The sequence below is a fragment of the Neolamprologus brichardi genome, chromosome 5 (assembly GCF_056152115.1).
Source record: "Neolamprologus brichardi isolate AB-2024 chromosome 5, ASM5615211v1, whole genome shotgun sequence".
In the NCBI taxonomy this organism is placed as follows: Eukaryota; Metazoa; Chordata; class Actinopteri; order Cichliformes; family Cichlidae; genus Neolamprologus; species Neolamprologus brichardi.
The window spans coordinates 10504070-10775893 of NC_142108.1; the positions used below are offsets into that span (position 1 = coordinate 10504070).

Below are 271824 nucleotides of genomic sequence, written 5' to 3' on the forward strand. Positions count from 1 at the left end.
GTTGCTCATCAGAATGCAGAGAGATTATATAAATCTACACATGCAAGTCAATGTCTCGATAAAAGCAAAAAACAAAACAGATTTTGTTCAGCGGTGCGATCTTTGTAGTAAACCTGTGGGTTTAATGGCCTGTTTTTGAAAATTCAAAACATATCAGCAGATTATGGAAATTAAAAACACATTCATAATTAACATTTACATAATCTGCACCATCAAATGTTGGATGGTGCGTCGCTATTAATTATGGGATGGAATTATCTCATCTACTTTCATTAAAGATAGACCAGTGTGTCCTCCGCCTAAGGAGGTAATGAAGGAAGCGCTGAAGCACTTTTCCTAAGTATTGGGAAAATTCTCAGCTCTTATTATGGCTGCCATACAAATACTTCCAGGTCTTTTCACTCAGTTTGGTCATGGATGGGCCAATTAGGCCCATCCATGACTGATAGTGCTCCACTGTTTGTTTTCTTTTCTTAAAATTGGTTATTTCCTAATGTTTCTTTAATGTGTACAGAAAAAAATGATTCATCCCTTGAGTTAGGTGCCTTTTCATGATCTTGTGCCTTTATTTCATGTTATTCATATTATGCGTGACTAACAATTTAGAATTCAGCGTATGGTAAAATGGAACTCAACTTGGGAATAAGTGATTAAACTATGAGTGAACCAGAACAATTTAATCATCCAAACCCATGTCAATACATGTCAAAATTTACCCCAAGGTTCCTGATAAAAGATTTAACTAAAGGGACAAGTTGCCATTACCAAGGACTTCTGTTTCTTTATTAATAATTTGGAGAAAATTGTCTGCCATCTAAGTTTTGAAACAATCCAAGATCTGCAACTTAGAAACATCTTAGGGCTTGAAAAGGATATATAACAGTATGTCCGCTGTTTAATGGTTATAAGAAGAAATGTACTGAAGAGATAGATATAACCGAAACAGTAAGGGCTCCGAAACAGAACCTTGTTGCACACCGCAGGCAAGAAGTGGAGGTGGATCTGTACATAGAAGCAACCACAGAAAAGCAAAGCAGACCATGATACACCCACCCAGTGTCTCAGCCTATCAAGCATAATGTGACTGTCAACAGTATCAAAGTCAGAGGTCAGGCCCAACATCCAAACAGAACATGTCCCTGCATCACTATGCATTAAAATATCACTGGAAGAGTAGAAGAGTAGTTTCACGAGAATGAGTGAAAGCAGACCAGTTTTAATCTTCAGCCAAAACTTTTTAAAAATCTTCACAATAAATGTTAATTTTCAGAGAATTATTGATCAAGACCACTTTTTCTTTTAAAACTGCCTGGCTCCTTAGAAGCAAAATATGAATAAATGAGGAGTGGCTCATGAGTTTTGCAAGGAACTGCACTTTCCAGGCACAATGTGAGCCAACGCTTCACTGGATTACTTTAATTCTTCATCTCTTTCCTTCATATCAATTAAACCTTGCACAACATTTAACAAAGATTACAACACTGTACTGTAACTGCCAACATTGCCTTAATGTTCTTAGCGTCCTCCTATTTTTTAAATGAGAATAACGTATGCATCCACAATATCCATTATGTCATTGGCATTTCAAAACTTCAGGTGTTACAATATCAGCTATGTGTCTTTGTATGCAAAGCACAAATAGCTTCATAATGATGAAGAAGAGCTACTGGCAGCCAGATCCTGTAAAATCCAGCTGGGTGTTGTCTTTGTGGCCTCGGCCCAGCAGAAAGCTTCATCTGCCTTTCGGGCTGGACAGAAGGACCTATGTTCACACATTAGTGTGTGACCTCCATTGGTTGACAATGTGAGATTGAGCCACAGGCTGCAGGGAGGATGTGTTGCGTTTGTATCTGCAGTGTGGACAGAGCTTTGACATAAAGGCTTGCACACATGCAGACACAAACAACACACACATTCACAGTTTTGAAATCTAAACACACCATAACACTTTTAACACCTTCTTTCAAATCCCCCGAAAATCCCACAAGTAGGCGGACACACAAGTGCACGCCGACACATGCGCACAGATAATGTGTCTTGATAACATTATGAATGGATGAGTGAACAGCTTCGTAGAACAGTGATTACTGGGTTCTGTGTGTGAAAGGAAATAGATTAGTCACTGTCTGAGCTCTCTCTCTTTTAATAACACAAAATATAAACGCTGCTTCATGCTGTCTGAGTGGAGGGGGGGGGGGGAGAGAATCTCAAAACGCAATGCAAGGGCTCCAAGGAAACTGCTTTTTAATAGAGCGCAGCACAAAGTGAAAACAATATGAATTACTGCGATATCTGCTTCATACCCCCTGAAAATGTCTGCTTTAGTTTATTAAACAAATCTGAAAAAGGATTTTAATAAACACCTACATTACTGTGAAAAATCACAAAGGCTACTATTACAGTCACATTTGTGTGACTGTTCTTTTGTGCAGCTTACTCAAAGCCTCCAACAGACGTGTTGTTAAAGACAATCATTTTAAAGAAAGTGCCTCCAAAAAAGAAAGAGAAATAGACTGCAGCAGCCTCACTGAGTTTCCTTGAAAGATGTAAAACTCTAGGAGATGAAAGATTGAATAGAAAGAACGGACCTTGGTCAGGTGTTAAAAGTGCTCTCCCCCATCACAGGTGTATTTTGGACAGATGGGAGATGAATCCTGCCCTTTAGCAATTCTTATGCAATATCACATTTTTCTAAAAGGATGCACTAGCAGCAAGGACAGACTGATAACAAGCTGCTGTTTGGGCGCGTTCATAAAAATCCACTATTTTTCAACAAAAAAGCAATCATGGCAAAATTAGAGAACAATCAGATTCCCTGATTTATAAATGGGAGGAGTTAAAATGGACCACGGTGTTGAAGCTGGTAATGAGTTTGACATTATTTTCTCTCACAGAAAACACAAAGACATCACGCTGACGAGCGTGACGCCTCGCCTAATCCCACGCTGGTGCTGATGAGAAGTTGTCCGACAGCAGTGGACACACGCGCACGCTCTCACACTAAAAGGTGGCAGAGAGACAGCGGCGACAAAGGGTCTTGTTTATTGAAGGAACTTGCGAGGTGACAAATGAAGCATGAAATGAGTCTCTCGCACACAACGCAGAAATACCAGGTAGTGTGGCGCGAGAGCGCGGAGAGAGAGCGGGTGAGCAGCCAGAGTCGCTGGGAAAATGCTTACAAAACATACAGATAAAAAGAATCAATTTCATGGGTCGTGATAGCAAACAGAATGTAGAGGCATCTGTACAACAGATTGCGTGACCCAGTTTATGGGGGTTAGTGGGCTGGTGTGTGCAGCAATCTGGTTTTTGAATGGGGACTAGTAAGCCAGCAGAGACAGAGTTTGGAAACCTCCAGATGGGGGTCTGCTTTAGAAAATCCCCCCCAGGCACGTTTTAAGAAATAAAAATATGTTCTAAAAATATTTTCAATAATAATTTGTCTGATATGGGTTTTTCACATTTTCCTCCCACACTGCAAAATTACAGAATGTATGACTATGCTGGACATCATTTTCCACACAGACTCTTTTAAGAGGAAACAGTCTTACAAACAGTGGTTAAATTAATTATAATTTGATAATGACGAATAAAAAAGGTTTGTTTCGAATTATAATTCTACATCAAAATGGGTTCATTCTTTGTTAACTTTGTATTTTTTTGTAATGTTACACCTGTCAGGTGTCGGGACCACTGAGAGCGTCAGGTGAGAAAGACAAAGTGGGAGAGAAATCAGCCTTAAGAAAAAGGATGCGCACAATTACTTTTGAGAAGTGTAAATGGGCTTGATTAATCTCAGTATTAGCCCAAATTCAACTGATCACTCAGCGTTATATCTAGGAATATTAACAACTAATCTTCGATAGCAGGCATAAGCAACAGGATATCTCTGATGACAGTGTCTGTATTTGATGGTTACTGAGAGCAGAGAAACACTTCATGGAAGAAAAAGGCTGTCTCTGCCGACAGACAGAGGGTGGAAACAAATTGCTCAGGAGAAATTAAGCAGAAATGAAAAGCACATTTACATGCACCATCAGCCCCCACATTAGGAGGAAGGTGGTGGCAGGAGGGGGTGTAGGTGAATGATCTATTCCTGTCAGGTGACCTACTGTGCTGAAAAGGAAAATAACTTGATTTGAAAGGGCACGGAGCAATACACAGTGTAATGATGTATTGGAACTGTCGTCAGAATTTTAACAAAACCAAGTTACAAAATCTGACTTTGTCTCCTAATCAGGACAATTACAGCAACAAACCCAGGATGTTTAAGTTTAAGGAGGGCACAGCCTTCGTGTGCAGCCTTAGGGGTGAAAAGAGATCCTGCTAATGTGTGAGAGTGAAGGCCTGAGCCGTGCTGCATGGAAACGGGTGTGACACATGCAGATGGCTTTGAGTGTAATGCTGCCATCTATAGGTAGGAGTAAATTTCTGCTGATGTTTCAGCAAACAGCACACACACACACACACACACACCTCTTCCTCTAACAGGCTCTCAAAGTACAGCAGCTTGTGAGCAAGACGAGGAAAGAAGCCATCGCTGTACTGTATTCATCCACGATTCATGTTCCACCACAACATATAGAGCTCAGAGAACAGGGGACACATTCCATTTAGCTTTAGCTCTTCTCTCTTTAGCCATCACAGCAAGGCCCCCTCTCTAAAAGCCACAACATATAAACCAGTACAAACATGTTAACTGGTAACCAAAAGCTAGCATTCTTTAAGCAGACACAATACATAAAGTTTTTAAATGCATCTAATGCTTCTTAAGTTGTTCACTTATACCTCAGCATGTGTCAAAATCCATCTCCTGCCTGCACCATAACCCTCACGATACACATCACACCATATTATGCAGCTACACTCATTAAAACATTACAAAGTCCGCACTACACCTCATCGCCCTCCTCCTCTAACTAAAGTTGACCACATATGACCCGCAGGCCGCTGTTGATTGGCATTCAGTTGCCCTGCTGGCACTGGCCAGCTTCTCACCTGGCTGACTCCCTGCCAGCAGGTAAAGACAGACAGAGCTTCATTGAGAGGTCCTTCACCCTGTCACTTATCTTCTACCACACACACCTCCTGTCTTCAGGGTCTCAGCTCACACACAGCACCCAAACTCACGCGCACTCGAAGGCGTCACGTCTCCTCCGGCTCCATACGTGAAGGAAACTAAATATCAATTTCCCTTTGGTGTCATAACTAGCTGCATTTGATGGATTCAGCCTACATGCCTATCATCAGAGTCAAATTGATCACGGTGCGGCTGATGTGCATCGTGCGGCAGAAAGAGAAAGCCTTTCTGGAGAGTGACTGATAGCTGAAGTGAAGGCGGCTAATTGGAAGTTTAAGGTAAAATCACGCTGTCAGTAGGAGAGGAAATTGGCTGTGTTTAATTTATGCTCTCTAAATGATTCCCAGCTGAAGCTACAAGATGAGTGTCGGCACATATAGGATTTTTTTTCATGTTTCTTTTGGAGTATTAATAACAAACAAGGAGCGGAAAAACAAAGCAGAAGAGCTGAAAGGAAAATTGAAAACGATTTGATGTATTGAAATCAAATATTCTTATCGGCGCTTTTATACTGTTCCAGACTGAGACGCATCATTTCGCTGCCTCAACTTGCAGCGAGCCATCTTCAATAGAAATTCACCATGTAACGCTGCTTTTGTCCAAGTGATACAAAGGCTCGTGCCTGTCCCCAGTTAATCAAAGCTTCTGTTGACACAGGAAGTCTTGTGGCGTACACCATGACAGTGGGGTTCGGTGTGTGTGTGTTGACGGGTGATCCACTTCTCCTCTCACTGCCTCCCTTCCCTTTGTGTGACAGACAAAGCCGATAGCACCCCGTCTATCTGGGAAGATAGGATCATTATACAAACAGCGCCCAGCCATTATTGACACTACGCTTGTGTGACTGCACTGATGGCACAGAGAGAGCGTTAGTATGTTTCAAGCATGTAAAATATGTCAATATTAATATCTTCTTGAGATATTCCATTTCTTCTAACCACTTATCCAGACCTAGGTCACACCTAAACGTTAAGAGGGAGCATACACAGGACGGATCGACTGTCCGTTGTTGGCCCAACGCACAGAGAAATACACACTCACATTTACACATAAAGCCCATTTAAAACTACATCCTTTTAGGCTGTGGGACTGAGTGAGAGGTATGCGACTTTCACAGCTGTGACACCAGTTTATGAGGGGAAAACAACTCTGGAAGTCCCTCCTACAAACTGTAGGAGGGACTTCTACAGTTTGTAGGAGGCCCAATTTGTTAAGAAATAAACAAGCAGTCATGCTTTTAGGAAGTGCTGTAGATAGATATACAATCTATACATATCAAAGAGCCTAAACACTAAACATCAGTACTATGTGATGCTGCAGTACTAAAATCAATACTGGATACTCCATAATTAGCTAACACAGCAAAACACACCTTAAAGCTTTTCATTTCCTTTTTTTTATGGAGACTTGTGATGTAAATGAATGTCTCCAAAGCACTTTGGCTGAACTTCGGTTGTTTAAATGTGCGTTAGGCTGTAAATAAAATAGACGTGACAGTTTTTTTTCACAGTGCATGTTTTAGGTATATTTTTTTTCTCCAAAAGACAATAAATTAAAACAACTCAGTGGGCTACATACTGATCCGATACCAATACCAGCACTAGCATTGATGGAATCAATATTTGGATCAATCAGCCCACCTCTGCTAAACCCTCTAACTGTGAGTGTTTGAAGATCAAGTCTCAAAAGACACCAAGCTATCTCTAGCATCCTCTCGTGTCACAACAACCCTCTGCATGTCCTCCCTTCATGTCCATCTTCTCTCTGGGTCTCCTTGGTCCACTATATCCACCATCCCTCCTCCGCACATGTCCAAACCATTTCAGGCTAACCTCTCTAACTTTGTCTCCAAACTGCACAACCTTACCATCTTCAACTCCGCCTCCTGTCTTTCACCGAGTTGTTAAAAATGAAACCAAACCTGAAACTAAGATCCAATGAATGCACAATACTCACCCACTGAAAATAAATGAATGAATGAATAAATAGATAAATAAATAAGACACCGGCCCATTTTAGCACCATGCAGCATTTAGACGCTAATAATAAAGCGAGCACGCTGGGCACGTTCACACCTGTTCACCTCACTCTATTTGATGCTATTTTAGGTGGTTGTGTGTGCTATTGTGTTTAAGGCCAATCACCCTGGGCCGAGGTGCAACTAAGGGATGCTACAGAATTGAAATTGGATTTGTTAAGAGCAACTTTCATGTTGCCTTATCATTTTCTATTTTCTTTCTTATCAAGGGAAATTTAATAAGGTGTAATGCCTTTGTATAGCGGGCCCTTTAGGGGAATGAGTCGTTTAACAACTGCACATTACACAACAAGCAAGGCTGCCAGAATGTGTTTGTTCTCATTATATATTATATCAAGTTTACCACTCTCAGAGATTTCTGGGAAAAAGGCGACGAGCAGATTTCATCTGATTAAAACCTATATATTTTTCCAGCTCAGTTTCTAGACAGTTGGCCTTAAAGACGAGGCTGGCAACATTCTCTCTTTATCTTACTGTCAACAAATCCCATAAACAGAAATAAACCAAAAATGCATCAGTCCATCTGTGAATGCTTTCCAGCCTCCCACTGCCAGCTCATCGGTTACTGCTTAACACGTACTGTAAATCTTGGACTAATTGAGCCTGTCGGAGTCACTGGAAGTGTGTGGATCATTTAAAAAGTTCCATGAAGATGTAACAGATCTTAGATAATATTTGTAGGAACGTTGCTGGTGCTTTTATGGGACTTGCTGACAGTATACAGAAGAAATAATGAGCTGACTTATTAAAAGCTCTGCGATCTGCACTGACTGTACAACCTTTTTCATGCAAACATCTGCAACCAAAGGAGCAGGGAAGGTTTGGTGATGCTTGGCCACTTGTTTCAAAAACAAACTTCATATTTTTACCTCCTACGTTTCAACATATCAGATACTCCTAGACCCGTGGCTCCATTCATAAAGGTAGTTGTCACCTGTCTCCTGGAATAATATCAGTACATCACACCTTTCCAGGAGCAGGTGGTGCGATTGCTGATTACAGCAAAATCTTTCTTCTTCTGGAAAGCTGCTCTCAAATCCTGTGCACAGCCTGGCAATAAAGAACCAAAGAAGTGTGGAATCCATGAAGATTCCAGGCCCTAAATACAGAATAATGAGGCATTAAAGTCTGGGGCAGAGGAGGGTAATAATAAGATTGAAAGAGCGGGTGGGAGTGTGGAGGGTATGGTGGGAAAGGGACAATAGTTTCCAGAGGAAAGAAAGAGTGAGAGGAGCAACGAGAGGGGAGGAAGGAAAGATAAGGCTGGTGGCTTATCCTAGTTACTGGGAAAGGATTAAGTGATGTGCCACTTTGGTTCGCTGAATGTGTGTGCATGCATGCACAAATACACACAGAAATAGGCCTGATCAGTCTTACGGGCATGTGCGCACCCTTTTTTTCCCCTCATTCAATCACCCTCTGAGAGACACACGCACATCCAGGCATGTGCTGAGAGGGGTTAAGGAGCTACGTTGCCCTCTGAGCCAGTCTTACTGGGCTGTAATGACTTTAGAGGATGTCGGATTCTTTTTATCCACCAGTGTAATATAATAAAGCAGAAAGGAGGGAGCCGTCTTCTTCGAACTGCTTCTACTGGCCTCAGCGGACTCTCTTACCCAGTCTCTCTCTCGCTCCCTCTTTCACCTTTCTAACTTATGTCATGCTCATCTCTCTCTCTCTTTCTGTCTCTCTCTCTCTCTCTCCTGCCCTCTGGTCCCAGATGAAATTCTTTGTCCTTCCTAACCTTGACCTCTTTCCCTTGTTCTCCTCCCTTACTCTTTGATTTCACTGGTGTATTGGGTTTGTTCAGCCTTCTGCTTTCCCTTTTGTTCCAAGCTCCCCTACTCCCCTAGTGTCACATATGACAGTGTAGGGTTCCTGAACTGCTTCACACTCAAGTCACATGCTGTTTCCCTCCAGACACCTGGGTCAGGTTCCCTGCTGCTTCCGGACGCTCTGGTTATCTCTATTCCCTTTTCATAGCCATACCATCCCTTGTACTTTTTTCACTCCGTCAGTGGACACACACTGGATGAGACAGACAGTGCTTCTCTCTGGGGGACAAATGCAGACAAATTTTTCAGGGCAGCTAACAGGGACCTATGTAGTGTGCACTTTGGAGCTGGTGGCAGATCCTTATGTATCTTGCTATTAGAAAATTGGACAAACTTAAATAACATTTTCTGGGTATTTGCAGAAAAGATGTTATTATCTGTCCTTTAGAGTGGAAGAGAGAGCCTGACTTTGAGGAGTAACGAGAAAATGATTACCATGGGAAATTTACAGTTTTTACTAGAAAATTATTTGCAGCATTTGGGAGACTGGTCTGGGACATGATAACTTGCGCAGGCAATGAAGCTGTTCGGTGTTATGTTTAGTCATGTGAAGAAGAACCACTTTTAGCATCACTAACTTGCAGTAGTCATTTACTGCATGACTTTATCACTCTCTCATATCATCGTGGCCCACTCTTCTTTGCAACATTGCTTCAGTTCAAGCATTGTGACCATTCATTTCTAAACAGTCCCTACACTGCATTTCTGTTGTCTTGAGGTCTGGACATTGACCGTGCCAAGTGTGACGGCCTCGGCCATGTCCCGTCTTTACTATGTCCTGAATGAGCCGGGTACAATTATTGCTGCACCTTGTTTCTTTTCTTTATCAACCATTCTGTTGTAGATTTGCTGCTATGCTTGGGATTACTGTCCTCCTGCATGACATAATTTCAGCCAAGTTGTAGCTGTCAGACAGATGGCCTCACATTTGACTCTAAAAAAAACTCTGGTATACAGAGAAGTTCATGGTTGACTCAAGGATTGCAGGGTGCCTAGGTCACCCTTCTACCACTGTGCTTGACAGCTGGTATGAGGTGTTTGTGTGGATGCACTGTATTTGGTTTCCTCCAAGTGTGTTGCTATGCATTGTGGCAAAAAATGTCCACTTTCAGAAGTCTTGTGGTTTTTTCGGTTGAGACTTTGGAAACCTAAGCTTTGTTCTCTCTCAAAAGAACGGCAGCAGACTTTCAACTGTCAACCCATCCAAACAAGAGATATTCGGTCAGTCTATTTCTAACGGTGCTGTTATGACATGCTAACCCAACATATAGATCTTGTTTTTTTGTAACTGCTCTGAACACTGCATGGTCTAACTTGTCATGATGACACTGGTGGGTTGTTCACTCCTGGGAAAACTGTTATATTGTGCTAGCACACACCTGAATGCTCCAGAGCAGCAAACTGCTAAAACGTCTGTTTTATAGAGGCGCTCACACTTTCTGACGATCAATAATCACGTGTATTGGATCATCAGCACCTGACTGCTTCTTGGTCTCTTAATTTCAATGAAAACATTATGGAGTTTTCCACAGCATTGCAGAGTCTGGTGAAAACTCTTTTTCACACGCCTATACGTGGTCTCTACCTGTCGCAGCTTCACTTACTTTCATGTTTCACAAGATTACAATTTTCTTGGATTCTTAATGTGTCTAACTTTTGCAGCTTCACTACATGGACTGGACACATGGACAGCTACAGGCAGTAGACTTGCTGATCGTAAGGCTAAGTCACTGAAGACACTGTATTTTCGCCCTATTGTTTTTGTGTGAGAATCGTGACATCTAAAATTACTGAATACACCAGTCAATCACTCCACACCCCCACCTGTGGCTGATGTAGAATCAACAATTAGCTCAGTTGTTACATTTTGCCTGTGGAATGAAATTCTCACAGGCACACTGAAAACATGCAAGTCCCACAGAAAGGCCCCAGCTGACTAGTAGGTTCAAACCGCCTCCTGTCTGTGAAGTGACAGTGTAACAACACAGCGGCTCCTTACAAATCTCCTGAATCGCAAACATAACGCCGAATGTAACTCACCTCTTACTCTATTCCTGTTTTCTCCTCCTCTTCGTCCCTCCAGGCTGAGGTTCCATCCATTCCACTGCTTCGCCGAGCTGCATGTTTATGCATATGGTTGTTGGTGGGGGGTCTAATTAAAATCACCAGCAGACAGTTCCAGTTCACATTCGCGCAGTTTAATAAAAGACTATTAAAATTAGCAAAAGAACCTCATGCGAGCGTGCGCAGAAACAGAACGGTGACTGTCACTGATGCAGCCACACACTCCAATTAGGCTCACTGTGGAATTCACACTCATGCAATGCCAAGTTGGCCGAGCGAAGACGGAAGAACAGAGAAGTGGGGGAACAGTGAGGGAGGGAGAAGTGTAGGGCAAATAACTTTACTACTGTGTGAACTCCAGAAAGAAGCAGTTACATGTGTGGGAATGTGTGTGCATGAAAAAGCATTTTTATCTGACTGCATGTGAATTCTAAGTGTCTAACTTTACTTGAATTGATCCCCATTAAGTCTTTTCAAAGGGCAGCAGTTTGTCAAAGCCTGACACCTCTTCAGCAGGATGAGAAAGAACAGCCGACAAACAGCATTTCAAAAACGGAACAAAGGAGATGGTGCAGAGCTGATAAAACATACAACATTAGGCTCCGCGGCTGACTGTCAAGCACGTGTCGAGCTAAAGCTACGGGATGTCTGACAGGTCAAAACTGTGGCAACAGCTCAAAGGATCACTTTTCAGACAAACACATGCACTTAAGTGGGTGGGAAAAAAAAGAAAAATGAACATTACAGTAACACCACCCTCGGCGGCACGCACACACAAACACACGCACACACACAGCGTCCTCTGCTTTATGCACGTTTTCTGGAACTCGTTGTATTCAGCTGGGCCCGGTAATTGGTAAAGACTGGAAATCAATAGTGGCACACTGCAAGGCGTGAGTAGCCATCTTCTAACCTTGCACCGAGCAGCTGCCTCTCCCAATCAAAGCCCGGCTGGTTTCCACGGCAACCTCAATCCCGTGTCTTCCACGGTAATAGGGCGGGAAAAGAAAGCCACGGTGCTGAGGGTGTGCGGTTGAGATGGAGCTCGAGAAGGTGGAGGCAGCGAATAAATAAATCCAGTCTCGAGGGAACAACAACAACAACAACAAAAAACATTAAAAATGAGTTTTAGCGGTGACATAAATTTAATGAGACTCATTCAGATTGTACAAACTCCAGTTCCTTAAAAAACAAAACAAACATCCCCCGCACTATCAAGATAGTGTTTATCTCATTTCATCACCAAACCACATGCAAAGCATCTCATAAAGCCCATTCTTCCATTATTTTTCACCCATTGTGCTCTCTTATCCAATATATTGGCAAAATATCCCTGATATTTCTGTAATTCAACCAATTTAATTAAAGGGGGTGGGTTTCTAATAAAAGCCAAATGGCAGATAGCAGTGCCTGGGCTTTTCAGGAGCTTGTTTAATCAGAGAGTTGTTGAATGGAAGAAGGCAATAACAGAGTGAATAGAAGCTGGTATTTGTAAAGAAATGTCAGGGAGAAGGACGGGATATGAGAGTCACTGGCTGAAACCTCTAATATGGTGCTGACTTTAATATAGGTAATATGTGCGCCATGTGTGTTGGGTTAGAGCTGCCTAATCCCAACTGAGGAAGTGGAGTTTGTAGACGGAGGCAGTGACAGACAAAACTGATGGCCATGCTGGACTTCATTTCTTTATCATTTGACTTGCTGTCACTGTCCTATGCTAGCTTTCTGCAACAGAGCACAGAGACAGCGTGCACCAGTTAATGGCTAACAGTTGATGGCTCTCCCTTGACTCGTGTGAGGTGTTTCACTGTTAATCTGTGTTAGTGAAAAACCCCTACCCCAAATCAAAGCTAAAAATATCTAACACTATGCTAACAACAAGAAGTTACCTGTGGGTAGACAGTGGGATTCTCACACTCTGTATGTGCTGAAACACTTTTGTCACAATTCAAATGAGCATATGTCAGTTATGGGCTACTACATTTTTGTAGGTTAGGCTTAAGGGTTTTGACATAGTGTGGCTTGTGTTATGCATGCAAGTACTTTACCAAACTACACTACAGCAACTTGTTAATGTTAGCATTCTTACAGCTAGCTGGACAAAAGAGCTGAGTCACAGAGACCTTGAGAGCAGACAGTGACACCCCGGTAATGACTGTTTGCTGAAGAAATTTCTGTATTCTGCAACCAGTTGGCAAGTGTTTGCTGGAGGTCTCTAGCTGGATTAGTCACTAGCAGGTAGCAAAGGTCGGCAGTAATTTGCACAGATGATGCTGGCTTGTATGCCAACACTACTCGTCAAGCAGCGGTGAAACGGAAATGCAAACTGGAAATGGAGAATGTTCGCCTCAAAGTAAAAGTAAGGCAAAACTTTTTACATTGCATTTCCAGTTAGCATCACACTTTTTCAAATTTCAGTACAGTTTGAAGAGTAATTGGAAGAGTAAGTGTTCCGTGGAAGCTACAGACAACTGTGGAGATGTGCCAATGACAAAAGAAATCAAAAACATGTTTTTGCTGCACTCTTTTTGCAACAACATTCACAGAATTTACACTTTCTCCTAGCTCCTGAAGGTTGCCAGCGGATTGACGACCAGTCCCAAGCCCGTGTGACTGAGGGCTGAGCTGTTCTCACACATGCATTGTGCATTCAGTTAGACATTAAAAGGTATTCAGATCACATGTATGTGACAATAGTGGAGGTAAATGTCCTGCCTTCTGCACACTCGCTGATTTAAACCAAATTAAATATTCCTAGTAGTGAGAACACATCTGAAGCTGAGCCACGCCTGCTGTCATACAGGTAAGCATGTGTCAACAGCTACCTTCTTAAAGATATTTGGCTAACTTAAGGCACTTTATTAGCATTAGTGTGTTGTGGGCAGTGTTTTCAGAGTATACAACTTTGCACTTTGCAGAGTCAATGGATCGATCCACTGTATTGTCTGATATCATGTTGTGATGGTGATGAATGGGACCCAAACTGTGATCAATAGATCACTCCTCACAGATATCATTAACAAACGCACTCCACTACATTCACATCGACTGCCACTTGTGTGAATACATTCTTACGTTCAGGAAGAGCTGCGTGGGTACACTGTCAGGCCATTAATATTCTATGTGTCTCTGCTGTGTGAATGTGTGCATATTGCGTATACAATGTCTGTGTATGTGCGAGTGCATGTGTGTGATAACAAGCCTCTGTCATTCCAAGGGTGGCCAACTATGTCCATATATATGTGGAAATGCATCTTGACAGAGTCCTTCTCCTTCACACACTCGTATATATACACAAACACACACACACAGGGAGGGGGTTAAGTGTGTGAGTACAGAGTAGTGCTGTGAGCTGTAGCTCTGTGTGCTGACCTTCAGGGTTATCTGGAAGGTTCCTCCACACCTTGCTGCTAGCACGAACCCCTGCTGTCACCATGGAAACACAGCTAGCAGGGACAATGTGTGCCCCGTCCGGTGTGTTGCTCATGTGTACACATTCACCTATATGTGATGACACTTACAGGTTCTGTACAGCGCAAAAGCACATAAAGCACATGCAGCAGACACACACACACACACACACACACACACACACACACACACACACACTAATTGGTGCATGCTTCAGTATTCATCTGTCCTCCAATTCATTTATCCCTCATTTCCTTCACTCTCCTTTCGCTTCTCCCTCTTAATGAAACCATGCACACAGTGCACAATAAGCCCTTGGGCCTACACAGCATTGTCAGAAGGGTGCACACGACCCCATTTCCAGTAGTGGAACCATTATTAGCATGCTGTGACAAGAGACAGCCATTCACCACAACACACACACACACACACGATACAAAACCTGCAGTTTCATCACCACTGGATCACTGGGATTTATTTCACAGACAGCAGGAATGTGCTGGCACAACGTGACCGTAAATCAACACATCGTACACTCTGGAGTGACAAGTCAAGATAATACACTCAAAAGCCAAGTAGGATGAGTTTTTATTTATTTATTTATTGATATGGCTAAATTAATGGATGGATTGATAGAAAGGGAAGCAAAAACAAACAACAAAAACAGGATAGACTTGACATGCAATCTTTCTTCAGATCTCCTCCATTTCTTGACTTTCTCAACCATGATTCGTCAGAGTGCTCTGGAAAACAAGGGGGGGGGGGGGGGGGGGGGGGTATGACAAGGGAGTGGAAAAAGAAGAACAACTGTCAAATAATACATTTACTTCGCTAGAATCCAAAAGACAAGTAAGAGAAACCAGGATGCATCATGGGAAATCTATTCCCTAATATAAACAAACTAACCTGATGATGCATGATCAATATACAAAGAACAGTACCACATTTAAAAACCTAAACATCTTAAAATATCTGGAACTTAACGTAGAAAATTACAGTTCCAGCTAACAACTTTGGGGACACGATCATCTTTCTAGTCTGGAGAATATCAATGATTACCCAGAGATATGAATTTTCTTTTGACAATAATCCATTTTTAAAACTAAATTAGATTTCTAAGTGTCAACGTATCCCAAATAGTGTCAAGAACATGTCATCACAATGATGCACAAAAAGTACACATCCGTATTTTGTAAGCAGAGCTTATTTATTCTGCTTTTAACCTTCTTTCGAAAGGTAAACAAAATTCATTCAGGTGGCTGCCAAGTGGTGGAAGACATAGCTATATTTACTTTCTCAATATGATGGATCCAAAGTTGTGAAGGTGAAATTGATCATTTTGTAGCGTCAGTGTAGAAAAAACAAAAGAACAAAAATGCAACCTATTTTTTGTTTCACTGGACTGGAGATGTCAACAGCCCTCGGGATAACGGGGTAATGCTAAGACAAGCTTCTGCAGAAGGTCTGACCTCTGCAGGAACGTGTTTAGCCTGTAGCTACTTTCACTGCTGCTAAACTACATTTAGAAAAATGGGAAACAAGAGTAAGGACAAAACACAAATCTAAAGACAAACACAGTTCCAGAAAATGTCTTCGCCCAAATCCTAAAAGTCTAAAACTCATACTGGTCTTTACAAAGCTAGCTGGACAAGAACACACACACACACACACACACACACACACACACACGTTCTAATCCAGTGAATCAGAGTAGCTGCAGGGAAGGTCTAAAGTGGTTTATTGCTACAGTAGACCTACACTTGACATACTTTAGCCACACTCATAACAGGGGATTTTTTTGGGGGGGGAATTGCTGTGCAGCCCAAGAGCTGCAACAGGCACTTGAACAGAAGACAATCTGCAGAGGCTGAAGGTGTCATCGTAATTTATCTGATTTTACTCATTTTCATTCTGTCATCAAGAGCACTGGATCATATTTGCCTGGTGCCTGTTAATATAGACCATTCCACAGCAGCACACACACACAAAATAAGATTTTTCTCTTGGTGTAGCATGCAGTTTGGAGCGGTTTCTTATTGGATTCTTACTTTTAGTACCAGATGGTAACGTTTATCCCACCCCAAGAAGAATTATCGCCTAAAAGCAGAACAATATATTGTGATATTAGCACAGCTACTGTACTTAATAGTTGCCAAGTAAGAACCAGTCTCATGGTTTAATAATTTAGAAGACACCTCATTTTGGAACCAAGCAGCGAAAAGATTAAATGGGGGGATGAAGAATAGCAGCCTTGGAGATTTACTCTGTATCAAAATACTTTCCAAGGGACCTGGCAGTCTCTTGAAATAAGATTATTAAGTACTGTCTTTATATGTTTACACAGAGTTACACTTGTAGCTAATTTTGTTTCGGAAAGCCAATTTACTATGGGGTTACACTGAACTCCTCTAGCGTAAATACACATCCAAACACACAGTTGCAGGAAGAGACACGGGGCAACACAGGGTTAGTGAAGCATTAGCTTGACGCTGCTGGGTGTGCTAGTTGGCATGCTAACTACCCCTGTGCTCGGCTGGCAGGCAGATACGCTGGCGGGCAGGTTAGCTGTTCACTTGCCAAGTGCATCCGAGGGCATCGCAGCCTGTGCCTTTGAATTGGAGATGAGCGGCAAATGTGACAAGGGGATTTAGCTTTACTGTTCCACTCACGTTCTGAGATATAAAGGGGGACAGTGTGTGTCTGCATGTGTGCGTGAAAACTCACTATTTGTGTGAAAGTGGCTGTTTATGCGAGCAGGAGTTGATGCATACACCAGTGTGCGTGTGCGCGCGCGTGGCGAGAGGGGTGTTGGTGTTGCCACACTCTTACACAGCACTGTGACGAAACATTATGCCTAATGCATAGTGTATGAAGTAGTTCCTGAATTTCAAACTGACCCCTGGCACCCCCCACAGTACACACAGTTCAATTTGGTGCCCCAGGTCTAAATTTGGACTGCCGCCATCCTCACTTGGATAATTTAAAGACAGGAAAAGCTTTTCATGCACAAAACTGTGGGCAGCAAGGGCAGCCAAATATTCTAGCTCAAGGTCTGTGCTGAGGTTTAGACATACACCAGCTGCCGGTTTATTAGGTACACTGAGCTAATGTATTCTAATGCGGCTATACTGGAAAACAAAAATTCTACCCTTTACAAAGGTTTTAATGTTGCCTTATGAATGTATTCCTCAAGAATCTGTGCCAGATTGGAAAACTATGGCTGCACATCTGGAGACTGAGCTGTGGTTTGCCTTGATCTTTATCTTTTATGCTTTCTATTCACCAGCACTGAAAGTTTAAAGTTGACTTTACCATCACTGTAAATCTGTCTGTCATAATTAGATTTAATATTCACAAAAACATGGATTCACACAAAGACAGAGACAACATACAGTCACACAAACGCATGTTTTCTTCCACCTGCCAGTTTCTGTCCAATTAGCGAGCAGTTTGAGGAGTAGATCGTTGCGTTTGTTGGCTGCGAATCAACTTTGAACGTCAAAAAGGCACAGAAGCAACACTGTGCACACCGTGCGCGTGTTGACACTTCCACAGTTTTAAGCTAATAGGCAACATGGAGACAGTGGACACACGTGTAAGCATCTGCAGCACACAGAAGAGGAGCCTCCCTCACTCACTCGCTCACTTGTTTCTTCTCTGCAAAAAACAAAAATAATAGACAAGCAGAAAATCAATAACTGTCTCCTCTGCTCAGTGCTAACAGCACTCAGTTCTCTCCCTCTCTCAGGAGGGACAAAGACAGTTGCCAGGCAGAACTGTCAATCAGATACTCACAGTGGACGTGGCTATGACTGCTTTATAAACACGCAGCGATTCACTCATTACCCAGTCAGTACGACAACCACACACTCCATTAGTCAATCCAGGAAGCCTCCAGTGCAGTTAGTCAACTGGTTGGTTAAATGCGTAAAAACATTAAATTATTTTGTTGGTGGTGGGCGGGGTTGCACCGGAAACAAGTTGCAAAAACAATGCTTACATTGTGCCTTTTAAAATGATATGGCGGCACACTGGTTATCAAATAATGCTTACTTACACAACCGTGTGACTCTTTTGGAGTTGTGTTTCCAGTTTTAGAGTTTCTGTTGTGGGTTATATTAACCAGTGAGGCGAATGTGGCACACTTTAAGCTGGGAGCCAAGCAAAAGAGTCCCAAATCCAATCAGGGTGCTTCATAAATGAACGCCTTGAGAGGTATTGATAAGACACCAATATCATAACTATGATATTGTTGGTAAATGATGAACTTTGATCAGTTCTGCATCATGATCACTGAAAAGCTTCACAGATTTCCACTCTTAGCAAATAATCAAAGTTTCAAGGTGAACTTCACGGGGCGAGTACAGAATCACTAAAAGGTTCTCTCTCAATCTTTCTTTTGGTTTATAGTTGTTAAAGAAAAACTCCCTGACACTTTGAATTAATTTGATGATTTCTTTTTCACTGTTATGCAGAAAAATAGTTTCTAAACCAAACATGTCAACATTCCTTTGGAACAGCATTTTTTTTTATCCAGTATCATTGATTCTGATTAATGACTGCAAACATTAAATAGAGGATTATTTAAGTTGATAATGGTAGTCACACTCTGAAATTAAAGAGCTCCTCAGTCCTCACATAGCAAGTCTCTTTTGTCACAATTTACACTGACACGTTATTTTTAGCCAAATGAAATAAGACACGTGGCAGCTGAAACCTGGCAAAGGGGCGGGGGGAAGGGGGGGTGGGGCAAGGATCGATGGCATGTTGGTGATTGCGGTCCGTGGAGTGTAGCAGCATGGAAGACATGTTTGGCTGGATGCTGATGGAGTGTTTCTATAGGCTTGAGAGACAGGCACATGGTGGGGTGGGTAGGTGGGAGTGGAGGGGATATAGGGGGGGGGACACGAGAGAGACCAGCTAATCTTTATGTGGCCTGCGCGTTCATGGGGCGGTCGCCTTGGAGATGATGGATGTGAAGGAGAGATGGAATGGAAGGAGGTAAAAGGGTGAAAGAGAAAGACAGTCATAAAAAGACAGAAATATGTGCCTGTGTGTGTATGAGAATGTGACACACACACACACACACACACACACACACACGCACGCACGCACACACACACAAAATTACATGAATGTGTTCTCACAAGCAAGCAGGAGCTATAATCAATGTAAGAGCAAAACTAGGACTCTATAAAAATGATATTAATAACAGGGATAATACAGTATAAAGAACTGACTGGGTCTATATACACGAGTGTGTCTGCATGAGTGCACATATAAAAGTGTGTGTGTGTGTGTGTGTGTGTGTGTGCTGGAGCAAACTGCTGCTGAAGAGTGGCTGCGTTATCAGATTAGAGTTAGCAGGCAGGCCAAGGCTCACAGTGGGGCTCACCACCTGCTACTACTGATAGTCATGCAAAAAACAAAAAAAGACAAAAACAAACACGTGTGCGCATACACACATGACACTACTATTTCCTTGTGTGCTTTTAATTTTACCATCTTTATGCTTTTTCCTCACTCTCACAATAGTGACTGACACAGCTTCCTCCTCTTTTCCTTTTCCCTACTTCAACCCTTCCATTCCTTCCACTGACAGAGTCATCCTATCTACATTTTGTCTATCATCCACTCTTTCCTTCTGTATCGCTCTCTTACAGTTTTCAATGAACCCTTTCTCACTGACAACCATGTGTAAGCCTCTTCCTCTACCAGCTTCTTTTCTTTCATCAGTCTCCATCCATTGCCCTGGTGACGGGCACCTTTCTCTTCCATCTCAAACACTCATCCACGTTCTTATCTTTGTTGTTGTTGTTGTTTTTAGCTGAAAAACACACAAAAACCCCCCAAACAGACAACTTCATCATTGCAACCCGAACATGTCCGAAAGAGATTTTCTTCTTGCCAGAATTACCTGCAGGTGAAATACGAGGGAGAAGCAGAGGGAAGTAGTCTGCCAGCGCTAGAGCCATCCTGTTCTTTTCCCTAGCAATGGAGGTCTACGCTGATTGTAGTCTTGAGAGGTACTTAAGATGCTGCTGGCACTACATTTAGAAATGGACAGCTACTTGAAGTAAGTGAATTTGTGGTTCAAAGTGGCATGTGTGGAAAATGTCAACTAAAATGTTTGGAAACGGGAGGGATTGTGCTACACAGATGCACCAATATGCCACACAAATAAGCACTCAGATGACAAATCTGATAAGAGATGCAAATAAACATGCAAACATACAACATCCTGCACTGCACCATCGTCATGTTATTATATTACTAATATCTTTTTGAAGCCAGCTGGAAGCTTGTGAAGCATTCCAACTGGCTTGGTGTGAGAATAGTTTTCTCTTTGTTAATCTTATTTGCTGACACAAGGCAAATCAACTAATAATATAAATCTCCCCCATAATGATGTGCCAAGTCTAACTTCTAACTGCCAACAGAAAAAGGCACGGAGAAAACAAACAATTACAAAAATTATGCTAAAATATTATTTACAAGTGGAGACTTGCACACATCCGTATACAGTCCCCGCATATTTTATCAGGTACACCTTCTTCTTACTGGGTTGCTTCCACTTCTGCTTTCGGAACTGCCTTAATCGTGGCATAGATTCAACAAGATGCTGGGAACACTGGTTAAAGATTTTGGTCCATATTGATATGATAGCTTCACATAGCTGCTGCACATTTCTGAGGAACACATGCATGATCTGGTCACAAATATAACCGTGGTATAGTAAACTCGTTGTCATGTTCAGGAAACCAGTTTGAAATGATCCTAGCTTTGAGACAAGGTGTGCTCTCCAGCTAAAAACATTCATTACAAGCACACTGTAGTCATAAAGGGGTGGAAATGGTTTGCTGCAACACTCAAATAGACTGTGGCATTTAAACAATGTTCGAGCTGTGCTAATGGGTCCACAGTGTGCCAATGAAATGTCCCCCTCTCCACCAGCACCAATAGCAGCCTGAACTGTTCTTAAAAGGCAAGATGGAGCCGAGCTTTTATGTTGTTTATGCCAAATTCTGACCCTTCCATCTGAATCTCAGGAAATCGAGTCTCATCAGACCAGGCAACGCTTTCCCAATCTTCTGTCGTCCAATTTCGGTGAGCCTGTCCCAATTGTTACCCAGAGAACTGCTACACGCTGGATATTTTCTCTTTTTCCAGACGATTCTCTGTAAAACCTAGAAATGGTTATACCCATCTGGCGCCAACAACCATGCCCTGTTCAAAGCAACTTTGTAACCACACAGAGAATAATAATTATGACAGGTTTGTGGGACCTTTGTTGTCTAAGCTAGCAGCTATTGTGCACTATACCAAATTCTGCATTTTATTATGTTACACCTGCCCAAATGTGCAGGAGGCATGTTTATTGTATGTGAACCACGTTCATGTGTTTTCAGGCTTGCTGTTATGAATAGAGATTATCTTTGAATTGGTGTTGGATGGAGAGTTTTCTAGTCTTGGAGAGCAGACAAAAATCCACGGACCGAAGACCAGCAGGTTCAAGTGGGTTAAGTATGTGAGATGCAACAGAAAGTGTGGTGATATGATATTGTTAGCCCAGGCTGACTGTATTAAATAGGGCAACAATAGCATTAGCATTCGGCACTAGTTGGCACTGAAACCTTGGAGTACTGCAGAAGAGGAGGGGTGACAATTATTGTAAGTGGTGGGTTGACAAATGTTTGTTCTTGAATATGACTTTGAGGATGGCTGTGTTTTGTTTTCCTCTGAAGGAGGTTGAATGCGAGACTAGATCATGAAAACCAATAATTCTCAGACTATTCGGTGGGCTTGTGCTCATGCAAACACACACAGATGCTTAGAATATAGAAATTTTGCAATGAAAATGTCTATATACAGTAATGACAAAATATGAGACGGAGCCTAACGTCACACGAAAGACAGACAAAATGCTCAGAGCTTCATGATAACGTAGGGCCTTGGTGAGCTGACATTTACCCTGTACTCCTCACACATACACTCACTCAGTGGGTTTCCATATGCATGACAATGGCCCGAGCTGAGACACTGACAGGAGAGGGACAGGGGAGTGATAGCAGAGAGGAGGTGAAAGGCCATATCCTGAACCAACTGTCTTTAATAGATGGCAGAGGGTAGAATGTGTGAAAAATGTGTATGTGTGTGCATCCATGCATGAATCATAAAACATAAAAGAACCTCTGAGTGACATATAAGGAAGGCTGTGCCGCTGCAGATAGTGAGTTGGGTGGACTTCAAGTGAGAGACAGAAAAAAATGAGATACTCTAGTGATGTTCAGATCAAGACTCTGGCAGAAAAGACAGATAAGCAAGCCGCTGGTTTTATTGGCAGATTGATTGGCGAGCATAGACACTCCGATTGAGAGTAACAGAAATATATGGCAGCGTCTACATGAATAAACTCTTGGAAAGTCATACGAGTGACTCTCAGCTCTGTGGAATTGACAGGATTGACCACTAAATCGTATGAGCCTACTGCTGATGTACACAAATGTGAACTTTGCTTACACGAGTGTCTGGTGGACAACAAAAATAACTAAGATTTAGCTTTTAGGCAGACACGTGGTATTCAAAAGCTGTCATGCTTCACGTACAGAAAGAGCCAAAAGAGAGAAAACGATGATGTGCGAACCATAAGGTATCCACTTCAGACAACGAGTAATTTGTCAGAAAAATACAGCTTTCTCCCTTTAATCATAGGGAAGAATGCGTCTGCTTCTGAAAATCCTTACAAGCAAATGCAGATAACAAAAGAACAGAGCCTTTAAGCTGTCTGGAGGTTTTCACCAGGCTAAAAGCTTTGCTGCCTATTGAGCAGTTGTGTTATTGTTGCACCGCAGAGAACAAAAAAAATATCACTGCATCCAAATGTTGCATGTCTTTTTTTTAAATTTCTATTTTATCAGGCTATGAAAGCCAGTTTACTCTGCTCGTTAATTCAAACAAAAATCTCTGTAAACCAACATCTCAAAAATATGATGTATCAGTCATTCACTCAAGGAGAAAAACAGCCTTTTTAAAATTACAAAATTATGAAGGATAACAGATTTGAGACATTTCCCAAATGATGCATCCAATTTAGAAATCACACATTATGTAAAAGCTGGTTGAAAATTGGCGATTTTCTTGTGACAGTCTTTTTCAGGTATTTCCTGAGAGCAATAAATAGAATTTTCTAAAACATGTCCTATTCCAAATTTTTAAAAGTAAAAAACATCAGTTTTCCTTTACAACAACAGGAGCAAGCACAGGCACTAGCTCTATTATTAACAGTCTCAACCATAACAAAATTTTTTCTCCAGGGTCTATAGAACATTATATTTCATAATGAAATATGATGCAGTGCTCTCTCTAATGACTAAATCTGCAGTGCATATTGCTCCCTGTTGACCCTTTTCCACCTGGAGCAAATGCTGAACCTTTTGCTGGTGAAACGCTCGTCCAAGTGCTCTGCTCTGCCAAGCTGCTGGCCCTGTCAGATCCATTTACAGACAAGCAGACCGGACAGCTGTCTGCATGTCCAGAGGGGTCTTGGGAGAACCCACTTATTTCTTTTCATTAAGGCTGACTGATCAGTGGGCTCTGCTGGGAGGTCTACTCATCTACTCTCTCTTTTATACTTCATTTGGGCATCATTCCAAACGTAGTCAGCATTACTAAATAGCTCCATAAAAACTCAGAAAACACCAAGTTCTATAAAATGGATAGCTTCCTGAACAGAGGTTTGTGATCAAAAGACAATTTTAAAATTAGTTTTCACGTGCACATTACACTCAATCTGCACTCCAGATTCTAGAACTAAGTGAAACTTGAGTTTTATTGTTTTAACGGTTTAGAAGTGTGAACATAGACTGACAAATTAAATTATATCAGATTAGATATTAACATTTTCTGTTTGCACTGAGGGATATTTTAGGATTAGTTTAATCTTAAAGAACAATAAACAAAACTCTGAGGATCCTAAGCTAAGTACTTGCAGTGTAAGGAATGCTTCTTTTTCATAATTTATAAAACAGATCACTTTGCTTTCAGGTTTTGCAGTAGGCTATGCAAAGGGAGACTGGTTTGAATCCCGTGTGTAGCCAAAAGTCTGCACTTATATGAAGCACTTCCACATACCTGTGCTCATCTTATTGGGGAAGTTTTGGAACAGACAGGTAGAGGGACGGGAACTTTTCCGCCTACTGGAGCTTTATGAGAAATGTATTAATGATGGGCGAATATATTGATAAATTTGTGCATGATGTCACCTCACAGTATAAGGGTCAACCAGGGCCTTTTTCCACAGGGAGTTTATACAGTCTTGCACTTTTCCCTCCAGGTACTCCTGCTACCCCAAACAGTCCAAAGGCATGCACATTAAGTTCACTGGTGATTCTAAACTAACCACATGTGAATGTAGCATGTGTTGTTGTGTGTCTCTGTGCAGTGGATTTCCATATATTTGTCCATTATCAGTGCTCCCTCCCTGCTAGTAACGCTAATGCAATGTGTAATTACTTGCTAAAGTTTACTTGCCGTATTAGCCAAATTAGTGATTTTTTCCCCATGTATGAAATATGCAAAGTGTCTCCCCAGGGGTGGGTTTAGGATGAGGCAAACATACATAGTCAGACCTGAATAAGATGTAAGAGAGCTCCACGGGCAGCAGTGCAGAACAGAGCTAAACACCGGTTAATGTGACAATGTGTTCAGCGAAAAAAGCTTTAATATGGCAACCACGGAGGATGGTGACTAAAAGAAAAAGGGGAGATCAATCACAACAGCACCAGGAAAAGATCCATGGATGAACAGATAATACAGAAGATGGGTGGATAAGGGAAGCGGGAAGGAAAAAAGGATATCCTAATACATGACAAAATATTAGATGGAGATAGTTTAAGGCCACGCTTACATATGGAATCTTTTAGGTTTCCATATTTCTAGTTTAAATCCAGGAACATTTATATGGCTTTTTAAGCGTCAGCTTGGGATAGAAATCTCAAAAGTCTTAAAGGTCAAACTGAAAAGCCCAGCATCTTCAAAAGAGTAGTACAGGTTACTCCTTAAAAGAAAGATTTAATCTGTTAGATTATCCCTATAAAGAAAGGTTAGACAGAGAAGATGTCAGTGATAAAATGTCCTGATTCGAAACTGTCTTTTCAAGTAAGAAAGCAAAAAACTGAAATAAAAAAGCAGCACCCTAGCATAAAATTAAATCTGGGATATAATATAAAGTGATTCAAAAATGTGGCCAATAGTGGCAAATTCAGAGATCTAAAACTATATTTAGGACAAAAAGAACTATGTTGTGTTTATCTACATCAGTCAAATCCATCCTCTTTCTACCAAGATGAAAGTTAGGAACTTATTATTTCTCTTCAATATAAAACAGTATAAAGGTATGGGCACAGTGCTGATGTGTTTTATATAGACTGGATCTTTCCCTTTCATTCATTTGCCCTTTAAGCTGCCCTCTTTCAGCCTCCGTAGTGTTTTCTCCTTCATTTTCCATTCACAGTCAAAGATCTGCCTAATTGGATATGAATTAAAACTCGGCCTGCTTCAAAGAAAAAAAACAAAACTGTTTGGCTTTATTGTGCAGTACCGTCTATTCTTTAAAAAACAAACACTTCCTATGAGAATTTATATAGGACATGCATACAAACACTGGTCTAATATACAAACTCAAACGCACTGTATTTCCTCAAAGAGCAACATCCCAATAGCAAGCTGATCTTTTGAACCAATTTAAAAAGACTGATTGCTTTTATTGTGAGCCTTTGCTTTGCTTTTATCAACCGTTTAAACTGCCAAATTCACCAATTGTTGTTTTGTGGCTTTTATCTACTTTGGAGCCGTATCAGTGCATTTTGTCATGATAATAATGTGCAAATTGGCCCATTCATTATTGTTTTTTTGATGGAGAAATTGGCTAAAATAAGCACTTTGTAGATAAGCATAGGGTCTGAACACTATTTGCAAAAGCATCTGCAGAAAACAGAATGCATTTCAAAGCACTGAATGCCAAAACTGATTTTAATACACTAATAATGGTGTAATCTTCCTATCAGAAAGTCCCCAAACACAGTGCACGCCTGGTGACTTATAAATCCGCTCAATGAGCACGTTGTATTGATTTAACTTTCTACTCGAAGTGTCAAAGTAACAAACACGTAGATGGTGATTCTCAGAAGTTAACTGATTCTGTGTAGGTACTGAAGGGATTCTTTGTCTCTGCACCCTTTTGTTCCACTGTCAGTCTGGCTGTCAAACTCCTTCTAGGTCTGACTCATTCAAGCCAGCCTTCTCTCTCGTCTTCACGGGGGGAAGAAGGCTTTAAAAATATGTCCTTATGTGTCCCTCGCTCCAAATATGGAATAAAAGAAAATAAACAAGAGTTTGTTGATGGTAACGCTCTGGCCTTTATTTTGCTAAAACTCAACTTGGTTCCTTTTTTATTGTCGGTTTTTTGTGTGCAAGAAACTTTTTTTTTCTTCTTTTTTTCTTCTGGCAAGCCAGGAAACAAAACCCGAACAACAACGACAACTTTGAAAGTCACAGCTTTAAAAAAGGGACGTTGGTACGTCTCTCAAAGGAAATTCGAGGGGAATGAATGATAAGAGAAACTATTTAGAGCAACACAAACTGCACTCTAATACGCCGAATTAAGCAAACCTTCGAATAAATATCACATGCAAAAGATACTAAAGCTGACAAAGATGACTTCTGTGCCCTACCTTCTTTGCTTGATGGACACAGGTCATGTATTGTTTGGCCAGGCTGGAGCAGTGGAGAGTCTCCTGTGGATTTTCCTTGTAGCACTGGAGCACCTTGGCCTGCAGCTCAGCGCACAGATATTCAGTATGTTGGGGTCTAGAAACACACAGAGAGAAGGAAAAGCTCAAATCTGCTTGCCAACATCACCGCCCCCACCCACCAGGACCAGAGATCAAGGTTGTAAATGCTACTATGTGAACTCAAGATAGTAAAGTCAGTCCAGCTGCAATAGAAATAGAAGTTGTCACACATGAGAAACACAAAGCTGTAGCGTCTGTTTGTCGAAACACTGATTCAGATAATCAGGAAAATAACTACCAAAACAGTTGTTATTTCCAACTGTGATTGCTTAATGGAAATTTCAACCACTGCCACACAGATGAGGTTAAAAGAAATGAGCGCTGGCAGGTATGATTCCTTTAAGTTCAACTTGCTTTTAGCAATAACAGCTTCTGTTTGGTGTAAGTGCATACGATGAGCAAACAAACCAAAAACGACAACAGCAACAAAAAAAAAAAAAAAGACAAAAAAAAGAAAAGCGAGATTGTTTGTGGTTTGTTTTAGTCGCAGTTGAAGTAGCTAAGATAGTTTCAAAGGCTTTAAGGTGCAGCTTGTGGAGAGAGATGAATTATGCATCAACAAAGCGGCTTAGGAGTCAAAGTCAAACTTTCTCTTTTCTTTTTATCTGACTCACACGTACAGTACATGTGTGTAGAGAAAAGCACACAATCGAAACCGCAGCCACGAAATACGAGATCGGCACATACGCATGTGCACAAACGCGCATACAGGTAGCGAATGCTAATCCTATAAGAGGGTAATCCTTGAGTGCTCTGTTGCTCGTGGTAATTTACCTGCTGTTGTGACAAGAACTTGCAACTGGAAGGACTGGGATATGGATATGTACGCGCACATACGTGCACGCACGGGAATACATGAACACAAAGACGCTTAATCAATCCATGATGCCCATTTCGGTTTTTGGTTAACCGCAAACATCAACCACTTTTCTGTTGAGCTTTGTCAGTTTGTTTTTAAAGAGGGCCTTCAAGAACTAAGAAGCTGGGCCATGTGGTGACCCGGTCTCTTCTTTCCATTAACTGATATCCTTGTTGCCATTGTGAGTTTTTTGTGTTGCTATAGTAAGTAAAGCCTTGTGTTGTTCAGTATTAGTAGTACCTTCACAGATGTAGAGGCTGACCATATGTCATATGGCTTTTGAAGCAACGAGATGATCTTTTAAATGATTTTGCTCTTTTTTAATAAATTATTGTTTAATATCATGATTGAGTATTAACTTGAATTTACTGATGTAGCTCCTGTTTGCATTAACAGTCGTTTCAAGAAAACTCAGTCCTTGCAGAAATGTGTCCATTTTAATGCAGTGCTGCCATGATCACTGCCATTCAGTATTTGTTGTCATTGTCAATTTTGGTTACTTTCTGTGAGATTTTCTGATATCATTTAAGAGTATTACTTTCTATAGATGATACATTTGCAAATTCTTTGCAGTTGTAAGTTGACAAACATTGTTTTAAAATTGCCTAAAAATCTGTGTCAGCTGGAAAATGCTCGGCTCCCCGGCAACCCTGTATTAGCTAAGAAATATGACTAGTAGAAGATGATGGATGGAATTTATTTTGGAAAGAGCCGTTTGACGTTTTGCACACACTCCTTTCTTGCTGGATTATTTTTCACAGCATAGAATGCAATAAAATACATCAGAAGAGAAAATGAGGAAATAGAATTAAGAGAAAGGACTGAAATGGAATTTAAGTGAAAAAATTAGGATCAGAATACAGATTAGAGTCAAATTGAAGTAGAATAAAATATGCGAATGAAAAAAAGCTCACCTCAAAACCAATTCAATAGTTTCACTCGGGCATTTGATCATGTTAAATGATATTCAGTGAAATTTCATGGAATTATTTTATTATTACATTTCCAATTGTTAGTCATGATTATTCTTTACTTTGTCTTGAGGTGAGATTTGTTTCCCACTGCTCTCTCCAAGATCAAGCATGAACTTTAAGCCTGAACTAGAATAGAACAGAGTAAAACAGAACAGAATAAAACAGGAATTCTCTCTGCTCTGTGACTCCAAACAAGACCTACTGTAGGTATTTATAATCCAAACTTTTCTTGGGTACAGACCCCAGCTAAACTATCTCAATCATCACAGCTTAACATACTATAAATGTCTAATCTGACTACATGATGTCATATATGATGGTAGTTTTTCTGCCTTTAAAATAAGAGACAGAGAGAACAGAAATTCTAAGTTTGATAAGGGGGCACGTTTTTCATCACTTCAAATAAACCATCTGACATGATGGGGCATGCCTTTTATTTTTTGGGAAGCTGACCACTTGGTATTCATGTACACGATCATGCATGTGCACATGTGCGCACACACACACACACACACACACACACACACACACACACACACACACACACACACACACACACACACACACACACACACACACACACACACACACACACACACACACACACACACACACACACAGAGAACTGCAGTCATGCCACCGCAGAAAGCAATTACGGAATCATGCATCCTTTACATATGAATGAGCTCAGCAGTCCCTGCCTTCACTGACAAATACACACAATAAGCCTGAGCGTGTGTGCGTGTGTGTGTGTGTGCGTGCGTGCGTGCGTGCGTGCGTGCGTGCGTGCGTGTTGATCTGTACCTTGTGAATGCACTGCATGTGTGTCCATGAGATAAACCGTGTGCACAAACAAGACTGCGGGAGAAGTTTCTCTGCACTGGTATGTGTATTGTGTAGTCCCAGTGTCTGTGGCTGTGTGTGTGTGTGTGTGCTTCTGTGTGCAGTGGAGGGTAGAGCGACAGGATTAAATAAATCACTGGTGGAGAGAATATTCATGAAAAGAGAAGTGAATGCAACCTGGGAAAGAGAAGGGGGGGGAGAGAGAATGTGACAGTGATGTATTAAATGACAAATAGCCCTTGCAGCGTGCATGGACGAACAGTAGCCCAGTAGCAATCATCATAATCTGCATTTAACCTCTGCCACATCATGTGGTGCCGTGCCACTCGGCGCCGAGGAAGAAGGGTAAATCTTTTATGTGATGTTTGACCATTCCACATTAATTTGGTACAGAGATGTTGATGTGTGGGGACAGAAATGGTCAGCTTCTAGGTATTCGTACTATTGCACAGAAAATTTAGATTATGCTATTGTGGTAAAAAATCAGCAGCTTGGGCTTTCAATCACCTGATTACATTATACGATTGGTTGGTGTTTAACTTGAGAGCATCTCGAGAGCTGGTCGGCATTGTGAATTCCTCCCCAAGAATAGCAGATAACGGCAACAATAACCACAAGGTCTTAATCCAAACCCAAGAAAAGAAAATCATCCTTTTTTTCTATTCAACAAGAGGAACTTTTTGATAGCGTGTGTTTTAATAATGGAATCTGAAGCAGAAAATTGCCTCTGCTAATCTGCACCAACTGCCTTGTTTGACTGAAATTAAAGGTGAGCTCTTATTAAAAAAAGCTAGTCTGATAGCCAACTTTTGCAGGGAAAAAGAAGCAAAATAACACTCCAATTGCTTTCTGTCTGTGACGTTTTGCATAAATACGTGCAGCACTGAGGGGGAAAGATTAGGCTCAAATCGTTAAAGTTTCTCATTATTTTTTGTCTCACCTTGGCAGTGTGCAGCTTTTATGAAGAAAGCTCAAGTTCTGGTCTGCTGCAAAGCATGACACTGGGGAATTAGGCAATAAGAAGAAAAAGAGAAGATCATAAGGACACCGCTTTTTATTGTTCTCTGTGTCTGAGATGGTACTGCTTGTGTTTGTGTTTGTGCGTGTGTGTGTGTGATGTGTGTGAATGGTTATTAATGTATGATGACAAGGATTTGGTTTCATTTAAAGAAGCAGCCGAGGCATTGTACTTTTGGTTTTTAATATTACGCTGAGTGGAGAGGAAGAGAAGAGAGGATCAAAGATGTCATGGCTGGGGTGAGATCAAAAGAAATGGCAGAGCATGCATCGTGTATTGTTGGAGGCTTTGTCAAGCTTTTATTAAACTGCCATATGGATAACACTCACAACATTGTGGTTCGGCAGAAATCTTACTTTGAGATCACATCAAATTAGAGCTGCAGACTTAGCTACAGCTTGCGAGGTGTCTAATGCCTGACTAAATTCAGTAACTTTGATTATTCTGGTAGTCGCAATAATCACTTATCCTACCTTTGCAAAGTGTGCGGCAATCCTTAAGTCCTAAGCTCACTTCACACGATATGACACCAGCCCAAAACTTTACCAAGTTTAATCTCAACTCCTGCGAACACACAAAGTCTTCATCTCAAATCTAGAACAACCCAAAGACTGAAGACAGACAGAACTCTCCCTTTATCTTCATATGCTGACAGATGAAATGCTGAAGGCAGATAAGGACGTAGGATAAAAAATTCGCACTCTGTTGGCCTGGCTGATTGATCCCCGCCAACCTCTCTTTGTGGGAATACAGGGAGAGAGAGATGGGAGTGGATAAGGACAGTGTTTCATTAAAACAGGTGACATGCGGGAACAAGATAAGAGGCGCATGTGCACGTGTGTTTGTGTGACATCTCATCACTGATAACTTTTCAATCAGGAAAACTTGCGCTTGGACGACTCACTCGAGTTAGGAATGATAGGGGACTGCTATCGCCGTCCATCACTCTCCCTTCTATCAACACTTTCAATTCCAGTTTGGTGCCCTGTCATTTGTCCTTTTCTTTTAACAACTATACTTCCCCTTAAAAACAGTGTAGCTTTTAAGCACAGAGTACAAATTGCATCAAAGCCTGAGCATATTATTTCTGCACGGTAAAATACAATCTAGAACACGATTTCATAATTTGCCTCTGAGTGAGGCGACATGCCCTTTGTTCCCCTTCCATTAGCACCAGGTAATCTTTAGATCATTAAATAATTTGCTGGTTCAGCATGTTCTTATGCAAGGTCCCAATGCTCCCCCCCAAAATGATACTGATATCAATGAGATTTTTGCCTTGTTAGTTTTTTTTCCCCTACATACAGGAATTTTTAGGCCAAAAAATGCACTTTAATATCAATATACCAAAGATCACATTAACTTAACTCTAATACACATCTTTGCTTATTAAACACACACATCAGGTTATCGACTATACTGTATGCTTACATACCTCCACAAAGGGCCTGTGCTGAAATTCTGCTCATCATATCAAGCAGAAAATCATTAAAATCAATGCACTATTACTATTAATATTGCAACAATTACTCTCCATCTTCTCATTCTTATTTTGAAACTATATTCTATATAATAAAATTGTATTGTGTCCATCATCAGCTGGCCCTACAGTAACAGGTAGAGGGATGTTTCTTCTGTAGTGACACATGTGGTGGGTCCAATTCGGCAGATAGAAAATATTTCCTACATAAAACCACTCACAACAAGGCCTGTGGAATTTTCTTTTAACAGAGCCGTGACATGATACCTGAAAAGACACATTGCTATGGAGTTTCTTTCTTGACACAAGTACCGTTTAGTTCCATTAGATTGAATAAAAGGCATACTTTCCTACAGCCACTACCTCCCAAGCTGGGCAAGTTTTATCAAAACAGTCTAGACAGTTAAACAGAACTAACACTAACCAGTAGAAAAATATGCACATTTAATTTAGAGGTAATCTGCTCCTCTGAGTTTCTAGCATATGAGTGGATCCCTGAAGACCTCAAGAAATGTGAATAAATGTAATGGTGTAACTATTACCCTAATGGTTGGAATGACAAGAGCTGTTAAGATAAACCTGTCTAAAACCTCACCTATCTAATTTACTCCATTAATAAATGAGTCCTGTAAACTTGTACAATTGTGTTTCTTCGTATGCTTTTAGAGGCAGTCAAAAAGGCAGAGTGTCTAAGTGACTGCAGCCTTCTGTCCTCATGGTAAATCTCTGCCGGTTCAAGGCGCCGACAGGTCCTGTCTCGTGTAATGACTAGCAGTCTATTGCTTTGGAGGGCACAGAGATCCTTACAGTAAGCTACCTGTCTGTTTCATTAATTGGACATGGAAGACACACGCACACGCACACACACACGCACACGCACACGCACACGCACACAAAACAGAAGGAGCATATACAGAATAAAGTAGATAAAAGCATGCTTTCATCTGAGTTTGTTCTAACTACAAACTGTCAGCAGTTACTTTATGATGAATCCAGACATCCACCTGAGGTTTGCAAAGGTTCTGTCTTTGCTAACACTTTGAGAGTAACAAGTTTTTTTTTAAGAGGATTAATGGATTTTTAGATCTTAAGGTAAGCTTGACTGCAATGTTGTGGGTCTCTACAGAAAAGCATTTTGAGGGAATATGGGTAGTCAGATACCCCAAGGCAAGGCTAATGGATTAACTCCTCTAAATAACCTCATGTTGTTGGGCAAAGCAAGTAGAAGATGACACTGGATAACATTTTGCCGTTCGCTATGTCGCCACATGAGAATAATGTTTTACAGTCAACATCCCAGGGGCTTCCATCTTTTTGCTCTGCTTTTATGAAAGTAGCCACCTCAAGTCTGAGAGGCTGCTTTTAGCATTAGTGTTTGCACTTAAACTATTTGGGGTCATTCCTAGAATCAAAGCTGAGAACCAGAAAAAAAAAAAAAAAAATGGTACGGCCGAACAAGTCAATAAACAAGGGAAATGGTGGTGTTCTTAACTTCTCTAGACTGCTGTTCCTGATTTCAGCCTCCCTAAGTGTGTTTATAGGGCTCTATCAGGTAGCCATGGTTACTAGTGTAGGTAAATAACCCGTGATCAAGTAGCAACCTCAAGGGCTAAAAAAGCGACACGAAAAGTGCTAAAAATTGCAGTCCATTTTATAGCCATGTGAGACTATCTATGTTTAAACTGCATTAAGATGATTAGTTGGTGTGGTCAATCCAGTGCACAGGTATCCTGCTCTGCTATTAATTGTACTAAAACAGACTTTAAGGAGTCAGCTATCCAGGCTTCATTTTAAAATTAGGAAACTGTTACAATAAGATGGAGAGAGGCTAAATCAGAGACACAGACCCTCCCCAAAAAAGAAAGAAAAAAAGAAAAGAAGACATATTGTAACTACATAGCATGTTAGACAGTGCTGCATCCCCGAGTGCTCGCCCCTCCTTTCAGCAGTGGGTAAATAGAATAATTACTGGGTGGTCAGTGTAGTGTGAAACGACAGCGTGACCACAGCACAATGAAACACTGCCCAAATGCTGACAGAACATGATGAGCACATGGCTGCCTGAATACAAAGTGTGCCTGTATTGGTGGCAGAGATAGAAAGGCGGAAAAGGAGTGAAAGTTTGTGTGCCGCACTGAAAAAAAGCAATAGAAACACATTGTGGCGGGACTAAATGCTATTCCTTTGGCAAACTTGTGCTGAAGTGATCTCCTAACCTCTTCCATGCAGCCGTAGACAATAGCAAATCCCTGCTAATGTAATCATTTGGACAAAATTTTAGACTTGAATTGTATGCCGCTGAATTCAGTGGACCAGGTGCAAGAAAATGGCAATGTTGTGGATGAGGTCACTGCCCATTACGCAGTACAAAGCCAGAAAAGAGACCAAGCAACTTTTTCTATCTGCCGTTTCTAAAAGTGAAATAAACTGTGTGCGACTGCTCTATACAACGTAACAATAAACACAACAACTAGTACTACAAAGGTAAAGTATAAAAGCTGTATGGCAATACATTATTGTAAAGGAGATGGAAATTTGAATATTTTCTCTTCAAGGTACCAGAAAAAGGTGACAATGATGACAAATAAATAATTTTCAATGTAGGAAATGACAGCTGCATTCAAATACAAACAACACTGTAGAAAGTTTGGTGCCATTACACTAACCAACCACCCACTAATGACTTTCGTCACAAACTTGCTCTACCTTTACTATCCAGGTTCCAGGTTTCAGACTGATCCGTTAAATGATAGTAATCATTAAGTATGTGCACACTGGAAACAAAGTGGAAGAAGAAAGAATATTTACTCAATAAAACCAACTTATTACAGAACAGTTCAAAGACTTGAACTGTTCTGTAGTAGGGTTATAATTTTAGCACTGCTTCTGTAAAACCCTGATACTGGCACCTCCTAAATTACAATTTTGTCTTGTTAATGGTCCATTTTTACACGTTTATTATAATTATGTACAAAAAGACATCAGGGTACAGACCGAAAAGTATGTGTTAATGGAAACCAAAAGGAAAACGGCTCTCTGACAAAAAATTGGAAAAAAGTGAGAACAAGTATTATGGAGGGGCATAAATTAGAAATGCTCAGATGCTCTGGCAGTGCAGGTGTGGTGGTGGTGGCTCAGTGTTGAATCAAACTGACATGATTTTTTTGACAGGACTGAAATCACTGTTGTCCCAGGAGAGCACCACTGTGTCTAGCAAAGTCACAGCATTTCTGTTTGCCTTGGAGCAGACCAGGCTGGTGGCTATTAGAGACCGCCACGATCCCATCCCCCCACCACAAAAACAAAAACAAAAACGTGCAGACAGAGAAGTTCCAATGTGCTACATTAATGCACACTTATCAGCCACTTTGCTGAGTATACCTGTTGAACTGCTTGTTAACACAAATGTCTAATTAGCCAGAGTGAGATAAATTAGAAATGAGATTGAAAAACCGATGGAAGCGTCAGGCTGGAGGGACCCACTGATTAGGCTTTTCATTTATGGAATGCATTATAAATATCTGCTTTGGGAAATCTCTCCAGCAGACGCAATCCATTGATCTGCACATATGCAGAAGAAGCCGTGATGAAACAGAGTAGATGTTTCTGATATTGTAGATAAATACATTCACTGGCAACGTTTTAGGTACGTCTGCTTGACTGCCGATTAACGCAAATATCTAATCAGACAGTCGTCAGCAAGTCAATGCATCCAGGCAGGTAGGCAGGATGACCTGTTAAAGTTTGAATGAATGAGGAAGAAAGGTGATTTAAGAGACTTTGAATTTGACATAGCTGTTGGTGCCAGACAGCCTGGTCTGAATAATTTCAGAAACTGCTGATCAACCTGGATTTTCTTGCACAACCATCTCTAGGGTTGATCTAAAAAAGAGAATATTACCAGGGAGTTTCTGTTCTGTGGACCAAAATGTTTTGTGTCAGAGGTCAGAGGATAATGGCCAGACTGCTTATAGCTAACAGAAGGGCAACAGTAACTAAAAAAAACAAACAAACAAAACAAAACAAAACAAAACACGTCTGACAACCAACATCTTCCGAAGAGCATCTCTAAATCCACAACACATCACAACCGTGAAGCAGATGAGGTACAGCACCAGAAGACCAAACTGGGTGCCACTCCTGTCAGCTAACAACTGGTAAATTGAGGCTACAAATCCAGGTTACAAAAGATTCAAAAAACACTGACTGATCTGATAAACTACTTGAAAACATACCATTAAACTGGTATAATTCAGGTTGCTGTTGTTGGTTTAATGGTGGGAAGATATTTTCGTTAGGTTTCCTAGTAGCTGAGCATTGTTTAAATGCCACAACCTACTTGAGTATCATTGTTGACCATGTCTACCCCTTTATGACCACCGTGCACACATCCTCTGGTGACTGCTCCGGCAGGTAACACATGTCACAAAGCTCAAACCATCTCAAACTGGTTTCTTGAACATAACAATAAGATCACTGTACTTAATCCAATAGAGCACCTTTGGGATGTGGTTGAACGCGAGATTTGAATCATGGATGCGTAACCAATAAATCTGCAGCATATGCATGATATGACTGACGCTGTCAATATGGACCAAAATCTTTGAGGAATGTTTCCAGCACCTTGTTGAATCTATGCCATGAAGGACTAAGTCAGTTTTGAAGGCAAACGGGAGTCTAACCCCATACCTAACAGTTGCAAGTGGAAATGAGCCTATGTCATTATACAAATCTACACATCAGTCAGGTATTCATAGTAGAAACATGTGTGATCTTCAACATTTAAATGCCTTCAAATAATTCAAGCTGGAATTCTATTCACATGTGAAGGACTCCTGTTTCCAAACAGCTCTACTTGTAGACCATCAGATCAGTGAACAACTCCTAAAAGCTTTGAGGATAATGTGTGCGCCTGTCTGGATTAACAGTGACTTTTTTTTTCCTAGCCACTCTCCATGTTCCCAGGGCCTCATTTTTTTCACAGTACAGTGACACATGAAAGTGAGATTTAAAAGAAACAACCGAGAAGCTTAAACAAAGGCAAGAAAAGCAAACATAAAAGGTATCAACAGATATGTGTACTTTATTCACTGTGCCAAATCTAGAACTGAAAAGTCAAGACAACGTCTCGCAGCAATATCTAGACATTGTTTTGTTCGGATATTCATCCATCGTAAAGGGAAAATGGTAAAAATGGCCTGGCATGAATGGGTTATCCTGTGATTTAAAGCTAATACAAAATTAAGGATCCAAACCTTAATTTTAAGAAATCCATGTATATTCCCACGTATTTTAAAACAGGAAACATTACCTTATTATCTAGAGAGGAATATCAATTGATATGGTAATTAGAGATTTTTTGTCACAATAATATTATGGAGGCAACATGAAGTGATAATAGCAAATTATCACCCAGCCTCTCCACTATGTGTGGATAAATGCCAAGCAGCAGGGAGTCTAGTGTTCACGTTAACAGCATACCAATGTCGCAAATAGCCTTTACACCTTTACACAAGCACATCTGCTTTCTGACAACTTCCCAGTGCATCTTCCATTTAAATTTGGAGGGCTAGCATAGAGCAAAGAAATCAGATGTGAATCTCGGTAGATCATTTAAAGGTGTATTTTTAAAAAAAAAAAACCCTGATGCAAAATAGCAAAAAATAATTAACAATCTAGAAATGAAATAAGTGAAAAGTAAATACTGAGTAAGCAAGCAAGCAGCAGACAAACATAGTGTTACAAAGATAATGCAGAGTATTTACCGGATTCTAGCCTCAGCTTTAGTAGCTGCCTGGTTGTACTGTTCAGCCGTCTCCTTGTAGTTTTCAAAACTCTGCAGGCAAAGAGACAAAGTAAGAAATACGAGAATGAATTCAACAGTGTTTCATGACTCAAAAAAGCTTCTCGGGAGGCTGCATTTAATGATACTAGAACTTGTTTCCAAGGTTAAGTATAACTTAATGTTCAGATCACACAATTACAAAACAGAAAAATCAAAACAGACTACATTAAAGTCCCCAAATCAAGTTCCATGAATTATAATCTACATAATTTTACCACAATTACAACTACCTTTTCCAATTTAGCACAAGCTTTAAAAGCCAGCAACGATAAGAAAAATGCATAAAACAACACTGGAAAATGTCACATTCATTAAATTAGTGACCTTTGAATTTTACAGCCTGCTTACAAATCTGAATGTTGATAGTCTGTTGGTACTTCATGTTTTTCTTTCTCTCATGTGACAAACCGTGGCATTTAAATAAAGTTACATCACAAATTGATCTTGTAACTAGAGCCAGGTCGCATAGAGTACGCCTTTGTAATCAGTGGTCACAGTGCTAACTGTACAGCATCGTGGTCTAAATGAGCAGCAAATAGCAGAAAGTTAATAGAAAACAAACCCCAGCTGCCTTTCACACACGTTTTATGCAAATCTTCCCGCTCTGTTTTCACAGGGATTCAAATGGACACATACATTCCTTCAAACCAGGCAGCTGTTAATATACAATCTGTTAAATGACTGGATATCTGCATACTTATATGTACCTCTATCAGTTATGTTGAGGAACTTTCCCGTGTGTGCTTGTGTGGGAAAAAGTCTCGAGTACATTTAAAATCATCATCTCAGTAAGACGTAGGATCACCTGGCAGGCTTTGCGTCAAAACCTCTGAAATACAGTTTGTCTAGAATACCCCAAACACAAAGCAAATCTCTGTAGCCAAACCTCTCGTACGCATTCAGTGAGCAGTAATCGCCATTTTAAACCAATAACCGCGGTGCTCCGGCTTTTACTTAATTATTCCCCATATTCCCAAAAGACTGGGTGATAGGAGAGGAAGATAATTGAAGTGATGGAGTAGAGAAGAGATGGGATCAAACACAAACCTCCCCCACAATCCCTAGTCCTCTACTCCTCCAGTGCCCCCTAGTCATTTTCTCATCTCATTATTTCAAGCTGATGTGCAGACATGCAATTTCTGATCTGAATGTCTGGTGTTGGAACTGAATCAAGTAATGTCATAGGCATCTTTTCCTTAATCCTATCTTTTAGTATTCACTACGGTGTAATAATCTGCTTCTCCATTATCTTCATCCCTGTTCTTTAAAGAAAAGATGGAAAAGAGGAGTCATAAGTCTTGTAAGGAGGAGGATATTTCAAATCAGCACCAACTTTGATGAAGTAGTGAAGCTGTAGGCACCAGATTTAGACAAGAATCACCTTTTATATGGGATTCAAAAAGATCCATTATAAATACGATAATAAATCAATTCAGCACATACATTTCCTTTTCCAACCACACCATTTTCAAACACACCTAACAGTCGCTAAGATAGAAATGTGGACAACAATGCAGAGGTGCATAAACATGCTAATGTAAATGTACATTAAAAAAGTAATTAATAAATGTGCCCAGCTACACTTTACCTCCCCTATCTGCCTGAGTTTTTATGTTTGGGCTGCACAGTAACTCAAAATGTGAAAATGCCAAACATCCCCAGGTGTATGACTGCCAGTTATGCTTCCTAGCTGTGCTATATTGGATTATCCAGGACAGAACTCAGGATTAGACTCCTCTTGTCGCCATGTCTCTCCTTTGCCAGTATATGACTAGGTTTAAATACCATACCTTGACAGGGATGGGGGAGTAATAACTCCAACTCAAAGGTTTCAAGTCAAGCATATTTCATACCACCATCCTGTACCTTTGAAAAAAGAGACATTTTCAGACCTCTGAACTTCTGCTCAGATGTTTTATTAATCTACTAAGCATAAACCATCACTAATAAATGCCATAATCTGACAGTACTAGCAACCAGTCCCTGAATTCATGGACATTAAAGACTCATTTTTTTGCTGGAGTGAAGCTTCTACTTTGGTTCACCCTTTGGGAATATTGTGGTAAGAACTTAGTCTCTCATTAGTGGCTTAGCCCTTAGCCTCAGGTCAATGGGCTCAATGGACAGACTCCGAGGAAGGCTGAGCTGAAACTTGAAAGTTTATGGTTCCCTTGTGGGACATCAAGTGTTTGAGCCAAGATACAAAAAAAAAAAGAAAAAAAAAAAAAGATGTCTCCACAGGGGCTTAAACCCATGGGTGCCTCTGATTACGCAGGACAAAGAGAGCTGGGCACCAGAAAGAGAAGCAGCAAGTAGATGGTTTAAAGGTAAAGTGAACTTGTTGCTGACAATGAACTTTTTTTGTAGCAAACATTTTAACTTGTAACAGTGAGGACAGCACTGGTAGAGCTCATCTCCATCAAGTGTCCAAGTCAACTCAATAAACGGATGCACAATAGCATCACCTTCCTTAAAGGGACTGCAGACTTTAATATGCCTGTTTTATAAATACAGACTGTGTCGAAATGTTTGCTGTCAAAAGGGGTCATTTTTTGGCATATCCTAAACGAAAGCTCGATCTTAAAAGGTTTTAGAGAGGTAATGCAGTGGTTGATAGGTGACTGAGTGATGCAAAAAATAAATAAATAAATCACAGAAACATGCAATGAAAACAAACTTTTTCACTAGTTATGTTGTCACTGCTTGTTTATATTATATTTTATCCCTGCAAACTGTGTGCTCTTCAGAGATTGTCAGGAATTTTCCAATTTGGAGCCTTTTCATGCTTCATTTGAGCATCTTGTCTGTTTTTCTCCACACAAACATGCAGAAATAATGAAACAAACCAAAGGAAAAACCAAGAGAATCAACATATGTGAATAAGCTAGGCAGGTACAGCTAATCCAACAGAAACTTTGGGGGGCTGTGATGCTGTTCAGTGGTTGTGTATATATACACATGTTATTTTGTGTCTAATCAAGAACAAACCCCAAGGAATAGCCCTAGCTCAGCTCTCGTGACTACAGAGAGAAGGTAGCTCTATCACTGGCATACACACACTGAGCTCTTCCAAGTCATTTCCACCCATGGGGACAAAAGCCCTATGTGGAGAAGCAGAAAGAGGGGATGACAGCCCTCAGTGGGGGAAGGCAAGGTTTTGGGGTTGCTGGAAAGGTTCACGGAGGGGATTAGTGGTTGTGTATTAGCTTGCATACATGCAGGTGTGTGACTAAATCTGTGTTTCTACTTGAATTGTTGTGTTCAGATGATCCTTGAGCATACACTTGTCTGAACACCCTCCAGGAGCTGTGGACTGAGATGGGCTGATGTCAGGATTTCGAGGGAGGGGTTGTTTCATGCGCCGCGCTTGGACGGAGGAGGATTAATTTTTTTTCTAGGAAGCAGTCCACAAAAGGGGGGGTAGAAGGGATTAAAAGAGGTGAATTTTAAAGTGAGGCTTGTTTACAGAGTCACAGGGTATATTTCCACAGGAAGACAGATATACACTACCTCTACACTGTTGAGAGATTAGGGAGGCATCCAAAAAATAGAGGAGGAGGGAAGGAGATTTGGGAAGGAGCAGAATTAGAAGATGCACTGGTATGTTCAGCCGGCGTTGCAGCGTTTGTGTGTTGTTTTGTATATACACAATACATGTATGTGTGGAAGTTGTGCAATGGATTGGCCACAATTACTTCTGATATGACAGCATGCGCACAAACCTGTCAGAGCCCACAAATTTACAAACTCCTGCACACAAACATGCACACACCGTTTTCACATTCGTGTCAGGAGTGAATTCAAACAGTCTCCGCAGCCCTTAGACAAACATTACAGCCTGTTATCATCATTCATCCCTAAGGCAAACTGGACACTAGAGCTTGCTTGTGTGTATTCTCACACCGGCACACACACAGTGTGCACACAGTTATATACACCATTATTAACCTGTTAGAAAACTCTGACGCTAAGCCAAAGTAAAATGTTGATTCAGTGGAACGCCACACACAGATTACCCGTGGATTGTCCTTTTTTTTTAAACCGCCTTTCCAACCTTTGGCTAACTCCATTTGCAATGTAAAATAAAATTAGAGATAAATAATACAATGATCCAATAAATAAAGCCCTGCGGACCTATCTGGGTCTGAAGATTGTCAGTCTGCTGTGCATCAGCCAAATTTAAACCTGAAATTTGCATTTGAAATCATGCCTGTTGCATCAGTCATGCTAAAAGAGAAAGCAGCTCAAGAATTGCTCCTTGGGTGCACGAGTTACCCATGCCATGCGTACTAATGGACCTCCATACAATCGCGGATAATAGCTTTTTGAACTGTGTGCCGATAACAGGCTGGATTCTTTTCAATTTCTCTGTTTTACATTGAGCTGCAACAATACCCAATCCTGTTACTGATAACATTTCTCAGTTCTAACATTTGACATGTCTTCACAGAATGTAAAAAGGCTAAAGTATGGAAAGCCATTTAAAGACTTGATTGAATCAGTTGTGTCACAAGTGAGACACATTACTGTTTCAGCCTGTGCTTTGCATTTATGTATATAACCTGTGTCAGTCACAATTCAACTTTTAAGTGGCCATTTATTTCAGCCCCACTGGAATTTGCACCAGGTATGAGCGAGTGAAAAGAAAAAAAGATAGCAAAGGAAATGGAGAGGAAGCTTGAAAGGAGAACTGGATGAATGGAGTACTAGACTGGAAAATGAAGAAAAAGAAGGAGGAGGGTGGATGCCGGCTCAGGATAGACTGTCTGTTTAATGCACAGTCCATATAGCCTCTTTATCTCTCCCTCTCAGTACCCTGCTTTTTAGCTTCCTCATTCAAATGCAGGTCAGCTGTGTGCAAGTGAGGGGCGAAATAAAAAAGATAGAAAACGGGACTGCAGCAGCAAGCGGAGAAAGATAGACCATACTGCACTCTTCTGCCAATCAGTCTCTTCCGTCAAGTATTGCACCGCGTGTTGCTTGCTGCACGGAGTGCAGGGGCCCTCCCATTTAACTTGCCTATGTAAAAGGTTTTCTCACAGGCCTAAAGGAGGCGAGTGTTAGGGAGTAGATAAAGTAACCCTCTGCCTGATGGGTCTTGCTACAGGGAGGGAGAGACTGAGTAGAGGCGCAGAGAGGGAGTCAAGACCCCAGGAGTGTCTACCAAATACCTGAGGGAAAGCTGGGATTTAAGGAGGGAAACGGGACTGACAAAGGGAAGGGAAACTGGAGTAAGGTTATTTGCATCTACCGGATACCTTTTCATTTCTTTGTGTATTTCCATTGTGTATTTTGCTATCAGGTTATGTTAATGTAACCTTAAAGTTTATTGGACTAATTTCCAGTTCCATCTTTCTCTTTTAGTCTACTATGGTAACACTATAGTATTCACATTTCAGAAAAACCCTTATCTTATACTAGGCCTTAGTTCATGAACTGTCTGAAACAAGCTGATTTAGCTACAGTTTCTTTGAGGCCAACTTTCTATGAGTTCTCCTCATTGCCTCCAGGTGGAAGCAGGTGCTTGTGGGTATTTACGTCATTGTTTTCTGACAAAGAGCTTCTGTAAACAAGCTGTAGACAAAGAAAAAAAACTTTCCTCTTCTTTACTGGAATTAGTCATCCCTCAATTAGATGTCAGAGCTGATATAAGATCTGGAAAATGGAAGTGGACAGCAAAAACATCAATAGCAAAGTTAACACTAATCACTTGCTTAATGTGGAACATAATGGTGGACTTAATCTTTCAATCGTAAGCTGTATGAAACTGTGTCTATTTATGTCCCTGTTAATAAGTGCACATATGGGAAATGTGCTATAATATTGACTGACTATTATCTCACTGCACATTTTATTTATAGGGACTCTTACTTTAAATATTTCCAACTACAATACAAATAAAGCAAATTCAATATTTTGCTTAGACTTTTATGATTGCTTAAACAATATTGGATTTTTTTATTCTGAGCACTCCTCCTACAAAGCTTCATTTACCCATCCATGCCCCTTAATAAAAATGCTTTTTCCTATGCCTAAGGACTTTTGCCCAACATTTAGACGCAGTCTGATGGATGCATCTTGCCCAAGGATACTTTGACATGCAGACTGGGGGATTCGGGGCTCAAACTACCGACTGTCCAATTAGTAGATGACCCACTCAACCCCCTGTGCCACAGCCGCCCCCTAGCTTGCTTTATGATCAAACGTAGGCTATTCGTCTACGTTTGATTATACATTTTCTGTGCAGAACAAATTGTTGAGTCAGACAGAACAAGTGGGTGAGGTTGCTTTGCCCACAGCCAAGAGACGGCCAGGGAAATCTCTCCTTTTGGCATCAAACAGATCCAAGAGTTGAAAACACTGATGGAAGCCGAACGTTTACAGCAGCCTGACCTTTTGGCTCACATCGGATTATTTATTTAAGTTTTGCCATATTTAAAATGAGCAGTCAAATTAAACATGACAAAGATAATGAACAGAAAAGAAATTCACTCATCCATTCAAACCCTGTTTCCTTTACATTTAATTATTCATATTTTTTCAGCATACTTTATCATCTGTGTTAATTTGGAATTGTTCTTTCTAAATTTACTTTCAGTCCTTGCAGCATCTGCATATGCTTTAGAGTATCAACCAAAATCCTACGCCAGCGCAGCCTTACTCCTCACAAAGTTTACTGGGTACACTGAAAGAAAGCTTTATCAAACCACCATTGCAGTGATTTTTACCGTGCACAATATCAAAAGCAAATTAGGTAGAGAGAAAACAACACATAATTCCTTTAAAGCACTAAAAAACAAAACAAAAGTATACAGTGAAAACAGAAAAGCACAGTGCATTGCATTAGACAACTCCAGCTATCTGAGGAACCTCTTGAGTGCGGGCCCATCAACAGAAAGTCATGCCTCTGATATGCCTGCTGAAACTTTTAATTCATTTACATTCATATTTCGACACTGGTACGTGGGCTTGGCATTTCCAAGACAGGAAACAGTGTCTTGTATTCCACCAAGATCTTAATCTCTATGGAGAGTGAGTAATACTGTATCTCACTTAAGGATTTGTTTTGATATTCCTTATATGTGAAGTTGTCTTTTCATTCCAAGTCTACAGGATGTTTTTCATCTCATTAGTGAGATCGGCTGTTATACATCTAAAAAATGTAAATTCTTGTATCTTTCTAACAAACCCACCAGGAAACAAAGCAGAGAAACAAGGGAACCAGTGGACAAATGGAAAAGCCATTCAGGTGAGTTTTGGCTTCCTGTTTTAAACAGTATACCAATGTTAGTGTTGCCAATATTGATATGCAATAGCAGCCATGTTTATGAGATAAGAACATGGCTTTTACCTTTTTCTCCAGTATTTCCAATTGCTCCTTATAGAAGCTGGATATAGTAGCAAGCTCCCTTTCTTTCATCTCCAGGTTTCGGGCCTGCAAGAGGGGGGGAGAAAGGAAAGGGAAAAAGAATAAGAATAAGGAGTATACCACTTTTTAAATGACATGTGAAGACCAGCTGTTGCAGATATTCTTTACAATGACATAGCACTGTATTTTATGACATACATGTGTAAATTCTTGGATGGTACTGGTCAGTGTTTATTGTGTCACATCAATATTGTAGTCTTGGGATCCGGTTTCATACAGTACTGTGTAAATGATTCAAGCCGCACCTTTCTTTATGTTTTGCTTCCAAGTTGCCAGACTTTGTCATTTTTAAATGGTCTCAGGTCTCCAAGTTTCTGAAAGTCTTTTTAGATTTCTTCTTTGGACATTGGCTTCTTTTTCACTGAGTTTCAGTCCAGTCCTTGTACCTGACTTGTTTGTCACTTAACAGTAATCTATGAAACATTCAAGTGTGAAAAGGTACCCAACTTAAAAAGAAAAAACAGAGTTGTGCCTACACATGACAGACAACTCAGCAAAGAACCAATTTTAAATTATATCTTTAGGCACTTTGTTACTAACAGAATGTTCCAGTTGAATCTATGAAAGATACTGATGATAACACAGCTTGATCGCCATAAAAATAGTATTTTTGCACCAACAAGTGAGTCCCAAAGAGCTGAAAACCTGGCATATTTTTGCATGGTGGGTGGTGCATCCTTAAAAAAAAGGGGGGAAAAGGAAAAAAAGGACAAAACCAGAGCGAAAAACAACAACAAAAAAAAATGTAGTAGCAGGCCTGAAGAAATGACTACAGCAGATGAACAGTATCTGAAAGTCATGTCCTTAACAAACAGGAAAACAAAATCCAGCAAAGACCTGACACAGGTCCTGAGTGATGCATTTGGACCTTTGGTTAATCCATCTACTGCTCACTGATGTCTCATCAGAAATAGTCTCAATGGAAAGGTGGCTGCCAAGAAGCCATTCTTAAAGATGGAAAACAGGAAGAAAAGAGAGGTTTGCCAAATACACAAGAACTAGACTGAAAATCAGTGGCAACAGGTCTGACAGTGTGAGGAATCCAGATTTTTGTTTCAAATAGTTGTCACTGTGTATGCTGAGGTCAGGAGATGTCCAACAGAGTGTGTGTAGAGCCGTCTGTAAAACACAGACATGGTTTGGGGATGCATTTCAGCCAGTGGTGTTGGGGATCTCGTCCAAGTTCTGAACACAGAAAAGCATCTTCAGATCTGCAAAGTGTCTGATTGGCAATTGCTTCATTTTTCAGCATGAAATTAGCTCAAACACACTGCCAATGCACTAAAGTCATAAATCAATTGAAAAACACACACACATACACAGTGGAACTTCAACATTATTCAATTCTATTTATATAGGACCAATTCACAACAAGAGTCACCTGAAAGTGCTTGATATTGTAAGGTAAAGGCCCCACAATAAAATAATAAAAATCATAAGTGAAGCAGTGTGGCACATCTTGGGAGAATGGAACAAAAGGCAGCAAACATCCAAAGAAGAGCTTTGAATGTCCTTCAAGAAGTCTGAAGAACTATTCCTAAAGACTACTTGAAGAAATGACAAGAAAGCTGCGTAAGAGAGTTCAGACAGTTTGAAGAATAAAGGTGGTCCCACCAAATATTGACTTTCAAGCTTGTTGAAAATGTAAAAACACCTTTTTCTTTGACTCATATACTGTATTTCCAAGTATTACTGCATATTTCAATTAATCACTGCACTAGCTTCCCATTTTTTGGAAAAAAAAATAAAGAAATAAAGTGTGGATCATCAATTTTGGATCGTATTGTGCATTTTTGTGTGTGAATGGGTGGATGACTGAATGTAGTGTGAAGCGCTTTGGGGTCTTTAGGGACTAAGTAAAGCACTATACAAATACAGGCCATTTACCCATTTAGGACTGAATGTGTGCTCATTTAAAGACTGCAATGTAGCGCTAAAAGCCTCAAGACTTTCAGCGAAACCCTGAACTGGAAAAATACAGCAAAATATCAACTCTGACTACACAGTCCACCCACTGTAAATCAAAGTAGGAATACACGGTTACTAACAGTAACCATCATGCAAAATAACCGTTTTTAAATCACAGACAAATTACAGACAACATATATATGCCACTTGTTACTGTAGCTAGTACAGTACAGAGTACAGAGTACAGTATTTGGAAGTACTTGCAGAGTCTACATTTCAGAAAATCCGTAAGTTTCACTAGCACTGGAACTGCACTGGAACTGTTTTGCCCACCGTGCAATCATAATCTGAGTACATAACTGATCTAATATATAGAACTCAATACTGATATAATATTGCGCAGTTGTAGAATTGCCGGAGCAAAACAGCCACAGGCAAAAAACACTAACACTTTTTTAAGTTACACTTTCCAGATTTTTACCAAGAAAATGCAAGCCAAACTACAAAAGGCCCGCCATCTATTCACTGCTAGTGAGCACACAAAACATAGAAACCTGTCCTTTAACAACACGTTTAGATATGGGGGATACACAGATAGCACAAGGAGAACTTTCTAAGTATGATTATATCCTTCACAAGTTTATAGTTATGGCAAAAAACAAAGTATTTTTCCAGGAATATGTGTGTGTTCTTATCTATACACTACTTTATTTATATTGTTTGATGAAAGTCTATGATTATACACATCTACATCACAAAGTAACACACAACAATTAACAACAAAACAGCTATTTAAGGTTATGTCCATGCATTGTAACAAAACTTACAAAACTATTCAGGTAGCATGAGACTGGGACAGCTGTGGCAGGGGCTGACATTGCGTCGCTGGCGTTAAGATGAGGTGAATGGCTTTAGCCAAGTTTTGACAGGCAGCGAGGTGGCAGATTGGCTGTAGGAAAACCCATAGTTTGGGCCATGACGTAGCAGCATGCAAGCAGAGGAGGACAGGAGGCAGACGTCAAAAAGATACACTGAAAATGAGCTTTAAATCAGCTTTAAGTCAGAAATACGCATGCATGGTGGCTGCAAAGAAAATGCTTGTTGTAAAGGAGAACTGTTATGGAGTCACCTTCTTTTAACTGCTTGAGAATTTAAAGTGAGTCGATATTATTTCATATTACAAAAAAAGGGAAAGAAAATAACTTCTTTATAAGAAATACTGATTCAAATAATCTTAAAAGAAGATACAGTGGTTAACTGTAGCAAAGGTGTAAAGACAAGTGACAAAAGCAAGAAAAAGAACTGTGCAAGTAAGGAAGCAATGTCACAAATGTCACGCAGGCACACTACAGATCAGGGTTGTTTAGCCATGCCTTGAGCTCAGTGTGTGATATTACTGGGTGTTATTCACTGAGCCAATTTAAGAACCTCTGATCACAACATTTAAAATGGAAAAAAGAAAGATACAGTGAGTAGAATAAACAAACATGGCCTGGATCATAAAAGCAAGAAAATATTTTGCTTGGACAGTCACTGACTCATTTAGCAATAAAAAGGTACGGTGCTCTTTCTATGAGAACATGATATTCAGAACACAGGCATTACACAGTAATAAAACTAACTAAGGTGAGCTTAAATTCAACTGTTGCTCCAAAAACCCTGCCAGCTGGTTGAGGACCTAAGTGTTTACATACATATGTTAAAAGTTTCATCATGCAGCAGTTAAAAAACCCAAACAGCTGCAAAATCTTAATTGCATATAGATAGCCAAGTTGCATCAGCCTTAGAAGAGTTAGCTGAACGAGCACGCTGTGCATGAGATGGTTGAATTCTCTCTACCTGTAATCTATAAAGGTGAACGTACGGTATGGGTATGTCTACATTTTAAAAATGAATGCCAATTAGTGTTCATGAAGGGCATTTATGAATGCAAATTATATCTAACCAATATGGGTAATGAGTGAAGCAGTGCTACAACAGTATGAACACGACATGGTGCATGAACACAATGTAAGTGGCTGCGGGTGCCGCAGCAAAAGGCAACAATGGGCCCTGGATTTATAGAGAACTGAAACAGAAAGACTGTATTACACACGCATGTGGACACACACCATCACACACACACTGTGTGATGGTGTAATGATGACTGATTACTGTACTGAGTTGTGCATTAGCGAGAGCGATATAGATCAGATGGAACAACAACATCTTCCCTGACTGATCTACTGATCTTCCCTGCTTTTTGCTGATACGGTGGGTACAACCATGCAGACGCACACTCTTACGCTGATTGACATCACATTTATTGTAATCCAATCTAATCTCATCCTAACTTAACAGTCGCATGTATTCCCAAGGAACACATCTGTAAATCCCTATACTGTGCTCACAGAGCTTTCCCTTTCTACACTGACGCTTAAGGGATGCGAGTGTATATATATGTGTTTGTGAGTAAAATCACCTCTGCCAGCAGCACAGATGATGTGTAATTTTCTAGCTGAATACCTCCCAAAGTGTTGTTGTGTGGAATGGTGGCGGCAGCATACTCACAGCCTCGCTTTAATGCACAATGAAAACATGACATTTGAATAGAGAAGAGAGAGTGAGAGAGAGAGGAGAGAGAGCAAGAAGGGAAGAGCAAGAAAAAAAAACAAAACGTGATTTAAAAAAAGAAAGAAAGAAAGAAAAGAAGCAGGCACTAGCGATGGTGGTGTTGCTTACCCAGGCATCCAAATCTGCAGGCTGGGAGAGAGAGAAGGAGCAGGAGTTAGTTAGACAGTAGAGGATATAAGAAAGGCACGGGGTTGGAGTAGATGGTTAAAGAGACAAAGAGGAAGAGCAAACAACCAGCAAGTATATTATGAGAGTGGAGAAGGAAGGTGAGGTAGAGATATATAAAGAAAGGGGGCGAATGAAAGTAGCAAAAAGCAAGAGAAGAAAGAAATGAAAAGGATCAAGGACAGAACAAGGTTAATACATCACACTGCAGAGCAAGTGGTTAAGATTTAAACTTAATTTGCCAGATATAAAATGTCACCCGAGATGTCATTCTAGCGATGGCAAGTTTATTTATATGGCACATTTCATTTACTCATAGCACTCATAATACATCCAGTATATTGCAACATGGACTCTCTAACCAAGTAACTTTGTATCACAAGTGTCAAAATCTTCATACTCTACATGTTTTTGGATCTAAACAAGTCTCACGGTCCTTACTACCCTGTCAGTTTTCCATTCACACTCCCTGTCCTGACCACCTATATGCCCTGTTTCACTTCACTGCCTTGTATCTCATGATGTGCCTTGATTTTTTTCTTCAGTTGAGAGAGAAAAGATTATCTTTACACTTTTAAAAGAGTGTAAAAAAGTAGAAACCACAACATAGAGTTGGTAGACAAAGTATGCAAAAGTGGACCATGTGTATATCCTGTTCTTGTGCTTCAGAGACTGAAGAAATCTCTCTGGCTTAAAAAAACAACAACAACAACAACAAAAAAAAACTACAGACAATTTCCTGTCAGTTTAAGCCTCAACTTTTAGTTTTAACAATAACAGTTCAATTGCAATTATACATGTGTATGATTACGGTTTGCTTTAAGACGTTTTAGTAGGCCAGCCAAGACTAGCTGTTCACCAGCTGTATTTATATGATCATTTATAAGCCTCAATACGAGTCTTTAATACCATAATAAAATCTTATAATACGACATATTCTTGAATATCACCAAATCAAAAACATTCTGTTAAGGAATTTGAAGTCCTACCAAGTACTGCCAGTCTGGCATTAGACACAGGACAGAAAGGGGCAGATTAGAGCAGTAGGTGGCTCGAATGTTGCTATGCCTCATAAAGACACCATTCAGTTAAATGAGGTGAACTCACAAAGCCAGTTGCGGCAGAATGCATGTGTGTGTTGGGTAATCCGTGTAACGGATACAGCCGATGCCATCTGTTTAACCTCCCTGCTCTTCAATGGCTGGCCCTAAACCAAGTATGTGTCTGAATGTGACTGTGTTTGTGCTGTGTGTATGTAGTCCCCAGCAGTGCTCACAGGAGTGTGGAGGTCCCATTTCCATAGATGACAGACTCAGAAGATAGGTGAAGGGGCTTGTTGTGATACAAATGCAGACAAACTCACACCCAAGCAGTTTGGTGCAGTTCATGGGCCATAGCCCACATAGCATTTCAGACGCATCCACTCATTGTTTTCCAGCTCCGAGCTCCCTGATGACCAGCAGTTAGCAGCCTCAATGTGAACATTAAGAGTCTGAATCCACTGAGCTAGCAATAACACAGCCAAAGAAGAATTCCAATTAGACTAAGGTTAATTCCCAGGGACTTCAACCTAGATCAAGCCAATACATATAGAATTCACTGTGATCCCCCAGTTAACAGAAATACATACAGCTGGTTTATAACCGTCTGCAGATCAGATTATGTTTGTATGTAGATCAGGCCAACAGTTTAGGAATATTCCTTAAAAAAAATATTAGACTGCAGGTAACTGTACCAGAAACATTTCAAATTTAGGCTTTAACAAATTTTAAAGTTGCTCTTCTTACTACTGAATCGTTTGGTTAAGACAAAGTTGGTGTCTTTGCAGGAGGCAGGACACATGACGTTCACTTCCTCACTGTGAATTCTCCAGACAATTACCCGCGCTGTTCTCAGACGTGTGCAATCAGATATCACAGGGAGTTTATGGCGGGGAGTGGTAGGGTTCATTTAAAGTCTGATCAAACTGTTTCAGACATTTCCAATTCTGGAAAAAACTTGAATATTTTTTTGTTACTACATATATTTGCTTCTTCAGCTGCATTAATCTTACTAGATGCTTTTTGGTGCTTTTGAGTCTTACGGAACAAACATTTGGATCATTCCTCCCTAAAGTCCTCCTTCAGTCTTACTTCCATGTCTCAGTTGAACAGCCATCTTCTGGTCATCCCACAGTATCTCAATTGGGTTGAGATCAGGACTGACCTTGCCATTCCAAAATCGGAATTTTCATATTTCATCAATATATTTTGTAGATAGGGAATCTACAAGTTTTTATCCATCTTTCATGTGGTTTGAGTTGACAGCTCTAACAGTCTAATGTGAAATTTCTTTAAACCCTTTTTAAATTCACTCCTTCAATAATTGAACGGCATCCAGAACCTGAGTTAGCAAAGCAGCCCCAAACTGTGATGCTTCATACAGCATCCTTCACAAATGGGATGAGATTCTGGAGTTGGTCTGCATTGCCTTTTATCCTCCAAACATAGGATTATGCATTTTTGTCTCATGTGGGCAAAGAACAAAGTGGTCAGGAAGTTTTGTGGAACATCCAGGTCTGTAGCAAACTACAGACACACTTAAATGTTGTTTTGGAAAGCAGTGTTCATTTTGTTTGAGTCCTTCTACGAACACTACCCTTAGAGAAGTAAAAATTGTACAGTTGTAGAGATTTATGCAGGTTTTTTTTTTTTTGCTTTTCCACCTCTTGGGGTTTTGCATGTTGTGCTCTTGGTCGTTTTTACAGGACACTGACTTCTAGGGAGAAAACTACAGTTCCAGTGCAAGGAAGCAAAATAATGACACCCACTCCACACAACCACACCAATTTAATGGATCTCAATAGATTTGATTAATCTATGCTGAGCTGAATTGTGTTTGCTGGGTGTATCATGAGGGTCAACAGATGCTTCATTTAGACTTGAAATGTTAGAACAACAGTGTGTGTGTGTGTGTGTGTGTGTGTGTGTGTGTGTGCGTGCGTGCGTGCGTGTGTGTGTGTGTCTCTCTCTCTGTGGGAGTTAAAAACTGAATAACAGTGGCAGAGAATGTGACACTTCACTAAGAACGTGCATGCACGTGCGTGTCAAGATGAGACCTTTTGGTCTGCAAAGCCACCTCACATGGTGAGAAATGCTTCCTTGAAAATCAATTATGTAAATACTGAATTATGCAAATGGTACATTTGAATAAATCTGTGTTTGGGGAGAAAAGATTTTGCCGTGGTTTTATACTCGCAGTCAGGAGAGGCGAGAGAGAAGATGAGGAAAGAGGGCTAAAATGAGGATTAGGCTGGAGAATGTCACTGGCAGACACAGTTTGTGCAGTTTAACTCCTGATTTGGCTTTTTAATTAGGGAGAAAGAGGTGGAGAGGAAGAGAGAACGGCACAAACACAGACAGAGAGGAGAAAATAAGGGCTAATTCAGTGACAGCTTTCTTCCTGCCATCTCAAATGAAGTAAGCACATTCATCACTTGTGCCAGTAATAAACACCATGGGTAAAGCTAAGTGCTGTCACCCCACCACTCGTTTGGTTGTTGCCATCTTCACTAAAAATCTACTGGTACTGATGAAGAGCATTTGTATGAACTTGAGCTTATACATGTCCATCACTTTTAAAAAGACATAAGTCACAATCTGTGCAGGTCACTGACAATTTTAATTATTTACCACTTTTTTAATAGTTTCCCCCCCTTTTATTTAAATAAAACTCCACTAATTCAAAATGTGACGCAAGCAACAATTTATAACTGGGTAAATTTTTATTTACAGGTAGCAGCAGGGACATTGTGCACCATTACTTGCCCTCTCCAATGAATAAGGGCAGATACATCAAACAATGAGTAACAGAAGCCAGAGACAGTGTGTGATGCGTGTCAAACATTTTCATCCATTGTTTTATAAAAAACTCATTGACATTGTATTCAGTGTCAATACCTCAACCTGTATTCACAGCTGCAGGTTGAGGTATTACATCCATGTGACAGTCACAAGTAATATCCCAAACATAAATTCACATCAGTTCTCCATAAATATCTTAATTTTACAAAGTTTGCTTCCTAAAACAGTAATTGGCTACCATACTATGATTCTGTCATAAGTCAAGTCATTTTTTTTTTATTATCGAATAACAGAAAAACTGGACACTACATTACATACACCTTGGTCGTACTGGGTCGGAGCCCCTTTCACCCTCAGAACTGCCTTACTTCTTTGTGTCCATTTGAATATAGCAAACTCATAGTTATCTTTAAGGGATTATAGCGCAACAGTGACACATTATTTGCAATAACACAACGCAAGTCTAGCACAAAGGTAGCTTTACATTTATTTTAACAGTAACCAAAGGCACTTAGTTAGGAGATACAAACACCCACACCCACCCACACCCACACAAAATGGACAACTGTACCCTCATACACACAATAACAACATGGACTGAACCACCACTCACAACCACTAGCACTTTATACAGCCTCTGTAGAAATTATCCACATATCTCACTTATTTTAACTGCACTACTGTATAATTCTGTGTAAATAATCATTCTGTACATACGATAATTTTTAATTCTACAACTGTTTATAACCTGCATAGTTCACATTTCTGTATAGCTGTATATCTCATATTTCTGTATAGTTTTTTTTATTTCATATTCTGTATTGTTTTTCCACATTTATATCCTGTACATAGCTTGTACTCACTACAGCCTGTACATACTTCTAGTTATAGCATATTCATAACATACCTTCATACCGTGTACATTATTACATACCACAATAGACCCATTTCTGTAATATACTTACATATCTATATTATTGCTAATATATATTTGTAATATAACTATATCATGGCTAAAGCACTTTTGGATGGATGCAAACTGCATTTCGTTGCCTTGTACCTGTGACATGTGCAATGACAATAAAGTTGAATTCTATTCTATTCTATTAACCTCCCACCTTCAGATGGCTGCCCCTCCCTGAGCATTGTGCTGCCAGAGGCTTCTTCCTGTTAAAAGGGAGTTGTTGTTTTTTTTACTTACACTATGTCCACTCGTCAAGTGCTTGCTCAAAGAGCGATGGTTTGATTGTTGGAGTTTTTCTCTATTATTGTAGGGACTCAAGCTTACAATATAAAGCGCCTTGAGGTGACTGAATTGACCTGAACTGAATTAACCTTCTACCTTGGCCAGAGTTACACAATATTGTCACACAATAAAACTGAAAAATATTTTCTACCTGGGAAGTTGTATTTCATGGTCAAGCTTTTGAACCAGCTGCTTAGAACCCTGCTTTAACACCACGTCACCTCATCAGCAATTTTGATGAGTTTGAACTGTTGATACAATCCAACTGTTGTAGCACAAATCTAGACTCATGAGACCAGGCAACAGTCTTCTACTGCCCAACTTCTGGTGAACCCAGGCCAACTGTAGCTTCAGTTTTCTGTTCTTAGCCGACTAAAATCGCACCTTGTGTGGTCTTCTGCAGCGGTAAACCATCTGCTCCAATGTTCAACATGTAGAGTTCAACAGAGATACTCTTCTCCATACTTTGGTTGGAAAGAGTGCTTACTGGTTTGAACTTTAGACGCATTGCAGCATCGATGTGCTGTCATGTGATTGGGTGATTAGGTCTCTGCATTAATGGGCAGTTGAACAGCTGTACTTGACAAACGTGGCCATTGAGTTTACATCTTCTATAACAACTGGACTGAATTTACAATTCATAGTTGATACACAAAAACAAACAGTAGGGGGTGTTAGTAAGAAACAGGGTAATGTTTACATACATGAGCATAAATCCTCAGCCTGACATCTGTTTATGATGTACATAGCTGCATGCAGCCACAAGAGACACGTGAAACCAAACATGAGAACGCACACACAGTGTACTACACACACAAAAGGCATGAATTGGTTAGTCTAGCTGTTTGCTCATTAAATGTGTGTTGTCGTCACATAGCTGGGGGAGGTTAAATGAATTAACACTTCATCATCAGCCTGCTTTGCACCACAGACTGTCACAGAGACAGAGAGTGAAAAAGACACTAAAGATGAAAAAAGTGAAAGGAGGGATTGAGGGAAAATGATGCAATTCAACTAAAAAGAAAGAGGCTTTGTTGGAAAACTGGGTAATAGTAAAAGAAAGCAAAAAAAAAAAAAAAAACTTACCAAATGACTGTCTTGAAGAGTCTTTTCATCTTATGAACAATAAGTTTTGCCTAAATAAGTAAACAAATAACTAGAATAGATTTTGAATTTCATTTTCTTTGACTATCTTCTACTACCTGTTTTAAAATGTGTTCTTTGGTAAACAGAGCCAAGATTCAAGGTATACTATTTATCATATAAATCATTAATATTATTAATGGTATTAAAAGTTTAAGCTGCAAATATAATTTTCTTAAGTAATATCTTGGTAATTTTGAGACTTCCACATGAAACAAAAACAAAAGCTAGAATCAAATAAAACTTTCACATAAAACAAATTCAGGGTCAGCACTCCTGCCTTTGTTTTCCTCTGTGGAAGCTTCAGCCCAGTCAACCTAACATTTTACTTTAACAATTAGCAAAAACTCCTAAAATTTTTGAAACCTTTGACTCATACTTTGAGTGTTCAAACATTAGTCATTATAGCCTCCTATGAGAACAATTATCTGAGAGGAATTATTTTTTTCCTGTGGATAATAGGTCTTGTCCAGCCGTCTCATTACATCACAACCACTCTCCTGGAGAGTGGAGAGGTATTCCAGTCCTACACATTTGTCCTTTGAACTGACAGGATTTGTGCGAGGCGCTCACTCGCTGCTCGGCACCGATCAAAATCTCCTCATCCGGTGAGCGCTCTGCTCGTCAGCAATTACTGTTGCTTTAGACGATGTACGGTGCGAGTGTGTGAGCGAGTGAGAGTGTGCACAAAGGGCTTAGCTGCTTTAACATGCAGAAAAGATGTCAAGTCTGTGATTACACTAGCTGATAACAAGTGGTTTAGCCGTGTGTGAATGTGTGTGTCTGAATCGCTTGTACTTCATCCTCAGTCGGCTTCTATAAAACGCCGTGTGCACCTTCGCAGCACGTCATTCTGCTGGACTCAAACGCCTCTCTTATGGTGAACCCACTCAGTTTCAGTACAAAGTCCTCTCAATCCACTGCAATATCTACACATGCTTTTCCACAAGCATTCTTTTTATTGATCAAGTATCTCCTCAATCTTGTCATCCTCCTGTCTCTGTGTCTTTGGCCAATAACCAGGCCTGGTTATCTAGTCAGACAGTCATAGTGAGACGTCTTCATTTGTAAGGGCTATAGTAATAAATTATCTTCTGTCTGCCTTTCAGCTACTACAGTCTTTCCCCAACTGTGTTTCTCTACTTCTGAGCTCTATGGATCATCTCTAGCCTAATGCTGCCATTTTCTACCACAGCCAGCCATCATAACAGTCACAATTACTTCTCAGGCTACTATAATGGGTGGGTCAAGACAAAACGAATGGTGGTAGACAAAGAAAAGCAAACACATTGAATGTGACTGCATCTAAAATGTCAGGCTAAATTAAATGTTGGTGTTTCCATAAAGATTTCTAGTCAGGCAGCCAACAAAAAAAACAAAAAACAAATGTGGAAAGATAAATACTGAATGAAAGTACCACCTCAAGCAGTGATCACCTGATCTTGTACACCTATAAGATCAGATAATGTGCTCTATAATCATGTGAAACTATTGAATTAGGTGTAGGTTATCTTGCCTTAATGAAAAAGTATCCCATGAATTAGAGCTGAAGCCAGACGCTTGTTGCTCGATTCGTATACTTGAAGTAATTAGAACAGACAGAATAGCGTAGCCACAGGCCAAATCAGCAAGGAGGTATACAATTCCAGGCAAGTATATAAATGAGTATGTTAATAAATAATATCCTAACGCTTAGTGTATGTAATCACAGAGATAATGGAAACAGTTAATTAAAAGATAAAGGTTAAAGTAATCAATAAAAGTGTGGCAATGTGCTGAAACAACAGCAGAGAGATCTTTTGCAGAGAATTCTACTCAGTAATGAGACAAATGTCTTTTGGACTTAGACAGCAGGGGGGCCTGCTGGTTAGTGAGAACATCTTGTAGCTGAAAGGCTGCATATTCAGTGCAAAACACAACGTTTCCAGTCTTGTCAAGTGTCATCTCTGAGTGTTTCTACACAGCAGCTGGGCAATACTGTTAACATGTGTGGCATCAACCCTGTGGTCTGAGTGTTTGTCATCTCAGGTCTGACTTTAATGAATTCTGTGCTTTTCACCCTGGTTTTCATCATCGGTTTTCTGGACAGTGTCAAATGCTTCACTCTGAGTCATCAGTCACACACGGGCACAAACAGACACACATACACACACAGTAAAACAGACAAACACACATATAAAGGGCAGATAAAAAGATGAGACACAGAGGAGGAGGAATAAATGCTGGAAGAACATGTTGCCCAGGAGCACATGTTGCTGTGCAGAACACACATTCATCCTCCTTTTAATCCTCCGACTAACCAAACATGCATCAACAGTGCCATCTAGTGAAACTTTACCGGCTTACATCCTATTATGTCACCATGAAAAACGTCCAAATAGCAGGCATATCAACTTATAACTGAAAATGGAAATTACTTAGAAATATATGGTAAAGAGAAACAGGCTGCATGTTGCTATAAAAGGAAACAAAACGACTAAAGACATCAAATTCCCAGAAGCATCGCCTCACAGCAACATTTACATTTTTAGACGTACAGAACTACCTGCTGCAGGATTTAAATCTATAACCCACAATCTGGCGAGGGTGTTAAAAGGAAGGAGGAGGTGTGAGAACACGAGGACTGACCAAACGGGCGCATCACCTCTTATCGCACACACTTCAGCTAAAACTGTGCTACCAACTATATTTTCACATGAAAGAAAAAGCATTCTTTACAGTTCAACAGATTCAACCAAAGCTTCGCAAAAGCAGCTTTCCTGTTGGCCATTTGCACTACCATTTTTGTACATTTCTCAAGCTATTCTATTCATTTATTTATATTTTCCACTACTACCACTATTCTTTTTAGGTTTCGTTTTTATGTCTTCCCTGGCGAGTGCTTCATCTTTTCTCATTTTTTCTTTATATAAAGGTGAAAGAGAAACAGAATTTTGATTCTCTTGAATGTCCTGTACAAGAAGCAAATTGACAAATAAATAAATAAATATTTGACTCTTGAATTTTGTGGGGGGGCAGGGTTTCTTCTTGGTTTGTAGAACACAAACGAGTCGTCATCTTTAGTGCAAATATAAATTCTACACTTTAACATGCAGAATTATAATAATACAAACACTTTCAAGAATGACAGAAAAAGCTCAAAAGACTGATCAACAGTAAATTCTCATAAAAAGATTCATAGCTGGCACTCAGTCTATTTGTCCTTCTCTCCTAAGATTATCTTCATATATATATCAGTGCCTTTAGTTTTTATTAGTTCCTTCATAATATTGTCACTGAAATGGATCCATCTGGAACTCTGCTAAGCAGATCTGAATTAGAATAGTATGAGCACTCATGTTGCTGTTTATCACGATTTCTTCACTGGAGACAGCAGATAAAAGAATGCTTTTAATATACAGGAATACAAACATTCACCCATGGTCCACACACAGGTATTAAAGTCTATTCTTCACACCCTTCCGGCTTCTGAAATTCAATAGCTTCAAGCAGATGCTTGTTGTTGTCTGCATGTCTACGGGTGTTAGATGCTCAGCACTGAATACCTGTGCATACTAATTGCATTTTACTTGCAGCAGAAATGACACCTCTGAGGTGGAGAGAACAGGCAGGGGAAAAAACAAACACAGGAGGTGCTAATGAAAGAAAGGAGAGGAGAAGGGACTAGGTGTTAATGTAACGCGTCATCTCGTCTGTGTCTTCACTCGTGGTGTAACAGTTAAATATAGTCTCAGAATGAGACAGGATGACACACTGCAAGAGCCAAGTTGAATGCACTTCTTAAGAGCACCTTTGTAGGTGGGGTGAGAACTTGGACATGGTGAAATATGAGTCAGAAGTAGGAGTAGAAAAGAATCCAGCACTATACAGAAAATAAACTTTGGAGGAGTACACAGATTCCCACATCACCTGATACACATTAAAAATAAATAAATAAACCCAATTTAAAAGTATCATCTGCCCCCAAAAAAGTATTTTTGTGGAAAAACCATTACACATGTATTTTAAGGGTAATATCTTCAGATATTAATAATAGCCACAACTGTGTGGTGGGGTACGATTAGGGTGGCAAGCCAGTATACTTCTAGTGCCATTCCCAATCTTGATAAATGGGGATCTGCATCAGGAAGGGCATCCGGTGTAATATTTTTGCCATTCATAGATGTAGTGAAGGAGGATGTGTAGGAACTTGGTGTGACAGGAGGGCGAGAGGATGAGATGGAGAAAGTTGATCTGCTGGGGTGATCCCTAAAGGCATGAGCAAAAAGGAGAAGAAGCTCCTCTAATAATAGGGATTGTTAGCTATTATTAGTCCTAATGTTTACCCTAAATTTCAGTGGCACTATTTCTGAAAACACACTTCTTCCACAATGACATCATTAATTAAAACAGACAGTGTTAACTGGGGAGTACAGCAAGAACACAGCTACAATTTGAGAAAGTGTTACACATTTGGCGAATAAGTGTGAAAAAGTCTGACCAAAATCACTAACAAGTCTGTAAAAGAAAAGATAGCTATAGTATTATAGTTAATGTTAAAGAATTAATGGGCCGTAGATGGAAAGAGTCAACATTATGAGTGGATTGGCAGATGGAGCCAGCTTAATGCACAGGTATACATATGCAATGACACAGACAGACACACAAATACTCATGGCGGTGGTGGTGTAGGTCAGTAATGAGTGTGGGGTAAATGGCTAATGTGAATGTCTGTGACAGGCAGCCTGAGGCAGTGTGAGGAGCAGCTCTTCAGTGGGTACATGCCTTCACACCCCCCTAATCAACCCACCGGTAATGCTTAATGCTACCGAGGTTGTGTGCAGAGGCATACGCCTCCGGAGAGGGGTTTTCAACCAACACAAACATGCTCCTGTGCAGGCCTCCAAAATCTCAACTGCATGTTGTTCAACATGGATGACCCTTTCTGTTGACTGACAAGTACGCTGGTCAGACCACTTTTTTTTTTTTTTTTTTTTTTTTTTAATACTGCCCCCATCTGATAACAGACGCAGATTGTGGTCTCTGCAGTTAGATGGGCCCACGGACACAACCACAGCTGAACCAGAATTTCCCCATAACACACAGTTTTGATGCTGGAGAGCTAAGAATGCACAGGGGGGAAAACAGGCCAGAAGTGTACGCTATATGTGCCAATATACTGTGGCGAGTGTCACAGAAGTGTGTGTGAGAATGCATCTGCCTTTAAGGACCACGGCAAGCGCAGAAACTACTCAAAGTGCATTTGAAAGTGTAATGGGGAAAGACAGGGGGCTTGGGAAAGCTGTTCTTTGAGCCTCCAGCTGTGTTTTTGCAAGGTCGTTTCCAATGTAAGGTCAATGGAAAATACAAAGAAGAGAGGGAAGCCCACCCGCTAAGAATGGAGGAGCTTTTAAATCAGTTCTTTGAATGCACTAAAAAGTTGAAGCAATACAGCACAAGCAGGAAAATGTTTATCATCTTATTATCTCAGAACTAAGGTCTTCTAGGTTTTGTCTTATTGTTTTTGGTCAATTAAGGATGGGTTATAGTTTAAGCAGGATAGAAATCAAGCTGAGGAATAAGAAATGTGTTAGCTGAGCCGATATAAGGGAGAGTTAGAGGTGAGACTAAAAAAAGAAAGACAAGTAAGAAAGAGGAAAAGGTGGGAACCTCTAGGCTTTTCTCACTCACTGTGCAGGTTATCTACAGCAACTATCATCACCTAAAGGCCATAAATAAATGAATAAATAAATAAATAAAATCCCTTTCCTTTTACTTAAATAGTTTGCACCTGTACCTGTCAGGCTCAACCTTCTCAAACACGCTAGAAGCAATGACAGAGTCTCCTCAACACTTCTTTTCTGCTCTTTACAACCACAGACAGGCAACACTTTTAGTCCATCCCTCCTTGAACACAAACACACAGCTTCACACACACCGATGCCTTGTATTGACTTGTCCTGACAGAAAAAGTAGAAAACAAGGCTTTGAGGGGAAGTGCTCAGTTTCTCATTGCAATGCAACATTATTAAATGTTTGGAGCCCGTATCAGCGCAAGCTAAGCCAGCGGCTTCATTCAGTATTCATTACAGCGAGCTGGCACGCTGAAAAGACACTGCAGGACAAATCAATTGGAGGGGAGAAAGAGAGCGAGGGAGACGGGGTTGTAGGAAATCCACAATGTTTAACTTTAGCAGAGCCAAGTGAAGCCACCAGGGAGAGAACTGCTAATTAATCATCAGCAATAGTTCATTGCTCATAGACATTATTTTCCATCTCACATCAAACTCCTCACACATCTGACTCACTAACGTCTCCGTTTGAAATCCTACACACACCACACTGCTGGCTTGACTCATTACCAGTCTAAATTATGAATATTGACAACATTTTGTTTCAACAAGCCTGCTTTGAAACAGTAAAATGCTGAAACATCACAGGTTCTGTTTCCAATTGTCAAGTTTATTGTTGCCATGCTTTTAATACCAGGCTGCTTCTAAAAGGCGAGGGTGACGCGATTACCTACATTTAATTAAACACTAGGACATTAATGTGGAGTGTTAAAATTCATAGTAGGAGACACTTAGTGATCATATATTCTTGTTACTGACAGGACCTGCTGAAGTAAGTCATTGGTGGCCACAAAGCACTACGAGAACTGTACATTTCCACCATGACGTTGATGTTGCTCTCACACCACTCACATCATCAGAAACTCCAACCAATGCCAAACACAAATAACATAGTAACACCTGTGACCACTGAGTTTTGCAATATACTGAACTAAACTTTCATGTACCAACTATGATGATAAGACAAATGTTACTAACTGAACAACAAGAAGACAATCAGACTTTGAATATCCAAATATCAGAAGTGCAGAGCAAAAACATGGACACACAGATATCCCCTGCTTCACTAAAGCTTCAGTATTCAAAGTCAAAGCAGTAGAGGGTGCTGTTTACCACTACATCAGGGTAGTACGCTGCATCCATACTACTGCTAGATTTTAAAATTTTAATGATAAATTGAGTCATTATTTCATGTTAAAGTCTTGGAACAATTAACTTAGCCTAAAAAATATAAATAAATAGATCTACAAAGCATTTCAACAAATTAACACTGCTCTTTTTAACTTTCTGGAACTTTAAACAATCACAAACACGTCTCCCCACATCTTTAAATTCATATAAGAGCATTACCAAGGTTAAGCCTCAACAAATTAAGTATATTTTTATCAAGACGTGTCTAGTGAAATTATGCAGGACGTGAAGATTCAAATAAATGTGCTCCTGGCATAGATCCAGAAAACATCACTCACCAGTATCTTGGACTTTTCGTGCTCTTCGAGGGATTTTCCTTTCTCTACGATGAGGGCAGAGGTCAGCTCATCCAGGCCAGTGATTGCTGCATTCTCGTTCTCCCTCTGGGCCAGTTTGGCCAACTCCTCCTTCACCATGGCCTGTTGACGTTCAAAGCTAAAGTAATTGAAACATGAGATGTATTAACCTTTGACACTTTATTTTGCAATGGAAAGCCCTCTGAAGTTTTTGTTCGCATAGCGGGTTAGCCACTGAGGTTTTACAGATATTGCTTCATGCAAAGCATTACAAATAAATGTGGAAAACGCCTACAGAAGTCACTTCCAGAATGTTACACATGGTTTTCCACTGTGATGTGATAGAAAAGTAAAATATACATAGAGTAAATTAACTGCATTGCAATGAGCATGAGTGAGACTGCTGGACTTCAATATGTAAGTCTTCAGAGGCTCAGCACAGCATATAGGCACTCCACCAGCACAGAAACATGCCCGTTATACAGAGTAATGTAGCACAGGCAGTGTCAATAGGTCACTCGGCATGTGTACATTTGCAAAACATTCCACACTGTGTGCATGTCATTTCAAATATCTGTCAACTACATGTATTCAACATGTATTCAGCTGCAGCTGTTCCTTAACCAACTATGACAGAAATACAACTCAATTTGTGACAATTTGATATCTGACATCAAAAATTTGTCTCAAACAGGTTTACAGTCTATGGCATGTAAAATCCAAGTCCTTAGCCTTGTGAACATGGTAAGAAAAAAAAAAAAGCTCCCGTCAGTAACTGTGAAAACTAGAAGAAACTTCAGAAAAAGCACCAGAGGAGTGATCCCTCTACAGACAAACAACAGGTAGTGTGTGTACAAAACAGAGCAACTTACAGGACAAATTCTAAACATGTAAACAGGCATGACTGAACACAAGGGAACAGTGACCTTGACATTGTGAGCACCTACTTTTTCCGCATTTCCTCTTGAATTTCTTTAGAAGATGGTCCTGATGGTTTTTCGCCTAACACACAATTGGATAAGGATTACTGATGCATATAAAAATGACAGTATGAACCAGTTTGCAGGATTTGCAGCAGGATTAGGGGTGTGTATAATAAGATCCCTTCAGACATGAATCATGGCAAAGCTATTTACTGCAATTATACTATATTTTGATGCTGTGCTCAAGAATCAGTGCATGGGAACATATTTGCTGCGGTTACAATGGGAAGTTTGTGAGACAGGAAAGGCCTTTGACCAGCGACATACTTGATGGTGGTTTGTGACTGTCCGGCAAGGACTTTGGTGGCTTGTTGCTGTCAGACCCCAGAGACTCCCTCATCCTGCGGAGCACATCCTCTGAGAGCTGGATGGGATTAATAAACACATGCAATGCAGTGTAAATGTATACCAGATTAAATCTTAAAGTCCATCGACTAGCCTATTCAAGTGTCCTATAACACAGAAAATACTTCTGTACACCTCACCAATCCAATGACCAGGTATTGAAACAAATGCTAGCTAGCTATTTGCCTGCATGGATAGAAAAGATTACATATTCTCATACTGCAAAACTGCAAATATGTTGACGACAATCCCCATGTTTCATGACATGTACTTCTGATTACAGAAGTCAACAACAGCAAAGGACTTGACGTGTTTGCTGTTGTTGACATAGCGTCTTAGCTATCAGCGGTTTGCTGTGGAAATAACACCACCATCGCATGTGACCAAGTGCTGTGAAATTGTCCGCTGTGCTAGCATTTTATCAGTCATCATTATACTACTAAAATAATAACCTACTAATCTAAGAAAGAGGGCAACAGTAGCTGGACATGACAGGAAAAAGAAGTTCTGACCCGGGTTCATTTAAGGACACAGGACCTGTCAGGCTCGCAGCAGACAGACGAATACCATCACAAAATCCCACTACTGCCTCTGCCATTAGCCGCTATACCGTAACAACAACAATAATAATAATTAAAACTGTGGTGTGAATTACCCCTAAAGCAACAACGTTGTACTCTATACCTTCACTCCTTCAATTACTGTGACCTTCTCGTCTTCGTCCAGTCCGAATGACACTTTCCTCGCCGTGCTCCCGTTTCCACCCATTTTAACCAGTTTTCCGTTCCCACTCAATTAAATCAAGCAATACAAGCCAAGTCGACTGTTATGTGAAGAAGACATAAATTGGAGAGCAGCTGAAGTCGCCGCCACAGCGACTGCTGGTCAAAATACTCCAATAAAGGTCATTTTAACGCTGCAGTATCCTGAAAGCTCATTGGCCAGATTTTACATTACGGATCCAATGGCTAACTAGCTTACCGTAAACGGACGAAGGGTTGATGGGAATTGTAGTTAAACACAAGAGTGACGAATCTAAAACGCGACCTGTGCGGTATATTTAAGATCATACAGAGCGCATTTGCTCACACACACACACAAACACACTATAGATACTAGAAAAACAAACAAACAATTGAAACAAAGAGTTCACTGTTTATTCTTTAGGTCATGGAATGCTCGACACCTTGATTTGACATGGCTGGAATATTGTACAATAAATGCACTTCAATAAAAAGGCAATTTTAAACAGAATTTCCAAAGGATTTCACCATCAAATGTTTTCAAGAGTGGAATGTGTTTTCAAGAGTGATGCAACTTGTGAACTCTTGTCCAACAAAAGGGAAAGAATATTTTAATCCATCACCCCACATAAAACAACAAATTTACATTTGAAGATAAAATATTTCAAATCAGGAAAAATGCAAATGAATCATATGATGAAAAACATCATTGCAACCCCCTAATATATATATATATATATATATATATATATATATATATATATATATATTTATATATATATATTTATATATATATATATATATATATTTATATATATTTTGCATATTGGTTACAACACTATGCTGATGAATACTGCTAGCTTAAATACAGCAATCACCTCATACCAAATATTGTATTTTCCTTGGCAACATTATGCAATATACTTATCCTTGTTAATGTATTACAATGATCCAATGCAAGTGCCTGACCTTGTTTGTCAAAAGACAAAAGTTTAAACTATGTAATGAAACTGTATCAATACCCCCATTAGATACTATGAAAACGGTTGTTTTTGGTGTACGTTCACCACTTGTGGTAACATTTGTAACTCTGAATATAGGGGGGAAAAAATCAAATCTGCAACAGCAACCTTTGGCAGCAAGCAAAACTGGAAAACCACTGGTATCAATCACAAGATTGACGTGGAATACACAAATAAGTTTGTGCATATTTTGTCTTTTATCTCACACACATAACTTGCCAACAAATGTCATTTCACTGGCAGCATTGATTAATCTGGAATTAAAGTAAAAAGCACACAAAAAGATGTCATCCACAAGATCTGGCTTCAATTGTTAGGAATTGTCCTTTGTGTCTGTGACATTCTGACCTTTAACACCAATGTGTTGCCTGTATTCAGCAGCTCCCTATTATAATGAAGTGACATACAACACAACAACACTGTTTTACTTGTCAACACATACCAAATGAATTAGCACAAGTCTTTGAAGTGTTTCCAATAAGCAATGTGACCAGTGCAAACTGATTAGCCTGATCGGTCACAAATCTTAAGTCAAATGAGATGCTGTTACTGAAAGTCTTCAGTGGGAATGTATAGATGTAAGGTTTCCATCACAAGAATGTTTGATCAGTTTTACAAACGTTTGTAATTAAAATAGGTTTAAAACATCATCGGTGAGAACTGAGATATTCATTGTTGCATTAGTGCTGGAATGACAGAAAATGTGGTGAGACGAGTCAATAAACTCCCAGAAATAAGAGCTTGCAGAGCAGAATCATTATCAAGCCTGTTGGGGCCACAATGAGGGGCAGCGCTCCCAGTTTGGAGCTGGAGCAGGAGCAGCAGCAGCAGCAGCAGAAATGCACTCTGGACAATGTTACAAAAGCAGTTGCTAAATTCACAGTCCTTCAGAAATAAGTTTTTTTTTTTTTCTTTGTTTGTTTGTTTTAAGCGCCCACTCTTTCAGGCCTCCAAAAAAAGACCACTATCACCCTCCTTGGTGTCCAACTGCTTTGTTCTGCACCAATTTCACTGATCCCCATATTGCTGACAACACTACACATGCACAACAATTTTAGTCCAGCTGTACAACTCTTGACCCCTTCACACAATTACAGGTCTCCAGCGGTCAGCTTCAACGCTGTTAATGCTGCTGGACCCATAGGGTCCGGAGGCAACATCATCCAGGTACGCTCCAACCATGCGAGTACTGCTCGGTCCAGAGCCATCAATCTGGGTGGAGGAATAATACAGGCCCTGGTCATTCATCTCCTTACGACCAAGGTTTGCAGCGATGGTTGGAGGAAGGTGGACATCGCTTTCATCTGGCTCATCTACCTGCGACTTGTAGGAGAATAGGATCTTGGGCTCTGAACTGCAGAGATGAGGGAAAAGGTAAGCTTTTATTTGTACAGACCTAAAACTGTCAGCTCCTGCAGTGTTCATCAAATAAATCAAGCATATCTATAGGCTACATTTCCTGAATCCTGTCGGACATAAGTCCTCAATACAAACATAATTACAAAGACTAAAACTAACACTGAAACAAACAAAATAAATAAAACACACTAAAATATTAAATTTTCAAACAAAAAAGCTAAACTGAAATTAGCAAATTCACCCGGAAACTAAACCAAAAGCAAAGCTGAATTTAAAAAAAAGAAAGTAGAAAAAATAAAAACTAATCAGAAAAAAAACAAATGTATAATAAGTGCTTATTACACTCTTATTCTCTACATCTCATGTGACTACATACCCAAAGAAGCCTTTGAGGAATGTGACATAAATGAGCGGAGCGAAGGCAGAGAAGTACAGGAACGTTGTGACATCCACACAGCTGGTTCACAAGAGAAAGAGCAAACCGTCTCAGTAAGCTTATTCAGCTCTCAGCTTCACAAAAAGCATAACTAACAGATTGCTGCCTGACTATTATGTTCAGATTCGCCCGTATAAACTTCATTGAACTTTGGTGGACCCAGCAAAACAGTGAGTCATCCCAGTGGGTGCAACTCAGCCAACAAAATTAAAATACTAAGAGGTTTTAAAACAGGCAGCCAGCTCCATATCAAGGGCATTTTCTAATAGGCTTACAAAGCATTAGAGCCACAGCTGCTCTGAATGCAGCTATTGTTTCTTCTTAGAAGCATAAAATTAAATATGAGGCTTGATTTACTTATTTTAATCACAAAAACATCTAAATTGGCTTTATAGCTATATAATGTAATTTTGATGCAATATAAGCAAATATGCTTCAGAATACTGACCATAGTCCCTCTATGACTCCAGCACACAACAGAGCACTGCCGAGGCCCTGAACGAGGTTCAGCAATGACAGGATGGCAGCATAGACGTAGAAACTCCTCTTAGCTGGAGAAAGGAAGCCAAACAGAGATCAATCAGGGCTTTGCAGGTAAATTTAATACGTTAAATACCAAGTTTGGCTTTAACAATATTTGAGTAAGAAAAGTGTTTTACCTGTCAGTGAACTACTACTTTTGTCAACATTGTCAGAATTGTGGACAAGAGCAGAAAAAAAGGCTCTAGTTTCAATCAAACTGATTTTTTACTTTTTCAAATGGACTTTGTTGCCGCCCCCTACTGGCCTCTACTGTGGATAATGACTCACTATAAATAAGACCCTTTATGGAACTTCACTGATGAATCCCCCAACTACTCTAACTTTATAGCAAAGGTCAACAACAATGGCTCTTCTGATCAACTGTGTGAGGATATGAAAATGAAGACTATGACACAAACGCAGCAGGGGAAGTACAATTGCGTGAGGTAAGTATAGATGTGGTTTTAAAAAGTTAACTATAAAAGACAAGACACGACTTTATGTGGCCAATTAGGTCAAAAATACTTCTGCTATTGAAAAACTGTAAAAAAAAATTTTTTATTATCATATCAAAAGTCAGGAGCAATTCTACTTCTTCAATCTTAACTTTGTTGTTTAATGCAATTTAACTTTTAACTTACATGGCAGAGATATCCTTTCTCTTACTGGAGTTTTTGGTAAGATCACAATCAAAGAGTACACCTATTTAAAAAAAGACAAATATGAGATAACAGGCTGATCATTTATGGTAAAGGATCTTTTTGCTCATGCTGCCATTATAATGGAGTTACTGACCAGAAAGAAAAAGCAGGAGCTTGCCAGCCAGAAGTGCCGGCCCCCGTGACCATAGATGTTGAAGTCCTCCGCTGACAGATGACTGTCAGGATACAGTATCTCTAGCGTGCCCTGAGACAATGTATTATTCAGTTCATCTGCATGCAAAATTTCCTGCCACAATATGTCATGATGTAATCATTTGAAACTATATTTAACCTCCCATCTGCTATTACCTGTGTGACTGAGTACGCCAGAGCCAACACAGCAGTAATAGCCAGCACACGCTTTATGCTGGATTTGCTCTCCAGGTGGCCTAATGAACAGAGGAAGAATCATGCTTAACAGGAAAACAGCTGCATTAAATTAATTGCACTTGGCACTGAAAAGAAAATTTAAAAAAAACAAAACATATTAAACATATTTGTCATGTAAAAAGCTAGAAACATCACACATCTAAAAATAAAATGCATGGTAAATGAGAACTGAAACCAACGTGACAAACTCACCAAAAGCCAGTCCCAAGATGATGACACTGAGCTCAATAGCCAGCAAGAAAAAACGAGTGATTTCCCAGAGCACCTAAAGAGAAAAGAAAACTTTAGGAGGAATTCCTGTTGTTAAGGAGATCAGCTGTGTATTAACACGTGTTAAGTCAAAGTGCATAACTTTAAAGGTCAGCAGACACGCCATTATGTTATATATTCATTCATTCATTCTTTTTTGGTAAATTTAATAGTGTAGCCCTGATAATGTGCAATGGAAATAACAGGTCCATCTCTCTAAGCTCCATAGTGATCTGCCTGGTATGTGTGGAATGAAGCTACGCCTTTTCTTTTAAACATGAAAGGTCAAAAACTTTTTTGGACACTTAATAAAAAGATATCTCTTGCAGGATATTGTCCCTGTCATTTCAGTACAAGTCAAATATTTATACTGACAGAAACCCAGACTGTTTTGTACACAAGAGACTTAGAAAAGGCATACATTTCAGTCTCTTATAAGCCTATAATTAAAAGACGTTTTAACAAATTCCAGGTATGCTCCCATTTGTACATTGCAGTAACATTAGGAATGGGAAGACACATATTAAATTGAAACAGTAGATAATAACTTGAAATTCAGCTCTGTTTTACAGCTTTTTCTGAAAACAAACCTCTGACACCGTAACAGACTCGATCGTTTTGGGCGTGGCTACGACCAAACAGGTGCCATTTCTATCACAGATTATAATTTTACTTTAAATTACAACTTGTAGCCATAAACCTGTAAAGTTTTACTTGTGGATCATGCGCTTGCTTACTTTGTCTACAATGGTGGCAGCACTGGATGCACTGACAGTCATGGACACTATAGCCCGGGTAATTCCAACTGCTGCAACAACAAAAACCTAAGAACCACAGCACACAACACATTAGACTACATGATATAGTCTGTCAACATAACATGGTCATAATAAAATCATATACTGGTGGAAAATTAGGCCAAAGTACAGCTGATAACAATCCTGTACTCAACAACACTATTGACAACAGATCCTTTATTGCTTTGCCAGGCAATGCATGGCTGAGGTGAGGTGTATTAATATACTGCTTGACAAATAGATCAATCTTTTACATCTTAAATGCTTTGGTATACCAGTTCAAAAAGGAAAAAGTACATCCACTGATTGTACAGTTTGTGTCCTACCAGCAAGTAAAAAGTGACGAAGATGGGGCTAGAGGTGAGGCGGATCTTTGCCCTGGCTGAGGGCAGCTTCCACATCAGGAATACAAAGAAGGCCACATTAGGCACGAGCAATAAAATGTCCCAGAACCGCACCCTGAAGCAGACAGGTGAATGTGAAGGGTAAATGAAGGGATAAAGTCCTTCAGCAAAGAGTGCGTATCTATAAACATTTTTGATAATCTGGTAAATTTCTACTTTGAACAGTCTCTGTTTTGCACTTATAGTAACAGTAGTTTCAACAATAATTTTGCACAATCAACTGATTACCTGGATTCTCCAATGTCCTCATAGAGAACTTGTAGGCATTTGTGAGGCTTGGTGATGTTGTTTTGGGTATCAGGTTGCCAGGTCGAGAATGCTGTTGTGTTTCCCAGTGGCGTAGGCGAAATACTGCCATTGTCCTGAGAAAAACTAACCACAGTAGTCACTGTGGCTAGCATGGTGTCAGAGCCTGAGGGAAAAAATATCTGATTATGTCAAATAATATTTTAAACACAGTTAGTCATTTTGAAATATGTAAGAACTTTACTGTGGGGGTGCTGCAGGTACTGAAGGGGTCTGCTTTAGCTACATACAAGATTGCTGTATCCTCCTTTAAAGAATTTATAGTTGGTCTTCTAGATAAAGCTATATACACGGGAACACTTCTTTAAGAAGTAGTGCAGTCGATGTATCAAGAAATCACAGCTCATGTACTTGAACGTTACATAATGAGAAACTCGACATCCAGTGTTCAGTGCCAAGCAGTAACACTAATCTCGTTAACATTTACTTGACGCCTACTCAACAACTGGACAAGAGACAAGTTACAGTAGCCTTCCAAACTTGTCCACAGCTTACAAAAATACCAGGGGCTAAGACTAACATAAGTACATTTTTGTTAGAGTCAGCTAAAGTTGAAAATGGGCAGGAATCATGTCGCAGCAGGACTTCTGCGTATTATTTATCGGAATACTTTCAGTTAGGAAAGGGGAATTTCAGACGTTAGCTAAGCCGCTAAGCTTGTTAGCTCCCGTCGGAATTTGTGTTGTTTATTAAACGAAACTACTCGCTCATTCCTCAGAAACAAATTCGTCAATGACGATAGTACTCATGGTACATGCGGCTTGTTTATGTAACATAAAGTACCAGAGCTTAAAAGCCGATGGACTAGCGTTAGCAACAAAACAAACTGGTGGCAGTGTACTGACGCCGACACACCGTGGAGCATGAAATAGTAAATATTAGCATCTTACCTTTTCAGAAGACTCGGGATTAAAGATATAGCTGCTGTAAAATATATTATTCAATAATGTAATTCAAGCACGTGTGTTGTCATACACATAGTAATCGACCGACACACTGGTCTCCAACAGGGGACATAGCTATGCCGGATACTTTCGTTAACAAATTTCCCGTCGGGTCAGCTGACACTCTCACCCACCAAACAGAATGAGCAAGTCTCGCGAGATGTCATACTTATTAATGAAATGGATGTGGTGGTAGGGAGGTTTTGTTTACTTAATACTTAAGCAAGTAAAACTCAAAGCACAAAAGACTGATCTCTCACAAATGTGTAAAATAGCGTGTATGGTTGTGAAGACTAATTATATAATGATAATATATTATGAAACAGAGGCCCTGGGGATTTTGTAAGGAGTTTATTTATCAGTTAAAGTAGAAAAACATCTTTAAAAGTACATCTTTATTTTAAAGTGTTCTTCCTTGTTTACATTATATTAGGAGTGCATTATGCTGGAGTAATACAAAATATATTTATCCACATTCCCCTCTGAACTCTGCATGTCTGCACTAGTCTTTCAGTCATTCTGCAAGTATTTCACTCATATTAATAACTTTATGTTGATGCCAAATTGAGAAGCATCCCTCCGTCACTATGTAAAGCCTCTAGTACAAGGCAAAACTGTTTTATTGTACAAGTCTTAACTTTAATTATTTACTATTTTTTTCTATGCACAGTTTGTTAAATTGTGGTTACAATTATGAATAAATTGTGACACGGCCTTTTGGGTGACCTGACATCATCCTGTAGGCCAGGTGCACTGGTTCAGTTAAGTTAGCTTTAAATGTATAAATGTGAGTCTTTCCACTGGTAGGGCTAACATTGTAGAAGCTCAGCCTGTGGGTCTTGAAGCTCAGCTTGATCTCAAGTCTGCGTGACACTGTGGTCCTCTTCAAAGGCACACTGTGACTTTGCTCGAAGGCAGTCAGAAGGTTGTTGAACCACATCAGACACCAAGAGCTTCGACTGCTTTCCAGAGCAGATGGCACCCCGCTGCGTTCTAGTTTCCCACTGTAGCACACGCCAATGATCCAAGGTGACCCCTCCAGCTCCACCTCCCAGCAATGATCACCTTCAGAGAAGCTTTGGTTGCTGAGGACCTGGAAGAAGCTGGTGAACCTCTTAGGAGAGGACGGGTAGTTCTGTTTGGCAGCACTAAATGTGGCCGTTTTCAAGTCCTCTGAGAGAACAAGGTTAGGGTGGACTGTTTCTGGATCAAAGGTGATCTCAGAAGGGTTGAGGGTGTTTCGAAGAGAGCGCTGAATCTCTCCGAGTCTTTCCCTCAGCTCAGCATTCATGTTTTCCACCTTGGGACAAGCCTGTGCAAGGTTGACTTTTACATTAACAAGCTCGTCCTCTTCTCCCACTTGTTTTGAAATCAAATCTGCAATTTGTGGTTGCAAACGTTGGAGCTCTTCACCAAATGTTGCCCCATCCTCTTCTTTCAAAAGGGATTCAGCTGTTTGCAAAGCCTGCCTCAGCTGCTCGGTCAGCTCAGAGGCCTGACTGACCCGAGAGCATATGATGGCCTCAGGTAGACCTAACTGCTCTTCAATCATCTGTGTCACTCCCTCGATGTAGTTCTGCGACAGCTCCTTTATCTTCTCTAACAGGCCGGATGCTTTCTCTCTCAGCCGATCACTAGCAGTGGTCACCTCTAACTCCAACTCCTTTTCTTTCTTAAGGACACCCTCTGCCATCTCTAACTTGAGGTTCAGCTCAGTCACTTGTGACGCCAGTTTAAACTTTGGTTCATCCAGTTCCATTTTGCCTCTGCCACCACCTTTTTCCTGATCCATTGAAAAGGGATGCTCTGTGGATCCAGACCCAATTCGAAACCCATCCTTTGCTTTGCATTCTTCGCTCTCCTCTTGGAGCTTTCCAGCTTTTTCTTGCACTTGGTGATATTTGGCTTCAGATTCCTCTGTCATAGAGCTATGATGGCTCTCGACCGTTACATAGCTGCCATCAGCAGGGTTTCCAGGGGGGAGGACTTTAACAGCAGTGGCTTTGTAGGTTTCTACAATACTACGCATTTTGAAGTTCTTCACGAGGGCATCGGATCCCTGGTACTCAGAATGACACTCGGGGCAGTTGTGATGGTCAAGGCCTTCTGCCATGGTCTCAAGACAGGCAAAGCAGTAGAAATGACCGCAAGGAAGAGAAACTGGGTCAGAGAATAGTTGCAGGCAAATGGGACATGTAAGCTCCAAAGCCAAAGCCTCTTCATTCTCACTCTCAGACATGATGCCAAGTGCTGAAAAAAAAAAGACAACCTGGGGTAAACATTTGCAATGGTAAGTAATTCACAATACACAATTAATGTAATTGTTTGCTAAGGTTTGTACTGATTATCAAAAAGGGCTTACATTCTACACTAATTATTATGAATGAATGCATATATGACTACATGTATGAATCACAGATCAATTTTCAATACTTTTTACTATGTAAAAGTATTGTTTTTTACATATGCAAGTTAAAACAACAATGGGAAAGAAAAATACATTATTATAAGAGATTTTGGAGTAACATTGCATATCTCTGAAGGCACCATTAATGATGATTGACATTACAGATGTTTCGGAACAATATATGCTGCCAGAAAGAAGGGCGCCGATGTCAGCAAAACAATGCCATGACACTTCGTGCGTGTATTACAGCAGTATGTTACTAAACTGGTTTGGCAGCGGTCCAGACCTAATGCAAACACAGTAGAAAGAAAAAAAATGCTGACAGCTATTAAATACCAAGCTCTTTAGCTTCTGTCTTCTTAATGACCAAACTGCAAACCAAACAAGTTTTACATTTCTTTGTTTTGTTTGAGCATTAAAATGAAGCGTATTTCACCTGGCAGAGGAGAAAAACAACTATTACAACAAAACGTAGAGGAAAGGACACCAGAACAGAACTTTGGCCATGACCTCGACAGTAATGATTGATTTGCAGTTAGAATTACTATCAGAAAAATATATGTGCAACCGTAACATTGATTTGCAGCTCTTTTACTTCTATCCCGGCTACGTTTTTGTCATTATCTAATAACAAATATTTATTCTCGGCTTCCGAAAGGTTTAATCTGGTTTAATTTTCATGGTCTGGGGGTTGGATGCATAATGTATTTGAGCGATATCGACTTCTTTTCTAGATAGGGTTGATAAGCTGAAAACAGCAAACACATTATTTAATGGAAACACAGACGGACAAACCACGGGTTTTTTTTGTTTGTGTTTTTAGTTTTCTGAAATGCATTACAATAAAATGATAATTAGATATTTTCCCATAACTGGTAACGTCTACATTGTTCCCCGTGTCTCACATATTTTCTTGCAGTAGTAAAATCCGGAAGTTACACCAGTGACTAAGCACAACAACTGAAGAGTTGTAGTGCATTGAAAACAAAATAAGACCATATGTCAGCATCGTCACAGGATGCCTTTCACATGATACCTGCTGTAAATGAAAACTTGAAGTCATGGCCATAAAAGGGGAAACGGAAAGATCTACGAGTAACTGGTAAGAAGACTGTTAACCTGTTGGTTAAGTTTCGCTTTCCTGAGAACAGGACGCACACAAGCGGAATCCAACGGTCACTTTCTTTCACATGTACGATGAACGTTTTCCTGCTAGGGTGGGAACAAAAGATGAGCTCACTTAATTCGGCTTTGTTTTCTTATTAAATCGCACATTGCACGATTGCTCTTCAAAAGCCTCTCAAGCCCCAAATTTCTGGGGCGTCGTGTAAAGCGTAAGCACTTATTTAGAAACATGTAATTATTATTATTATTATTTTAAAACATACCCTCCAGCTTTAAAGACTTACCTGAAGGAACCGTAATGTTTTGAGTTGCTTCTTCCGTGTCAGGTGCGTCAAGAAAACGCCCTGCGCAGAGGTCCGCTGTAACCCTCGTAGCCTTCAGCAAACACTGACGCCGTCACCTACCCACGTGGAGCTAATAAAACTGCAGCTACCAATGGAATTTGTTAGCTCTTTATTCGATTACTTTGTATTGCATTTTATTGTATTACAGATGTTAATGCACATTAAAAAAAAAAAAAAAAACCCACCTGGCAATTTAACCTCACTCTTGCAATAATTAATCTTTTAAACTGAAGTCAAGCATGTCATTAAAAACAAATGACGACATGCGTATTTCTGCATACTTGGTCTAAAGAGTAACAGCCGTATCCTCAGCTTCAATGCATTGCCACACAGTTGGAGGACAAAAAATGTGCAAGAAAATACAAAAGAATAAACACAACAGTGTCATCACAATGTGGAACAGCTGTCTGCTCAACTGAAATGTAATTCGCTGTAGGTCTGAGGCACTCTCACTCATGTAGTGTACAAACTGTAATCTGCTTGCTTACTTTATATTTAGACTTGACACAGTGGTAGTATTCTATTACAGCTTTCCATCCAAAGGGGTTTGCATTCACCTGTGTCAACTTTAACTTCAAAACACTCCATTAACAGTCACTGCAGATCAGGCAATACCTCACGAGTTACATCCAAATGAATGGAAACCACCTCTAAAGTAAAGCATTTTAAACATGTGTTGAATATATATTTGGTTTCTCAGCACATGTAGCTGCAATCTACACCCAAACACTCAAATCCTAAGACATTTTCAGCAGCACACAGTCATAAATTCTCTACAATCTTCTTAGAATAAAGGACAACACATTTAATTTAATGTTTGGAGGGTTTAGGCATCACACATCTAATAAAGTTCAGTTTTATATCTGTACGTTCATAGCTGATGTCTGAGTTGTTGGGCCAATATCTAAATATTACATTTTTGTGCTGCTGTAACACTGGTACACAGTAACAACAAGTTCAAAACAGTTCAAGGCATATGTTTTCCTATTGTGGCATATTGATTGTAGTATAATACACAAACAGCAAAATATAACAGACACAGTCAGCAGTGCATCGATTGGGCTCTGCCTTTGAGTGCAGCAGAAGAAGAGAGAGCGGTCTCTTTATGTTTCAGTTTATTCAGTGGCTCATACACAGGCACTCCAGTTGACAAAGGCAACAGTCACTCAAGCCAGGGAGAAACCTGGGAGTATATGTGCTTGCCTTAGCTTGTGTATGTTTTGTGTACAGGTTTGGCACTGCGTGTCTACAGTAGTGCATCCAGGTCCAGCTCTGGTAGAGGCTCCTTCCAATAGGAAAAACTACTGTAGTCAGGACAGTCAAGAACAGAGGATGTTTTCCCCTCAGCAGAGAGCAAAGGGAAGAAATGCTCCACCAACTCACTGAGGTGGCTGTACCTGCAAAACATGAAGGATTATAAAAACACAAATGAGAACACCATTAATATTTATATATGGAAGATGAGGGGTCTAAAAAAATGTCCACATTAAAGATTACAGGCATGTTCTGAAAGCTGTGCTCCTGCATGGAGAATTATCGTGTTAGTCATTTAAATTTCAATTATAGGTTTAAAAAATATATATAACATCTTCTATTGTTGCCATTTCTTTTTTAAACTAGAGTGCTTAAAATCAGCTGTAATGTAAAATCAGCTGTATACTCCTTGTCATAAGCCAGAGAAATATTATCAGAGGCATCATAACTCTAGTTCTTAAGCAGTCCATGGAAGAAGAGAGTATGTACTGAGAAAGCTATCACACCAAAAGAGCAAAAAAATTGAAAAATAATTTAAGAAATGCCAAAGGATTTTTAACCATAGATGGGTTATAATAACAAACCCAGATCACTGCTATACACAGATCTTTGGTTTTATTTACTTTTTAGCCTGTTATGGGTTGTATTTATTTAGCCTTGTTCTTTTTAGTTTAAGCTCCTCATCCCCTAAAGAGCATAAACTATGCTTTTTAACTATTGCTTGATTTGTATGGTCTAATAAAACATGTGTAAAGTGTCCTATATCTACACATTTTGTTTCCCTTTTAAAAAGAAAAAAGGGAAACAATGTAATTTCCCATCACTTGTCTCCTGCATACTTACGAAGACTTGTTGCCTTTAGTCTTCTCCTGGATGAGTTCTCCTTTTGGGTTGATGGTAAATATCCTGGTTTCTGGCACTCCAACCTGCTTATAGGCATAAGCATCCTGTAAAAGTCCAGGCAGCAACAGACAGGAGTTTAAGGTTAATCTTCTCTTAACCTCTGCAGCATTTATGTACGCCAAACTGTGCCATTGGAGCACAAATCAATAATTATAAATCATTATCCAATGTTTTATTCATTTCCACAAGCAACACTTTACTACTATATTTCTCATAATTTAACTCTACATGTGTTGCAATGATATATAAACACAGTCTTGTGCCAGGGGTTAAAATAACTGCCAGACAAGCAGCTTAACACCTGGGAAACTTCAAATACACTTGATAGTTCGATGTACGGTCGTGCTAAAAGCAGCCCCGTAGCATTGCTTACATTAGTCCTGTTGCCGAAAGCCGCGTAGAAAGGCTGTCTGTGCGGGTTGAACAAGTCCCTGATGTCACCGAGGCAGGCGACTTTAAAGACTTCCGGTTTCTTCTCAATCACCTCTCTGCACACATGGTTTACAGTTAAAATACACATCTGTTCAACTGATTGTCCCTTTCAAACATTTTTGTCTTTGGCAATAGCTGAGCATTGGCAATTTGGCCACTAGGGGTCAGCAGTACATTAAAATACAATTTTATTTTCATTTTTAAACAGCTTCATACTACATCTCTTTTCTGTTTAACAGTTCAGTACGAATATGTGGTACCTGTGCAGTGCTGAAAAAAGGCTGCTGGGAGCCAGCAGTACGGGGCCCTTGGGGAGGACGGTACCTTTGTCATTGACCCACTGCAGATAGTCTTTGGTAATAGCAGCCATACCTATAGCTCGTGCTGAACAATACAGGAACTTGTAGCCATTTCTGCAAAGAAAGCGACAGTGATATAAATTTTTACTTTAATGTGGGAACAATTTATCTACAGTGCTTAAAAATGTATTAGACAATGTAAGGTTCATGTCACAGCTGCCCTATATTAACCTTACTGGTAATCTCCAAAATTATTTTTGTATGTTTCTGTAATGTTTAAACTACAGGTACGATATTAAATATCATAATATTCAATTTAACATACTCGTGTATTTTGTGATAGAGTTTGGCGATGCCTTTGTGCGTCCAGTCTTTTCCAAACTGAGGTAGGATATGACCGAGAGCGTCAGACCTGCGGGAGACCAAAAGAGAAGACTCAAAATGCAAAAGAATGAGGCTGATTAAAAAAGAAAAACAAACAGATGGAGTCTGCTGTAAATCTTTCTGGGGAATAGTGTATATTAATTTGTGCCCATAGCTCTTTGTTAATCTAAGACACTATAATTTTGCATGAAATCGTGTCTGTTCTTACTTGGTGATGGTGCCGTCTATGTCAGATATGATCACACGATCGTCCCAGTTCCACAGGTAGATAGCAGCCTCACAGCGACAGGTGCCCTGGTATTGTGTGGTCACACTGAACACCACCTTGTTAGCTCCTTCATGCAGGTTTAAATGCTCCTGGGTATGGGGAGGACAGTTAAATACATCCTAACATAAACTGATTGCGATACATAAGAAATTATCGAGGTGCATGAACATTTGTGCAAATTTATCTCCTACTATTTGTTTAGACGTCAGACGTAATGATTTGCGGTACATCTGGCTGATAGACTGAGCCGTGTTGAGGGTTTCTGTTGAAAGACTGGAAGAAATGACAGCTGTTCGCCCAAGGCCTGCTGCCTCATCACTGTCCACATCATCCAATGTCGCTCTGAAGAAACAATATTAAAATGTTGTGTCTAATTTGTTTGGCAATGGACTGTTTGCGAAGAGTTGGAGGCTGTTTTACAGACAACAACCCTTTGACTGCTTTGAGTCTATAAAAATGTTAAAAACTAGAGAACATGTACTGAAGCTTTGGATAGCTGTCAGCCACATTTAACATTTAACAAAAAGCACTCGTCTTGTTGCTACAGTTTATAGATAGTTCTTTTAAAATTTGTGACTTGAGAATAAAATCTGATACTAGAAAGAGAAGGCCACAGAAGACAAAAACATTTTTTATGCCTAGCACAACAAAGACAACTCTGGAAGATATTTTTTAATGCAACAATAATAGTTACTGTAATTAAAGGTGACTTACTTTACTGTGGAAGAAACACTTGCCAGTGGCTCCTCTCGCTCCTCCTTTGAGATTTTTTGCTTGAAAAACAAAAAACAAAACAAACCAACCAACATTGGCATCATTTTATCCAAGGTGATGTCTGAGTTGAGCATTAAAAAAAAAAAAAGGCTGAAAAGGCTGCGTCCTCACAAGGTATTATGTTTAATTTCTGCAAGTCCAAACAAGTAGTGTGTTTTCTTCTGGGTACACTGTCAAAACCTAATAAATAACGACTGTGATGAGTTTCTGAGCATCTACCTGGCTGCTGTCCATGTCTCTCCTTCTCCAGGAAAACCACCAGCGTCCAGATTTTTTGGGCATCTTGTCTTTCACCAGTCGCTCTATTGTACTCTATGGAAAAAAAGACAACAAATATATTCCCCCTGTTGTGATTATCTTTTTATAAATAAAATATAAAAATTGTACCAGAATATAAAGGAACATTTTTGTGGTTTAGTTTTAATACAATAAAATACCTTTGGTAGGTTTTTCTGAAAGGACATCATTGACAAAACCATTGGAGCAGCCACTGCCCAGTTGTAATAGCTGTGAGAAAAGAAAGAAAAACAGCTGATGAAGAGTCATGGATATAAACCTGTTGGAGTAATAACATAGTGGTGACTTTAGAAATACATTATTATATACTTTTTAGAATCATACTTGGAGTTTATGCAGATGACAAGACTTGGATCCTCAATGATTCCTGGATTCTTGGCAAAATCCTGATATGTCACAAGGTGCTCCATAAACTTTTCTGAAGTAAGAAGGAATGCAGGAAATACTTTAACTTCAGCTGCAGACACTCTGCAGGCATCAGCAGCAGTTTAACCACACTCACCTTTCGTGATCTTGCTGGTGTTGCCTTCTCGTCCGCAAAGGGACATGCTGACATCCATGTTGTAGGAGGTGTTATCTGACAGATACTCTGTGCCACTGTCCATTGCCCCACTGCCCACTGACTGAGGCGACTGGCTTCCTGAACGGGAGCCCTGCTCTGCCCCGTTCGGAAACGCTCCCTCTCCCTCACTTCAGGAAACACAGGGATTCTAGGTAATTTAACTACACCTAATCGACACTTAATCAATACTCGAGCACAACTGCTGGATGATTGTATGTTCTTTCAATTTCATCATTTTCAATGATGAAAATTGGAACAGCAAGCTCAGTTAAAATAACTAAGTAACCTTAATGTGACATCTCACCTTTTGGGGAAATAAAGTGCGGCCACCTCCGGGTCCAGTGTGGTCAGATCATCCAGGTAAATATCTGTTGGTCCTAGGTGGTGATTACGTTTACCTGTGACCAGTTGATAAATTAACACTGATACACTGTAGACTGAGTACAAAAAGAGGATGGAGTAATGCCTAAAACAGCAGGAATGCTTAAAGAAATGCTTCACCTTTTGTCTTATCCTGTTGCTCTGCTTTAGAAGATGCTGCCGATGCCTCTGCAGCAGGCAGGCTGACCCCAGCGTCTGTCGCTTCAGTTCTTGGAGAACCTCCTGCTGACCCCTCACTCCCTCTGGGTTCACTGTTCTCTTCCCCTCCCTCAGAGAAAGGATCGATTCCACTGTCACCCTCATTCACAGGAGGGCTACTGCTGTAACTCTGCTCACTTTGGTCAGGTAACGCTCCCTGATGTTGTGCATTAGTGGATTTTGGATTACTTGGACTTGTTTCTAGGTCCGTGTGGTCTTTAATGAGTTGTTTTTGTGCATTGCTTGGTGTGGCCACTTTGACCACACTACTTTCATTTTCAGGGCTAACAACAGTCAGTGTGCTACCTTTGTTAGTAAGGGAATCGGTGCATTTGCTGACTGAATTAGAAGATAAGTCTCTGTTGGGCTCCTGTTCCATTGCAGCCTCAGAAGCTTGAGGCATATCCATCGATAAGGCACAAGACTTGAAGACGTCACTGGAGGCAGACATGGAAATGTGAGTGTTTTCTTTGGATAAAGCAATGGTTTGCTTGTTGCGTCCGTCTAAATCGAGCACGTGAGTCAGAGGTTGCGGTTTCACCACAGTGACGCTGCCCACAGTCCCACAGCTAATCACAGGATCGTAGCTCATGTCAAAGGAGTCTTGTCTTTTAATGGCGCGGAAATGAAAATTGTCGGAAGAAGAACCACCCTGTGAATCCACAGCCGTCTTCTCTGGTTGACACAGCTACGAGAGGGAGAGCAGGATAAGAAATATGACACAGGCAGTCAGTAATGACAACACAGGTACGCAGAAGATAGTACACTTTTGCATGTGTAAGCATATGTTGCCCTACCGTGGGAAAGCCTCCCCAGTTCCACTGCATCTGAGGACCAGCTGACTCTTGAGTTTTAACCATGAGTTCAGAGTCGCTCTTAGGAGAAGACGAGCGGCTGAAGAACACACTGCAGCAAAGCACAAAGACAGAGGAGAAGGATCATAATTGCAGAGACAGAAAAAAGTGATGATATAACAAGCTACTGATGCAAACAAATGAATATGATTAGTCAGTTAATAGACTTGTCTCACTTTTCTGAAGGTGACTGCTCTCCATCTGAATGTGGATGAGTCTCTCTGGTCTGGGTGGCCCCAGGATCCTCATTTGCCTCCTCAGACAATGAATAGTACACCGATTTACTTGAAAACACAGACACACACACTTAACATAAAATACTGTTTCATCTTAAAGCATCATTACAGCTCCACTAGACTGTTGTTTTAGACAAATATTGGGCTACATTACTCCCTCGGGCCGCTTGTATTGACAGTTCTACTGAAATTCATCATCGCAGCTCTATGGAGTTTCCAGCTGCTTTGTGCTCATTATTTTGTTCTGGCAGGTTTGGTCCTGCACACAATGTTTAAAGATGGATGACACGTTTAAATTCCATATCAGGTTTATGTCAAGCAATAATAAAACCTCCTTCGCGCATGCCGTCTTAAACTCACGATTAGAAACTTGCTACACAAAGAATAATTGCATTTTTTAAACCTGTTTCAAGAGACAAAATAGAAACTACCAGATGCAGAATGAATTCATAGAGAAGAGAAGTGTTCAACAGTGATTTTGCCTCAAACAGTAAATTAACATTTAAGCTAATATGAGTCATCTTTCAGCTGAAGTTGGAGAAGTCTCTTTTCCAAAAGCATCTCAAGGATTAACCTTTATAAACCATAACCATAAGTTCTAACAGACTCAAATTTATATTTACAAAAAAAGGCATCTTAAAGAGTAAATTCTTCTGAAAGATGTACCACATTTTATTTTATTTTTTTCTGATGATTTACCTGAGTTGCAATTTTGTGGCAAGCTCCTCTGAAGGAGTACAGTTTTGTTGAGCATGATCACTTTCTCTCTCATCCGATGAGGAGCTGACCTCTTCTTTGAGGTGAGATTCGGAGCGCATGCGTTTCCGCCGCCGTTTCTTCTTGCGGGAACAGGACCCGGTTAAGGAGGAGCCCTCAGTGGTCTCCCCCATTTCACCTAGGACCTCAAGAGGTATTGGCGAGGTGCACAGATGGGCTGGCACCTGAGACAGAAATAAATAAGTAATCGAATAAACTTAAAATGAATATAAAAGACAGCAAACATTAAAAAAAAACATAATTTGGCGGTCACCTCCATATTTTCATTTTCCTCCACAAAAAAAGCTTCTCCATTGTCACCCAGCTTCATGTGCAGATCCACAGATTCTCCATTTATCTCAATGTCCACCTATAGTCACAGTCAACAATGGGCTCATCACAGGGACAACAGGAAGTCAATCATGCTGCAATTGAAATGACACAAATATTCCAAAACACTAACAATTTTCTCCTTGGAGCGCAGCACGCCGAGCTTGCCGAAGCGGACGTGAAATGGGGAACACTGGAAAGACCCATCGGGCTGTCGCACTACGACGACGTCAATCCCTCCTGTGAGAGTGGCGGGGTTGAGGCCTCGGTACAGCTCCTTTACCGTCACAAACACCGTCTCTGCTAGCTGGTTCACAATATTCATGGTTTGGGACTAACAAAAAGGAAAGAAACAAAAAGGACGAAGTGAGAACCAGGGAGACCATCTTCATAGAGACTGTGTCAGCTTCCAAAAAGACAAAAAACAAACTAAAAACCAGCAACAAACAACTTAAACAACTTAAACAATTACAAAGAAAGAACAATACAGTATCCACATCTGAACCAAAGAGTAAAACAGTGAAATGTGGATTATTAAATATTAGGTCTCTCTCCTCCAAGTCTCTGTTAGTACATGACTTAATAATTGATCAACAAATCGATTTACTCTGCCTTACAGAAACCTGGTTGCAGCAGGATGATTATGTTAGTTTAAATGAATCAACACCCCCGAGTCATTCTAACTACCAGAAATCTCGAAGCACAGGCCGAGGGGGCGGTGTGGCAGCAATTTTTCACACCAGCCTATTAATTAATGAAAGACCAAGACAGACTTTTAATTCATTTGAAAGCCTGATGCTTAACCTCGTCTCCACCCCAGCTGTGAAACTCAGAAACCAGTCTTACTTGTTATCATCTATCGTCCACCTGGGCCTTACACAGAATTTCTGTCTGATTTCTCAGACTTTATATCTAATTTAGTTCTGAGCTCAGATAAAATAATTATTGTGGGTGATTTTAACATCCATGTAGATGCTAAAAATGACAGCCTCAACATGGCATTTAATCTGTTATTAGACTCAATTGGTTTTTCTCAAAATGTAAAAGAACCCACCCACCACTTTAATCACACTCTAGATCTTGTTTTAACATATGGCATAGAAACTGAACATTTAACAGTGTTTCCTGAAAACCCTCTCCTGTCTGATCATTTCCTGATAACATTTACATTTACAATAATTGATTACACAGCAGTGGAGAGTAGACTTTATCAAAGTAGATGTCTTTCTGAAAGCGCTGTAACTAAGTTTAAGAATATAATCCACCCGCTGTTATCATCTTCAATGCCCTGTACCAACACAGAGCAGAGCAGCTATCTGAACGCTACCCCAACAGAGGTCGATTATCTTGTTAATAATTTCACCTCCTCACTACGTACGACTCTGGATACTGTAGCTCCAGTGAAAACTAAGGTCTGTAATCAGAAGTACCTGACTCCGTGGTATAATTCTCAAACACGTACCCTAAAGCAGATGACTCGTAATCTGGAGAGGAAATGGCGTGTCACAAATTTAGAGGATTATCATTTAGCCTGAAGAAATAGTTTGTTGCTTTATAAGAAAGCCCTCCGCAAAGCCAGAACATCTTACTATTCATCACTGATTGAAGAAAATAAGAACAACCCCAGGTTTCTCTTCAGCACTGTAGCCAGGCTGAGCTCTTTTGAGCCAACCATCCCTTTAACGTTAACTAGTAATGACTTCATGAACTTCTTCACAAATAAAATTTTTATCATTAGAGAAAAAATTACCAATAATCATCCCACAGATGTAATATTATCTACAGCTACTCTTAGTACCATTGATGTTAAGTTAGACTCTTTTTCTCCAATTGATCTTTCTGAGTTAACGTCAATAATTACTTCCTCCAAACCATCAACGTGTCTTTTAGACCCCATTCCTACAAAACTGCTCAAAGAAGTCCTGCCATTAATTAATTCTTCGATCTCTAATAATCGGCTATGTACCACAGGCCTTCAAGCTGGCTGTAGTTAAACCTTTACTAAAAAAGCCATCTCTAGACCCAGCAGTCTTAGCTAATTATAGGCCAATCTCCAACCTTCCTTTCATATCAAAAATCCTTGAAAGAGTAGTTGTCAAACAGCTAACAGATCATCTGCAGAGGAATGGTTTATTTGAAGAGTTTCAGTCAGGTTTCAGAGTTCATCACAGCACAGAAACAGCTTTAGTGAAGGTTACAAATGATCTTCTTATGGCCTCTGACAGTGGAGTCATCTCTGTGCTTGTACTGCTAGACCTCAGTGCAGCGTTCGATACTGTCGACCATAATATCCTATTAGAGCGATTAGAACATGCTGTAGGTATTACAGGTACTGCACTGCAGTGGTTTGTATCATATCTATCTAATAGACTCCAATTTGTGCATGTAAATGGAGAGTCCTCTTCACACACTGAGGTTAATTATGAAGTTCCACAGGGTTCAGTGCTAGGACCAATTCTGTTTACATTATAAATGCTTCCCTTAGGCAGCATCATTAGAAGACATAGCATACATTTTCACTGCTATGCAGATGACACCCAGCTCTATCTGTCCATGAAGCCAGATAACACACACCAATTAGTTAAACTGCAGGAATGTCTTAAAGACATAAAGACCTGGATGGCCGCTAACTTTCTGCTTCTTAATTCAGATAAAGCTGAGGTTATTGTACTCGGCCCTGAAAAGCTTAAAAATATGGTATCTAACCAGATTCTTACTCTGGATGGCATTACCTTGGCCTCCAGTAACGCTGTGAGGAACCTTGGAGTCATTTTTGACCAGGATATGTCCTTCAACGCACATATTAAACAAATATGTAAGACTGCGTTCTTCCATTTGCGCAACATCTCTAAAATTAGAAATATCCTGTCTCAGAGTGACGCTGAAAAACTAGTTCATGCATTTATTACTTCCTTACTATCTCTACTTTTAAGATTAGGCTTAAAACTTTCCTTTTTGCTAAAGCATATAGTTAGGGCTGGACCAGGTGACCCTGAATCCTCCCTTAGTTATGCTGCAATAGACGTAGGCTGCTGGGGGATTCCCATGATGCATTGAGTTTTTCCTTTCCAGTCACCTTTCTCACTCACTATGTATTAATAGACCTCTCTGCATTGAATCATATCTGTTATTAACCTCTGTCTCTCTTCCACAGCATGTCTTTTATCCTGTCTTCCTTCTCTCACCCCAACCGGTCGCAGCAGATGGCCGCCCCTCCCTGAGCCTGGTTCTGCCGGAGGTTTCTTCCTGTTAAAAGGGAGTTTTTCCTTCCCACTGTCGCCATAGTGCTTGCTCATAGGGGGTCATATGATTGTTGGGTTTTTCTCTGTATCTATGAAGCGCCTTGAGGCAACTTTTGTTGTGATTTGGCGCTATATAAATAAAATTGAATTGAATTATAGGCATTAAAATAATTAAATGACAAAGATAAAATTCATATTCAACCTGTAATATATCATCCATATGCACATATGTTACATTGCTAGCTGATAAAAAACACGTAGTTAAATGTAAGTTAACTGTCGTAATTAATTGGGTAAAGTTTGCCAAGAAATGCCAAGGAGCGAAGACTGATTTTAGAGAAGCGACTGTCTGAGATGGGTTAAAAGGACACTTCCAAACAATTCCTATTCCATCATTCTTCAGAGGAAAAGATTATTCACAAGTGGAAAACAAAGAGAGTTGCCAGTCTTGCCAGAGTGGGCATCCAAGGAAATTCCCCCAAAGGTCAGATCATGCAATGATCACGAGAAACTAAAAAAAAAAAAAACCAATAGCTTCATTTTCATTTTTGCTACTTTCATTTGAGACTCTGCAGGGCTCTGTTAGCATGTTAAATATTAAGATTCATTAAGACAGTACAGTTAGAAAAAGACTAAACAAGTATGACTTGTTTGGAAGGGTTGCAAGAAGAAAGCCTCTTCTAGGCAAAAACAAACATGGCAGCACAAATTATGTTTGCAAAGTTGTATCTGAACAAGTGACAAAGCTTCTGGAACAATGTCCTTTGGACAGATTAGACCAAAGTGGAGATGTTTGCCTATAATGCACAGCACCATGTTTGGTGAAAACCAAACATAGCATATCAGCACAGACACCCTGACACCAACTGTCAACTGATTTTGGGCTTTCCTTGCAAACAGGATTTGGACACTTGGATTTGGATGACCATGAACTCCTCTGTGTACCAATATATTCGCATGTCAAATGAGCCCGAACTCACCAAGAAATCTACAACAAAATGAAAAGAATCAATGGTGCAGTCAAAGCACAGAACTCAACCTGATGCTTAGGAGAGCGAAATTATTGCTGTAAAGAGGAGCGGGCCAAAACCTTTTCACAATGATGTGAGAAACTGATAAAGTCAATCAGAAAATGATTACTTCAAGTCACTGGTACTAAACAGGGTTCAGTAAGCTACTGAATCATGGTGCATACGTAGCTTTACACACACTGCTTCTCCACTGCTGAATAAATAATGACACTGTGTTATATTTTATGTTTTGTTATTCATCTGAGGATGTATTTACCTCATTTTAAGCCCCAATAAAGACTTATATATTTCCCACACTTAGAACTGAAAGAGGGTTTACTTTCTTTTTATCATGACTGTAAGCAAATATCACGGTAACAAAAGGGAACTACTGGAGTCATTTCTATGTGTAGTCATGATGGTCACAAGTAAAAACCCATTATATGTGATTTTCTCTGCAACAGGTTCTAACATGTTTGAAAACAAGTGGAAAGGAATCCAAACTTTGTCAAGATCTACTTAAACAGCTCTGACTTTGTTTCTGCCACCATCAACATCGCTGTTTTGGGAAATTGGCTTCTGTGGGATCTGTAAACAGGACTTCTACCTGAATTGGTATTACAAGCCCTAGTGATGTTAATACAGTCCATCTTCAAAGAAAGACTGTTGACGTCTTTTTCCCCCTCATTTTAATAGGTAATCCCTGAAGTGTTGTATTTGATCCTGTGGCAAAGTAATAACGTAATAAAACGAAGGGCAAAAGTAGCAACTTGGGGAAAAAAACTAAAGAAAATGCCTAGAGTTATCTAAGTTAATACAGCTCTGTACAGCTTGTGATGCTTTTAATGTTAACTTAAAGTAACAGAAACGGTCGAGATGTGTGAGGATCCATCCATAACATTATCAAAAATTCCCCCAAACAGACTTTTTCTATGATTTTAACACTAAGAAGCGAAAAAATAACACACAAAAAAATCAACAGAACACCCATTTATCATGTAGCAAACCGCTGCACCTGTCTATTACCCATCTAAATTTCACATTAAGCTAATCTCATGTCTTACCCACAGAGAAGGATGCAGACGGCCCCTCAACACCAGGCTGTGTTTCCCGGATCTCCTGTCTGCCATACGGCACCGCAAGAATTACTTTTCCAACAGCAGAAACTAAGAATCTTTGTCAAGACACTTTACCTCCATGTCCACCTGAGCAACCTGTCAGCTATGATCCCCCAGAGTGCTCGCCTTTCTCTTGAGGTCGCTAAACGCCCCACATTTGTCAGGCTACATTATCTTAACTGTGCAGCTACAAAAGTGTGAACAGTCGATTATAACTAGCTAAGTGGAATCAGAACCTCCGCTTCTACCACTAATCATCAGCGATGACAGCAATCAAGTCCTCTCAGTTCTGAAGTTGAAAGCAAAAATATGGCAATCTGTGAGAGAGTCCTAGTATATTCACTCACACTATTGCTTCCTCTATCTTATACAATTTTCACAAGCGCACACTAAAACACACACACTGAAATCATACTTCCCCACTAGCTGTGCACATGACAGCCAGACCAGCACTTTCTAAAAGGGTCGGACAGGCTATTCACAGACGCGTGGCATAAAACCGCTCACGCACGTGAACTGCTCGGCCACACAGTTTCTGGGAATGACCACAGCTCTCTGGCCCATCAGAGATGAGGGGACTCTCCAGCAGCCATGCTCTGACAGCACTGGAAAGCCCTTCACAGTCCTAGCTCACTTTGGAAGAACTCAAGCAAACGACTTGCAAATCTGAATGGAAAACACTGCCTGTTCTCCCTATGGAGGGAAAGAGGTAGGCCTAAGGGAAAAAAGACGACTCTCTACCGTATGCTAATGTTTTCTAATGTGTGCTACGCCCATCTTTGCACATTTTGTTTTCTGGAGGGTAGGTTTTGTACAAGTTAATATCTCAAAACTGAAACTGCCATCACATAGTGAGGAAAAAGGTTAAAGGTGCTATACATGGGTCAAATACCTGATCTGCAATTCACAGTGCTTCTTATTCATTCGTAAGCTACCTATACTCATCCCTTAACTGAAAGACTGTATATTTCAAAGAATCACTGTCGTTAATGCCTAATTACTGAGGAATAGCTTACCTTCAAGTAAATGTCATCTATCATCACGCCCATTGATTCCATTCACAGAAACTGTCATCGGTTCATAAAACCCCATGGTTAGTTTAATGTCTTAGTTTGTTTCTCATACTTGCAAAACCACAGCCGTTCACAAATGATTTCATCAATTTTTTCTTTCTTTTGCTTTTACTGACCTTTGCTACCTCTAAGCCGCACACATCGAAGTTGCCTCACCCTATTGCACATTAGCCTGACACATGTGTCATCTTTTCTATTCAGCGTTGCATAAAAAATGCTGTGAAAGATCCATTACGTCAGATTTTATGATTGCATAATATCAGCACCATCAGAGATTCGCTCAAATCAGTCACCCACGGGGAACATTAACATATTACGCAAATAGTTGAATGCTTTTGGACGCGAGTTACTTTTGTAAACCAACAAACGATTTTAAAGACGCTCTTGCTGAGTTTATATTACTGACTTGTGTATATATTTAGTTAGATGGAGGTACACCCCTAAGTCAAACAACTTCCGCAAAGCTGTCTGGTACAGTCCAGCCAATAGCCACTCAAACTGTTGAGAAAACACGTTTCCTCACACTTCAAATGCGCTAAAAATAAAAGGACCTTACACGTACTCTTAGCCTTACTGTGAAGTACTTCACCCACCTTCACTTAACTTGACCGGGAATTTAGCGCTGAACCATCTTTAGGACTTATCTTGTGAAGCGATGTGTCTCAGTTTCACAGCACAAAACAGTTTTACAAACTCACTAAATAACTCCGCTCCACTGGCTGTTTGACATCTTCTTTGACAGCTACGTGTATTACAGAGGCTTCATTCCTTCTCACTTCTTTAGAAGTAAGGTTTTAAAGGCAGTAGCTTACCCTTCGTGTTGCCTTTTAGATTGACAAGCCATCCATCCATCCATCCATCCTTCTTCCTGCACAAGTGCGCCTGCGCATGCACGACCCCAAGCCAACAAACAGCCAATGAGAAAGCTGGAAAAGAAAACATGACCCGCCTCCGATTTTGAATAGTAAACAAAGGCATCAGCGTTGGATGTATTCATTGGGGATTTCAGTCGTCAGTGTAATAATAAATGAACAGGTATTGTATGTACAGTAATTTATCAAAGGGATGGAATCTGTAAATAGTCTTTTGTTATCTTGCTGCTTAAAGGCAAACGTTGATTTTAGGTATTGATTGACAAAAACTCTAAAATCAATCTCACAAAGTGTCAAAGCCTTGGAAACTGTACAAATTTTGACCCGAATCCATTATGAAATGTTACGTTTATATAGTTAATGATAATAAATTATCATCTGAGCAGTTGCAGGAAAAGGTCTAAAGCTATGTAGCCTAAATACTTATCTTAAGGTTCACATAACTGCTACTTTCCTGAAGTTAAGGACCTGAAAAGTACAGGATTGAAAAGATTATGCCGGTAATATGTTTATATATATATAGATAGATATACATATTTTTAAGCATATGCTGGGGATAGTTTCCAACCCTCTACCGATAAGCAGCTAAGAAAAAGGACAGATGACTGTTTCAAAAGTTATATTTTAAGATAAACTACAATTAATTAATTAACTTCCATGTTTGTTATTGACATCTTCATAAATGTATAATGTGAATCAACACAATTCATACGTGGCTTTTTTGCATTTCAGAGATCATGACTAGACTGGTCCAGCAGAGGACATCGATGGACCTGCACTGAGATTCATTAAACTGCCTCACTCTGCCTGAAATCATTCATATCTTCAAGCTTTAAAATGATCAGTCTGTAATTTTTATCCTAAATACAGAAATGAATACCTTATATACACAGATTAAAACTTAAAAGATTACAAAAACAAATGAAAGTAGATTATGTTATGTTGATAAATTCCCCAAAGTAGATAATACATGTAAATGCAGAATATTGTTATTTTAGTAACACTTGGTAGCACTGCCTACTAAGCCCCTTGTTGTATTATATTCCACTTTCTTATTCTATTGTATTTTATTTTGATTATTACTTTAATTTACTTTGGTTTTCTGAGCCCTTTAATTTTGTGTAATTTATAGATTATTGAACTATTTTGTTTGAGTTGTTTTGTAATTTATGGAGCTATTCTACTTCATTTTAAGTCTGCTGTTACTTTCATTTCAGCCAACCTGATTGTATCGCAGAACTTTATTTTCATTGCAACAACACTGAAAGGACAAACAATCCTTTAAACCTTTGAAATGTTAAACCCACATTAATCAAAAAAGCATAAAAATATAATGCATTATGCAACACCAAACAAGAAACAATAGGATGTTACACACAGACAAAATATAGTTTTCTGACAACAACCTGATAGAAACTGACAAAAAGTGAGGAAAAGGGGTTGTCAGACTAGTCTTCATAGCAAGCATTGTTCATGGACAGGATGGGTAGGCGACCACAAAACAGACGTTGCCTTAATGACATCATTCAAGGTGTTTCTTTTGCAGTCAGGCCTCTGTGGTGACCAGCCACACTGCCTATTTAAGGAAACCCACGGTCTTGCGAAAGAAATGCTCCTTTCCCAAACGGCTCTGCAACTGCTCACAACTCTCTTTCCTCGTGCTTCCACCGCTCCACCATGCAGAGCCTCTAAATGTTTAGGCCCTTTTCTCTAAATAAGGGAGCCTTATCGTAGTTCCTGTCATTTCTCCCTTTTCCCCCAAACATCCCGAGCAGCGTCTGTGGCAGTAGCAAACTGTAGCCTGTGCATTCTTTTGCCTTGTATGGAGAAATGGCCTGGCCTGGGATGTCTTTGTGCAGGACAGGCCAGTCTCTCCATTGGCTGGGGTAGAAAGGGGAGGGACCCACTGGGAGTCTGACTCTTTGAGCAAACTTTTCAGTGCCTGCTTCTCTTCCCACTGCTGTTTCGGGGCCAGACAAAAGGAGTTTGAAGTACTCCCAAACATTTCTACTTGAAGGAAAGGTGAGAATAAAAGCTGTTTTTAAGCCTGGATTGAACAAATAGACAATACATAGCTTTAGAGCTGTTGTTTGGTGGGCCACAAGTGAATTTGATGTGTAAATTTTTGGGTACAATGCTCATCTGTCAGTGGCGAGGGTGAAAGTGAGGATACAGTTACAGGGAGCTGCTGAAATGGGAAACTAGGAAGGAGCAGTAGGGAATTTTCATCCCTTGATAAAGGCAGGGAGAAACTTGAAGATGTTATTTATCTCAGAGTTTGAATTTGTGCATAAACTGTATGGATGTGTGCTTACTTCCATGTCATCACCACGGCACATTAAACAGGGGAATTTCTGAATGCAGCTGACCCGTTTAGAGCCGTGTCATTCACACTGTCTTACACACAGACACACACTCCTCTTATGATGTCTTTTTATAGGCGATGAGATTTCTCTTCACTCTGTTTGCTTTTGGAATTCCTGACCGTTGGCCTCTTGGTCTGCGCTTCAGTAATATTGACCTGCGCGACCTGATGTAAGGCTGTGGGATGACAGCCTGAATGTTTGACGATAGCAGAGCGTGAGCGTGGGTGTCTGTCCTCGTTGGCCAGAGGGACAGAGAAGCTTTGTCACTCCTCGGTGGATAAAAGGGTCCATGGAGGAGCCGAGGCAGCCGGAGAACAAATACAATTGTTAGCACAAGCTGAGCTGACAGCTTACGTTGCTGTCAAAAATAGTTGTTTTTTCAGCTTCTTTATGAATCATTGTTGATTCACTCTGTGGAGAATGCGGGAGTTTTTAGCTGTTACTACAGCACCAGATGCAGAGGGACTTGAAACCAGGTTCTGTCTTATTGCAGCTTAAAAATGTGAGCTATGACATAATCTCACTCTCACAGAGTCTGTCAGAAGTTTACATGGCTCTCATTTCAAAGCGATATCGATGTAGAGATAAATACCAGTGAGCCTCTCTCATTACGCAGCAAGAATTCTATCAGTGAGGCCAAACAAGACTCCACAATACAGATAACTAATTTCCACTACATGCCTCACATTGGACTGTTTATGCATGAGCCACTTCATTTGAGACCTAAGCAAAGTGTCTGCGTAATCCAAGCGTTTTGTGTTGTGTGAGGACTTTACCATCGAGGCAGGAGGGAGACGCCGTAATCAGGCGGAGGAATTCCTCTGTTCCTGAAACCATCAAGTAGAGCTATACACTGTTTTGTTTCCAGCTTCCTCAACGACTGAGAGATGGAGAATGGGAAGGCTTTGGGCCAATTGCACACCTTCCAGATTTCTTCATTTTTCTGGCACACAACGGGACTGAACCAGCCAAACAGTAGCCAAATGAAAGGAAGGATTAATCCAACATGTGTCTGTGATGAAAGAGGGAATGAGAGTGTGTGTGTCTCTGCTTCACTTGGCACACAGTTGTATAAACACCCTTCCTGTACCATTTTTAGCGGGAACCCAAGCATGCAGATCCATATCTGGATTTTTATGTCTTTATGTAAATGTTAGCCATTTGGAAACTTGGGGCAGAGCCTAGGTCGGACATCCTGATTTGCATTGGCAATACAAATTCAAATTCTATCACAGTGCATTCATCTGTATAGAACAGAAGAAGAACCTTTTTATATTTAGTTTTAAAAAGATAAAGGAACAGTTAGATAGGCAAACCTGTCTTCACATGCTTTTCTGTGAAGCCTTTTATGAATCATGCTGGCAAAATGCACAAGAGACGCAGAAATTTAAGACTAGCCCAGCCCTTTAAATACGATGACACTGTTACCAAGACATTACCTTTTGTGAAAATGGAGCAGTGAAGAATGCACATAGGCATTAAAGCATGCAATTAAATAAAGGGATTGTAGTTCATTTTGTCTAAAAAACAAAACAAAAAACCAAACAAACACTGAATTGTGTTCACTTTTTCTGCACGGAGTTTGTAAGTACACACATTTAAACCAATGCTAAAGCAGTTTGGCCAACTTATCGACAGATTCATGTGAGGAGAAACTAAAAAAGCTTTTCCGATTATCTGAGCAGTTAAACAAAACTTGCTGTCTGCTGTGGAGATAAGCACAGCCTACTGTATTTTTTTTGTATGCATGTTCAGTTTTTTTGTTTGTTTTTTTTTTTTGGATGACTGAGAACCAGCACATGCTCAAAGAACAAACAGTGTGTCTGTGCTTATTGACAGTTACTGGACTGGTTTTCTATTTTCGTAATCATTGTTAGGTAGCATTTCTTGACACAAGATGTATTAGTCAGTGTTTGGGAAGTTTATTCTACTATGATGTCTAGAACAGAAGAGTTGAAAATAAACAGAAATGCTCCCTTGCTATTGTTCTAATCACTCTAATAGAATCACATGATGCTGATGAAGAAAAGACGCGATGCTACATTCTGTCTGTTTTGTCAGGCTGCACAAGTTGCTGTGAGCTGTCACTGACTCACTGTTGTATTTCACATCCTGTGATGAAACGTGTCTAATCTTATGAGGAGCAGTCTCTTCCAGGGTGACAATGGTCCGATCTATAAGGCACAAGTCACCAAAAGGTTTGATGGATATAAAAATTATGTAAATTATTGGCACATTATGTGGAGTTTGACACCATTATCCACATCATCATTAAACCATATAAGGGAATTAACATTATGTACATTAGGTGGTGTGTATGGGGGTTGGTTTGTCATTTCTTTTCCTTTCTTTTTGTTCAGCTTGCCCCCGTGCTGGTAAATTTTTTTCTCTCACTTCCCCTAGAGAGGGAATCGCAGTCTCGCTAAATGTCAGGTGCTGAGATGAGTGTGAAAATGACATGTCTTCACAGTACAAGCAGCAGCTAACTCAATCTCCTTCCAGAATTAAACCTGCCACTCGTGTCAGGGTCTGCAGGGATTTTCCATTTGTCTGCGTATGTGAGTGTGTTCAATTGTTTGATTGTGTTGGAGCCAACGTGCAATAGGATGCGGAGAATAGAGGGACAGGCAGGTTTGTGCAGGAAAAGAGTAGATAAATGTGGTTGAGTACGACATCTTGAGCTGGGTAACTAAGGTGATGTTACTACCGCGTGTCATTAATTCACAATTCATTCGCTGTAAGAAAAAAAAAAAAGACTGCTTTCTCTTTGTATAATGTCTTTGGGGGTTACAACGCTTTTATCTAATTTACAAATATGTGCACAGGTCCAGATCCAGACGCCACCATGTCGAGCAAACGTGCCAAGGGAAAGACCACCAAGAAGCGCCCGCAGAGAGCCACCTCCAATGTCTTTGCTATGTTTGATCAGTCTCAGATTCAGGAGTTTAAAGAGGCGTTCAACATGATCGACCAGAACAGAGATGGTTTCATCGACAAGGAAGATCTGCATGACATGTTGGCCTCTCTGGGTAAACAGTGTTACATTTATAGATGTGACAAAAATATATACTACTAAACAGGTTACATTTTACTTGTAAGAGGAACTGCCCTTAGGAGTTGAGGGAATTGTTTTTTTCCACATTATAAAACTGCGGGATTAGCAAAACTGCAGTTCTGGTGATTGCCAGAGATGGTGATGATGTTGTCAGGGTTATTTCTGTTTTCTAAGTTTAGGCAGGGAGATCAGAAAGAGAGAGGAAAAATTAGGGAATCAGAAAAATGTTTTCCAAGTGTGTGGAAGTTCAGTGCCAAAGTACCGGAACAGCCCTTTTAATACATATATATTAAGATATAAGACTGAGGCTTTAGCTAGTCAAATGTGCCTTTTTAATTAAAAAATATGTTAAATAATCCCAAAATGAAGTGTAACATAGTAACTGTAACAGAGATCAAATACTTAAAGCTGGTTCTAAATGCATTAGTTCTGACACAGTTTTGGTTACTGCAGTGTGATCGAGTCCAGTGCTTCATCAAAAGAAATCAAATAGTAGCTGCACACTTTGCACTGCAGTGCAAATGAGATGCATGGTAATCTGGGATCAGTCCATACTCTGTTAAGTTTAATAAGAAGTGCAAGTATGACAAGGTTGCCAGCTATTAAAGACATTTTTGCAATTTTAGTCAATATACTTGTTAAATAGGATTTGCAACAGAAAGGAGATTCACATGGCTGAAAGTTGAATCAAGTAATATACAGACGTTGATTTTTAGAGGGGTGTTGAGGTGGAAGTCATTACCACTTCAAATTGTACATAAGAGTACGAAGGAATACTTGAAATATTTATTAAAACAGGATTACCAAAAGCAGGAAAATTTGCAATTAAAATGGATCTTGGGTTGAGTATGTAAGGACCACAACAAGAATAGCAAAGACCTGAGTCTGTTGCTAATAGTGATTCCGGGTAAGCTAACTATATGTGACACTTAAATGTTCATCCACACTTGCTGGTTTGGGCCGATTATTTCTTATTATCAGACAACAAGATGTTAATTCCTAGATGAGCGATGGATGCATGTGACGATATTCTTCCTCAGGTAAGAACCCTTCTGATGAATATCTGGAGGGGATGATGAGCGAAGCACCAGGGCCCATTAACTTCACCATGTTCCTTACCATGTTTGGAGAGAGGCTCAATGGAACAGACCCCGAGGATGTCATCCGCAATGCCTTTGCTTGCTTTGATGAGGAGGGATCTGGTGGGTGAATACGCATCTTGTACACACACACACGCACAAATCCCGTTTCACTCTGCCAGGGCTCGGATCATTAACTCCCCTCTCAATTCTCCACGTCCAAGGTGTGATCCACGAGGACCATTTGAGAGAGCTGCTGACCACCATGGGTGACCGCTTCACAGATGAAGAAGTGGATGAGCTATTTCGGGAGGCTCCCATCGACAAGAAGGGCAACTTCAACTATGCAGAGTTCACCCGCATCCTCAAACATGGCGCCAAAGACAAGGATGACGAGTAGAGGGAGAAAATGACTGCCTTTGGCCTCCCCCCTGCACACATGCTGCACCACAAATCCATCTGTAGCTCCTGTCTTTGTCAATCTTGCAGATTTGAGGAAGAAAACTTTCAAATTCACGTAGGACTCAAGTATATATCCTTTATAAAATTAAGAAATAAATTATTGTACATTTAAATACCTACATGTTTAACAAGGGTGGCATGTCTGAAGTAATTTGAGATCCACTTTTTGGTTTTTTAAATTTAAACATCATTCCAGATGTATGTTGCACCTGTCTTCATCCACATTGACTGCAGTTTTTCTGGCCTTTGTAGACAACATGGTTGGATTTCGGAGATGCATTAAGCAGATCTGTGTATTTGTGCAGAGGCCATTTGACGTACTTCATACAATACCAGCCATGTTTACCTCTTCCTGCCAGTTAGCTACCATACCTGCACAATTTGTCTCCTTTTGTCTAATATATATCCTTGTATGATGAAAACGGATTAAAGAAAAAAAACTGACCTTTCATCATTTTTATTCGGTTTAGACAATCAAATGTGGTGCAAATATTTTCTGTAGTTGAGATGGTCACTAGGAATGGCAGTCAAAAGTGAGATCATCCTCCCGTCAGCTGGTTGTGTGTATTTGTTAAAGGATCGGGTATGTCTGTGTTGTTGAAGGAATTCAGTCTCGAAATTTCTCAGGCAAATAAAGTAAGTGGAGAGTGTGTTTGGCGTATTTTTAAAATATTGTACCATGCCTGCATTCAAACATTTCTAGCATTTCATGACAGCGCTTTTTTCCTACAAAGCTGCAGTACAGTATTCTGTGCTTTACATAACTGCCAGGTACTTAAATTGAGCTGGAATGCAACCAATATTTACTTACAGCTACTTCACGTTGCAGCGTTAGCTAAATAAGTACATATTCACTAACACACATTTACTAACATGAATGGTTTTTGGTTGTTTTTTGTGTCTTTATCAGGGTTTTAAAGAGAATGGATACACTGCACCAATCTTTAATAAATTTGATTAAAATGTACTTTTCTTTGTTCTCTGCTTGTTGGGCTGAACCTTTGAGGTAGGACAGAAAGAAACATTGGATTCATTTTGAGAAATATGACAACCCAGCTATGTTTACATGACTTACATATGAACAGAAAAAAATATGCATGAGCTGTTGTATGTTGCAACCCCCCCCTTCTAGTTGCTTAAATACATTTTTAAATCTCATATAGACCAGAAGAAATCTAGGTGTCTGGTTGCTATTATAACATCTGGACAGTAAAATAAAGATTTTCCTCAACAGCAAATCAACTTTTGTCCCATTAAATTGGTCCAATTGTAATAAAACTTCTTGCCTCTGTATATAAAGACACAAAAGTGCCACCATAAACCCTACAGAATCTTTTTTTTTACTCATTTAGATTAATAAAAACATATCTGGGAGTACATGTGCACACACTTAGTAGTAGATGGGCTAAAATAAACATGCAATTTGAAAGCTGTTTCAAATAAATATTCTGTCATAAAAAATTTTGTAATTTGCTAAAAGTAAAAAAGAGAATGCTTGTTTTTTTGTTTTGTTTTTTTAAACGAAACATCTCACAATGATAGACAGATTGCAAGTTAGAAACTTCGATATTTAAACCTTTAAAAGCAGCTGCAAAGGTTTTTAAATTTCTGAATTTTAGCCAAGATGTTTGAAGAAATCAAGGTCAACCCCACTACTGCACAGAAGGAACTCACAAGTGATCACAATTTGCTTTCAGGAGCAAAACAAAGACAAATTAAACATTTATCAACAGTTTTGAAATTTTATTTCCTTGAAAGGCTCATACAAAAAAAAAAAAAAAAGAAAAAAAAAAAAAGACAAGACATTTTAAATTTAAGGCATATATTGCACAGACTGTTTAAGTCTTTAATATAAAATTGGACATCTTAATCAGTTGTAGGTTTAAGGCACAACAGTCAGCCATACTACCAGCAGTCAGTTGTGAGTCACATGAAATTGAATGATCACGTTTTGAATGCATGTAGCTGTACAGAGGCCACACAGTTATAAAGCTTAAGTGAAAACAAAAAAAAAAGCACATCATAGGAAACTTAATATAAAGCACTGCCATTAAACAAAAAAACAACAACAAAAAAACCAAACCTTAGTCATCCATCCAGTATTACAACCATTAAGGTGTACTCACAGTGACATGATTTAGCATGAATGAAAAAAAAGAAAGAAAGAAAAGGATTGCGTTTAATACTTACTATCCTTGACATGACCCAAGTCTGACATGACTTTTGTAAATTGAGGTATAAATGCACATCAGACAACAGAATACCTGAACAAAATAAAGCCTTAAAAAGAAAAATCTAAATGAAATAAACTGGCAGTGAGGAAACAAAAAAAAAAAAACAACAACAGTAAAATAAAAATGTACGACCATTTTTCCATGTTCATGTCTGTCAAGAGCAAGACAGGAAAGCAAAAAAAAAAAAAAAAAGTATTTTCTAGGAATGATTGTGATGGTCGATGCTTGGCAGTATGACAACATTTACAACTCACACATTTATTTTAAACAAAAAAAAGAAAACGCAGAATAAACCTAACCGTTTGAGCTAAACAGCTCGGTAACACTGGTAAACATGATAGTATTGTAGATTTAGTTTTGCTACAGCATTATTCTCATACAAATGTAACTTTCCCACAAACACTGCTACTGTTAAAAGTTGAGATGGCATTTAGCCACAAATTGTGGTTCATCCTAATACAGTTTCATGGAAACTAAAACTTTATGATTAGAAAGTCTATAGAAACCATTTGCAAATAAAAGTGGAAATCACAGATGAGGAAATACTAGAATATTAAATATAAAAAAAAGTCAGCTACTGAGTGTGGTACATTTGCTTTGCAGAGAACCTATGTGCACAGAAATATCTGCTGAATAAAATGGGAACATAGAAACCATAAATATTATAAACCATAAAAGCACCATTTCTCTCACTAAACTGAATGCGTTGTGGAGTTGTGAGGGCTTCATGTTAACAGATGATTGCCTAGAAGAAAAATGTTTTTGGCTAAATCACTATAATACTGATTTTAATTAAAACTACAGATATAACTGTAGAAAAAAAGGGCAAAAAAATATTAAAAAAAAAAAAATAGCAAAGCATATACTTTGCAGAAAGTTGATACAAGTCACTCCCCTTTTAACTAAAACAATAGGAATACATTATGAAAGGGTCTGAGCTTGCTGCTGTAAAAATCAATTTCTCTCATCCCCAAAAAAATTAATAATAATAAAAAATAAACACATTGCACTAAACTAAGAAGTTGGTGTTGTGAATATTAAAACAAAACCATGCCCTCATTTTTATCCTAGAGGGGAGTGGATGTTTCGCAGTCAGTGTCTTTTGTACATTCAATAAAATCCAGTACTGCTACTAAAGAGGCCAACTTTGCTGGTGGTGCCAATTACACCAAAAAGTGGGCGATCAATACCTCCTGGTAAAAATATTAAGAGGTTAAAAAACAAAACAAACAAACAAAAAACAAAACACAAACAAAATAATTTTTTTTGCATTTACGCTACAGGAATGTTCATTATGAAAGTGATTAAAGAAAACCCACTTCTGTTGTCAAACAGCATAAAAAACACACTCTCTTTCCCCTCACTTTTTCCATTTTATAAGTACCATTATGTTGGTTACTTTACTTCATCCCAGTTTGCACGTCTGATTATCTAATTTCCCGCTGCACATTCTACAGGCTCAGGTTTAAAAAAATCATATCAAAAGGTACTGGTGATGAATAAAAAAAATAATAATAATACATTCTCCAATATAGTGTTGTCCATACTAAAATTAGTGTTTGGTCACAACTATATATATATATATATATATATATATATATATATATATATATATATATATATATATATATATATATATATATATATTTTAAAAGAGCTGCTAGTTGACTGTTTCACTCACCGGGTGCAGTGGGCCCCACACGGCGCTAATGGGGGTTTTCCCCAGGGAGCGGCTTTGCCTGGTGACCATGCTCCAAACACGGGGCACAGAAGCTGAATTCCTCTGTGAACTACTGCTAATACTGCTACTTGTGCTGGTACTGCTCGGGGACGTGGGCTGCTGGGAGGCGGTGTGCTGGGAACTGAGGCCAAGAGGAGGCGTGATGGATGCGGACTGGGCCGAAACTGAGGCAGAGGCTGAAACCTGGGCAGCGGCAGATGCCGGGCTTGTAACTGGGGCTTCAGAAGACATGACAGCTGAAGATGGCAGTGGGCATGCTACTGCAACTGGAGTTGAGGGGGACCTGGGACATGGCAGCTGAAGTGGTATTCCTCTGGTGGGTGGAACAACAGCTACATTTGTGGATAACTCCTGATTTGCAGAGACGGAAGATACATTTGTGACTGGCAGAAGGACTGGGGATGGCACTGAACCCGGCACACTTGCAGGACATGTAGTGGACAACGGAGTTGCAACTGAGCTCAAGGCTAAAGCTGGTGAGGCTGGAGCAGCTACTGGTTTGTGAGGATCTTGCTGTTTTAAGACTAAGGCAGGTACTGGCATCATGGTTGGCAGATGGGCTGTAAGAAGTTGAGGCTGATCCTGCTCTATGTGGCAAACGATGACTTTATTCATATGAAGAGGTGATATACCTGGAGCTGAGAAAAAGACTGGAGCTGGGACTGGAAGAGATGCTTCTGTGCTCGCAGGCACCGAATCCTTTCCCGAAGGCACATCTGACGCTGGAACGGTCATAGCTGTCTCCATTAGATGCTGCACCCTGGAAGGATCCAAGACTTGTTGGTTGTCTTCTGGAGGAGGTGTGAGGCCTATCTCTCTATTACAAGTGCTGCTCTGTGACTCTGCTTGTTCAGTCTCTGTGGGTTTATTCTGGCTCTTCAGCTTCATTTCGTTTTCGAGCTCTATAGCTTTCTGCGCAGCTACTTCTGCGAGGAGGCGCAAAGCACTAAAGTCCGGGGGAGCGCACTGATCTGGAGGAGTTGGTGGAGGTGTGTTGAAGAGGCCATTGGTGGTGCTAGCTGCTGTATTTCTGCTGGCAAGACTTGCCAAATAAGGCCCCTGTTCTTTCACTTTCATCAGCAGACTTTGTGCATCCAGCTTCATCAGTGCCTGGACTGACACTTCCTTACCAGGGTAACCTGCTCCTGTCAGAATAGCTGTCGCTGTGCTTCCGAGAACACCGAGGTCAAAAACAGGGGCAGAATGAATGACAGATGGGCGCTCTGACAATGGGCTGGGAGAGGAGTGGCTTTCTGTGAAGGAGACGCCTCCTCCGCTGGAGGAGTGCCCCTCATTTCTACCTACAACCTTGCGAGAGATGGTGAACTTGGTGGGATCTTTGCCATCCTTGCGAAGCAGGTCAGGGAGCAGGCGGCGACGTGCGTTGATGAACCAGTTACAGATCTGGGAAAATAAATACAAAAATTGTAGAGTTCAGGTATGAGAAGAACCAATATTTTCTGCTTACCAACCTAAGAGAAGTGTCAGACAACTGACCCAAACAGCAACGTTTCTTCACCTAAACCTGTACCCAAGCACCACTCCCTCTAGTGGTACAGCCTCTCACAAGACAAGACAAGGCGTGAGAGCCCCCATACAGCTGGCAGCAATGAAGGTTTGAGCTCAAATATGCTGAGCCACAGAGAAGCCAGCCAAAGGCATTCCAGTGAACTGACTACATAACAAGAAACTCTGCTGCAGCCTCATACTGATCTGCAAATGCCTTATCTAATGCAGCCTGTCTGTGCATGCCTACGTGTTGGGAGGGAAAGAGGAAACGTCTACCACTGATGCAACAAAGTAAAAAAAGGAAGGCTGGGAAAAATGCTATTCTCTTTAGTACAATACATACATTCCACTAACATTCAACTATTGTTTTGCTTTCACTTGTTCACAATCAGAAAGAGCAGTTAAAGCAGCAAAAGTGCTTTTAGACTTACATGCACAATCCATCAGACATCATCAGCCAAATACGCGTCACACTTGTTTGTACTAACAGACGTAGTGTCATGTCTCTGATGCAAGTTTCTCTCGCGAGTGAAGAGAATAAATCAATAAATGAAAACCTGCTCCTTACCTGCAGCACCGTGAGGCTGGTTTGGCTCGACAGACTTTGTTTCTCCTGCTCTGACGGGTAGGCGTTGAAGCGGTGCTCGTACAGCCAGCTCTTGAGAATCTGCACCGCCTCCTTGGGCAGGTTACCACGGCGACGGCGCTTCCCAGAGAGCCCCCTTCCTGACAGGTCGAGCGGGGAGCCATCATCGCTGTCCGCTGAGGTGTGCTCCTCATGCTCCGGGCAAGTATCCTCTGCGCGAGCTGAGAGGAAACAGGCAAGACGTCAGTCATTTTGACTTTTACACCCCTGGCTGACTTGGTTTGTAGGAGGTAGTCCTTATAAAGTATTCTGATTCTGATGTTACCCATCACTTATTCTGGCTCATGCATGGTGTGGTGTAGGCACAGTTCTTCAGACACCAGGTGAACAAACAATAAAGGAAGGTAACTGTTTGATCAAGCACATAAAAGTAACAGTACTTGTTTACTGCTATTTTTTAAATTATTACATTGTAACAAACAGATTTACAAGAGCTTTGTGATATTGTGCTACACGTGCCTTGCAAAAAAAGACTCTTATGGTTGGCACTGGAGGGAATCTCCCCTCAAAATGGAGCATGCCTGATCCCAGGGGTGGGCAAGTGAATGCAGTAAATGTCCTTCTGTGGGGCTGGGTGAAACCTGACCCCCGGGGGTAGCGCCTGTCCTCACAAAGACATTGTGGCCATATCAACATCACAGTAGCTAGTGGCCCAGGAATCTATTGACAATGCAAAGCACCTCGAGCCGATTCAACTGAACGCTGCTAGAGCAGCTGACAAACCTGCATTCCTCCATTTGCCTAAAAAATAAAAGGGAAGGAGGGCAATAAAACAGCTATTACTATTAATAAAAACATTTCAGACAGCCCGACTCTATGAATGGGATAGATGTTTCAAAAAACAGCCTTAATGTGGTCAAACTGGGTCTGACAAAAAACAGGACTTCTCGCCTGACACAGATTTGAGGCATTCCCTGCAGTGCCCCGAAGAGGCGTGACGTACGTGATACTACAACTCCACTGGCTCACGGCACGGACCTTTTAAGATCTACAACAAAAAAACTCTCCAAACTATCTTACTGACAGCAATCAAATACAATTCAGTGCAGGGCTGGCTTAGTAAGGCTTCATTCCGATAGGCCAGCTTGTCACATCAGCATCACGCTGATCAACTTGTGTTTACAAAATGTCCTCTCTACCTTTGTAGGCATCTGGAGCTCGGGGTCGCCTTAGAAAGCCTTGAAAAAGTAAAAAAAGTTTTTAATACATGGTCACGGCCTCAGGCTGCTGAGACCGTAAAAAGAAAAAAAAAATCTGATCGCCCAGCTATGCACAACAGACCGCTTTGTTAGAGAAATTAGGATGCATTTCAAAATACAAAACAAAAAACCCCACTACTTGCATAAAATAAAACATGACCAACCTGGGGGGAAAACGGGTAAATTAGCCATGTGGAAGGCACAAAAGGAGGCGAGCAGGGACGCACAGCCTCCCCGCATGTCGCTCCGCCAGATGGACACCATGCCTGCCTCCAGAGATAACTAGCTGGCTAGCTGTCCCTCCAAATTTCAACACAAACACACGCTGCATTTGCTCGCAACAAAAAACCCCGCATACCAGCCAGAGTCAACAGCGAAAAGCCACGCAGGGGCTCGTAGGCAGACACTCCGCTGGCGAGAAACGGACACGGCAAAAGACGAGTAGCGCTCACCTCTTTTGACTGCTTTCATTCTTTGTCGATAGCTGTATGGAAAACACGCAGCTGTCCAAGTTGCTCGTTGTTACAAAGCGTGCCCGGGAGCCAAACGATGGTTGACACAGCGACACTTTCTTCCAAGGCGCCGAAGGTGTTGGTGCTCTCGTCCCGACTCCAAAAAAACTAAAAGCCGTCGCCGCTAGAGTTGTGCCACACGGAGATGAGGAGAAAACAAAAGTCACATTTCCAGCGCACTCTTTGCTTTCTTGCAAAGATAAATGTTGGCAGTCTTCTGTCGCTCCTTCCTTTTACCTGCAGCGGTTTGCTAATCTTGACAGTCCGTCCCACCCCTTTCACAGCTGTCGGCCAATCGCGTCGCGGCGTTTATTCCTAGGCGAACATGCGCCAATCGCGGCGCGTTTTCAGGCAGAAGACGGACTCGGTGTCACAGTGAGTGACGGGAGAACCATTTCATTCAAAATACAGCGCAGTCATTGAAACATTCTTATTATCTCGACACGGTTAAAACCGGAGGGGAGCAGCCAACAACCCAGTGGTTACATTGACACAAGCGGGATTTATATATAACAACGGTGTAATCCCTTCAGACCACTGTGGTCATTTTATTATCGTCTCCAGGGGATAGCTTATATCTCTGTTTGAGATATGTAAAACATAACACAAAAACATAAGCGTCTTAAGAGTTGACTGGTGAATTATTATTCATTTCGCTCGGTTTCTGTTCAAGCCCGAGAGGCTCGTTTGACAAAAATGGGACTGTTTCTCTTTTTCTCGACATCTGTGGGAGACTCAAACTCCTCCAGAAAATAAGCGGGAGTTTTGGTTTCTGTGAGATTGATAGCACAAACAAATCAACGTAAGATGACTGTAAATGAAGACTATAGATCATAGTATGTTTTCGGTGTTAAAAACGATTTTTACACTTATTATTTAAAATAAAAAAGCAAAGGAAATCACATTTTTAAAAGAGCAAAACACTAAAATAAAGGCAGCCATGATGACGTTTTTGAGAAAGTACTGTGTGCATTTATTGAATTTTAGGTCTCTGCATTATACATTTGAACAACCTTGAAATAGTATAAATAGCTCTACAGCATTGTAAAAGATGGGGATTTTAGTCCGACTTTGTTCTTATTTACAGAAGACATTTTTAAGAAGCACGGGGGAGAAATGCAAGATTATTAGTTTCGTCTTAATATCAAACAACCCTTTTACTCAGTATTGCGCATATACTTTAAATATTACCAGAGTATAGTGACAAGAATCTAGGTAAATCTCACTTTATGAGCACATCCACTCACTCACAACTTTGTCTCAGACAGCACAACCAGTTTTACTAAACCCACAGACCTCGAATTACACACAGCCTATAAGAGTAGTTTAAAGAACAGATTTAAAGTATGTGCTTGCTTCATAAAGTATTTCTTCTAGGATTTGTACAGACACTTTTTGCTACATCATATCTCTCATGTTTAAAAGAGTATTGCCCCTGCCCTTCACCCCCTTTTTCCAGTTATATTCCAAAGTCAGAGAAACAATGAAGGGATACGAAAGAGCTTTTTGTCCTCCCCCCCTCTTCAGAGGACTGCGTGGGGTTAGTTTCACTAGATTCACACTGTCTGATGGAAACACATTTAAATGTGCAAACATGTATCAAACTTGGATTCCCAAAATGAAACTTTTACCCTTTCACAGAAAAAAAAATAGACTGCTCATCAAAGCTATGCTCTGATATGAAACTCATCATGCATTTAGTGTGATGCTAAATAAAAGCCCATTCATTATCATCCATAAAAATCAATGGTTTAGAGCAGCAATCCCCCCCCCCCACCCCCCCCCCCCCCACAGTGCCACTGAGTGAATCACTGATAAACCTACCCAGGAAATCCAGCTAGGTGTGCCCCAGTGATTATTTGTGTGCTAAAGAACAGCTTTGTTTAAATGTATGAGATGAGCTTTCTTTTGTCTCTTTAAGTACCCCACTTACATCCCCCACAGACACACACACACACACACACACACACACAGTCATCAGCAGGCTGGAAAAAGTCTTGACTCTCAGTTTGAAACAGATCACAGAACAACTTTCTCTGTGTTCCTGGCCTCCTCCCCTTAGTGCACCGGAGATGCCACATTTGTGTTTTATCTGCATTCAAGTCCTACGGTTTTGTGCAAGCAAGCAATATGTGGGGGAAAAATATGAAGAAAAGAAAATGATACATGAAATTATGTAACATATTACATAATTATTAGGTATTGTAAAACATGGCAGTGAGTGCATAGAGTGAAGACACTGTCATTTTGTCGTTGATACATATATATCCACTAGAAGCCGCCCTGCTTACACATAAAAGAGACATCTATGCTTATTTTAGGAGAAGATTTCGTCAGACGAGTTCTTCCAGACAGTCAGAAATTAAATCAAGCCAACCACCAAGTTTGAGTCACACTGTAGGCCTCAGATGTTAATGGCCCTATTCACCCCCAGTCAAACGGAAGGGGGTATACTGACAGCCATCACGGAGCCAACTATTGACACCTTTGTGCCATTTTTCTGGCTGAGAGACATCTCCAGCAGGCAAACACAACAGCGAAAGAATGGTGAGCAATCGAAGGTGAGAAGTGGTGATTACTAGGTATTTCCAATTCAAATTATGTACTTCTGGTTCACAGCAGGTGAGAAACAGACACTGCAACAGCTAAGGCCAGTGGCAAGTAATTAGGAGAGGACAGTTGGAGATTGTTTGCTTACCAACTGAAAGTGGAAGACAGGCAAATGACAGTGGTTGATCTAAGGCATGCCAGGGGTGACTCGCTGGTTCGGTATGCTACTCGCAGTGTAAAAATCTAAAGTGAGGGGATATGTGCAATCAAAGCGATGTGTCCCCTTCATGCAAATTATGCAATGCCAGCTATGTAATTTCACTGTAAACACATGGCAGAGACATCATATGTTTTCTTAAGTGAAAAAAAAAATCAGCCCCTGCTGCTGCAGACTTCAGAAACGATGCTTTTCAAAATGCAAACTCCTAAGTTCATGAACCAAACGGAGAGGTTTGATCCACAAGTGATGGCCGGTTCTGCTGTCAAACACGGACTTATCAAAATCTTTAAATCTATATGTTGCTATGGCTACAGTGTACTTAATCTATTTTCACAGTCGACTTGAGTTCCTTGAAGCTGACATTTAAATACACAAGATGAATTTAAAACAGTGAATTCATCTTTGGCTTACGCAGTCTTCAGTGGAAAGAAAAAAAAAGCAACTGAATAAATGATGAAAACACAATCACTAATGTATGTAATGCTTTAATAAGAAAGTCTTCTTTGAATAAAAATAAGTGCAGGTATTTTGGGTGCTCTTCTGATGGAGGGGGGGGGGGGATAATGTAACAATGAACTTTGATTTCATTATTTTGTTGAGTGATGGGAAGCAAAATAAAATCAAAAAACACTTCTGGAAACACGAAACCTGCACACTGTGCCTGCTGCATGAAGCCTAGATGAAAGCACTTAAAGAAGTCAAATATTTATGTATCTGCAGTTACAGCACAAAGAGAAAATGCTATGGTAGTGGAAAAGAGAAGGCAAAAGACACCAGGAGGAGTGAAAGATTTCGTCCCAACAACAGGAATAAATATTCGGTATATAGTTCCCCATGTCATTCTGTCGGGTAAACATTACCCCTCAAAAGTTTGAGGTAATTTTGCAAAACTCCCACTTCACATCTGTGAAAACATGTATAAAACTAAAAATGACCAATCAAAATATACCCAAACTTGAGCTGGTACACTGGACCTCTCAGACAAGTCCAAAATTAATCAGACTTATAACATTCAAACACAAAAACTAATTCATGAATGCAAGCAAATAACAGTAATTAGGTATCTTAATTTTTTTTTTTTTAAAAAAATCTCTTTTGCGAAACAACAACTTTGATAATTCATTGTTACCAACAATAATTATATTTAGAATTAAACACATCATTTTTATTAAAGAGCGTGCGCATGCCGGTGGATTAACCATTAGACGAACATTAAAAAAAAGATTTTTGTAATTGCCAATACTGTTAATTTAGGGCAGCTGCAGGATAAACCTTACGCTGCGTATAAAGTAAAGGTTTACAAAAATGTTGCAAATCAAAATGTATTAATCAATCATTACTGGAATCTATATCAAGGGATCAATCCTGTGCTCCAGTGGCAGATTACATCAGCTAGTACAAGTTAGCAACCTAACTTCTATCTATGCATGACAGCTATCTCGATAAAGTGTTGTGGCTCACACATAGTTCAGAAAGAAAGAGTGCACCAGGAAAGATGTTCCCTGTCAAAGACTCTGGTAACTTATCAATAATAATATAATTATAACCCTCGTTGTGTTTCTGGTAATTATCTCCTATATTATATCAGATTAATGACATTTTATTTAGCTTGCATTTTTCCACATTTGTGAAAAACGTTTCTCAGATATATTCCACATCTTTAAATTATACCAAAAATATCAGTTATAGTGCTGCTAGCCTGACAACATGACTATAAATAGATTATTTTTTTCACTGATTTTGCTGAGAGCTGCATGTTTCACTTGGGGAGAAAAAAAAACTGACACTCTGGGTCTTTAGATGCAGAGTGCTGACTCGTGCTTCTCAGGCAGACTGCTCTAACTTAACACGAGAAGCAAACATGGTACTGGTAACGCAAGCAGTGTGCTCCTGACCTATTTGATAATGTTATGAAAACTGTATCGCTGATTAAAAATATTGGATAGTTAAGAGCCTGATAGATCAGCCTTTATGGGTTTTAGAGTAGTCTCAAAACTCTCTTAAAAAAGGGAACTACCTATTACATGCCTGAAAAGTTAAACAGTGTGTACTGTTCTTTTCACAAACCAACATGATTTGGCTCTTATGGGAACCATTTCATAAAGCTGCCAATAGAAGACTAGAAACTCTGATTCACATCTCCTAGCGCAATGATCTACAGGGTTTTATCTCATTCTTTCTGTTCTCTTTAGAGCTGGTTTGCACTTCTCTGAGTAGTAAAAAAAAAAAACATTGTATGAATCAATAAATGTTTTTATTAAGTAGCAATATCTGGACCTGCTTCAGCTATTTCCAATTACCTTTTATTTTGACTGTTTGTTTTTCAGTTATTTTCCCAGGGCTGATTCTCTTATTTCAATTTACCGGTAGTTTCTATTCTTTGAAAATGTTTAGTTTTAGTGTTTATTTAAATGAATATTATATGGACTATATAAGTAAAAGACAAGATTTAGGAAAATCAGTCCAGGTATTACAATAAAATCACATAACTTTTTGAAAGCAGCTGGTTCACAGTGTCCAGAGATCCTGAGTTTCAAACACATCAAAGCCTCTTCTTGACATAACTAACAGAGAGTAATTAAGGATATCTCCTCTATATATTTATTAGTGTTCCAAGTTCACAAAATTGTTTCAGTTATAGTCTTAAATTCCCCCCAGTTTTTTTTACAATTTATTTTAGTTATCTAAAAGGTCTTTTTAAACATCTAATCCACAGTGAAAGAAACAACATTAAATGTAATGGCATGTAATGTAATGGCTTCTGTTAATGGCACAAGTTTTGTCAGCTATGTTTCCTAATAATTATTCTTTTAATATGACAAACTGGTATTAGGGATCATGCCATTAGAGCACAGGAGTGAAGGTATGTATGCCTGAAATGTTGGTAATTTTAATTAATTGCTGCCAATTATAACATTTCTGCTGGTCAGTGCTACATTAGCTTAAAACAAGTGAGCTTCTCTTCACAAAACAAAGAAAACAAAAACATTTCAAAAACCCCCCAAACTTTCGAGCGGTAGTGCGTATCCTAAAATGTCTTCAAGCTTTGCCTGATTATTGGGATGCGTTCTCATTCAAAATCCATTCAGACACTAAACCTAAAGTTTGTTAAAAAACATCTTTGACACAATCCACTCTGTAGGACATACGCAAGAGGTAACTGCTAACTATACAAATACCCCTTTAAACCTGACTTTCAGTTTCATCACACCAAAACGATTTGTAATAACCTGATCTAAACTGATTTTTATATAACTCAAATCGTGAAGAAAGTTAACAAACAAATAAATAGGAGGAAGACACACAGAGGTGAGTTTGTGGTATGTGTGCAGTGTCTGTGATGGCCACAAGGCGGTGTTGTGCAAAAGCTACAAGATGGCCAATGGTCTGGGAAGAGAGCAGGACGATGGAAGACAGAAAAGCATAAACGCTTGCCTTCTGTCTGCTTAAAATATCTTATAGCCGAGATACAGGAACATTTAAAACAGTCTTCATATAGATTCTTTAGGATATAATTGTCATTATAACAATACCTTCTTTAACAATTTTTTATGATGATATCAAGAACAGTAACAAGAAAAGATAAAGTTCATCAGCTGAGGTTCTTAATGGCAAGACTCAAATGAGGAGTCTCCTGCTTCAAAGTCCGTTGGGTCCGAGAAATATTCAATGACTTGTTTGCTCATTTGAAGTCACCAGGACCAGCCTATTATTGTATGAATGTGTCAAAACCCTCCAAATTCAGGAATTTCCCACTCTTTTCCCTCCACCCATACCCATCTCAACTGAGATGGCTCATTTACATTGCAAAAGCTTCCTCTCCTTTCTCCAGGTGTTTAACTGACACTTAACTGTCCTTTGTTCCAACCCAATGGCCCTCTCTCACAGTTTCTTTCAGAGACGAGTCTGGGCCTCAGGGACGTAAATTTCGATGCTGTCTGCGCTTTCTGTGGCCGAGTTCTGGCGAAACGAGGCAGCCTTCTTAGCAGCCAGCAGACGCTTGCGAGCCTCTTGTCGCTGTTTCTCTGCGGAGCTCAAGGAAGAGTTGGATGAAGAGTCGGCACTCTTCTCGCGGCCCAGCGGTGGTCGTACCTTACCAGGCTTCTTTGACGCCGCCTTCTCCTCGTCCTGTCGTGTTGGGAGTGACAGAAAGTGACAGAGAGGGAAGAGTAATGTGTGAAAAGAGGAGATAAGAGGGGAAAAAGACAGATATCATCCAGTGAGAAAATGTAATCAAGAAACATCAAGGTCCTTTATCAGTTTAGACAAGTTCTGCAGACAGGACTTTGACAAGACATTCCAACAGGGCTAATTCTCTTCAATTAAGATTGAAATAACAGTGATTTTACATGATAAACAGAGACACTGACAGTACAGACAACTGAAAAACAGACACTGAGAAAAGAAAGACTAAACAGTCATTTGAATATCAATTTTCAAAGACATGAAATGGTAACATGAACTGATGGGGAGTTTACATTAAGTTTAACTTATAAGGCTCACAAGACACACTCGATGCACGTATACTGACAAGCAACAGAAGCAAAAGCACCTCAGTGACAGGTAAAACAGCCACTGACATAAAGATGCAGGCGCAGAGACACATATACACACATTTACTTATTAACAATCAACAAAGGACACACAAGCACACAGACTTTAAAATAACAAAAGCCAGAATTTTTTCACATGAACCAGCGCATCTCAGCCATGCTTCGCTGCAACACACAGATCAGAAAAATGACACATGCATGCTCAAAGTAGGGCTTCATACATAAAAACACACAAGCGTCAGCCCTCTTTGAGATGTTTTAATTTTTCCATGCATGCCTACAGGGATCACTCTGGCCCCTTTGGACAGGGAGGCCTTGTAAGAGTTCATCCCACGAAGGGGATGCGGGGTAAAAGAAGAGTGGGAGCAATGGTAGTGGTGGTGGGAGGAGAGAGGCCGGTTTCGGCGGCTTTCCTACCCCAGCCAGGGCACTGGGCAGCAGGGGTGGGAAGTACCTTCCGCTCAGAATTTGACTGGGCAGCTGCAGATGTCACGGGCTGCCAGTCATTGGACTTGAGATGGTAAAGCTCATCAAATTTGAGGCTGATGTCTTCAATGGATAGCTGAAGGAGGTCCCAAAAACCAGCCAGGTCCTGGGCTGTAGGGCGTGGGTTGGCATTTGTATTCTAACCAGAAGAGAGATGAAAATGATTGAGGAGTAAGAATACAATACATGTAATCTATATAACACTGTAATGAATATTACAATGAGAAAAGAATCATGAGATATAAAAGCTGACTGCAGTAAAGCTTAAGTGTACAAAGTGTTACACTGCTGATGAAACCTTGTTAAAAATAAAACAGTTTTCTTCTTTTTTTTTATTACTACCCTTAAGCCCAAACAACTTAACTTCTTTTTGGAGTTTGTAGTTTTTGTCCAGAGTGTGAATCAAACTCATTCTGGTTATGGGTTAGTTTGTTTTCCTGCTATCACGGTGTAGCCTTTAAAGATGGATTCTGACAAATTTGCCTGTTTTCAGCCTTTTCAGTGTACCAGAGAAGTCTTGTCCAGGAATATGATGCATATGTGAAAATGGAAAACAAATTTTATATGAAAAATAAATAAACACAAATAAAATTAACCACTGAAAATGTAAAAGTTGGCTAAATCTATTTGAAATGATCTTGGCAAGTAAAAGGGCGGTATCTATGTCCGTGATGTGCCATCATCTTGGTGGAATGGTTTCTTTACATCACACTCAGTCTGTCACTGGAACCTCAGGGTACTACAATAGACTGAGGTCTAGTGTATTGTAGTTTCACCACAGCTGATACCACCACTGTCCATGGAAGCCTTCAGCTGTTTGACTAGAAAGTAGACAGCACTGACTCTAGGTTTGGTTTTAAAATGAGCACTGTTTCTTACCCGGAAACCTTATTTGGTTGCTCCTTTTTCTTTTCTTTTAACTATAACAGACCCGTCCCCTTTTTTGGCTTTAAACCAACCTCCTTTGAGGCTTGAAAGAACTGCTGCTAATATGCGTTTAGCTGGATTACAACAATGCTATTTACAATTTAGATGGGAGTCATATGTAGACAATGAAGATTCCAAGATCATCAGCTCAAACAAACATATGCAAGTTATTCAAATGTGTCACCAATTTGACAAGGTCTGGAAGAAGACCCAAACCGGCACCCTCAGATAACAGGAAATGTGTTAGGGTGTTGAGGAACAAACCAGGGGCCTCCATTATTTTATAATGCAAATGTGTGCCTGTTGTGTGTGTATTGTTCTGCTGATTAAGCCGCTGCCTCTCTTGGCCAACACAAGATCAAAAAAGGTATTCTAGTTCTCAAGAGTTTTATCTTCTTATTAAATTTAAAAAAAAGAAAAAGAAGAAAAATATCAATGGAGGAGGACAGACGCTGCATAATAGCACTGCCTACTTTGACCAGCAAGAGTTATGGCACAGAAAAGCTGTTGTTTTCATATTTAGCACTAGAGGGAGCTACATCACAGCTTAACTCTTTTTGTGTAGCTGGAGGGACTACTGTCGCAGCATGGTTTGGTTTTAGTCATTTCAATAACATCATACATTTCCAACTCCCACGTTGATAAATTCAGTACTTTGATCTAGAACGCAACCACTCAGCATCTAGTGTCAAATCAAACCGTTCCCTCTATGATCATTCTGCTGATTAAACCTGCAGATACTGCCCGATATGAAGTAAAGGCTGCTCTGAGATCTTTTACTCTCACACAGCCACTGCTTGTAATGCTTGAGGAAGGCTGGCTTTTAGATTGTGCCTTCTTTTTCTGTGCACTACATTTATGCAGCTTTATAATCACTGCTATGATCTATATTCATATATTCTAGATAAACCGCGTAGTCGCTCTTTATTTCTTACTTTGCAGCATTTGTTGTAAAGTCTGCAGCATATAGCCATTTTTTACTAAAACAAGGGCTTATTTCTTTATTTTAAGCTCCTTTTCTTTTGTGTGGGTTGATCCCAATGACTTGTTGTGTGTAGGCTTAATATGCTGTATATCAGATTAGTTGTCATATGTGTGAAAGCTTTTGTAATCATCAAAGCAAGCAGCTCTTGCTGTGGACACACAAAAAACAACAACAAATTCCCAAATTGGTAACGGGTACAAGAAACTAGCTGGGACTTTCAGTCTCGTGAGCGAGCCTGCAAAGTGGAATCATCACAGAAAGGCGATATACACACCAAGTTTTGTTCACACAGTCCCCGGAACTGCTGAAACTTCTGAGACATTAGGAGTTGGGCACTTCCTACTGCACTGCGAATCTTCCCCAGCACTACAGTGAGAGAAAAAAAATGTAACAATCATTGAAGATTTTCTCTTTTCTTTCTTTCTACCTCCTAAAGAAGAGACAGAAATCATAGTGGCACTTTACACACTGACCTGCATACAGTTGGTCTCACTGGGTTTTTTTTCTTTGGTGCAGAACATTATCATACAAAGCAAAACTTTAGGATCTAGACGTAGGTGTAGGAAACAGTGAATCTAACAGACTCCACAGGACGTCATGACGGGGATTACAGTGTATTGGACATTGTGATCCTATTTAAAGGAATGTAATCCTATATAGATACCCTAGCTTTCTGTCTGTCACTTGTTACTATGCTAGTCTTTTGATTTTTTGTAAAAATCAGGACAAACATCTGTCCTGACAAAATTGCGGCTGCTAGTCAACACTATAATCATAAATAGTATAATAGATTTGACATGCAGTGATTATGTCGCCTGGGTCTGGAAAAAACACACACACACACACACACACACACACACACACACCTGAGTATATGCAGTCAAATATTGACCACCCACAGCCCTGCTTGTGTGTACTGTGTGTATTTGCTCTATGCCACAGGCTGATGTGGAGGCATTAATCTAATCTGGGGGTTTAATCAGGTCCAGACTAGATTTGTGTAATTCTGGAGATTAGAGGCCGGTTTGTGAGCGGTAACCCCAGGTATTACCGCCTCATCCCTGCCATGCTGTGCAACTCTGATAAGAGTGAGAAGAGGCCTTGAGGCAAGACCCTATAAACGGAGCTCCAGACCAAGTGCCGGAGCGAGACAACAACAGACGTTTGGAAGAATTCGGCTTGAGCTGAAGCGCTTCGTTAGTGATTTGACATTTAGCCTGGGCGTGCTCTTTCTGGAACTTTCTGGTTTAAATTATGGCTATGTCAACCATAGAAAGTTTCAAATTTTAAATGGGAAAAAAATGTGTTTTAATTGTGTGATTGTATCTCTAGCTTATAATGAAAAACATCCCTATGCAGTAACACATATGCAACCACTTTATCTGCAAAAAACTATAAAGAACAAACATGTTTTACTTAAAAACATTTTTATGTATGAAAAAGCTACTCCTGATCACAGTTAGCAACTTAGCCTGCTATGAAAGCCCTAATCACCCCTGCACCACGGTCTGCTGAGCTGTAAAGTGGACTCAACTACATGTGCTGCAGACTCTGCTTACTCCTGCTGACTCTTGTAAATACTAGAGTAAGAGCGCATCCTACTGGACAAACTATGTCATAACATAGTTTTTCAGATAAGAGGTGAAATGTCTTTAATAAACTCAAAAAAGTTGAGTTTTTTCTTTTCAATCTCTTTCTAAGCTACTTAAATAATGATGACCAGGACAAGAACCTAGACAGACATGTGCCATGACACAATTACCCTAAATATCTTCTTTGGAATATGCCATCCATTCATTCAACTTAGGGCAGTGGAGAGGACAGGTCACCAGCCCATCACAGAGCTAACCTGGAGAAACTGACCGTTTAGGGTTTATGTGACCGATAAAACTATGGCCACCATAGCTCAGTCTATTATTCTGGGAGTGTGGGAGGAAACCAGAGCAATCGCAGGGTTATGATTTTTTCAGGACTGTGTCCTGATTGATTTACGTATGAATTTTTAAACAATTTCCTTTATGTTACTGCACACAAAACTATCCCCGGTAGTGCAATGAACTTGTGAATTTGGTTTATGGTCACGAGGTTTAATTAGTTCATGTTTATTTCTGAGAAATTTTGCTTTTCTTCCTGTCATTGTGGTACACAACAATACCCAGGAGTCATAGGCTCTGCTTTGAATTTAACATTCTCTGTTCCAGACAATAACAAAATGTGTCACCACAACCAAAACCATATCCGAGTAAACTGATTTCTGCTTTTCCTATTCTGCAACCTTCTCCAGCTGGCAGAGGCACTTAAACAATGAGAAAACTGTGTTACAGTGAGCACTCTGCCATCCTTACCCTCTTCTGAGAGCTGGTTATCTTTGGTTTCCTGTTCCATCTGCTGGCACCAGCCTTCCATGCGTCCCGTCTCGGCCTGCAGCAGCTTCAAGAACCACTGGCCGTCCCTCCGACACAGCGTTCCCCCTCCTCCGCTCTGAGGGACACTGCTGTTATTCCCGCTGTCCAGCCAGGGGTCTGGCGGTGGAAGAGAAGAGGGGTCCAACGCTGGGTCCAGACTTTCCGAGAAAGAGGAAGAGCTGCTTCTTGTGGTGGAGCGGTTGAGAATCTGCCTGGGAGGTGGAGGTGAAGAGGTGGGGTCGGCGCTGTCTAAAGAGTCTCGTCCAGGAGGGGAGCTCATGGACTGACTGGCACAATTGACCATGACTTTCTTCTCAGTGGGTTTGGCATTAATTACATGGGAGATGATAGAGATGTCCTGCGTGTCTGAGTCTGTTTCGTGTTTTGAGGCCATGCTGCTGGAGTGACTGAGCCTGAAAAAAAGTATTTGACACTGTGATAAATTTGCTTTTTTTCATAATTAGAAGAACATTGTGACATTTTATGTGCACAACATTAACAAAGAAAACCTGTTTACTCCTTACTGGAACAAACAGGTCTTTCTTAGTTTAAACAGTGAGCCAATTCCACTGGTCAATGTAGACATTATAAATACAGAGGATCTAATGGAGTCTGGGTCTTGCATACATTATGATGCACTCAGACCAGCATCGAATGATTTGTGAGGATTGAAACTCTAGCTTCTTGTTTTTCTAAGGCTGATTAGATATGATGGATGCAATGACTGAGCATTACTGTTATCAGTCAGAAAATGAACATAAGGAGGTTTGCGTTCAGTCAAATAATGAAATATTATAAAGAAGAGGGAGAAAAAAACCCCTGAAGAATGACAGAATCATTGCACCAAAACTGACATAACAGAGTCACATAGCACAATACCAGCAAAATACAAACAAGTCACAGAATGCACTGCACCAAACAAATGAATCTTAACCACACATTAAACAGAGACATATTTAAAGTTTCCCGTGGTGCGTAGCCAAAACTAGCTGCCAGAGACAGACGTGCATTTGCCCTGTTCTCTGTTATCTTGATTATATTCAAGCACTTTGCAAAAGACTGTAAGCAGACAAGAAAGCAGACAGTCACTTACTATACAAGATACCTGATTGTATACACGCCTAATAAATGCGTAAAACACTCAATCTGCACTTTCCAGACTGTCTGCAGCACTTGAATATAATCTGTAGAAACAGTGTGAGTCATCACCCTGTGGCAAGTTTAAATTGTGTGCACATTTCACATTTAACTGCATTATGCATGTTCACAGTGCAACACTTCAAGACTATTTTCACATTTACTTGCTACAAGTTGAGTTCAAAAGACAGACTTTAGCAAACTAACATAATTTTGGTCTGCTGCACAACTATCACTCACAGAAAGTAATGAATGAGGAGCCTTACAACCAGCAGTTAAACTTTTCAATTAAGACAAAAAAATCGCTTCATATTTGACAATTTGAATTCAATGTAGGAGGCTTTTAAGAATTTCTAGGCGAGTAATTAATTCTCTCCCCCCCCCCCCCCCATACATTACACATGATTAATATTTTTGTTTATTTGAACATGCCCAGAGGGGATCTTTGAGTAGTTAATATTCATTAAAGGAATATGGTTCAATGTTGAAAACACAACACACAAAGACAATGAGGGTATTTTAACATCTACAAAGCTCCTGGAAAGGGAAAGAACGGTCAGAGGAGTATGTGTGGCTATAATATAAATTCCTCACGTTGTTAAAAGGACAGGAAGAGGACTTACTGCCACCCGTCCTCCACCTGTACTCCAATTGATTGAAATCTGGTCAGGGGAGGGGTCTCTTCTCGTGCAACTTCCTGAATACAGTCCACCTGAAAAGTAAGGAACAATGACACAAACAAAAATATAGTCAAAGTATTGTCAAAACTACAATCACGAATCAATTAATATGGCACCGAGCAATGGCTACTAGCTGGCATTCCAGAGTGACAAAACAAAACATTAGTGGAAAAACGGAAAAGAAAAAAAACTGTATAATTTATGCTTGGTTTCAATACAATGCCGAAACCAAAGGTTGTTCTAAACAAGTCATTGAGAGCCGGATCTGGAAAATGGATAAAATACTTCCGCTTCAGAACAGAAAGTGAGAAGAGGGTGAAGCAAAAATATGTGGTTTGGCTTCAATACCACAGAAGAAGAAGAAAAAAAAAAAAAAGATTGCTCTCGCCAGGTGTAATGAAAGAGCGAGAGTCACAGTAATGAGACCTTTAACTTCCTTTTAGGTTTGATGGGAAACACTTAGAGATCATGAACAAAATTATCTTTTTCCTGGATTCAAGCTCAGCAGGCAAAACGAGTTACACTTCAGTCAACCATGTGACTATTGGCACGCTCTGTGTTAGATGTGTAGTTAACGTCTGATTTCTACACAACTGTGCAACAGTGGTACAGCCACCCCTGTCGTACCTGTATGCCAATGGAGGAAAGTTTCCGCCTGGGCACCGGGACTACTAGGGGCTCCTCTGCTGCAAGATTTCCTTTATTAAATCCCGATTTTAGGGGTTCGTGCTGGACTACAGAGTCACTTGTCTCAGTGGAAGCATTTGCAGTGGCGGGGGCAATTGGTTCTCTCGGGGTAGCAATAGGAGTGGGGATGATGTGCGGAGGGCGGGGAATGCCCCGGGCCAGGCTGTTGGCACGGGTGCTGTCAAGGCTGTCAGAAGAATTGCTTTGAGCGTGGCTAGATTGGCTGTTGACCTCTGACCTCCTGTCCTGCTGGTCCAAGTAGTTGTCCTGGGCCGATTCTGTGCTGCTCTGCACGGTCACTGAGATGTAGGGCTTGGAGGTTGTACGGGGTGGCACTGGTGGAGGAGCTGCTTTCTTACAGGTGGTTATGCACGTGGAGACTGAAGGACAAAAGAGCAGAGAGGGAGAAATTAGAAGAGAAGGATTATAAATAAGAGTTTTAGTGAACTGGCCAGTGACTTCTAGGGATTGTGAACACAAAACAAGGAAGAATCAATGATAATAAAATGCACAAGTAGAACTGCAAACAGCTTACTGCATTACCCATTTGTTTATCAGGGTCGTTCTAAGAACTCGCTAACCACTTTTCTCAACATGTCCAAAGCAAAACTCTTCAGCTGCACATAAACACACAGAGACGCTGTTGCATGAAAGCTGGAGCTCCAGCTGATCTGGGGAAGCATCCCATAAAGTGGAAAATCTAATCAGGCAGAAAATTGAACAAACTTATCATCCCATAAAGGTTGCTAAATTAAATCACACACACCCCGTGTGCTTCAAAGACTCAATCACAAGACAGGTGATGAAATCAGTAAACCAATTGCTGGCCACTTGACACTCAAAGCCAAATATGGTACAACAGCTGAGGGAGATAGATTTATCTGCAGTGCTCACTAATGACAGTCCAAAAATGCCCTCCAGTCATAAAAGATAACGCGGAGAGAATGTATACACAAAGGAGGGAGAAAAACCACTTAAATAAAATCTGTGTAGTAAGAGATAACATGCAATTAACATTTTTACAACACCTTTACAAGTAAAATATTCTCTCTTTCCACCACCTTTAATAGTGCATTTATGCTTGTTGTTACAGCATGTTGAGTAATAAATGCCAATTTGGCAAGACACAAAAAAAAGCAAGCAGCTGGGCTTTTCCAACATGGGATACATAAGCTTTTTGCAGTGACTCTGACACAGGTCACTTTTAATGTTCTGTCAGATAGATCAGTGACAGTGGTGGAGAGCACCATTGCACTCGTGAGAAAATACTTTTTGCACCTATATTAATGAAATCTGTAAGCATTAACTCATTAAGTGTAACTATATATGTTAATATATATGTTAATATCGATCTCAGTAACTAAATCAATGTAAGCGTGTGTGTGCTGCATGTGATGCAGTAGCTCCCTCCGCACCTCGCACTCTGACTGAGCGAGTTAGATCGCTGTGGCGAAAAGTAACCAGAGTGCCCAGTCAGACGCTCATCTAGCCCGATGCGTTCAGATGCCATCAGATCAATGGAAAGAAGCGCTCATCTGAAAGGGGCTGGCGTCTGTACGCTTTGACATGTTCAATGCTGCACCAACAAAACAAATATGCTAGCTGTGTGTTAATACTCCACCGCGTCGCAATGCTCCAGTTTCATGGTCACATGGCAGGGTACCATATACAGGGGTTAAAATTCTCAAGCCAAGCTCCTTATACTGGTAACAGTTTGTGTTAGTTTACATGAAATCCACACAACATGAGACCATCACGCAATATAAAAAGCAGATTTTCCAGCTCATACCAACGTCTGCCCTCTGCCTTTTAGACCACAATGATTCCATGCTAGCATGGCCATTCATTCAGTTTTCTTTATAGCTTTCATTTCCCTCTGATCTATATTAGTAAAATCAGAGGAAGAATTTGTGATATAAATCTTTTTAAGAATAGAACATTTGGCCATTCTGGAGCTGTGTATAATCCAGTCATCAATCACAAGCTATATAGATGTTCAGTCAGGCTACAGATTCCCATTAAGATCATGTAAACACACTTACAGGCTTCTATAGTTAGTTTAAACACAAGGACTCTGTAGAAGAGACCACTATTCCCCTCATGCTACACACACATTAATGGCAGAGTGCGATGGAGTACTACTAAAAATGTCTAATCTAAACAGGGAATGTTACTGTAGCACTGTAAACCCTTTGGTTGCTGTATAATCCCTCAAATAGATGATTTATTTGACATCACATGAGGAAAAAAAGAGGAATGAGTAAAAAAAACCATGGAAGAGAGTTAGCACTGAGAAGAGCCCAACCCTTTGAAGCTGAGAGAAGAAACTTACCTTTTAAAGCCTGAACCATGAAATAATTGCCAGAAAATTCCAAGTTTTTAAAAAAATGAGACTGTTTACTTTATTTTACTTTCTGATAAAATCAAATAAAATAAAGTGAATATTTGCATATATGAGTTTTAATTGGCATCAGATTTGTTACATCATTAAAAATGCATTGTGATTTTTATTTTGTTTTTTCATATGGGGGAAAAAAAGCACACTGATGATGTGAAACGCCTTAATATAAATTTAAACTTGGCCTATTTAACATTATAGTCAGGCTTAGCTTCACTACCACTTAATCAAAGTGTAAAATGTGGCACAACAGCAGGACATGATCACAGATTCCTATAGTCACGTGCTAAATTTTACATTTTAGATTAGAAGAAACAACACAACAGCTTCTGGTGAACTTCATTCAACATTTTTTATGCTTCATCAGGTTTCACTGAAAGCTGCGGTAAAAATTCCAAGAAGGGTTTTTAAAAAGCCCTGCAGCAAACACGTGAGCTGCTTTGAATCACTAACAAAAGGGTCATTTGTTCAATCTGCTCCTTATCTTTACCTCCAAACACTCACATACACACACTCACAGCTCATCTGACCTCGTACATATTATTGAGTCAGTTTAATCTGATAAAGTGCGAGTCAATTTTGTCAATTTGCTGTCAGTTACCAGCCTGAAGTACTGGACCGTCACTAGATCTAAGGTCCTTCTGGCAGTCCAAGATGTATGAATACAGGGAGTTCTTTTTCCAATCTAAAAAAAGTGCTGTTACTTTATTTAATAGCACAAAAAAAAGTCTGTATGGAGTAATTCAGGACTGTGAAGATAAACGTCTGGAAAAATCAAAAATACAATCATTCCTACTGACAGACTAATACCTGTCAACAGCCAAGAAGTCTCGCTTGTGACTGCTGCCCTTTGTCCCCGCTGTGACACTAAACAGCGATGCACTCAAGATGACATTCCAGAGAAGCCTGAACAATGACAGCATTAATAAACCGCGGAGATGATACCCAGTCCACACCTAAACTGGCCCACCTCCAGACATAGAGCGTGTCTTCTTCCTTTCACAGACAGGAGTGCGAACATGCACACCCTTTCACACACCCTTTCCTAATAGGAAACATAAACTGCCAATAAAGGATCCACTGGTGTTGCCAATATGGCGAAAGCCTGAATAGTCATAACGGTCAATATTGAGAACACGATTATTCAGCACAATTATTTGCTGACTTTTGCATAATCAGCCATTTGTAGAGCTTAACAAATATCAGATCCGAGTTTCCGCATCAGCCTTAAAAACTTGTAACGGTTCTTCTTGTTGACCTGATGCATTGATAGTTGATGCATTGAAACACACATTTCAAAGATGGAAGGCACCAACTCTGAGCTAGCCTAAAAGCTCACAAAACAAAAACTGTAAAGTGTTTGGCATCTTTCCACACAAACACTGTCAAACAAATGTCATTCAAGAAACGTTCACTTTAACATTCATCATAGCTATGCACGTCACTATCCACCAAGAATGACCAACATCCTCGCTGATACAGCTGAAAAGTCCCCATTTCCTCTCCTTTTTCTAACGCGAGTTAGACACTAGGCAGAGCACAGCGTGTGATGTGGTGCGCTGGCAATACTAATGCATCCCAGTGTGCGGGGTAACTGTCACCGTGACGAGGTGTTAGAGGGCATAGATAGTGTGCATGTCTGTGTTTGGACACCTGCCCCGCAGATCTCCAAGTGTCACATCACGCTTTCGTCATCTGACCAGAATTCACCCTCTTAACTCTTAATGCCGCTGAATCTGCTTTACTCACGTAACTGTCATAACTGACATCTGCCTCTGAGATTAGTCAGGAGATAAATCAGCAGAGCTGCGCACAACAAACGGGACACTCAAATACAATCAGTATGTTGTCAAATAAATAACATTAATTCCAAAGACGGTATATTTTAGATGGACAGTGGTAGGAAGGCCTTGTGTCGAACCTTGTGTCTACTTGACAAACTGTCAAACATTTTTTCCCGTGTCTTTTTGAGTACCGTCGCTGCCACAGTGTTCCCACGAGACTGCAGATTCCTCCACATACAGATTAGCAATGGCATCCATAACCACACGAGTGACCCAACCGGTTTTTAACAAGTCTAGAGTTTACCCACACAATCCACTGTTGTTCATACAGATTAATGAGCAAAGTGTAAAAAGTCAACTGTATGATAGCATAGAAAACAGATGTAGAAAGCCTGTTGCTATCAGAAAGAGTGCAGTGCAGAAACGCATTAACAACAGAGGAACAGCAAGTAGCACATTCTCTCATCAGACTGTCTCCTGCACTTGCTTAGGTTAAAGATTTCAGCCACACAGGTATACACAGCTGTGGAAACAGAAACATCTTATTTTAAATCGTATAATAAAAGTGCAGCCAGCTCTTTCTAACCCTAAGCTTTTGTTCAGAACTGCAGAAAAGAGCTACAAAACAGACATGAAGCCAAAAACTGCTGCCAAAATAACCTTCAACAGGGATGCACTGAATTAAAAACATATAGTTGGTCTTTGGAGTAAAAAGTTTAACAAAGGAGAGAGAAAAAAAGCAGGTCGCTGAAAAAATGTTTTGATATCTAGATTTTTTTAGATAATTTCAGCATTATGGTTGAAAGCAACATGTTGCATCAATTGTTGTTGTTGTTAAAAAAAATAGATTCATCTTCAATTGAGACACAATAGCAGTGTGGGAAATAATTATTTCATCTGCTGCTCAATTTGTGGGTTTGCTCACTTACAATGAGGTTAACAGTCTCTATTAGTTATGGTAGTTTTCTCAACCAACAGTGCGGTGAAGTTATCCTGTACCCTTAAGAGAAAAACAGCTCTAAACGATGTTTCCACCTCCCTGCTTGACTGTGGGGATGGTGTTCGTTGGATTGCACTCAGCATTTCTTTTCCTTCAAACATGACGGGTCAAGTTGGTGCCAAAGAGCTTGATTTTAGTTTCATCTGACCACAGCACTTTCTGCCAAATTTTCACTGAATTATTTAGAAGTTAGAAGTTCACTGTCAAACTTCTTGAGCAGGAGAAACTTATGGTACTACATTCCTATGTAGTCTAGTGCGTTAGTGATGGTGTTCTTGGTGACTGAGGTCCTAACTATCTTCAGATCACTAATAAGCTCCTCTCATGTGTTTTTTGGCTGATCCACCATCTTTCTCATAATCATCTTCACCCTACGAGGAAAAATTTTGCATGATTGTGACCGATTTTATATTTCTTCCAGTTCTGAATAATCGCACGAGCAGTTGTCACGTTCTCATCAAGATTCTTGTTGATGGTCTTGCGTTCCCGTGACATACTCTGACACCTCTTTGGTCTTGCCCACTTTGGTGGAAAGGTTGGAATGTTAGAAATTGATTCTGTTGACAGAAGTGCTTTGTACACAAAACAGGTTGAGATTAGTAGTATCTATAATATACTGTAATTTGTTTGTCACATGAGCATATAGACAAATTTTGGGAGCCAGAATTGTGGCTGCGTTGTAGGTGAACAAATACTTGTTTCATTCAACGACATGCAAGTCAGTTTGTAACTTTTATTTGATGTGTTTTTTCTGGATTTTTGGTTGATATTCTGTCTCTCTCCTTTAAAAATAAAACTACCATAAAAATTAGAGACTGTTCATTTCTTTGGAAGCGAGCTAACTTACAAATTCAGTACTGGATCAAATAATTATTTCCCCCACTGTATTGATAAGAATTTCTGTAAAAAGTAGGGCTCTGCTGCACAAGACACTGGCCTGTGAAGGAAATCGTCTTTCCATTGCCTCAGCAGAGTGAGGCAGCCTTGTTACATTACCTTTCAGAAGGCTTTATTTTTTTCGTCCTTATCTGAGGCATGAAGATCAAGTATTACTCTGGAGTGCGTAAACTTGAAGAATCTGTCTCGATCTATAACTAGGAGCCAGTAAATTTAGAGCATAGGTTATCTGAGTCATGCTGTGAACCCAGATATGCTGAAGAATGATTTAAGATGGTGTTTTTAATGTTTGGTTTTAATGCTACCTTCACAGATAAACGTTGACAGGTGGTTTGTGTGTTTTGACATTTATTTATTTAAACCTGGTCGCCCATTTTCAGCTTGACGTAGCTTGAGGACCACCTCTTTGGTGGTCTCAGTCAGTATTGTCCTGTTTTCATGTTTCATCCAAAAAAAATATTTCAACCAGTTTTCAGTATGATTGAAATTTAATTGACAGAGAACAAATTAGGATCAATAGAAAGACCAGGATGTCATCTTGACAGTAAAGTAGGACTTGTATAGATTGCATTCATGGTGCTTAATGTAGAGGTCTTAGACTCATATCCCTAACAGAGGACAAAAAAAGAATTGCTGAGGTTTTAGGAGGATATAAATCAGTTTTAAAAACCATCCCAATTAATTAAACTTTAACTAAAGATTAAAGAATAAATCCCAAACTGAGAGAAAAGAAAAATAGGACATGTGCTACATGATAAACAGCAATATCTTTTCACTATTTGGTAGTTCCCACAAAGCCACCACTGTTTGAAGGGCATTTCCCACCATCGGGTTTGGAACATTTGATCAATTAGTTTTAGAAGCTTGAGTGAGTTAAAGTTCCCTCTCAGGGAGAATATTGCAATAGTAATTAAATAATTAAGCACACAACAAGGTAAAAATCAAAGCCTTAAGATACCAGCACACCAGCTATAATCCAGCATATAATCCATCATGTTAAAGGGTACACAACTTTACTAAAGAACACACTAATCTTCATCCCAAAATGCTTCTTTAATAAACCAGGATGGAAAAAAGCTGAGGGCAATAAGGTTGGATCCAAACACAACCACGTTCTCAATAAAGACTGGAAAGACTGAACATAGTGGATGACAGCTCCAGCTCAGCGTAAACCAATATAAACACTGGATCAGTAACAACAACTGGTTCAAGTGACACTTATGGTTCAGAAACAGCATGAGGTGAACTGTGATGCTGGGTTTATCAGCAAAGTATGGATTATGTACAGTTTAATTCATTAACATCACAAGAAACACACAACACTGCCTGTAACCATGACCACCACTCCCTTGTCATGGAAACCATCATCAGGACACTGAAAGATTTTTCACAGTTACAAAACTGCAGAACCTTAAATGTAACCTGAAAAGGGCTCTAAACCAACATTTGGGCGAATATTGGGGCAGCCCTTAAATAATCCCCCTGTGCAGGCCAATTTTAATGAAGACAAGTGAATACATTTAGCCGTCCACTTAGACTTATGCTCAGAAACACCGCATTTATCCAGCACAAATTATCAACTGGAATGCTCAGTTATCGTCCTAACACCACAAAGCATACGTCCGTTTCCGTGGGCAACAGCTAACCGTCATCCTGTCACCGAAAAAGCCGGGACACCAAACTTGAGCTTAATTGATGATAACGTGTAAACAGTAAGCTGAGAACGGTTAGTTTACTTACCCTATTCTCACAGCGCAGTCAAAAAAAACACGAAGTGTCTTGAGTAAAGACTTAGACTGTTTCAATGACAGCTGTCGACACGCACTACCTGTCACGCCTGTGGAAACGAAAAGCCGGGTTTTGTTGCCTTTTGTTCGGAGCGTCTCTCTGAGCTCCAGGGAGGCGTGGTGGTCGCTCTACTTGATGCCTTCAGGAGCACCTCGGACATTCTATCACCACCGTCAGAAGACCAAAAGCTTTTTTCTTTTTCTTTTCTTTTAATGCTAATAATAGCATCGGCAAGGTCCTACAACTTTTTAAAAATTATTTTATTTTATGTTATTTTTTTTTTTAAAATTCAGACATAAAAAATACAGTAAGGATAACAACAACTGAAATAAAATTAGATCTAAAATGAAATTTTCTTTTTCTTACTGTAAAGTTAGAAAAAGCAAGATCACAGGCTTGCTGCCAATGAAAGTGTTAGTTTTAATTCTGTTCCACTGCTCTAAAATGCAATTCTAGACACTTTTGGACATTAAATATACTTTACACAACCATATTCATAATGCCTTAAATTTTGCACAAGTAAATTAAGTATTAGTATAACTGCAACAAAGACCCTTTCTAAGAAAAATATCTGATTGCTTCTTATACAACAAAAAAAACAACTCTATCTGATGTCTACACTCTAAACTCTGATAATCAGAAATTAAATTGGATTTAATTTCTCAAATGTAATTTTAATTTTTGTAATTTTTAATGCAATATTTTTTGAAAAACAAAACAACAGACAAGCTAATTTTTCCTATTGTGTTTATGCACAAGTAAACACGTTTAATTAAAAAAACAAAAAACAAATCCTTGGCTAAAATATGTAGACTGAAGCTACAGAATAATCCCCAAGTAGCACTGAAAAGTTTCATTACCTTGAAGGCAGCATGTTGTCTAACTTACACACTGTGTGAAGAGCGCCACAAAGTGGATGTTTTTTTGTTTTTTTGTTTGTTTTTTAATAGTAACCAATAGCCTAGGAATATGGTCAGGGGCCACTGAGATGCCAACAACCAGTAAAACATTCCTGTGAAATTAAAAGTTAGGTTAGCAAACAAACTGCTCACTGTCTTCTTGTGCTACCATGTCCTGTAATCACAAGTTACACAGTAATGTATACTTAGAGTATGATTTTAATCTAGTCTCTGTCCAGCAGTTTGACAACTTTATATTTGTACTGATAAACATTTTATTGACTTATTTTTCTTTGTAGTTCATGAAGTGGTAAATGGATAGAATGATTTTAAGGGGAAAAGGGGTTGGTTTCACATTGTTACCTGTGCGTGGGGGTAGGATGTGTGGTCTGTCTGTCCCAAAACGCTGAAGAAAAATTGCAAGTTGTTTCTCCTTTGGTTCTTTGTCCAAGCCTGTGGCTCTCAGGTAAGAGCCAAACTGTTCTTTCCATGTCTTCCATTGTCCAGAAAGTTCGTCTAGCATGGGCAAAAAAGGCTGCATTTGAGCTGCATGTAACGCTGTGTGCATGCTGGAGGATCAGTTGCCCGCCAAAGACCAAGGTTATAATGAACATTCAAACTACTACCATGGAAAACACAAAGCAAAGCAAAGAATTTGGGCTAATGTGATTGTGTCATACTTGAAAAGGAGCGAAAGAAAATGGTTTTATCAGTTTGGGAACACATTACTGTGATTTGTGGCAATGACTCTTCCTATATTGTTTTATAAAAAATCTGCAATTTACCATCAGTTTTTCAGTCTGGGACTTACCAGTGCTGGTGCTGTAGGTGCGAACCGTGGTGTCAATGGGAGGCGGAGAGCAGCCCGAGTCAATGGATGCAACTTCGTCGTCTTGGGAACAGCCAGCCTGGATGGCTCTCAGGTAGCTGTGGCTGCGGGATCGGAAGCACGTTGGCATGGGTAGGTCTGGAGGCTCTGAGTTGTCCTGAGAATGGGAACGGGAATCTCTAAATGTAGAATCTGAGCTGCGGTCTTCATAATGATGGCTCCTTTCTAGGTCTCGTAGCTAGAGTGAAGGAAAAAAAACAAAACAAAGATTGGCACTGATGTAGCAGTAGTTATTTTGTTCACTGCAGCTGCTCTGTATGGTTAAAGGTATGTAGAATTTGCTATAAATGCATTTTTATGATGTCCAATAATGATATATTAGACTGATTTATTTTATAGGCTATATTTATATGCGTTAAAGTCATTTTTTCTTCTAGTGATCTGCACCGTTATTTAATTTTTTTTCCTCACGTAAAACTGTACAACAATAATGCTAAAAACAAACAAACAAACAAACAAAAAAACAATAAGGCAACAGATGTGATTTTTTTCATGTAGTGACTCAGTGCTCATACAAATTCAGCTTTTGCTCTGACTTTTCTAAAGGTGAGTGTCAGCACACATTGGCACAATCATGTAAATGTTTCAGGTAATTTGAATTTTTCTGCTCTGGAAAAAGTCCATCACTAAGTTAAAAATATAATGCATAATGAATTTGCATGGCTAGCTACTGTGCATTTAATTTCAATCCCTAAATTGATATACTGGGCGAATGTGTTGTAATGCAGTGAGTGAGCTGTCGGAGATTGGCTGTAAATCCTGTACTAATAGCCTGCACTGCCTCATTTCACTGAGGAAGATCAGAGCCATGCTGCACAGTTGTTCATCATCTCACCGACCTTGACATTGGGAGGCTAATAGTTCTTATGTAAGTGGACGAACTGGAAATTTAAACTATCAGTGAGATGCAGTCAGAAAATAGGGAATCTTTGTTCGCTGGGAGCTCGTTTGATTACAGCCGTTCGGGCTGTATCTGTGAAAATGTAAATTATACTAAGTAAACGAGTGTAGCTCGAGGCAGACAAAAGGGTCTTTGACTGGTGATGTGAGAGTAGAAAGTTTGCCAGGAGCCAAATGATGTAAATTATGATTGAGAACAAATGCACTCGGAACTCATTAGGAAGATAATGGAAGCAAATGAGACACAGACAGAAATGGAAAACATTTTTTTAACCTCTGAAAGATAAGAGACGCCACATTTTCCCTGTCAGTCTTCTAGGAAAACACTGACCTGTCCCATGCGCCTGCCCAAGGTACTGCAAGCCTGGCTGAAGTCATCGTCGTCCCATGGTGGCAAAGATGAGCCTATACTCCCAATACAGTCTAGGTTGTCTAGGCTGCGATTATTGGAGAACTCTCTGAGAGCTGGAAGACAGCTGGGAAGGGAAGTAACCAAAAGATATCCTTTAGGGATATGAAGTCTAAGTAGAAAAACTGATAGAAAATGATTGTAAACAGGATATGCTGTTGCTAATGCACGATGACAGAGAGCCAGAAGGGAAAACGTTGATCAAGGGAGAAAATGAGTGACCAGCAAAACCAGAAATTGAAAGAGAGATAAAAGGAGGACAAGTTTATTATTGAAGTCATCCCTTTAATTCCCACTTTGATGCTCCAAATCTCATCTCTGTTTCATCTAATTTTAGCATTAGTCATTTTAGCATCCCAGCATGCAAAGCCAATGATGTCAGGCGAGGCATGTACAGTGCACAGCGTTCTATGCCATCATGGTGCCAAGACAAAACATGTTTAGGTTTTTATTAAGCTAAAAATAGTATGTTATACATGTTCTTTGTTGGCACACAGTGATAGTGACATGGCAGTAAAATGCCATGGCAAAGTGTATGGACACAGATGTCCCCCTCATTCCCTAATTTGAATAGTGTTGAAGCTACTTTCCACCTAAAAGCACTGGACAGATGGTATTTACAAGCTTACGGGAGGTTAGCAGTTGTTGGCAGCAGGACATGAATTTTTGCATTTGGAGTTTCCACTTTCAGACATCTGAGGGGGGCAGTGCAAAGTCACTGATCATAGACCAATCCGATCTGAAGTGTTCTGCACCGCGCCCCTGAGAAGTGGCTTGCAGACCTATCACTAACCTGCTCATTGACCTGCCCAGCTGGTGCAGAGAGGACACACTGTGGAGTGGAGACCACAGGGCATCTAGCTCCCCTTGCAAAAAGGTGTATTCCAGGGTTCTGCTGCTCACGCCAATCAGGTAGGCGCAGAACGGAAGAAAGTAGGGTTGGACGATCAGGAATTAGCAGGGGGGTATTAGGGTAAGTCATTCAAGCGTAATTCTAGATTTTTAAATTGCTCGGTGTGTTCGGTAGGTAAGCTGTGCCCATGATTATCAACAACAACCCCCCCCCAACCTGCCTCTGATCCAACCAGAATCATAAGATACCTCAAAAGGAAACTATACAACACATTATTGCATCAAGGTTTGTGTCATGTATGTATATGAATGTAATAGACACTGACAAAAACAAGTCCAAAATACACTAAAGTTTGTCAAAGCATGATAATCTGGGGGAAAAGATGTTATCGTGGGGTATTAAAATTCTATACATTTCTCTAACAAGTCAATATTTGAAAAGTTGATTATACATTAGAAAGCACGACAGCTGTGGCTTAGATTAGTGTAACATCGCTGTGGATAAAAATGAAACAATATGACTATATTTTCTGGCCTTGCATGAAAAGGCACAGTCAATTAGCAATGTCCCACTGTGCTTGCATCACACATTGTGCAATGCTTTGCTCCAGAAACCATGTCACTCAGAGGCAAGTGAGCCACAGTCCCACTTAGTCAAAGCGATTGGGCTGATTTGTGCTGATTTACTGGCTGAACGCAAGCAAAAGTCAGTGTCGTATTGTGTAAACTGCACTACTGTATAGCGTATTATCTTAGTGACGCTTTCTATGGCCAATAGTATGTAGGTAAATCACAGCTGAGGTATGATAGTAAGAGTGACATGTGGACAGCAGCAGGGAGTCTGACACCACTTCTATGCGTGAGTAAGCGCAGCGTGGACTGTGTGTACACGTGTGCACCTGTGTGTGTGTGTCTGTTCTGAGGCTGGGCTTCAGTATGTATCCATAGTTTTTTGTTTTTTTTACTGTTGTTTGATTGTTAAGAGCTTTTGCCAATCAGTATTTATAACAGTGTGTTCTAATAAGTGTTTTGGGCGTTCTCTGAAAATCAGCAGATTTTTTTTTTTTTTTTTGGGGGGGGGGGCTACATACATTTTAAAGGGCCAAACAGTAACTTTTCTTCTGACTATAGTCATGCATTAAAAACAACATGTTGTATTTTTCCCAGCTTATCATGACTGTAGAAACAGACATGGTCTCTAGTTGTTCTCATGAACAGTAACCATACGCTTTCTTCTTCTTCTTCTTCTTTGATCCTTGTTTGTATGTAAATGGTTTCTCCCTTATTGTTTATGCTAATGTGTAATAAACCATAGTTCAGTTTGTGCCCTTACTTGCGTGGGGGAAACTGGTCACTCAGAGACTGCTGGGTAGCCCTGAGGTAGCTCTGACGCCGAGCAGCAGTTTTTGGTGAGGGTTTGGGACTTCCCTCAGAGTCATCACTGTCTTCCATGTCTCCCATTGCCTTCACATAGCTACCACTCCGCATCCGCCGGCATGGGATTTCATTGGCACCCCCGCTGCGACTTAATGAGCTGCTCCAGTCACCCTATAGCCACCATTAAGTGAACAAAATGAGTCTTCAGTCAGTTTTTAACGATCTATGTTGTTATCTAAGCACTGAAGTGTTTCCCTTGATGGTAATAGCTTATATAAACATACAGTAAACACTCAACAAATAGATAGAATATAATTTTTTATCCACTCTACTTTGTGGGCTACTCACCCTTCTTCCAACCTGTAGGTAGTTGCAGGTTAGTTCTTGTTGGCAGGACTTGGACTTGAGCATGGACCTGTCCAGAGTAGCTGAGCCCTTCTGAATAACCTGTCTTGGTTGACCCATGGTTAATGTGGACCATGACCCTCCTTTCATATAGTCACTATCATTCATCATCAAACCTCCTGGTCCACTTAATCCACCTAGTCCACTTAATCCACCACCTCCTCCACCCCCTGGCCCAGGAAGTGCCTGATACTTTAAGTCACTGCTGCTTTTAGATGAGCTGATAGTGTTGTAGCCACTGTGGATGTATCTGTTCTGCCCCCCGTGGCTGTCGGGGCCAGATGGACGCCCGAGAGTCATCATGGCCATAGTGTTGTGGTAGCTGCTCAAATCGCTGCTGTCCAGATCGTCCGAGCTCCAGTAGCCCGACATGTTGGAGCGTGGCCGTCGCTTGGCAGTTGCTTCTGATTTTGTACCCCGATCTTTACTTTTGGCTCTGCGATTGTGCTTCCCTCCATCCTCCGTACTAGACGAACCTCCTCCACTGCCGGTCGACCGTCCGTTAACATTTCCTTTCATGTTGTGGCTCTCCAGGGACTGTGACTTTGCAAAGAGCTTCTGCACTGAGTGCAGCATGTAACGAATACGACCAGGACTGTCTGTACGCTGCTTGGCAGCAGCAGCAGCAGATGTTCGGTGAAACTGCAATGTGCTGAATCCATCACGGCCACCAGGTAACTGTTTATCAAACTCAAGCAGACTTGGTGGGGTCTGGTTCTTGGTCATATGATGTGATATTGTTGCTGAGCCACTTGTAATCATAGGTGTTCGTGCGCTCAGCCCTGCCATGCCCATGCCCATGCCCATTCCCGTCCCCATGCCCATGGACATGGAGGTCCCCAAGGTCCCTGTGCTTATTCCTCCGATACTGTCCCCAGGAGGAGAAAAATCAGACTGGTCATAGGAGTTGTAGTGAATCCCAGGAAAGGTGCTGCTGTTGGACAGCTGGTTGTTGAGGGGCAGCATGCATTCTGGTGGAAGGGAGCTTGGGTTGGCTGAAGAGTAAAGGTGGGGGTCCATGGTGCCATAGTGGTCCATTGTGGGACTCAGCAAATAAGGGCTGCGAGGAAGTGTGGTGGTCTTATGAGAAAAGAGGGCCTCTGAATGGTCTGCAGAAGGGTCGCAGGAATCAGACAGGTGTCTGCTGCGGTTGGTCCCTAAGCCTTTCATGATGGCGAGGAGGTCCAACCCTCTAGAAGACCTCCAGGCCAGAAGAGAGATTCTTTTAAAGATATTTCCTAAAAAAGAGAGACAAACAACCCAACACAAAAGACAGAAGGAAAAAGGTTTAGAGCTGATTAATACAGCACTGTACAAAACACATAACACTCAAACTCAACCATCCATATCAGCATGGCCACACAAATACGCCCACTTCTGTGCTGAACCAGACTAAAACAGAGTAGCTGGAAGGCATTTCTTTGTCTGTACAGTGAATGAGCCAGCTTCCCACTGTCTCCCACAGTGAACATCTGTGTTAAAATGCTAGAAATGGATAGAAACACAACATGTTAAACAAAGCCGCGCTGTAGCTTGTGGGTCAGGGCATAGATTATCAGTAGGAGAAAACTGCTGACAGCGCCTCTGCATTTATGTGGGTCTTTGCAGCTGCCAGCAAACAAATATCTCCTTTTTCTGCCTAATCACATTCAGAAAAAAAAGGTCAATCGTCATTGCACAAACATTTCCTTTCATGAGCACCCACAAACAAATGCAGACATGAGAAGATTTGATTTTGTGGCCTTTCCTTTAATAATAATAATAAAAAAAAAATCCAAAACATAATATTACACACTTAAGGCAGTTTAAAAAATTATAGTTAACAACACTACCTGCTGTCTCTGGCTGACTCACTGTATCTCCTCCAGGTAAATTGTGATACACAATGGCCAAATCTCTGTAAAAGCCCTTTCTTTCAGCTTGTATCATTCTCTCTTATTCCATCTGTTTCTCTTTCCCTCTCCTCCTCCACTGTCACTTCTCTCTCCACTTCCCACCTCCAATGGGTATCCCTGGCATGACTGTTGAAGCTCCTGTCCTAGCTTTGCATGGTGAGCCAAGGATGGCGGGCAGAGTGTCATAGTGAAACCAGTAAAAGAGGATTTGACCAGTGGGCGGTGGGCGGCAGGAGTTGGCAGCTACAACTTCTTGTCCTCCTAGTCAACCTGTGCCAATGCCCTGCCTGGCAGGACAGCAAGAATGGCGCTTCTCGTCATGGACCATGAACAATTATAATGGAGGGATATCATGCAAAGGTGATAGTGACAGGTATTAGGCTTGTTATCCTGTGTGGATATGTATTTATTAATAGCTGAATAGTGTAATTATTATTACTCAATTTCTGCTAACTTTTTAAGCCACAAGAATAGTAAACAAGCCCACCGAGCATCTGTAAATACATCTGTAAGTACATTACATTTCAGCTTTTTAAAGCATGCTGCTTCCTTATCTCTGCTGGTGCAGTCGAGTGAATTAATAACTGGAATAATTCTTTGTACATTTTGGCAGACAGCTAATAAACACGTACATTTCTACTGAATTAATTGCCATTTTTAATAAATACTGTTAGTATATTATGATATCACGCTGTAAACTGGAGGTAAACTGGGATAAAATATGGATGTCTTAATATTAGAGACTACCTCCGAAGCAGATGAAAGGAAAACTAATAATACTGTTAAAACGTAATCTTATGTTCAGCACAGTACATTTAATCTTAATTACTTTCAGACAAAGTCAGCTCTGCAGGACAACAACAGTTCCCTGAAAATGTATTAACTTACAGTCGCTCTGCACAAACGCAGACTGCTGTTTGCTACGGAGGTTTTGGGTTCGGGCCAGATAAAAACCATCACTCCCTCATTTGAATTTTAGTCAGGTACTCACATTCCATAAAAAACAATTGTCAAAATAACATTGCTCTTTAATTTTTGTCATTCACAGTTTGCATATTGAGAAAGCTAATGTGAATTGTCAGCCTAGCAGTTAATGGCTTTTTATACCACTTTCCTATTCATAAAATTTGAAAGTCAAATTGGAAATCAACCACCAGACCAGAAACAGACATTTCTTCTTCTCTGTCATAGTTTCTATCAATCAGACAGTTTCTTTGGAGAAATGGCGAGGAAATATTTGCTATAAATCTCTATTGTCACCTTAGGAGAGTTACAAACATGCATAAAAATCAGATAATGGCACAGTGCAGTGTGAGACAGGCAATAAGTGATGACAAAGCAGCTCACCTAAAAATTACACCTCATTTGAAGGGCAATTTGAGTTTATTACAATTCATTGTTTCAGAGAAGGCACAGAAACATTTGGTGTTACTTCACCTTTAAAAGTATGCACTACGTTGACACACTTTTTGCAATTAACCATTTGCCAAAAAGGAAAAAGCAACAAAAAAAATCTCCATATAAATTATGAACTGACTTTATTTCCACCATTATTAGCATGCTCCAGGCACAGACTCATTTAGTGTCATTAACAGAGCCTTTCTGAGTGCCATCTCCGCTGATAGGGTCAAATCCTCTAAATCCTTTTACACCACATTAGCTAACTGCCTCATATCCTGCCGTGACACGCCACTCAGCTAAGCTTAGCATACCCTTCTCAGTGTGTCAACCAATATGGCTCAAACTGACACTGATAGCCGCATTATTATTATGTATTGGAGGCAACGTGACAAATCTGTGTGCCTAAATGCCCAGGATCTCAAGCACTCTAATCGAGGATATGCGGTGAAATACACACAGCAAATTTGTCTGCTAATTGACATTTCCTGTATGTTTTGAGCAGACGATCATTGCAGTGCATCCGTATTTAACAAAAGTGCTAATGAAGTGTTTATTATTAGAAGGCTTGGTTTAAATAGGGATGCTTACCAGTGCATGTCACAGAGGCTTATACTTTATAATGACATTAATCATTCAAGTTCAAGCTATAGTTCATTCTGTCCTACGGTGGAAAAGTAGATATTATAGTTAGATTTACATGGAAACGTTGGGTAACGTGGTGCCTTGAGTTCACTATCATGACTCAATGGGACTGGTAGACACTGCATGTTACTATGACTGTCACTAAACAAAATAAAGCTTGGCAGATAATGTATATACGTGACATATAACCAGAGATGTGAGTGCTTATGATGCAAACCTGCCACAACTTTACTTCACTGTGTGACAGAAAGGCGAAGAGACAATTCAACCCTCAGACATGGGAAATTAAAGAATTTAGGTCAAGCCTCTGTTAGCTGGGTCCTAGACACGAGTCCGCGTGTGTGCGTTCGGTGCTCCGAGTGTATACTACTGGTGCGCACACAAATGCATGAATACCAAGAATGTTAATGCGCTTGTGCTCGTGTGTGTGTTTCTACACCCTTGAGCGTCTGGTGGTGGCATCTCCCTGCCTTGTGCACTGGGGAGCTGCCATCTGCTCTTCCAATGGGAGAAGGAGTGTTTGGCATTGTGTCCAATTCATGACCTTACTCAGTTTCTCAGCCATCACAATGTCAGGGCTACAGGCAATTCACAGTGTCAACCAGAAGAGGGAGACACACTCAACACAAGCTGTACTGGTGTTTCTGCCGAATTCTATTATATTTGGATGTTTTTATACAGCATGTGGAAGTATTTATCCTGACAATTCACGTGTTCAAGTCAGAGCTAACAGAATAATTTATCTGATGCAGATTTTTAATGTGTCAGTGTGATTCCGGACAATGTGTGTGGATTTCAAATAAAGATAAATTCACAATTAAACACTATGGCAGACCTGCTTAGGGTGTACCCCAGCTCTCACCCTGTGGTAGCTAGGATAGGCTCCAGCCCCCCAATAACCCTGAATCGGATAAGTGTAAGAGAATGGATGGATAGACAGATGAAGGAATGGTTGGATCATTTCAGGAACCTACTGTACTTCAGCTTGGATTCTTCTGATTCAGGAAGTGTTAACTTCTTTTTCTGCTTCTTCTTTAGGTGTCGCTACAGCGGATCATCTGCCTCCAACCTGCCCTATTCCTAGCATCCTCTCTGACACCAACCCTCTGCATGTCCTCCTGTTCCATCTTCAACATGCTTTCTTTGATATATCCACTATCCCTCCTTTTCCCAGGTTGGAACCATCTCAACCTTGCCTGTCTGTCTCCAAATTGCTCCAACTGAACTGTCCCTCTGATACACTCATTTCTAATCTTGTCCATCTTGGTCACTCCCAATGAAAATCTTAATATCTTCAGCTCTTCCACCTCCAGCTTGGCCTCCAGTCTTTTTGTCAGCAGCAGTGTCTCTGAAACAAACATCACAGCAGGTCTCACTAAACCTTCCCTTTCACTCTTGCTGCTATCCTTAATACACTGCAAACCTACTTATGTGTTTATGTTTTTATCTTCTGTATTAAGAGGTGGGTTTAAGTATAAGTAGTTTAAGTATTACAAAATCTGATATATAAATAAAGTCGTCACTGCCATTGCCATCCTTCTGTCAACAAATAACCACTCACACTGATTTTTAACCCCTGTACCCTGGCTGTCTTCTTCACTTCTCTTGTGCACTGTGGTTGACCCCTGCCATTTAAAGTCATGCACCTTCACTGCCTCTGCTTCACTACTTGGAGGACAAACTAAACAACATCAACACTCATAATGGGGTCAGAGTGTGCTTCTCCTGTCTCTCCTTTACTTTCTTAATTTTTATTCGTCATCTCTTAATCTTCCTGATACAGATTCATTGGCAAATAGCTAAAAATTGGCCAACATGCTGGTCGAGCTCTGAGTTATATTTTGTGCTTTTCATTCATGGAATCGTGGGTTTTAAATTCAAATTGTTTAGTCTTCAAATGATGATTTAAATGAAGATGAAAACAACAACTCAGACAGCTGAAACAATGACAATAGTTTTTATGCTTGAGCTCAAGATTTTATCTTTAAGACAATTATACTTTCTCAGTATGTAGAAAATAAGACATAAACTAGTAAACTAAGAAATATAATACGGATTACAAGTGGAATGTGTGGGTAAGAGTAAAATAGCACTATAAAACAGAAAAATGCAAGTAAATGTATAATGTCTAGGACATTAATGTATTTTTCATATACAAATATAAAAGTATATAAAAGCACAAGCCTGTGCACTGACATTGACATGAAACTGACTGACAGTGAAAAAACCCTAAATACAAATTTCAGTAATTCCTATTATAATTAATATTACTAAATTTGCATAGTTCTTGGCACAAAACTAGTTCCATGTGGTCCCTGATTTAATACATAGCGAGACTTCCTATTCCCAGTATATTAATTAGCAAACCCAAGAATCGAGGAAATATTAAGACCGTTGCTAAACTCTGTATTAAAAAAGTTTTAGCTGTAGCACAAGTATTCAAATTTTTAGACTAGTTGCCAGTTTTTAGATTAGCAAGTCTGTGGGTGGACAATTTTTGATGAGCCACTGTGGAAAGGAAATCATCCCCTCATCTGAGCAACAATATCCAGAGAGGCAGTTTGTCAGAGCACAGCTCAGTCAGTCAGCCCTGAGCCCATCTGCTCCATAGGCTTACAGCACTGCCCTGAAAGACAGGGGGCAGCTTTGTGTGTGTGTGTGTGTGTGTGTGTGTGTGTGTGTGTGTGTGTGTGTGTGTGTGTGTGTGTGTGTGTGTGTGTGAGAGAGAGAGAGACATGTAACAAGACAGATGAATGCTTACAGACTGCTGGTGAGGAGGAAGGGACAGAAGGAAGTGAGGGAAAAGCTGTAGGGAGAAAGGTGTGGGATTTGACAGCAGTGAAAATGAAAGCAATCTAAAAGGAAGGAGAAGGTGTGAAAATCAGTCAATGTGTTGTAAACTGCGCACTGGGGAGAAGGTAAAAATCCAGTAAAACAAAAGAACAGAAATCAGTAAGAGGGAGGAAAAGAAAGAAAGAAAGAGAGAAAGAAAAAAGGAGAAAAATGGCTGCCAAGGGAGCAAAAGAGTTCAATGAGGTCAGTTTTTCAATGAGTTCAATGAGTGCCTAGATAAAGCAAAGAAGATACTTCTTCTTTTTTTCTTTGAGGAACGGTAATCAGATGGTATTGGAGGAGGAGATGTGTGGCAGCGTAACGTCTGATGCATGTGTTTATTCCAGAAAGGTGTGAGGGTGTAAATAAGTGTGAATATGTGAGACATATGCGTGTGAGAGATAACAATTGCCTACGGCTGGCTGAGATGTTAGAATTTCCATACCTTTGTTTTATGTTGTAAGGGTTTTGCAAGTTCAGGTGAAAAGTAATTGAATATTTCGTGTATGTGTGTGTGAGCGAACACACACACGTATGCATACCTGGATGCATGTGTGAGTTATCTTATTAATAATAAATAGTGTACATGGATGTGCATTGGTGTGTGTGTGTGAGAGCAAAGCAGGCTAACCTTGTCCTAATTACAGTCTATCTATTCCATCAGTGCTGTGCTCTGGCCTATTTTCACAGCTATAAATTTACCACTCTCCCCTCTGTTGTGATAGATGACCCACTCATTTTAGCCCTTCTCTAAAGACTGTGAGCCAGAAAGGAAGTCAGTGGAAGACAGTGGCACCACTTCACTACTTCTGATGGCAGTGATGGAACTTTCCATGTCCTCAAAACTATTGAGTTCTGTTCTGGGCCACGCCTCTTAATCTTTGAATTCAGGTGCTTTCAGCCCCATCGACATGCAATATGCCTTTACAAACATTTGTAAGAGAATGAGTTGTTCTAAAGACCTCAGTGAATCTAAGTGTGGTCCTTTGAAAGGTGTCACGGTTACAAGAAATCAGTTCATGAAATTTCTCCCCTCCTGGATGTTCCACAATCAGTTGTGAATGGTATTAGTACAACATGGAAGTGCTTAGTCATAGCCACAAAGTGTCAGGCTACATAAAGTTACAGAGCGGGGTTGCCGGCTGTTGAGGCGCTTAGTGCATGAAAGTCACCAGTGCTCTGCTGACTCAATAACTGTAGCCTTCCAAACCACCTCTGTCATCAACATCAGCAGAAAAACTGTGCACTACAAGCTTCATGGCAGGTGCAAATGTTGCAACGACGGTTATCCGGTCGTTAAGTCTGACGTCACTAGCCGTGTCTGGGCCGAAACTCCGCTGCAGGTCCATATATCAAACGATCACTATGGCATTACTGAGAGTTGAAAAACTGTCTTAAGTCTTTCATCTTTAATAAAATGACCAACGTTCTGCTCTACCAGGTGTAACAATTGAGTTTAACATCCAGGCATCCATGAAAATGGAATTTATGACATTTAACGGAGTTAGAAGTTAGCAGAAAGTTAGCTCGCTAGCTTCTATCTAAATACAATATAGCATGTCCTGACTGTGGGGTTTTGGAAACAAATTAAAACGTACAGCTCTGTTATCACTTCCAACATAAATGAAGACAGAAAACTAAACAGCAGTGACGTTTGTAGGGTTATTGAAGTTTGGCTAGCTGGTATATAATGATGTGCTATGTGACCGCTAGCGACACAGCTAAGTTAGCATAATCTAAACAAGCTAACTTTTTTTCCACTCGATAAAAGTTAACGTCAGTGTTCTTGGTGGTCAGGAACAAACGTAATCGCATGGCAGGATGCTGTAAAAGGACTAAACTTCAGCCAGGAGAACAACTGAGATAATCCATCCACAATACGAGGTTAGTCATTCATATACTGCTGCATGGGCTGTGCTGTACTTACATCCTAAGGTTTTAAAAACTGAGCTTAAATAAATGATTAGCAGTAATAAAAGCCGAGGGAGGTCAACAGTGATCACTGACTGTTTTAGGAGTTTTTTGAGATTAAATAGAAGAAAATACAAATCATTAAACATGTTAACAACACAAAAGCCATATTAAACGCAGACTACTTTAGGCCCGGAAGTAGGATTCGTCACGTCATCACTTAACGACTGGATAAGGATCAATGGTTATCATGTGTTGGACTTGTGGATGATTCCCTGACGATCTTTTGGGACAACATACCTGTAACTGTAAAAAAAAAAGGACAACTGGATGGAAACTTCATTGTTGTAGGGTTAAAATGTAATATTAATAAAGTTCATGATCAACTTCAGCCAGTCATTAAACTATTTTTAAGAAACTTTGATAGAACATTTAGAGATAAGCTAAAATACAAAACTCAAAAGACACAAAAACAACTGTGAACTTATATTCTCTTTGAACCTTGTGATATTTGTAATCTGAAACCAAGTCTTCGCAGAAGAAACGGACATTGCTTACTAAAGCTTTGTATATTTTCATATTTGTAACTAACATAGAGATGAATATTCTGTGCACAGTGAAGCACAAAGAGGGTTGTGGGCTGCAGCTGTGGCCTCTATTCCTGGATTTAGGGCAAATCTGAAGGACTAATGCAAACAGACAGTGAGATGCGCATTCAAACACAGAGAGACTAGCGTGTTTTTATGAATGTATATTAAATGCTTGAATGCAAAGACACCATTCAATCACATGTTCTCACACAAAGAGAACCATTTTGTACACCAGGATGTACTACAAAGGCAAAAACACCCTGGTATCCTTACTGGTGTCCTCAGTATTTAGCCACTCGGTTTAATCAGGCTAAACCTGACTGACTGTATGTAGATAATAAACAGGATGTAAAGGGCAAAAAATAGATGGTTTGCAAAAATATATTAGACGGCCATCTTTTTCTTTTGACAGTGACTTACCCCTTTACTAACTTGTTATAAATATGTGAGCAATTGGGAGAAAAGGAGATGCTGGTCGACTGGTTACACTGGAAGCCCCATTGTTGACTATTTGATGGATTTCCAGAGTGATCAAGAGTAAACTTTGCCAAATGTGAAAGATTAAAAACCAGCTTAAAGCCCTCACTGCGTAGCTTCATCTTAGTGACACCCTGTGCTCTCTGTGAGCTGCTGCATTGCATGTGTATGAGCTCGGAGCTGTCAACTACAGACTGTTATGAACATCCACAGCGCAGCTATAAATTCCACCGGGATATGCTTCGAACTTCACCTACTCAAAACGTCCTTGGTGTTAAACACAACGGCCATGCTTCAGTCTGACATACGCATACAGCCTTGACCCCACACACAGGAAGCATCAGTGCAATGCAGTTTTTTTTGCTTTAAAAGTGAATGCCACTTCCTGTTAGGAGGTGCGGGATCATCAGGAAGTGGGTCAACCCTGCGTTCATGACTCACAATCCCCATGCGACATCACAGTAATACCCTAATGGCAGTCTGTCAAGTTATCAACCCGTCGGTAGCACTGGGACGAGCCACTGTCATGTCAAAAAGTCAGCAGGAAAGGCAGAGATGGTACATGTTGTATCTCAACAGAGCCTTGACATTTAGAAAACATGAGATGCAGCCTTTACATAGCTGCTGCTGCCAAAATCACATGGATGAAGGTTAAAAAACATGCTTTTACAAAAGGCAAGCTGATTGTATGCCAGAGTAAAGAGGTATATAAATATACAGATTTATTAAGAGCTATGTCTGATAATAATGACTATAGTATTTTAGCAACATTTGCTATGGTTGGGTCCAAAAACCATTTCAAGCAAAATACTCTTGCTGACTCACTGACATTTCAGGCACTATTCATCATCATTTTGCATCATCACTGACAGCTGCATAAAGGGTCATTCTAAAAGTTGGAAAATGTGGCGCATTACATTGGGGAATAAGTAAATAAATGGTACTATATAATGCATACTGAGTGAATTCAGCCACAGGCTAAACTATGCATAAAGCATAAAGCATAAAAATAAATGCACAGCTTGTGTCATGAAAGTAACTTAAAAGATTAGCATGAATATTTTCTCAGTATTGCTGGCAGTTGTTTGCTAGTAGTTTAGACTTGACAAATTCATAACATAGCAGCCCCAAGTTTCACTTTCAGTTTGAAGTTATATATTGTGTCAAATGCACACAAATAATTGTAAATAACTAAGGTATGTAAATAAGATGTAATAAGAAACAGCGTGAGGGACACTGACACAGGATCAGATTGTTTCAAGGCTGTGCCAATCCCAGATTAGACTCTGGTAGGTCTCCATAATTGAGGTTTTGCTGACACGTGACTACTGAACACATGGCAATAACTTGTTTGTCATTTTGTATTTATGTAAATCATGGTCATTATATCATTACAGCCTAGCTCTCAGTATCAGATGACAAACATCTACCTCACACCAGTAACATTATTTTTATTTCAGAAGATTATTATTTTTTGTTTTCTTTTTTGTTTTTGTTAAACCTACTGACTCACCGATACTCAAGCTCAAAACACATGTGCTCGTACTAAAATCCTTAAAACTTAACAAGGAGCCCTGTCACTACTGGCAGGTATACTCTGGATGAGTTACCCGACTATCACAGGGCTGACACAGAGAGACAGGCAAACATTCATACTCAGCTTTACATGTAAGGCTAGTTTGGAATCACCTGTTAGCCTTTAAATCCTGTTTTTGAAATGTGGGAGGAAGGCAGAGTACATCAGCAGGAACATGGAGAACATTCAGACCCCACACAGAAAGATCCCAGTCAGGACACAAGATTCAATGTGATAGAAATGCATCGGTGACAATGCTAACATCCCAATTTCGATTGTGCTCACGAGGAATCAAGCCACAGTCCACTGAACAACAAGCAATCTGGAAGCATGGTTCCCTCAATGGACAGTCAGTAAATTTACTGTATAGCAGCACAAGCTTTTCTATATTTTTGAAACTCGCAAAAGCAAAGGAGGTATAATTCGATGAGCTCTCATTTAATGGAGGCAATGAAGCTGCTGCCGGGAATTCTAGCGGAGAAGGAAGGGGGGGACTCATCGGTCCTGATGCAGGAACTGATCGGTGGCCTGACCGAACTGAATCACATTACAGTCATTTTTGCAGGGAACAACAGGAAGCTTGTTACTCATACATCCTCAGCTAATCAGCAGTGTGGGCAACACTGGCAGTCAGCATCTGCAGAATGTCTTCCTGCAGTCTCCTTTCAGTATTATAATATAATAGTGTTTCTGATAATATACATTTTGCACTATATGTCAGATGTAGGGTAACACAAGTAGCAGCAAATATCCCCCCACGCCCCCCTATGCACACATCCAATTGTTGACACCCTAGGCCAGGGGTCAGCAACCTTTAGCACCGAAAGAGCCATTTGGATGTGATTTCCACGCAAAAGAAAACACTGGGAGCCGCAAATACTTTTTGACACCTAAGATGAAGATAACACTGTATATATATATATATATATATATATATATATATATATATATATATATATATTTTACCTTTATGCTTTGTGTAAACAACTAAGGTGTGTTGCTTAAATCCATGAAGTTATACAGAGAAAATTACATTTTATTTATGTAATTAACACATTTTGAACTCTTAAAGAAATATAACAAAAGGAAAGACACCCAGCTGAACTAAAATGATCCTTGTAGGAAAAAAAGCACTATGCTGCTCAAAAATGAAAAATAGATATTTGCAAAATTCTGCCTAAATATGTATTTTACCTGGTTAATGTGTGTGGCGGGGCGTGGTCTGCAGCGCCGCTGCAGGGCAGGGGACATACCTGAGTGGCACCCGCAATCACGCCTCGGCGCCTTAACGTCTGTGCTATCTATGCTGTTGTGTTGGTATGTGTCGGGCTGTGAGCTTTAACACCGGCTGTATACATACAGCAACCGTGTGTGAAAAGTGTTCAATAAAGAGATGCTGAAAAGCGTGTTCATGGAAACATCGTTGGGTCTGCCGTGGTATGTTTATAATGGAACTTCTGCTCCTGAACCTACATGTGTTAATGCTAAACAAGACTTTGTTCATGAAATAAGAGAAATGTGGAAACAATGTGCTTTAGTGCATAGTGTCTGCAAATCGGGGCTGTATGAAGTCACTTTCATCTTTACGCAGGACTGTAAGCTGTCGTCTGTGAGGCGTGAGCGGTGTTTGTTTTTAACATAGTTCACGGTGGAGAACAGCTGCTGACATAACATGGATCCGAAGGTCCATAATTGGCCTACCCGGCGTTGAAAGTCTCGATAAATGCACGGCGTTTCGGCTTCCGAGTGTGACGCTTATTTTGAGCGATGAAAAAATAAAAGAATATAATTGTATTTTTATATTTCAATATCACAATAATCTTCCAATTTAGAACTACAAGTTAAAAAAGAACTAACATAAATAAAATACACTTCAGCTAAATACTTCTAATTTTTTCCCAAAACCGCACTATAGCCGCACTATAAGGACTAAAGAGCCGCATGCGGCTCCGGAGCCACAGGTTGCCGACCCCTGCCCTAGGCTGTCATCTAGTTGACCTACCAAACCATAGCTTGATACAGTGACCTATGATCAAAATGCCTCTTTCTACCCCTGAGTTATACTGTTTAATAATGCAAGCAAGATAATTTTGTTTTTTTCAGAAAATTATAAAATTGACCTTAAAAGCTTAACACATTAAAATGTCAAACCTTCATCATTTTCTCCCGTCTTATGACATTTCATGATCTTTTGCATTAATTACTATTTAGTTTATTCTTGTTTTTTTGCTGTTTGACAGTTTCTCAGTGTTTGTAAACCCTCCGAGTTCTGGTTGAAACAAAAATCTTATCACACTGGTGCTAAGCATAATCATTACAGTCGCATTTGCCCTTTTGATCTGATGTATTGGGATGCCAACAACAGTTAAAGAGAGACTGATACAAATGGCATAGGTCCTGTACATATTCAGCTGTAACTTGTATTATTTCTGTTCAGATATACACAGTGAATCTATTGAGTATGAATAAAAAAAGGGCATACCGTAAGGGTGCACTTAAAATCCTTTAATTTTCTCAAACATTGACAGTGCGCCTTATAATCCGGTGCGCCTTATGTATGAATTCTGGTTGTGCTTACTGACCTCGAACCGATTTTATGTGGTACATGGTGCTCAAAAATCTGTCAAAAAATGTTTTAGTACGACTTTGGAAAGCTACGAGGCCGCACTGCTTGATGGACTGTTGGAGCATTACGGCTAAAGTAGTCAGGAGCCTCGCAGACTCTGAGTTATCTGAGTCCAAAACTCAGTCCGCTTCAGGTCCCAAAGCCCAACGAACAATACGGCATCACTGAGAATTAAAAACTGTCTAAATTCTTTCATCTTTAACAAAATGATCAGCATTGCTGCTTTATCAGGTGTAACAATTAAGTTTAACATCCAGGTGTGGAGGTAAGCATCGACGACACAGAGCTCTCAGTTCTCACTCCTTCTTTATTAATCTCCAACATCAACTGCACATATCGCGCCACAAAACACAGGAACACACTTCCTCAACACTGGGTGTGAGTGGAGCCCTATAGTGGTCCACCACACATGCCCCCCCCCCCCCCCCGAACACCCAGCAGCACTAGTCCAGGACCCGGGGCTTAAGCAAACGGCCGGAACGGCTGAACTGGGGGGGTGGGGAACTGACAGAGGGCAACCCAGCCCGGGAGCGAGGCTGGCACTGGCGGTCAGAAAAAGCTGCAGACAACTCGGACTCCGTTGATTGTGGGTCGCTCCTGGGGGAAAAAACAGAATCCATCAGCCCGGTGACAGGTGGGCGGCCACGGCGAGGGGCCTGGGCCGGGACCACCTGATCCTCTTGCATTACATGTGCAGGCTTAAGTCTGTCCACAGAGACAACCTCCTGCCGACCCCCAAAGTCCAAAATGAAATGTTTGTTGCCTGGTTTAAGAACCCTGTATGGCCCGTCATATGGTGGACGCAGCGGAGTCCTATGGGCATCGTGCCTGACGAAAACAAAACGAGCAGAGTCCAATGAACTCGGAACAAAAGTGTCAGGCAGGCAATGGTGCACAGGACCAGGAACAGGAAATGAGTCTCTTGGGGGGCAAAAAGGCAACAAAGAGGTATCGAAACATGGGGGAGGGCTCTCAGGTAAGAATTCCCCGGGGACCCGGAGGGGCTGGCCGAGGACCAGTTCAGCCGGGAAAACCCCGAGGTCTTCTTTAACCGCGCTATGCAATCCCAGCAAAACCCACGGAAGACGGTCGACCCAGTCGCCACCTGTTAAGGAAGCCCGGAGCGTGGCCTTAAGTGACCGGTGAAACCGTTCGCACATCCCGTTAGCTTGCGGGTGGTATGCTGTGGTGCGGTGGACCTTGACCCCCAGGCCGTCAGCCATAGTAGACCATAGCTCAGAAACAAACTGGGGGCCCCTGTCTGAGGTAATGTCAGCAGGGGGACTGAAATGTGAAACCCACGTTGACAAAAATGCTTTGGCCACTGTCACTGCTGTTGTGGACGCCAGGGGTACCGCCTCCGGCCACCTGGTCGTGCGGTCCACCACAGTCAAAAGGTGCGTGAAACCCTGTGACTGCGGCAAGGGACCAACCAGGTCCACATGAACGTGATCGAAACGCCTATCCGGGACACGGAAAGGTTCGAGGGGTGCCTGTGTGTGCTGGTGGATTTTCGAGCGTTGGCATGGGATACAAACGTCGCAAAGAAGGTGCAGACCGCCGTCCCACACCGGGGTGTCCTCCAGCACAAGGCCCGTTTTTGTTGACTAAAGGGCAAGGACGTCCGGGTCAGGAAGTTGCTCGGCAGCCATGGCAGCGTAGTCGACGCCGACATACACTGGAGAAACCAACACACGTGAAAGACAGTCAGCGACGTGATTGGACTTACCAGCCACATGCTGAATGTCTGTGGTAAACTCTGAAATGGCCGCCAACTGGCGCTGCTGGCGTGCGCTCCATGGGTCAGAGACCTTGGACATCGCAAACGTCAAAGGTTTGTGGTCAGCATACGCAGTAAAGTTGCGACCCTCGAGGAAAAAACGAAAATGTCGTGAGGTGCAGAGCCAGCAACTCCCTGTCAAAAACACTGTACTTGCGTTCAGCATCCCGGAGTGTACGACTGAAAAAAGCGAGCGGTTGCCAGAGACCTGAAACCCACTGTTCCAACACCCCACCCACTGCCACGTCGGATGCGTCGGTAGACAACGTGATCTCCGCTGACGGAAGCGGGTGTGCCAGCAGGGCGGCGTCAGCCAGCGCAGACTTGGCTGCGGAAAACGCATGGACGTGTTCCGGCAGCCAGTCAACCGGATCTTTGGCTGTTTTACCTTTTAAGGCAGCATAGAGTGGCTGTAGCAGGTGGGCAGCTCTGGGGAGAAAGCGGTTGTAAAAATTTATCATCCCCAAGAACTCCTGCAACGCTTTAACCGACGTGGGACGCGGAAAAGCCGAAACGGCCTGGACTCTGTCGGGCAACGGAACCACACCTTCAGCGGAAATGCGGTGCCGGAGGAAATCCAGAACCGGCAACCCAAACTGGCACTTGGAAGGGTTGATGATGCTGGCTCGCTGAGCAGCTGGCCACCAATATATCGTCTAGATCAAAGGAGCTTGCAAAGAAAAGCGTCTGGACTTCTTTAAGTTACTTGAAGACGTTTCACCTCTCATCCGAGAGGCTTCTTCATCCGAGAGGCTTCTTCACCCAGTTCCACACCTTGGCTCAGGCGATTAGAGGATCATCAGGGGGTCCTTTTGTCCCTCTGTGGGGGGACACTCCCACTAGGGTTATATCTGGGACTCTCCACCATTTGACCTTAGAACTGAAGAAGCCTCTCGGATGAGAGGTGAAACGTCTTCAAGTAACTTAAAGAAGTCCAGACGCTTTTCTTTGCAAGCTCCTTTGACTACGATGACCTGGATGACTGAGAACCTTCACAGACATATTGCCGTACATTTTGGGAGGAACACCCTTCAACTGGTGCGGGAGTATGAAAGGGAATCAAGGAAACTAGCAGATTATAGGAACCATCTCCGTTTCAACCTAAGATGCAGACAAACCAGAGTTGTTCCCAAGAGCCTGCGCCTTGGATCCACTGTCAGGGGATACAGAGCAGACTTGATTCTACAGAGAGCGCAAAATCACCTTTTAAGTGAAAGGATAAGACAGGTCCATTTCACTATAGATGCCCTCCAAATCAAGATCAGCCAGACTCTGCAGGAACTGGAAACACTTCTACCCTCTCCAATCTTAGAAGAGGTTTACAAGTTTGTGGACAGGGCTCAGCGGGCCCAACACTCGAAAGGAAAAGAAAGACAACGCAGGAAATTTCACACCTTGCTTTCAAAAACACACACTCCTCATTCTGAATCTGAACCTACACAACCCATAGAAGAAAACACACCTGAAGACAGTCAGGAGAAATGGGTTAAGAACTTTTCAGACAGGAATCTCACTGAACCTGAAAAGAGAGTATTAGCCAAAGGTCTCAATTTTGCCATTTCTCCACAACAGTTGCCCATAGTGGACCTCATCACAGCCACAGAATCTGCCATTCGGATTAATAAATTATCACAGACAGAAGCAGAGCAAATCAGGATGAAAGTCTCAGCCACCCTCTCCAGTGCCAAAGTCCCTCCGTCCAACCTCACAATACAGGAAAAGAAGGCCGTCGCTTCCCTGAGCAAAGACCACAACATCACTGTTTTACCAGCGGATAAGGGAAGATGCACCGTGGTCCTAAACACTACAGATTACCATACAAAGATCACTACTCTCCTCAGTGACAACAATACCTACGAAGCCTTAAAGCGAGACCCCACAAGCAGCTACAAAAAGAAAGTTATAGCTTGCCTTCAAGACTTGGAAAAGGACAAAATCATTGACCGCCTTACTTATCACCGCCTTTACCCAGGGGATGCCATACCCTGCATTTACGGACTTCCAAAAATCCACAAGGAAGCTGTCCCACTCAGACCCATAGTCAGTAGCATAAACTCAGCCACTTATAACATTGCAAAACACCTTGCTACCATCCTTGCACCTCTCGTGGGGAACACCCCACACCACATCAAGAACTCCACCGACTTCACTGACAAGGTCCAGAAACTTACCCTGGATCCAGATGAAACCATAGTGTCCTCTGATGTAGTCTCTCTCTTCACTTGCATACCCACCACGGAGGCAGTGGAGACTGTCAGAAAACGACTACAAGAAGACAACTCCTTGGAGGACAGGACCAACTTCACACCCGATCAGATTTGCACACTGTTAGACCTCTGCCTCACCACTACATATTTCAAATACAACGAAGGCTATTACAGACAAAAACATGGCTGTGCTATGGACTCCCCCGTGTCACCTATTGTAGCCAACCTTTACATGGAGGAAGTGGAAAGGAAGGCTCTTGGCTCTTTCAAAGGAAGAGTACCCAGCCACTGGTACAGATATGTAGACGACACCTGGGTCAAAATCAAGACACAAGAAGTGGAATCCTTCACTGCGCACATCAACGCTGTGGATAAAAACATCAAGTTCACCAGGGAAGACACGAAGGATGACTGTTTGCCTTTCCTGGACTGCGCTGTGCACATTGAAGAGAATGGCAACCTCAACATCGAAGTTTACCGGAAGCCCACACACACGGACCAGTACCTCCTGTTTGACTCCCATCACCCTCTGGAACACAAACTTGGAGTAATTAGGACCCTACACCACCGGGCAGAACATGTTCCCTCTAAGCCTGAAGGGAAAAAGAAGGAACACACACATGTAAAGGAAGCACTCAAAACGTGCGGCTATCCTAAATGGGCGTTTTTAAAGTCAGCAAAGAGGCACAGAAAAGAAGATCAGACACCAGCGAGGGAGGATAAGAAGGACAGGCGCAACAACATTGTCATCCCCTATGTAGCCGGTGTATCAGAGAAACTCAGGAGGGTTTTCTCCAAGCATGACATCCCGGTGTACTTCAGACCCAGCAACACACTCAGACAAAAACTGGTTCACCCGAAAGACAAAACGCCAAAACACAGACTTAACAATGTGGTGTATGCCGTACAGTGCAGCGAGGAATGCCCAGACCTCTACATTGGAGAGACCAAACAGCCACTTCACAAGCGCATGGCACAACACAGAAGAGCGACCTCCACAGGACAAGATTCAGCTGTCCATCTGCATCTTAAGGATAAAGGACACTCTTTCGAGGATGCCAATGTTCACATTTTGGACAGAGAGGACAGATGGTTTGAAAGAGGAGTGAAAGAAGCCATCTATGTCCACTGTGAGCAACCATCTTCGAACAGAGGCGGTGGTTTACGACACCAACTCTCTGCCATCTATAATCCAGTTTTGAGATCCCTTCCCAGACGCCTTAAGGCCCACTCACACCCTGGGCCATCTGACCTCAGGAATTCGCATGATAAGGTGGGGCCAGGTTTCACAATGAACTCACCCGAAACTCTGGCTGATTGGGACCCACACCCAGTTCCACACCTTGGCTCAGGCGATTAGAGGATCATCAGGGGGTCCTTTTGTCCCTCTGTGGGGGGACACTCCCACTAGGGTTATATCTGGGACTCTCCACCATTTGACCTTAGAACTGAAGAAGCCTCTCGGATGAGAGGTGAAACGTCTTCAAGTAACTTAAAGAAGTCCAGACGCTTTTCTTTGCAAGCTCCTTTGACTACGATGACCTGGATGACTGAGAACCTTCACAGACATATCGTCTAGATAAACAAAAACGAACGGCAGCCCACGCAAAACGGACTCCATCAGCCGCTGAAAGGTCTGGGCGGCACCTTTCAGGCCAAACGGCATGCGCAAAAACTCGAACAAGCCGAAGGGGGTAATGACAGCAGTTTTAGGAACGTCTTCGGCGCGCATGGGAACTTGGTGATACCCCCGCACCAAGTCAATTTTAGAAAAAATTGACGTTCCGGCGAGATTGGCAGAAAAATCCTGAATGTGGGGGATGGGGTAACGGTCATTCTCTGTGGCATTATTTAAACGGCGGAAATCTCCGCATGGCCGCCACCGACCGTCCGATTTGGGCACCATGTGAAGCGGAGAGGCCCATGCACTGTTCGAACGCTGTACAATGCCAAGCCGCTCCATGGCTGCAAACTCTTCCCGAGCGACGGACAGTTTCGCAGGGTCGAGGCGGCGCGCGCGCGTGAACACCGGGGGCCCGACCGTGGGAATATAATGCTCAACCCCATGCTTCGTTACCGTGCTAGAGAAATTAGGGACAGACAGCGATGGAAACTCTAAAAGCAAACACTGAAAAGCATCCCCGGAGGGGAGGAGGCAGGTGGAGGCGTGGAAGGTGCCGCCAGCGAGTCCGTAGCCAGGGCGTGAACGTCGAAAGTGCGGCTAGCCAGGAGAATGCGATCCGCTTCTTCAGCCAGGGAGCGATAATCCTTCGCAGGCAGAAGTGGGGAGTTTGCGAGGACAGCTCTCACGGCGGCCGGTAGTTGGCGGAGGAAGAGGTGGGCGAAGAGGAATCCCCCGTCATCCGGCCCGAGCAATGATAGCATGTTCTCCATGAACTCGAGCGCGGTACCACCACCCAAGCCTGACAGGTTGAGGAGCTTTTCGGCTCGTTCAGCGTCAGAGAGGGCATAGCACCGAGGAAGCAGCTCTTTAAGGGCGGCGTATTTCCCTTGGGCGTCATCGCGCAACGGGTGGCCAGCGGGTCGAGCGAGGCCACCACATGGTGATACTTCGTGTCGTCAGCCAAAATGCCGCAAAGGGCGAACTGAGCCTCCACGTGTATGAACCATGACGGGGAGTCATGGAGCCAAAAGTCCGGCAGTTTCAGCGCCACAGTGAACGTAGCTGCAACAGGAGGCGGAGGTCCGGCGGCCGCTGATGCATCCATAGCGGAGTCTGCGTTATCTGCGGCCCGTTGCATGCTCATGTCAGGGGTCACCAATGTGGAGGTAAGCATCGACGACACAGAGCTCTCAGTTCTCACTCCTTCTTTATTCGTCTCCAACATCAACTGCACATATCGCGCCACAAAACACAGGAACACACTTCCTCAACACTGGGTGTGAGTGGAGCCCTCTAGTGGTCCACCACACAGGCATCCATTAAAACAGATTTTATTAAATTTAACGGAGTTAGAAGTTAGCAGGAAGTTAGCAGGAAGTTAGCTCGCTAGTTTACACCTAAACATGATATAGCATGTTCTGACTGAGAGAGTTCTGAAAAAATTCAAACGCACAGCTCTGCTGTCACTTCCAACATAAATGAAGACAGAAAACTAAACAGTACTGATGTTTATAGAGTTACTGAAGTTGGGCTAGCTGTTATTTAATGATGTGCTATGTGATCGCTAGCGACACAGCTATATTAACATAACATAAACACAGTGAAGCTGGAGGATGAACGCTAACTTTTTTCCACTTGATAAAAGTTAATATGAAGGTTCCCGATGGTTAGAGACAAATGCAATCGCATGGCAGGATGCTGTAAACGGACCAAACTTCAGTTAGGAGAACAACTGAGATAATCCTTCCAGAATACGAGGTTAGTCATTAATATACTGCAACAACATGGGAATAGAGCAGCTGCGAGAGAATTCAACATTAATGAATGAATGGTACGGAAGTGGAGGAAGCAAGAAGAAAGAGTTGAATAAAGTTTGGCTTATCTGACTGTTTTATTTCACGTAATGTGCCTTATAATTCGGTGCGTCTTATAGTCTGAAAAATACGGCAAGTATTTCCATAATTTTGAAACTCACAAAAACAAAGTAATCCAAGTTCAGTGCTGAGTCTTTGTATCTACAATCCATAAAGGCTGAAAAAGTTCTATTACTCTTTTGAGTCGTTTTTAGGGTGTGATTTACAAATTAAGGCATTTTAGTACTTTATAAGTCTTCTTAATCAACAATTTCCCGTGAGGTTTCCTTCCCTCTGTGTTTGAATATCACCACTGAGACTCATTACCCTATTAAACTGCACTAAAGCAGGTAATGTGGATCTCCGCTAATAGGATTTCTGAGTCAGGGAAGGTATTGACCTTGACAAGAAGGGATGTGCATTTCTGAGCAAATTCATCCTGATATATTAGACCATATACATTTAGCAAATGTTTTGTCTCAAGTGACTCTTCTAAAAATAAACAGATTTCAGAGGCAGAAGTACATCTCATCTCTGGGGATGAAACAGCATTTCATTTTTGCTTTTTAGGTATCTAGCAACAAAGGATAGAAAAACGGAATGGTGCATGTCACAGTTACGATGTGATTGTGTGCAGCATATTAAAAGGCAGCAGGAAATGGGATGAAATAATCTGTATTCTCTGGAAGAGATAGTTTATATTCTATGTGTAGGACAGTAAGAGCCCTTTAATGCTAAAAATGATTTTCACGCTTGCTTCTTACTGTCTGCACACATAAGAGGCTTTTTAATAGCAAAGGATGAGCTCTTCATATTGCAAGTGCATAGAGAGACAAAACAGGAGTGGGAAAGTGAAGAGAAAAAATAAGTTTTACACTGGAATTGGGTAAAGTTGCCACAGTCTTCCTGTTCTTGTGTGCAGACAACCAGGGCAGAGTAATGCATCAATCATGACTGTGCACTGCAGCCCTGCTCTCAACCCTACCTTCTCAGAGGGTGCTCAGTTTTGATCACAATGTTTCAGTACTGCAGTTGCACCCCTTTTCCTCCTTTCTTCACAAAGCCGTCATTGTTCATATTATTTCTTGTCAAATGCTGCTTGAATTGAAAAAAAGATTTGTGTGGTTAATTTTTTATCAGTGCACTTTTGGTACACAGGTACGATACAAAAGCCTGTGTCGAATGCAAACTTTAGATCCAATTTCAACACCTCTAGCATGGCCTATTGTTAGTGTGATGTCTGCTATACCCTCTCATTCTCCACCCCAGGGAGACTCCCATCAGGGGTGTTATGGAATGGATTGAGAGAAGACCTGTGATTAGAGTTTCCTGTTATCTCCTTACCACAGCAACACAGCTGGCAGGACCACTGTTTCTGCAGGAAAGTGGCTGTATGTGTGAACATGTGTGCCGATGTGTTGGCCTGAAGAAGTGTCTGTTCACTTGCCTGTGAGTATAAATGTCAAGGGCCATATCTGCATACTAATGCGTTTCTCTGTGTGTATGTGTGACGTGATATAAGAAAACATAAAGACTGCATCGTCTTTGTGTATGTTTTTAGGGGTATATACACTGAGTATATAAGAGCTAGTCAGCTTTTGGATATATGCTGTGTCCTAATCCTTCATTTAAATATGGACACAGTGTAAAACTTCCATTAAAATCACCAAATGGAGAAAGTGCCAAATACAAGGCATTTTATTTTAACAACTCCTGCTCTGCACAAAGATGCGACATTGCAGACACAATGCTAAATATTACAACTGCGGTTTCTCTATTTTCACGGCTTAACATTATTACATTACACAGTTATGCCAGATTTGTACTAAAAGTCGATATTTGTGGTCATTTTTGTCTCTATACTTATTTTTTACCCACTATATATACATATATGTGTATATATATATATATATATTAGGGGTGCAACGATACTCGTATCGATATCGAACCGTTCGATACAGTGCTTTCGGTTCGGTACGCATATGTATAGAACGATACAACATTTTTAATTTATTTTATCAACTTTCCTTCTGACGATGCTGTCTGTGTTGAGCGCTCAGTGGATCTGCGCTCGACAGTGCAGCCTAGGCGGAGTAGTCGAACACAGATTCACTGAGCGCAGGGTAAGCTAGCTAGACAGAAGTTAAGCTCGTTGCAACATGGCAAATTGAACCTCCCCCACCCTCATTCAGATCTGGCGTTTGGAACTATTTTGGTTTTCATGTGACGTATGACCCTGAAGGTAAGCGTGTCATGGACAAAAGTAAAACAGTATGTTGGATGTGCCAGCAATGCTCAATTGGTGGGAACTAGTGTGTTAGCGCAGTTAGCTCGTTAATGTGTTGACGTCTTCCAGCCCCACTCATGAGGCGATCCGCGGTAGCTCGTTAACGGAGATTTGCCGTGTTGTGACCTTAACGTCATTTCAGATTAACGCTGACAGCACTAGTGGGAACACAACCAATATGACTGCACATTTACTCCGACATCATCCTAGTGCAAAGACAAGTGGAAGCAGACAAAAACAAGCAGGCATGCTACAAACTTTACCCGAGTCATTTAGACAGCCGTTAGCACATGATTCTCCTTATGGGGACCTGATATGTTTAATATGCTGCTGAGAATATAGCCCAGAAGAAGCGTATAGTATAGCTTTTATTTTGGAAAGAGACATTTCTCCATAATAAACTCTCTTTTCCAAAGATGAGTGATTCCTCAATCAGATACAGGGCTCGCAAAATCGCTAGCCCGACGTCCTGGGGCTTTTTTCCAGTCGGGCTACCAAAATCTATCTCTGCCCTGCCCGTCGGCCTATCGTAGGAAGGAAAAATATATGTCAATGCTTTTGCATTCTTTCGGAAATGTAGCTGGGTAATTATGTCATTGGCATCGGCTACTGTCAATATGTGACATACTGAAATCGCGTTTGAATTTGCGCTTGTTTTTTGCTTTCACTTTGCAATCGCGTGAACTGTGTATAGAAAGCGACAGTACTGATTGGTGAGTGATGATAATTTGCGCACCAATTCCTCTGACATCGTCTTATCAATCGTTAGCTTACTATGCAAACATGACAAGTGAAATCTCCTGCAGCTTAAACATGTGAGAGGTTGATCGCGCAGAGAATCGCTGAGCGTTATGTTAGTGCGTGTGTAAAAGCAGCAGGATATATATTTTAGTTCTGCTGAGCCAAATAAGACAGGTCAGGGTGAAGAAGTGACAAAACGGAAAGGTTATGACAAATCAGACTATAAGGCAAAAAGAAAGTGCAGCTTTATGGTTTCATGGACAAAAGAATTTCTGTGGCTGCAATATGACGAGCTAAATAACCAGGGCTGCACATAAGTGGTCCGCAGGTGCGCATTCGCTGTCAAAATAAAAACCCGCACAAGATAAGAAGTTGCAACGCGTGTTTGCGTACATAAGATTTTAAGGAGGAGGACAGACATTTGTTTAGAACTCTTAAAGATGTCGAAGAAGCTCCTTTAAGCAATTACTGTGATGTTCCTCCACCTCCAAAGAAATGTCAGAAGGAGTCCGAACCACAAAAGAAGCACGTATTCTCGGAAAAGTGGTTGCAGGAGGTGAGCTGGCTTCAAACAAATGATGAACGCACAGAGATGTGGTGCAGAATGTGCCGTGAAAATTTAATAAATGACAAATTAATAAAAAGGCATGAACATTTTTTTTGTATCGAAAAAATATCGAACCGTGACACCAAAGTATCGAACCGAACCGAACCGTGAATTTTGTTGTATCGTTGCACCCCTAATATATATATATATATATATATATATATATATATATATATATATATATATATATATATATGAAATAAACTGGTAGAAAAATAGGGAATAAACTGGAAATAAACTGGTAGAAAAATAGGGCAAGCTGTTTCCCAGAGAATCAACAAGCTTAAATAGGCAGATAATTGAATTCATTTAACCAAAAATAAGAATGAGAAAAACCCTTCAAATTATAGAGATTTCTAGAATAATGAGAAATGTTCCTTAGGATGAATTTCTTAGTTGATTAAATGTGGCAAAAACCCAAATAAACTGAGTCATGTAAGAAAAGGAAAGCACGCAAGAAACAATCAGGATGTAATGGACAAGGTCAAAAATACAGTTTGAATCTAATTAAAATCATCTAATTTTAAACGCCATCAATATTTCAAACACTGTGCAACACACATAATATTGAATTTACACAATGTTTGGTGAGTGTGGCTAACCTTCCCTGCAGGTTTACATCAACTAACATGTTTGCAATGAATGTGACCCTAATGAATGAATGAACGCCCAACTGTGCTGTTTTTACGAGACGTCTAAAATGTAACTCACTTTTCCACCTTGCTGGTTTACAACATCCTGGCACGGACACATGAGAGGCTGCTGACTTGCAATCCTATTGAGAAAATATTATTATCCACCTCTGAGGGCTTCAGTTCTACAGGGTGTTTTATGGGTTCAACATAGTTCTCTGTTGGCACTGCATCGGAAGACAGCAGGGAGCGCCTGTTGCCAGAAAGAGGAAGTATCCAAAGGATGTGGTGAAACTGATTTGTGCTGTTGCTGATCCTCCAGCCAACTCCACAGAGGAGCAAAGTTACAAAATACAAAGAGCTGAAGTGAAACCGAGTGTTAAAAACAATGAAAAATGTCCACTGTAGCTACTGTCTGTGGTTTTTTTATTTTTATAATCACTGATTTTTGTTGTTGTTTGTTCTTCTGTTACTGTCACTCTCTTTCCTGTTTCAGCCCACTTGTCAATCAATCGGCATCTAACCCACGAAGAGTTGAGCCAGGCGGTGTTGACTTTCTGAAGTTCTGCATGGGAATGTTTGCATGGGTTGAAAGCCATCTTTGTAGGGTCCATAAGCAGTTACCTATTAAAACAGACACAACTGTCTGTTTTAATGATTGATGCTAATGCTAGCCACCCTGGCTTGGTAGGGAAAAATTTGTGTTCCCAGATTAGCTGTGAGTGGCTGCTGGCAGGTACACGGCTAAAGCCCCAACCACACAGGGCTAGAGATCAGTTAGAGACATACTGGTAAATACCGGTTGCTAGGAAAAATGTGTATTCCCTGATAGACTTTGATGGGTAACTGGAGGTTGCTGGAAATCGCTAGGTGAAATTGGTCAAAAAGAGGTACTCTTTGAGATGGTGCTCCACTGAAAACTTCCTTGTGATTTCTTTGGTTGTTGTAGATTGCTGATGTTGCCCATAGAAGACGCTGATTTGTCTGCAAAACACTTGTCAGCTACTCACTAAATTGTAGTGAAACTGTGATGGGTATAGGACAAATAAGTAAAAAGTGGATCTTTTGAAATTTGTTGGTTTCAGTGTAAGGCACAGCTTTTATTTTGAAGGAGAGTGCTCTCTGTTTGCTTTATGCTATTTCAAGTTTCATTATAGCTTGGTGTTTAATTAGCAAATGTTTGCACATAAGCCAACATCTTTCATGTAAACAAAGGGAGACCTTGGCAATCCGCTAGCCCCTAAAGTAATCACAAAGAAGTTTTTGGTGCAGAATTCTCTCTGCTACCCATTTCACTCAGCGACAGCCAGCAGCCTCCAACAACTCCTCGTCAACCATTCAGGAAATACACAGGAGGTTGTCGAGCAGTCTCTAGGGCGGTCTTCAGTAGTTGAATTTCTAGCCACGGCTACAGTAAATGTGCCCCCAAAAAGCTGAATATTTACCACCATTAACACAAAGTCATTGACTAGCATATAAAGCATTTAGCTACTAATGACTTAGCTTTTCCCTCCAGAGTTAGCGAAGAAACAAAGCGTAAATGCTGAAAGCTGATTTTATAATTGCCTAGTAAACAAAATGCAAATGATGTGTCTGCTAATTCTCATAGTTTGTAAGTGGGAAACATACTATATGATCGCCATTAAATAATACCAGATAGTCAACAGATTTTTGAACTGCCCCAAGCTGTCCACACAAAATCAATCATTACAATGTTTACAGGACAATATGACACAAACGCAATGCTTTTGCAGTGTCTTTGTTATCTAGTCTTGAGTCAAACCTTGAAACAAAAGACCACACTGGGTGCCACTCCTGTCAGCTAAGAACAGAAAACATGCTGCAGTTCACACTGGGTCATGATATGATACAAATGGGACGTTTTTGCAGTGCTTTTGTTGTGTGGGCCTCAGCTTGCTACAGCATGCTTTTAGAAGTGAATGCACTATGAAAGACCGCAGCATAGACTTCACCCTAAAATCCCATGTGTACAGCTGCGGTGCTTCTCTGAAAGTTACAGCTTCTTATCTTTTTCTGTAAGCAGCACTGAGCGACTATACTGCCTCAAGAACTGCTTCAAAGCGACAACAGCAGTTTCCAGGTATACAGAGTGCCAGTCTTGCAGGGCTTTAAATGGAACCACTGAATCTCCTGGAAAACCCACTGTAAAGTCTCAAATCCTCATCCATTATTGATAGAGCCTTAAGCCTTCCATGCACTTGGGATGACAAACTAAAACCAAAGGCGGCAAGTCCGTAGCACCATACGGAGGGAAAGGGTATTGTTTGAAATTTGAATTTCAATCGTTACTCCTGAGGAGTGTCATCCTTTGATGTCCCACCAGAATGTCTGCAAGGGATAGCAATTAGCTGCTAATAAATTAGTGTATGTCAGCGGCAAACCCTGTCCCTGATGGTTAGTGAGGTGAAGTGAGGGATAGGTTTGGGGTACAAGGTTATGACTCTGTGCATGCACGAGTGTTTGTGTACTCAATTATAACTTTCAGTCAGTTTAATTAATTTAAAAGCAACATTACCAGCGAAGCGCTGAGGTCAGCCAAGGGACTTACATTGGCAGCTCATTTCTCAGAAGCCTCGATCTGAGTTGGGGGAGCTCTTCTGGAAGATATACAAAGAAAAAATGTTTCAACATTTCTGTCTGTTATGAACTCATATAATCATGTCATGCTTTCCTTGTTAAGTGACAAGAAAACCTAAGCTGTTTTGCGACAGACACCTACACACACACACACACACACACACACACACACACACACACACACACACACACACACACACACTATACCCACGGGGAGCACACGGAGCTGAGGATAAGGCTTTGCCATGCAGCATTGCAAATCAGGACAAAATATACTGATTGTGAACCAGTGCCTGAGGGCAACTTGTATGCAGGCTCAGGCCAGCAAAGTAGCAAGCAGCTCCACCTTGTTGTCTCTGCTTTACGCCTAGTGTCCTACTTTCGCTTTCTTTTGCCTCTCCCACACCTTGGAGGATATTACAAAGGCACAGAGTTGCTTTAGGACATTTCAATCATGGCAATCTCCCACTCATTCATATTCCGGCTGGTTTTATAACACCTGCAGTGTGACAGAAACTATGACAGCGTGGGATCACAAATCTTTTGACCCCAGGCCTTTCAAAGCAGTCGTCCACTCACTGTTTTGTCCTATGTGGACTCTGTGATATAATAGACTCCACACAGAGGAGTATGATTAGTGATTGGACAAAAAAAGTCTCTCTGTGGACAGCTTTCTTTTTAATTTCATGTTGCCTTAGTTAGGAAAAGAAGAGAAGGAGTTCAAGCTTCTCACCGGACAGTACAAAAGGTCCACACTTTGACAAGTGCCATCTAAAATCCTGGGAGAACCACCCTCGAAGGTCAGACATCAAACGGCATCCCAGAACTCTTATTTTGCATTATGGATTGAGCTTCTCCTCAGGACTTCAGTGAAAAGAAGGCTTTGTTCATCAATGCCACAAGGACTAAAATATACAGTGAGTAGAAGGGCACAACCTTGGTGTTAGTATTCAGTGTGCAGAGTGTCATGCCAAGGCTTCATCCTGAAGTATGACAACTTTTGAAAATATTCTCTTTGATGTTTTTACGCATTCATGTGGGAAGCAAACAAAGAGTGTGGATGCCACACAAACAACACAAACATACAATGCAAACGAAGATACAGAACCCGCCCATAAGATCTTTCGTGCAGGTTTAAAGACAACAGCGAAGTTTAGACATAAATATATATAAATAAGCTGTCAGTCAGAACTGATGAGAGTAGGTTATGTTTAAAATAGATGGGGGTAATTAAAATTCAAAATACCTTGTTTGAGCAATTTTAAATCTGGTCACCCGGATCCAGGGTTAATCTCATGAAAACGCCATAACCACATTAATGCTGCAAATCTCCGTTAGCGAGTTGACAAGCCGTGCGTGGGGCTGCACGACGTCAATGCATTAGTGCGGTTAGCCCGTTAACGCGTTAGCGCTGTCCAGCCCCGTGCACGGGGCGATCTGTGTCAACTTGATAACGGAGATTTGCGGTGTTAATACGGTTATGGCGTTAACACGGTTATGGCGTTAACGTCATTTTATCGAGATTAACGCTGACAGCACTAGTAATAAATTTCTGGCAACTTATACTATGTGGGTAAGTTTTAGAGAGAAATGCATGCCACATCTGCATTTCCATCAGTGCGACAACAGGCCTGTGAGGAAACAGTAGTTATTTTAAATTAAAACATTGACCAATGACTTTAATATTCAGAATTGAGACCGTGTAATATTATAACTCTGTTGATCAAAAGAGTTATGTTTTCTCAGCCACGATGCCTTTTTGCACACGTAAACTGTAATTCTTTCAGACATTTGAATGCACGGAACCGTGAACTAACTGAGCTGGTTTCCTTCCTGTAACCTCAAAGTGTTACATATTTCCATGGGCAAAACAATGTTAGTGGTGACCCCTGACAACCTCAACATCTTGTCATACTCCCAAGTAGCAGAAAAATAGTAGAACCTATTAAGGCAATGTCAAAATGGCAAGTTATTTCTGAGCAGATTATCAAACTAATGGATGAGTTTAAAGTTGCTTGACAGCATGGGAGTGTCCCTGTTGCTGGCATCAATAACATGATACAGCAGGCTTCAGCCACATTCAGAGGTGGACCCTTATAGAAAATGCCATGTTCCTAAACCACAACTCAGAAGCGGCTACAGACACAGCATTGGGCCTTGAACATCCACAATCATTGTGAAATATGTAAAAAAAACACACACACAGAGGTTAGCTTTGATTTTCAGGACAGAATCAACAAACACAAAACTCAAAAGTGCTGTGACCTTTTCTGATAAAATGTCAAGAAAAATTGCAAAGATGCAAACACACACACACACACGCACACACACACACACACACACACACACACACACACACACACACACACACACACACACACACCTCTTAACAGTGTTAAAGGTCATTTCGTATTGGCTGTAAAGTGTTATTCAAAAGAATCTAAATGGCAAGAACAAGAACATAACCAAACCTGGCCCCTAACAAGAACAATCACCAGTATGGATTGCAGTTATTTTGACACAGAGTAAAAAATGTACCTACAGCTAATGTTTATGGTAAAGCTGATTCTTCTTCATGTTTCTCATGTGCAGCCACATGCACCTTAAGGATTTCTTCAACTCACTGAGAGAAAAGACACATCTACACAACTTTAAAACCATTCACAGAGCACAGATGAACTTGAATGGAAGACAAATGAACTTTATGGAGTTTTATGCATTGAATTGTGAATGGGATTCATGCCAAACCACTCTTGCCTTGCTTCACTGCGCACTGCAAATTTGAAGGATTAATGTCAAAATGCACTTCACAGCACCAGGTTTGTTGGGGGCCAGAGTGAGATGAATTAGAAATGAGATTAGAAAACCGATTGAGGCGTCAGACTGGAGGGATGTGCTGATTAAGCTCTTCATTTATGGAATGCATTATAAATATCTGCTTTGGGAAATCTCTCCAGTGGGTGGAATGCATTGAACTGAACGTATGCAGAGGAATTTGTGATTATTAAGTTGGGCTAAATTAAGTCAAGTCAAGTCAAGTCATCTTTATTTATATAGCACATTTAAAAGACATCAAGTGTCGGCCAAAGTGCTGAACAGAGGGATAATATAATAAAAGAATTAAAATAGAAAGAAAACATTTAAAAAAAAAAAAGAATTGTAAGACATGTAATATCAAAGAGATCCGAAAGCCTTGGAAAATAAGTAGGTCTTGAGATTCAATTTAAAGACTTCCAAGGATGAAGGGAATTTTATGAAGGGGGGGAGACTATTCCAGAGTCTCGGGGCGGCAATGGAGAAAGCCCTGTCACCTCTAGATTTGAGCTGGGAGGGTGGAACTGATAAAACCATCTGACTGGAGGAGCGCAGAGATCGAGTGGATAAGTGCAGGCTAAGAAGATCTGAAATGTAACCTGGAGCCAAACCATGGAGGGCTTTAAAAACAAATAATAAAACCTTAAAATCAATTCTATGTTTAACTGGTAGCCAATGTAGAGATGCGAGTACTGGGGTAATATTCTCTCTCTTTCTAGTACCCGTCAGGAGCCTTGCGGCTGCATTTTGAACAAGTTGCAGGCGTGACAGGCTTGAGTGACAAATGCCTAAATAGAGAGAGTTACAATAGTCAAGACGTGACGATATGAAAGCATGGATAACAGTTTCCAGGTCTTTAGATGACAGGATATTTTTGAGTTTAGAAATGCTCCTGAGTTGGAAAAAACTGCCACAAACAACTGAATTTATTTGCTTGTCCAGCTTGAGAGTGGAATCAAAAATGAAACCAAGATTTTTTACATGGGGATGTACATTAGCTGATAATGGGCCCAGATTGTTTCTTATGAGACTAATAGAGTCCTGCTTACCAAAGATTATAATGTCGGTTTTGTCATGATTTAGTTTGAGAAGGTTCAGAGACATCCAGCAATGTATGTCGCTAAGACACTCTGAGACTTTCTGCAGCGTACTATCAGCACCTGGTTTTAGAGAGAGGTAGAACTGTGTATCGTCTGCATAAGAGTGGTAAGAGATCTGGTGTTTCTGAAAAATGGAGCCTAATGGGAGCATGTATAAGGAGAATAAGACCGGACCCAGAATAGAGCCCTGAGGTATTCCACAGGTTAGTGTAGCTGGGGAAGAGTATTTGTTACCCAGCATCACAGAATATGTTCTGCTCTCTAGGTAAGAGGCAAACCATTTTAGAGCAGAACCTTGAATGCCGACACATGTCTTTAGGCGGTTTAATAGGATTGTGTGGTCGACAGTGTCAAATGCTGCGCTCAGGTCTAAAAGGATTAAAACTGTACTTTTTCCAGAATCAGCAGCTAGAAGCACATCATTGAACACCTTCAGTAGAGCAGACTCTGTGCTGTGGAAGGCCCTGAAACCAGACTGATATTTGTCCAGAATATTATGCGTGTCTAAGAATGAGGATAATTGGTGGAGGACAATCTTCTCAAGAACCTTAGACAAAAATGGCAGCTTAGAGATTGGTCTAAAATTGCCAAGAACTGACGGATCTAAACCAGGTTTTTTTAGAAGTGGCTGGACATAAATTGAGATCAATGTTTCTGATTTTGCAGGTAAATACACAAACTCGCCACTTTTTAGGTACAGTTGTTCAACTATTCCTTCAAGCAAACATCTAATCAAACAAACATCTCAGTCAGTGGCAGCAACTTAATATATTTAGGTGTGAAGACATCAAGACGACCTGCCGTTGTTCAAATGGGGGAGTGTTCAGAGAAAAAGGTGATTTAAGTGACTTGAATGTGGCATGGTTGTTGTTGTAAGATGGGCTGGTCTGAGTATTTCAGGAACTGTGCAGGAAAATCCCAGTAGATCAGCAAGTGTCTCTGAGGTTTGCAGAGAATGGTGTGAAAAACAGAAAATACCCCGGTTGCCTTTTGATGCCAGAGGTCAGAGGAGGCCAGGAGGTCAATAGTAACTCAAATGCCCCCTTGTTATAACCAAGGTATGCAAAAGAGGATTTCTGAACACATCAACACATCAAACCTTTAAACAGATGGGCTACAACAGCAGAAGACCAAACCCAGTGCAAACTGGTTTCTTGCACATGAGAGTTTATTGTACTCAAATGGCTGCCACAATCACCCGATCTCAATCCAACAGAGCACCTTTGGGATGTGGTGGAACAGGATATTTGCATCATGGATGTGAAGTCGACAAAACTGCAGCAACTGCGAGATGATATCACATCAATATAAGCCTCCGAGGAATGTCACCACGTCTCATGACAGCTAAAACATGGATTATACTTAAAACAGTTTGTTATCAGGTATAACTGTTGTGTGTTTCAGTGAAGCTTTGGTATACATGTGCACATAAACACACTACACTATACTATTGAACTACATATAAACGCTGGCCTGTATAGACCTCTTTAAGTGCTCTTGACTCTCATTGTGGTCTGAAGTGGAAGTTCTTTTTTTTTTTTTTTTTTTTTTTTTTTTTGCCTGTCCCATTTGGTTCTTTAGCCGTCAGAATTGTTGTCTGAAGACCAACAAGGATACCCAATGGATTTATTTTGCCAAATGGATCATCATGGCATTGCCGTATTGGTCCATTTGATCAACCTTTGTTTTTATTATTTATTTTATTTTATTTTCAGTTGTTACAGACGGGACAGACATGAGTGAAGGATAGGAAAGGGAGAAAGAAAGAGGAAGGAAAAGAAAAACAGAAGGGGAGAGGGACAGTGAGAAAGGGGGGGAAAAAAATATCTCCGGGATCACCTGTTGAGAGAAAAAGAGTAGAAAACAAGCAAAAAAACAAAACAAAACAAAGCAACATACTATACACAACACCATCGCATTAATCTAGCTAAGTGTAAACAGCAGCAAATACCAAATATTGAACGTTGTTGTGCAGCACGCAGGACAGACAGCGCACAATGTGCTTTGAAGTAGCAGCCAAGAAAGGTGTGATTCAAGTCTACAAACAGCGAACACCTGTGTGCACACCTGTGTGGATCGGCGCGCTTGTATTCAAATGGTTTCCCCATGTAATGGTCTGCAAGAGGATGTAGAGAGCCATAGCCCTGTCCCCCAGGGCATGAAGCAGGCATGGGGGAGATCCAGGCCCCAGACATCCAGAGGCCCCAGAGTGCAAGAGCCCAAGGAGGACCACCGGAGGGGCATCCGTGCCACCTTCATGGGAAGGGCTGAGGATCCCCAGACGAGGGGTCACCCAGTAGCCACCAGGCAGAAACTAGCGGGGGGCCGCACCGGCGTGCCCGCCGGCTCTGCCGGCAGCCAGCTGTGCCAGAGTGAACCGAGCCGCAGGCACAGAGGCCGGAGGCCCGAGGGCCCTCCGCGCCCCGGAAGAGGCCTGACCGAGCAGCAGGCGCCAGGCCCCGCCAAGTAGCCACCGGGAGTGAGCTGGCACATGACCTGAGCGCCCAGCCCCAGACACCAAGAACCAACAATGCACCGACCCCTGAGGGCATCAGTCACCGGCAGGGAGTGTGGTGAGGGGAGATAGGCCTCCACACTTGGAGGGCCTGGGAGTTCCCAGAGAGGTGGAGTCTAAGACCCGACCTGACATATAGACACAGACAAACAGGCACACACAGACACAGACATGCATTCCCACCCTCATGCACACATATACAAAAACTCAGCACTCACCCAACGTAGGAATAAACGTAAATGGACATGTACACACAATCACACTCCCCAAACATACTCTATACCCCGGGTCCAGGTATCCTCGCCCCCAGAGGGGGAAACAGCACCCAGACCCAAGAGATGTTACCCTTCCCTCCGGGGTGGAGGCAAGCAGACCGCCCCAGGCTCCGCAGCAGCAGGGAGGCCAATCGGACAGCCAGCATCTCTTCCCAGCCCCCCCGCCCCGATGGCTAGCAGAGAACGGGGGTGTGTTAAGACCCCATACCCTCCTCCTCTCGCTCAAGTGTAGTGTTGCTGCGTGTTGCTCTAAAGTGTATTTGAAGTGGAAGTTCTACAAAGTTTCCTTTGCAACCCAGAGAGACTGCTAAAGAACAAGAAAGGTTATTGCTGTGTTACTGCTCTTTTTGAAATATAACTTCTTGTTGATCTGTTGCAATACAGCTGAAATTTCCAGTTACCCAGCACATTCTGAATCCACTTTCCCCCCCATCTGCATAAAACCAAAAGCAGAAGCAGCAGCTCATAGAGGTAGGACACACCACATTCTAACTTTGAATCCAGATGCAATTTAATAAAGTTGCAGTTAATATCCACGTCTGTCCACATATGCACGAATACTAATACTTTCTATTACATTTATGAGGTCAGTGTAAATTTGGAACTTTCACTGACAGTCAGTGTACTCAAGCAAACGTTTGAGCCAAATTTAAAAATGATGATGTTTAAATCGTGAGGACATGAAATCGCACTAAACGACAGTTACTGGTAATTAACACCAGACATATGCTAGTGTTAAATAAACCATCATATGTTTGGTGTACTTTGAGTGGCTAAATGAATATAATTTGATTCATTTGTGCACTGGCAATTTCCAGCCGGTATTTAATTACGATTCGGGTCAATGCCTGTATAACAACCCTGGTTGTTAGAAATTATATTTCTATATACCTGAACTAAAACAGCAAATATCTGTTGAGGGAAATGTAATCACAGCTGTTTTACATTAATACAATCATAGGTCTCTTTAGGCACTCATCTGATGAAGTTTAATCCTTTTATTACAGAAAAAGTGCACAGACACATGAGTTACAACATGCTTATTTAGATTTAATCAAAACCTGAACCAGTTTATAAATTATACCTAAAAATAACTGCGAAAATTGTAAAGCCAAAACCTTGAGGACACTGATATTTAAAGTGTCGGGTCTTAAAATGACTCTGAGATCGAGGCTATAGATTTGAGCTGATACAGGTAAGTACATTGATGTGCTTGGATGCTAAAATTGCAAAACAGAAACAATAACATTAATACTAACACTACTGCTAATAATAAGAATAACAATAACTAAAAGCGTTCACACCACTTATCAATGTTAGACCCTGACTGGTACAGATGCCATATTGGTGGAACATTAGTTAAGTTGCGGTTTTGGATCTTTTTGAGTATTTTATTGTGAATATGTTTGCAAGCATGTGTGCCTAATGAAAGAAAATCTGCAATAATATATCGTCTGAGCAAGTTTAAATGCAAACCAAATGCAATTTTGAGCCTGGATGCACATTTGTTCAGTGCCAGGAAAATACCTAACAAATGCATACTTAAGAAGATTTGCCAAGGAAGGTTAAGAAGCATAATGTTATGCGCAATTACGCATGAAATGTAATATTCTTCAATCTCTTGTCACCATGATGACCACCTTGTTTTTTTTATGTCTACTTTATTGCAACTTTATACATACATGATAATTAATGTGAAAAATTTTGTCAATATGTCTTTGAAAAGTGCAAAAAACTATTCTTAGTCATCAGTTCTACACTATGAAATTCCAGTTCTAAGTGTCATTATCAACCACACTGATTATTCAAAGGCTCTGACTCCTTCATGGTTGTCCACTCAGTAACATAAATGTTTTAAAAAGACGTACGCTAAAGAGGAAAAGACTGATGAAAAGGCCAAGACGTGTGAGTGTCTTTAAGAAATCTGTTGAGGCATTTTGTTAAAGATGACGAGGAGGAGGATCAGGATTAGGACACTTATACAATTTGTAGTATTCAATGAGCAGATGGGAGGCAACTTAAGTGTGACTGAAGATAAATCCCAAAAAGTGAGGCGGTGTGACAACGCTTTTGGAAAGAGTCACACGCTCATTCGCAAAATCTCGGTGTGATATAATTATTCTAATGACTCAGTAGCTGGCAGCAGATCCGGCAACTGGATTAAATGTGATCTCTGCAATAATTAAAGGAGTGTGCACTCACAGCGAGGTATGTGAGTGCATATAAAACATGTGCCGACATTATCTGCACATCATTATTTATTGCTGAATTTAAAAAATTACCTTTCTGAATATCTTATCCAGGTGAAATAAAGACATTTTTGTAATCCTGCCTTGCAACTGTATGCAAAGACAGCTTTGAAAACAATTACCCTCTGACATTCTCTGATTCATGAAAAGTTATGATTAACAGATTGTCAATAAAGCTAATCAAAATTTGGAGACTAAAAAGCTGGTATATTCTTGATAGTTATTCCTAAAACAATGTCCTTGTATTTAGCATTTCAAGTCTCTGAGTTAAGAGATGCTGTCCTGCTGACAGTTTTTTAGCTGGTACACAAGGGACACATCGTGGGTAACAATCTGGGAATTGTGTAGGAAAAAAACATTACTGTAAATAAAAGATAACACGATCTGATATCCATGTGTTGGTGTTGTTCATATATCATCATCATAATGTTGGTCCAGGATTAATATTTTGCAACTGACCAGTCACTTTGCCACTCGGTTAGCATTAGCCAAGAAGACGGCTAATGCTATTAAAAACTATGACTACCAAACCAACATGTAACCTATATTTGGCTAAAGGCAAAGCAAACTTGATCATATGTTCTATTATATAAATTAATAAAGAAAACACTTTAAATGCTTACCACTTGTTCCAGAAGAGAGTTTTATATAAGCAAATAAAGTGGGGATATCAGAGACACCATATAAGATATTACTTTTATTATTATGGGGTTCAGTAAGACCCACTGAGCAGCATAACTGGGAAACATGTTAACTATTTTTTACCACTAGAGCTTTCAGATTTAAAGTTACACAGAGGCAAAATGTACACAACACTGAAAAAACAAGACAGATTCTTTGTAAAAGGGTGATTTCACATTCTCTCTTTACTGGGCAAAGTCAAAACATTCTTCAACTTGAACATGGATCCATTTAGAATATTTGGTCCTCATACAAGCTATCTGATTTCAGTGAAAGTACAGAACTCCGGTGCTCTGCAATGTATGAAAAAATGTTTGCCACTAGCATATTTTTTTCATATTCATTCTTTGAACTTCGCTGCTTTCATGCTTCAAGCGAGGGGGTGGAATACAGAAAAAGAGGGAGAGAAAGTGCTGGAAAAACAGCCGCTCAGGATTTCCTATGAGCTAAAAAGTTGCACACATGAATAAGTTGAAAATCAAATTGCTTCAGCGGATGCCAAGTTTCTGCTCTTGAAGTTTAATGAGTTTTCAGTTGGGTTCCAGTAGCTTCCATATAAAACATTAGGTCTACAGGGAATGTAGTATGGGCACTAGACAAAGATAAATTGGTCTTCCCCTTTAGTTTTTTTTTATATGATTTTGGGTTACCAGATAAGTACTTGATTACAGCAGGACCAATTTACTTCAAAAAATTACTCTCAATTTTTTCAAACGTGCCATTGACAAAATATGTATCCAGAGCAGCATGACTGAACTCAAACTCTTCTGAAAATAAATAAAAAACAACTAAAAGCAAAATTATAGTTCTACACCGATCAGCCATGACCTTACGACCACTGACAGATTAAGTTAATAACACTGATTATTTCTTCATCAAGCCAACTGTTAGTGGCTGCGATATATTAGGGAGCATTTTGTCCACAAGGTGTGTATGAAGCAGGAAAAATGGGCAAGTGTAAATGTTTGAGGAAGTCTGACAACAGCCCAACTGTGATAGTTAGAGACTCAGAACATCTCTGTCAGTATTTTTCAAAGGTGGTCCAAGGAAGCAACAGTGATGAACAACAACATGGTCAAGGCTCATTGAGACACACACATGGCAAGTGAAGGCTAGCCCGTATGGTCCGATCGACAAAAGAGCTACTGAAACGGAAATCACCAAAAAAGTTAATGCTGGTTCTGATAGAAAGATGTCAGAATGCACAGTCCATCAGAGTTTGCTGTGTATGGGGCTGCATAACCACAGACCAGTCAGGGTGTCCTTGTTGACCACAGTCCACCGCTAAAAGTGCCAATAAAGGATGCATGAGCATCAGAACTGAAATACGGAGGAAGACGGTGGCCTGGTCTGATGAATCACGTTTTCTTCTACGTCAAGTGGATGGCTGGATGTGTGCGTGTGATATCAGAATGCACTATGGGAAGAGGCAAACCGTCCGAGGCAGTGTGGCTGTTTTGGAATTCTTCAGCTGGAAACCTCGGGTCCTTTGACGCACACTACCCACCTAAGTCTTGTTATAGACCATGTAACCTTTTTATAGAAATGGTATTCCCTGATGTCTGTGGCTGTGGCTAATGCGCCCTGCCCCAAAGCAAAAATGGTTCAGGAAATATTTGAGAAGCACAACAATGAGTTTGAGGCGTTTACTTGGCCTCTCCAGAACTCAATCCAATTCCCATCTATTGGATTTGCTGTACAAACAAATCCAATTCTTGGGGGCATCTTGGAGCCAGATACCACAGCGGACCTTCAGGGAATGGAATCCGTGCCTCGACAGATCAGAGCTGCTTTGGCAAAAAAGAGGGACTAACACGATATCAGAAAGGTGGTCATAATGTTTAAATTCCACCTACAATCTGAAAATGAAAAGCCAGATATTAGTAGAAGCATCAAGTATAAAAGTTATGCTGAGGTGGCAGAACCAATCTCAGCTCAGCCATGGTCTCAGTAATGAGCTGCCCTCCCCCAGACAAAAAAGTTGTTTTTAAAAGCCTCTCGATGTCCAAATTTCAATACTATTATGGGCTCTACTCGAAGCTCTGTGATTTGAAGTCTATTTTTCACTCCTGCCTCCCCCATTCACACATGCATAATTCTTATTTCGACATCTTATTTGCACCAAACCTGTGTTAAGTTAGTGCTAATGCACACTAAAAGCTTTCCTCTGGCAAAATGACTGCATATTTTTCGTGAAGAAGACATTGCAAATTCAGTGTTTTTATCAGACATTTAGATGAACTTCATTAGAGCACTGGGTAAACAACTTTGCCTCGCTGTGCAGTGCAGTGGAAAGGCACTACTTATTTGATATATTGATTTCATTCTTCGAGAAAGTAAAAAAAAAATGTTTACTGAACTTGCACAGCTTATTTATTTATTGTGACTAAACCAAAGCCTCAAGACTGAAAGTGAAAGTTTACACGATGGTGAGACCTACTATGGTGTATGGCAACACTGACAGAAGACAGGAGATGGAGCTTGAGGTAGCAGAGCAGAAAATGCACAGATTTTATTGGGAGTAACCAGAATGGACAAGATTAGAAATCAGAGAGTCAGCTCAGGTTTGATCAGTTTGGAGACAAAGTTAGAGAGGCTAGGATGAGATGGTTTGGACATGTGCTGAGAAGGTATAGTGCATATATCCAGGATGTTGCAGATGGAAAAGAGGAAGATCACAGAGAAGAAAAACATTTACTTTGCTTGGATCATTATAATGAGAAGCTTATGACATTAATCAAATGGAACCTCCAGAGGAAAGTGGTTGTTGACAAGAAAGTTGGTTCTTTTTTATTTCCATGAATTAAATGTTACCTGACCATCAATTAGCTATCCAAATCCATTAGAGAAACCCCTAATTAAAAATAGATGAGCTTGGAAACACCAATCCCTGGTCTCATATACTCTGTTTAAGATTGGAAAGCTCTCTCTGCCAGTAAATATATGCTTTTGCATTGGTTTTTAGGTTTCATGTTGCAATATACAAATGCATTGCATTATGTATTCCATTGACATGCAAGCTACATATGGGTCTGTTTAATCAGTACACAAACACCCAAGGACCTGCTGGTAAATACCCTTATTAACTTTGGAAGTAACTCTGTGTGTTTTGAAAATGAAAGACCCTGGTGTTTGTTTTCTAATACGACTGAACATTAAATATAGTCCACACTAAGCTGCCCTCAGTGGCACATACTGGAAGCAAGAGAATCCATCTACTATGTTTCAGCTGTGGACTGTCGAGTGGCAGACGGTATAAATGGAGACTGCTGATAAAATGCAGGCTGACTGTGAAAGCAGCATGCTAACTCCGCAGGACCTGGCTCAAGAGAGAGCGAGGCACTGCCTTCAGCTAATAGACACACACAGATACACAGATGCACACACACACACTCAATGGATGCATACACCATGGAACCAAAATGCACAAGAAGCATACACAGCGACACACGTACGCAATTACACAGAAACACAGAAACATGAACCCCAGGACACACACTAGCACATTAACACAGACTCAGACACAGGACAAAAAAAGGCAGGAACTCAGAAAGCACCCGTCTCCCTTCCTGAATGTCTGTCTCTCTCAGACTGCAGCAATAAGGCAATGTTAAGAAGCTGAAGACAGACGACGGGAAATGCAGCCTCATGCATGTGGTTTACCAACCACGTAATACATGAAAACGAGCACATGCAGATCAACACAGATGACAAGCGTATAGGGCTCCACTGACAGATGGAGAGTGAGAGCAGCATAGCAGAGGGGGTAAGTATGGAGCTAGCTTGGAATGAACATGAGTGCTTTAAGAGCTCATTTACATCAGTGTATAAGTGTAAGTAGTAACAAGACTGTGCAAGTACGTACTTGAAATTGTGTGATCGAGGGTGCTAAGATGGTAATAAAAACCCTTCAAATTTAGCCTTCCACTTATTTTCATCTGAGATTCACAAGTTTGTGCTTGTGTTTTCCAAATGAATGTGTGTGCATGTGATTTTGCAGGATTATTTGTTTCAGAAGTGTTCAATGAAAGATTCACTTAAATGAATGCCAGTGTTTAAAGAGGATATCTTCCAGTGTATTTTTAATTTTTATAATAGCGTGCAAAATCTACTTTCTGATTGCCCTGGATAAACCTCTCACATTGGAGAGAATAGCAGGTTCTGCATCTGTGTAAAAATCTTTGTATGTTTGCACTGTTAATGCTACAAACAGCTAAGAGCTATTGGCTCTATGAGGCTACAGAAAAATAACTGAAGTCACAATCAATCATGTTTTCATTGCTTTTTGCAATACATAATTCCCCGTGCATGTAATAACATTATGACTGAGTTATGCCATATCAGCTACATAAATGTTGTTTTATATGTTTTCATATGTAAAATTCAGAATTTTTACGAGTAACGACACAACTCTGTGTGTGAGATCTCACCTGTGTGTGATTTTCTGTTTGATCTTTATGGATCTTATCTGCACCAGTCAACAGTTCATTTCAATGGTACTATAGTTACAGTAGATCAATTACTAACATTATTGTTGCTCTGCCCACTGCATGAATAGGTGCGTATGAAGTTCCTATGAAGCTGCAAGTGTTTAATAAACTAAATTACAGTCTTTGTCAACATTTTGCACTGTCTAAGGTTTATAGTCCAGCTTTGGTGCTGAAAATGAAAACAGTGGAAGACAAAAAATGTCTCTTTAACTTAACTTTTCTCATAATTGGTAATTTTTTAAAATAAATGTGAGCTTTAGAAGGCACTTAAAAGATGTCACACTTGACAAATCTGCTTAAACCTGAAAACAATTGATTTCTAGCAGTCGCACCTTCTCATCTCATCTGTATTTATTCCACAAATGGCTGCAAAAGTTAGTTAGTTAAAACTGAAAGCTATCACTCATAGGATTCCAGTTTTCACATCCAGAGTGAAGCCGTATGAACCCTTCCTGTCAGTTTTAAGGATCTGAGACGTTTGGGAAACAACCTGACACAGCGAGGAGTCTTTTTACTTTGCTAGCTGCGTTTTGCAACTCCCCCACCTCTTTCCACAGCTACAGTGGCAGATCCTGAGTTTATTACTTCAAGCAGAGAAGCGAACCTGATCACAAACTCCAACAGACTCTATCAGATAGAGCCAAAGTAAATATTGAACCAATTTGTCACAAGTCATGCAAACATTCTTTCATTAAAAATACATTTTTCTTCCAGACAACTCTGTAGAAAATGGAGTACCCTTACTGCTGACCTGTGTCTATTTAAGTACAACACCTCATGATATATAGCACCACATACCTCTTCCAAAATGCATTATACAAATATAACCTAGAAACATGCAATCTGACATTTGCTCACAAGCCTACACACCTTTACCGATAGCATCACATGATTCATAACCAAATGGAAAAACATGGCTCATAAACACTAACAAGAGCATAGCAGATGTTTGCATGCACTCAGTGTTTTTCTAATTAATTCCCCCTTTTCCTTCCCGTCTCTAGAAAAAAAATGTTTCTACTGAAACTACCACAAGTGTGAACTGTGACCCATTAGCAGATGTTTTAGACCAGGAAATGGAAAACCAACCATCTCACACTATTATTTAAAAGAATGAGTGCAATCAATTGTACACATGTTCATTTTAACAACAAAGGGAAAGTATAATACTGATTTTTGGACCTTCTCTGTTTGGCAAACATGATCCTGCACTTTTTGTATTATTTCATTCTGCTTCTTACATACTTCAGGTCGCTATCCTCACATCTTAGACATAATCCACGCAGTAAAAATGAAAAACAACAGAAAACTGCACAGATTTCTGTCAAATGTGGTTAGACGGACACACTGTAGCTGACTGATCATGCTCAAGGTCCTATTCTTAGCCAGAAATCCACCCTGCAGTGGAAATGTCATTAGTGTCATTTTAATTTGATGGTTGCACTGAATGAAAATGAAAAAGTTAAATGTTAACATAGCAACACAGCATACAAAATGTGGATGATTGTGATGGCAATCCATTCAATACTTGGTTAAAAATCAAACACCTTTTGACATGCGCTGCCAGAGGAAACGCAAGGTTCCTGCTCAGAATAAATGGATCCCGATGTTTAAGCTGAACCACAGAGGTGGACTGATGGACCGACAGAGCAATAGCGCTATTCCTGGAGGTACGTTAGTACGAGCAACACAAAGGTGGAGGCTGACAGACACAGTGACAGCTACTGTATGTCATGCTTAAGACATTAAGTAACCTTGTTGGCAAGTACAGCAGTGCAACAACAGGTAACAGCTTACAGCCAAACTCTATAAACAACCAAGGCAAATTCTTGTCAGAGAAGCTACAAGAGAACAATGTGCCCGCTCTGCCTCTCAGCAAGGTTGCTGAATGGCAATGTGGATAATGGTGCGTGCGCCTCAAGTTAACAAGTATTCACATCAGACCGACCGCTGTGTGTGAGTGTGCGGTGCTACTGATAACAAGATTGTTTTTGATGCAGTTTGAGGAGTATGCAATAAAAACAGCAGAGAGACATGCAGTGATTCAGTATATAAAACAATGTGTGGATGCTATTATATCACTGAAAATAATGATGCAACGTCACACCAGATATTTTCCATTATTCTTGCAGTTACCCACCATTAAATTGCGGTAGCATTTATTAAACTCTCTGCTGTCTTTATTGTGGGGTAAACCACAGGAGGCGCCTTCCAGGCCAGGGTGGGAGACATAGATTCATATGTGTAACTTAATAAGCCACATTCAATTACAGCCCGTTGACACCTATAGCATTACCAATGATGCTATTACTGCTTCTTGGATTATGGCCAAAGGTACTGCCAACAACCTGGCTATGGCCTTGATTCTCCATTTAACATCCTGTTTATTGGTTTAGAGCAGCTGCTGACGGCAAAAGCTCAAATCTCATTCTTTTCCTGCCAGTGTGATGTTGTTACAATGGACATAGCGTCACCGGGCCCTTTGTGAGCTACAGGCCAGTGGCTTGGCTATTTAAAGAGAAAGAACGGAGTACAGAAAAAAGTAGGGAGGGGGGAGGGATAAAGCCCTAACTGAAACAAATGACGTGCTCGCACCTCCTGGCAAGACGGCACAGATTTATGGAAAGCAAAAGATGGATGAGTGTCTGTGGACATGCGTGCACAAGAGGAGAGAATTGAATTTCACAGAGGCAAACAAGATGGATGGACGCATACCTAGCCACCCTATATCTCTACAGCTACCGGCGCTTATGTTTGATACCTCAGAGAGGTCAGCGAAAGGAGAGCAAGCACGTCATATTCAGCAGACAACAAGAAGGGAGGACGGGAACGCTGGAAAGTAGGACAAGAACAGGCTGGCCTACTGTAAAAGCCCATGGGAAGCTCACAGATAAAGAAAGACCACTCAGACTGACAGCAGAGTGCTGCATTTACTGAGCTGGAACAACAGCATGTTAAGACAGCAAGACAGCAGGAGTGCAGCATGTGTGTTCATCAGCTTTTATTAATGCTGTTTCTAGCGTTTATATTAGCTTGCAGCAACAATGGAGCTCACCTGTATTAAAGGTTTTTATTTTAAACTGAGCATTAACACTCTTTTCATTTTCCTAGTGGTGGTGATTTGAAGGGGTTTGCTAGCCACATGCCGTAACGGCTACCGATGCCAAAGAAATCACTGCAGGCAGGATGGAATTTTAACATTTCCAAGATTAGCTTCTGAATATATGCATGGCCATTTCAGAAGCCTGCCATGTGTCACTACCAGGCAACAGCTCTGAGGTCACTTCACTTAGATGCCTGGAACAGAAAGCATGCATAGTTGCAAATAAATCTGGCAGTTTAAAAAGTCGTTTTTCTTCAATATTTCATAAACAATCCAATTACATTTATCCTCCCATTTTCACAGTGATTATGCCAAAGAATAAGTAGCTTCAGTAAACCACTTTAAGTGAAGAAAGTGGGACAGAAGGGCACGGAGAGGAATCTAGGCTAAACACAGAATGGCTTCAATAAGATTTCCCTCTGAGTAATAGTGTCTAAATGGTCCATGTGTGCCCTGAAGTCTGCTTTGTGTTTTTCCTCCAAATAAAGATGAGAATGAAGTAGACATCTGGTCAGTCTTTGAGAACTAGCACAAACATCTGCTTCGTGTCAGCAGCAACAGGATGGTGCGCAAACTATGCTGCAGGTGTTCCTCCACGAATATTCAGATTTCTTCATACAGGAAATGGAAACAATCAGTTTATTTGGATTATTTTACGGCTTGGAAATGATTAGTAGCTGCTATTACTCAACAGTCATCTGTTAACATCTGCAGAAAAGGTTATTGCTAAATTAATTAATTTTTAAAAAAAGGGAAAGAGGAAAATGCTGTGATTAGAAATGAAATGCCAGTCACAGGGGAAAATTACAGTAAACTTTTGGAACGTAATTAGTAACCTAAAATTGGATCTGTGGAATTATGTGATTGGTTTATTGAATGCAGTGACTGTACAGAGTTGGTAGCACTTTTCCGGCAATCACTGCAAGCGGAGTTATAAAAAAGAGATATGTGCTGCATACAGATGTACAGATGGCTCTGTTCTTTGTGTGTGACTAATGTAACATTTTTCCCTCCAACTTTCTCACTTTGCTGCCTGCAAATGTAAGGCAGTATCACTACCATGTGTGCAGACGAGAGTGGGTGGTCGATTTATTAAACTATCCATGGAAGAAGTTACATAAAAATAAAAATAATAGGAAATAAATCAGCAGATATTAAAACTCCGACATTTCTTACACTTCTGTTATATATTATATATGAACCCCACTGAACTCGAGAAGAAAAAAAATAGGACAGAAGACATTACTAGAAACAGACGGAAAACTAGCAAAAAAAGCACAAGGAATAGACTCTACTCTGCTGTACAATCCAGGATACTGATAAGACTGCCTTTCAGAAGGAAAACAGGATCAGGAAAAAACAAGCTGCATGTATTTTATATATAATAGGGAGACTAATTAGATAATTAGTTATGTTAGTGCACAAAACAGACCAGAAGTAAAACTAATGCATGAAAGTGGGAGATTTCAACTAAACAGAAACCAAAGCAACTGACACAAGATCTACTGCAAAGTGATCCTATTTATGCAATTACACATCCTTGCACCTTCTTGTTCTAATTTACCAGAGTCTGAGAGAGTTTAGTACCTGGCACAATAACTGACACGCTCAAAGGCTGCTGTATCATCGTGAACTATCTCGAAGGAAAAGGTAAATGACAACAGTCAACCTTCAGGCTTCAAGCAATATCGTAATCAGCCATCAACGTGGTGCCGGTGTGTGTTTAAACATAGTTTCTCTAAGTGAAGAAGCCTAATCTGAATCAAACAGTGCTCCAAATCTCTATTTCCACATCTGTGACACAGTCCCAGGGGTCTCCTGAAAACAGCAGTGACGCGCTGATATACTTCCTCAGCTTTCTACAACAGTGTAGAGGGGGTTCCAAATAAAAACAAAAAACAGATTATAGTAATATCACAAGAAACACCATTATGATGGTTGACTGTTGTGAACTTAAAGCCTATTTTGTGTTTAAACTAACAGAAAGAGCAACACTCGGCCTAACTTATTTTTGTTATTTTAGCTAGCCTCTGGTAGCTTGGCAGATGTTGGTTAAGGAGACAGCAGCAGACAATTGAAAGTGGTTTAAGAGGTCATTCCAGGGTTAAAGTCAACCAGGGTGGGTCTGTTTTTCTCTGCCAATAAAACGTCAGAACTCACATCTGGAAACTCTCCCTCAAAAAAATCTAAATCACCTTTATTCTGATTCCTTACGGTACGGTATATAAGCCTCGTCAACTTCAATTGTAAAAGACAATTTGGTAGATTCAGATTGTTGACAGTCTGCTTATCCTGATTCACGTGAAGCATTCATCTGGCATTTAGTTAAAAAAAAGGGCAGAATCAACCCCAGTTCCACATCACTACTGTGGAACAATACAGATGTCAAAAAACGTCAGCTATGATAAAACAGCAAAGACAATTAACCAAACCGATGTTAGTGGTATTGTGGCCAAACTGCACAATGCCCTAAAAAACACTATTGTACAGAAAAACGTTCAGATGCTCTAAATTGTGTCTGTTTATTATTGTTATTCACAGTACATATAAAAGGTCAGATTCTTATTCTTGACACAGAGGTGTGAGAAAATGAAAATCAAGCCCTCACAGTATAGAAAAGTTAACCACCAAGGGAGCAACAATAGCTTGGCCTTAAGAGCTTTAGAGACTAAAACAGTCTCCAAAACAAATCCATACATGGTCCTTAAAAGACAGCCACTATAAATCTATAAGTTACAGAGTATGATGCTGGACATTAAAAATAATTTTAGTATTTATTAAAAATTATTAGAAATAAGATGATAAAATGAGATGAATCCATTTAATACTGAAGGGGAACATTTTCTGCAGAATAATTATTTTTAACTTTTGATGCTTTATGCATGATTTTCCAATAACACAGTTTTATGTGTGCTGAGGTATTTTCACAGTGTTTTCTTGCTTCTTTTCCTAAAGGAATAGTTTGAAGAATTTTTACGCCACTTGTCATTTTCAGCTTACATCTCCGATGTTGTTCCCGGGATCTGCTGAAGCCACTCGCACAGTTTGGGAGTCACCGCACCTAGTGCTCCGATTACCACTGGGACCACTGTTACCTCCACCCTTCACATTTTCTCGAGCTCTTCTCTGAGTCCTTGGTATTTCTCGAGCTTTTCGTGTTCCTTCTTTCTGATGTTGCTGTCATTTGGAACCGCTACATCTATCACTACGGCCGTCTTCTTCTATTTGTCTACCACCACTATTTCTGATTGGTGAGCCACCACCATGTTGTCTGTATCTGGAAGTCCCACAGGATCTAGATACAGACGGATAGCATAACGGATAGCAGCTGGATAGCGTAGTGGTTAGACTACATGCCTTTGGAGCAGAGGATCGCAAGTTCAAATCTGTATCCAGTAATGGTCCTAAGGCTAGACGCAAGCCTAGTGAGACAGATAAACATGAAGGCATGTCGGCTCGGACGTCGCCGGATCAACAAGGTCCACATCAGGTGTTGAGGAACCAGGGCACCCTGACGAGAAGTGGGCTACTGGAACAAGAAGGCATCGGTGGGCAAGAGATGAATATGAATATGTGCGTGTGTGTCTTTCGTACTCCCTGTCTCACCCAGTTACTCCACCTACTCCAATGCCAGTGTCAAACACTACTTTCTCACTAACACATGTTCACTTTTTCCAAATACTACTACTGAAGTATTTGGAAATATTAAATACAAAGAGTATGATCAGTTTTAACTGGTTACATAACATTAAAAATTTGGAATCATGAAAAGACACATGGAAGTATTACATCTCAAGATAAATAAGTTTTTATTTGCTGTACATTAAAATCCATGTTATATAATTTTGAATTACTTATGCTTTGGCTTTTAAATCTAATCTACTACACTTTACACATCACTACACAGTCTGAGTTCAATATTTCTTTGGCTACTGTGCATGTGTTAATATGCATAGGAGGAGACTCTCTCTCTCTCTCTCAAACACACACACACACACACACACACACACACACACACGCACACACACACACATACACAAACACGCACGCACACACACACACAAACACGCGCGCACACACACAACTGTAATACTTCATTTATGGAGCAATAACCTCAACGAAGGATGAGCATTCTGTAAATAATACTTAATATCTTGAGGGAAGTTCAGACAGTTTTCTTATTCATACAGATTTCCTTCTCTCAGAAATATAAACAAATAAATAAATAAATAAAAAGAAAAAAAAATCTGTTCCAGTGGTGGGAATAAATAGGTCTGATCCTGCTTGAGGCTGTCCTTTAATTTTCCACTTCATATCGTAAGTCGAGCCGTGAAACTATGACTAACAACCATGCTATCCTGTCACAATATAATCCAGTGGCACCTGGATTAAAAAAAAAAAAAGATTGACCAGGACAATTGGTGCTTTGCCTGAGTGCTGCCATTTATCAGCACAGGTCCTCACTTAATGTTTGTTTAATGACAGCAGAGCTGCACAGAATCCTTGTTTTTCTGAAGCAGTTTTGAGAGTCTGTTGGGATGTCAATAGGTGACTCACTGTCACAATCAAATGTTTTCTCCTAATGAGGCTATTATTACACCGATTCAAGAGGAGTATGACTTTGTATACTGATCTGATCCTGCTGGTTCATTAATAAACTACTACAGGTCATGGTCAGCCTGACAATTCACAGGTGAGAAGAACATCATTACCAGGGGTAGAAGAAGCATTCAGCAAGGTAGAAATAAGCAGAATGACCCCTGCTCTGAGAGAGCCGTGCCAGCCTTTCACTGTGGTCCAGCCTTTGGGTCAGACTGAAGCGTTTAGACGCGTCCTCCTCCACTACACAGGCAGCATGTCAGACCTGACAGGATTGGTTTCTTTATCGCCGCCCACCAAGACTTAACGCAACACATTAAAAATGCTAAGTAGAACTGAATATGTCACCTATTACTACACAGACTTTATAAGTGCTTTTTAATGTAAATCACAGAGGCATTGGGAGATTCCTTTGAAGAGTGGAAACATAAGTGTGTCACTGCCAGAGGCTTTAGAGGTGCTCAGCATGGACAAATCCACAGAAATAAAGCTTAGTCATCTCTGACTCCAAGCTCTCTGTTCGCTGGTGTGAGATTGCTGACTTCCTCCTCTTTCTCCTTTTAAAATCTGTCCGTCTGCTTCTTAATTGCTACAGTATTTCACTTTGACCTGATGATATCTTACTTTCAACTTTCCATCCCCTGGTTGTGCTTAAAAAAGGCCTCCTCCACTCTCTGTTGTTCTGAACTCCTTTCTATCCTTTCATCCCCAGCTGCCCTCTTTCCTGTCTTTCTCCCTGTGTGGCTGCTGAAAGCCCTTTAAAGATGCCCAGGGGCTTAACCACTTTGACATATTACATGAGCCTGTCTCACTCAAACCAATCCCAAGCTAATTGAGAAGCTTACGTCTTTGCTATAGCAGCTAAGAGGAGGCGGCGAGTGTAGACAGACACTCGGTTCATTCCTGCTCTGTTTTTAACTATTAAATGGATGGACTTGTAAATAAGACAGAGGTTTTTTTAATCACATATGTCCACTATTTAACTAAATCCTTCAATTAAATATTCAACTTGGCATGTACATTACATATCCTACTCAGTTTTTTAGAGGTTTTTAAGACAAATAGCCTGCAAGATTTGCTGCACACCTTTAACAATGTAATTATTTGTTAGTGCAAAGCCTGAATACTGTCTTCATTTGCATCGTAGGTAGTGCATATGTTGCTCTGCAGTAACACATTGCTCCAACAGCAGTTTGATCTTGACAACTGAAGTTTGAAGAAAACACATCTTCTTTAATCAATCCTTGTGATTAGCTTAACGGTTTGAAACACACTCCTGTTTGTAATTACTGGTATATTCAAGCAGGGGGAGACAGGAAAAACATGGAGAAGCATAATGAATACAGTCTTTTTCAGGTACTCATAGTTACTTCATAGACCCAATATGTGTCACAGTTTCTTGCACAGAGCTGTCAGTTTAAACACGGTGCCTGCTCACCGTCTTTAGTTGATGAAACTTTGACGTTGATGTTATTAGAAATCTTTAGTTAAGTTTGCAATAGTTGTTGTTTGTGTGATTGCATTATATTTTTTATCAATGTTATTTTTATGTTATTAACCCTTGCATGCATGAATTATGACAAGCTCAATCAGGATTTTTATTCATCTTTAGGCATGAGAAGCTGAATAAAAATGAAAAGATGAATAAAGATACAAAAAAAATCCTGATTGAAGTTGTCATAATTCATGCATGACAGGGTTAAATAACAATAATTACAATGAAACACGTCATACATACATACATACATACATACATAAACGACCAGCTTTTGAATAGCAAACAGCCTTTGACTAGCTGTCCACTGTAGTGACTATGACCATATATATATATATTAGTGCTGTCAGTGTTAATCTCGTTAAAATGACGTTAATGCAAATCGCGGCAAATCTCCGTTAGCGAGTTTGCGCGGATCACCCCGTGCGTGGGGCTGCACAGCGCTAATGCGTTAACAAGCTAATTGCGCTAACTCACTAACGGAGATTTGCCACGTTAATGCGGTAATGGCGTTAACGTCATTTTAACGAGATTAACGCTGACAGGACTAATATACATGCAGAGCACTTCCAGCTTAAAATATCACGTTGACGCGAAGCATACGTTAGTCAGGGATGCTGCTAGGACTTTGGCTAACGCGTCACCCAGCTTGCGACAAACCACTCACAGAGCATCGGGGACTCAGTAAGTCTACCTCGGACATATTGACTGACACAAAACAACAAACTGCAGACCTATTAATATCATTGAGAACACGTGCTTTACATAGCTTAGGTTCCTTGTTTCAAGGACTTGAAGTGCCTCCCCAAGAGTGACAGAGAGATGGATAAATGTTTACAAAGTTTTTTGTTAACATGAATGTTCAAGATGTTCTATAAACATGTTTATTTTCCCTTTTTTCTCGAGTCTGTTTGCTCATGCAAAATGAAATGCGATTAATAGAGAATAAAAATGAATGTTATTTAATCGTGATTAATCAAAATTAATCCACAGTAACCCGATGATGAATCTGATTAAATATTTTAATTGTTTGACAGCACTAATATATATTATATATTAGTGTACACTTACCTATTAGTATATAGGTTTTTAAAAAAGTTGTATTTCACAGGAGAGAACCTGTTTTAAAAGATTGAAGAAAACTATTCAAATTTAAGCATACATTCTTTGTGTTTATTCTGCATTTACTTCATTATATTGCATAAATGTCTGTTACAACCTTAAATATAAAGTTAAAAAAAAAATTAATTGCAAGCAGGCTATTGATCAAGCAATTGCGATTAATCGCGATTAATTACAGAAAATTGTGCGATTAATTAGTTAAATTTTTTTTAATCTATTGACAGCACTAATAATATATATTATATATATATATATATATATATATATATATATATATATATATACACATATACACACACACATATACATATATATACATATATATATATGTATATATGTATATATATACATACATATATATATACATACATACATATATATATATATATATATATATATATATATATATATATATATATATATATATATATATATATATATATATATACATATAAATTAAAATAAGTAAACTGTCATGTTTATTGCTGCCATAAAAAAAGTTAAACACATTTGGACAGTGAAGGAATGTCAGGATTGTTGCTCAGAAAAAGGAGCTGATCAACATGCTCTGAAGTTACTTTTTTTGTAACAAAATATCAATTTCTGCTGTCCCTGTATCGATACATTATTAGCAAACAAAATATCACGATACTACACAGTATCGATTTTTCCCCCCACCCCTAATATATATATATATATATATATGAGACTGCCCTTCTACACACTGGATTGCTTAAATTATTTATTAGCGTAACAGCTTCAATATCAACTTGTAGTGCGTGTCACCTAATTTGTGCCCCACTTCCTTGTCCCAAATGCACATTGCTCTATTTAGTACATCAGTGCTTCTACCCCTTTTTATGGATTTTGACATTAAATAAATCAACTCAACTATCACTCAAAGAGAGCACTGCAGCCCTCACTCACTATGAAAGTTTTGGTACAAGAAACTTTAGAAAAAAAAGAGAAGAAAGAAAAAGAAAAGTGCTGCACTTTGGTAGTAGTGTCCATATTTGTCAAAGAACGTTGGGTTTCAGTTGACCTGTCAGCTCAGTTTGACTTAGACATTTGTTCAACAGCGTCATGCACTGGAAAAAATGTTTTCTGGAACCAAAGGCAAGGACATAGCAGGGACTGAATGGGAGAAGAACAAAACAAAAATAAAATCAGATATAAACTTGCATACATAAGTACTTGAAGATGGTATGTAAGCTATAGTAAGCTCGCCTTTCTCCTTTCTTTCTTTCAACCTTGATGTGATGACTTCTGCAAAGCTTTTTTTTTTTTACTTAAAAAAAAACACTTGACTCATATTTCCCAGACTGCTTGTCCTCCTCTCACATTTAATATGACTGTGTGGCTGTCACACAGAATGTGATAGCACCACTTCCTGTGCCAAGTACACAGTGTATCTCTGGTGGGGGTGGGTGGGGTGACTGTAGAATGCAGGGAAGTGTCTCATCCTGGCACCCACGCTGATCAGGTCCACGTTCACAATGGCTGTCGCCGAATGAAATCCAAAGATTAAGAGCGAATCACAACAAAGTCTGAGCAAGATCTCATCCCCAAATAAATTTGACGGTGGACTGAAAATAGCACTGAGCATGTGTAAATGTGTCAGCTCTTTTCTTTGTTAACATTGTTATATTTGGACTTCAGTGAAGCTGAAAATCTGAGAATACAAATTCACACTAAATCCAAACCATTTAAAGCGTTTAGCTACATCTGTTATTTTTCATCAGCATTCTGTCCAGCTAGACCCTGACCATGTGGTGCTCAATCTAAACAGCCCAATGACTCACATCCGTCAAACCACACTCCTTCTGCGCCAAAAGACTATCAAGCAGTTGGAGGGAATGTGGTTTCTTTCTTAATATTAAATTTTTTAGATGGGTAAAAAGCACTGCTTTCCCATCCAGCTTTAAATCGCGTGAACACTGGAAGTGTTTTGCAGCAATGGTTGAACCGGAGACTATAAAAAGTAAATGATATTTGTTGATAACCACTGGTGATGGTGGGCAGGAACCACGATAAACTTTCAGGTGAGCAACGAGTTGGTTGACATAAGACCTGCTAGTAAGAGCAGGGGTGTCAAACACAGAGCCAGGGAGCCAGAATCAGCCTTGCAAAGATTCAGCTGTACACTGGACAGTTTTAGAAAATGTGAAGCAATCTGTAGATTTTGGACTTTTAAATGTGTTTTCATATGTTTTACAGCTTTTCTTAAAGAAACATCTCACTCAGTATTGAACTAACAAATGAAGAATTAAATGACAGTTTTTTTTTTTTAAAAGATTATCAACAATAACAATAAATAAAAAAATAAAAATATATATGTGAATTACCTTTTTGCTTTATAATTACCAGACAATCTGGGCAATGTTTCCCAGAACCTTTTCTTTAACTCAGACATTTATTTCACGCTTTCCTTCATGCCTATCGTACAGAATAATACTGGGGGCCTCCAGTGCTACCCCTGGGCCTCACATAGTAGATGCACCTATGGTATCAATTTGAAAATCCTAGGTGACTTCCTTAAAATGACCGCATTCAAAAGATTTTCAGAAAATGTATCCTTTGACCTTTGACCTTGACCTCAAGGTTGAGGTCTCAGGTTTTTACAGATACACCTACAGTATAAAATTTGAAATGTGTACATTGCCTTGTTCTTGTGTTATCAAATTTACAAACTTGGGTGTTCTTGCTGCCCGCCTGGCCAGCAGGGTGACGACAATACCCTGTCAGCTGAGAGGTAAAAATGCACTTTTCTTTAATGGGTAGTTAAACATTTTTACACCAACAAAAAAGAGGAGTTTCATTGGTTCAGGCCAATCAGTGTGGTCTGTATGGGGCCCTTGATGTAAAATGAGCCTGACAACACTGCATCAGAGGGTCACCTAGGCAACCAGAGGCTGGAATGTCCACAAGTGAGCAGGAGGCAGCTTCAAATCGATGCACAACGAGTGAATCGCTTCCAGTGTGGATCCAGCTTTAAACTTGTAAACTAATTAATCTAATTTTCATATATATGAGCAAAAACTAGGTCAAATAGTGAAAAGTCAACAAAATCACTTTTTATTGTTAATACATTTGTGTCATGGAGTGGATCTCGGAGCTGCTGTTATGCACGCACTAAAAATCATATCTATCACCCTTCCTGGCTCAGCCAATTTCCTAGACTGCCAGAGAACCTCAGGCTTGCTAGCCTCTGGCATGCCAGGCATACCATCAGAACATTTTGCTGCCACTTGGTTAATAAGTGATTGGACACTCACTGTTCTGTCCACTTGCGTTCAAATGAAATATAATAAACGTTGTCAAAGACGAAAGCTGTCGTGTTAAAATTCAATTCAATTCAATTCAATTCAGTTTATTTTATATAGCGCCAAATCACAACAAAAGTCGCCTTAAGGCACTTCATAGATACAGAGAAAAACCCAACAATCATATATCCCCCTATGAACAAGCACTTTGGCGACAGTGGGAAGGAAAAACTCCCTTTTAACAGGAAGAAACCTCCGGCAGAACCAGGCTCAGGGAGGGGCGGCCATCTGCTGCGACCGGTTGGAGTGGGAGAAGGAGACATGGACATTAAACCGAAGTCTCTTCTAGGACCGTTAAATGCCATCACATTCCTGAGTGTGTAACTACACGCATACAAGTTCACAAGCTGCTGTGACAATGATGCATATTCATAGACTAAAACCTAAAGGCCAAAGCACTTGAAGCAACAAACACACTGGCTTTTGAAAATAAAATATAAGCTACAAGTATTTAATTATGACAAATTAATATTTTCAGCTATGGTCTGGAAGATAAGGAGACTAAGGAGAAAAAGAGGCTTACCTTTGTGAGAGTTGTGTGATATTTACAGCCTCTAAGACACAGAGTCAACCTAAGTGCAAGTTTGTGTGTGTTTCTGTGGCAATTCTATTTTTGCTATTCTTTTCTTCAGGGTTGGACACCCGCCTCAGGCCTATACGGTGCATTTGGCAGCATTAGATATGTCTTACACTATTACTGTAGCGTGAGTGGAAGCTAACCCACAATAAAAAGATTTACTTAAAAAAAAAGGGGCTTTATGGTGTGTGTAAAATCTGTTATCCAGCTATTTGTTGTTTTTTATTTACTTTCCTTGTTGTAAGAAAGATAAACAGATGTGGGCATCTTCGCAGACATGAGTGACAGCCCCCTCCTGCCGTCTGCTCCAGGCTTCAGTCCTGTTCTTTTTTTTTTTTTGCCGGACCAGATGGGATGCTCAACTTACACACAATCCACAAACACACACAGAAGCATACACAAACACAGACGTCCAAGTACCAGATGTTCTCCTCCACTCCCTCACATCAGACCTCCAGAGGTCATGGTCAATTGTGGCTCAGAAAAGAGGAAAACAAACAAACAAGTAAGAAATGCCACACTCAAGACACACGCTAAAAATAATATTCCTACTGCTCTGTTGATCATCCACCATGTTTTTACCGTCTTCAGCTAACTATCTCTGCCTGCAGTGGTAGTTTAAAACGTTAAGCCAGACACGGTCACGTGTCACATCTCAGGAAAGGCTCAAAGAATGCTATGCTAATGGGCCTGCTTACTGACGGGGTGGGACACGAGGCAAAAGACAGGTTGATCACAGATGGAGGAAGCAGTTACATAAGGTGGGAAGACACTAGCAGAAAAAGAGTGAGAAAAACAAAGTGTGAGAGAGAAGCACTGAGGATGATGACATAATTATAGTTGATTTCAAATGATAAAGGTGGAAAGAGAAACATGGGAGTGACTGAGATGGTGAGCATACAGTACTGCAACCCCCTCTGTTAGAGCTGGCTGCAGCTGGCAATATCATAATATGCAGTCTGTGTGTGTGTCTGTGTGACACAAAGAGAAAAAAAATGAGCTCTTAGTAGGATGATCTGGACAGGAGTGTTTTAATAAAGCTTTGCACATAGCTTGACATTCTGACATCCTGCAGCGACGTGTTGATGATGCCAAAGCTCTCGCTGCATCCGGTTGATGTGGCCTTAATCTCGTCTTCTCCCATCCCTCTAGTGTCTGTTTTCCATTTGCATGCATTAGTCTTTATTTGAAGACAACCTTAAAGCAGAAACCAAAGCACAGCCACACAGTCCTCTTGCTAAATTTGTTTGTTGATTATATTTGCAGACGAGCATTAATGCAGTTCAATCTGGTGCAAAGTAAAATATTAGCTGGGCACTCGTGATAAGTTTATGGTACAAGCCGGCTCTTCATTATTTAAATAAGCTTCCCAGAAGTGACATGTTGATAATGCTAAAGTTAGCACTGCGTGGCAGCTGTTGGAGCTTAATATAAATCCTTTTTTTTCCCCTTCTAGTGGATTAATAGTGCATGGCCTCTTAAAAAGGTTTATGCAGTTAGATTCTCAGACTAGAGGCTGCCTCTATGTTCATGTTTAGGAAGAATGAGACAGCATTTTTTTCTCTTCCACAGAAGTGAACTGTTTCAGATCCAGACTTGGAAAATGCATCGCTGCTTCTGCTGTCTTGTTCAAGGGATGTGTCTATGGATTCAGAATCATTCCTATATAAAATGCCAGGCTTACATACTTACATTTAATGTTCCAATAAAAGAAATGCCAAAAGTAAGTAAAAGAGAACAACTTTCCATAGCTGAGACGTTATTACATTGCTATATATTTGGTAACTGGTAGCTTAGCCTACAAATGTGCATGAAATATAGATTAAAAAAAAAAAGAAGCATGCAGAGCTGCTTAGCATGACTTAATTTTTGAGAGATAAAGTCAGAAGTATAGGACAAACTAATATTCCACAAAACTGGCCAAAAGATGACCTCAAGTCTGGACCATAAACCTGACAGACAGGTTCCGGCCAGAACTCAGGAAGGACTTTCCCCCCTGCCTCAGAAAGGCATCGAACTGTCAAAGATGAAATGCAGCAATAAGAGAGTTGAAAAACGAGACTGTGTTTTAATTGTAAGACCTTGAAAAACCTTAGAAAAACATATTCTTGATGACTTTATCATCTACTGCAAGACCAAACAATTCAACAACAAAAAAGAAATCTTCTGTGTTATTTCCACAGCTCTATGTCTTTGTCTAGTACACACACACACACACACACACACACACACACACACACACACACACACACACACACCCACACCCACAGAGTTACTTATTATAATGCAGGGTCCAAAACCTCTAGCAGAACAGCATCACAAAAGTACTGACCATGACTGGCTGGCTCTCTCTTCTCTATAAACCACTTACTCATAAATTATTTTGTCTTATCTTTTCAAGTTACCTACAACTAACCCACCTTATTAAGAGGCTATTTTACAAGTATTACTTCTATTTGTAGTTTTCACAAGAGCCCTCCAAGGTTCTGACACACCTTCTCATTTAATGCTTTTACTACATATATTTTTTACTACTTTCTACATTGTAGATAATACTGAAGACATCAAATAGATGAAGCAAGATATATGGAAATATGTAGCAAAGAGAAAAAAGGTGTTTATATTTTCGATTCCTGAAACTAGACACTCTTTGCTTTGTTGACAGTGCTGCAAACCCTCGGCCTTCTATCAATGAGCTTCATGATGTAGTCACCCAAATGGTTTTCACTTCACAGGTGTGCCTTTTTGGGGCTCATTTTTGCAATTTCTTGCCTTCTTGATAGGGTTGGGACCACCAGTTGTGTTGTGCAGGTTGGTACACAGCTGACAGCCCTATTTGACAACTGTTAGAATTCATATTCTAACAATGGCAAGAACCAATCAGCTAAGTAACGACAGTCCATCATTACTTTAAGAACTGAAGAACTGAATTTCAAGACTGTTGGAAAACCATTTCAGGCGACTACCTCATGAAGCTCATTGAGAGAATGCCAAGAGTGTGCAAAACAGTAATGAAAGCAAAGGGTGGCGATTTGGAAGAATCTAAAATATAAAACGTGTTTTGAGTTATTTCACACTTTTTTGTTCACTACATAATTCCATATGTGTTCATTTATAGTTTCGATGCCTTCAGTGAAAGAAAAAAGCCCACTGCTGCCACTTGTGCATTTAAACAACAACAACAAAAAAATCTCAGATGTCATCTGCTGTTACTTCAAAAAAAGAAAGTTTTGCAATAGGCAAGTTGGCAAAAATTGGTAAAGTAACTTCTCATAAAAGCCTTTGATCAAGATGAGAAAATGGATAAACAACGGCATGAATTTTGACATGAGTGGTTAGTAAAAGTCTTCTTGGGTGATATATAATAAAGACATCCAGATGAATAGTGTTAATTGTATTGGGTGTATGGTGGATGACGCTTGTAATACAAAATTTGAGAAAGTCTCTGTGGCGGAGGTGTGGTCCCGGGCGCGGCTGCAGGGGAGGAGTGGTGCAGTGAGCTCAACGGGGCGGTGCTGGAGACGCAGGTGAGAACAGCTGATGGCGTTTTGGACTGATGGTGGTTTCCTTCCCTTTTATAGTGAGATGGGAGAGGAGCGGAGGGGAGCTGGAAATCAGCTGAGACCGACAGCTGTCAGACTGTGGTCGGTCATAACACAGGAAACTATAAATAAACGTGGCATCTGGAAACAAAGACCTGTGCGTGTGTGTACCTGTGTGTAGTGCATTTCACAGTCTCCATTAAAGTCGGACAATGACAGCTTGCAGGACTTCCTGAAAAGCAGCTCATCTTCTCACAATATTTTGGCATCAACGAGTTGAGAGAAGGAATTGAAAAGCGAATCCAATGTGAAATATTACGAACACGTTACTTTTAATCAGTGCAGTCCTTCAATATTTCTCGTGAAGAAAAATGGACTGCTTATCGTGCTGCAGGGTTATGATCTTGATCTTCTGCCTTTAGTCTGATCTATATGCTCCATTTTCAAGGTTACCAGACCCATGTGAAATCTTAGTCCAAATATAAATTCGCTAAACGCATTGCAGATAGTTGCAGATGTTGAAACAAAGATACACTTTATAACAAGATCCACATATAAGGCACAAATACCCTGTACTTACGCACATTTTGCTACCAACAAGTCAGGTTTTTGCAGGAAACAATGAAACAAGTACACTTGGAATATGCAGGTAAAGTACAGGGTACTTACAGTGTACTTGTTTCATTCTTTCCTGCAATGCCCCTTATTCGCAGGCTGTTTTGTAAAGTTTTACCAGAGATATTTTTTAGCAAAATATTTCTAGCTAATATTTCTAGCTGGTGATTCTAAATTGCCCACAGGTATGAATGTGAGTGTGAATAGTTGTCTGTCTCTCTGTGTTAGCCCTGCAGCAGATTGGTGACTTGCCCGGGGTGTACCCCGCCTCTCGGCCTATGGTAGCAAGGAAAGGTAACCCTGATAAAGATAAATGGAAGCGAATGGGTGGATGGATGGATATTTATAGCTACTACAATGGTGACTGTCACAGATTTATTTTAAAAAATTGAAATAGATTTGACTCAAATAGGTTTCAGTGAAGACATCTACTAATTCAGTTTGATCAACGTACAAGGACCGCTGTCACTTTCTGGCATGAATACGCTTCTTTGTGGAGAAAACAGTTCCTGTTTCGCCCCTAACTGTCAAAAATCACACAGTACAAGAAAGCTGTCAATCATCTACAAGGGGATGATAAATGACAAAAATAAAATGCAAGTTATAATTCAATAGTTGTGGTAGGGACATATCAAGCCTCATGTCTGGAGAGCACCACAGCAACAAGAAATATGCTCAGAGTCAAAGTAGTAAGAGTAGAAAGAGTCTGACACTTCAACCGAACTAATACAAGGAAGCTGCCCAGTGCTTTTTTCTGGAAGCTCCACAGGGGCATTTGGGACCGCATGTATTTGCATATTCACACTCCTGCTTTTTAGGATACCAAAACACCTCCTCCATCTGACTTCTAACATCCTAATCTCACATTCTCAATGGCTTTCTAATGACCACTCCTTCTGCAAACATCTTAAGCTCACCACTCCACACTGTTAATTGTTGCCTATATCCACGATGTCCCTATGTTCACTTCTCCAGGATGAGAGTGATACATGTACTGCACGGTCTCCATCTCTCCATTACTATACAGAACAAACTCCACTGCATGCATAGCCCATCTCTCATAGTTAATAAGAAGAAAAGCCTCTCTGAAAGGCTGTGGAGGTGAGGAGCCTACTGTTAAACGTTTTTGTAGTGAGCTGCTCTCCAGCAGAGCAGTAAAGCTTTGTCACTACAAAAACCACACAGTGAGTTTCCAGTGACATACAACACAGAACAAAAGAATGGGAAATGATGCACATCTGCTGCTGAAGATATATGTAAATGTAGAGATAAATATAGAGACAAATACTATGGCTAACTGCACTCCACTGATTTGGATAATTAAATCAACATCCACAAAAAAGGATTTAAAAAGGTAACAGTGGAAGGAGTGATGGCTTTTGCCGGGGAAAGAAGTTCACAGATGTGACCTAGTAAATACTGTATCTGCTTTATCCAGCAGCAGTGCATCATCATCATTATTATTATAATTTCATTTAGTTTATGCGATTGGATTCAATTTTATTTATACAGTACTCCCTTTTATAGTAAGAAACCTCTGGCAGAACAAGGCTTATAAAAATGGATCAGGCTCAGGGAGGGGCAGCCATCTGAATGCAGGTGAATGAAGAAGAAACAGTGCATCATGGGAAGCCCCCAGCATCCTAGGTTCAGTTCACCTGATCCAGCCCAAACTATAAGCTTTATCAAAAAGAAAAGTTTTAAGCCTAATCTTAAAAGTAGAGATATCCGGCTCCCTAATCCAAACTGGGAGCTGGTTCCACAGAAGACAGGCCTGAAAGCTGAAGGCTCTGCCTCCCATTCTACTTTTAAATATCCTAAGAGGCACAAGTAAGTCAGCAGTCTCAGAGGGAAACGCTCTACCGGGATGAGACGGTACTGTGAGGTCTTTAAGATTAGATGGGGCCTGATGAGTCAAGAAATCTGGAATCTTCTCTCGTCTCTTTTAGTGCTGACCAAATATTTTAAAAACAGCAAGTTATATCAGTTTGGGAGTCATCCGGTTGTCTTTATTAAATTAGAATAACTTGTTTTGACATTAGTTGTGTTACTTATAAAAATGCATCCTCTGTCCAATTAAAGAGCCCAGCAAACAAATGTCACCCTTGCTCCTGTATAAATCACAGCTAAAACAAGCTACACTCTATAAGAGATCTTCAGGGGAGAATAACAAAGAATCAGTGTGAGGTTTCTCACTTTGAATTTTCCATACGGTCCAATTACTGCTTTAATTGAGGCCAGTCTTGTTAATTAGCAACATAAACTGGATTGTTGAAAAAATGAAGCACGAGTGTGGAGGAGATGAAAAGAGGCTGAGAGACGTGCAGAGAAAAAGAACACAAGGTGTCTGAAAGGTTGAAACTATAATTGGACTTGTAAACACACAAAAACATTGTTACCGTTGACACCATCATTGAATCATCACATTGCTGGTTTTTGCTTTTGCTTATTATTATAAAGTATAGTTGATTAAATAAGTGGCTGTAGAGCAAACACACTATCAGCATACACATTGTTTGTCTATAAGCTCTCATTGTGCAATTCTGGGTGCAAAATCTCTTGGAAAAATGAAGGCTTGATTTCTGCAACCAAAAACAGGAAGAGGATAATGCTTTTCTTTAACCTGGTGACAGGTTACCAACTAGTACCTGTCACCAGGTTAAAGTCAGGGATAGTAGAAAATTCAGAATAACAATGGAAAAAGAGCCCTGTTGTGAAAGCAGACAAGGAAGGTGAAGAGGGAGGAACCAAAAGTAAAACAGGAGTGAACCGTTGATGGCACCAACTGAATGGAGTGCTTCAGGACTTCCAGAGGTTCAAAAGTGACATTCAGTTGGTGTTATTTCCACTACATCAGGATGTACTGAAAGCTGGCACCTCAGAAAATGGATAAAAAACACTTTCATTGTGAATGTGATGCAATAAATCTTTTGGTTAGAATGTATGCATTTTACCACACTGGTGAGAATAAAAGAACCAAAGAGCAAAGAGAAAATGGTGTTCATCCTAAGCCCACGACTGGACGACTGCATAACGATGGACAAAAACAGCCCACAGGAATATTTTAAATCAGTTGTGTATGACACTCAAATATATTAGAATAGTTGACTCTCAAAAGCACAGTGTGTCAGGGTTCCTGGGTCGGTGACCCAGTGCTTTCCGTTTTGTTCACGTTCAGTTTATTTCGTCACTTCCTGTTTGTTCCTGTGTTAGCTCGTCTCGTGCCGTTAGCCAGATTATGTTCAGCTGTGTACTCACCGGTCTCTCATTATCATCCTCATCAGTCTGTGTATTTAAGTCTTCTGTTTCTATTCGTTCTTTGTCGTGTCATTGATGATGTTCGTGTGATGTTGTCCTCCCCATGTTCTCTCAGTCAGTCAGCCATTCAGTGTTCCAGCCAGTCAGTGTCCGTTCACCCTCTGTTCCTCCGCTCCTTATAATAAACATCCACCAGTCTTCACCTACCTGTGAGTCCTGCGTTTGGGTTCCTTCTTCCTCGCCTCCACACAACGCCTGACAGAATGACACGACCCGTGCCACGAAGACACGATTGGGACCCAGCGGACTCGGACCTCAACGAGCGGCAGGTGGCAGCGCTTTCCCGTTGGGCAGAGTTGGTCAGGGGAAAACAGCGGCTCTTCGCGGAGCGAGAGCACGTCTTCGAGGGGACTCGCCTGGCTCTGGGCGGGCCTCGGAGACGCCGCGTTCCCCCACCTGCTGCCACACCTGCCTCGGAGCATTTGCCGCGGAGAGCGGACGTTTCGTGCCGCGTTTCGGCCGCTCCCTCTCTCGCCGCTCCGCTCCTCGTTCGCACACCCGCCGCCTCATTCGCCGGACCTCCACCTTCGCCACGGCACCGCGGCTACGCCTCCCACCTCGACTCAATGGAGGCTACCGCGCCAGAGGCTCAGCTGTTTACCCCGGCCGCTTCCTCTTCCCGAAGAAAGCGGCGCACACGCCGCCATAATATGGACTATTTTCAACAACTCCCGGTGGTGAGTTCCACTAACTGTTTTCCACATCCATCATCTGATTATTCACGTAAAACACATAATAGATCCACCACCGATCCATGGGGAGTTTCCCTCCTGGAGGATGTCGACTGGGAAGAGTTTTTCTGCTGTGCTCCCGCAAAGACTGTAAATCGTGGTGGCAGAAGAAACAGACCGAACGCTGATAAACCTGCCAGTAGCACACACCCGGTCACCATTTCCACACCCGTCACTCAGCCATTCCCCACCAGCACGGCAGCCCAGATTTGGCCTTCTTCTTCAGCCATTTCACCTCCTCAGATGTCTAGGGCCCGGCCTACACCCACACCGGTGCCAGCTCCCAGGAGGAAGGCAGCTGCGACGCAGTCTACCTCCACATCCACTCTTGTTTCCCGGGTGGGGGTGACTGGTGTCCAGCCACCTCCCGTGCCTGTCCCAGCGCCCAGGCTGAGGGCAGCCTCAACCCAGCCTGACCTCCCTGGAGGCTTGGAAGAGCTAACCGGCCCACCTACTACTTCACCTCTTCATCCACCTCCTGATCCTACCTTTCACGCCCTCGCACTGTCCCTGGTTAGGCTAGCTGAAGTTTCCCCTGCTCAGGCACCAGCCTTATTAGCCCAGGCCGCAATCTTATCCCCCTCGGTAACTCTGTCATTAGCTCAGCCTCCACTCCAGTCAGTTCACTCACCTGCTCTTCAGCCTCCACTCCAGTCAGTTCACTCACCTGCTGTTCAGCCTTCACTCCAGTCCCCTGTAGTCCAGTCTCCTCCCGTCCTCCAGTCCCCTGTAGTCCAGTCTCCTCCCGTCCTCCAGTCAGTCCCCTGTAGTCCAGTCTCCTCCCGTCCTCCAGTCAGTCCCCTGTAGTCCAGTCTCCTCCCGTCCTCCAGTCAGTCCCCTGTAGTCCAGTCTCCTCCCGTCCTCCAGTCAGTCCCCTGTAGTCCAGTCTCCTCCCGTCCTCCAGTCAGTCCCCTGTAGTCCAGTCTCCTCCCGTCCTCCAGTCAGTCCCCTGTAGTCCAGTCTCCTCCCGTCCTCCAGTCAGTCCCCTGTAGTCCAGTCTCCTCCCGTCCTCCAGTCAGTCCAGTCTGTAGTCCAGTCGCCTCCCGTCCTCCAGTCAGTCCAGTCTGTAGTCCAGTCAGTCCAGTCGCCTCCCGTCCAGTCAGTCCAGTCGCCGGACCTGCAGCCACAGCACCCAGAGCCAGCTGTGAGCCCTCCTGCTTGCCAGCCAGGGGCCTCCGCGCCCGCTGGCCCTAAAGCTGTGGCTCCGTCACCCCCGGCTCCCGTGCCGTCACCTGGTCCAGACTCAGCCTCAGCTTCAGCGTCAGCTTCTGCTTCGTCTGGTCCGGCCTCAGCCTCGTCGCCAGCCTCTGCTTCGCCTGGTCCTGCGGCTGCCGCACCGTCGCCCCAGCCACGTTCTGGACGTCATCGCTGGCGCGGCCGCCCACCGGACCTGCTCAGCGGCCGCCGCCGCCGCCTTCCTCGCGGCCGCCCACCGGACCAGCTCAGCGGCCATCGCCGCCTTCCTCGCGGCCGCCCACCGGTCCTGCTCAGCGGCCGCCGCCTTCCTCGCGGCCGCCCACCGGTCCTGCTCAGCGGCCGCCGCCTTCCTCGCGGCCGCCCACCGGACCAGCTCAGCGGCCGCCCACCGGACCAGCTCAGCGGCCGCCCACCGGACCAGCTCAGCGGCCGCCCACCGGACCAGCTCAGCGGCCGCCCACCGGACCAGCTCAGCGGCCGCCGCCGTCTTCCTCGCGGCCGCCCACCTGAACTGTTTCTGTTTTGGACTCCGTCCCTCCGTCCTGGGCCCCCTCCGCCCGCCCTGTTCTGGTTTTTCTTTCTTTTGGCCGTCGGGTGCCGGCCTTTGGAGGGGGGGGTACTGTCAGGGTTCCTGGGTCGGTGACCCAGTGCTTTCCGTTTTGTTCACGTTCAGTTTATTTCGTCACTTCCTGTTTGTTCCTGTGTTAGCTCGTCTCGTGCCGTTAGCCAGATTATGTTCAGCTGTGTACTCACCGGTCTCTCATTATCATCCTCATCAGTCTGTGTATTTAAGTCTTCTGTTTCTATTCGTTCTTTGTCGTGTCATTGATGATGTTCGTGTGATGTTGTCCTCCCCGTGTTCTCTCAGTCAGTCAGCCATTCAGTGTTCCAGCCAGTCAGTGTCCGTTCACCCTCTGTTCCTCCGCTCCTTATAATAAACATCCACCAGTCTTCACCTACCTGTGAGTCCTGCGTTTGGGTTCCTTCTTCCTCGCCTCCACACAACGCCTGACACAGTGTTTGTCTATTATCACCGCATATTTAAAAAAAGATAAAAGCCTAATTAATGCCAGCCAAGCAAGCATCAAGTCAAACACCTCATAAGTGGTGCTTATTCAGTAGTGTGTATAAACCTCTATAAGAGTTTCTGTGATTTGAGCTAAAAATTAAATTAAACATAAAAAACCAGGCCTGTACCGTGCTGTACAACTAAAGCTTCCACTTTTCATTGAGTGATGCACGCATGCAGTGTTATTGTCACTGATAGCAGGAATACTGATCACTACATTGTGAAAGAGTCTGTGTGTTATCTTTGTATTCAACTCAAGTCAGAAGGGAACTTGAGTTGAATGCTAATGCCTTGCTCCCACAAAGCACAGCACCAGAAACTGGAGGCATTTTATTTGGCAGTACACAGGCGCTATAGTACACAAAGGGCCTTTTAGATTGGATTTAGAAGTAAAATGCCACGGTCAGACTAGGGAAAACAGAGGTTGGAGACTGGGGCACAACCGGAATTACTTCACATCTTGTTGCTTTGAAGATGAGGACCAGGTCTGCGACCACTCGCAGTCAGAATCTTCAAAGCATCTTTGGTGCATCGAGACGGCGATTAAACAACAACAACAACAAGCAACCTTGCTTTTATATACAGCAAGAGTTGGGCATCTGGTTGCAACGAAATGTGTGACTCTTATAAAGAGTTATGTCAGGAAGGGCATCCATCACCAAATTAATCGTGCAGGTCATAAGAAATCTGGTTTCCATACTAGATCCATGAGGACCTGGGTTAACAACAACTGCTTCGTGGATGTATTGAAGGAGGATATGCAGAGGGTTGGTGTGACAGAGGAGGTGAGATGAAGGTCAATAATTTGCTGTTGGGACGCCTAAAGAAGACTTTGCTGGAGGGGTGGAGAGTAGATTTCAGGAGACTGTTTTTTCCTCTCCCAGCTGGTTTCATTGTCATGTCTTAACTTCACTTTCACTCACCGGGTACGGTCTACACATCATGCCATAACCCAATTTTTCCTAGATGATCAATGTCATTTATGTCAGTGGTTTAATACACAGTACAGAAATGCCATGTCATCGTGTAGTGATATCATATTAGTAGATTTAGACAATATTTGATCCTAATAATACTGTAATGCAAAGCAATGTAAGGTGAAATAAAATAATCAAGAATATTGACCCATATCCTGCTCTATCCAGATAATAAAATATAGCTGATGTCAAACCAGTCAGCTTATCAAGTGGGTTTCCACCTGGCAGCATTTTAATCAGAATATAGTTCAGGGCAGTGAAGCTGATGCTGCCAGCTGGGTGGTTTCAATGCGTCTGTGACCTAGTCTCACACAAAGGTGATAAACAGGGTCAAATTTTACGCATCATGTTGTCATCCTCAATTCACATCAGAGTGATTTGTTGTTGTTGTTTTTTTTCTCTCAGAACACTATTTGATATCAAATTGGGAAAAAGGGAGAAAAAAACGTCCTTGTCTGCTCATCTCCTCATCCAGCGATCCCTACCAAATGAGCAGCTCACTGAGGTTCAGTCTATTAATCTTGTCAAATGGATTCAGAGAGCAAGGATATTATAGACAGACATGAGCTCAGGACAGGGGACCAGATGGCTTTGCAAAATGGAGAGAACAATAAAAAGAGGAAAGAGGAGAGAAACTGAGTGCAAAAAGCACCCCATAAAAGTGCAGAATGGGAAGGGATAAGATTTTTCAGGAGTGAGACATCATGGAGAGACATTCACATGGGTGAAGGAGTCAGTGAAAATGACAGGCTATGGCTCCTGCTGTCACTGGCTCTCAGATGTTAAGTCATAGAGCTTTCCTTGACAACTTGCTGTCATTACATGCGGCAGAAATACAGCTCCCTGTTGAATTATGCATGGGTGGGGGTAAGGTAAAGACTAAGTCAGGTATCAAGACAAAAGTGGCAACACAAGCATGTGAGGGAAAAAAAACCCCACACAGGGAATCACAGAAGGACAGATGACCTCAGCTCTGTTACTTTATTGATACAGTGCTGCGGTCATCTTTCAGGCAAAAGAAGGCCCTTGATGTGACACACAGTCCAAGCTTAAACTTCAATGTAAAATATAACCTGTCTTCCATGACTCCTCAGTGGTGATAAAAATAACAGGCAGAGCAGCCATACGGTGGGATAATCTACAAAAGTCTCCAAGTGTGGCAGATAAGACAGAGCTTATAAATAAATTACTTGGGTGAAAAAATTACCTTGAGATGAGAACTTTATCTGGGACTTTGATATTAATTCCATATAGAATGAGGATGTAAGAGTACAAAGGATCTGATGTAAGTTACAGGATCAGGTGATGCACCTGAAATGAATGTTTCAGTTCACACCACAGTGATTAAAACCTATTAATAACTTATACTATAAACCTATTATTTGCATTAAGTATTGTTTAATAATCTGTAGATACACAGTTGCCCTACATTAGGTCTTCATAGTAATCATCTGGACATTTCAGAGACCTTTTCTCAGTTACATGCTAACAATAGTAATTGTTTCTTTAATATATTAAAACAATATTAATAGAGGCTCGGCATGTCTATTTAAATATACTTTTTTTCTTCAAATGTTAACTGAAATGAGATCACACGTGAGAAACTGAAGCATCCATCACTGTCACAGTAATTAGGTTACATCATTCATATCATAGAGGTTTTTAAGGGAACCGTTAATTGGAAGTGAGGTTATTAAAATAGAACTCATGGGTTAATAATAGGCACATTTACCCAGATATTAATTTCTCATCTCACAAAATAACCAAATGAGAATAATGAGTAAAAAGAATAGCAGAATAAAACCATTGCTATTAAACGTATTTCTATTTTTGGTGATTTCCATTTTTAGGCAGAGCTGTCTGTGAGATATAAAAGCTGGTGGTGGTTCATGATGGCAAACAGTGAAACAGTCACAACTATATCTAGCGAAAGGGTAATCAGGGATAGGCACAAGCTAGTGATTCGTGCAGAAGTCGTCAAACAAGTAGTCCAGAGTAAGAGAGAGTCTCTGTGCTGCCCAGACATTTTTCACCAAAGGCGTGTTTTTACTGAGACATTAGCGAAAGGGAAAGAGACAGACTGAAGTTTACAACGTGTATGTACTTTCATTAATTGTATCATGACCGCTTAGGTTTGACAATACTGCATGCAGGCAATGGCAGGTCAGCTAATCATCAGGAGTGGTTTATTAACATTGTGTCAAAAAAAAAAAAATCTATTCAAACCCCCACATAGGTTGATTTTGGGAAAAAAAGTTAAAAATAAGAAAGAAGACACTGAGAGGGAGGGAGAGAGGCAGAGAGACAGAAATGAAAAGGCAGAAGCTTTAAAAGCTTTGGGAAGGATTTGTATCCAATAAGCCATGGTGAGGATTAAACCATGTTAATGCAACACAACACATGCCTACACAAACTGGACACAGTGCACACAGCACTCTCTCTCTCAACACACACATACACACACACACGCGGAGACAAAATCTATTATATTAATGTAAATTTTATAATAAAAAAATGATGCAAACATCTAATGACTCACTGTACAGGGATAGTTCCCAGTGATTATTAAAACAAGCGAAGCTGTGCCTTTTATCGTGCCAGCAATACTTCTGTTCGTTTGGCCAAAGTAGATTCAGCATTCTAAAAACAAGTTGTATGAAATCACCTTGTGTGAGGCGATGTACTGCAACTCCATTAAAGCCAATCCATTGCCTCTATGCAAATTAATGAAACAAAGTGTTCTCATGAGACACAAAATCTCCTGCAGGACTGCAGCCTTGGCTTATGGCCCCTGTATACAGCTGAGAGGCACATAATTTTCTCCACCATTATCTACAATGCTGTGTAATTAGTTTAAGTTTAGAACAACAAAAGAAATATATTAGAAGATCTTAGAGCGGGCGGAAGATATTCCTGGCCACACATTAGAATACAGTGTCTGTTTTGTCATGAATAAGAAAGTTGTAAAGGTTGTCAGCGTGTCAGTTGCTTCTGACAGATCAGTACAGCGCTTAATAAAAACAGAAAATGAAACCAAGTGTGATCAAAGTAATTGATTGCAGGCTGAAAGCAGGCTGTCTTTTATGCAGTGAGGCGCAGTTTCAAGATGTGAAGAAACCAACTAAACATGCCATAATCCCTATTTCAACATGGATGCTCTACAGTGTGTTTCCCTGAGAAAAATGAACACAAAGAAAATCTGAGCATGTTTACTGTGCACTCAGTTCAGTTTAACAGGGCAAATATTTGATGGAGTTACATACAGTTGCTTCTCCTGGATAATCGCAAACAGCTCTGCCCTTTTAGTTTTACATAAACAATCCTGAATAAATGCATTCACGTTATAGAATAGAAGAGAATAGGATAGAATAGAATTCAACTTTATTGTCATTGCACATGCACAGGTACAGGGCAACGAAATGCAGTTTGCATCCATCCAGAAGTGCTTTAGCCATGATATAGATATATTACAATATATATTAGCAATAATATAGATATGTAAGTATATTACAGAAATGGGTCTATTATGGTATGTTATAATGTACACGGTATGAAGTATGTTATGAATATTCTATAACTATAAGTATGTACAGGCTGTAGTGAGTACAAGCTATGTACAGGCTATGAACAGGATATAAATATGAAATAAAAAACTATACAGAAATCTGAGATATACAGTTATACAGAAATGTGAACTATGCAAGTTATAAACAGTTGTAGGATTAAAAATTATCGTATGTACAGAATGATTATTTACACAGAACTATACAGTAGTGCAGTTAAGATAAGTGAGATATGTGGATAATTTCTACAGAGGCTATATAAAGTGCTAGTGGTTGTGAGTGGTGGTTCAGTCCATGTTATTATTGTGTGTATGAGGGTACAGTTGTCCATTGTGTGTGTAGGTGGTTGTGGGTGTGTGTATGTTCAGTCCATGAGTTTAACGTGGGTCAGATGCCAGGAGGCAGAGTTCAGGAGTCTGACAGCTGTGGGGAAGAAGCTGTTCCGGTACCTGGTGGTCTTAGTCCGGAGGCTCCTGTAGCGCCTCCCAGAGGGCAGGAGGGTAAAGACTCCATGTGATGGGTGACTGGGGTCTTTGATGATTTTCCCAGCCCTTTTCAGACACCGCTTCCTGTAGATGTCCTTTATGGCAGGAAGTGGTGCTCCGGCGATGCGCTGGGCAGTTTTCACGACCCTCTGCAACGCCTTCCGGTCCGAGGCAGAGCAGTTCCCGTACCAGACTGTTATACAGTTGGTCAGGATGCTCTCGATGGTGCAGCGATAGAAGTTCACCAGGATGTCTGAGGACAGGTGGTTCTTCCTCAGAGTCCTCAAAAAGAAGAGGCGCTGGTGAGCCTTCTTGACCAGCTTGGAGCAGTTGGTCGTCCAGATGAGATCCTCGGAGATGTGGACTCCCAGGAACTTGAAGCTGCTCACACACTCCACAGCCGTCCCCTTAATGTGGATGGGTGGATGTGGGTCAGCATTCCTCCTGTAGTCCATGATGAGCTCCTTAGTCTTCTCGGTGTTGAGCAGCAGGTTGTTTCTGTCGCACCACTCAGCCAGACGATCCACCTCCTCCCTATAGGCGGCCTCATTGTTGTCACTGATGAGGCCAATCACCGTGGTGTCATCTGCAAACTTAATGATGGTGTTGGAACCATCAGCAGGTCTGCAGTCGTGGGTGAAGAGGGAGTAGAGGAAAGGGCTCATCACACAGCCTTGTGGTACACTGGTGTTCATTGTAATTGTAGATGAGCAGCGGTTATCCAGCCGGACATGTTGGGGGCGGTTGGTCAGGAAGTCCAGTAACCATTTGCAGACAGCATCCACACAATTAACATATGCATTTATGACAATAACCATTTGAATTCCAAATGTGCGTTTGTTTGATTGTTCACTGTCACCAATTAAATTCACATAATGGACAAAAGAAAATATTGCATTTACTGATTTTATGTATCTAATTAGCACTAATATGAAATGCAGTATTATATATCATGGTGCTTCTTACAGCAGTTGATTAACACAATATTAACAGCAAACAAAAGTGCAGCGTATAATGTTTGTGTGATTAATAAATGGCAATACTGGATCAAATCCTAAGAGGGTACTAAATAGTGAGTAGAGAGGCACTTTACATGTTTTACTTTTACTGTTTTTAATGAAAACAGGGCAATTATGTCAATTATTGAGACAAAGCACATCAGTTAACTAAGAAGAGGCTGATTTTTGTAAAGTCAAATATAACAGGCATATCTTGTTTTTCTCTCTGTTAACGCACATTGTTCATGTGCTTTAAATCCATTTCAGAATGTGAGGTGAGTCATTCTAGTTTAAAATGTGCGAGGGCATCATTAGAAAGTGTGTGTTGGAAAAATGCTGACATTTTATTGGTCTGAGTTTTGTCTTATGTTCGCCAACACGACCAAACAGCGATCTCCAAAAGCCTGCATTTTTGATGGTACAGAGGAGAATTACTGCCTTTGGAATTGACAGCATTAGTGTTGAAAGGTTTTAGAGCAATATGCTCCTAACCAGAGGATGTTTTTTCAGGTAAGATCTTGCACATTTCATCAAGACAATGCTAAGTGCATACTGCATCTATTACAACAGCATGGCATGCTTGCAAGCAGCACCTTTCGTCAACTAAAAACATTTGGACCATCACAAAATGAAAAAGCGTGTGAAGTGAAGCGTTTCTCTACGCTGTAGAAGCCAGGCTACAACAATTAATCTCTGCTCACTCCTGGCTACTGGACTCTCTTCACCCGCTCGCACAGAATTTCGGATGCTGCTGGGTCCATGTTTGGTCGGCTCGTACTGTCACGGCTGGCGGGGTGAGCCGTGTGGTGTGGAGGAAAAGGAGGACCCAAATGCAGACAGCCGACTGATGATATGAGTGAGGGTTTATTTACAGGTGACAGTGGCAGAACAGACAACGAAGCATGAGAAAACAACTGAAGAAACCTAAACAGGGAGAACTAAATGACAAACCTGAGAACATACAAAAGGGGTGTGGGGCAGAGAGACGCAGAGACAGGAACGGAACACCATAGAACGCAGACGAGCCGACGAGAAGCACAGGCAGACACCAACTATAAATACACACACCAGGTAATCAGGAAATGGCACACAGGAGGGGACACAGATGGGAATAATGGGCATAACGAGACAGACCTACAAAGTAAAACAGGAAACACACAGACTGTTTTACAACCCAAAACTCGGGGACCTGTACAGAGCACAGAGGGAGACACAGGTAGGGAAAATAAACACTACAACCAAACCCCAACAACCAATACAAAATCAGAAAAACTAGAAAATAATAATCACAAACTCAAAGCGCTGGGTCACCGACCCAGGACCATGACACCCCGGACTGTTAATCTGCTAGAATCCTATATCGGACTTGAATAGGACAACATTTCTCTCCTAAATGTCCAGCAACTAAACTCCTTAGTTCCCAGATGTTTGCCGACTTTTGTTAAATACAGAGAAGATGCTACACTGTGGTAAACATAGCCCTGTCCCAACTTTGCTCTTTGCATGTGTTGCTCTCATCAAATTCAAAATGAGCAAACATTTATCTTCAAATTAAACATTTTCTCAGTTTAAACATTTGATTTTCTATTGTGAATAAAATATGAACGTGTGAGATTTAAGACTCTTGCCCTATGGCAGCTGAGATAGGCTTCAGCCCCCCCACGACACTGAATTAGACAAACAGAATGAATGGATTGATGGATGAATGGAGATATACAAATTACTGCAGTCTTGTTTAGATTTTACACAGCTTCTCAACTCTTCTGGTATTGGAGTTGTATGATTCCTCCCTTCAGTGTACTTTTCTTAGGCAACTTTGATTCAATGCAGTAAGTACAATACAGGGGGCAGTATTTGTTCAAACATTTATCAAAGGTATTTTTGTTTGTAAGACTGCAAAAGAGTTAGGCTTTTAAACTTGTCACCTTTGATGTTTCAGCATGCCCCGATGAATGGGCCACTGTTGTGTGTGTTTGTGTTGCAACTCAGTGAAGCAAAAGAAAAAAGAAATCACTAATGCAGGAACTGCAGGAAGGGTATTGATTTGTGTCTTTGAGTACAAAAACTAAGGAGCTACATTTAATGACGCTGCAAAGTTAGCAAAATACACATTCACAGGGCATTCAAGCACATTTTCTTATTCTCTGTTGGCACTTTCAAAAGAAAAAAAAACAAACACATTATCTATCTGCTTTCTTTCACATTTTAACTGACTATGAAATCCAGCACCATTCTTAATCTCTCTATGTATCTAATCATACACGAATTCTTCCTTTGCTAGCAGAATAAAGACGTTCAGGTACCTCCCCATGGTTGTTTGGTGGAGTTTTCTCCTATAGATAGCACTGCAGAAGAGATTTGTGCTCAGACTGAAATTAATCCAGTGTGAAATCATCAGTCCAGTCAGTGCTGTACCTCAGGGAAGCCCTGCAAGAGCGAGGGTAGCCATGATGCTGTGCACCACAGCTACGTTCCATCAATGCTTGCTGCTCGCGGGCAACACTGTACAAGCATCTAAATGACAAAACATGTCTGTTCATGTTCATCCAACACTAGCATACTTACTGTACTCGTGTTACATTCAAATGATTTAAAATCAAATACTCTGACACTTCTATTCTGATCGGTTTGTAGCCTCAGCAACCACACACCCTCTGAGATTTATTATTCTCGGCAAAGGACAACAAGTTCTGCCTCCCACAGCCTTCAGGATCTATGAGTCTAGGCAAGGTCAAGGCGTGCTGTCTTTATGGAGCTCTTTATGAGCCAGTTCTCCTGGTGGTTAAGCGGCTTTCATGTATCCAACAACAGCAACCAGCCAGCGAACATCACATTAGTACTGCACTTATATTGTTCCTGGCAATAAGATGCTAAAATAGGCAATAGATGAAGACAGAACATCAAAGTGGTGATGGGGTGGAGGGAAAAAGAAGTAGATCTACTGTACCTCACTGGGGCGGTCAAAGAGCTTGTTTTTGAGGTCAGTGAAGAGCTGGCTCATAGAGGAAGAAATCCTGTAAAAATAAAGATGCCTCATCAACTTCAGGGATTATAACAAACTGTGTCATTTTAATTTATAGTATGATGAAAATGAAGTTACGAGCCAAGTCCTCTAAGACTCTGTCAGACTTTCGCTAGACAGCTTAACTTTGACTTGCAGAAGTGAGCATTATTATTGCCCTTTCTTCATGTTTTTCATTCTCTTCAATATTGCTTATTGTGTTCCATTCATTTAGAAATTCAATAAGTCTTTGAAGATAAGAAAACATCACATCTTAAGAGATAAAATATTTTAATTAAAAACCACAAGATTAGATTAGGAAAATGCTTCTGGAGGCAATAAATCTGAAGGAACTAGAACAGGAGAAATATTTTCTGCTTATGCAATATGCCTTCACCAAATTGCTCACTAAAATTATAAAGCAGTAATTTGACAATGTACATCAATTACAAGAAGCTCTTTTTCTTTTTTTAAATTCCTGCAACAGAAAATGCTTTAAACAATTCAGCTTTACTCTGTGCTGCGACAGTCATACAGAAATTTAAAAGCCAAATATTTTTTAAAAAGGCACTAAATATAGACTGCTGTGTCACTCTAGCTTTACTTTTCTTTTTTTCTTTTGAAAGACAGGTTGAAGTTGTCAAAAAATGCGAGACATCTTTCAAAACAGTTTGTTACTTGAGCACATCAGGAGAGAATAAAGAATTTCTCACTCTTTGTTAGTATTTGCGTACATTTAGGCAAATAACTACGCATAATTGTAATAATGTGTATGCATCTGCTACCAAAGCAGAGTCAAAAATGTTTCTGACATTTTCACAGTCCATCTAATTGTCACGGCTGTGAGCCACGAGTTCAAGTATTGTCAAATGCATTTAGAGAGCTTGAGTGCAATAAAGAAACAACTGTGAACATGGAGGGACTTCCTCGGATAAACATTTTACAGAGGAAACAGCAGTGTCACGGAAGAGGAATAAGGATATGTGGTGGCCCAGCGAGGAAAAGATAAAATACAGGAAGAAGCAGTGGATGTAAGCTCTTTTCTGATTCCCGAGGGGGAATATTTGGTGTGAGTTCAGTGACAATTTGTGAAAATGGAGTGACGGAGTGTTCCCTGATCTGGTGGACTGGCTTTTTTAGGGACATTCACACAGGAAGTCATTCACTCATGCTTTGTTGCTTTATTGCAGACCGTCTGCTTTAGGAAATGCAACCTGAGAGCTGCGAACTGTAATTGCTGCAATAAATCTGCCAAATTACCTGAAGGAAAACTGTAAAAATAAAATAAAATCACAGACTACATCTATATCAGCCTGGTGTTGTGCAAAACAGATGACTGTTTCGAGTGACAAAGTGGAATATATAACTGATCATTTTCTGAGGAGGACTGAAGTGTTTCAGCTGGGTCTGCTACACTGTAGAGCAGATCTCAGACCTCATTACATCCAGGCATTAAGTTACTGTTCTTGCTAAAACAGCTGCAAGGTCTTCAAAATCAGACACTGGATGTGACTGCTGGCACAATCACAGTTCTGTAAGTGACTATGACTTTGATGCAATACAGCCTAAATGCTAGAGAAAATGAATAAAGATTGTACAAAAGAAAGGAGAAGGAGAATTACAGCGATGCTATAGTTCATCACTACAGAAGACTGTTAGACAAGCGTTCTTGTAATTTCTTTAAATAGCGTTCAGGAATAATTCTCCTGGTTTCTTAAAAGATATTAAAGAGCTCTCCTTTGGACCTAACACGATACCACACTGCTTTAATGATGCTGAGGTCCGGGCTCAAGGGAGTCCAGTGCATGACTTATAATTTTCCATTCTGTGTTTTTCTATCTTGCAATACTTTTACTGCATTGGCAGTGTGTTTAGGATCATCGGCACAAAGGTGTTTACAATTAGTTGCCTTCTAGTATTTTATGGTGGATCTCAGTCAAAATCTGAAGGCACTTTTCTGTGTTTATAATTCCATCAATTTTGACACGATCCCCAACACCACTGGCTGAAACCCAGCATCAAACATGACACAGCCTCCATCATGTTCTAGAGACGGCTGCAGATGGTATATCTCTCTCCTGACCTTCTCCTAACATACTCTTGATATTATGAACCACACTGTGAACTTAATTTTTTGTCCTACATGTTGTAACATAACTACTACACACCAAAAGCTGCTTAAAGACATAAAAACATTATGAAAATTTGCAGAATCGTCTGGGTCTCAACTAGCGTAAACCACCTTTCCGATGAAGACGATGAATTGGAGAGACAGCTTGTCATAAAACCATCTTGTGAGTTAGTGGATTAGTTTGCGACCACTCTCTCTCATTCATTCATCTTAGATCTGATGAGCCAGATCTGAGATGATGCAGCAGCCCTGGTTATAGTAATCCATTACCAGCATTCGTTACACGTTGATTACCAGCATGTGAAAGTCATTCTACGTGACATTGTCGAGGTCTCCAAAGAACTGCTGATGAACTTCTTGGTAATGTCTGGAGTGATCTATGCACTACATCTATTACTACAACTATTACCAAGGGACTAATTAACACTGTATTCACCCAGAGCACAGTAGTCTGGAAGCTAGAAAACCGTTCCCTGATTTAGAGACTCAAGAGTCTGAAACACTGGATCAGAGCACAGTATTTTTGTTGTCACACTTTGATTTTTGCTGTTGTTTTATACGTTTAATTTTTGTTTCATTTTTTTGCTGCAATAACTGGATTATAAGGAATTTCTGATAGTTCTTGTTTTGAATATGAATATAACCCAGCAGGTATTGGAAAAATAACAGAACCAAGACAGTGGTATATGCAGTTTCAACAGTTCACGGTGGAATTAATCATCTGCTACTGAGACAATGAAAAGTACATATCGTGTTTATTTGATATTCGTTAAATGATTTGTTGTGTGTTGTTGGTGGAGGCCAAGTAATGTATTAAGCTGTTAAATTTAGCAGTTTCTCTATTACATAAGCACAGCCACCGTTTAATGACTGAATGACTGAAAAATAGCGGTTCAAGGTAAGCTTGACTTCAACTCATATTACTTGAATTTCTAATCAAGTATTTACTGCTGAAAGTTTAACTTCTTAGTATTTCAAAAATAAACCCTTACACTGGCTTTGTGAGATGTAAAAAATGTGAAGATTATGTTGCTCACCTGCAAAGGTTTTTTCTTTTTTTCTTGTTCTTACATTTAAGTAAGTACATTTAACGACACGGCTCCTTAGATGCACATTGTTTATTTTATTTGCCCCCACATCATGTGGCCGTGATGAGCCACAGAGGTAGGGCTGATCAGTAACTTTAAGGCCAACACCTCAGGCCTAACCCTGAACTACTTCAAGCATAAATTAAGTCTGTTCCCTTGGGTTCATCTTTCATTAGCCACGGGTCATTTGTGCATTTCATGTGTGTTAATGTGCCACAGTAAGTTCCCTGTGACAAAATTTGCATGAGTGAATGAGTTCACCCCCCCCCCCCCCCCCCCCACACACACACACCCCACATAGAAATGTCAAATACTTCCAACTCCACATTTTTTCCTGAAGCATAACTGACAGCCTTCAAGCCATAATCAACGTGTCTGTAGCATTCATGAAACTGTAATTAACCTTTTTACCATAGTAATATTACAAACAGCATAAACAAGACAGAGAAGCATATCTTCTAGGGCCAAAAAACCTTCACACTCAGTGGGCTTGCATGAGGGAAGTGTTTTTGACCACCAGATCTTTTTTTTTAAATCTTTTTCTACCAACATGCACTTAAAGATGACTATGTTATGTTAATTTTGCCTGGAAAACAGCTAACAGCTGAAGCCAGATGCATAAAACCATGAGTAAACATGTATATATGACGTTCTATTTCTATGTATATGATTTCACGAAGAAATATGTATGTCAAGAGCTCAGAGTGCTCATAATATGTCTAATATCTCATTCAGATTTGCATTTAGATTACACATCATTCCAGCCTCTAGTATATAATATAGTTAGTTGTATGCTGATATATTGTGTTGATTTTGGGAAACGACTGATCATTGCTCAAACGTATTATAAATGAGGTCAGTACCGCAGTGTTCATTCAAGTTGAAAAACAAAAGCTGCATTAATAAGAAACAATAATGTGATGGCTAATACATTGGCTTTACACTACTGCATATATTGAGGTCATTAATTCTGCCAATATAACATTGATCTTGGAGAGTGCACAAGGCTTTGATTTTTGCATTTTGAATTATGGTGCACTGCCAGCTTCTGGAGCTCTTAGGGTCACATGAGGAGGAAACAATTTCAAGTGACTGAGCAGTGTTTTGTGACGAGTGCAGATCCTCACAGCAGAGTTTTGCTGCAGGGCTGGCTCGCCCGTGTACAAGCTAAACTCCTCATTGTAGTTCATGGTGTTCTGGTTTCTCGCAGCTTGAACTGCACAAACAGTAACAGTAAGTGTTAACCAGGAGGCCTGAATGCAGCAGAAACTCACTGAAGCAACATTATCCTGCTGAATTAGCCCAGCTTCCCTGTGACACACTTTTGGCTTGGAGGCAGCGTCTCTGAGCAAGATCTAAACATTTCATTGCAGGTCGCATAGCATGTCTGCTGCTCATCAGCCCCTGGTCTTTGTGATCACTCATTCATCTCTTCTGCCTCTTATTGTTCACCCACAAAACTTTTTGTTTTGCCACTCTGTCTAATTGCTTTCTCATAAACCCTGCACACACATTGCTTTTCATATGTCAGATTTTCTTTCTCTTATCATTTTTTGCATGCTGGGAGTTGATCATTCACAATCCTGCTTTGATCTGACTGGAGGAGCTGCTTTGCAAATAAACAATCAACACCCTCCCCTCCTCTCCTTAATCCTGCTCTTTTCATTGTCACTATCACATAACAAAAGGCGTAATGCCAGCAGAGAATACCCCACTGAGACATTGATGCCAAAAATTCTGTTTTCAAATACATAAACATCACATCATATTCCTGTCTCATTAGTTTCTGTCTGCAGTATATAGTATATCTATATATCTATCTATGGATTTGTAGATAGAAAACACATAAGATCACTATGATGCTAATTTTTCCACTAGGTGACTATGTGATCATTACATCTGTTAGTCATGTAAGCAAAACATAGAGTATTTTTTTTAATCAACCACACTCACTTTGCTCCATGGTTACATTAAATTACAGGGCAGAGTGCTCAGTTTGCTCTCATATTTTTCCTTTGTTCTGAACAGCAATGTTTGGCTATGCCTATTGTGATCAAATGTCACTTGCTGAAGCTCGCTCCTGAGAGAATACTGCAAAAGGCTGCTTTGCTATGTGAGTGCTACTTTCTTGCTCTACTTCGTGCTCTACTTCTTGTCCCCTATAAGTAACCTTGCTGTGGCATACTTTCGTTAGCTAGTCCATCAATGCTGACAAATGTTGATGCTGTTGTAAGAGTTTTGCTTTATTATGTTTAAAACCTTTTAAATGGTAAGATAACAAAAGGCAAGACACAATAGAAGATACAGCACCAACTAACCACCACTATGAATTTGATTGTAATATCTTATACAGTGATTACTGTGAAAACTCTTAGAGGCATTTACGGTTCTGAGACCATGGATGTTAACAAGCCTGGTGAACAGGATTTGTTCTTTTGGGTCCCCCTGAAGATGCAGTTTCTGGTTTTGAGTGAAATACCTAGTCAACCACTGTCCCCACGCACAGAGCAGCGAAACATGGATCAAGCTTGCAGTTAGACAGCAATTAAACAAAATTCTGCAATGCGCGCACCTTGCCTCAGGGTTTTGCAGAGGAGGGCGTGTTTCATTGTGCTTTATAATTTAACACATGAAACAATCAGAAAAATATGTCCCTCATTTTCACGGCCTTGTTCAAATTAACACCACTTACTTTTACCATTCACTCGGTGACCACCGGTACAATCGCTCTCTGTCTCACTACTCACTACAACTTCAAAGCTTTGCTGTGCCCTTAAGAAGACTAGCAGAATTACTAGCATGGGAGATGACTCTGATGTAGTTGTTTGAAGAAGTTGGGGATAGAGAGTTGGGATAGGGATGGCTAGGCTGGATAGGTAGAGCCATCTACTGATCAGAAACTTGGTGGTTTGATCCCTGGCTGCTCTAGTCTGCATACCAAATATCCTTGGGCAAGATACTAACCCCAAGTTTTTTTTTCTGATGCATCCATCGGAGTATGACTGGTAGATAGAAACTATTTAAGTATAATGGGTGAATATGGATGAATGAGCCATGTTGTATAAATGGTAAATGGTAAATGGTAAATGGCCTGCATTTGTATAGCGCTTTTCTAGTTCTTAAGGACCCCAAAGCGCTTTACACTACATTCAGTCATTCACCCATTCACACACACATTCACACACTGGCGATGGCAAGCTACATTGTAGCCACAGCTGCCCTGGGGCGCACTGACAGAGGCGCACTGGCCTGTATTTGTATTAGAGATGGCACGATACCACTTTTTTATGCCCTATACCGATATCATAGATTTGGATATCGGCCGATACCAATATGAATCCGATATAGTGTGTTTTTTAATAAACAAAACTGTTGTTTTAATATCTTGCTGCATTTTGTATAAGTTCAAACTCAAGTTTAAAAAAAAATAATAAAACGCTAAAGCTATTCTGTTATACCTGTATGCAAAAAATACACTGCACCCACAATATTTCATAGTTCAGCAATACTGATCAATCTAATACACTTAAACCTAGTCTATCCTCCCTATTCTGGTATTTTAAAGAGTAAGCAACCTAACTAATAGGGCTGCAAACTCCCAGCAAAAAAAAAAAAAAATAGGGAACCACCCCCCACCTTATGATGCTTAATTGACGTAATCAACTTTAATTTGATGCAGTGTGAAAAAAATGCACAGAAATCAATTATTTTTCAAGAATAATTAAATAGATTCAACATCTTTCTTCAACAGAATTGCAGACTGCACAGATGGTATTTTCCCAAAGGAAAAAGTACTATAGCTTACTAGGGTATATTAGACTTAACAGTTACTATATACAGTAATGGACTTCTATACATTTTACATCAGATTAAAACTTTGGGTGTAAGATTCAGATAATTAATTATTAAAAGCTCGACATTTTAAATGAGAATAAGAAAGAAAAGTATGTCTTTGTGCCCCCTTTTCCCTGTTAATGCCCTATCGGCCCCCCTGGCTAAACTCTGCTAGATCCGCCCCTGCACAGTTACCAGCGTCAGCTACGTAGAAAATGATCCTGGTGTACAAAGTAATATTAAATAAATTCTAACAACAGATTATCAAGCTTAAACGTGCTACTGTTGTTCAGCTGCTGGTTTCCTCTTTCTGGCGCGAAGTGGGCGATAAACAAACAAGAGAGACAGACTCGTGACAGAAAAGCTGATCAGCTTAATCAGTTTCACGATTGAAGTCACCCCTTTGAGTACTCCAGAATCAGAAAAGTAGTATAATCAGTCCACTTACCAAGTCAGAGGATGCATAGGATCTCTGCTGTCCTGTGAAAAACTAACTACATCATTACTGCTTGCATTGGACGTAAGAGGATAAGTAGCACTCAGCTACTGCTAATGAGATGCATTTGATTAACTGATCATAAGCAAAGCAGCCTTGAGCTTTTCAGCTAATTTGCTCCCAGTTTTTCCAGAAATGGATCTACCACCAAATTCACTCTGAGGTCAGACCATGCAATGCCTCAATAAAACTCGAAAAAACCCAACCGTTAGATCTCAGACTCTACAGGCCTCAGCTAGTATGTAACATGTCAAAGTTCATGACAGTACAATTAGAAAATATCTGAACAAGTATAGCTTTCTTGTAAGGCTTGTCAGGAGAAAGAGTCTTCTCTCTAAAAAGAACATGGCAGCTGGCTTAGGCTCGCAAAGTTGACTCTGAACAAACCACAAAACTTCAGCAACAATGTGCTTCTGACAGATGAGGCTAGAGTGGAGCTGTTTAGCACAGAAACATGTCAGCACAAACACTTCAAACTGACTGTCAAGTAAGGTGGTGGAGAGGTGAAGATTTGGTCTCGTTTTGCAGCTACAGGAGATGGGCACCTTGCACTCTTCAACTCGACCACAAACTTCTCTGTATACCTATGTACTCTAGAGGGAAATGTGATCTGTACAACTGTTAATGCTTGGCCCAAACTGGGTCATGTAACAGGACAATGATCTACAAAAGAACTTCTCAAAAAGAAAGGAATCAAGGTGCTGTCCAGGGTTATGGTTAGGATCAAAGTCCAAATGTCAACCTGATTGAAACGCTGTGTCGGCACCTTAAGTGAGCATCATAAATGAATGCCAGCAAATGAAACGAGGCAAAAATCTAGAGTAGGGTAAAATTCCTCCTCAAGCATCTGAGAGATCGAGAAAGTCATACAGAATACAGGTTCTATAAGATATTGAACTGTGAAATGTACCCAAACGTTTTTTTTTTTTACACAATCGCATACTGCCATGTGATGTACAATGGCTTATCCAGCCTAACCAGTGCAGTCAAATCACTGGTCATTGGAAACATTCACTCAGTATTAGATCAATGAGAACATCATATTGCCTAGAGAACTATAAATCACCATGATGACTGCTTGGAAAAATACACCTAAAAACAACTTCAGTGTATCAGCCATCATTGAGCTAAGAGTGTCTCTCATCTGATTGCCCATGGGACTCCTTGCTATGGTAACAACCCAACTAATGACCACCATTGTGGCAACAGCTGCAGTCGTAGCAACAGTTGGCTATTGCAGCTTTTTCACACAGAGACAAAAGGACGAGAGGGTGAGGAGGAGGAGAGGGCAGGAGGCTTTCTGTCATCCGCAGTCAGATGGGGCATGCATTAGTATCTGGTGAAGCTCCTCTCGATTCATCCTGTTTTTTAATCTCTTCATCTGTCTTTTATCTGTAGGTTACCTCATTTTCAAGAGATAACTGACCGCTTAATTCTCAGACAAATGGATTTTCAGTTCATAAATACAGAAATTGTTCCCATCATCCCCATTACAGTATTCCTCTCTTTCATTCATTTCTTGCAGCAGCTTCTACCCAAAAAGAAAACAGAAACAATATGTGTTAAGCAGCTCCCTCGTCTATCAACCTAATGTCATTCACCCACCCTAGTGATTCTTCCATCCCCCTCTTTTTTGCATCCTTATTCATTTGTTCAAGTTGCACACTATAATTTTTGCATCATATCCTCTCACCTCTCTCATGGCTTCTGCCGCCTCATCCCTCACACTGTAATTTACCTTTCTTTATGAGTCTCCAGCTCTAACCTTCTCCCTGCCTCTGTCTCTCCATCAACACCTCCCCTTGGGCTGCGAGTGGCCCGTGTGAGCGAGAGTGCTGAGAGAGCCTGAAATATTGATGTCCCTAGGCGATGGCAACCTCCAGCAGTCTCTGCAGGGGGTACAGGCTGTGGCCACGGCCAGGTCGAGTCAAAGTGGGTTAACTTTAGCATGATGAATGGCCCTGGCGGATGGAGGCAAGGTGCAGTGAAACATGACGGAGTATGTGTGCGTATGAGAAAAACCATGTTATCCCAACTGCCAGCTGGCATCTTCACATGCATCTGGTAATTTGCTCCCAGGTAATCTGGAGTTTTATCCAAGAATGTGTGTGTAAGGAAAGGGTGAACTCATGAGTGGCTTTCCCCTCCTTTCCCCCCTTCCCCCCTTTTTTCCCTTATTCCTTGTGGACTAAGCACAGTTCTCCAGTCTGAGATTTGCTAACGAATCTATTTGTTTATGTGCCCTTCCCCCTTCCCTCTCTTCTCTTCTGTTGTTTTTCACCATCTTCTTCCATCTCCTTTGACATCTTTCTTCCCCAGTAAGAAACCCATCATCTTCCTCTCTCCTCATTTTCTTCTTTTTCGTCACAGACTTAAATTTAATAAAATATATTCTTTTCTATGTTTCCTAAAGATGGCGTCTGCCTTCTTTTCTTATTGACTTTTTCTCTCAAGTGAAGGTGACCTTGTCAAAAAGATCCATAAGAATTGCCATGGAGACGGCATCCAGCTGGATAATGCTTATGGAGAGAGAGGGGGGATGGGAGGGGCAACAGGAAAAGGCAGTATGAGAAAGCAACGGGGTGAAGGCAGATTCATTACAGATGTGTTTTCTCTGACTCCAGATTCACAGTCCCATCACTTAGGTTCAAATTACTATGATACTTGCACTCGCCATCTCTCTCATTCTCTGTCTCTCTGGATTTGTTACTTCATGATTTCAGGGGAACCATAGCTCTTGTCCTGCTTAATATGTATTTCATTTAAATCAGTTGCCAGGTTATATGTTTATTGTTTTAAACAGCTTTGAAAGACCCATAAGTCTAATTTCCACAATGAGATATAGCATTCTTGGACTGGGGCAAATGCCTTCATGGCCCAAGAATAAATCTTCTCTCCTTGTACTGAAGTTAGACCCCTTTTCCAAAACACTTAGAGGAAGATAGCAAATAAGTGTGTGTCGTATTAAACGATGACACACTGCTTACTTTGTCCAGCAGTAGTTTACTCAGCTGAATATGCCTGAAACTCTGTCACATGCTAATGTGCATCAACTGTAAACACTGATTTGAGCAGAGTAAATAAAAGTACTAGATTGGACCGTCTTCATGCAGAAGATGAATAAATACGTTTTTGTTTGTCTCTTTGTGGTTAACACATATTTCTTGTTGTTTTAAACCTCTTAGTGGCAGAAATGCGGCTGGACATTCGGTTGCAGACTTGATCAAAAATTGATAAGGTGAGAAAAACTGAAAGCGCAAATGCAGCTACAGTTTATATACCTATGTGCTTGTACACAGCAAGAGCTTTTCTCTTTGTAATAAAATGGGCCGATAAGCAATTCGTTTCTTGTCTTTAGCTGCTCTGATCCGTGTTATGATTTCACAATCCAGCTGTGGCACATGTTCACGTACATGAAAATCATTCAAAGATAAAAGGGTAAAAAACAAGAAATTCGTGTTGCCTTTCCAGTGTGACACGGTTATTCTCTATTTCACATATATAAAGAGGAGAAGCGGCTGAAACGCTCAGTAGCATAAAGTCATTTGAATTCCAAAAAAGGAAAACATGCTTTTTCACTGACAAATTTTCTGCCCACTGGTTGTTTTGTATGTGAGATTCAATCAGGTCTGCAATGCGTCACTCACACAGACGTAGGCAGACATTCACAGCTGCCTGTCAATATTAGGGCCATCCTTTTTTCTAGGCATCGATTCTAAATCTAAACGTATATTTACAGGATATACTTAAGTAAATAAAAGAAACACGGTAGTACTTGATCTATGACAGAGACTATGTTCGATATATGTGTTTATTTTGTGCAGTGCATAGCCTACATATGTGTGCTACATGAACGATTGTGGTATACATTACCATCAGAGGACCACATTATCTACTGAACCCCAGCCAAAGAAGGAGGAAAAAAGAGAACAGATGTTAAGACAAAAAAAGCCACTGGCCAAATTCATTTTTAATAAACTATTTTAGAAAGAAACACTTGTGGCTGCCTCTTTCATTGACTCCCTCAGGTGCAGCAAGCTGCTGAGTTTTACTTCAGACTGCAGCAGAAATCAGAGTGTTTAACTTTGAGCCAGACTGCATCAGTTTAATCTTGAGTCAAATAAACCCAAAATTGTACCACATATCGTTTCTCATAAGTGAGTCAGAAATGTAATCTATTGTTTATAATGTACCATTTCCATTTGTATTTGCAGCATGTATTACTGTTACTATTATTGGACTTATAGGACAGAACAAGCTCACTACAGGATGGATTCATCGAAAAAAGATTCATGAAAAAGAATGTTTTTGATAGGACTCTATGCGGTCCTATCAAAAACTAAATGCACCCAATGATTCAGTATTTTGTAGAATCACCTTTAGCAGCAATAACTTGAAGTGATTGTTTTCTGTATGGAGGAATTTTGGTCCACAGTTCAGTTCATTGAGGTTTGCAGACATTCATTCATGGACAGCTTCTGTTCAGTCAGGTTGAGGTCTGAACATACAGAGGAGTTCATGGTCGACCGAATAGCTGTAAGTGGCTCAGGTCCTGTGACTGCTCAACAAACCCAACGCAACACCTTTTCCCTGTGTAGTGTACGAATCCAAAAGCAAAGTACAAAAACATAGAAAACCACAAGTGGAATAATTACTTAATGTGGCTTTGTGCATATGCATGTGTGCAAATCACAAAAGTACAGTGTGTATGAGCTTACCTCTGTATGTATGAGGTCATGCAAACATATGTAATGGTTTGGCCTTGCCCAACATTGACTGAGAGCAGTGTGGCTACAACAAGCTGTGCACTCTAATAGCTATTTGTGGAGGAATAGATGGATGGCAGCACCTCTGTATCTTTGCCCCTTCATTGATAAAAAGCATGAGAGGGCACTTGACAGAGAGGGTGTAAAGAGGTGGGAGCAGGGATGGCAGTAAGTTAGGATGGTGCTATACAAAATGAAATAGTTTGATTTTGTTGAGAAAGTAGCCATGTCTGGACACAAGACATGTCAATTTGCAGCAGTTGTTGCCGCTTGGTCTTCATTCAAGGTGATTCCCATCTAACACCAACATACTAGCAAGTTAACCTTTCATGCAGCACAAAGGCGACGCCTCTTTTCCTGCTTTAAAAGGTGTTTTACAACCTGCCCTAAAGGAGGCATAGTGTTGTCCTACATTATCTTTTACTTCGAGCTACTATGAAATGTGTTGCAGACGATCTTTGAAATGCATGAAAGCCATCTTCCTGTGTTTACCTCGTGTTGTTTCCATCTGCTGTGCTTTGCTTTCAGTATGTGAAATCACAGCTCTTTATATGAAACCACTGGATAAAAAGTTGAAGTAAAATATTCCTCACAGCTAATTAATATTGACAACTGTTCTCCCAAAACAGACAAATTATTTTATGCCCCTCAGTGGACAACCTTTAATGTAATCTCTTAACTCCAGTTATCGGTGTTAAATCCTTACAGTTAATTAATTGTCCTAATTAAATTAATGTATGATTAGTTCATTTTTTATAATGGAAAACAAATACTAATAAACAATATTTGTATAGGTAAATAAGGTAATCAGCATTTAAAAATACTCTTAATGGTCATAAAAAGATGACAGTCCTAGTATACATGCTTACTGTAGTAAACGTATTGATAGCAAGCTGCTAATTACACATACACAAGTCAAGCACGGTGTTAATGTCAACACTAAATAAAAAAAGTACATGGCCATCCATAATAAAATTACAGTCATAAAGAGAAGGACAAAACATACAAAAATTTAATATTTAAAACTCAAATTCTGCACATATAAATTAATCACATCTTGTCTGGAGCTGTTTTTGACTGCAGGCACATGAATATTTCGCTACATTTGTGGTGGAGGTGTAAACCATGCAAACACAGAGCAAACTAAATTAGCGTGGAAAGAACAAAATGGAGCCAGGGGAGCACAAAATTATAATAATCGTGAATTTGCTTTGCGCTCTGGGATATTAACTGTCTTAGGACAAAACCCTCATTTTGGCACTTGCATTAAATTCCCGTCACAGAAATATGTGGTGAGTTTAAGAATCATATCTGTGCTCTGTGGCAATGTGACTGCAGCTGACCAAAACGAATACTTTATTGTGACATCATTTACCATATTAACATGTTAACATGAAATTCCATCCATCCATCCATCCATCCATCCTCTTCTGCTTATCCGGGGCCGGGACGCCACTTCTTAAAAAAACTCCCAAATGTCAGCGCCTCATTGCCACAAGGAAGTTCCTGAGCCAAATTTATACCTCAACATCTTTGAATAAACACATAACCCATCATAAATCACCAAATGAGGTCAGTGCTTGATGAAGCTGACTCACAAGCTTACAGCGCAATCCAGATGTAGTAGTGGCACATTATTTTAATGAGCTGAATGAGTCTGTGTGTGACCTCTGCGCTCAGAGAAGGTTCTGGTCGCTAAGAGGTTACCGAGTGGTCAGATAATGAACTCTTTGCACAGATAAGGATCTGGTTCAATCTGATTACAATTTTAGCAAGGGCTACAGCTGACACTCTGCATTAGCACACTTGGGATTAGACAAAGGTGGGGAAAGTGATCGGTGATGATTTTTTTCTAATTTGTAGAGCGCACTAACAGCACCTCACTGAAATTAGCTTTGCTATTTTTAGTATAATCTAAAATGTTATATGCTTGAAATCTTTGACATGTTTCAGGGCAACAGTCATGCAGCAAAGAACAGAGACACACAGAAACACAGACGTTACAGGGGAGCTGTTATGTTCTTTTCAACTTCTATATTTTATTCCAGAACTGTAATGATTAGCAGGTGGCCCTTTATGCAGCTTTATCCTCTGTCTGAAACAAGCTGCTTCTTTTCTGGTTTCTCTAACCCTCCCCCCTAATCCCTGAAATATCACTTCTAATTACCAGAGGTGTAAAAGGATGATATTTAACAGAAGCTAAAATTAGTAACACACCTAAAAATACGGAATAAAAGGACGCATCGGTAGGAAAACCGAGCTAGCCAGTTGTAGTCTAGTCTGACTGCTCCGAACTATCATTAAAACATCTGGTTTCAATAAACAAAGATCGTGACAGCCAAAATGCTAAACTTGAGGCTTTCTAATGGAAGAACACATACGAGAAGGTGGGTCACAGTTGCTAGGTCCTTACATTTCATGCAATGTACAAGCATCTCAAATATTCTGTGTTTGTTGTACTTGAATTGGATCAGAACTTGACAGTTAAATAGCTTCTCTCTATTGAAGTACCAGAATACCGCTTCCTGGTATTGTTTTTGCCACACATCAGTATCCAGTGACCAGAGGAGATATCCACCTTTCATCTGTACTGTCAGCACTACAGCTGAAGTGAGCTATTATCTCCCCGCATGGGCAACCCCTAAAGGATTAACCAGAAATCCTTCTTAAATCTGCCCTCATCATAAAAACCATGACACAAGCTCTTGCATGGCTACTGCTCTACAAACAGTTATAATAATACCAACAGGCAATGTCAGAATCCAGTCGCTAACAACTATCAGCATAACTTTACCAGCTAGCTCTACCCTTGGGTTCAGATGTCAGGCTGTCACAGCGATTCACTAATCCTGTTGCAGCTGTCACCACAAGAAGTTCAGAGCTTCCTCTTCTGCTGTTATTAGACAGATATTTGCTTTTGTTGCGTTACTTTTCTTCTCGAGAGATTATTCGTTGTTTAATTATTTTCAAATTAAAACAAAGTGATCTGCTACAAGAGATCAACTAGACAAGAAACTCAAGGAGCTAAAAAGTAAGTCGGCTTCAGTCGAGGATCTCACGGCGCTTCTCTCTCCTTGCATATCTAACATAAACGTTCCCAGGGATGGCAGCATATGCTCGAGATACTTTGGCTGCATTAATAGAAAGTAGTGCATGAAATCCTGCAGAAGAAAAACAGATTCTGATGGCATGAGTCACGTCAGTGTTAACAGATGATATAGTCCCTTAAGCAACTGTCAGTGCCGTGATAATCCTCCTATCCCCATATTTAAATGCTTAAGTAATAAACTGAAATAACTGAGGATGGCGTGTCAGTTATTAAAATTAACATTAGCATTTTTGGAAGGCATAATGACACAAATCAAGCCTATGTAAGATCCAGCACTTTGTTCATAAAATACATTTGGTCTTGCTATGAGTCAACGATGACGAAATCCAGACATATTAAACCACGATGGCTCATGGCTGAGTGGAGCTAAAGCTGGCACAGGGACAAAATCTGATGGTTCCTTGTGTTGTCAGGACATTGTCCAGGTCATGATATAGGTCAAAAACAAGGACAGTGGCAGTTTCTCCAAGGGGAGGGAGAAAGAAGGGGGGGATGGGACAAAGAAAGAAGAAAAGAAAAGGAGGTAAAGAATGCAGAGAGAATAAAAGCAACAGCATTAAAAGAGACAGAAGCTGACCTCATAGCATCCTGGCATTAGCTTGCTCAGAACAGAGCCTGGATTTGGAAAAATCAGAGCTTTCCACTCTAAAATAATCCACATTTGATAGTATCCTATCAGCCTGATTGGTACTGACTAGTGAAAAGACGCAACAAACGGATGCACGAACATTTCTCTGTCCTTCCCACACACATAAACATAGCACACTCTAGACTTCACCGTCTCTGCCTAACAAAAACGGTCCCTTTGCTGGGGCTACAGATTACCAAGCAGGGCTTTTACCTCATGTCACTTTTATTAATATGTCCAAACGGCTAGTTGTTTGTCTTTGTTTGTGTGTGCATGCTCACAAAGGCAATGGTCATGTGTGGCCATTTTAACGGCCTGCACAGCCTAGAAGCATATACATTTCCATATACTTCCTCTGCATTTAGCATCATTTAGCTCCACAGAAGCACCACTCCTACTTCTATTAACAGCAGGGCTGACAATCAGGTCAGCAGTTGGCCTATTTAAGGCACGACGAACTTAAGGCCTCTTGCTTGTTTAGTCATTTAAGCGCTTATGCTGGAGTAAATAACAGACAATCTAGGCATAAAAACATCTAAATATGCACACTTGAGGAGATGTTTCACAAAGCATGCTTTTTGTTGCACCTTAAAGGAGGTCAAGTGAGGTTTTGTATCAAATATGCACGGGCTCATGCGACCAGCTAACAGCCCAGGACAAGTGCAGAGCTGTCTTTGTGAAGGTCAACCTTCTCTTACTGCCTCTTTCACACACACACACACACACACACACACACACACACACACACACACACACACACGCACGCACGCGCACACACACACACACACACACACACATGCACACACACACACAGTGGTTGCCCAGATGGCTCAGCACACTAAGTATATGCCTTTACTTGCAATGTCACAGAGAGCGAATTCTGCTGTTAATTCTGTCTGTGACCTTGGTCACACAACATGACGTACGAGATGTTACAAAAGTCAGAGAATGGACTAAAGCCCAGAAGTCTACAAGAACTAATTACAACTCGTGTCATTGATCTTAAAACAGTGATGTGACCTAATGTTTCTAAGTATTACCACTACAAACCCATATTTGTATTTTATTCTTACACCTTTTTTTCTGCAACCAGTGACATGACTCACGCTGTAGGTCAGTATTACACAAAAAATACTTCAGGATAAGTACTTGCCACCACAGGAGGAGGAAGAGACATGTCCTGAGGTAACAATGACCATCCTGTTTCAGTCAGTGCGCTCTTGTCTCAGAAACTATTGAATGGACTGATATTTTGTACACACTTTCGCAGCCTCTCAAGATCAACTGAAATAACTCTGGTTTCATAAAACTCCTCAAGTCTTAAAACACATTATTCATTCTAAAAATTTAAGTTAACCACACAAAGTGTTGTGGTACAGGAAATGCTCCTTACGCTTGTAATTTTCTCTAACCTCCCTCTTGCTCCTTTTTATATCATTGTCAGAGTTAAATAACAGTGTTAGATTATACTGATAAGACAGCCATAGACCATCAACCATACAGCTCACTAGTACTACTGTAATGTATTATTTCTATTAGAGAGATTGTGTTTTTCTTTTCATCTTACTGTACGAACAAATGCTCTTGGTCAAATATGATTTCATTATAATCTGCTCAGTAATGGCATTATTTTTAAATAGGCCAGATACAAGCTGGCTATATGCAGCTATGCAGCTGGTACGCCTGCCTAAGTTGACACATAGAGCATGAAAATAAAGAATCAGGTCATGGGCATTTAATATGAAGGCACCGTGACTCATATGATGGCAGGAAACAATACAGTGACATGACAAGATGTCAGTAATATCGGAAATGTCACCAATTCACAGTAGAACTAAGGGAAACATTATTATCACAGTGATTCATTCCTTTGAAATGAACTTGTGTCTCGCGGTGATGAAGCCTATTTAAAATTACAGACACCAGGGTGTATTATTGCTGCCACACGACACAAGGTTTGGATCAGACGGCGCTTTTAAGGTTAACAAAACACTCAGCACTAATATTCTTTCTTCTCCGTATGCTGTTCAGTGTGTATCGTCTTATTTATAAAATAGACAACAAGTCAATACCGTGTACGGCACATTTATTTTAGTCTACACACACTTAGATGGAAGAAATATCAAAAATAAACTAAACTGAGTGTGAATTTGTGTTTTCCCGTCATTTACTTAATGCCGTTGCTGGTAGGGGGTAGGTAATCAGATAAATAAATTTCCACCTGATATAAAATGAAATATTTTGGGGTGGAAAATGATGCAAATATAACACAATCACAGTCTTCAAAAACAGTTTTCGTGATAGTTAGTCACAGATGTTGATGAATCCGAGAGTTAAAAACCAGGTTGTGATTGTGGAGCGTTCACTGGCGGACCCCAAGAGATCGTATATCGAATGCACTTGTCTATAAAGTGTTTTCTCTTTTATTGTGTGGTACTGCTGTTCATTACTTGCTTGTACCTTTTATGACTCACTGATAAAAGCATAATAACCTCCACCATGGGTGCATCAGTCAGAGCATCAACTCTAATAAAGTCATCCAGAGACCAAATAGATCCCAAGATACAAGCTATGGTAACGTCTTAGAGAGGAGAGCAAACTATCAAGTAAAGGGCAAGATTTTTTTTCTTTGCCTGTTACAGTGCAGAATACAGCAGGGAGGATTTTTTCTTTTTTCTTTTTAACCATCACAAAACTCTGGCTCTGGCATCAGCGTGCTGGTAATCCAATTTTTGAATTCGCTGCAGTTTGTCTGACGTAACTGACAATATTTATCTTGTCGGTATGTGTCTGAACTCTTTCACTCTTTAGTACAAGTCCAACTCAGGTCAAGGGCTGCTTATTACTGAGACAGAAAGTTTTTCTCACATCGGAAAAGCTTCCCAGAATGTACAGAAATTGCTAAATTGAAAAAACAGCTATAGCCTTCACACCTTACATAATCATCAACACGGACCTGATTCTTAACACAATTATACTTTATTGCTTCTTAACAGAAATATTGTATCGGGAGCCTTTATCCTTGCTGTTGTTGGTGCAGTACAAAGTGTAATATGATTAGTGCTGTAGTGCCAAGAGGGCTTATTGCTCCCTTCACAACTTCTCAAATGCACTGACAAGTCATCAATGACTCAGCTCCATAAGAGTGACGGAGGAAGGTTAGTGTGAATTAGCTCCCCAGTGCTGAGCCGCGGTGACGCAGCAAAAAAAGGAAAAAAAAAAGATGAAATAACATTAACACTCTTCTCATACAAGCCAGGGTCACTTCAGGCCATTTGATCAAAACTAACCCATGATCTGACTGGCATGGATAACCTTGTTAATCCTCTATGACTGGATTAGCAGCAGGGGATGCATGGCTAAAGTTACAAACTAAGAGTTCAGCTTATTTTACATGCTTGATGACGGTTGAGGTTATTTAGAAGGCCAAAGTTTTCATTTGATATTGCTTTCGAAGAAGTGATCATATTTTCTATTGTAGCTGGTTAAAGAGGATGCACCGGGTCCAGTGTGTCTGAAAACAGACTGATGTATTAAAAAAACGAAATCATAAAAAAAGCAGAAGTGAAGCTCGGATGATACATGAGCCAAGCTAACATCTCAGTTCATTTTTACTGATCACAGATTTAAAGTTGTCTGTCTATTTCACAACGATTAGTTAGAAGCAACATGTAATGTAAACATGATTACGGCAAATTAGATGTATTGAGAAATAAACAAATATATACTGGTTATCATTAGAACATTAGCTATCTATTGACAGTGGCACCTGAAGGGATAGGATATATATAAGGCAGCAAGTAAACAGTGAGTTCTTGCTGGAAAAACAGTTAAGTGTCCAGGCAAGGAACTGAGCAACTGCAATTGGATTGGACTATTGTAAACATGGCAGGTCTTGTAGGGTGTTTCCTGTGTGGAGTAGTTATTCCCAGCTGCAGCTGCAGACCTGTCAGAAGGCCCCTGCTGCCGCCTGTCCATCACTGAAAGTGCCTATGGTGGGTATAAGAGTAGTGGGAACATGGAGGAATTAAAGAGTGGTGGTCTGGTCTGATGAATAATGTTTACCTGAAATGATGTTGTTAGCTGTCTGTATTCTCTAACCTCATGACGAGATGCCAACAGGATGCACTGTGGGAAGAAGGTATGCAAGCTATGCAGAGAGACCTTGGGCTTTAGCATTCATGTGGCTGTTACTCTGACAGATATAAGCCATTTAGTTGCTGTTGCAAACCACAAACTCCACTTTATATTAACTGGCTCTTTCTAAAGTTTTATGCACAGTGCCACACAGCCACCATTGTTAAGCAATGGTTTGCGGCACGTGACAGAGTTCAAGGTGATGACTCCAATTGAGGAACTGAAGGATGGGCTAGAAAAACAAGTCTGAACCATTAATGCTTCCAGGACTTAAATAATCTGCTGCTAACATCTTATTAGTCTTCCTCAATACTCAGAACAGATGCATAAGGGCTACTAAATGCAACTATTTACATAAGACTCTACAGCCACAGCTCTGTGAGGTTATACCTAGGTGCAGCAGTGCTTCAACCTAAATACTAACATCAGCATGCCAACATACTGATAATGGTTGGGATAATCATGCTGGGAAATTGTCTGAAGCTGCCCTTTCTCGTATGCAGTGCACACATAAGGAGAGTGTCTGCTGCAGACATTGTCTAAGAGGAAACGTTTCATTAGGTTTAAGCATGGCTGCTGCATGGGTAGAGCACACAGAAGTATGACACAGAAAGACCACTCCCTGTTACATGGCCTCAAACCTTTTCCCAGTCAACTGAGGTAAATGTCTATAAAATTTCAGGGCTGCAGTGCACACGTGAAGATGGATGACGACAATGTAAAATTGATGGTATAATAGTAATTATGCTTACTGCATTTAGCACATTTAGATAGTACAGTGGCACGCCAAGAGACAGACAAACATTGCCAGACAAAGAGAAAATCTCTTGTGCAAATATATCATGCAGTCTGCAGAAATGTATAAATACAACAAACTGATGACCAAGTAGCAACTTGTCATTTTTTTAAAGACAACTCGATGATCTGTTTTTGCATTCTGCCTTTTGAAAGATGTCGTCAGCTGGAAAAGTAAAAAAAATATGCTTGTACATGACTGCAGGAAAAAATGAGAGAAAACAATGACTTGTTGAATATGAATCTGACATCGGTTGTGTCAGATTAAAGGAAATTGCCCTGATATGCAGATTTGTTAATACACTCCATTAAGTATACGTGTGTGTCTCAAGAGTTTCTGCCTCATCTTTGTTCATTTGTTTTTTTATTTTGAGAGCTGGCTTCTGAACCTAGCAGTTTCAGTGTCTGTCTATTTATCTGCACTATTCTCCCTTTCCTGCTTTCCTGTTTTTCTTCTCACTCAGTGATATCCTTTATGAGTCACCTGCAGGTCTCTGCTGCAGAGGACTCCAATAATTACTCCAGAACAACTGGCCTGGCAGGTTTATTTATATTTCAAAGACTGGGTGTATTAAAGCGCCTTAAAAATTCAAGGAAGGAAAGAAATGTCACAACAGACCAAAAGAATGCATAGATAATGTAGCATAAAAAGAATGAATAAAGAATCAAAGCAAAAGGAAAATAATAAAAAAGAGCAGTGAACACAACAGGTGTAAGGCTGGATTTCATTACATTTCATCATCTATTCAGTGTACAAGCAGCATTGAATTCATTGATTAGACTACATAACTGATCACATGTTATAAAGAAGCACTTAATAAAGTTTTATTAAGCTGGTCTTTTACCAAACAGAATTTATTACACTCTGCCTCCATCTCCTGCGTCTACTCAAAACAACATCCGCGGAGGACGGGGGGTTTGATTTCTCCTAACCAATCACTTGAGCCCGGCCTATCAATCCTGAATTTAATGTTACTCTAAGTACACACTGAGGCATAACTGTCTCAGCACACAGGTTTTGCAAGGGTTTAAAGAGTGGAGTGGAACGAAGTAAAACAGTTCCGCTTGTTCCTTCATTTCCTTCATGTCAATAGACACGCCTCAGGGGTGCCCAAAACACGCAAGCAATCATTACTGTAGCGCATCACAGATTGAGAACTCTTGACAACAACTTGACAACAGTATTAATCCCGCCCATTGTGCTGATTGGCTAATTGTTGTACTGCCGCAATCCTGGTTGGAAAGATCGTTTTTTTAATCGAAAACTGCTTTTCGTGCGAACGAGCTAGATGAGTCGATCAGTCACCTCGTTGGATAAGACCGTTTCAAATCCAGATAATTATCAACCTGACCATTTCCAGCTCTCATTAGGAAAAACACTCCGGTTTGAGTTTGGAAATGAGACCCTAAATCACTCTCAAGAGCTGCATAAACTAATCAGAAAAACCTCTTTAGGTATAAACAGTTGTGATGTGGCAACTAATAAGTCATGTCTTGTGTAACAGAAACAGCAGCAGAGTGCAGCTCAATTAGCATTATGTCAGGCAATTAGTGAGGAAAACCAGGCGTTCTCCATATTCTTCTGCCGCTTGGCTCCTTGAATCTTTTCAGCGTCATTAATTTGTGCCACACTGTGTTAGTTAATTTACAAATGGTGGCAAAAAGTCAGCCCACTGTAACAATGCAATTATCCATCATGGATTCCATGCACTTTACTTTGCTGTCAAACAATCTTAGATATGTTTTTATAACCAACTTCCTTGCCACAAGCCAGTGATGATCCATTCACAGGCCATTTGATACCATCAGCTCTTCTAGACATTAATTAATAGGTACACTTTTCTCAGGTATTAAACAAAATCTCGTTTTCATTTTTGGGCAGTAATAGGAACCTCGGTGTACAGCTAGAAACTCCTCTCTACTACTGTACATCAACTACATCCACAGAAAAGAAAGGCAATCCCAGTTCAAAGAAAGAGATCACCCAGTTTCTTTCACAGATGAAACCATGCAGGTAAAGCAGATACTGATGCAGCTTTTTTTCACTTCTCGTAGTGTTTTTTTAAAAAAAATTTTTATATAAACTCAGTGGTTTAATTAAGGTGAAATCTTGCACATATCTGCTGTATATGATTAAAACTCTATCTGGTGCTAAGAGACAGGTTATTTCTGAAGTTACAGGAGAGCAGCAGAAGAGCGATAGAGGGTTAAAAAAGCATGTTACCGATCACTGGAGGGTGTTAAGATCAAGCCCCGATTTATGTGATCAAAGACCAGAATGGTTTTTGTAGTCGGTGTGCGTGTGCTTTTTTTGTTAGAGTTAGATACATGCTTCATGTTTCTGTAAGCATGTTTGAAATATGTGACATCGTACCCTTATCGCTTCACAGCACCTTACTCTTGTTACAAAGTGAGTGTAACTGCAAAACACATTCATGGTTAGCCACCTGCATTGCACAACCAACACAGACAATATTAAACATCCATTCTCTACACGTTGTATGTACTTGAGTGTGTCTTTGTATGTGTAAGTGACAGGGAGAGATGATTACTCAGGCATCGTGAGTAGATTTAACAAGTAAATTGAACACAGAGGTGGGCCACCTCTCTGCTTGTTCTTTTGTTCTCTAATTTAATTTTACACTGTATGACAGTGACAGTGAAGTGAGTTTTACATTGGGGCGATCGTGGCTCAAGAGTTGGGAGTTCGCCTTGTAATCGGAAGGTTGCTGGTTCGAGCCCCGGCTCCGACAGTCTCGGTCGTTCTGTCCTTGGGCAAGGCATTTCACCCGTTACCTACTAGTGGTGGTCAGAGGGCCCGGTGGCGCCAGTGTCCGGCAGCCTCACCTCTGTCAGTGCGCCCCAGGGCAGCTGTGAATGACTGAATGTAGTGTAAAGTGTTTTGGTGTCCTTAGGGACTAAGTAAAGTGCTATACAAATACAGGCCATTTACCATTTACATTGCTATGAACAGAGAGGGTGCCGATCAAGAAAGAAGCTACTGCTCCAAAATTAACATCTCTAGGCTAGACTGAATTTTGCACATCCACACATTCACAAGAAACCAACTAATTTAAACAAACTGTCAAGAAGAGTAGTCAAGTATCCAGCTAGAATTGTGCAGGAAGCTTATTGACCAAAACCCAAAAGCATCTGGTTGGGGTGGAATTTGTAAAGGAGTATCTGCATACTAAAAATAAAATATATTCAAACTTATCCACAAAAAAATCATCCAACAATCATGCTACTCTGATATCAGAAGAAGATATCAAAGAAATCACTGAACAACCCAAATGATCATGCCTATGATGAGAGTATGTAGACTTCTGTCCACAACTGTGCTGTTGTCTTAAAAAAGTTTCTTTATATTATAATAAGTTTAATTTCTAACATAAATTTTAGAAACATTGAGTAATATCTGAAGAACATTACCCGTGCATATACATAAAATATACATAAAATATACCAGTGTTGTTCCTATCACAATAATATAACTTAGATCCTAACAAACAGCTCAAAGTGGGTAAGGTGTGGCTTTTTATTGGGGCACTGCTTTATATAAGAATTTTAAGACCAATACTGATATCGATATTTGGTGATGTAAAAATATAATATGCTGGCTGATATTTTTTATCCTTTAGATACACAAAAAGATTTCTCCAGCATTGCTTGTGTGTAGTTATTACTAGTTTCTACTAAGATTATATGACAAGCTGGTTGTTGTTTTGTGGCATTACAATATATATATATATATATATGTATATATATATATATATACATATATATATATATATATATATATATATATATATATATATATATATATATATGCCATTATATTGGCCAACATATGTTTTTATATTAATAGAATTAAGCTACAATTAACAGAACTAGTGTGACGCGACTGCTGAGCTGCTCATAAAAACATTCTTCAGAGTCAAAAATCTGATCTGAATTTAAAGACAGAGCTTGCTTTGTGCTTTCTAAACAAAATGATCAACCACAGGATAAGCAAATTTCCTGACCTCTTGTACTGTACTTACTAATCTTGTATTTCTGAATCTAAAAATAAGACAAGGGGATGTGTGTCTACAATGCAACAGGAAACCTTTCTTTACCCCAGGTTCCCAGCTCTTTTTGCCCAAAACACTGTAGCTAAGCAGCTGAAAGGCTGACCTCCTCTCACTAAGACACATCTTTTGACTCCAGCCATTTTCTCACCATTATGTTAAGCAATGGGCCTTTGCCTGCCAGAGACAGGAGACTAGTTGCTGAGGCTATCATTCATAGCACAGAGGAGGAAAGGATTAAGGCCATTGAGAAAGAGCAGGAGAGAGAAGGGTCTGCATCTTAATGCAGGCCTGAGTGTGGAACAGCCTTGTTATTAGGTGGCTCTCTGGAAAAAGAGCAGCGGCTGGGTGGGTGGGTGGCTGCTTGTGAAAATAACAACATTTGCTATCTAAAATCCAGCGGTTAGCACCTTTTCAAAGATCTTACCCTTTAAAATCGAATTATATTTTCAATAAAAAGGTAACTTTACCATTACATTTTGAATGCTTAACTATTTTGTCTTTAATAACTTCAAATGATTTCTTTTCCCTTGTGATTTTTCCTTCTCGAGGTGCGTAACGCTAACGCATTACAATCTAAAAATAGTTCACCACTGACACTTGTAATAGATGACTGTCTTTAAGAAATATCTCTCTTCTCCATTTGGCTGAGGGATACAGCAAATTATTCCACACAGCTAAAACAGAAATATTATTACAACACAGATCAAAAGACTTAGAATCACAGTCAGTGACCAGCTACAGTCACCAGATCACCTTAAAGAAAACCGACTGTCTCTCAGTCATATTCATCACCGCATGGAAAAAAGGGAAATAATTCCTATTGAACACAGGAATTATTAATACAAAGACCTAAAACAACTTTTCTCATGGTTTGTTGATTCCTGTAGAAAGAAAAATAAACATCACCACTGTTTGCTATGCTTCGCTGTAAGTGTTCTAATTCATGCTAAAATCTTTGACTACTGGTCGCACAAAACAGATTTTTTTTTCTCATACAGTTAATGGGCCTTTCCTGGCATCACACCAGCAATAGTAGCTCATCATGTTGTGTGCAGAATTACAACAGCCTGAGCGGTGTAGCTCCCCCTGGCCAGCCTGAACTTGTGCCAAGCCCACTATCCCACCGCAGCCTGGCTAGCATGGATATTAGCTCCAGTGCAGGTGGAAAAGGGGCTTTGGCACTCAATCCTCAGCCTGGTGCCTCTGGACAAGTGAGACGTAAGGTTTAATTAGAGTAGATAGCACGGCATTTTGGACAAGTAGGGGAGGCTTTAATTGATGTCAGAAGTATCTTACTTTGTGCAGTGTTGTGATTTCACTGGGGGAAAAGGGAGGCAGTAAAACCAAGTCTTTGGTTTAAATTAGAGAGAGTATGTTCGTAACAGCTGAAATCTAAATGTCTAGCAGATAAGAGTTTTTCAAAAAATTACAGAAAACAAGAAAATGTAGCGCTGACACCGGCATTATAATTGTCTAAAATTACACACAGTTCTGGTTTCCTGAATGCTGTGTTCTGTAATCAGCAGACAATGACAATTTAAATAGCAAACAAAACTTCCATGATCTTTTCTGGGTATCACCGCAGTTTTCTAAACAAATCAGGCCTAACTAATAGAGACTTTGAGCCTTTGTTAAGCACAATCCGGTTTTCTGACAGCACTCTTGCTAAAAAAACACATCTCAAGTAAATTATAAAAAGAAAGTTGCTTGTCATCCAACATCTCACAGGCATCTTTTGTGTGATAATAACAGACCGGCAATAAACATAAAGGTTTGTTTGGGATTTTCAGCATGTGCATTAATCAGTTTTGACTACAGCTACGACATACAAACTGCTACGGAAAGTAAACAAGGAATTAATGTGTGCGTGTGTGTGTTACTGCCCCAACACTAACGCACTCTTAATCCGAAACAGCCCGAAACAATGTTGCAAATAGACGCAGAGCTGTGATCTATTTCTAAAAAGGTTTATTGGGAACAAGTAGAAAAAGGAACACCAAGATATAAGAGATTCGGTTTCCTCTGAGGACCCTTTTTCCAACTGGGAGGAATGACGACATCTTATCTCTCCAGTGAGGCCATTTAAATATAGACTCCCGCTGCTTTAGCTGTTCCTACAGCGTGAGAGTCTGTTGATTTGCGAACCAGACTTCCTTTTACGTTGCCATCCTTGAACTTCAGCAGCAGTGACATCAGCTTTATGTCCTGAACTCTTCCTCTAGGAAGTCAACATAATAATTCATATTTACTGCGCTAACATTAAAACTTCCATTTTAATATTAATCATCCCTGAGCCCACACGTTCAACAAGTCACAGGTCCCTCACGGCTCTCTGCAGAAACCCAAGAAGGAAAAGATTTTTTTTGCCATCATCACTCCATTGATGCAATATGGTGTAATCTGGCCTCCCTGACCGAGCAGATATTTAATACAGGACTGTTCTATACATAATAAATGGCCCTAAGCCATACACCGCTGCATCCTTCTAAAGCAAAGCTAGAAACGGCCTGCCCTTGAAATACCACCAGGGTGTGGAAATTCTATTCTGGTGCCCACTGTTTCCATCCATACAATATGTGACATTAATAATCTTGTTTTTGAGGTCAAAAGGTTCTCGCAAAGAAAAAAAACCCCAGAATAAGTGCAGGGTTATCAATAAATGACATGAAAAAAGGCGCTCTGACGCATGTTAAAGCACATGTGAGGTAAGTGGATAATGAAACAACATGGCTGAGGGCTGGTATGCTTCGCTCTGTGCATGTGTGCATGTGCGTGCATGTGTGATGGAGACAAGCGAGGGGGGTGGGCAGAGTGCTGCTGAGAGTGATGAGATGCGATGAGACACAGTTTGAGTGAGTGCATACTAGTGGGGGTCGTGATGGTGGTGGGGATAGTGTGTGTGTGTGTGTGTGTGTGTGTGAGAATGAGCGAGAGAACAAGAGAGGGAAGATAGACATAAATGGCTATGAGTTAGCATGGCCTACTATTTTTTTTTATTGCAGTTGAAGCAAATTGAGGCCACTAACGCAGCAGTTAGGCTGCTTTTCAGGTCACTCAAAAAGCTGTACTAAAAGGGTAGCTAGACCTAAATCCACTGTTAATTTGATGGAATAAAAGACACCGCAACCTAGTAAAGGATCAAAGTATGCTGCCGCACAACGTGTCGCTACAAGTTGTCTCATGTCGTCGTGTTACGCGTGCAGGACAGCCACACCGGAGTTAATTTGATTGAATTAAAAATCTTGATTACTGGCTGAGCACAGCTGGCTCTGGATGAGTTGAGAGTGTTGCTCCTTTTTTAAGGTGCCAAATAGAGACTGCCATATTCTTCTTACTGTTTATGCCACTCAGGTTGCAGGTTGCCAAAGTCTTTAGTCAACATTGTGGATTCCTTTTGCTGAAAACATCGTCCCTATCCTCAGTATGATGAGCTGGCTCTACTCAGCAATGCTGTGGGAAAAGGGACTGTTCAGCTCAGTCGGATGGGTGATTCATTTGAGTTTGTGGAGTAATTGACCTTGTAAATATGGAACTTGGGAGTCTGTGCTAAATCATTATCTCTGAATTAGCCATTCTTCATTTTTTAGCACTTGAAACAGTACAAGCATTTACATAAAAACTAATATTTCATGAAATGTGTGGCTTCCAGTAGCCATGGAGCAGGTGGCTGTCACCAACACACGCAAAACTTGATAAATGAACATCAAGATTAAGGGACAGTCAGGCTTTTCAGGTTCTGTGGAAGCTGCTGGAGAAAAGATTTATGATTTTGATAGGCAATGTGTGACAAAAAACTTGTGAATACATTAAATTTCCAGCAAGGCTCTTATTATAAGTATGACCCAATTATAGCATGAATATGATTATTTTTAAAGGAGAAACCATAATCACGCTTTTAACTGCTTGTAAGAAGCAACTGTTAGAGATGAGCTCTCAGACTTTACAACTATCTCAGTTGTATGCTATATTTCTATTCATTTCCATACACAAAATGTGAACAAATCCTGCAGATTATTACAGCATAGTTAACCACTCGTCAAATGTCAGAGTCCAAACCCCTAATAAGCACTTCTGTGCCTGTCCAAAAAAAAAATCACACTGAGAAAGCTGTGGAGGAGGAACTGCATCAATCATTTCAGGCACACATCAAAACATCCCACAGCCCCATGTTGTTTTATTTAACCACACAGAAACCAGCAAGCCCCCAAATCATATGAGAGCGCCTGTGAATTTTCAAGAAATAGCCTTTAGCCTGTTATGTCTTCTAAACCCGCAAAGGCGCAGTGTAAATACTGGCTCCAAAAAAGGAAAAAAACCAAAAAACAGCGTTTTGAATCAGCATGAGTCACCTTCCCACCCACTTTGGACGAAATGTTCACTCCTGTCTAACAGATTTGACTTAACATGTAAAACACAGAGAAATTCAGTGGGCGATATGTGGGCTCCTAGACACAAACAACAACAAGTAAATCAACAGTTTTAGTGTCTGTGGAGCCGTTTTGTTTTTTAAAAAAAATGATTATTGTTTTTTTTACCTTCGGGTGAGAGCGCTTCTGGGAAATTGGAGAAGACGACTTGGAGAATGTATCCGTGTTTAGTCCGTAACTTCCCGTGCAGGGCATCTGTTTTTCAAGACGTGCTGACAGCGAGGAAGAGGAGGATGATGAAGGAGATCACACTTGAGAGCGCCGCCGTGGTTAATAGCAGTGACAGGCGCTTTCCGCTGAAACCCGGCGTCCTTTGACGCCTTATTTGTCCGGTGAGTTTGTGTGCCTCTCGCGGGGGTAAAAGCGGGAACGCCGGTCCACCGTGGTCTCCATTACCGAGCTCTGTGTTCACTCTATATTTCTAAGCTTAAAGACGACAGACAGGCACATGAACAAAGAGACACACAGGCAGGTGAGAAGAAGGAGAGGAGGACTGCCTCTGTCTGTCAGGCAAGCGAGGAGAGAGACTGAGACGCTGCTGCAACCAACCAACAAACTCCAAAGAGAGAGAGAGGGGGAGAGGGAGAGAGGCATAAGTGAGCTATTGACTTCTCAGTTAGCAAAAGGCTTTAATCTGGAGTTGTGTAATCCATCACCATGAAAACCATCTGCAAAGATGACTCTTGACTAACTACCATAATGGACTTATTGAGCGTTATATCCAAATCACGAGTCCAGCTAAAAACAGTGGATTCGACATTTTTCACAGTTAAAATCATCTGCAAAAAAAATTAAAATAAAATAAAATTCAGCTTTAGGCTTTATCTGTAAACTCCAGCTGGGATAAAAAGGTAATCATGATAGGAAAATGTAAACTCTATCACGGATTTGAGGAAATTGTGGCTATTTACTGTTCATCAATAGTATGTGTGAGTGTTTTGAATTATTAATATCACAATGAGCTAACAATAAAAATGCAGATTTTCAGAATCATCCAGCAACTACTGTAAACTGAAATATCCCCCAATTGAAATGTCACAAAACCGCTCACAGACAGATTTAAGCAGTTTGTGGTTTCAAACCATAAATAGATACCAGTGGCCCCCAACGACAACAACAAAAACATTCAAAAATGCACATTAGAAATCTGTCGTCTCTTATATGATAACGCAAAAGCTTTTTCAGTTGAGCTTTCCTCTGACAAAAGAGAATCAACATATTTACTGAGTCCCTTTCTGCGAGATAGAGGTTCCACATTTAGGGAGACAGGCAACCATAATGAACAGAAAATAACACTGGACCTGCCCATCTGTTTTTATCAGGCCTCTCTTGCACAGGGAAAGTAATTAATTTTGTCGCCCTCTGTATGAAGTCTGTATGTTATGCAAAAAGAGTATGTGAAGAGTAAGAGTAAATGAAAGTGAGCAAAAGACACAGATATGAAATGATTCAGTACCATGGACAGCTCACGGTCTGCAGCCTAACTAGGCCAAATGCTGCTCTTGTTCTTGCTGTCGCCTTTGTAATTATGTCAGTTAATCTAAATTCAGCTCGGAACAGACTTATATTAAGATTAGAGCCATTGTACTAAAAAATTATGATGTTCACAAACTGAGGCACAAACTCTTAGTGTACTGACTAAGAAAGACAGGGAGGCACGGCAAGTGTGGCGAGACATCAGTGAAGATTTAGTCAAGCTAATGCACCGAGAGCACTACATGTTTATGGCTTTATTGTAGGGCTGTTTCCACTTGTCACGTTTGATTGCTCTTGTCCCCCAGGAGGTTAAAGCTGTGGAAAAATACAAGTGTTTGTTAAAAGGTTGACTTTTTACCTTTTACACACACAAGATCACTTTCTCTCTCTCTGTCTCGCTCACACACATACGCTCACACAGGCAGATTAGCCCCAATTATAATTAGCTCATTAGTTTTCTCATTAGCAATACGATTACAAAATAGCACTTGACTTCTATTTTAGTCTCACTTTTTTAAAAACATTTTTGCCAAACGTGATGATTCTAGTTTTCTTGTATTTGAAGTACAAAAATCAATGCGTTAAACTGATAGAAGAACACTGGGGTGATAGAGAACGCGGTTCTATTCCAACTCATCAGTCTCTCTCAGACCATTTCTACACACTACGGAAAGCAATTTTCTCCATAACAGGACAGTGTTGTTGCTTATTGATCACTTTTCCATTAGAGATCTCTACACTTTCTTCTGAGCAAAATTTTTGAACTGAACTGGTAATGAGGTGAAGCCTCAGCCACTGTTCACTTGACACCTTTCTCCTGGAGCAAGAACACAGTCTATACACCAGGGTGCACAAATGATTGGCTCTGTGTCTTGGCATTTCTGCTGCCCTATACAATGAAGCTAAAGGGAGGCTTTCTGATGGTAAAAACTCTCAAGATCCAGACCTTTCCTTTCAGGCATTTCTACATGTGTTCTTGTCATGTCTGCTGCAACATGAAGCCTGCATAATCCTGGCTCATGTGCATTAAAATTAAAGCAACTCCCTTCTGCTGCCTTTCTCTCTAAGCATGTACTTCAGCAGCATCTGTGCTGTGAGAAGGCAATGTGAGGGAGGATTACCTGCTTAATTAGGGAACTTAGGCTTTGTATGTTAGTGTGAGGGCAATACATCAGGAGTGTAATCATAAGTAATCAAACACCATTTATTTAATCTTTCCCAAAGCATTCGCTTTACAAGATAGTGAGTAATTGCAACTTCTATTAGACCCTATAAACACATACGCTCACCAGACATTTTATTATGAGTGCCTTTCTAGACTCTCTGGACTCTCTTTTGCTTTTTAAAAGTGGTTCATATTGACATGATAGCATCACACATGATAGAAGCCAGCTTCACATCAATGAGCTTTGTGTTATTGACTTCCTGGAAGCATCCATAGGAAGATGTGTACACTGTGGTCATAAAGGGTGATCGGCAGAAATACTCATGTAGACTGTATCATTTAAAAGATTCTCAGCTGATACTAAGGACCCTAAGTGTGCCAAGCCCCCACATTATTTAATTACTACCATCAGGATGAACCGCTGAAACAAGACAGGATGGATCCATGTTTCATGTTGTTTAACCATCCAAATGTCGAAGTAGAAATCAAAATTCATCAGTCCTAGATCTGTTGTGCTGTGCTGGTGAATTTGAGTTGCGCACCAGTTGGCACCTGCTGTGGTCTGTAGCCCGTCTGCTTTTTCTAGTTGTATCAAGTTGTTATTTAAGTTAGCACTGCCTTCCTGTTAGGTGGAAGGAGTCTGGTTCTTCTCCTCTGACCTCTAACATCAATAAGAAATCTTTGTCCAGAGAAGTGCTACTCAGTGGATGTTTTCTTTTTAAACCATTCTCTCTAAATCCTACAGATGGTTGTGTGGGAAAATCCCAGTGGATCAGCCGTTTCTGAAATATTCAGAATATTCATACCAGCCTGTCAGGTTGTTTTTGTCCACCACACCACATTCAGTCACTTAACTTACCTTTCTCCACCCTTCTGATGCTCAGTTTGAACTTCAGCAGGAAGACATCCTAACCACTGTCTAAATGCCTAAATGTAGTGGCTTCTGCCATATGATTAAATGATTTGATACATTACATACACTACAGTACATTTAAGCTCTATGTCAATGTTTGAGGTAAACATGTCTGTTTGCAATTTGTTAATGGATTAAAATGAGATATAAGAACGTCACTCTGGAAGACTAGTAATGGCACGTCATAGTCCAACTAATAAACAGATGGTCTCTCTCTCTCTCTCTCTCTCTCTCACACACACACACACACACACACACACACCGATTCTTCTTTAACATAAGGTTTGACACAGTCACAAAAAGTCAGTACGTTGCTGGTTCAAGTCGCATATGGGAATTAGTAGTGGCATTTCACAGAAACCAAGGGACCTTTCAGGACCTTTCACTCTGTTCCACGAACACTGGTGTGATTAATTAAGGAAATAGTTATGTTTATGCATGATGTCTGCACCTGCTCATCAACGTCCCTGACAACACCAATTAACTGCATGTGGTGTAAGAATAGAATTTGACAGCATATTAACAATTGGGAACAAAAATTGAAGCAGTTTGGATTTTTTGTTGGACCCGTTAATAATTAAAATATGACCTTCATTTTGATGTCAGCTCCACCCTCTTGCACTTTTGTTCTCACAAAATCTACCCACAGACAGACAGACAGACAGACAGACAGACAGACAGACAGACAGACAAGCACCTGCCAAAATACTTAAAGCACTTTGCCTTTGTACAGAAGGCGTCACCAGGATCACATAACCTACATAAAAATCTACATAAAAATAAATGAAAGCACATATTTGTTGGTAGTAAATAGATTAATTAAACATTCATTCAGAAATTCTTTTGGTTTGAAGTGCAGCTTAAAAGCTGTTTAATAACAAAATTGCTTTGTTTGTTTATTTAGTTATTTTGGAATCATATCACTTTAATTAAAAACAAAAGCCTGCATACGAAGATGCTCTCAGTGGGGATGCCGACAATGTAAACAATGCCTGCAGTTTAAGATTTTCCCTACTGACTCTCAGTTTGGAAATGCTGTGACCAACCACTTGCGAGAATCTATCCATGCCAAACACCCGTCCTCCTCCATGATTGCTCAAACACACACACGTGCCCACACACTCACATTCACATGCAGTCACACTGAGGCACCTGTCCACCTCTGCTAAATGTTCCCATCTGAACAGGCAGCTGGTGTCAGTTGCACATCTTTTTGCTCATTGGGTAATTTAATTCCAGATTTAGAGCTTTCTGCACTGCAGAGAGGGCATGGTCAACTAATCAACACACTCTGGCCCAATGTGTTGGTGGCAGCACTGCTGAAGAGGATGTAAGCAGAGATATTAAATTTGTTTCTGTTAAGGATCTTTCATTTGGTTTAATAAAAATGCAGCTGCTACCTGTTTGTCTTTATCTTTGTCCCAGTTATTTCTCATGAATATTCATTGATTTCAGAGACTTTTTTTTTTTTAACTTTTACTGTCATGTAAACAGAGCTTTGATTTTGCTTCAAAATAAAATTAGTGGTGGCCCTGAGAAGTTAACACTGCAACTTAAGGAAACAGCAACAAATAGGAAAATGTTTCAAAATGGAAACAGAAAAAAGTAACGGAGCTCACATGTGTACATGCATATGAAGTACGTATGAAATATATGAAATCAACAGGACATTGCTTTCATCTTTATATTGTGCTTAATTAATACTCTTAATATAAAGTGTTAAATAAAACACGTAGCAAAGTACTCGATGGCTGTGATGCGTCATGCATACAGTGCAGATATTGCCGCTTTGGAAAAAATAACTGTGTGAAGGGATAACATGTCTTTAGCCCATTTTTCCTGAACCTTCATTACTCATCATGTTTAGTGGGCAATTATCTTTGATCAAATGGATTGGTTGGTGATTTCAGTACAGACTAATTTTTGTGGACGTCTGAGCTGATGTTGGATGTGCAACCACTGCACTGCTTATCCATTATTGATTGATTGGTAATTGATTGATATTAGTAATTTATTTCAACATGTGAACAATATACAGGTACATTTAGAAAAGAAGAGAGAAAAAAAGTACTATTCAAAATACATACAAAAAACGTTCTGATTAATTTACATGTTGAAAGGGAGAGGGAAGAAGTAAACACTTATTGAATCCCACCCCTGTCCATAAATTATCAGTTAATATTTAGTCAGCTTCCTTACTGATATAATTTGTAATAAAAATAGTGAACAGATTTCTGATATACTATATACTATAGTATCACATCATGAATTTTATTTTATTTTTTTTAAATAGAGACACTCACTTAATTTCAATATTTTCCTTTTCTTTATAGTTCGAGAAGATCATATTTTTATAACTCTTTTTGAACAGTTTTATGTTTGGACATTGCTTTAATTCCATATTCAGACTGTTCCACAGTTTCACTCCATGAACAGAAACACAAAAGCCTTTTCTTGTAGTACGAACCTTCCCTGTTTTGAAGTTAGAAAACCCCTTAAATTATAACTTCCTTCTTTCAAAAAAAACCCCATACTCAGAATATTACCTGGCAGTTCTTTATTTTTTGCTTTGAATAGAATTTGTGCTGTTTGGAATTTCACTAGATTATTAATTTTCAATATTTCAGACTGCAAAAATAGTGAGTTTGTATGCTCCCTATAACCTGCATTGTGGATGATTCAAATTGCTTTTTTTTGAAGAGTAAAAAGTGAATGTAATGTGGTTTTATAGTTATTGCCCCAGATCTCTGCACAATAGCTTAAGTATGGTGAAACCAGTGAACAGTATAGAATATGAAGTGATGTTCTGTCGAATACCTGTTTTGCCTTGTTTAGTACTGCAATGCTACATGATACTTTGGAATGAATATATCTTACGTGAGCTCTCCAGTTAAGTTTTTCATCTATTATTACCCCCAGAAATTTATTTTCACTGACTCTTTCAATATCAACACCATTTATTTGAATCTTTGCATTTGTATTTAAACTGCTATTTCCAAATAACACAAGTTTAGATTTATTCAAATTTAATGATAATTTGTTTTTTATCAAGCCAGAACTTTACTTTACTTATTTCATTAGTCATATCCTCCAATAAATTCTGCAGAGCAAAAAATGTTTGTATTGTCAGCAAAGACAACCATTTTAAATACTTTGGACACTTTACAGATGTCGTTAATGTACAAGTTGAAGAATTTTGGACCCAAAACTGACCCTTGGGGTACACCACAAGCAATGTCCATACATAAGGAACAACCACCATTTAATTTCACAAACTGCTTCCTGTCACCTAAATAACTCCGGACCCAATCTAAAGCTACCCCTCTGACACCATAACAGTTTTTTTTAATAATATATTATGATCTATAGTGTCAAATGCCTTTGTCAAGTCTATGAATAACCCAGCCACATATTGCTTTTTTCTATGGAATTTGTGATGTATTCTATTGAATCTAATAGTGCCAATGATGTTGATCTGCTTGATCTGAATCCGTACTGACTCTCGGTGAGTAGTTTATGTTTATCTATAATTTGTTTTGGTTTTTAAACAGTTTTTCAAGAATTTTTGAGAATTGAGGTAGTAAAGAGACAGGCCTGTAGTTTGTGAAATGGTGTTTGTTGCCAGATTTGTATAAAGGTATAACTTTTGCTATTTTCACTCTGTCTGGAAATCAACCAGTTTGAAATGATGAATTACAGATGTATGTAAACGGTTTTATAATAGCCTCAATGACTCTTTTAACCACTATCATATGAATGTCATTACAATCCAAAGATTTCTGATTTTTACATTTTTTGACAATTTCAAAAACTTCATTTTCATCAACGGCTGTGAGAAATATGGAATATGGATTTCTGTCAATCAGTGTATCCGGTTTTTCCTGTGCTTTCCCAGGATGAGTGATTGTTCTTGCTAAATTTGGTCCAGCAGTTACAAAGAATTCATTGAGACTATTTGCCGCAACATCCATATTGTATTCTTCATGGTCATTACAAATGAAATACTTGGGATAGTTCTTTTGTCCAGTCCCACATTTTATAACACTGTTCAGTATTTCCCATAATCTTTTATTATTATTTCTATTTATATCTAATTGCTTCATATAGTATTCCTTTTTACTAAATCTAAGTATATTAGTTAACCTATTTTTATATCTTTTGTATCTGTATCTGATCATTATATTGCATTTAGTGATGGGTTTACAGGTGGTTGAATAATTTAGCCGTGTTGCTTTGCTATGAGACACTCTTTGCGTATAATTTCTTCTTGGTTAACTTCGCTTGTTCTAAATCCAAAGTATTTCCAAACAGCTTGAGGAACAAGCTCTTCACCTTCTGCTGTGTCATACATCTGAATTGTGTTGTATATCTGTCCTTCAACATTTTCTTACTCATTCAGGCTAGTCGAGGAAACTTCGAGCTGCACTGTGCAAGGACCAGCTGTACCATGTGGCATGTGGTCAAGTGCTGATTTGCTTTTGCTTTGAATTTTAAATAGCGGAGCGTGCACATTTAATTGTGGGGACCCAAAACCATGATTGAGTTTAAACTTTGATTAATTGCGCAGTCTTGTCCTTCATATGCACTACTCAACTATGAGGTAGAGGCTGCCTGATGAATGTATTGCTTCGATTGCTGACACTGGTAAATGCTGCATTTATGCCAGATTGTCATGTAGTAAAAAATATGCAGAGGATCTGAGACTAATTTTAGGGCATGCTGCTTTGGTCCTCTGCACACGTACTCACTCAGTTCATGTTGATTAAATGGTTTTTAGGAAAAATAGTTATGTATGACAATTTCTTAGCGCATCTAATGAGGACTCACTGCCTGCAATGAACACATTATACAGTTTTACAGAATGTTTAAAGTACAACTCTATTCTATATGTGAGATTTCTGCAGACTCAGAATTATGTGCTACATATTGATGCCATGTCAACATGATACAAACGCGATCTAACTGACTACCACCTCAGGTGCTTACAGATGAAGATAAATGTGTATATTCTGGGTGTAGCTTCTCCAGTCAGTAATGTATGCGCATGTGTAGAATTTAGTTCATTTCACTATGTTTAAGACCGAGTTAAACATTTTAAGTCTAAATGTTGATAAAAATGCATGTTGTTATGAAGGCTCATCAAATCTTAAATAACAGTAAGTTATCTTTGTTGTTGGTTTTGTGTCTGTTATTCAGTTCAATTCAGTTTTATTTATATAGCACCAAATCACAACAACAGTCGCCTCAAGGCGCTTTATATTGTAAGGTAGACTCTACAATAATACATCCAGAGAAAAACCCAACAATCATATGACCCCCTATGAACAAGCACTTTGGCGACAGTGGGAAGGAAAAACTCCCTTTTAACAGGAAGGAACTTCTGGCAGAACCAGGCTCAGGGAGGGCGGGGCCATCTGATGTGTGTCGTAGTTTAAGTTGCTCCAAATTGACAAGACTAAGAACACAATAGAGATTTTATGTGGCTATATACATGCACAGCAATGTTTCTACTAATACTAACATGAAGGCAGAAGAAAATCTATTCCTCCTCTCTGTCATGCGTGAGCATGGGTGTGGTTCACTCTGCTCCAGAATTACACATGGCTGCCAGCTACAGTTGGTGCACATTTTTCTCACTGACACCCACTTCTTGTACTTTCACTCTGGTTTTCCTTGCAGTCTTGTTATTTGATTCTTCTGCTCTTAGGTTTAGTTACTGCGTCTTTCTGGAAGTTCTAAAAGTTCCCATTTGCATCTCTACTGTCGGTTTTTGTCTTTCGGTGTCTCCTGTGTCAAGTTGATCTTGTTACATTCAGTTGTGTCTGTGTACTTGTTTGATTTTTGTTGTTTTCGATGTCTTGCATTAATTTCACCTTTCCCATTTCTGGTATGTCGTCTTCAGCCGTGTTTTCCACTTATTTCCGCTTTCCGTGTCTCTCATGTGGGTCTACAAGATAATTCTACATAGCTAACAATAACATTTACACTGAAATCTATACCATATCTGATTAAAAATCATCATCAGAGTGGCCATAATTCATCCTTATAAAGCATCCATATTCAATTCATCCTAATTCAACCTATTTGAGAGGTATCTGGACTTCAGTTGTGGGCTTACTACTGACACACGGACCATCAGACTGGCATTGCAAGTCAGGAACACACACTGCTGCTCTTCTCAAGAGCACAAGTCCCTCCTTTAAATACTAGAAATCTTTTTGTGCCATTCATACGATGAGAGCTGTGCCTTTGTACATTTTCCTTTTTTAACCTGTGCCAACAATTGGAGATGTTCACATCTCCCCCGTCACATCAACAGCAATTTTGACAGCAAACACCTGAAATATAGCAGAATAAATGCAATCAGCATTAATTATACAGATGATTAAGATTCAACATTTTCCAAAGCTCAATGGATAAGCCTTTCAGGGCTCACAGTTTTAACAGTAGGTCACAGGAGGACCGTGCAGAGCTTGTTTTTGGTTTTAGGCAGGTTTCCTTCCATAACTCTGGTCCTTGAGGTGAATGCTGAAAAATGAGACTTAAATTCGGAGGCAGGAACAAAGGCAAATTTATGGGGCACTGGGAGAAGCTGTTGGTTGATTATGCCAGCAGAGGTTGCTGCCTTGGCTTTTAGCAATCAGGACTGCATTGTAGCTTAGGATTTTTTTTTAACTTTGTCAGTGGAAGGAGAACTTTTATCTTTGTGCAATCAGAAGAAAGTGCTCTGAGAATTATTATTGCATCCCATTAAAAGTAACCTGTTTAGGGTAAGGATATTGGTAACGATGCCCTACATCATTATAATGGACCGTGAGCTGTATTCTTTATCCCACACTGAGTGAAAATGAAATGTATTTATCTCTGTCTCTCCGAAGTAGTCAGAGTAAGCTATTTTCTTTTTGATTAAAAATAAATGGAAACAAACAGCAGATGATATATTGTTTGATATATTTATATATACAGTATTTTTTATTGCACTCTGCTCTAGACCAGTTTCCCCCCCCCCAATGATTATACAAATAAAGTTTCACACCATCTTTAATATAACTCATTTTGTTTGTTCTCAAATGTCACTTCTAGCTCCTTTTTCTATTTTCTTACAGAATTTTATTACACAATTCATCTTCCAGCAGTATCTGTGCATCTGTAGAAGATGCATTCATTCTTTCTGAAACAAAATCAAAGATCTGTTGTGTTTACAGAGACATTGTTCTATTCAAAATATATTGGTGTAAAAAATGTAATTCCTTTTTCAATTTCACCTAGTGCCCAGATGCCCTGCCTCGCCGTCTTCCACCGAATGAGTACCTGCTCAATTAGCTGCCTCTCTGACCTTTTCCCCTGTCAGGCTGCAGCAGGACTGCTTTGACACAAAAAACACACATAATCGATCTATGCTGGATTCCCACAGGTCACACCAATTATTTCCCGCGTGAAAGCGGAGCAAAGCAAGAGCCCATTGTGAGACGAGCAGCCAAATTGCTACATTGTGTTGTTTTTACATTTCTTTGTCTCTTTATTCCCTTTCCTCGCAGTCGGACTGGAAATGTCATCATAGGAAATGTCAGAAAAAATGTGCCGTCTCTCACTCACCAGAAGAAATGGGCTTATTTCTCTGAACTCTTTCACACGCGCACACAAACCATTCAGTTCATGCCGTATAAAGAGGTTTTTACATTTGCTAAATGACTCCTGTATCCTAAAGTCCTTTTCACCAAGCGACGATCAGGTAATGCAGAGTAAATTTAAGAGCAGCTGGGAGAAGAAATAAAGTAGTGCGACCCTGCAGTCTTCTGGACACGGTTTGCATGTTCTCTCTGTGGTTTTATGGGCTCTGAAATGTCTTCCCCAGGGTGCAAAGACAAACTGCAATTAAAAAGGCAGTAAGTAATGTTAGGAGGTCTCAAGGTCCCAGTCTGTGCATGAAAATACTGTACTTGTGTTTGGTTTAAGCCTGACATGACCTGACCTGCTGTAAAAGAAGCTCTCCCAATTCACAGCTCATCCTCTTTTCTCTTTGCTGATGCTTAGTGTGTATTCATTTAAAATATGTTTATCCTGTAATGCATGCAAACATTCATGCTTATATATCCATAAATATTACCAAAGTCTAACGATGCTCCATTTAGGGCTAAGTCTTCCTTTGCTTCTATTTAAAAATCAGAGCCTTGAGCCAGTGTCCAATGAAACACAGCCACAGATGGTTCCTTAATGCTAGCATGGACATTTAGAGATGTGTGTGCGGGGTGGGGGGGGGGGGGGGGGGGGGGGGGGTGCATGAAATCAGCCAAATGGGAGCAGAAGCTGTTTTCCAACAAAGGCAGAAAAAGACTGGAGGATTAGGATGAGTGCTCGAGTGCAAAGCGATCAAAGCTCAAATGTTTGTGCCTTTTAAATAATAGTAACACGGAATTCCTCTTCTTGAGTGCTCCTGTCGTCATTGTTTGTCAACTGCAGATTAGCTGTGGTTTAGGCAAAGATTATTGGAAGGATTTATGAGCAGATGAGAACAATTCTGTCCAGCATGGTGGCCATTATCTAACGCTGCCAATGGTATGTCTGAAAATGAAGATCATAAGTGTAGAGCTTAAGTATCCACATTAGGGTTAGGGACGTCATAGGTGTAGGGTAATTTCCAATAAACCAAGTTCAAAAAGGGAGTCTATGGCTGACGCGTGTTCCTGGTTTCCAAAAGAAATGCTTCCAGTTGCATTATGATTTGAAGACTGTTTATTTATTACAAACTCAAGATGTAACAATAAACTCCTTCCTAAATAAGCATGAAAGTCCCAAAAAATAGCAGTTATCTAGAACTACCTGTGCACACGGTCAGAAAACCCTCACACAGGGTTTCATGCTACTATTGCACTTACATACTTAAAGTGAGAGGTACCCCCTTTTAGGTTCCAATCCCAAAACAGTGACTTAAAATTACTTTATGTAAACACATATATTTTCACATTTATTAATCCTGAAAAGATTACTTATTTAATGAATCTATGAATTATAAAAAAACATGAACTCAATCGTAAATAAAAATATAAAGCAGACCTCTGGCGCTTACAATAGGCATTGATGTCATAAAAATTCTTATCCACAGAGTGACATGTTTTGGAAGATAATATATTCAGAGTATTTCAGATTCTTAGCAGCTCGGCTTAGAGAGCAAAAACTTTGTGTAAGCCTTTCAGCAAATTTGGAACTAGTCACAAAAGAACATATGGAATACATAATACTTCTTTGAGTACAAAGTGCAGAAAATCCTCATGAATGTGAAATGACAAGTCATGATTCTTCTGCATTAGACACTAACGGAGTAGCGACACTGCTGATTGTTAACTTTACAGCAAACGCACAGACGAGGAGGTGAACGGGACAGTTCTCAGACTGTAAACGCTGCCTCTTTCAACTGTGTCACCTTAAAAGTTCTCCAGTGTTAAGTATGACATGACATGTTAACTGTTGTTTCATAGGCATAACACTGTGTGTTAAGAAGTTTAGACATAACACGTTTTCACATACATGCATACTGCAGACAGACACAGTATTCACTACTTCCCAGAACACCAAGGACATTATTTATAAAAACTTAATGGCATTAATCAAACGGTGCACTCATGTCCATCCTGTTTCCTGCTCCCTCCTGACTTCTTTAGCTGTCCAGATCCATCTGTGGATTTTCCTTCCCTCCAAATTCTCAATCTTGTGGACTGATGGCTGTAGCTGGATAATCACTGTATAGGCTGCCTTTTACCTTAATTACAATACACTGTTTGATTGGGACTTTGAAGCTGTGTTGGTGACTAATAGCCTTACTCTCATGTCACTGCAGCTAATTCTATTGCTTGTCTTGCCTACAAGCAGGAAGTGGGCTTTATTATTTTTGCCTCATATGCTTTACAGGCCCAAATTTGATCTCATACCGTAGGATGGTGCTTGTGTCATAACTGTGCTTTGTAATCTTCACTGTTTATGTGTGTGCTTTGACCTATAATAATATTAATAATAATGGTGACAATAATACAATTTATTTATAAGCACCTTTCAAAACACCCAAGGATATGTGTACAATAAATGTACAAAAGGTTTTAATTTAATTGGAAGACAGTCAAGCTGTTGCAGAACAGGAGTGATGTGGTGAGTAGAGGGTGAGTAATATGATAATATGGCAGCTGAATTCTGGACTCGCTGAAGCTTAAGAAGGCATTTGTGAGGAAGGCCAAAGAAGAGGGAGTCGCAGTAATCCAGGAGAGAAGTAAGAAGGCTATGAACAAAGATAGCAGCGGTATGGGGAGTGAGGATGTGGCGAATAAGGTTTGATGTTACATATGGGAAATACAATCACGGGGTAATATTATTAATAATGGAATGGAAGACACACAGACTCTTAACCTGTGAGGACAGGGAGACAGATTAACTGTCAATGACTAAGGAAAAACTGTCAGTTTTGGATAGTGTTGATTTTGTACCAGTGACGACCTATATATCTATGGGCCCACGTTTAGCCTCATGGGCAATGATTGGCCTTGCTTTGCTTTTATTTTATCATTATGGGGGATTGTTTTTCTTATACTGCATTGTTTAAACAGTTTGAAAAAATAATATTGTCCTTGGGATCAAATACATTGGGATCCACTAAGGGTTAAGTGGGCCCTGTTGGATCTGGCAATTACCTGTTGGGCCGTAGGTGTACAGCTTGCACTTATTAGTCTTTTCTCTTTATCCAAAATTGGGAATGCTTCACAGTGCCAGGCAGCTCACTTCATCTCCTCTGACTTTGAGTTAAAAGTCAGTCTGGGATGAGAAGAATCCAGTTGTCTTATTAAGTCAGCATCTATGCAGTCCACAGGATGTAAAAACCTTGATCCGTGGTCCCATTTACACCCTCCAACAGGCAGATCCAGATATGCAAGAAGTTTTGTCGTTCTGGAAGCAGAAGTGTGATCTTACGTCTTACCTAGAAACAAACTTTTGGCGATTGCGTCATGCTGGAAGCTTCTTGAAATGGACTGGAGAGTATTTTAATGATGAAAAATGTTTTCAGCAAGTACTCAATAGCTGTACCCACCTGTGATCAGTGTGCCTCTGCCTTGGCTCAGGTTTTGATGGTGGAATAGCTTTGAAAGTTTGATGTCTCACTCTATATCCATTCTGATCAGAGGTGCCCTGTTAAACCACCGGTTTGCAACCTCTATAACAATGAGGAGTCTCAAGAAGGATGCTAATAGGAGAAATAGCATACCTTGTTGCACAGGAAGCTGCAGGGAGCCAGGTGTCACTGATTGTGAAGCTCATACCTGACAATTAGCTACCTATAATGTCTGGTTTTGTTCGATTATGAAGCCCAGGTGTTAATGACTTTAGTGTCTTTATTTAGCCTCATGTGAAGCAGGAATTCAATTATTCATACTTTTCTATCTGTTTTTTCTCCTCATTAGGTCATCCTCGGTTCTTCATTTTAAACTGACATATCACATTATATCCAACTGAAGCAAAATTACACGCTCCATCATGAATCTGTATCACCTTTAATCACATGTAAGTTAAGCCTGGCAGTGTGTGCGATGCTAGAAAATGATTAGAATCTTCTTACTTTATTCGAATGTAACCAGTTGTTTAAGAATTTTGTAACTGTGCTGGAAACTAAGCTAGTAAACCAAACTGTATTTTCAGGTGTGAACCCTTAACAAAAAGTTATTTGCATCCATAGCACAATGTCACCATAAAACCTTAGGGTGAAGGAGTTCATTGAAATTCTTCATGTGCCCTAGCACATAAATATGTTCAGTATTTTATCAGAAAGAAACTCAGACGTGTTCATTTGCATTTAAAAAGAAACCGTTCTTTTATCGGGCTTAAGATTAGATACTGTTTACTGCTTCTGTATGTGCCTGCAGGGTCGATGTGGACTTCTGCACTGTCTTAGGTGTGGGTGGGTGCTGTTTTTCTTGTTCACCCACCCTTTTTTTTGACGTATCATCTCATCTATAATGCTGTCTGCTTTACTTGTTCATTTTTTGCTTCATGCCTTTGAATATAAAGAATAGATTTACTTATAATAATATGCGCCATATACTTTAAAATTGCCTTGCCTGGCACCTATTATATTTTTTATCTCCTTCTGTAGCTTCCCCGAGAAAGATCGGCTAAAAAGATGAAAAGGGGGAAGCAGCGGCATCTGATTGAAGTAAAATTTCCAGGCATCATTCATGCCTTCGCATGGCATCACAGCTGGCAGTCTCTGTAGATGAGTGCATTCAGCTCTCATCAGTCTGTGCTGCAGAGGTGCGATGATCAAACACGCACACATATATGACAGTGCATTTGCATGGCAGAGGACTTTAACATGTTGAATCTGCCTGTTCCTAGAATCTCACACCTGCAGATGTCAATGGCAGCTCTGTTCTGATGTTGTGTGGGTATCAACAGGCTAGCTTTTCATTAACACCGCGCAACTGCAGCGCAGTGCTGCATGTTGCCATCATTAAACAACATCCTCTCGTTAATGAGAGCAACTGGAAATTAAATAGAAATTTCACACACACAGCAAGACAGCAATAACCGCACTTTGAGCCAACACACACACACACACACACAGACACACGGACACAGAGACTTTTTCTTGCAGCTACATTTCTGTGTTAACAACTTCCTGAGCTCTGCAGGCGCACACCCACACTTTTACAGTATCTGCAGACGTTACACTGTTGATGTATGCTCACCCCGTCAACCCCCTTCACTTACTCATTTGTCTCACGCCCACAGACACACAGACGCAAACTCACCGCAGTCAAGGCAGTCTCTCAATCAGTGTTCCCACCAAGCGGACACCCTACACCAAGATGTCGTGATCCACTAGAGGTTGCTATTGCTCATGCACGCCTTTGTAGGACGGCAACGTTTTAGTGGGTCACCTGTGAATGATGGCAAACATTTAGCATTTTTTGAAAAGCAAAGTATTCAACTAGGCATCTGAAATGTCTGTTGTTGGTATGAAGGCATTGTAGTTACACTAACAGATGATTTATTTGCATAGTGGGGGGAGGGGGGTGTTACTGTGTGTTTAAAATTAGTTATCAGGTTGCAACGTTTAATTTAAAATGACGTTCATATTAAGGAAAGCATGCTATTGAGCTATTAGGCTTGTTTTCGCTCTGATAATTTCTATTCTAGTTTGGCATCATGAGAGCAGTGCTGATTGCTTAGCTGTTCATATGCAGTTTAAATTACTCTGCAAGCAGCTGCACAGCAGGACTGTCTCTTTTGATTGGGCCTATGGTGAGGTTTTTAATGACATCCAAGTTGGAGGCAAGATCGCCCTCAATGAAAACACTAAAATCTATCATGAAATGTTGTCTTAAAACCAGATGAAGATTTGTAAGCAAGTTATAGCATCCTTTCAAGTTTTTCTAAAACATAATCAACTGTGATCATGATCAAGAGAATATCGTCAACCAGAATTTTTTAACCTCACCAAGTCAAGGCCTACAGTTCATCTTTCACTGATACAGTGCATACAAATATCTGCGCTTCCAACAACATGTCTGTTTAAATGTATGCTCGGGTCTTGACAGGAGGAAATGAGTCATATTTGCCAAAAATACACATCTTTGAAGTCTGAGTTAACCTAAGGACGCGCAGTATTCCTGCAAGTGTAGTCATGTTTGGGTAAGCAATCACCACGTATATCATTGATAAGATCTGAAAGGCAGCACAAACAAATGCTGAATTTCAAATATTTTACTTTGGTCTCAGACCTGCAACTCCTACAACAGATCAAAACCCAACTCATTAGTGTTTCTGTTTGTGTTACAAGCTGTTTTTTGAAGCAGCACACGCACTTTCGGCATTGCATATCAAGTGCTTTCATTAGTAGTTTTGTTGCATAGATCTGGATTGCCTGGAGCGAGATCTTTTCTATCTGTGAGCAAGAAGTAGCGAGGGTAAATTTAGCTGTGAACACTGAAATGTAAGCTTAACAGAGAACAACCAGCTGATTGCAACTAAATTTTACGCAGTGAAACCAAGCATCAGTGAACTGGAAGCAAAGCTTGAAATATAGAGAAAAGGCAGCTTACTATTGGGTATTCAATCAAATGTGTGTGGCAACAGAGAGCCATTAAAAACAGCCGTGCTGGAAAACAGGAAGAAAAAGTAACAAGATTTGCCTTGTTGTGATCAAACAACTCAGTTGGTTTTGTGTATCTTGACACCTATTGCATGCTTCTATGTCCCATAAGAGCCCTCTGTTAAACTTCCTGAGGGCTTTGACCAAAGTCAGGATCTGTGGATTAACGATGCCATGCATGGTGAAGCCCTGTGGGACATGAGACGTAGCGCTGGACATGTACAGCATTTTTCTCTGTTTTATTAAACAGCTGTGCTGTATATGTTTAATTCTGCAGCATGAAAATTTTTCCTCCTTCTGAAGATATTTCCTAATATTAGTCTGTGTAATCCTCTAACAGATTTTTTATTTTGGTGCCAAATTTTAAATTCTCACCCTGAAAGCAGTTTATAATGTTGGTTTTTGCTATGATGACTCACCTCTCATTTTGGAAATATATGTTTTTTGTTCTGGTGTATCTGAGCTTCAGTGCATCATCAACATGAAGGCATAGCATGTAGAGTAAAACGACATCATGTCTGTGCCCTGTCTTTGAACCATTGTCAATAATTAAAGACCTGAAGAAGGAAGGATTAAAGCTCAGACTTACACTGGCCTACATCTCTGCATGAACATCACAGCAAGAAGCTGGAGATAACATTGTTTCTATAGGAGGAGGTATGCTCACACTGAGGCAGTCTTATGAGTGGGAAGGCTCTGTATTCGGTATACTGCACAGTGACTGCAGTGGCTGTGCAGTTGAGCACACGAGGCAGCAGTCAGTAAATCCAGTTCATTGTCTAAAAGCATGCCATCTGTCTCTGACATCACACTATTTTCTCGGGACAAAGATTATATATGTACAGAGGCCCATTTCTGTCAGAAATGTCAGAGTGGAATTGCTAAACCCTAACCTTCAGAATACAACTAGATGATGACAATAATAAACGTATCTGACACATTACCGAGGCTGGTGGAAAGTCATTTCTGTAGAGTATGTTGAAGGCTGCAGCTCAGTGGTTTTATTCAGTAGAGAACAGTCAACACATATCAGTAGAGTGTGAGCAGGAAGCAAAATAATTATTGTAGACAGTGAGACAAAAAATGTTTACAGAAGGGCAAAATGTGAAATAGTGATATTTTAAAATGAAAAAAAAAAAATGTATACAGGGACTAATTCAAGTTTTATTTGCATGGATTGAACTGTGTCAGAATAATAAAATATTACCTAATGATTCATAGTTCTTTGTTAGTGAAATAAGATACCAAATAAATGGTAATGGTAAATATTGCTAAGGCATTGAAATACAGTTATATTTATACATATTTCATCAGTTCTTTTCTTTCATATATCGATAGATGCATGAAAGAAAAGATGAGAGGATAGGATTCATTTCTAGTGAGACGCGGCTTGTCATGTATCACAAAGAGATAAAATAGTCTTTTACAGATTTTTTGGACCTGAAATCAAGCAGCTCAGCAGAAAAGCACAGGATCTTGTTGACAGTGTAAAAGAAGCAATTGTGTATTGTATGTCATTGTTGGAACTGAAACAATTCCTCAAAGTTCTTCAAGAAACCAAAACACTGCCTTAGAAATGCAAAACATTTTGGTGGTTGTGCTTTATTTAAATTTATTTAATGTAGATGTCTCAGTCTGGTCTGTTCCCTCACTGTTCTAAGCCACAAATCCACTTTTGCATTTACACGCAACAGCTTTTAATGGTTTCGATTTCAGGGATGTTGCATAAAGGAAAAAAGGAAGCTTGTGATTATGATAAATGATGCCGACACACTATTTTACATGCAACGATGCTGCAATCGGAATAAGATGGCCTCTTGACTCCTGGGGCTGCTTGACCCACATTTTAAGCTCCATTTTCTGTGACGGGGGAGGAAAGCAGGCACACTGGGTACAGTACAGTGAGAACAGGGTTGGGCTGTCCATGTACACAGCTATATTTATTCAAAAGAGGTTACCTCCAGCAACCACCAGCTGAACTCTTATGAAGGCCACTGTGTTCTGTGTTTACAACAAGGACAGAATTTCTCTGTTTCGAGTGTTGCACTCATTAAAAACAGTGTTAAAAGACCAGAAATGAAGTGTTAAAATGGATTTCTCGCTCAGACAAAAAAACCCCAAACATGACTGCAGTGTTTGTAGAACCAGACCTCTTTACAAATACAGATACAGACAATCAGACAGAGTGAACTAAAGGATATCTGGGCTTGTTGTAGCATGACCACAGCATTTCATTCACCTGATATAAACTACCATCGCTTTCTTGTTTAGGCCCTCCTCCTTTCCTTTTCTCCACCCTTCCTTGCAGGGTACACCTGTTGCATGGGTCAAGGCTATTGTTAAGGCTTGCTCACCAATGCTTCCAGCCTCCAGCGCTGTTACACAGCACAGAGCACACATGATTTTCCCGTGGTAGTTGGGCAAGTCACATAAAGGAGTCAAGGTATGTTCAAATCCCTCCTTTTCTCTCTATTTTCTTTCTTCAACTGTATCTTTCTTTTTGTATGCTTTTTAAAAAAATTGTGTGGCTCAAATAGAACAGTCAAGCTTTTTTTATGCTTAAATTAGGAAATAATGAATGAGTAGTGATTTAAGATGCACGGCACCAGTTTAGAGTGACTAGAAGAGGTTGATTTTGGCCTCCAGGTATGTAAATGTGCAAATGTACAAAACACTTTGCCTCAGGGTCTGTCTGCACACATGAAACCCGTGCTTTCTCGTTCTTTTAGGTTTCGAAGGAAGGAAAAAGAGTGATGTTTTTGTGGAAGGATGATGGATGGTCACATACAGATAAAAATAAATAAAATCTCGGTACCACAGTGACATTTTCTGTGTAGCTTAGCATTTGTTTTAGTATATTTTATTTCGGTCAAATTATAAAAAACAAAAACAAAAAACAAGTTATTATTACACATTCATACAAGCACTCACTCTGATGGATTCACAGGGGGTGTTGGTTTAGCCCAAGGATACTTCTGCATGCAAGCTGGAGTAGCTGATGACGGGTTAGATGACCCGCTTCACCTCCTGAGCCTCACCTGCCCCGAAAACCTGTTAGAAAGGTGATACAAGTATTTATTTTAGAAGAATAGTAGTGGGATAGACCACAGACCTGATTCCGATTGAGTTTTAGACAAAGGCTAAGTGAGCAAAGTAGGTCAATGCATTTTCTAGGTTATAAAAATCCATTCTTATGACACAGGAGGTCAAATTTCCAACCCGTAGGTCTTTCAAATACAAAGCTACTTTAAGGTGCTTCTTATTTCACATAGGATCGCCACAGCCTTTCAAGGAATACAGAAACTAAAAAGTTTCACTGACTATTCTGTTCAGGAATCCGCCTCCCATCAAGAAATCCCACCTGTCTGTTGCAGACATTGACATGTGCGTGTGTATCTGTTATTTTCTTTCTGGAACTGTGGGATGTGTCGAGGTCTGGAGACAAAAGGTCATAACCTAGTAGCTTCCCGTGGCCTTCTCCGGGGTCAGCTGCCTGTTGTTTGTAAAGATGCCTGGATCTTTATTTTTGTTTCTTACTGGATCAAGTTGTCAACCTTGAGGAATGAAACTTATCTATTTTCTGCCTTCAAATAACAATTTTCTGGGGGGAAAAAAGTCCATAGGAAATATCTTGATAAAGACTCAAAACTGATCTGCTTTTTTCAAACAATAAATTGTGTTGAAAAAGGAGAAAAGTATCAGGATATAAGTGTCACAATTTAAGTATAAGAAAGAAAGTCACAAAATAAATGAAAAGAAAAAATCGAAACGATTGTTGAGGTGAAAACGACCAGCTGCTGAGGTTGTGTAGTCCAGCTTGTCTTGTTTTCATAGCATTGAGAATATTAATTCACTTAGTGCTATTATTAGGCTTCTTTTCTTTTATTAGGCAGATGCACAACAACGCTTGACCTGAAGAAAAGAAAAGAAAAAAGAGTGAAAAAAACTCAGAAACTTTATTGATTTCCTAAGATGGAAAGCCTTTCAATCCTGGACAAACAGAGGCACAGACTGACAGGTGTGTCTATAAAACCGCTGAAAAACACACATGCACACACAGATGCTCAAGCAGCAGCAGTAAAAAAAAAAAACATGAATAGATAAATAAATAAATAAAAAAAAGTTTGGATAAATCAAGTGAGAACAGCAGTGAATGAGAAATAAGTTGTCCTTTAATTTTCCCAGTTTTAATGTCACCACTCATCCTGTCATTTGGTAACCACAGCTTTTGATTATGTTATGCTATTCTTATTATTGGTTTCAAATTATGTCTCCATGCGTTTACATACACTTTGCTGCTCTGCACGCGTAACATGTATGTTGTTCTGCACACAGCCTTTGAGTGTGTGGTGTGTAGGTGGATGCATTTAATGACCCGGCTCTTTGCTAATGTGAATGTCCGGTCAGTTGCTTACACAGCTGCACACTTGTAGATCCACATTCACTTCTCTCTCTCCCTCTCCCTCTCTCTCTCACACACACACACACACACACTCACGCACAAAGATAAGTACACACTTTTTGTGCACAATGCTTTAGCCACACCCGATTTTGCGAAACTTGTGTCTGAGAGATGCTTTGTCTGCAGAACTTCATCTGTTTTTTTTTTCTGAACCAATGTTGACATCGTGTCATTGTGCTTCACTAGCTAATACATTCAGCTTCGCTTCACAACGAGCCCATCTTCATGCTCAGACGATTAACACCATGACACTCGCAGTTGCACTTTAGCCTTCCTAGAAGTTTGACTGAACCCATATTTAAAGCTTATCAAAGTAGGAAGATCTTTCTGGAGACAGATGTGCAACAGTGACCTTTGCTTGCTCTTCCAAGCAGATGTTTTCTGGTCTGCTGGTAATAATACCTTTCGTGGAGGTAGTTGAGAACAGGGTCGCAGTGCTGCTGGAGTTGAGTCCTCGTGCCATCTGGATCAGTTTATCCTGTTAGTGGAAATAACTACCTTCACCTGGTTGCAGGGGGGTGAAACACTTATCATTAGTCCCCGTTTGGTTCAAGCTTATTTTAGTGAATCTTGTCCTTTTTAGGAGAGGCTGCCACAGCGCTTAAACTGTATTGTCAGGCGCTTTGAAGTCAACGGATGATATGTGGACGAGAGATGCCAGAGAGTGCTAAGAGCAAAAACAACTCTTTTTTTTCTCCTGATCTTGTTGAGAAGCAAGAGACTTTTCCTTTGTCCATCTCAAATTACAGTCATTACACAACTGCGACAGTTGATGAGACATGACACCTAGTGGTATAACACTTACACTGCAGGCTTAGATACAGAAGAAAACCCAAACAAGTCAGGGAGGCAGGCTCTGCAAGTTGTTTGATCCAAGCACGCAGGGCCTTTCCCAGGGTTGTCCTTCGATGGTTCCTCTTTGGTATATTAATATTTACTATGGTGTACAACAACCACAACATGGTAAATATTAATACATTAGCATCTAAGATAAATAGTCTGTACACATACCTCTTACAGGGGGAAAAAGGAGTGGGAAATTGAGCTACCCAAATGCCAGCAGACAATACTGCTCCCTTTTTCGACTGCCTCCCTCTGATAATAATTTTCATACACTCCCTTGGCTCGTGTTTGTTGATTGCAATCACCAGCACAGTAAATCTTGCTCCCGTCTTTCACTGGACCGCTCCGTTCAGCTCTGAACCCACTGCTTTGAGGTTTGTCTCTATGGTTAGCCAAAACATCTGCTGCACCCACAACCACAAACAACCCAAACACACAGACAACAAGGAAGCAAGCGCAAACAAACTTAAATTGGACTTAAAAACTGTAAACACCGTTTTTAAGTAAGGAGACACGCCTGAGTGAAATTAAATCGGAGGAGTCAAAAGAAAGGAAATGTTGAAAGAATGCGATTGGAAAATGAAGCAGTAATAAATGGCTGGAAGTAAATTCAAGAGCATAAGTGACAAGTAAGTGAGAGAAAAACATGGGTGAGGTCGTTTGCTCATGCTCAGTCCCTCAGTAGTGAATTAGTAACTCTGTCCAGTCAGAGTTCCAATTACAAAGTGATAAATCAGACAGATTAGCTGCACTCAGAGGCAGCCCACTCCCGCCAGCTGCTTCTGGACTGCTTACTGTATAAAAAAAATATCTGCAGAGGGGAGAGAGCTAAAAGCAAGCTAAAAAAAAAGCAAGTTACGCTAATAGGGAAAAGACAGTGACTGGAGAGATTAAGAAAAGAAAAAACAAGATGTTTAGTGGAATAAAGCAAAGGGCTGGCAGAAGAACGCTAAGAAATAAGAGAAGGTGAAGCTGTTAGAGGTGATCAGAGAGAGATGATCCCAGGAGACAAGGAGGAGACAGATGATGAGACAGATACTGTGGAAGCCGGAGGAAAAGAGGGGCGGAGATAGTCTGCAGATTAGATTTACACAGACTTGTGGTGACTCATGTTTTTTTTTTTTTAATAAACCTCACATATTGTCTTATTAGCTCTGTCTTTCCCAACATTGCTGTTTGCCCACATGTCAAGCTGTGTGAATCACACCATAAATCCAGAGCTGCAACACGTCTCTGTGCTTCCCACTTCATCTGAACAGAAAAACTTTAGCCCTCCTCTTAATGCCTCTCCTTTTTGGCCCACAGACATCGCAGTCTCGATGCACTAGCGTATGTTCACTCTTAACTGGTAATGTGTTTAGAGCAAAGGAGGAGAAGCATGAAGATATCAGCTCTTTTCTCACACACACGCAGACTCACACCTGTTGCCATGGACTTCACCTGAAACAACAATGTGTGTGTTCGCAGCAGTGTGACTCAGCTGCATGTTTGGGTCTCTCTGTTTCCCATGGCCTGGCAGCAGGCAGTGTTTTCATATGCCGCTCTCCCAAAACACCATTGTGTCAACAGCTTTGCTTAGACACGCAAGAAGAGCTGAAATTTAACCATTAAATGCTGTCGTCATGTAGTCTTTATGAGCGTGCTAATGACTGCTTGTGTCCGGTGGCTTCCTCAGAAAGCTTTACTACTTGTTGATGTGAAAGACTTATTAAAGGGACTATAAAGGTAGAGTAAGTTATGGCTTAGCTTTTACACATACGGTAATGTTCCTGTTATGTGCACCTGGTTACTTCCCGTTGGTTCCCAAGCTTTTTTATCTGATTTACCCCACGGGCCTGTGAAATGAGCCCAAGTCCTTTTAAAATCAACCCTAATAAGCTTTTAATTATATAAAAATGGATGCTGTTAAAATAATTCTTCATCCAGTCAGAAGGTCAACATTAAGGCCTTGTAGATTACAGGGATAAAAGAAAAGGGACAAAAAATAGATGCTCAATATTTGTTAAGCTTTTCCTTCAGTTTATGTGTCGCTTTAAACAATTTTACGTCATTGAGCTTTTTATTTAAGTTCTGCCAACTTAAAAAAACGTGTCTGGACGTGTTCACATTTAGAGTCAATAGTTTTGTGCTGCTATTCATGATATTTCAAATTTGAAAAATCAGGTTCACCTGTTTTTTAAGCATTGGGGTGCCTGGCTCCTGAGGTAGGGCAGCTCATCTACTAATCAGTAGGTTGGTGGTTTAATTCCTGGCTGGACCAATCTGTGTGTCAAAGCAACCTTGTGAGTTCCTCCTAATGTGTTCATCAGAACGTAAATGTTCAATTGAAAGCGCTTAGATGTTGAAAAAGTGCTCATGTGAATGAGAATGTTGTATTTAGCGCTGCAGTGGAAAAGCCCTATAAGAACCCGTTTATTTACCATTAGGTGGGTATTTCAATTATTTAATACTTCTCTCTGTTTTAATGATTTGTGCATCCTGGCTGTCCTTATTTTTTACACGAAGTTTTAACATTTAAGCACTGCAATATATTATATAGTATGAAATAATAATATTAACATATTACATTACAGTACATTGTTTGTTTGAACACAACCATATAATTGTCTATTGGCCCAACAAATACATGGCTGGTATCAAATAGAGTGCAAAACAGGTTACCTAGAATATTTTTGCTAGGATACAAAAAATACATAGCTTCACTTACCATGATTCACATTTGTGTCTAAGGATGTGGAATCAAAGTAAAATTAGCAGTCTGATGAAAATGATAATTACAAACTACCTTCAACCTGCAAACATGCAGTTTGTTTATAAATGGCTGTATTAATAGCCTAACAGCATCCTGGTACTGAATACCCATTAGGATGCAGACATGCAGTTAAATGCAGGTTTGCATAGTATAGTATGCTACCTCAAAAAACAGATAAATATACCTGAGTGCAACCTGAGTTTTTGTCTACTTTAACGATGGGCTGCTCAGTTAAAAAGAAAAGAAAAGAAAAGAAAGTTAGTTTTTTGTTTTTGTTTTTTACATCCAGGTAGTTTTGATTCATGTCGGAGGAATTCTGGACTTTTGTTCACTTTTTGCTGCGAATACAAATAGATTTTAAAAGAAGCACATTTCAGCTGTAGAGCCCTTCGAATGAGCATTTCGTCTGCAGTTAGAATGCCGACCTTCAGCGACTCCAGATTTGAGAATAACAACGCTGTCCACAGTTATTTTCTGTCTAGCAATTTTGTTTTCTGCTGCAGAAAAAGCATTCTAATCTCGCAGGGTGACATGTCTGAATAGGGTGGCTGTTAATATTGTTCTAGTCTGAATGGAAAAAGGGGGAGAAGAGGGGACTCGAGCCAAACTCTCAAGCTTGCCACATTTTTCTCGGCTTGCCCTATTTTCTTTTTCCTCTGAATATTCTCCCTGTACTGTTGTGAATTTAACACCTGCTTCCTACGCTGGACTAGCACCCAGCAGTGGCCAGCTGAGGTTAAAGTCACTCGGCACTGTGGATCTCAGGAAAACACCAGGACAGAGAGAGATCAGCTAAAACATGTGGAACTGCTCTGTGGGTCTTCCGTGAGAATTTCACATATGATAACAGTCTGGGAACCAAAACCTTGAACACACTCCACAGTGATGGAAACATTTAGATTTATTTTTTTTAAAAAACACATCTGGCAAAACAATTACTTTGAAGAAGATCATTATACCGTCCTCAATTACTGCACCCGTGACATGATGTGATCACTAAAACACAAACCCCCTTCACACATAATTATATTCACTTGAACATTTTGAAAATGTTTCCATTTAGAGAAGTCTTTAATGTATCATTCTTCTCCTGCAGCACATGCACAGCCCATTATTCCCAGCATTTGATCTACTGAGCTCTCACACAGACATATCCAGGCTACATTGTAGATTGCAGCTGAGGGACATTCACTGCCAAAGCACATTGTTTTCCAAAAGGGATTCCAGCTCATATTGTGGATTTGCTATAAAAAGGTTTTTGTGAAACTGACATGCAGACAGCATCATTTAGAAGTGGAGAGAACAAGAGAGCATCTGAGCTGACGCACTTTAAGCATTGCCACTGGGTTATAGTGAATGTACCATGTATATAAATCACTTTTTAAAAGAAATGTCCCACCATTTACATTTGTTTTGTGTGTTAAGGCTATTGTCACATTGCCATCGCCTTGTCTGTCTGTAGGAACCAGGAGAATGGAAGTTTGCTACAAAAACGATGTATTTGTGTCCCATTGAGACCTTCTCATAATATTAAAAATGTGATGTTTCATTATAAAATCTCGGTGGGAACAAATCTATTAAAGTGGGACAGATGGAGAGCAATTTAAAGTGTTAGAGGCGCCTCTGTCCTGTCCTTTATTAGCTATAAAAATGGAGCGTGATATGTGGAACTCCACAGGCTGATGGATTTGCAGTATCGCAGGAGATGAACATTTGGGGACATATAATGTCAAAATCTATCATTAATGGCACCTGAACGAACAGTGAAAAACAAGCATACAAGTGCACAGATTCCCACGACAACTGGAGTGTCCTTGAATGCACAGCTTTACTTCACAAGATGCTTATTTTGCCCTTAGCGCCACACGCTACTCAAAATATGCAATAAAACCACTCTTAGGGGACCCACAAATACCTGACACAAAAACACGTCTGTGGTGCAGACAGATAGTGAGGGAGAAGTTCCTTCTTGCTTGCTGAGAGAACACAAGTGTCCAAATCAACCAACCAACCAACTCCCCCAAATCCCGACAAGCTGGGGTCGAGCAGGAAATTATGTCACAGACACAGCAGCAGATCTCCAGACACTGATAAGGTCGCTCCTCCTGGGAAAGTGAAACAAGTGAGAGACAGATTGCTTCTTTGTCTTTCTCCTTCCTCTTTTCATCTTGTCCCATCAAGACAGGAGCGATTACAAGAGGAGACTATTGAGACACTGTTTACTGAGACAGAACACTTATATTAATGTCCCTGAGACATGATTTGGGTATTTGGGTGTGCTCCAAAAAGCAGGATGCAGTCTGCTGAAAAGAAGCTTTTCCCTTGTGTTAAATCAAAACAACATGTGACATAAAGTTAACGAATTTGGAGAGCAAATGAAGTCAGGTAATTGATTCAAGGACCGAGGCTTGGGGATAGATTGCTGAGGGGAGAGTGGCTGCTTTTCTATTCTTTAATGATGATATTACTGGGTATACTCAGTGTGAGTCATGCTTTATAGACTGAAGACTGTGCTGCAGTGTCTGAGTGTTCACGGGAGGTTATGTGGGCAACTGCTGGTTTGAAGTAAATCACTGCTGGGGTTCTGCTCACTTGCCTCAGGGATCTCCAGCTCACTAGCAAGGAATTACACACACTGGGAAGAAGTGGTGAGGGAGCACTGAGAGCCTCGTCCTGCTGTGTTTGTGTATATAAATGTGTGTATGTCTATATTTAAGAAATTGCAGCACATGTGCATGTTTATACGGTTGCTTAATGAACCTGTGTGGGTGTGTGCTCCAGACTTCCCGACAGCATTATCTCAGGAAGTCTGACAGTCTATCTTTGTGTATCTTTGTGTATATTTCTCTGTCTAGTTTTGTCTGGTCCACTATGTGTGTATATATATATATGTGTGTGTGTGTGTGATATGGATACGCTATGATGGCCGTCATATTTGCTGACTCATAAAAGCACTGAGCAAACCCACCCCCACTCCACCACTGGTGTTTGGACAGCCCATCTGGTTTTCATGAAGGAAGAGGAGTACAAAATCAGCATCAATCTGCTGTGGTCTGCTTTCATCCTGATGAAGAAATGACTGATTTTTTAGATTCTTTTTAAACAGCATTTCACTACTAACATATCAACAATGACTGCATCAAAGTATTGACTTTGGTGACAATACAGTTGCTCCTAGCAGCATGGAGCATTTTAGCTTTTAGCTCAGTGTTGCTTGCTTTATAGTATGCAACTTTTCCCAGGTAGTCAGCTTAATCTGGCTGACTGAGACTCAGTGTTTGCATGCTCAGTGGCTCACCAAAATGAGGCTGACTCAAGCCAAGCAATGGTTGCCAGATTTGGATAGTTGTTGTGTTTAGACAAGTTTGGACTGACGGTTGGCACATTTAGCTGAATTTGGAGCTATTGTTGTTCTACTGTGGCAACCTAAAAGCAAGAAACATACAGACAGACTTCACTTTAAGCACACACACTCTAACCAGTTTACTGAGGGCAATTTTGGGTCCCCATTCATACCACGCAAGTTTGTTTTCTTGCTCCCTGCTAGGTTTGGGCCTTTATGAGCCCGGAAAAGCATAACATTATATTTTGAAAGATTGAATGGTAATGGTGATACTCATCTCACAAATCTTACAAATCTTAAGCAATCTTAAGCTACCAGTTTGGATCATAGGTAGTATTATTTGACATTATTTAAATAAAGTTAAATAGTAGCATTATTTATAGATTATTTAACTATGTTAGCTAAAACATAAAGTTGTAGTCAGAAGTTTACTTACACTCATCATGGGCATGAATACCATGGTAACATGGAGCATTTAAACATTTCTTTGAGCTGTTAGCATACATCTTTAATGACTTTAAAAAACAAGAATTGGGTGCAGATTTTTTTTTTTATTTATATTGGATTCTCTCTGATCTACATAGGGTCAAAATTATACATAAAGGTTTAAATACATATACATGCCTACAGCCACTTGTTGTGCTAAAGGTTTTAACATTTTACAACTAAACCCTATTAAGTATTTGTCAGTGATCATCACTGACTACAACTGCTAGTCTGTCTTTGCTGGCATAAAAAGGCAGCACTTATCGGATTGGGAAAGTCAAGGAGCACAGTGAATATTTAAGGAAGATTGCAGATTTACGCAAGTTAGGAAGCCATTTCTAAATGACTTCAGATTCCAAAATCATTAGTTCAAACAACTGTGCGTAAGTGCACGGTATTCAGACGTGGCAGTACCTCGCTGAGGTCGGGAAGAAAACTCAGACTCTTATCCTCAGATAAAAGGAAACTGGTTAGGATGTTTAGAAAAAACTCAGGAACCACCAAGGCTCAAGCCAGCCATCAACTAGAAAGTGTTGTGACACCAGCGTCACTTTCTATAGTGAAGCAAGTTCTACGTAGGTATGTACTGAGACGGTGTCGGCCAAGAAAGAAGCCCTTGCTTCAAAATGGACACCTTTGGGCTTGACTGAACTTTCCTCACGTGGACAAGCCAAATACCTTCTGGAAAAACGTTTTATGGTCAGATGAGACAAACACTGAGCTATTTGACCACAGTGACAAGAGATATCTTTGAAGGATTATAGGTGAGACTTTCAGTCCTAAGAGCACTGTACCATGGTAAATGGACTGGTTCTCTACACAATTTGACTCATTCACCCATTCACACACACACAGCATCTTGGGTTTAGTGTCTTGCTCAAGGATATTTGGCATGCAGACTGGAGTAGACGGGGATCAAACCACCAACCTTTCGATTAGTAGGTGATCTGCTCTACACACCATCTGCCAAGCATGGTGGTGGTAGCATCATGCTCTGGAGCTGTTTTGTTACCACTGGTACTGGTACACTGCACAAAGTGGATAGTGAAGAAGGACACTACCTTCAAACTCTTCAACTTCACCTCAAACGAACTAGATAGTTGAATCTTGGACACAAATGAGCGTTACAGCAGGATAAGGATCCCGAACACACATCAAACCTGGTTTTGGAAACGATAAAGCAGGCTAACAAAAAGCTTCTGGAAAGGTCTATCCAAAGACTGAACCTCAACCCCTCTGAAATATATGGATTAAGCTTAAAAGCCAGGTTCATTTCAGGAAACCAACCACCCAATTTAATTGAGCTCTACCAATTCTGCCAAGAAGAGTGAGCAATTA

General features: G+C 40.5%; 8 protein-coding genes across 20 annotated transcripts; 1 reads left to right on the top strand and 7 right to left on the bottom strand.

Moving 5' to 3' along the window:
* Nucleotides 1-15004: 15004 nt before the first annotated feature.
* On the bottom strand, nucleotides 15005-66230 carry chchd6b (coiled-coil-helix-coiled-coil-helix domain containing 6b). 2 transcript variants are annotated; one of them, XM_006784509.3, is made up of 9 exons: nucleotides 65975-66230; nucleotides 65213-65309; nucleotides 64910-64964; nucleotides 63945-64101; nucleotides 50357-50377; nucleotides 45650-45733; nucleotides 38219-38289; nucleotides 27160-27295; nucleotides 15005-15171 (listed from the first exon to the last, which is right to left on the bottom strand). In XM_006784509.3, exons 1-9 carry the CDS (start codon nucleotides 66056-66058, stop codon nucleotides 15148-15150), a joined length of 729 nt encoding a protein of 242 aa, XP_006784572.1. In that variant the 5' UTR covers nucleotides 66059-66230; the 3' UTR covers nucleotides 15005-15147. The 2 variants fall into 2 exon arrangements, with proteins under 2 accessions (XP_006784572.1, XP_006784573.1); XM_006784510.3 differs by lacking the exon at nucleotides 50357-50377 and having other exon boundaries at nucleotides 65975-66229.
* A 578-nt stretch (nucleotides 66231-66808) lies between these two features.
* Nucleotides 66809-73428, bottom strand: tpra1 (transmembrane protein, adipocyte asscociated 1). The gene is made up of 11 exons (XM_006784507.3): nucleotides 73110-73428; nucleotides 72142-72325; nucleotides 71836-71968; nucleotides 71450-71536; nucleotides 70656-70728; nucleotides 70383-70462; nucleotides 70168-70278; nucleotides 70014-70074; nucleotides 69299-69401; nucleotides 68791-68871; nucleotides 66809-68409 (listed from the first exon to the last, which is right to left on the bottom strand). Exons 2-11 carry the CDS (start codon nucleotides 72312-72314, stop codon nucleotides 68139-68141), a joined length of 1173 nt encoding a protein of 390 aa, XP_006784570.1. The 5' UTR covers nucleotides 72315-72325; nucleotides 73110-73428; the 3' UTR covers nucleotides 66809-68138.
* A 70-nt stretch (nucleotides 73429-73498) lies between these two features.
* trim107 (tripartite motif containing 107) lies at nucleotides 73499-77071 on the bottom strand. Of its 2 annotated transcripts, none has more exons than XM_006784505.2 (2): nucleotides 76980-77071; nucleotides 73499-75413 (listed from the first exon to the last, which is right to left on the bottom strand). In XM_006784505.2, the coding sequence occupies exon 2, from the start codon at nucleotides 75400-75402 to the stop codon at nucleotides 73855-73857; it is 1548 nt and encodes a 515-aa protein (XP_006784568.2). In that variant the 5' UTR covers nucleotides 75403-75413; nucleotides 76980-77071; the 3' UTR covers nucleotides 73499-73854. The 2 variants fall into 2 exon arrangements, with proteins under 2 accessions (XP_006784568.2, XP_006784569.2); XM_006784506.3 differs by lacking the exon at nucleotides 76980-77071 and adding an exon at nucleotides 76690-76774.
* Nucleotides 77072-77136: 65 nt separating this feature from the next.
* zgc:123305 lies at nucleotides 77137-92284 on the bottom strand. 4 transcript variants are annotated; one of them, XM_087840632.1, is made up of 21 exons: nucleotides 91527-91549; nucleotides 91354-91404; nucleotides 85101-85301; nucleotides 84912-85007; nucleotides 84581-84822; nucleotides 83822-83929; nucleotides 83589-83697; nucleotides 82714-83479; nucleotides 82517-82610; nucleotides 82153-82340; nucleotides 81975-82068; nucleotides 81791-81860; nucleotides 81573-81665; nucleotides 81294-81352; nucleotides 80771-80921; nucleotides 80520-80668; nucleotides 80253-80339; nucleotides 79889-80041; nucleotides 79570-79684; nucleotides 79137-79240; nucleotides 77137-78436 (listed from the first exon to the last, which is right to left on the bottom strand). In XM_087840632.1, exons 2-21 carry the CDS (start codon nucleotides 91393-91395, stop codon nucleotides 78286-78288), a joined length of 3072 nt encoding a protein of 1023 aa, XP_087696758.1. In that variant the 5' UTR covers nucleotides 91396-91404; nucleotides 91527-91549; the 3' UTR covers nucleotides 77137-78285. The 4 variants fall into 4 exon arrangements, with proteins under 4 accessions (XP_087696758.1, XP_035761046.2, XP_087696759.1 ...); XM_035905153.2 differs by lacking the exons at nucleotides 91354-91404; nucleotides 91527-91549 and adding an exon at nucleotides 92223-92284 and having other exon boundaries at nucleotides 81960-82068; XM_087840633.1 differs by lacking the exons at nucleotides 91354-91404; nucleotides 91527-91549 and adding an exon at nucleotides 92004-92213 and having other exon boundaries at nucleotides 81960-82068.
* Nucleotides 92285-94146: 1862 nt separating this feature from the next.
* Nucleotides 94147-100211, top strand: myl9b (myosin, light chain 9b, regulatory). The gene is made up of 4 exons (XM_006784500.3): nucleotides 94147-94304; nucleotides 97474-97677; nucleotides 98744-98905; nucleotides 99007-100211. Exons 2-4 carry the CDS (start codon nucleotides 97494-97496, stop codon nucleotides 99180-99182), a joined length of 522 nt encoding a protein of 173 aa, XP_006784563.1. The 5' UTR covers nucleotides 94147-94304; nucleotides 97474-97493; the 3' UTR covers nucleotides 99183-100211.
* Nucleotides 100212-103138: 2927 nt separating this feature from the next.
* Nucleotides 103139-107299, bottom strand: tgif2 (TGFB-induced factor homeobox 2). Its single transcript, XM_035904950.2, has 3 exons — nucleotides 107026-107299; nucleotides 105297-105535; nucleotides 103139-104623 (listed from the first exon to the last, which is right to left on the bottom strand). The coding sequence occupies exons 1-3, from the start codon at nucleotides 107042-107044 to the stop codon at nucleotides 103139-103141; spliced, it is 1743 nt and encodes a 580-aa protein (XP_035760843.1). The 5' UTR covers nucleotides 107045-107299.
* Nucleotides 107300-110324: 3025 nt separating this feature from the next.
* dlgap4b (discs, large (Drosophila) homolog-associated protein 4b) lies at nucleotides 110325-241415 on the bottom strand. Of its 8 annotated transcripts, none has more exons than XM_006784493.2 (15): nucleotides 241024-241415; nucleotides 211378-211444; nucleotides 163564-163609; nucleotides 135257-136551; nucleotides 134865-135079; nucleotides 133473-133574; nucleotides 132602-132746; nucleotides 131293-131548; nucleotides 130845-130997; nucleotides 121656-122095; nucleotides 120972-121060; nucleotides 119152-119624; nucleotides 117081-117172; nucleotides 114863-115033; nucleotides 110325-113983 (listed from the first exon to the last, which is right to left on the bottom strand). In XM_006784493.2, exons 4-15 carry the CDS (start codon nucleotides 136481-136483, stop codon nucleotides 113750-113752), a joined length of 3597 nt encoding a protein of 1198 aa, XP_006784556.1. In that variant the 5' UTR covers nucleotides 136484-136551; nucleotides 163564-163609; nucleotides 211378-211444; nucleotides 241024-241415; the 3' UTR covers nucleotides 110325-113749. The 8 variants fall into 8 exon arrangements, with proteins under 8 accessions (XP_006784556.1, XP_006784557.1, XP_006784558.1 ...); XM_006784494.2 differs by having other exon boundaries at nucleotides 163564-163612; XM_006784495.2 differs by having other exon boundaries at nucleotides 163531-163612.
* Nucleotides 149707-151504, bottom strand: LOC148102725 (uncharacterized). The gene is made up of 3 exons (XM_087841196.1): nucleotides 151263-151504; nucleotides 150993-151074; nucleotides 149707-150870 (listed from the first exon to the last, which is right to left on the bottom strand). The coding sequence occupies exons 1-3, from the start codon at nucleotides 151502-151504 to the stop codon at nucleotides 149707-149709; spliced, it is 1488 nt and encodes a 495-aa protein (XP_087697322.1).
* Nucleotides 241416-271824: the final 30409 nt, after the last annotated feature.

Coding starts and splice junctions, on each gene's coding strand:
- tgif2 (XM_035904950.2), bottom strand. Junction 104,624..105,296: donor CCAGCCTCACGGTGCTGCAG/GTAAGGAGCAGG, acceptor TTATTTTCCCAG/ATCTGTAACTGGTTCATCAA.
- zgc:123305 (XM_087840632.1), bottom strand. CDS start 91,395: ATGGAATCAATGGGCGTGATGATAGATGACATTTACTTGAAG. Junction 81,861..81,974: donor GTCATCTGCATAAACTCCAA/GTATGATTCTAA, acceptor CTTTTCTCACAG/CTATTACAACTGGGCAGTGG. Junction 80,042..80,252: donor CTCTATCACAAAATACACGA/GTATGTTAAATT, acceptor CTTTCTTTGCAG/AAATGGCTACAAGTTCCTGT.
- LOC148102725 (XM_087841196.1), bottom strand. CDS start 151,504: ATGATAAATTTTTACAACCGCTTTCTCCCCAGAGCTGCCCACCTGCTA. Junction 151,075..151,262: donor GTGGGTGGGGTGTTGGAACA/GTGGGTTTCAGG, acceptor GCGATGTCCAAG/GTCTCTGACCCATGGAGCGC. Junction 150,871..150,992: donor AGACATTCAGCATGTGGCTG/GTAAGTCCAATC, acceptor CTTGCCCTTTAG/TCAACAAAAACGGGCCTTGT.
- myl9b (XM_006784500.3), top strand. CDS start 97,494: ATGTCGAGCAAACGTGCCAAGGGAAAGACCACCAAGAAGCGCCCGCAG. Junction 97,678..98,743: donor TGACATGTTGGCCTCTCTGG/GTAAACAGTGTT, acceptor ATTCTTCCTCAG/GTAAGAACCCTTCTGATGAA. Junction 98,906..99,006: donor CTTTGATGAGGAGGGATCTG/GTGGGTGAATAC, acceptor TCCACGTCCAAG/GTGTGATCCACGAGGACCAT.
- trim107 (XM_006784505.2), bottom strand. CDS start 75,402: ATGTCTGAGAGTGAGAATGAAGAGGCTTTGGCTTTGGAGCTTACATGT.
- tpra1 (XM_006784507.3), bottom strand. CDS start 72,314: ATGCTAGCCACAGTGACTACTGTGGTTAGTTTTTCTCAGGACAATGGC. Junction 70,279..70,382: donor TGGCGTACTCAGTCACACAG/GTAATAGCAGAT, acceptor ACATTGTCTCAG/GGCACGCTAGAGATACTGTA. Junction 70,075..70,167: donor GCTCCTGCTTTTTCTTTCTG/GTCAGTAACTCC, acceptor TTTTTTAAATAG/GTGTACTCTTTGATTGTGAT.
- dlgap4b (XM_006784493.2), bottom strand. CDS start 136,483: ATGAAAGGCTTAGGGACCAACCGCAGCAGACACCTGTCTGATTCCTGC. Junction 135,080..135,256: donor ACCTACAGGTTGGAAGAAGG/GTGAGTAGCCCA, acceptor TGGTGGCTATAG/GGTGACTGGAGCAGCTCATT. Junction 122,096..130,844: donor CATCCTACCCCCACGCACAG/GTAACAATGTGA, acceptor TTTGTCCTTCAG/TCTCCACGTGCATAACCACC.
- chchd6b (XM_006784509.3), bottom strand. CDS start 66,058: ATGGGTGGAAACGGGAGCACGGCGAGGAAAGTGTCATTCGGACTGGAC. Junction 50,378..63,944: donor ACGAAAAGTCCAAGATACTG/GTGAGTGATGTT, acceptor TCTCTCTCCCAG/CCTGCAGATTTGGATGCCTG. Junction 15,172..27,159: donor GTGTCCATCAAGCAAAGAAG/GTAGGGCACAGA, acceptor CTTGTTTTCCAG/AGCACTCTGACGAATCATGG.